The sequence below is a fragment of the Sorex fumeus genome, unplaced genomic scaffold, assembly GCF_029834395.1.
Source record: "Sorex fumeus unplaced genomic scaffold, SorFum_2.1 ptg000028l, whole genome shotgun sequence".
Taxonomy (NCBI): Eukaryota; Metazoa; Chordata; class Mammalia; order Eulipotyphla; family Soricidae; genus Sorex; species Sorex fumeus.
Window position 1 is genome coordinate 14,712,631 of NW_026606085.1, and position 264,183 is coordinate 14,976,813.

The window sequence follows — 264,183 nt, forward strand, 5'->3', positions numbered from 1 at the left end:
GTCTGGCATTTATTATTATTGCTTTTTGGGTCACACCCGGAGATGCACAGGGGTTACTCCTGGTTCACGCACTCAGGTATTACTCCTGGCGGTGCTTGGGGGACCATATGGGATGCTGGGAATCAAACCCGGGTTGGTCGCGTGCAAGGCAAATGCCCTCCCCCCTGTTCTATCACTCCAGCCCCAAAAATGTTTATTTTAAGAAGATTCATTTGCTCATGTTTAGGTACTGCAGGTACCTAGATTATTAGTCCACAGCTTCTGGTTGCTCCTCAGACTCACAGTAATAAAAACAACAGAAGTCACTTATTAAAGACTTACTGTATGTCAGGTACCATGCTAGGCACTTTGCATGATCAGATTTGTTAGCCCACATAAAAAATATAAAATGCGTGCCTGATAGCAAATATTGAGATGCCAATATGAGGAAGCAGGTTCACAGAAGGAAAATTGCACAGTCACCAGCTCAGAGGTGGGGTTGGAGCTCAGTGTTCTGCAGAATTTATGCTCCCAAACGCCTTGAGAGTCTCTGGCATCTGGGCTTCCCTGCTCCAGAAGGGGCCGCCAGGTGCCTGCCACTTGGAGTCCCAGGCCTCTCCCAGAGACCAGCCAAGACTTTTCTGTTCGTGGCATCCATGTGTGGGGAAGTCCTTCCCAGGTGACTCCTCCCATTTCACACAGGGATAGTGCTCCCGTCACTTCCCTTTCCAGAGAAGGAAAGAAGGCACGAGGGGTCGGTGTGGGCGTCTCCTGGAATAGGTCTGCTGCCGGTTTCTGGTAACTACCACCCTTTTCACACAGGAAGAAATCCTCTGGCTCAAACCAGGAGGAGTCAAAGGGACCGACTCTCGGGGCGCTGGGCTCGCTTTTCTTGGTGGAAGTGCGCAAGGTGGGAGGCTCCAGATCGGAGGGACGTGCTGGGCTTCATCTGTAGCCTTCCCCGCTGGTCCCCCGCAGCCTGTCCCACCTTCTCTCTAACCTGACAAAAGTTCTGGGGGTTCACCAGACTGACAGGCTCCTCCTCCTCCAGGTGAGATCTGTACCTTTAGCTGTCAGCTCTAGGGCGTGACCAGCCTTGGCACCCATAGATAGCACCCACAGACGCTGTCCTGTGCGTAGTGGCCAGGAGAAAGCTTTGAGTAGCCCCGCTCACACTGACCTCTCCTGGGGTCCCCTGCACGGGACTCCCTCGCTCAGACGCGGCTTCAGTCCTGCAACCTGGCAGTGCAAAAGCACTACGGCTTGAGGTCAGTGCAAGGGGCAGCAGGCAGGCCTCCCCCCTAAAAGGCAGAGTGGCATGGGAGTCTTGGAGGCCCCAGTTTCCTGGAGAATTCAGGTTCAAGCCTGCAGAGCGAGGGGCACGCTGGCAGCGGGGGTGCACTCAGTGGGGTGCGCGCCGGCAGTGGCTGCTGCTTGGAGCTCCCGCAGGCGCTGCAGACAGACAGAGGCTCTGAGCCGAGGAGGAGCGGGACTGGGCAGGCCGCCGGCTCGCAGGCAGGCTCGCGGTGGGCCGGGGTGACGTCTGCCCCTGCGCGCGCCAGCGAGGCGGGTGCCCGAGGCGCGCCCCCGGAGCGGAGCGCGCACGCGGGGAGGGGGCGGAGGGGGCGGGCAGAGCGGAGGGTGCGGGCACCCGCGGAGCTGCGGGGGGAGCTGCTGCCGCCGCCGCCGCCGCCGCCGAGCCAGGCCGTGCATGGGGGTGTCCCGCTGAGCCCCGAGAGCCGCCGCGTCCGCCGGGACCCGCACAGGTGCAGTCACCCGGAGGGGAACCCGGCCCACGGCCGCGGGTGGGGTGGGACGGCGTGGGGCGGGGTGAAGGAAGCCCCGGGACGATCCGCGGGGTGGGGGTGCGCCCCCCGGACTGTCCCAGGCCGTGGCCCTCCCGGCGGGGCCCCCGGCCGGCCTGTGCGTGTGCGCCCGCGTGGGAGCGCGCGCGCGTGTGTCCGGCTGAGCCGGGGCGCAGGGACCTCGGCCCGCGGGGCCGGAGCACCGGGCACCTCCTCCGGGGACCCCCTCGCACTCTTCTGAACCTTCTCTGCTCCCCCGCGACCCCGTCTCCCCGATCCCCGACCCAGAAGCTGCCCCCTCGCCCCACCCGCGCGCGCCCCGGCTGGGGGACGAGCCTGCCCGGGACCGCGCATTCCCGCAGCCGTGGGGGACGCGGTGCAAGCCGGGCGCGGGTCGGAGCAAGGACGCTCGGGGCCGCAGCCCGGCTGGAGGCCCAGCCCTTCCTTCAGCGGGGACCCCCGCGGCCCCCTCCCGCGCCGGGGCCCGTCGGGTCGGGCCGGCCAGGGCCGTGGGCCTGCGCGGGTGCGCCCCACCGCCTCGGAGCCGAGCCATTGTGCTTCTCGCCTGAGCCTTTCTTTCCCCCAACATTGGGGGGCGGGGGGCGGGGGATGTGAGATGAGGGTGAATGCTGGGGCAGGAGGAGGAGGGGGCGAGAGGAGGACGCCTGAGGCAAGACGCGAGGAAACGCTGTCAAAATGGGAAGCTGGCACGGTCGTGGTCACGGCTGCGGGTTGCGGCGGAGACGTGGGGTCCGCGAGGGCAGGTGTGAGGGGGGCACCCAGGTCCGAATAACGGGAAGACGAGGCGGTGGCAGCGGGACGGTCGCCGCGGAGCGGAGCCTGGCGCGGGAGGCCCGGGGAGGCTCTGCTCTGCCCAGCGCGGCGCCCGGCTGGTGTTTGTGCCCGCCCCGAGCGAGCGAGCAAGCGAGCTGCAGCTGGACCAGCATCGTTAACGCAGCGCGGCGCTGCCCGCCCGCCGCCGGGGCTCTGCCAAGCTCCAGCCCCTCTATTCTTTTCCAAATTACACCATCTATTGGGAGGCAAGAATAGATGGAACAGATCACGGGGCCAAATCAAACGGTAGTCCAGCTCCCTGTTCTCGGATAAGAAGAAAGAAAGAACGAAAGGAAAAAGAAAAAAAAAAAGACCAAACGATTCTGCCAGGGTCCCTCGGTTCTGCCATCCTTCTTGTATTTTGAAAGAAACGGATCCAAGAGAAAGAGAGGCGATGGCTGAAGCAGCCCTAGCTTTGGAGGGCAAGGGGCATCTGGTTTGAGCCGTGAGTGGAGGGTGGGGGGGGACTTTTCAGTTGAAATGTCCTTTTCAGCAAAGGAACGAGAGGAAAGCAAAATTAAGGGAAGGCGAGAAGGGGGTGCCCTTTCAGGACAGGCTGCCCACCCCTAGCCCAGAGACCTGTTCTCCGGCCACCGTCCCACCCAAGCCTAGCTCTCTGCCCACATCCCAGAGATTCTACAGACCCTGGACCAGTAGTTTCCGTGTCCCACCTCAGTCTTCTGGTTCTTCGGCCACTCTTGGCTCCCTGGAAGGGAACTGGGAAAAGAAATCAGGCTGCATTGAGGACTTTTTCAAATGACCATACTTTTAACTCCAGACGTGTATCATCTGCTGCTGCTTTTTTTCTTTTTCTTTTTTTCTTTTTTGGGTCACACCTGGCAATGCACAGGAGTTACTCCTGGTTCATACACTCAGGAATCACTCCTGGCGGTGCTCGGGGGACCATATGGGATGCTGGGAATTGAACCCGGGTCAGCCGTGTGCAAGGCAAACGCCCTACCTGCTGTGCTATCGCTCCAGCCCCTGCTGCTTCTTTTTAAAAAATAGACTCCACGAATCCATTTGCTTTTAGCATGTGCTTCCTGCAAGCTCCCGCTCCCATTCCCGCTCTGACCTGGGCCCTAGCCCTCTGGCTGCTGGTTAGTAGTGTGGATGGTGCCATTGCACATGGGTACTGACATTGGCATCACCTTCTCCAAGCAGCACCCTATCCCCCACCCCAACCCACCCTCAGAAGAACTCGCATTTAAAGGCGGTGTAAACATCTGGCCCACCAGCTGGTTAGCATTCAAGACTGTCAGACATGGGAGCTGGGATCTTGCAGGCTGGGACGGAATGAACTGACAACATAGGATGCCTCAGTTACAAGAGGATAAAATTGTTGGGGACAGTTCTCTTGTGTGACATTTGGAGCCTGTCACATAAAACGTGGGGATAGTTTACTTCTTACTTAGCTTGCACTCACCCCAACACTTTTATAGAACTTCTCCAGCCTTACACCCCTAAATCAATGGCATTTACTGGACATTGTGTGTTCCCCACAGAGTGCTTGGTACTTCAAGGATGCTCCAGTTTTCTCTACCAAATTGACTTCATGGGGCTTCCTTTTCTGGCCAGAAATGGAGGCAGAGTGGCAGAGTGAGGCTGGTCACTTGCTCAAAGTCTTGAGGCTCGTTAGTGCCAGCAGTGGGCAGCGTAGCTGAAGTTCAGCTTCTTCCTTTTTGCCCTTTTCCTCTTTTGGCTTCTCAGGCAGTGCTTAGGGGCTCACCAGGACCCCCACCCCCCCACAGCCATGCTGAGGCAGCGTCGAGGCCCATGCAGTGCTGGGAGCACACTCGGGGCGGACAAGTGTCCCCAGCTCTGGCACCCAACTTCTTACGTGTCCCGGGTCCCGACTCAGCGAGCAGGTCCTGCACCATGAAACCTCATCATGTTCTGCTCCTTGATCATTTCTAAATGCACCTATTGAATGCTCAGAGATTTCAAACTTCTGTGCTCCGGTCTCCTTTGACAAGATGAAGTCTATGAAATCCTCTACGTGTTTTGATTTTATTTTTATTTATTTATTTATTTTTTGCTTTTAGGGTCACACCTGGCAATGCACAGGGGTTACTCCTGGCTCTGCACTCAGGAATTGCCCCTGGCGGTGCTCAGGGGACCATATGGGATGCTGGGAATCGAACCCGGGTCGTCCGTGTGCAAAGGCAAACACCCTACCCACTGTGCTATTGCTCCAGCCTCTGATTTTATTTTTAATTCAGTTGGCTTTTAGACTACACCAGCTGTGCTCAGGGCTCCCTCCTGCTTCTGTGCTCAGGGATCACTCCTGGAAAGTCTCAGGGGGAACCCTATAGGATATTGGGGATCAAACTCAGGTCAGTCATGTGCAAGGCAAGCAAGGACCCTACCCACTGTACTCGCTCTCTGGCCCTCTGCACACGTTTGTAGATATGCAACATCAAACATAGCTACATTGAAAGAGCTCTTAGGAGTCTATAGACCTTAAAGCCCTGACTTGCGGTTAGTAGTAATTGCCTGACAGGTGTGTTGTCGAGTATAGTGCCTCAGCCTCATGTGGCTAACAGCCACTGAAATGTGGCTAGTTCAAGTGGAGATGGATTGGAATGTAAGATAAAGATAGTAGAGATTTTAAAGATTTTAAAGATCAGATTTTAAAGATAGTACACAGCGGGTTGGGCATTTGTCTTACACGAGGCTGATCTGGGTTCGATTCCCGGCATCCCATAGGGCCCCTCAAGCACTGCCAGGAGTAATTCCTGAGTGCAGAGCCAGGAGTAACCCCTGAGCATTCACTGGTGTGACCCCCCAAAAAAACATTAAGGATAGTGTAAAAAAAAGGAGGGAGTGCAAAATATCTTGCTAGTATTTTAAAATATGGCTTACTTTTGTAAATATTTTTGTTTAACAATATTGCAGAGGGGCTAGAGTGATAGCACAGCGGGTAGGGCCTTTGCCTTGCATGCAGCCAACCCGGGTTCGATTCCCAGCATCCCATCTGGTCCCCCAAGCACTGCCAGGAGTAATTCCTGAGTGTATGAGCCAGGAGTAGCCCCTGTGCGTTGCCAGGTGTGACCCAAAAAACAATAAACAAATAGGTAAATAAAAATATCGCAGAACTAGACAGATATCTCAAAGGGCTGAGTTTATGTTTCAATGCATAAGACCCAGTTTGGTTTTTTTTTTTTACACTCTGTGGTGCTCAGGGATCTCTCCTAGAGGGGCTCAAGGGACTTGATATGGTGCCAGGGACTGAACCTGGGCTGGCTGCATGCAAGGCAAGTCCCCTCTCTTCTGGATTGTCTCTCCAGGCCCAAGACCTAGGTGTGATCGCTAGCACTGCAGGGATCCCCACACATTGCTGGGAGCAACCCCTGAACCAAGCTGAGAGTAACTCATAAGCACCACCAGGTATGGCTCCCCCATCACCAAGACGAAATAAAAGGAGCATTAAAATATATTAATACTATAGCACAGCGGGTAGGGCGTCTGCCTTGCACGCGGCCAACATGGCCGACCCGAGTTCGATTCCTCCACCCCTCTCGGAGAGCCCGGCAAGCTACCGAGAGTATTGGATATGCCAGACACAGTAACAACAAAGTCTCCAATGGAGACGTTACTGGGCCCGCTCGAGCAAATCGACGATCAACGGGAGGGCCTTTACCTTTACCTTTTACTATTGAAATTATTAGGTGAACACATTATTAAAATTAGCACTCCATATGGCCTGGTTCTCTACAAGATGCCATTCTTGGAAATACATCATTTTCAGTGTCCAAGGAGAGGGCATGGCATCTTTACAAACCATGGACGCCCAGGACAAGTTTTGATGTGTTGGTTACCGAGCTGATGTCAATATGATTGCCCTGGGTCCACCCCTGACTCAACCGTCACTTAACTTAAAAAGTTTTAGCTTTGTGGGTAAAAATGGTGAATGGAACTCCTAGGGCAAAACCCATGGTTTTTCAGTTTGGTTTCCCTTTAAGCATCTAGCTAATCAATAGTTATGCAGACAGGAGAGAAATGATCGGGGTGAATGCATAGAGAGGTGATCCTGTCTGTGCTGGCGGAAGCTGAACCCGAGAGCTGTGTGGAGGAGGAAGTCCGGTTGTCAATGACCCTGCATTGATCAGCTGCCTGGCCGCAGGGCAGTGTGTGTCTGGAGCCAGGGAGGATGTCCAGAGGGTTGTCTGTGCCCTCGAGGAATGGAAACGAAAATCCGGGGCAGGCAGTGAGTGAAGAGGGAGCTCTCACTGTGGGGGTCCTGGAACAGTGGCAGGGAGGCAAGGGGTGTGGGAGTGTGCTGTCTGGGCAGCTCGCCCATGAGAGCTGTGGCTGCATGGCTGGGTGTGTCTCTTCCCGGCTAATAGGCCTTGTGGCCCATTTCTCTAGTGCAGTCTTCCCAAATTGGGTGCTCTCAGCGCCAGTGGGACTGGCTGACATGACCCAGGGGGTGACCATAGCCTCTGGTGTAATGGGGGGGGGAATATTTCCTGTTAGTTCACTTATTACTTTTTTTGAGGGGGGTCACATCCAACAATGCTCAGGGGTTACTTCAGGCTCTGCATTCAGGAATTACTCCTGGCAGTGCTCGGGCGACCCTATGGGATGCCAGGGATTGAACCCTGGAAGGCAGGTGCCCGCCCCTCTGTACTATCACTGCAGTCTGTCACATATTACTTTTTGGTTTTGAGGTTACACCCAGCGGTGCTCAGGGCTTACTTCTGGCTCTGCACTCAGGATTTATTCCTGGTGGGTGCAGGGGACCATATGGGATGCTGAGGATTGACCACAGGCTAGCAGCATGCAAGGCAAATGTCCTCCCCACTGTCCTATGGCTCAGCCCCTCTGGTAGTTCACTTAAAGAAGGTAGATTTCCAGAGGGTGCTGAGTCACTTTTTTTTTTCTTCGAAGGGGGCATGGTCAAGTCAGTGGAAACCTCTGCTCTGGTCAAAGGGAAAGGCTCGGGGCTCCCTTCTAGGTCCTCCTGAGTGTTGTGTGACTTGGTTACTGATGGATGAAGACAGGCAGGGCCAGCCCCTGAATCCCGTCCTCAGATCCTTGAGGCCAGGCATTTTCTGAATTTGCATGATCTCAGATATTTTTGTTTGGGTTGGGGTCACACCAGTGGTACTTAGAGTTTACTCCTGGCTCTGCACTCAAGGATCTTTCCTGGGGGACCATGTGGGATGCTGGGGACTTGTCAGCCACACGCTAGACAAGCACACTGGCACTCTGGACCCTCTCTCAAATTTTGGAAGATGGGCGTGGAGTGAAATCTGCGCCCCCTCTGTGAGCAGCGTGGCACTCGCTATAATCCAACTCTGAGCAGCAGAAGCTCCGTGGCAGAGCACATGCCAAGCCCATCAGACTCTGAGTCCAGCCGTGGCTCTCTATGGTGTCCTGAGCCGCTCCAATGCCCGCCCCGCCCCCAGGCAATGCTCAGCCCTGGCCTGGGTATCGCTGTGAAGGTCCCAGCTCCCTGCGTGGGGGCCCTATTAAAAATGTTTCATTTCAGGGCTAGAGTGATAGTACAGCGGGGAAGCCCTTTGCCTTGCACACAGCCAACCCGGGTTTACTCCGCAGCATCCCATAGGGTCCCCCAAGCACCGCCAAGAGTAATTCCTGAGTGCAGAGCCAGCAGGAACCTCTGAACATTGCTGGGTGCGGCCCATAAACAAAACAAAACAAAAAATGTTTTATTTCTACAGCAAAACACACTAACTGGGATCTATTAAAACCCCTAAGCAACGCGATGCTTCTGTAACTCAGGGTAGTTGCCGAGTGCTTGAACCTAGCTGCTGGGTGCTCTCAGGGCAGGCCAGGTTTTGTGGTTGTTGTTTCTGAGCCCTGGGGCTTACTCCTGGCTCTGTGCTCAGGTCTCTCTTGGCAGTACTTGTGGGATACCACGGGGTGCTGGGGACCGAACCAGGGGCAAGGCCTGACCTGCTGTGCCTTGGCCAGGTTTATTAATTTTAAAAATGAATATTTTTACAAAAAGATATTGTTTCCGTTTCCAGAACACATGGAGAATGTGGCTGGCCCTAGAGTAATAATAATAGTAGTATAACAGCAACGAAACGCAATCGAACGTGTTGGCATTCAGGACTTGCCAGGAGCCGCTCCAAGCCCTTAACAGGGGCTGGTTCCTGCCCGCCTTTGCGAGCCGAGACAAGGGGATTTTGGGGCCTCCCTCCTTCCTAGCATCTCAGATTGGCCATGGGGTCATGTTGCTGAGAATGAGGGTCACGAATCCATTGACAACACTGAAAAAGTTTTCCCAACGCCTGACGAGCAAATGTTAACTCAAGATTTTGAATCCCACCATGAATGGGAGGCATTGCCCGCCCATATTGCATTTCTTGGGTGAAAAGGGGCCAGTTTTGGGCTGGAGTGATAGCACAGCGGGTAGGGCATTTGCCTTGCATGCGGCCGACCCGGGTCTGATTCCCAGCATTCCATATGGTCCCCCGAGCACCCCCAGGAGTAATTCCTGAGTGCATGAGCCAGGAGTAACCCCTGTGCAATGCCGGGTGTGATCCAAAAGAAAAGGGGCTAGTTTTGGGGAATTTGAAGGAACCAGGAGCCCGGAGTTCTGGAGTGGGACAAGGTGTGTCCCCGGGACACTCCGTGTGGGCTGATGGCCTTGGCTCTCTGGGCTTCCTGGGTGCCACATGGAGCCGGTCTTCAGGGGCTCAGAGTGTGTCATTGGGCAGAGCACTAGGCAGGCAGTTGGCCCAGGGTGCCATCCAACTAAACCCCTTGTCTGCTTCCAGAGCCAAGAGCCCTGCCAGCTGCGCTGCCCTTCGCGAGCCGGCATGGAGGCACCGCTGGTGAGTCTGGACGAAGAGTTCGAGGACCTTCGGCCGTGCTGCCCTCAGGAGCGGGAGGAGAAGCCGCGCTGCTCCTATGGCTCGTCGCCCCACCTGCTCGAGGACCCGTCTCTCTCCGAGCTGGAGAACTTCTCCTCGGAAATCATCAGCTTCAAGTCCATGGAGGACCTGGTGAATGAGTTTGATGAGAAGCTCAACGTCTGCTTTCGAAACTATAATGCCAAGACGGAGAACCTGGCCCCGGTGAAGAACCAGTTCCAGATCCAGGAGGAGGAGGACACGCTGCGGGATGAGGAGTAAGTCTGGGCCCGGGGCCCGGGGGACTCCTCCAGGGCCTGGGAGGGGGGGCGCAGGGCCCTGGGTCCTGCAGAGCCACTCTGCATGCCAAAGGTTTAGCAACTAGAAAGGTTTTTTTGGGGGGAGTGTGATGTCGATTTGCAGGGGTGTGACCCATTGGGTGGTCTGGCGTCAGCATTCCAAGACTCCAGTGATACAGGAGGGCAGGTGGCGTGTGTGTCTTGCATGAGGCCGACCCGGGTTCGGTCCCTGGCACTGTATGGTCCCCTGAGCTGCACCGGATGTGATCCCAAAGGAAAGAGCCAGGAATCTCCCTGAGCTGTACTGGGTGAGGCCCCCAAACTAATGTCAATTGATAGATTTAGTTTTACCAGTGGTGATCTACCCAGATATTATAAAATAGAGAGTTTTAACAGTAATCAACAGAGGGGTTTGAAACAAGTGCTTTCTGGGGAGGGAGTAGAAAGAGGAGTGGATAATTTGTTCATAAATTTAAAAGGGGCTTTTGGGTATTTCATCTAACAGAGTCCTTCCTCCTTCCCTCCCTCCCTTCCTGCCTCTTATCCTCCCTCCTTTCCTTCCTTCCTTTCTTCCTACCTTCCTTTCTACTTTCCTTCCTTCCTCCTCCCTCTTTCCCTTCCCCCCACCTTCCTTCCTTCCTTCCTTCCTTCCTTCCTTCCTTCCTTCCTTCCTCCCTCCCTTCCTCCCTCCCTCCCTCCCTCCCTCCCTCCCTCCCTCCCTCCCTCCCTCCTTTCCTTCCTTCCTTCCTTCCTTCCTTCCTCCCTTCCTCCCTCCCTCCCTCCCTTCCTCCCTTTCTCCTTCCCTCCTTCCCTCCCTCCCTTCCTCCCTTTCTCCCTATCTCCATTTCCTTCTCCCTCCCTTCCTCCTTCCTTTGTTCCTTTCTGCTTTCTGTGTAGAATCTGGTGGTGTTTGTCGGATCCACTCTTGGCTCTATGCTTAAGAGTTGCTCTCAGCAGTGCTCAGGGGACTGTGTAGTGTCAGGGATCAAACTGGGGTCAGCTGCACTCAAAGCAATTTCCCCTCTGCCTGTGGCTGACCTGGGTTCAATTCCCAGCATCCCAAATGGTCCCCCAAGTCCCAAAGCCCGCCCGGAGTGATCCCTGAGCATAGAGCCAGGAGTAAAGCCCAGCACGTGGTTAAGGTGCTTGCCTTGCCTTGCAAAGTACTTGATAATGGAACTTCACAGCAGCTGTTTCGCCCTCTTTTATTTATTCATTTTTTGGGATGGGGGTAACACAATCAGTAATACTTGAGCCCAGGCAGGGTTCACTCCTGGTGGGGCTGCGGAGACTGTATGGGGTGCTGGGAATCAAACCCAGGTCAGTGCGGGGAAGGCCAGCCTCGTACCTGTACTGCGTCTCCACCTCCTGGTTTCTCTTTGTATGGACAACCGGGCAGAGATGCCCGTAAATGCATGGCTGAGAGGCACGGCCTGGAGGACAGACCCGACTCTCCTGGCAGCGCTGCTCTCTGATGAGTGGAAAGTAGCTCTGTGCCTTCAGGGCTGCGGATGTGTTGGTCTCGCCATCCCGCCCGATGGGCTCACGCAGCGCCCGGCGTGGAGCGAATGAGCTGACCCTATTTGAACAGAACGTTGACTGTTGAATGAATCGGACGAGCAGAGCAGCAGTAGCTGGCCTGGCAGGCGCCCGGCAAACGTTTCTGGGCTTCCCCTCTTTTGAATCACTGCTCCCGCAGGCCGTGCTCCGCAGGGCCATTTCTCTGTAGTGACTGGCGCCACCACCGCTGGCCCTGTGTGGACTCTTTTTCAGATTCCGAGCCTGAGATAATTTGTTGAGCTCCTTGAAGTGGAAAAAAAAGGGGGGGTGAATGACTCTGGGGCTTTATTCTACAGAGTATTTTTCCCCCTCTCAGTTTATTGCTGCAGGCAATGAACTAGAAATACAAAGACGATGAATTCTAATTGTCAGACTCTCGCTAACTCACGGTGTGACCTTGGGCTAGTCACTTAACTCTCCTTGACTGCGTGGGTCCTCATCTTTGAAACCTTCAGAGCTCAATCTTGATGGAGCGGAGCTAAGGACTTTCAAGAACCTAATTCCGTGCCTCACCCAGGCAGTGCTTCGAAAATGACGTTTTAAGATGCGTCCAATTCCTTTGGCTTCCAACAAATCATTCCTGGGCTGTCTCCCGTGCCCTGCTGCCCCGCCTCATTAAGGATGAAGACCTCTGGAGCAGGTGCTCCCGCTCCTAGAGCACATTAGCAGAGGCCACTTAATGTTAATCACCGTCACTCAGGATTATGCGGCTTCTCCCGTGATTTCTTTCTGCCTTGTCTGCCTCATTGACTGCCTCAGCAAAAAGACCAAAGGTTGGCTAGTTCCCAAGATCAAGTGTGACTGGGGGACGGTGTAGGAGGAATAATCTGGGCACCGAGAAATGAACAGAGAAAGGCCTCTCTAGGCCTGTGTGGACCGCAAGCTTTACAATCTCAAATAAAAACCAGAAGGAACGTACACACTCTTTCAGAGCTGCCGGCCAGAGAGTTCAACTGTACAGTTGTGAGGGAATAAAGGGAAAGAGAGTTGACTCTGGCCCGGCCGTGAGTCTCGCGAGCCTGACTGGAGTTCTGTTAGGAGAGCCTTTGCTTAAGGGCCAGTGGGATAATTTACACATGACCTTTGAGAAAATGTCTGGGGTAACTTAGAGCTAAACAATGAAAGCATAAAAGCGAAACAGTGGAATTCTTGGCCAATGGAAAGTCTTCCAGAGTGGCACAAATCTTAAAGCAAATATGACGCCCCTTTGAAATTTTGATTTTTTTTTTTTGCTTTTTTGGGTCATACCCGGCAATGCACAGGGGTTATTCCTGGCTCTGCACTCAGGAATTACTCCTGGCGGTGCTCAGGGAACCATATGGGATGCTGGGAATCGAACTCAGGTCGGCTGCGTGCAAGGCAAACGTCCTACCTGCTGTGTGCTATTGCTCCAGCCCCGAAATTTTGATTTCTTGAGTTCTCGTCTGGAACTGTTTGGCAGACAGGGAGCTGACCGAGTTGACGCCTGTCCAAGATTTGTCAGGCGGTGGAAATTCAAGGTGTCCGAAATAAGAGATTTGAATGTATATTTCCTGTTTTGAAAACTTTCTATTTCAACATTATTTTCCTTCTATTTGGTCTTTGTGGTTATTTTTGGTTTGAGGGAAACACCTGGCAGAGCTCAGGGCTACCTCTGGCTCTGTACTCAGGGGTCACTCCTGGTGGTACTGAGGAGATCGACTACATTTGGTGCCGGGGATTGAACCTGGGTCAGAGTGAACCAGAGCTTCACCTGCTGTCCGCTCTCTGCCCTGTTTTCTACTTTTAAATTTAGAAAATATTCCAGAATCTCTTCTTTGCCTCCATGTGACCTTTTATTGTCATCAGAATTGGTTCTGAGAGGGCTGGAGAGATAGCATAGTGGGGAGGGTGTTTGCCTCGCACGCAGCAGAGCGGGATTTGATCCCGACATCCCGTGTGGTCCCTTGAACCTGCCAGGAGTGATCCTTGAGTGCAGCGGCAGGAATTAGCCCTGCACCCTGCTGGGTGTGGGCCCCCAAAATCCCCCAAAGAATTGGACTGGAGACCAGTCTTATAGGGGCCTCACAGAAAGAGATTGGATAGTGTCTTGCCCACTCCCCACGGAAACAAGGATCCTCCCAGCTCTCCACACATCCTGGAGACAGAGGGATCAACTGTGGAAGAACGAGGATGGTTTCCTCCACAATGGAGCCACTGGGATCCTGAGAGACCAGACAGTGACTGAATGGCCAGCGGTCAGTGTGCGGGACGAGCAAATGGCGAAGCATCAGAGCGGGGAAGCTGACGGACTGCGGGATTGTCAGAACGTGGATGATGTCCTGATGAGCCGTTTGGTTTCCCACAGGGAAGGCAGAGAAAGCATCGACTCTTTCGAAGCGCTTGAAAGAATTTCAGAAAGCTGAAAGTCGTGGACGTGCTAGAATTCTAATAACTGCAGAAGTGCACCAGGTTAACGCACACCTGGGGGCAGAGCTGGAAAAACCTTGGGCCTGGGCAGAAGCCAGTCTAGAAGAAATTCAGGGAATGTCTGCCAGTTGGAAATGGAATAAGCCGCTCTGTGTGTGTGTGTGTGTGTGTGTGTGTGTGTGTGTGTGTGTGTGTGTGTGTGTGTGATGTGTGTTATAGCGAAGAGTTTGTTTAATTTCTTTGCCTACCAGTGGTGCAGCGGGAAGTCAATGCAGTGGCAGGCATTGAACCCTGGGCTCGTGTATGCCAGTCAAGCACCCCAGCCCTTTGAACTACCTGCCCAGTCCCCAGAGCAAAGTTCATGTGGCCTTGCTGGCTGAGTTGAGAGCTCCAGACCTCAGCTTGGGCTGAGTCTTACTAGCCCTCTCGGTGGGCTTAGTGTTCTCTGCACCTTTCCTCTCTGGACAGAGCAGACTGGGCTGCAGGTGCCAGGGCAGCCTGAGGCCAGGAGTCGGGGAGACTCATTTCCTCTCAGCTCTCTGATCAGACACCCAGCAGCTTTCAGGGTGCGTCCGTTCCCCGGCCAGCGGAACAGCAGATACATCTCGGGGGCTCCTGCCACCCAGGCGTCCACCATTCTAAGGAAGTACCTCGCTGGGATTCCCACCCCTCCCTCTCTTCCTTCCCATCAGAGCCCTGCATTTGCAATTCACTTGACACTCATGGGTCAGCAAGTTGGGCTGAACCAGTGGGCCTCCCACTGCCCCTGCCTCTCCTGCTTTCGCAGGCCCAAGGGAGCACAGAGTCATGAGTAGTGCAGGCACAGGTCTTCCTGAGGAGCTATTTTATTCTTTTTTTTTCTTTTTGGGTTACACCCAGCAGTGCATAGGGGTTACTCCTGGCTCTGCACTCAGGAATTACCCCTGGTGGTGCTTGGGGGACCATATGGGATGCTGGGAATCGAACCCGGGTCAGCTGCTTGCAAGGCAAATGCCCTACTCACTGTGCTATTGCTCCAGCCCAGCTATTTTATTCTTGAGGGGTATGCAGGGGACCATGCAGTGCTGAGGGTGGACCCCTGGGCCTCACATGCAGCCTGTGCTCCAGCCCTTTCAGCGTGTCTCTGAGCTGAGGCCAGGAACAGCCTAGCAGATGGGCAGAGGAGGCTCAAGATCTATCTCACCTGGGTGCAGACCCGCTCCGGCACCCCCATTAGGGACACTGACACAGCCCCATGACCCTCCTGCCAGCCAGACCCAGTTTTCCCAAGCCTGATGTATTTGTGAGGATGAGGGGAGGCATCCGCACGGGCTTTAGAACAATGCCTGGCTTCCGGTCAGCACTTGGTCAGTACTGTTCGCCCTTGTTCTTATTAGATAGACACAAAGGACAGTGAGTGACCACTGAGAGATGAGAGTGGCTCTCCCTTCACGGTTGTTTACGGGAGTGCTGGCTTGCTGGGCTGGAGCACAGATCTGCAGGTGGGAGCCCTGAGTTAAGACCCCAGTTTCACATGGTCGCCCACACACCACTGGAAGTGACCTGGAGTGCAGAGTAGCCCCCGAACACCATTGGTGGTGGCCCCTCAAACAAAACCCATTATTTGTAGGTCTCGAAGGATGGAAACTATATCAGAAAGGAGGCAGGCAGCTGGACAGAAGATGAAGGATAAGGGGGTGACTTGAGACCCCCAGGAGGAAAGGGTTAGGAGTCTGGCATTTAAAAAAATCTAGATTTGGGGCCAGAGTGGCCAGAGGACAGCAGGAAAGATGTTTGCCTTGCGTGTGGCCAAGCCAGCTTTCATCCCCTACATCCCAGATAGTCCCTTAAGCCCTGCCAGGAGTAATTCCTGAGTGTAGAATAAGGAGTAACCTCTGGGCAGAGCTGGGTGTGGCTCCCAAAATATCTAGAATTAGAGGCCAGGGATGGGGCACTTGCCTTGCATGTGGTTGACCCAGACCCAATCCCTGATACCCCCATATGGTTTCCTACGTCTTACCAGAAATAACCCCTGAGTACAGCTGGGTGTAGCCCCCAAAACAAGCAAACAGAAAACCCTGAGAAGTGGAAGATGAAGCCCTGAGGGGTGAGTAAAGGCTGAGCAGAGGAAGGTGGTGCCTCCCAAGTCCTTTCTGGGGGGACCATTTCAAGGTCACTGGTGAGTCCTCAGTGGTCCCAAGGCACCTGGGTTGCCCCAGCTAGGAAGGGGTGCAGGAAGCTCCTGTCTGTTGGGCTGGGCTGAGTCTTATGGCTCTTGGGACAGGCCTGATTGGAACTGGAGCATGGGAAGGTAACCCCAGATGAAAGGAGGGTTGGGGGCCGTTTGGCCGTGACCTTGGCATGGGTGTGTCCCACTGGGCTCAGCTTCAGAGTGCTGGGGAGACCTGGATTTGTAAGGATCAGCCTCTCTGGCATGACAGAGACTGGGCGAGCACCCTGCTCTGAAATCCCGCTGAATCCCATCGAACCAACTCTAGGGGTTCTCAGAGACACTTTCCTGTTGCAGTTGGAAGATCAGCAGCCGCCCGGCACGGCCATGACGTTGGTCCCCTGTTCCTTTGACGTGTGTCACTGGAGGTGCTAGTATTCGCAGAGCACTAGGAGCCTCTCTCTGCCCTGCCCACGAGTGTCCTGCGCTCCTCCGCGTGGTTCGCCCTCTTCCCAACAAGGCCACCTGGTCTCCAGCATCTGTGCTCTGGGTTGTGTGTTTTTCAGCACATGGTACCGTATTTTGTCATGTCTGAGCCGTAGGATGCAGTTTTGTTTCCTTTTCAGAGGTGACCTGGGCCGGGGCTGCAGCTCAGTGGTGGAGCCTGGCCTGGCTATGGAAAGCCTCGAGTCTTTTTGTTGTCGTTGGACCAGACTGAAGTGCTCGCGGCTATTCTGGCGGTGCAGGGATGGAACCCAAGGTCCCCACATGCAAATCCGGCACTCCAGTCCTCCGAGCTGTCTTCCGGGCCCGAGTCCCTGGGTTTGATACCAGTACCATGAGGGAAAAATATGCATGCATACTATTTCTCATCTATCTAAGAGAACATACCGTGTGTGTGTGTGTGTGTGTGCATGTGTGTGTATGTGTGTGGGTCTGCGGACCCTCTAGAACACTCTGGAAAATAAGTGAGCATTTATAGTTTTCCGTGTTGCCTTTAGCTCCTTACCCATGCTAGAGGTTAAGAATTTATTTATTTTGCTTTGGGGTCACACCCAGCGATGCTTAGGGGTTATTCCTGGCTCTGAGCTCAGGAATTACTCCTGGCAGTGCTTGGGGGACCGTATGGGATGCCAGGGATTAAACCCGGTCGGCCGTGTGCAAGGCAAACGCCCTATCCGCTGTACTATTGCTCGGGCCCCAAGGAGTTAATTCTTGACTGCTTAGATGGGTGTTTCTTTTGCTTTACTTTTGGGGTTTGGGGCCACACCCACACGCACACATGTATTCCCTCCCCAGGGACTGAACCAAGAGTGTCAGTGTATAGACAATGCCCTTGACCACTGAGCCACACCCCCAGCCCACACATGCCTCCCACAGGCCTGACCGGACCCACTGGGCACCTGGAGGAGTGCCACAGAAGCCTGGCATTAACTCTATTTCACTCTTTCCCTGGTGACATTGCTCTAAGAATCTGGTTTTTGATCAACTCTCAGCCTGTGTTGCCTGATTAACTCATTTTCCTCTCTCTGCATCTGCTCCTTCCCCCAGCCGCCTCCGCCCACCGCTGTTCCCCACTTTCGTTCCCCCAAAGGAATCTTTCTAAATGAATTGAATGGAGCATGAAGAATTATGGAACAACCTTTTTTATACTGCACTTGTCCAAATTAAAGGAAAATGTGCTTTTTTAAGAGGGGCCTGATCTTCCCCACTGGAAGCGAGTTCTGTGGCCAGAGGTTGGGTTACTGCTTCCTTCCTTTCCTGGCTTTACTGTGTCCGTGCTGGGCACGCAGGACACCCGGATTCTGCATCGAAGGGGAGGGAACTTGGATCTGTGGATCCCCTAGAACACCCTGGAAATTCAGTGAGCATTTATAGTAATCAATGTTGGCATTAGCTCGTTCCCCACGGTAGAGGTTAAGGAGTTAATTCTTGACTGCTTAGATGGGTGTTTTTTTTTTGCTTAACGTTTTTGGTTTGGGGGCCACACCCCGCAGCCTCAGGACTTACTCCTCGCTCTGTGCTCAGGTATCACTCCTGGCAGTCCTTGGGGGACATTTGCTATGCGCAGGGATTGATCCAGGGTGGGCTGTGTGCAAATCCAGTGCTTTCACCCCTCGGCTCTCTCTCTTTGCCCCCCTCGACGGCTGTTGCTTGGGTTCATGAGACACGTTTGGATGAGGCAGAGTTGGTTTCCAAGGTATTTTCTACGCTGCCGAGGCTAGACTCTGGGTGGGGGCTGGAATGTCTTCCCTGGCGCGCGGGGCCCCTTTCTCTCCCGGTAGCGCCTCTCATGCGGCCTCCAGGCAGCCGGGCCCCATGCTGGAAGGCAGATGATCTCAGCCTGGCGCACACAGAGGCCTCTCTCTTCCCTGACCCGGCTCTTCCTTCCTCGGGGCGGGGCCGGCCCAGATGTGCGCTGATGAGAGCTCCTCTTTGTTCACAGGGTTTGGGGCGCTCTGACGGACAATTACATCCCTTTACTCTCAGAAGACTGGAGGGACCCACACGTCGAGGCTCTGAACGACAACAGCTCCGACACTGAGGTACCTCTGTTCCCACCCCCAACCCCACACACAAGCATACACACACACACACACACACACACACACACACACACGCTTCACAGGGCATGAGAAGGTGTGCGTTCCGGTGAGAGAAACACGAGGAACTCAGACCCTGTCCCCACAGCATCGGCAGGGCTGGCAGTAGCTCAGGGCCAGTAGGAGAGGGGACATCCAGCACCACCCAGGGGATTGCAATGATGGGATGAGTATCTACAAAGAAAAAAAAGGTAGACGTGGAGCAGGGAGCAGTCCACTGTGGTCTGAGGAGGGGAGCAAAGTGAGGCTTTTGGGCTGGAAGGACGGTGGTTTGAAAAGCATCATTCCTCATCCTCATTGGAGAGCTCAGTCCGCTAAAGAAACAGTGCTGCAGGCTGGGCTAACTCTGGGCTCGGCTCGTGGGCAGAGCTGGCGTGCAGACCTCCATGAGGTGGACACGCCACGGGAGCAAATCTCTTCCTGAAGCTCAACCGAGTGTCTGTGGTGACAGATGAAGAGTGTAGCTTAAGGGCTTTAGGAAATAAAGAGGGCGGGCAGAGCGATGGTACTTCAGGTAGGGCATTTGCCTGGCACACAGCTGAGCCAGGTTGGACCCTTGGCACTCTTTAGAGGATCGTCTGAGCACTCCAGGAGATTCCTGAGTGCAGAGCCAGGAGTCAGTCCTGCGCACCACCAAGTATGGCCCCCAAATAATTTAAAAAACGGGAGGGGGGATTAAAATATTAGAAAAATAAAAAATTCCTTCCAGGTTATTTGCAGAGGCTGTGGGGAGGGACTTTTCAGGAGATCTACGTGGGTCCCTAAACCCACCTAAAGAAAGTAAATTAGTTGGTGGATGTCTACCTAAAAGTCAGTCTCTGCCCTTTAAAGAAATTTAACTTTTCTCTTTCTTTCTTTCTTTCTTTCTTTCTTTCTTTCTTTCTTTCTTTCTTTCTTTCTTTCTTTCTTTCTTTCTTTCTTTCTTTCTTTCTTTCAACCAGGCAGGGTTGTTGAGCTCAGGAAATGTAGGAGGAAGGTGGATATGATCTATTGAGTGTTAAGTTCAAGTAAAGAACAAGAGACAGGTTTCCCTTACTGAGTGATATTTCTACAGATTACTGCTCAAAATAGCACAGCTGAGAGATCAGTTGTTGGTGGATTTGTTGAATCAGCGGCTCTGTATCCTTCTTAACTCTTCTGAAAACTTGGAAACCAAATACTCAAAAGCTCCAGGTGTTCTGAGTGTGGCCCTGAGCGTAGACGGGGACTTTGCCCCTCCACCTGTTCAGCGTGGATGTGGGCGTGTCTGCCTCCGTTCTTCCCAGACTCATATTTTTTTGCACTACAAATATGTGTGGAGTATAGCACTTACCCCAAATGCGCAGGTGACGGATGTGGAGGCCAGCGGAACAAATGTCATGATGGAAATGAAGTTGAGTCCATCCCTGTACTAAGGGCAGATGGGTTTGGTATCTCCTCTGCCACACTTCTTGTTGTTGTTGTTAAATCACTGTGAGTTGGACCCTTAGAAAGCTGTTCATGATTAGGTTTCAGTCATACAGTGTCCCAACACCCATCCCTCCACCAGTGTACATTTCCCACTACCAACCAGTATCCCCAGTTTCCCTCCGATGACACCCCCACTCCAGACTGCTGCCTCTCTGTGCCTTCATGGCACATGCTTCTCTCTCTCTCTCTCTCTCTCTCTCTCCCCCCCTTTTCTCCCCCTCCCTCCCTCCTTTCTCCCCCTCCCTCTCCCCTCCTTCCCTCTCTCTCTCTCTCTCTCTCCCCCCCTCCTCTCTCTCCTTTTGGACATTATGGTTTGCAATACAGATTCTGAAAGGGTTATCAGGAATATCCCTTTACCTGTCACTGTCACTGTCCTCCCATTGTTCATCGATTTTCTCGAGCAGGCCCAGTAACGTCTCCATTGTGAGACTGTTGTTACTGTGTCTAGCATATCGAATATATCGAATATATTAGAATACATATCGAATACGTCATATTGAATACGTCACGGGCAGCTTGCCAGGCTCTGCCATGCAGGCGGGATACTCTCGGTAGCTTGCCGGGCTCTCCGAGAGGGGCGGAGGAATCGAACTCGGGTCGGCCATGTTGGCTGCGTGCAAGGCAAACGCCCTACCGCTGTGCTATTGCTCCAGCCCTTTACCTACTTATTTATTTATTTTAACTTTTTAATTGAATCGCTGTGAGACAGACCCTGACAAGGCTGTTCGTGGTTAGGTTTCAGTCGCATAGTGCTCCACCCCTCCACCAGGGCACATTTCCCAGCACCAGTGTCCCCAGGTTCCCTCCCATCACCCCCTACCCCCTGCCTATGGCAGGCACATTTCTTCTCTCTCTCTCTCTCTCTCTCTCTCTCTCTCTCCTCTCTCTCTCTCTCTCTCCTCTCTCTCTCCCCTCTCTCTCTCTCTCTTTCTCTTTCTCTTTTTTTGGCATTGTGGTTTGCAATATTGATACTGGAAGATTATCAAGAAGATCCCTTTATCTACTTTTAATACACAGTTCTTGTCCAGCAAGATCATTCTGAGCGACTATTGTCATACTGGTCCTTCTCTATCTTACCTACCTCTGCCACACTTCTAACACAGATAGTGGAGTGAATCCAAGGACCTCTAAGAGTGTCTGACCTTCTGAAGGACTAATTCATTTTCATTTGCAAATTCTCCTCGGGAGGGTTCATATTTCAGGGAAGATGGACTGGCCTGAGAAGGGTGATCTTGAGCTCCAATCCTTGTAGAATTTCTTTTATCTCACCCATGGGAAAGGACAGGGAAGCAAAAGTGGATGGATTGAGGCTGTTTCATTTCACCCTGCTTTGTGGTCTGGATTCATTGCCTTCGAAGCTCTCTTAGCTGACCTCAGTTTAAACCTGTTTAAATGACTTGCAAGATTCGCCAGTGCTCCGGGTCATTTCTATGAGAGGCCGGTGCCCTTGGCACATGGCATGTCCCCTCCTGACGAATCTGCCCGCCCCACCATGTTCATCCCCAATCTTGCTCATGCTTGCTCTTACATCACTTCAGTCAATGTGCTAGAAGTTGTTGAAATAGCACCCCAAAAGTGAATCTTGCTTAAAAAAATCAAAGTAACACAAGCACATAGTTTTAAAAGTCAAATGATGGTTCTTGAAAAATGTAAGATTTAAATAAAGGCAGTCTAGCCCACACGTGTTTCCCAAAGATGGAGCTTTGACTTCGAGCTCCAGTTCTCTCAATAACACGTTTCTGTCGGGAGTGCTTTGGCTACTGCAAATGAACAGTCCTGGCCCTTAGCATTGGGATACAGAACCAACTGCCACAGTGTGGGGAGTTGGAGGGGAGGAAAGAATTGGCAGGTCAGGCCCATAGAGTCTCTGCTAATAGAGTGGAGGGTTGTGGGTGTTATGGGGGGGGAATACGAATTCCATAAACTTCAATGCTATTGTAACTACCTAAAGAACAATAAAGAAAAGATATAGAGAAATAGAATGAACAGTTTTGCCTGTCACTTGTTACCTCTGTGCTGGAGAAGACACCATCTCATTCTTTTTTTCCACTTCCAACACGCTTAGCCTTGAACTGGAGCGACAGCACAGTGGGTAGGGCGTTTGCCTTGCATGCGGCCGACCCAGGTTCAATTCCCAGCATCCCATATGGTCCCCTGAGCACCATCAGGAATAATTCCTGAATGCAGAACCAGGAGTCACCTCTGTGCATTGCCAGGTGTGACCCAAAAAGCAACAAACAAACAAACCAACGAAAACCACCCAATACTCTTAGCCTTCTCCCTTCCAATGTAGGGTTGTCTTCGAAGTATAGAGAAATCGGTAACAAATATATACTGATCTTTCTCGTACCGTTGTAAGTATATTTGTCTTCTGAGTCCTATAGTGCTCTATATGGATGTATTTTCTCTTGATAAGCTTTTGTTTCACTGGAGTGAGGGGTTACCTGTTTTTGTTTGCTCGTTTTCCTATAGATGGTTCATTATGGGGCCATGTAGTAAAACCGTGATCCAGGGTTCGATCCCGCAGTCCCCATTATTGTCTGCTGTGTCCCCACACCTAAACATTCCTGCTTAATATTGCTGGTCGCTCACAGCAAGAGCCATGCAGTAGCTGATCAGAGAACCACCCTGACCATGGACGGGGTCAAAGTGACAGGCTTCTCACACTGTACATCAATCGTGTTTTCAAACTACGACGGTGGGCAGCTGAAACCCCTGTAACCAAACCCTGACTAGGAGGAGACCCTGTGATTCACACTCTGAGAGAACTCTCCATTTCACAGTAGGATTTTACAAAGCCACTAGCCTACCAATTCATTTTACTCTTTGAAAATATTCAAATTAGCATCTTCCATCTCTGCTTTTCATGCTAGATGTGTCCCCAGCCGTGGCCCTGCGGACTCCCTTCCCTTCCTTCCTGGAGGCTTGGCCAGCTCCTACCCCAAAACTGCCACGTCTCTATCTCTCTGGGTGGATGCCCTGTTGCCCTGTTTGGCTGGGGGAAGTGCTCTATGTTCTTGGCTCTGTGGAGCTCAGGGGACCAGAAGGGGTGCCAGGGATCGAACCCAAGTAGGCTGAGTGCAGGGCAAGTACCCTATGGGCTGTACTATCTCTCCAGCCCTTGACCTTTGTTAATTTGGGGGGCACCACCTGCGGTGCTTTGGGATCCCTCTTGGTGGTGTCGGGGACCATCTGTTGTGGCAGAAAAATGCCTTGTTACTTGCTGCCCTCTCTCTTCGCCCCATTACTGTGCTTTCTCAGAATCCAGTTTTCAGTTGCTTTGAGACATCCCAGATCTACCCCGCCTCTTTCTCTTTCGTATGTGACTCATTTGGTTCCTGCCAAAACGCTTTTGCCATCTTCTCTTCTTCCTTTCTCCTCCGCTCACCTCCCGGGCATTTGCTTTTTCACACCTTCATTATGCTTCATGCTCGTGGAGGCTGATGGCTCTTGATTGGGGCATGTTTTCTCTCTGAGAAGGAATTATTTCTGTTTCCTGCCTCTATTGAGATGATTGTATCATTTTCTCCTTTATTGTGCTAGTGCGATGAGTTACATGAATTTATTTTAACGGTTGAACCCCACCATGCATTCTGGCGATAAATCCAACTTAATCATGATGCATTACTATTTTAGTTTTTGGTCTTTTTGTTCTTTCTCGCAGATGTATTGAAGGAGAACTGGTACACAAGAAGTGACACCTATTAAGATGTGCGATTCGATAGCGTTTTCAAGGGAGTCCATTATAAAACTGTCACCATGTGCAGAACTTTCCACAGTCCGTCACCCCCTAATCCCTAGATAATCACTCACCTGCTTTTTGTCACTGCTAATTAGTTTGCATTTTCTAGAATTTGATATAATAGGAATCATATGGTATGTTATTTTTTTCTTTCTTTGTTTTTCTTTTTTTAGACTGGGCCCTTTAAAGATCATTGTAATTATCTCTTCATCCACAGTACTGCCCATGGGCTGGACAGGCCACTCCTATCTGTACCCATTTGCTTATTCATTCACCAGTCCGTGAACATTTGGGTGCTTTTCAGTTTTTGAATCTTGCAAATAAAGTCACCAGGGACATTTTTCTGCAGGTCCTTTTGCAGTCATATGTCTTTGCTCCTTGAGTGAAATCATGTGATGAACTGTCTGGGTCATGGGGTAAATGTATGTTTTACATTTGAAGTAGCTGTGGAGTTACCTCCAGTGTGAGGTAGAATTGGTGCACATCCTCACCGATACTCGCCGTGAAACCTTTTTCACATTAGTTGTTCTCAGTTCTCAGAGGTATACAGTGGTATCTTATTTTGGGTTTAATTTGCATTTCCTTGAGAACATTTGATATTGATCTTTTCATATACTGATTTAAAACCTATGCATGTTTTTTTTTCTTTTTGGGTCACACCCAGCGATGCTCAGGGGTTACTCCTGGCTCATGCACTCAGGAATTGCTCCTGGTGGTGCTCGGGGGACCATATGGGATGCTGGGAATCGAACCTGTGCCAGCCATGTTGGCTGCGTGCAAGGCAAACGCCCTACCCACTGTGCTATCGTTCCAGCCCCACCCATGCCTTTTTTTAGTGAAGTGTACATTCAAATCTTTTCCCATTTTCTTTGGGGGGGGGCTCCCTCATGGTGAAGGACCCGGGGACCCCCCCATGAGTTCTTGGCCAACTTTGCTGGTGATTTCCTGCTAGGCCCAGGGCGCCGTGCTGCTCAGCTCCCGTGGTGCTGGGGCTTACCTGGGGGCCTCCAGGGCTGTCCCAGATGTGCTCAAGGGACGATGGGGTGACAGGGAATGAACCAGGCTCAGCTGAATGCCAGGTGAGCGCCTTAACGCCTGTGCTATTCAAATATCTCTTGTTAGAGATAAACATAGTTTTGCTTCTACTGCTGGGGACTGTGCGTGGCAAGCCTGCGCCCAGCCAGGGGCTGAGGTGTTTTCTGAGCAAAATCAAACAGTGGTGAGGGAGCCCCCAGACAGGACAGAGTTTGGGATTTCCAGGGAAGACAGTGAAGCTAATGACTGCTTTTCAAAGCCCACTTCACCAGAGTTTGGAAGATCACAAACCTTAGGCTTTGTGTTGGGTGGGAGGGAGGAAGAGCTTTGCCCAAGACCCAAGAGCACTCACTTTGGAGCAGCAGGAAGGATCTTTCCTTGAAGCACCCTCCTTTCCTTCAGCAGAAACTCGGCAGAGGGTGCTGGGTAGGGCAGGACTGAAGCCCGATGAAAGAGTGACAGTGAGGCCAGTGTACTGTAATCAGCTACATCCCCAAACATGTGACTAATCTATATTCATATTTAAAAAAAAAAGTTTGGGTTTCAGATGAACACTTCCTGTGGAACGCTTTCAGAAGGGAGCCAGCCCTCACCCCTCAGGGAAGACCATTTTTCTGTGAGCCTAACTTCCATTTCCTGTTGTCTGCCCTCAAGGTTCTTTGGGGTGGGGGGAAGAGCACCCTGAAGCTGTGGGGGAGCAGCGGGAACCCTGGGAGCTTCAGGGGGTGGCAGACGTGGCGGAGAGACAAGCGTCTGGGCTGGGCAGCAGGAGCAGGTCACCACCTGGCACACAAGCCCCTGCGGTGACCCTGCCCTCCCCTACCCAGGTTGAGCACAGATGGCACTGGAGACATCCTTGATTAGTTTTTGTGTGGCACAGCCCTGGTTGAGAAGAGAGAGAGAGAGGATGGTGTGTTCTGTCAGAAGTCTCTGCTGACGCGGAGCTCCTGGAAGAGGGAAGAAGGTTCTGACGGGAGCCCTCCAGCCGGCCAGCCAGGACAGCTGGGTGACTCCTGAGAGAGCAGGAAGCGAGTCTAGGCCGCTGAGACCCCAGCCACACGCAGGCGAGCAAGATGGGCTCCTGGCTGTGAAGGTTCTGCAGAAAGTTTCCTGGGAGACACAGTTTTCCAACCCAACCCCCAGGGACATTCAAATCAGACCTCTCCACCTGGGCAGCGTGTCCACTGGGTTGTTTTGCGCAGGATTTGAGCATCAACTTGAGCAGACTAGAATGGGGTCAGCAAAACCAGGTTTGCAAATAACTTTTTGAGACCTTGACAGCTAGAATCTGGCTGGGTGAAAATGTTCAGAGTCTTTGGTGGGGTTATGAATTTTTCAGGACCAGTGTCTTGATCTATTATTGATATTATTGTTTTTAGTAAAGGTAAAAAGGTAAAGGCCCTCCCGTTGATCGTCGATTTGCTCGAGCGGGCCCAGTAACGTCTCCATTGGAGACTTTGTTGTTACTGTGTCTGGCATATCGAATACTCTCGGTAGCTTGCCGGGCTCTCCGAGAGGGGCGGAGGAGTCGAACTCGGGTCGGCCATGTTGGCCGCTTGTAAGGCGAACGCCCTACCCGCTGTGCTATCGCTCCAGCCCATTGTTTTTAGTATTGGGATTTAGTTTGTCCTTTTATTTCTGGGTTCAGGTGCTGTGTGGCCCATTCCATTAGACTCATTCCACCCTTTATTCCCTGTGACAGCACCCCTAGATTCCAGTTTCAAGGTGACATCTCCTCCATCTCCCAGAGGGTGCCTGTTTGTACCAGGACAACCTACCACTTCATGTTGGAGAAATGATGTAGAAGTGGCACCTGGCTAGGCCCTCCTGGTGCAGACAGTGCTGTGGGCAGAAGTCGTGGGCTGTCACATCCCTGGGGAAGGTTCTTGGTTGACCCTCGAGAAACAGTGCTGCCCCTTTCAGTCAAGAGGGAGCAGCCAGGTACCCCTCGTGCCTTTTCTTTCTTTTTCTTTTTTTAATTGAATCACTGTGAGATACAGTTACAAGCTTTCATGTTTGAGTTTCAATCATACAGTGATCAAACCCATCCCTCCACCGGTGCACATTCTCTACCACCAATGTCCCCAGTATTCCCCCCCCCCTTTCCAACCCTCCCCCTGCCTCCATGGCAGACAATTTCCCCCATTTTCTCTCTCTCTACTTTTGGGCATTATGGTTTGCAATACAGATACTGAGAGGCTATCACGTTTGGTCCTTTATCTACTTTCAGTATACATCTCCCATCCCAAACAATTCCTCCAAGCATCATTGTCTCAGTGATCCCTTCTCTATTCCAGCTGCCTTCTCCCCCAGCTCATGAGACAGGCTTCCAACTATGAGGCAATATTATTCCTGGCTCTTGTGTCTACTGTCCTTGGGTGTCAGTTCTCATATTGTCATGTTATATTCCACAAATGAGTGCAGTCCTTCTACATCTGTCCCTCTCTTTCTAACTCATTTCACTTAGCATGATATTCTCCATGACCATCCACTTATAAGCAAATTTCTTGACTTCATCTTTCCTGACAGCTGCTTAGTATTCCATTGTGTAGACGTACAAAAGTTTCTTTAACCAGTCATCTGTTCTCAGGCACTTGGGTTGTTTCCAGATTCTGGCAATTGTGAACAGTGCTGCAATGAATATACGGGTGCAGATGTTATTTCTACTGTGCTTTTTTGCACCCTTGGGATATATTCCCAGAATGGTATTGTGGGGTCTTATGGAAGCTCAATTTCTAATTTTTGAAGGAATGTCCATACTTTTTTTTCAAAAAGTTTGACAAAGCAGGATGCAGGCATGGGGATTGGGGCCTCCGTCCTAGAGACACGGGGAACCCCAGGTGTGCAGGCTGCCAGTCAGAGTTCTCCCTCCCCTGCCGCAGATCCACGAGAAGGAGGAGGAGGAGTTCAATGAGAAGAGTGAGCACGACTCCGGCATCAACGAGGAGCCGCTGCTCACAGCCGATCAGGTGCGTCGCCCTCGTCAGGGCCTGCACTTTCGTTCTCTTGACAGAGACAGAGCTCAAGAGAACATAACATCAGGGCCAGAGTGATAGTACAGCGGGGAGGGCGTTTGTCTTGCATGTGGCTGACTGGGTCCTATCCTCGGCATCCCATATGGTCCCCGAGCACTGCCAGGCACAAATTCCTGAGTGCAGAACCAGAAGTGGCCCCTGAGCATCGCCGGGTGGGACCCCCCAAAACAAACAAATAAATAATTAAAAAAAAAGAGGGAGAACATAATCAAGAACAAAGCTGTCTGGTCTTGTGGGGGTGGTGCTAAGGGCCTGGAGGGTATTTAATCAGGGAGAGCGATTCTCCTGCTGCCTCGGTTTACCCCTGGCCAGCAGTGGGAATAGGACCCCTGACACTTGGGCTGGGCTGACCCCCGGCTGCCCTCCCTCCGGCTGTGCTTGTTCCTGCAACTGATCTCTGTGGACTCAAGCCTGGACACAACAGGCCCTAACACCCGTTCCTCCAAGACTAAAGGTGACAGGTGAGGTTCCTGGTGATGGAGGAGTTTCTCCTGACTCATACAAGGTTTGGTGTTTTGCATCTTCCAGATGAGAGACACTTGTGTCTCTTTGTAAAACAAAACCAAAGAGGGCCAGAGAGCTAGAGCAGTGGGGAAGACCTGGCCTTGTCCAGTCCCTGGCACACGAGATGCTCCCCTGGGTACTTCCAGGAATCATCCCTGGGCACACTTGGGTGTGGCCTCGAAACAAAAACTAGAAAGAAAGAGAAGTGATCCTTAAAAGAGTAGTAAGGGCGGGGTTGGAGCAATAGCACAGCGGGTTGGGCATTTGCCCTGCACATGACTGACCCGGGTTCGATTCCCAGCATCCCATATGGTCCCCTGAGCACCGCCAGGGGTAATTCCTGAGTGCAGAGCCAGGAGTGACCCCTGTGCATTTCTAGGTGTGATCCAAAAAGCAAAATGATAATAATAATAAAAATAAAAACAAAACAAAGCAAACAGTAGTAAGGGGACTTTAAGTTCAGCCTCCCTTCCAAGACCTCTGTGGGTGGAGTTTGATATAAAGAGGCCTGGGGGTGACCGGAGGAGGGAACACATAAGACCCTGCTTCTGTCTTGGCACTGCATACCACCACCACCTCCAGTCAGTGAAAAGAACAGACTCGGGTACATACTTGTGTGCCAGAGATGCCTGTGGAACATCTCTGCTTGACCATCTTGCTCTGGCAATAGTCAGTGTACAAAGGATTTCCCCCCACACACACACCTCCCGTATTCCTGCTGGCAGCTACGGCCGGTGCTGCCCCGTGGCCAGGCCAGAGGATGGCTGGACTCCTGCTCCTTATTCTCTAGACCTGCCTGGCCCCTGGTGCTGTGTAGCTCTCCTTCCCGCCCAGGTGAGTTCTGGAGGAAGCGCCGTTTTCCTCTAGTGAAGAAGCTCCCCGGGCGAGCAGTGGAGCAATGCGGGGGAGGCCTGGTTTCTGTGTGACCATCTGCATCCTGACCGCAAACGGGCGGGGCCCATGATACACTTGCTCCCACTTAGCTAGGGAGTGCTTAACAGATCGAAGCCGATGTTCCCTTCCAGGCAGCCCGGCTTCCTTTCCTGAAAGAGCAGTTTATTTCCAATAAAGCTCTCGCATGCAAATGGTGCTCTTGGAAGAGGCTTCGCATTAAAGAAAGTGCCTGTAAGCCTTTGGACAGACCTGTTTTTATTCTTCTTCCATATTGATTGCGCCGGATAGTGCTGCTTGAGGAATTTGTAGTTTGTGGCCACCTCTGGCAGTGCTGGGGTGGGGTGGGGCATTTGGTGCGGGGCATGGAACCAGGGCCCCCCTCACGCCAAGCCTGCACTCTGTGAAGCCATCTGCTAGCCCTGTTAGAACTATTCCAGGCGCCCTCTCTCCTACATGGCTGCAGTGTCCTGTATCTGTTCCTCAGGTGATCGAGGAGATTGAAGAGATGATGCAGAATTCTCCAGACCCCGAGGAGGAAGAGGAGGGTGTGGAGGAGGAAGACGGGGGTGAAACATCCTCACAGGCTGACTCAGTCCTCCTGCAGGAGATGCAGGCCCTGACACAGACCATCAACAACAACTGGTCCTACGAAGGTGAGGTCGGAGGGCTGGGAGGGACTGGGCCCGCGGACAGCCACCCCACACGAATGCTGCCTGCAGGCCTTGGCCTGGACGACCATGGCCCCAGAAGGAGGGCTTGGGTGGAGGGGAGGATGCAGCATCTTTCTGACTGGGAGGAAGGAGAAGCTGGCAGTTCCGGGAGGAGAATGGCAGTTGGGCAAAAATAAAATGCCAACCAAGAATGAGACTAGAGCAGAAGCAGAAGAAATTTGAAACCACTATTCTAAAGGGTGCTACTGCGGAGTCATTGGGGACATCCGGCAAGGTCATAAGGATGACAGCTCATGTTTTATGGAGCCTTTTCATGGCACCAGTGCCTGCTCCAAGGCCTTCCTCCGATGCACTTTCTTCCATGCACTTCCTCCCTCCCATGCACTTTCTTCCTCCTATGTACTTCCTCCCTCCCATGCACTTCCTTCCTCCCATGCACTTCCTTCATCCTATGTACTTCCTCCCTCCCATGCACTTCCTCCCTCCCATGCACTTCCTCCCTCCCGTGCACTTCCTCCCTCCCATGCACTTCCTCCCTCCCGTGCACTTCCTCCCTCCCATGCACTTCCTCCCTCCCATGCACTTCCTCCCATGCACTTCCTCCCATGCACTTCCTCCCTCCCGTGCACTTCCTTCCTCCCATGCACTTCCTCCCTCCTGTGCACTTCCTCCCTCCTGTGCACTTCCTCCCTCCCATGCACTTCCTCCCTCCCGTGCACTTCCTCCCTCCCGTGCACTTCCTCCCTCCCATGCACTTCCTCCCATGCACTTCCTCCCTCCCATGCACTTCCTCCCATGCACTTCCTCCCTCCCGTGCACTTCCTCCCTCCCGTGCACTTCCTTCCTCCCAAGCACTTCCTTCCTCCCATGTATTTCCTTCCATGCACTTTTTTCCGTGCATTTTTTCCCCTTCCATGCATTTCATGCCACACACCCAACCCCACCAGCAAGTGTTCCGAGTCAAGAGTGTTACTTCCAAGAGAGTCAGATAGAATTAAAACCAGACTCTACTGTCCACCTAGAAAATTCCTCCAGGAAGTTCCGGAGAAAGACGGTTTTGTTCGTGAAGAAGCACTCAGCCAGAACGGGCTGCCAGGGCTTGAAAAGCCAGACAGCTGCCTTGCTCCCCTCTAGGGCTCAGGGCGTACAGCCCGTGGATTGAGCAGGTTTTGCAGTTTGGAGTCACTCAGTGAGTGAGGCCTCTCCGAGACAGTTAACCCCGCTTGATGGCCACTGATCAATGCGGCAACTCCCTGGCCTCCTAAGAAACATTCCGGAATTCTGCACATGCTAGAGATATGATTAGCCACTAATCATTCCCGTGCACTTGGAGAAACAGGAAAGAACTTCTTTGGTTTGGGGGCTACACCCAGCGATGCTCAGGGGTTACTCCTGACTCTGTGCTCAGGGGACCATAAGGGATGCAGGAGATCACACGAGTGAAGTGTTTTACCTGCTGTACTATCTCTGCAGCCCCAGAACGGCACCTTCTGAAAGAAAGCGAGCCTTGCAGGGTAGCTGAAGTTGGAGTTCATGACCGAGACATCCTGGGACGGGAGCAGGCCAGCAGCTGGAGGGGCCTGTCAGGACAAGAGACGGCTGTGCTGGGGCGGGAGCCTGGACATGGGGTGGAGGGAACTTAGAAGCTCTGAAGGACAGGGTTGGTCTGGGTCAGAGGGTTCTATTTCAGACTAGCAGAGACCGTGGGAGGTGGGCCAGGGAAAGCGGGTCTCTATAAAGACTGGGGTGTGGGGAGGCAGCAGAAGGGGGGGTCCTGAGCCAGTGGGGGAAAGATTTGGGTGCGGTGCTGTATTCATAGCTGCAACCAGACCATTTAAAGCCACACAACACACAAATACAGACACGCTCAGCAGAGCCTTGGGAAACAGCTGAAATGCAGTGCCAAATGTCAAAGCAGAGGACGGTGGGCAGTGGCCCAGATGGGGGAAGGTACAGCCGAGTGGGCGAATCCACCCAAAGGGGGGCAGGAGAGGGGGGGTCCCACGGCGGGAACGAGCCCCTTAGGAAGAATGTGGTGGGGAGCTGCCCAAGGAGAGGCTGCTTCGGGGACCAGAACTTCACAGGCTGCTCTTTCTTACTTGCATTCTGCCCTCAGCTCCTCTTCGCTCCCTCGGGCCTGTCCAGCCAAGCGGGGTGCTCCCTGCAGCACAGGACGGGGAACTCCAAGCGGGGTGCTCCCTGCAGCACAGGACAGGGAATGGAGGCTGGGGCACTCTCTCTCCTGCCTGGGCACCGCAAGGAGGCCTGGGCCTAGCTTCGCCCGTCCCTCCTCCTCCACACACCTGCCCACGCCCTCTCCTGATGCTTCCCTGATTCTTAACTCACTTTACATGAGGGACCTTGAAAGGCGAACAGGCAGGCATCGAGGGGTGAAAAAAGCCAGTGCTCTGGGGGCCAGAGAGATAGGACAGTGGGCAGAGCACTTGCCTTTCACATGGTTGACCTGGGTTTGATCCCCGGTACCCCAGGTGGTCCCCCAAGTCCTGCCAGGACTGATACTTGAGCACAGAACCAGGAGTAAGTCCTGAGCACCCCTGGGTGTGGCCCAAATCTTCCCCCCTCCCCCAAACTCAGTATCCTACTAACTGGGCCAGGTGTTGCTAGGAGTGGCCCCGGTCCCCCACCCCCACTGCCTGGGAGGCCCCCAAAGTAATCCAACAGATCAACCAATCAACGGGGCCTCTGAGCCAAAGGCCTGGTGGTGTTAGCAGAAGGGAAGGGGGAGGCTGGGGAATGGAGGAGTCACCGGTCAGCTGCATGGCAAAGGAAGGACAGGAGAGACGTTCAGTGGGGACCATGTACAGTGACCCACGTTGCTTCTGATGCCTGAGGTGCTCCAAAAACTAGTGCTGCTATGATGCCATGCTTTTACGACCAAAAAAAAAAAAAGAGTCTTGCTTAAAAAAAAATAAGAAAATTCTAAAAAGTAAAGTATTACAAAACGTGGAGGGGGCTGGAGAGATAGCACAGCGGGTAGGGCGTTTTGCCTTGCACGCGGCTGACCCGGGTTCGATTCCCGGCATCCCATATGGTCCCCTGAGCACCGCCAGGAGTCATTCCTGAGTGCAGATCCAGGAGTAACCCCTGTGCATCGCCAGCTGTGACCCAAAAAGCAAAAACAAATAAAATGCGGAGAAGAAGGTGACGTGCTTGCCTGTCCATAGACTTCTTCAAACCCCATTTCCCTATCCATCGGACCCCGTTTCCTCTCCCTCCATTCCCCACCGTGGCTGTCCCCCACCGAGTCGCAGGGTCCCTCCTGGCCCTGCAGCTGTGACTTCCGGCAGGGGCCACATGGAGCCTCTCTCCCCACAGGCCTGAGGCACATGTCCGGCCCGGCGCTGGCCGAGCTGCTGGACCAGGTGGAGGGCGCCATCCGAGACTTCTCGGAGGAGCTGGTACAGCAGCTGGCGCACCGGGACGAGCTGGAGTTCGAGAAGGAGGTGAAGAACTCATTCATCACGGTGCTCATCGAGGTGCAGAACAAGCAGAAGGAGCAGCGAGAGCTCATGAAGAAGCGGCGGAGAGAGAAAGGGCTGAGCCTGCAGAGCGGCCGGACAGAGAAGGGCAGCCAGATGCCCCTCAAGGTGTGCGGGCCAGCACAGTGGGACGCCGGCGTCCAGAGGGAAGGCCCTGGGCAGTGGGGCGGGGGAGGGAAGGCCCCTTCAGCATGAGGAGGGGGCTCCCGGTCGAAGCTGGTCAGGAGCCTTATTGCCTGGTTGTGGGCGTGTCCGTCCCCACCTCCAGTTCTGACCCAGCAGAACTTCACAGGTGCCTGGGACCGGGGAGGCCTACATCTGTGCGTTTTGCAAAATCTTCCCAGATAAAGGTGGGGGGGCTTTCCCTGCCCCTGAGGGCTCCCCAGAGATGCGCATGTCCCTCCTGTGGGCCCAGGCTCCGCATCTGGCCTGGGGGTGGGCCCCGCCCTGCTCTCCAGGGCCCAGGATCAGCATTGGGCTCTGTGTCCTTCCTCTCCCCCCAACCCCAGCGTTTCAGCATGGAAGGGCTCTCCAACATTCTGCAGAGCGGCATCCGCCAGACCTTCGGCTCCCCAGGAACCGACAAACAGGTGAGGGTGCCCGCCCCCTTCTCCCTAACTCCCACCCGCACCCGCACCGAGGGCTCACCCCATCCCAACCCCGGGCAGGGAGGGCAGCTGGACTTCCCTGATTGTGGGGATGGGCAGACTGCCTTCTCAAGATCAGCTGCCTGGGTTTTGTTCTGGGATGGTGCCTGGCAATGCTTGGTGGCTGTTCCTGGCTCAGTGCTCAGGGGTAGATCCTGGTGTTGCATAGGGAAGCGGGTGGGGCCCGAAACTGGACCCCGGGCGGAGCATGTTCTCTGGTCCACTGAGCTGTTCTCTGGCCGTCCAGCTGACCTCTCTGACCTCTGATAGTTGAAGTCCTGGGTAACACTCCAAGCCCAGCCTGGCGGCTTGTGAGAACAATCTGTGTTAAAAGGGAGTTTCAGGGGCTGGAGTGATAGCACAGCGGGTAGAGCGTTTGCCTTGCACGCAGCCCAACCCGGGTTCGATTCCCAGCATCCCATATGGTCCCTCGAGCACAGCCAGGAGTAATTCCTGAGTGCGTGAACCAGGAATAACCCCTGTACATCACTGGGTGTGACCCAAAAAGCAAATAAAAAATAAATAAAATATCTTTTTAAGAAAATAATAAATAAAAGGGAGTTTCATGACCACTATCCCCCCGCGTCCCCGGACATTTTATCCTCTGCCACATCGGCTCACCAGCCAAGCTTGTCAGTCACTTCCCCAGTGTCCCCAGAGACCCCCCTCCTGTCTGCTACGGAGGATTGGGGGCCCTAAGGAGTCTGTAGAGCACCCCACATCCGACAGAGGGAGCAAAGCTGACATCCATACCATCCACACGTCAGGCCCAGCTACTAGCGGGTGAGACCCCTCCCCAGGAGAATGTAAGAGCCAGTTGCCCCTTCCTCGGAGGGGTCCTCACCCCAGGGGCTACCTGTTCTTCTATAGAGCCAGTGATGCAGGAAGCTGAGATGAGGGGAAGGTTTTCCTGATTAATGAACGGGCTGAAGCCTTGAAAAGGACAATTCTTTATGGGAGGGGTAAGCGGTGGGCTCCAGGCATGGAGAACAGCCCACCCCCAGCCCCTGTGCCAAGCACCAAGTCCATCTGTCTGTCTCCTAGTATCTCAACACCGTCATCCCCTACGAGAAGAAGGCCTCGCCGCCATCCGTGGAGGATCTTCAGATGCTGACCAACAGTGAGTTCTGCAGTGCGCACCCTGCTCTCTCCAGTCCAGGGAGGGCTGCCCTAAGAACGCTACTCTCCAGAGCTGGAGGTGGGGGAGGAGGGTGGGGGCACATCCATCTCCCCGTTGGACGGTTCAACGGGAGAGTGTGGGACCCCAGAGGGAAGCACCCACTTCTGAGCAGAGCCCCCCGACTTGGAACCCGCCTTGTCCATTGTCCAAGGGCCACTTCACTGCCCCCCCACCCCACAGACACACCCAGAGCTGCAGGGTCCTAGGCCCCCTCCCGCCCACCTGTGGTTCCCTTGGGCGACTGGCCTGAGGTAACGGAGCTGTGGGGGGATAGGCTGGGATGCGGGGATTGTAGCACTCTGTCCTCTGGACTACTGGCCCACTTCCCTACCCCTTCTCTCCTCTGTAACTTGAGCCTTCCTGATTCAAATGGGGGGCTCCCCAGAGCAGCTGGAAGCCCTGTCCTTGGTGTCCGCTTTCTTGGGTGAGGCCAGGATGATGGCCAATGGAGTCTGTTTCCTGGAAGGAATGGGTTCAGGCTCAGGCCCGTGAAGGGCCCTTGTGTCTTCGCACCCTGGGCCAGGGGCATGTGGCAAATGCTGTCAGTCAACTTGGCTCTATGGGAGAAAGGAACCCGGGGACAGGCAGGGAGGTCCCTGTCCCTGGGGGTCTCTTTGGGAAAGGAGTTGATCAGCTGAGCAAGGACGCGACCATGGAGCAGGGAATGGGCAGGACAGTGTCCTGACCTGCTTTAACGCGGGCTGCTTCTGTGGCGTTTTGGCTTTGCTTGTGGTACGTGGCCAATTGTGCATTGGAGAGAGCTGGCCCCCAGGGAATCCAGCCCTGGTAGAAACCCAGCCCTGTGGGAATCCATCGCTGTAGGAACCCAGCCCTGGAAGAATCCAGCCCTATAGGAATCTAGCCCTGTAGGAATCCAGCCCTGTGGAAACCCAGCCTCATAGGAACCCAGCCCTGGAAGAATACAGCCCACGTGGAGTCCAGTCTTGTGAGAATCTAGCCTTGTGGGAATCCATATCTGTGGGAACCCTGCCCCATGTTTACCCAGCGCAGGCAGGAACACTGTGGCAAGCATTAGCTCCTCCTAGTTCCATGCACTCCTTCCCGATGTTTCCACGCCTTTCAGCGTGGATTCCCCATAGAGCTCATGTTGTCCCACCATCTCTCTCTTCTTTCCTTCAAACACCGTGGTCTACAGAATTGTTCATAGCCCGGTTGTTATAGGCACTCAGTGTTCCAACCCCAGTCTCAGCACCAGTGTGACCTTCACTCCACCACTGTCCCCATTTTCCCAAGCACCCCCAAGCTGGCCCCCTTTTCAGACACATAATTTATTTTCATATTGCTTGTTACAACTAACTGGCTGCTGGAATTATCAAAACTATTTCAGTGAAAGAAATTTTGTGAAGATTGTTTTATCTCACTCTGGGGTCATTAAGTCCTTGTCTGAGGGTTTACGACGCTGTTCACTGCTAGCTGAGCTGTTCCTGTTTGTGCTTGAGTTTAGTTGGCTTCTGTGTTACTTTCCCATCGGATTCAGCGCGCTCCTACTGGGATGTCAGTGCTGTGGAATTTGGCTGTGTCTCACGCGTGGCCAGGTGCTCTAGCAAACCCAGGATCTGCAGGATGGTCGATGAGTCTCCAGGGCCGTGCTCAGGGTTCCTAGCATTGTCCGAGGTTAATGGAGCCGCTGTGAGGTGGAGCCAAGGAAATTTACTGAAACCATTCTTTTTTTTGGGGGGGGTCAAACCCGGCGATGCACAGGGGTGACTCCTGACTCTGCACTCAGAAATTACTCTTGGCGCTGCTTGGGGGACCATGTGGGATGCTGGGAATTGAACCTGGGTTCCCTGTGTGCAAGGCAAATGCCCTCCCCACTGGGCTATCACTCCAGCCCCTGCTGGGACCATTCTGACAGGACCAATGAGGTCCAGCTAGTTTTTTCACGCGATTCCCGTAAAGCTACCGTCTATGGCATGGGCTTTCACAGAAGCTTCTAGAATTTGGCTTCATCACCGGCTTTCCTGGAGCCAGTGGCTCTGGTCTCTGCGCGTGGGTGCCCAGTCTCACTCTCTGCACACCCGGACCTTGCTCATGGCACTCTTCTCTCCTTCCTCCAGTTCTCTTCGCCATGAAGGAGGATAACGAGAAGGTGCCTACTCTGCTCACAGACTACATTTTGAAAGGTAAGTGCCACCTCCTCCCGCAGATCCTGGGCTGGGGGTCCCTGCCGGTGGCACAGGGCTCCCCCTGCGGCCTCCCCCAGCATGCCTGCAAGGCCAGCTGGCATGGGGATCTCCAGTAGGCCGCACCAGGCCAGGTAGCAGTCGTGGGCGGGACGCCCAGGAGGCACAGTCAGACCAGCTGTGGCCACACAGTGGACATTCTGGGGCTTTTAGCCCATTCTGTTGGGAAACAGAACGCCTGAGGTCTCCTTGAACGGTTTCCAGGGCTTGCAAGAAAACAGCTGGAGGCCTGGGTCAGAGTCCTTCCATAGCTCCGGCCACAGAAGGCTGGAAAACGTCTACAGCATGTTTCAAGCACAGTGACACACCCTGTTAGCTCACAGCCGATCTGGTTCATCAACACCCCAGCCCATATTCTCCTTCCATGTTATTTCGGAGGAAATCCCAATCCTCGAATTGTTTTCCCCATCCATAAATATTTCGGTTGACACGTGTAAGACAGAAGGCCCCGTCTACTTGGGGGGTTGGTGCTCAGAGTCTGCTGTGGTATGGGGGTTGCACCCAGACTCCTGCAGACAGAACACGGGCTCCACTCCCAGGGCCATCTCATTTAAGGACTTTTTAGTTTTTTGGGCTTGGGGACATACCCAGCAATATTCAGGGGTTACTCCTGGCTCTGCACTTAGGAATCACTCCTGGCAGGGCTCAGGAATGCCTGAGATGGAATCTTGGTCGGCTGCATGCAAGGCACGCGCCCTACTCACTGTGCTATCACTCTGGCCCCACCCATGAGGACTCTTAAACTACATATAACCACATTATTATCACAGCTAGGGAAATAAATACCTTAGTGTTTTTGTCTCTCCCGTGTTTTGATTCTCCTAGTTTTACCGTGAACCCAGCAACTCTCCATGCCTCGCAGTCGGCTGTCTCTTACTGATCTGTTTCTTGGAGAAGCCAGATCGTCTGAGCCATAAAGCCCCTTCATTCAGGCCTTTGTTCGCTGTGTTTCCATCCAGGGCTCAATTTAGCGTTTCCACCATGATTTGTATTTCCTGCTCGTTGGTGGGGTCCAAATCAATCTGAGAATCTTGGGCCGTGAGGGAGGTTTTCCCACTTCCCACGAAGAGGCTCCTACTGGCAGCCTGTTACTTGGGATGTGCGTGTCCGAATCAGCTCGGGCTATGCCAGCCAAGTGCCCTCTGAAGCCAAGTTCTGTGGCTTCAGCAACAGAATTTTATTTTCTCCAAGTTCTGGAGAAAGGTGCTGGGGGATTGTTTCTATCAAGAGAGCTTTTGGAGTTAGGTGTGGAAAGGAAAGAGCCTTGGGGTACTGAATTGTCTCCTTACAAGCACCTCAATCTGGGCTGATGCACGCCCACCCGCTAGGACCTCCTAAAGGACTCCCTCCCAGATGCAGCTGTGACAGGGGCCGGGTGGGGCAACTGCCTTGCTCATGGCGGACTCGGCTGTGATTACCTGAGCACTGTTAGCAGCGATTCCTGAGTGTGTAGCCACGAGTAAGACCCTAGCGTGGCTGGGTGTGGCTCAAGGCCACGACGACAGAGGCTACGTACGGCCGCACTGAGAGTGGTTCCCCGTGCGTCAGGCTGTGGGCACCCGCACCCCGCCGGCTGTGCTCCACGGGACCACATGACTAGGGTGAGGTGCAGCTTCAGGCAGGAGGTAAACCGTAAGGGCAACGTTCCATTCAGGGCCCCAGAGACTCGAAGCTCTGTCCACTCAGAGCATCTGAGTCTCAGGTGTGGGGTGGGTAGCAAGGGGGTTCAGTGCTAGAGAGGCCTTGGGGTCATGCTGCCAGAAACCCTCCATCTCTGAGCTCCGGGACCGCTGGAGCAGGTGTGGGCCCTGGCCCCTCGCTGTGGGGGCCACAGGCTGAACCCTCTGTGTTCTGGCCTCTCTCCCAGCGCTCCCAAACCCCAGAGCGACTCTCAACCAAGTGGGCACTTTCACGCAAGCGCCCTGGAGCTGGGCTGCTGCTCCGGCCCTGTGTTGGGGTCACCGCGGCCACCCCAGCAGTGCTTAGGGGCCCCCGGGGGCCAGAGTGGGGCAGGGTGGGGCGCTGGCCAGGCCTGAGCCCCCAAGCACTGTTCTGCTTCCCGGCCTAGAACTCCTGTCAGTCATCACAGCGAGCCCCAGCAAGCGGGGCCTGCGGTGACCTTCTCCTCTCCTCTCCTCTCCTTTTCCAGTGCTCTGTCCCACCTAACCCGGCCCCAGGGAGCAGCCTCGCTGCGGAGGTCATGAGCGAGCGCCACCGCCCTCCCAGGCACTGCATGAGCCGCGCGGCCTCCTCCGGCGTGTATGTAAGCGGGGTAGCTTAGCCCGGATCCCGCGCCAACGCTGGCTTCTAGTCCTAGTTCTCATTGGGTGCATGACTGAGGGGCAGGGCCGGTGCCCGCGGGGAGGGGCGGCCATGCCCACCGCTCATTATCTAGTCTGATTCCGGCCCTCCCAAGCAGCTGACACTCGAAGACTAATTTTGAAATAAACCTTCATTTAATTAATGCTCTGTTCTGGAGTCTGGCGCCGTGGGAGAGGCCGGACGGGCCTGGCAGGGTATGTGTGTGTGTGGGGGGGGCTGCAGAGGGTCCGTTCGGAGGGTGGGGGCTGCCTTGGACCTCCGATCTGGCCCCAGCCACCAGTAAAGAGGCTGGCTGGGAAATGAGTCGAGGATGGGACCTGAGAGGTAGTGCAGCAGGCAGGGCACTTGCCTTGCAAACGGATCCCTGACATGTGGCCCAAATATATATAAAAAAAAAATGTTGGGGAGAAAAACCAGTGCAGGTGCTGGCAGGTGCTGGTGTGTCGACAGGGACTGGGTTCTCTGCATTGGACTTTGTTGCTGCTTTCCTGAAGTCCCGACCCCTCCCCCCATGACACGTGTCCCCGACTCAGGCCAGGCCCTGCACTGGCTCCAGCATGCAGGGGTGGTCAGCGAGGCTGGGGAATACTGACCCATGGCCCGGCCGCTTGACTGTGCCCCTCCCCTTCCCCCCTCAGCCTCTTGGAGGCCCCCCTGGCTACGTCAGTGCCAGCCCAGACATGGCCCTGTGTGTGACTGGGGGGAGGAGAGATTGAGCCCCCCAGGAGCCACAGACACAACAGTCCACAGGAGCACAGATCAGGGGGACACTGTGGGGATCTCTGCCCCAGACTCACAGTGCTCAGGGGTGCAGATGAAAGGCACACGGGTCCTGGCTGCTTTGGGGGAAAGATTCCTGCAGCCACAGACCCCCTTGCAGGCCCCCCATGGTGACCTGCAAGGTCATAAAGTGTGTGACTGCGCGCGCACACACATGCACGCACACGCACATACACGCACGCACACACACGCACACGTGCTTCTTCCTGCCTTGATTTCCCAGATCTGGGCCACCATCCTCCCTCCCATTTTATCCTGCCAGCAGGTGTCTGCACGGCATCAAAGCAATCAGAGCTGCTGGGGTTAAAAATAACCTCCCGGGGTCTGGAGGGGGGTGAGGTAGGGTGCACAGCAGGAGCTGATGGGGAGCACCCCACCCGGGGGGGGGGGGGGGCTCGGCTGGCCCGGAAGGCGGCTCGGGAGCATCTGGAAATGGCCCGTCAGAGCAGCTGCCAGCAGCCCAGAGCTCGCACAAGCTCCGTCTATTCTTGAATCACGGAGCCCCGACTTTGGGGGCCGAACCCCAGGGCACGCAGGACCGAACAACAGTGAGTGCATGTTCCTGCGTGTCCCTCAGGGTCCTGGGGCTGAGCTGGCGATCTTCGGCGGGCACAGGCAAGAGCAGGCTGTTCATCAGAGGCCCAGCTGGTACTGAGCTCAGGGTGTGTGTGTGCGGGGGGCGGGGGGGGGGGGAGGACATGGGTCAAGCCTCTGTGGAGCCGTCACAGCCCCAGGGGGCACCTGCCACTGAAACCGGGATCCTGACGCTGGTCTGGGGCAAGATGCACACACTGCACTGGGCTGCCCGGCTGGGTCCCCAGCACAGCTGAGGGTGACTCCCCGGCCCAGCGCTACCCCCCCCCCCCCCCCCCCGCAAATAGAAGCTGTTAGGTGGGAGACAGGCTCTTCTCCCCAAGGGCCTGCCCCGTGCCCTTTGCCCTCTGCTTCTGGCTTGGAGGAAGATGTGGCCCTTAGATATAGTGGGGTAGGAGGGGGCGGGGTGGAAGCTGTCTGGGCTTCTGGTGGATCCCAGGGGAGCCTGTCCTGGGGGTGCTGTGCACACGTGGACCCTATCCCTGGGGTACCTGGGCCTTACTCTATGGTGGGGCTCCCAGGCCTCTGCAGCCTAAACCTGAGCGAGAGAGAGGGGCACACTCTGCAAGGCGAGGAGAGACTGAGCCGTGCTCCCTGCACTGTCCTCCAGGGGCCGCTGGGCAGCGCTGGGGCCAGGAAGGCGCTGGCTTTGCAGCGAACAATGGGCCACCAACGCCTGCAGCCGCCAGCACCCCCACCCAGGCCCTCATGCATATTCATGTCGCTTAAAAGAGCACAGCATGGAATATGCAAATGGGCCAGGCCGGCGCAGGCTGGCATTCGGATCTTCGCTTTGTCTGAAAGCCCCTGAGACTCGTCCTGGCACTCTCCTCTGCCCTGTGCCTCTCATTCCGCTCCAACCTGCCAGAGACCAGGCACATGAATCCGGGGCTCCAGCCGCGAGCCAGGGTGTGTGTGTGCGTGGGGGGTGGGGGGGAACCCCTTCCAGTCTTTTCCATGGACACTCGTTGTCTTTGTCCACGGAGGTGTGGCCCAGGGCAGCCAGATGGGCCTGTGGTGCACCTGCAGCCCCTTCTTGCTCGCTCCCTGACACGAACCCTTCCTCCCTCCTACCCTCTGCTCTTCCTCCCTGCCTACGGACCTGGGAGCCCCTTTCTAGGAGGAGAGGAGGGGTCCGCGCTGCCCGTATCCATCCCTGGCCCAGCTCACCTGCAGCCCTGGCCCTAAAGCCTTCTGCCACCCTCTCTGGGTCTGTTGATGCCTCAGATCTGTCTGCACCCCTCACCCACCAAGGGGGTAGTGGGAGGAGGGCTGGGAGATTTCTAGAATCTGCCCTGGTTGTTCCAACAGGAAGTGTGTGTGTGTGTGTGTGTGTGTGTGTGTGTGTGTGTGTGTGGTGGGGGACAGAGAAGTGGAGATCCCCTCTTGGAACACCTCCCCCTCCTGCTGGGAGGGAAGGCCAAGGCGGGCTGGTGAGGAAATGCCTTCATTTCTCGGTGCTCCCTCCCTTGATTTAGAAGTCAGGGTGCCGTTCTAAGCAGCTGCATCCGCCATTCTGCCCAGCCCAGGCCAAGTGCCCAATCATCTGAAGTTCTCAGTCCACCAGAATGTGGGAGCGGGAGGAGGCAGGGCCTCTGCTTCCCCCACGGGGACCCAGAAGCTCGCCCCTGGACTCAGGAGAACTGGAAATGAAACAGGATGGAGTTAGACTCCCTGGACTCAGCGTCCCCGTGCCCCTGGTCCTAAAGTCCTGCTCAGAGAGGGAGCCCAGAGTCCCCGGGTGGGGGGGGGGGCAGAGAACCGCCCGGCACTTAGAAGACAATCTGCCTTCACAGACCCCCAGGGTAGCCTCATCTGCTGGGTTCATGTGGGTGAATCCCGAGGCAGGGGCTGGGGGGTCCGCAGAGTCCCTGCACGTGTCTCCCACCTGCAAGGCCTGCACGCCCGCAGAGCAACCTGGGGCTTTCTCCTTCGCCTGTTCTCCTCCAGGTGAGCTGGATGGAGCTGGAGGTGATGGCTCGGGCAGGTACAGCCTCAGCCCTGTGCCACTTGCCAGCCTGGGGGGCTGTTAGCTCTGTGGTCCCTTGGGTCCTTTCACAGCCTGAGAAGCTGCTGCCCCCCACTCCGCCCATGGCTGCTCTAAGGTGGGTGCTCCTGGCCGCACCCTGCAGCCTGTGAGGTGAGCATTCACCTTGGGGGAGCTCGTGGAAGCCCCCCGTGCACTAATGCAGAGGGAGAGCCTCACAATGCCCCCCCCCAAACCTGAGCTGCCGTCCTGAGCTTCACCCTCACTGAGTATGATTGGATGGGGGTTGAGAGGAAGCGACCCCTGAGCCAGGAGCCCCGGGCACCTCTGGCAGGAACACAAAGTCATTTCTGCTCCAAGCTGCACTGGGTGGGCTCAGAAGAGCAGCTGAGAATCGGGGAGTCCGCCTGGGCTGAACACCCATCAGAACAGCAGCTCAGACACCCTCAGTGACAGGCAGACAGCGCCTGTGTCCGCCCTTTCCACGTGGGAGCCAGGCAGCCACTTCGGGTCCCCACTGAGGGCAGAGTCATTGGCGGCTTTGCCCATGTCAGGGGTACCCCGTGTTCAGACTTCCCCACCAAACTGTCCGGGAGCCCCCACTGGGCAGCCGGCTTTTCATCAGTTTGTTGTGATAAAATTTCTGCAAGCGATAGGGGCCAGAAAGATAGTACGATAGAAAAATTTCTGCAAGTGATAGGGGCCGGAAAGATAGTACGATAGATAGGGCACTTGCCTGGCACACAGCTGGCCCGGGTTCATTCCAGGCATCTCATACGATCCAAGCACCACCAGGAGTAATTCCTAAGTGTAGAGCCAGGAGTAAGCCCTGAGTGTTGCCAGGTATGGCCCAAATAAATTCTGCAAGCACTCTCTCTCTCTCTCTCTCTCTCTGTGTGTGTGTGTGTGTGTGTAATCAGCCCCCAGCAACTCGGGAATAACAGGTGGCTGTGCAAAGAGCACCCACATAAGGCCGGCGTGCCCAGGAAGGAGAAAGCTGAGAATGAAAAGGTCTGATGAGATGACGAGACCTACACAACTGAGGGGAATTGTCTTAAATGGCTGATTGAAATGAGATGCACATAAATTGTAAGGCGTGTAATGAAATGGAGAGAAAAAATATCCTCGCCTGATAATCTGGGGGGGGTCGGGAGGGGTGGTGGGTAATGTCTACACCTGAAAGAAGCCAGCTCGGGCGGCGAGTGTAATGAGATGCACATAATTTTAAAGAGTGTAATGAGATGAAAAATAAATCAAACACTTGTCTTAAAATGAGAGATGTGCCGAGGTGCACACACCTGAAGGGCATTGTCCTAAATGGGTTCCGTTTAATGAGAGGCATTTAATTTGCAAAGGGGCTAAATGAGATTGGCCCAGGGAGAAATGGCAAAGTAAAAGCCACGTTGGGAAGACGCAGACCTGCCTGGTGCAGGGGCGGGGGGCTGCGGGCCGAAGAGATCTCTGCAGAGCCAAAGGCAGCCTTTGGCCTGCGCCCACCACCGCTGGCTCATGGGGCCCAGGTGGCCCTAAACCCAGTCATGGTAACAGGACGTTTCTCCATCGGGCCCTGCTCCCTTCCACTGCCGTGGGGCTGAGCATGTCCTCCAAGGGGGACAGGGAGGCAGCTGTGGGGCCATGGGGAGTGCGGGTTCCCTGTGCGGTGCCTCCCTGCTAGTGTCTGTCCAGTGATGCCTGCAGAGCCAAGCGCCTCCCTCCCAGGAACAAGGAACATTTCCCTGCACAGAGCCACGCTCCCTGGGAGGAAAGGCCCCCAAAGTGGGCGACGGGATGGAAGGTTGACGTCATCAGCCAGCCCAGACTCAGCCACACACCTCCACCATGAACGACAGCAGAACCTGTGGCCCAGTGCTGGGGAGATCATGTCAGCGGGCAGAGCTGCACCCCCCAGATGTAGCCGCATGGGGACAAGCCCCCAGAGTGGCTGAGGGGAAGCTGGCTCTCAGGGCTGAGGTGTGTTCTGCTTGTTTTGAGAGACGCTGGCACCAACAGGGCCAGGCTGACCAGGATGCTGCCCATGTGCTCTGCGTGGTCAGGACTCAGGTCACTGTCCCTGGCCTAGTCTCCTTCCTGGTACAGCGTCCCTCGTGTGGAACACTGGGTCCGGGGCTGGGTTTTTCGGGGTGGGAAGGCAGTGCCCCTGCCCGCAGGGCTGTTTGGGGACGGCTCCAGTGTGGCATGTGCAATTCACCCCACACTGCCGTGGAACTGGGGCTCAAGAACAGGTTATTTTTGGGGGGGGGGGAAGAGGACTGCAACTGACCACTTAAGGACTACTCCCAGTTTAGTGCTCGGCAGCTGCTCCTGCAGTGCCAGGGATGGAACCCAGGACCCCCACATGCAAGCCTGGGCCCACTGTGCACTCTCTCTCCCTCTCTCTCTCTCCTCTCTCACCCACCTCCCCTGGAGCACATCTTTCTTTTTTTTGGTGGGGGGGGGTCACACCTGGCGATGCACAGGGGTGACTCCTGGCTCTGCACTCAGGAATTATCCCTGGCGCTGCTCAGGGGACCATATGGGATGCTGGGAATCAAACCCCGGGTCGGCGTTGTGCAAGGCAAACGGCCTACCCACTGTGCTATCCCTGGAGCACATCTTTTAACAATCCCTTGCAAAAACATTGCCTTAAGGGACTGTCCTCTCCCCGGCTCTGGGCAGTGGCTTTCAAGGGAGGAGCTGCGATGGATGTGGGGTCACCACAGTGTCCGTAGAACCGTCTGGTAGCGCAGGCTCAGAATCTCAGAGCCGTGCCCCTGTGTGTGACTGTCCCCCTTCCTCGCGGCTCCCCCATGGGACACAGGGGCCCCTAGCGGCTGTGATTAAGAGCTCGCCTCCTGCATGGATCCCGACCCCCCCAGCAGCACCCCCAAACATCTGGGGGCTGGAAACCGCCTCGCTGGGGAGGCTGCTCTCAGCTCCTTCCTGACCTGCCCCAGCCTCCAGATTCGGGGATCTTTCACCCCAGGACAGCCTGGAGGCCTGGGAGGGGTCTGGGAGATGCCAGGTGGGGACGAGACAGGGGACGCCCCCTGCTGGGCAGGCCGCGGCCAGGAGAGGGCGTGTGGAGCCAGCAGCCACCTGTGCGTGGGGCTCCGAGGGGACGGGGCTTGCGGGACGCCCCCCAGCCCGCGCCCTTTTCTCTGTCCCCGCCCCGAGGCCCGCTGAGCACAGAGAGAAGCGCGCACCAGGGTGGTGGTAGTTAATAAGGTTTACTGAAAACGTCTCGGCCACATTCAGTCCTGGCTTGGTGGATACATCAGGAGGTGCGGACCCCGGGCAGGTGGAGGGCTGAGAGGAGGTGTGCAGGTGTGCCCGTCCAGAGGGGAGGCCTGGAAGGGGTGGGGTGCGTGTGCGCGCGTGCGTCTTGACGAGAAAAAAAAATGAACCAGAAAGAGAAATGTATTTTATCCCACTGCACGTTGCAAAAGTCTCACGCCAAAAAAGCTCGACTTGCCTCTACCTATGGCATCAAAAGGGAGTAAAAAAATGATTGGATCACCCGGATTATAAATAAGATTTTGTTGCTCAAAAATCCCTATTAAAACATTAAATATCAGCTCTTTTGTTTTGGGGGGTGGGGGTGGGGTGGGGAGAAATACATTCATTTTTGAGAGACCTCAAGAAAGCAATCATCCTTTTGTGCACTACCCCAACCAGGTGTGTGGGGGGGGCGTGCCCCAGGGGCCCGAGGGTGCAGGCAGCCCCTCCATGCTGCCCCGGCTGGAACTGGCCAGGGCACATCTCACAGAGCAAGCTGTGGTCCTTGCCGGGAAAGCCGGTGGGACACACACGCAGGCGCAGTCCAGTTCTCACGGCCGGGGGGCGGGGCGCGGGGCGGGGCCTCCCGTGCAGGGCCCCAAGGCGGGGTGCAGATGGGAGAGGGGTGGGCGGCACCACTTGGCTCAGGGTGCCACGTCTTCCGGGCCCATCCCGCATTCTGGATGCCGATGGGAAAAGGGATGTAGCACCTTCTCCAGCCCCCGGCTTCCCAGCGGGCTGGATGCTTCTTGCCGATATTTCTTCTGCCTTCCTGGAAGGATAGAATGGAGTTGGGGGGCCGGTGGGATGGGCCTGCCGAGGAGCATTCCGGGCGGGGAGACCTAAGCTGGCCTGGCAGCCCTCCGCTGGTCTGCGGGGGTGAGACCGGGGAAGCAGGTCCACCCCACGGTCCTGCTGGGCCGAGCTGAGATCTGGGACCATCTGGGGACAGTGGTGGGGGACAGTGGTCCCCAAAGCCAACCCTGGGGGGGACCCTTGTCGTCACCTACTTGAGCCCATGCCTCTCTTGCCTCCAGGTGGGAGGAAGTGCTGTGCTCCCTGCCCCACCTGCCCCGTGGGGCACCCCCTGGCCCTCCCCTCCTCCGGCCACTGGCTCTGCATTGGGGCTTCCTCCTGCCCTGAGTCTCATGAAGCAGCCGAGAACCGTCTGGGGGCGGAATGTGGCCCCCGTCGGCCTTGCCCTTCCCTCTGCAGCGTATCTGCGGGCGGAGAGCTCCCCGCAGCCAGCCCTGGCCCCTCCCCGGGCAGGGCGACTCCCCGACAAGTCCTTCCGCGGGGTCGGGGGCCCAGGGGCGTCTGTCCTGGGAAATTTGGTGAGTCCAGATCTCACGGCTGCCCCTTGGCCCCCCAACTCTGGAGGAGGGGCTGGGGGGGCTCGGTGAGGCTCCATGTATGGGCAGAGCAGGCTCCCCTCTGCGTGTCTTCCATCGCTGATCCGGGGAAGCTCGGGGGCCCACTTCCTGGGTGCTGCCTGCCCGCGTCCCCTCTCCCCGGCCGGGAGCCCATGCGGAGGCGGCGGTCAGCGCCATCCGGGCTATCCACTACTCCAGCGAGTCACTGTGTTCCAAGCCCAGGTCACTGACGTTCGTCGTCTGCAGCTCATCCGCCTCTTCTTCCAGCTCCTCTTCCTCCTCCTCCTCCATCTCGTCTTCCTCCTCCTCCTCGGTCCCGTCCAGCGAGTCGTCGTGGGCGGCCATCATGGCCTGCTGCATAGCGATGGTGGCGTTGTCTGAGGAAAGGGACTGGAGGTTGTCCAGGTTGATGGAACCTACAGGGGCGCACAAGGCCAGACTGAGGCCCAGGAACTGCGGGAGTGGGGGTGGGGGAATCCCAGGCCAACTGCCACCCGCAGGTCCCACCCCGTTCAAATGCCAGCGCTGGTGGCCGCCCCTCCCTGAGCGTCACCGTGTAGAGGCCAACACGCAGGGGGCTGACCTAGGTGAGGCCAGTCCCGCCCTCCCCCCACCCCCCATGGGAGCTAGCAAGGCCTTTCCACCATTAGGGGTGGCAGGCATGAGCCCTGTCCTCGTGGTGGGCCATAAGCCGTCTGCTCCTGGAATCATTCACAGAGCTCAGGGCCACTGGCCATGATGAGCAAACTGGACATGGCGGGTGGCATGGAGGAGTGGAGGGAGCGAGGCTGTCTCGGTATTTGTGGGGGCCCCGTTCTAGGGAGGGGCCTTTGTGGGCCCGACTCCCTCCTGCTCTGTGGCGGGGCCCACCCAGTGGGGACGGTGGCAGAGCCGGCAGTCGCACCCAGCGCCTGGACCCCTCCCAGCTCTTACCGTCGGGGTTTGTGCCCGGGGCACCCCCCTGCGGCTGCAGCACCCCCGCCGCGATGGAGTTGGGCCAGAATCTCTGTGTGGGGCGGTGCTGAGATTTGATCTTCTTGGCTTTCGGCGCGGGGTCCGGGTTGCTGGCGTCGAGCATGGGCTGCAGGATGCGTCTCCGGGCGTTGATGAACCTGCCGGGGTGGGGGGGGGTGCTGGTCATGTCACTGCAGGGTGAGGGCAGAGCCCGCGCCTATAATTGTGCATTGGGCTGTGTGTGTGTGACTGTGTGTGTCTGTGAATGTAGATGACTGTGTAAGACTGTGACTATGTGACTGACTGTGTGTGACTGGGTCTGTGTATGTATAGGTGTGAGGCTGTGACTTTAGACTGTGTGAGTGTGTGTGGTTGTGCATGACAATGACCCGGGTGTATGTGTGTGCGTGTGTGTGTGTGTGTGTGTGTGTATGCGTGCGCGCGCGTGCATGCGCACACAAGACCTCTGCACCCAGACTCTGAGTGCCCCTGGCAGGCGGCATACAGCATCTAGTGCAGTCCCTGGGGATGAGCAGAGGCAGGTGCTGGGCAGCATCGCCCAAAGGTACTCACTGCTGTCTCCCCTCAGAGGACCCCGGGCTTATTCCCTGACATCCTGGGTCCACTCCCCGCCAGCCTGACCAGCACTGGGGGGTGACCTGTGTCTAGGGCAGCCCAGCCAGACCCAGAGACAGAAAAGAGATCACAGGGCAGGGGATGGCTGTATCCCTCCTCCTCCCTACTTCCCACCGCAGCTCTGCACACACACACACACACACACAGGCATTCAGATACACACACAGGCAAACAAACACACATACAGGCACACACACAGACACACAGACATACTCAGATACACACAAATGCAGACACACATACACACATGCAGACACACACAGGCACAAGATATACACATACAGACACATACAAAGGCACACAGACACAGATATACACTTGCACACACAGACACACTCAGACACGCACAAAGACACACACAGACACATGCAGACATACCTACTCACACACATGTAGACATACAAAAAGACACACACATGCACACACACAGGTAAAAGACATTCACACACAGACACATACACAGGCACACAGGTACACAGACACATACACACATGCACTTGTGCATGCACACACACACAGTGGGGTAGACCAGAGCACCCTCCGCTGCGGCCCCCTGAGTGTTGGGTGCAGCCCTGAGGGCCGAAGGTACCACCACAGCTGCCCAGCAGAGGGCGCCGCGGTGCTGCAGACAGAGCTTGGCCACGGGGTGGGCAGGCGGACAGGCCAGGCCCATGGCCAGGGGAGGGAACTCACCAGTTGTTCACCTGCAGGAGCGTGAGGTTTGTCTGGGCCGCGATCTGCCTCTTCTCATCCTCCGTGGGGTAGGGGTGCTGGAAGGCGGGGAGGCTGATGAGGGCGGTGAGCTGGACTCCCGCCTCTGACCACACCCACGTCTGCCCCCGTGGGCGAACTACGCGCAAACCACAAGCCACATTCTGGCTCACTGGGCCAGAGGCAGGAACCCCCAAAGCCAGCCTAGTTCAGGCGTCGAGGGGGTCTGAGTCCTACCTGAGGGTCCCAGCATAGAGCGCTCAAGCTGTCCAAAGCCCTCAGGATGGGCGCAGAGCCTGGGTCTGGGGCCCCAGTGCCACTCCCCAGGTCCCGAGCCTCCCCAAGTGATCCCTGAGTGCAGGCCCCGGGAAAGAACACCTCAGTGTCCCTTCAAGGCTGCAGTAACCATGGCGTGGCATCGCCTGGGGCTCTGCTGCCAGTGTGAGCCATAGCCCGGGCCGTCCTTTTCCTAGTGACCGGGCTGGGCCACCCCTGCAGGATGGACATGGTGGCCAGTGTTTCAGCGCCCTCTGCCACGGGCACTGGATTCATACACGAGCCCGGCGAGGTGATGGTCATGGATGCTACAGGCGAACTCAGCAGCACGGGAGGGTCGTGCCCCCTCAGTGGCCCCCGTCCTGGTCCTGGCCCGCTCCAACCAGTGGCTGCCCCCGATGCCCCTGCCCCTTAGTCACCTAAAAGCATGGGACGCCACAGTCCCGCTCCCAGCTGGGCTGCTGCAGAGCATGAGGACCGTGTGTGGGCGGGGACAGGAACAGAGCAGGCCCTGGGGGCCGGGCCCCCTTGTACATGCAGGGTCTTCTTTGTGGCTGACCATATAAGTGGAGAAAGTTCCACGAGATCCTGGGGAACACGTGCAAGGGTGGGGAGCCCAGCACCAAGGCTCCCAGGCAGCGAGGAGCCAGGCCAGGGGCTTCCGGTCAGGGCAGGCCTGACCACCGGGGAGCACAGTCATGTGTGAGTGGCGCGAGAGGAGGATAAGCCAGCTGGGGCATGGGCTCGGCCCCCTCCCCGGCAGCGACGGCTCCCGAGCACCAGTGGGGGTGGCTCCGCTAGACCCCCAAACATGTCCTGTCCACACAACAATGACTGTCCAGCCACACGGGAGGAGGCCAGGTTCCCTGTAGCAGATGGAGTTGTTGGGACGCACAGAGCTGGGCGAGAGAAGCTTCTAGATCCCCGCCGAGGGAGACCCCCAGAGCACGCGGCTGGCAGCCACCTTTCCCAGGTGGATGTGAGGACTCTGGGACACAGGGTGCTGAGCGCCCAACTCGGCAGGTTTTCTGCAAGCCGCTGGGTGGTGCGGTCAAAAGCCTGGCTTTCGTGGCGGGGGATTTGATATCAGCTGGGGGGCAGGCTCTGGGGGCAGAGCACCCGCCATATGTGCAGGTTCGATGCTCGGCCCCACAGGGTCCCCCCTACCGCTCGGACACAGAGCCACGGGGACTCGGAAAACCAAACAGTTGAGTCTGAGCCCTCGCGCCTTCGGGACCCCGGTTTCTGCACTGGAAGCAGAACTGGAGGAGAGACCCAGGAGGGAAGGAACCAGGGCTATTGATTGACACGGTGCTCTGTCCACAGCAGGAAAGAGCGGGCTGGCCGGCACAGCTCCACACTGACCACTATTTGCATCACCCCAAACGCTGGCAACTGGGAGAAGGTTCGGGAGCAGGAACTGCTGGCAAGGAAGCGGCAGCTGCTCCAGTCACACGCGCTGCCCCTGCGACGGGAGGTAGCCAGTAGCCGGCGACTGCGAACGTGAAACCCCAGTGCAATAGGGAAGTGGCCAAGAATGGGAGCGGAAGGATGGAAGACCGAGCTCTGCTTGAAGAGCTACTGAGTTAGGTTCCAGCCACACCAAGAACCTGGGAGCCGGCCGTGGGCCACCCTGGCCCCTCGAGTAGGACTGGAAACCAGCAGAGCAGCACCCTAGGGTCCCGCACTCTCTCAGATGCCCCCGGGGCCCCGCCCCCCAATCTCTCGGCCTGCTCTCCCCAGGCACCCCAGCTGCCGACCGTCTCTGGGTCAGCTCCTGCCCACGCCCGTCACCCACTCCCCCCTGCTTGGTCCCTGCTCCGCACCCAGGTCTGAGCAGCACCTCAGCCACGGAGCTCGACGCCATCCCTCAGGCAGGGCTGGTGGGATCCAGCGACTGAGTCGTGATCAGAAGTATGTGCTTCCTTGCGTGCTCTCCAGAGTGGCTGTGCCCCGTGACCCTTGGTTCTCCAACCTCACTTGGCAGGCCCGTGTGTGTGTGTGTGTGTGTGTGTGTGTGTATGTGTGCGCGCACGTGCGTGTGTGTGTGTGTGTGTGTCTTGTCAGCCACTCCAGGTGTATTCACACTGTTCACAGCTGTTATGTCCTCCCCTGACTCCCTCCCTCTCTCTCTCTCTCACACACACACACGCACGCACACAACACACACACACTCATTCCACCACGCACACGCACACACTACTCAGCTCAGACACACTTAGCCCAGAGAGAGTTGTCAGCCTTGACTTGTGGTTCTGTCCTTGAGTGTTGCTGGGTCATGTAAAGTCTTTCTGGCATTCCATGAAGGCTGTCTGGTGGTGTGCACACACACATGTGCACACACACACACACGCACACACAGGCCGGTGGGGCTAAAGCTGAACACACACTGGAGGCCTTTATGAACATAGTCACTGAGGCTCAGGAAAGCGATCGCCATAGCATCACAGGCTGGGAAGGGTAGTAAGGAAGGACAGGTTGAGCCTGGGCGTAAGTCTGACTGTGGGTCTGAGTCTGGGTGTAGGTCTGGGTGTGACTCTGACTGTGAGTCTGTTAGTCTGGGTATGAGTCTGACTGTAAATCTGTGAGTCTGACTCTAACTCTGTGAGTCTGGCTGTGAGTGTCAGTCTGTGACTGTGACTCTGACAGTGAGTCTGGGTATGAGCCTGTGAGTCTGAATATGAGTCTGACTGTGAGCCTGGGAGTCTGGGTGTGAGTCTGACTGTGAGTCTGGGTGTATCTGACTGGGAGTCTGATTATGAGTCTGACTGCGAGCCTGGGAGTCTGGGTGTGGGTCTGACTGTGCATCTGACTGGGAGTCTGGGAGTCTGGCTGGTGTCTGGGTGTTCCTGCTCTCAGCTGGCCTCTGGTTCACTCATCCTCTGTGCACTGGGCATCCAGTGGCTGTGGAGGCTGGTACTGGTTGTTCTTCTGCTTCCCAGCTGTGAGGGCCAGACTGGGAGCAATGTTCCTTCCCTGGAAGGCCCGTGTGGTCGTACTGCCTGCAGGGGGGCCTTTGCCGCACAAGGGCCACTGGCCTGTGGCTCCCACATGATTTGGGGGTACACGGCCATGGCCACAGGTGCCTGGCTCTACAGGATGACCGCTGCGGCTGCACCCCCCCCATGCTTCCCTTGCCCCCACCCCCCCGGAAGTATCTCTGGCAAAGGCTCTCTGAGAAGATAGCTCTGGAGGGAACAGTGAGGCCGGCATCCAGGGCCTCTTACCCTGCGCGGCCCTCGGCGCCCCAACACCATGCACTCACCATGAGATGCTGGAAGAGCCAGGAGCGCATGATGTTGGTGGCGTGCTTGGGCAGGACCCCGCGCTTGTTCTTGGACTTCTTGTCCTCGTTGTCCAGGAGGGAGGTGAGGTCAAGGTTAACCTTCAGGCAGAACAAAACCAGCATCAGCAGGCGGGCGCAGCGAGGGACCCGTTGCCATAGAGACACAGGCTGGCTGCCAGCCCCCTTCCCTTCCCAGTACATTTGGGGGACTCTCCCCACACCAGCCCCAAGGGAGTGGCCGGAGGGAGGGGGCGAGAGAGGAGCAGGAGCACTGCAGAGGCAGATCACGGGATCACTAGCGCTTCTGGGGACGGGACCCCGCAGGCAGGGAGGGTTGGTCACCACCCCATTACGGATCTGAACCCAGAGCCAGGGATGAGGCACCTTGGCTGAGGACAGTTCACAGCTCAGCCCTGGCCTCAGCCTCCCTGGTTGGGGTCCGGGAGTGGGGAGCGCTGGCTGGGGGCCCAAGAGCACACGCCTGCCCACTCACCTGTGTGTTCTGGATCTGGAGGGCGCCCTGCGGGATGGCCTGCGTGACCACCTGGCCTTGGGAGGTCACCATGGTGACCGGCTGGTATAAGGCTCCACCTGAGGAGACAGCCCGTGCAGGGGTAGGGAGGAGTGAAGGCAAGTAGGGTCCGATTCCCCTGGTGCTCACGGGCAAACCCTCTGCGGGGGTGATGGGGTAGGGGGGCACGACCCAGAGCAGGGCCCCCGGGGACAGTTTGGGGAAGGGACCATAATTGTCACTCAGTCCCCACAGGGCACAGGAAACTTTGGACTGTCCTAAACCTTCCCTACCAGTCTTGGTGCTCACCATCTAGAAACTTCCACCAAGAAACAGCTGGTGGCCTGCACCCCTCCTGGCTTCCTAGAATGTTTGCTGCCAGGTCCTGCCCTCCGCCCCAAGGGTGCCCTGGCCCAGCACTGACCTGACACCACTTGGGAGTTGACGGTTGTCATGGCGATGTTGCCCGGCTGGAGCGTGGACGCCGCCACCACAATCCCAGGGGGGTTAGCGGACACCCCGGACATGGAGTTGGGGGAGCTTTGCAGGAGGTCCTGGCGGAGGGAGGCCGGTCAGGCTAGGGCCCCGATGGTGCCTCTGCCCTCCTCCCCCCCAACACGCCTGACCTGACACCCACCCGCCATCCACTGGGCCAGTCCTCGCCAGGGAGCAAACTGAGGCAGGGGTGAGTGCTCCACCTGGGTCACTTCAGAAGAACCCCTCCCCTCATCTGGCTGGGGCATTCCAGAACGTTCTGGGTGATTCTAAGACCTGGCCATGCCTGACTGTCCGGCCCAGCTTCACGCTCCTTTCTCCAAGCCCTGGTTTCTGTTCGCACTGCCCTGCCCACAGCTGCACCCTCGGGGCTGGGTTGCGGCCCTCACTCAGCACCGGCCTCAGAGTGGAAATGCTGACAACAGTAACCCGGTGCCTGCCTGGCAGTCCCCGCCCCCACCACGGGCCCACCTCACCCGGCTTGGCACCTCCCCACCCCTGCCAACTCCCACTTTCTGTAGCAGCAATGGGTGGGGAGGCGGGTTGTGGTCCTAAGGGCCGTAGGAGCACTACAGGGGTTAAGGAATTTGCTGGCCCCAAACTTCGCCAGCCCGACAGCACGAGGCAAGGGGGTGCTGGCCTGGATGTCGGGGGCCTGCAGGCCAGGAGGGGGCTCAGCCCAGACCTCCAAGAAGCTTGTGGGCCCAGCCCGGGGTTCTTGGAAGGGCTGGGGAGTGAGGTCAGGGAGCAAGTGTGAACGGGAGCAGGGAAGGGCAGGGCCCAGGACACGAAGGGGCCCACCCGCACCCCCCACCCCCTGCCTCCGCTGCGTGCTCAGGCTCAGCCAGTTGCGAAACGGGAAACAGAGCTGAGGGGGGGGCTGAGGAACCCCCCCCCCCCCCGCAGGCTCAGGAATGGGGAAGGGGCGCCACACTCCAGGGGCATCCCGGGTTGTGGCGAGGAGGAGTGGGATTCTAGGGGGCCCAGATTCACTGTATCCCCAGCCGGGGGAGCCGGCGGCTGCCACCAGTGAATCCACTCCCTCAGCTCGAACCCCCTCCAGGTGGCCCCCGGCGTGGCTGAAGGCCGTGACCTGGGGCACAGCTCCAACCTGAGCAGGGCCAGGCCCGAGCTGAGAGCCCAGCCCTGAGCGCCCACCTGGCCTGGCCCCAGCAGGCTGCGACTCCGGTCTCCTTCCCCAGGGACCCCGAATCCCCACGCCCCCCCCCCCAAAGAGTCACTGAGGGCTGTGAGCACACGAACACCCCCCCCCCCCCAGTGAGACACAGAGAGGGGCCCTCAGGCGGAGTCCAAGTCGGGGTCTGCAGGAGGCTTTCCCAGCTACTGGGGGGTGAGGGGCAGAATCCAGCCCCCTGCTCTTCAAGCCAGCAGGGACCCCTTGCTGTGCGCCACTCACCCCAAACACAGTAGGGGGCTTCCCTCATGTTAGGGGGGAAATTCCAGATTCTCCAAGTTGCCTCAGACTTTCTCCCACACGTGGCGCACGGGAGGCCACCCTGAGGCAGCAAAGGGACAGGGTGGTACCAGCTGCAGCTTAGCTGCTGCAAAACAGCCCCCCAAGTCTGGGGATGGCCCCCACCCATCACTTGGTCAATCTGGAAAGGAGGGTGGCAGGACATTTGCAGCGTCCTGGCTGGAGAGATGGGTCGGGGGTGAATCCTGAGCACCCATGGGGGTGACCCCAGACCCAAAGAGGGAAGTGCCGAATTGGCCCCCGACTCCCCCCCCCCCCTCCGGCAGCTAATCCAGCCCCTTGAGCCCAGCACATCTCTCCTCCTGTCCCACCCAGTCCCCCAGCTCCTGCCCTGCAGGTTTGCCCCGCCCATGCGGGACCCCAGGGGGCTCTGGGCCAAGACAGGAGGGAGGCAGGCCCCCACAGAACCTCCACTGGGGGCCGCCACCCCACCCTCTGTGTGCTCCTCCCCTGGGGGAGTGTGGAGCAATGGCAAGCTCCCCACAGCCTGCTTGGGAGGTGAGTGTGAGGAGGCGAACACAGAGCAGCTCAGGGTGAGCCGGGGTGGGGGTGGGGGTCCATCTTCCCCTTCTCGGCTGCTGCCCCTGGAGCAAAGGAGAGGAGATCCTTGGGCTGCGCCTGCCCTTATCCTTGCCCTGTCATTCAGAGATATAAAATAGCTGGGCCTCAGGCCGGTCCTGCTGGGCCTGGGGGCGCCTGTGGGCGGCTCACTCGGCCTCTCCCCAGCCCAGTTCGGTGCCTACAGCAAGGGGCACCCTGGAGACCGCACGGCCGAGCGAGCTCAGAGGGGCCCCGGGAGGCCTGGCTGGGGCTGTCGGTGCTGATGGGGCTGGGGGCTCCTAGTGGGGCGGGGGAAAGCGTGTTCAGAGTCCCTGAGGCAGGACAGGAGTAAGAAGACTTTACTCGCGGCAGACTCAACTCAATCCCTGGCACCGCCTATGGTCTTCAGAGCCCCCCAGGTGAGACCCCTGAGCACAGAGCCAGGAGTAAGTCCTGAGCACCTCCAGGTGTGGCCCTAAAACAACAACAACAACAACAACACTAGGACAAAGGAACATGGGTGTCTTCTCCAGCGGGTGGATGTCAGCTTCCTAAGGGCGTGCCCGCTCTACCCAGGGAGAGAGAAAACGCGGCCCAAATAGTCAGGTGGCCGGCAGCGCCCACGGTGTGCAGACCACAACGGAGAAGGGGAGACCCCCATTCCCAGGCCAGGCCAGCGCTCAGTGTGTGCTGCCCGCCCCCCGCTCCCCACCCGGGACAGGCCTGAGCTAGGGTGGCAACGGGGGCAGTCCGTGCCCAGCTCCCCAGCTGAGGTGGGGGCGCTTCCTTCTTGCCTCTGCCTGTCTATCCATCTCTCTGTGTCTGTCTGTCCTCAGCTCCACTCCCCCTCCCCCGCCCGGATCTGCACCAGGCTCTCTCCCCCGACCCCTTGGATGTGACTGACATCGTCACTCTCCATCTCTCTCCACACATCCTTTACACATGGCCCCGGTGGACCACCGCTCAGGTCCCAGTGACAGCGAGGACCGGCCTGGGCCAGACGCACACTGGGACCCACCGTGCCTGCGCCCCAAGCGGCAGTGGAGGGGCTTACAAAGCCCCACAAGTCGGGCATTGCACTGGAGGCCCAGGAGGGGGCGCTGACGGGCATGGCAGGGGTGGGGGTGGGGTGGTCAGGAAAGGGCCCAGGTTTCAGGGAAACCAGCACCTGGGGAAGACGCTGACCAAGCAGAGCTGTGGGGAAACACGGCAGGGCAGGAGGGGGTGTGTATGTGTGCACGTCGTTGTGCACATGTGTGACCATGTGTGCACATGTGGCTGTGTATGTGTGCATACTTGTGTGGGAACATATATGTGCATATATGTGTGTGTGCACCACTGTGCATATGTGTGACCATGTATGCCCACAGGTGTGTGCAGCTCTGTGTGTGTATGGGGGTGTGTATGCTTGTCTGTGTCCCAATGAGCACATGTGTGACTGCGTGTGCACACATGTAGGTGTGGATGTGTATATGTGCGTGTGTGTAGGTGTAAAAACATATATGCGTGAGTGCATAAATGTGTACGGGTGTGCACCATTGCACACTTGTGTGAACGTGTATATACACATGTGTGCATCTATGTATGTGCATTTGCATGTGTATTGCATGTGTGTGCCACTGTGCACACTTGGAGGGAGTACATCTATGTGTGAGTGTGGACGGGCAGAGCGAGAGAGTCAGGGACAGAATGGCTTCAGGAGCAATGGCAGTCCCTGAGCAGGGGCCTGGGAGGCTGCAGGGAGCATGTGGTGACAGTGGAGGGAGCGAGGGGACAGTCTAGAGCCACCAGGAAGGAGGCTGAGCCTGATGCCATTCCCTCCTGCCTGGGGCCTTTGTTTCCCCCTATTGTCTGGGCTCCTCTGTGCAGGGCAGAGCTGGGGCTTCCGGTGACAGGAACCAAAGTCTGTCCAGGGCCAGGGGCTGGATGGGGTCACCTGTGCTTGCGGTGACCTCCTGTGATCCGCTCTCCCGGCCCACAACCCCCTTCTCCACCAGGGGCCCTGCCAGGGGCCGGGGGGTGCTGGGGTTCTAAGCCCCCTGCCCGCCTTTCCTCTCCAGCACAGGGGCATCCCCCTAACGCCAGCACTGGAGGCGGCAGGAGGGCCCAGGAGGGGGACTCCGGGGCCTCTCCGAGGACCTGATTACTTCCAAAGACTCGTGCTAATTTTCTGATATGATCCCCGCACGCGGGGAGGCACTAAATCCTCATTACTTTTCCTGACCGATGCATTCTAATTAGATCAACACTTAAAAAAAAGTCACAATAGCCACAGGATGGCTTTCCATCTCATTAACTCCTCACTTATTATTTTCATGAAAATTACTGATAAAAATGTGCATCTCCATTTGGTGCGGCCTCGAAGCCTCCCCAGCTCCTATCTCGGATCTCTCCCATCGCCGGGGCTGCGCGGCATCGCCATGGCAACCCACAATAATAGAAACTAATAAATTACAAACGAGATGCTCGTTGAGCAATTATTGTCCTCTTTTATGCAAGTTTCTTGCTAATTTTGATCATAAGGGAAAGTACAATAAGGCTCTGAAGGAATGAGTCTATTTCAAGAGAATATTAGCAGGCAGACGCCAGGCGGCTGTTTTGGGGGGTATTTTTTTTTCCTGAGGTGTAATAAAGTGGTTTTAAGCCACAGCAAAAGGAAATCAACTTGGCTGCGTGGCCCACGCACACACGACGGCGTCTCCTGAGAAGCCACTGGCCGGGTCTGACATGCCACTGTGGGCCAGACATGGGGCTCGCCTGTGGGGGGCCCAGCTCCCCCCAGCTCTATCACCGGGAGACCCAGACTGAGGTCACTGTGCCTGAAATGTTGGAGAGAGACAAATGACGCCACTGGTGGTTGGCACACGCTGTGTGGCACACGCTATTCCCCCCTACCCCGAACCTGGGGACCTGAGGGTCCCTGACATGGGCTTCCGCTGGCCCACCTGCTAAGAGGCCCTACATGTGTCCATCTGGACGGAGAAGCTGAGGGACTGCAGGGGGAGGGCGGGCAGGGCAGGAAGCTTCCGAGGTGCCTCACTCCAGGTGGCAGCCCCCTTCCTGGAGCAGAGGGGGGTCTCTGGAGAAGCGGGGTCGGCCTCCAGGGCAGCTTCAAGCTCCACCACGGTGGGCTCAGCTCTGGGGGCAGGGGAGGCCTCGGGGATGGTCCTGCTCTGCCTTCCTCTACGGGGGCACCCTGGGGGGGGGGCTGGGAGGAGAGGGTCAGCGGCCCATCCCGGCATTACCTGCGAGTGAAGGTTCATGGAGGGCTGGTTGGGGGAGTAGGGCCCCCCGAGGTCATTCCTGAGCAGGTTGTCGCTGTGCATTTTGGTTTTGAGGCAGGTGATGTAGCGGTTGCAGAAGTCCTTGCAGAGCTCGTTGACCTTCTCCAGCTCCAGCAGGTGGATCCGCAGCACCTGGATCGCCTTCACCATCTGTGGGTGGAAAGGGGGCAGGCAAGCTTCTCTAAGCAGGGTCCCATGGCCCTCTGGGACCCCCTTGACCCCGACCCTGGGACCCGGGAACCTGGGCCCCGGCCCTGTTGTGGTCACTGCCGTCCCTTTGCCCGCCGAGTGGGGTGGTCCCGGGAGGGACAGCCCGTGCATGAATGCCAAGTGCAACTGCAGTGGGTGCAAGGAGACCAGGGTTCCTGTGTGTGCCCATGGGCAAGGACACCAGCCGCCACCTGGGCACAGTCCCTGCAGGGACCGGAGGTTCTGGCCCTCTCCCAGGCCGGGGGCCTGACAGTAACCTCCTTCCCATGGTCAGAAAGCACCCTGGGGCACTGGGAAAGAGAGCCCTGTGGCATGGGGAGAGAAAGCACTGGGGCATGAGAGACAGAGCCCTGGGGCACGCGAGAGACAGCCCTTGGGACACGGGAGAGAGCCCTCTGTCTCATCACCCTGAGAAAGAACGATGACCCAGGGTGTCTCTTTCCCAAGGTCTCTATATGTAAGGTAGTTTCAGTCACTTTCCTGCAATTTTGCTTCCTGCTTCTCCCCTTAGGGTCCTGAATGTATTTCCTCCCTCTGTGGTGAATTTGTTTCCTCTCTTCTCCCAGACCAGGAGATTCTATAAGGCAAAGTATCTACTTTGCCTGGCACCAACACACATGGATACTGGCTAAATACTTGTTGGAGAAGTGAATCTTATTGAGCTAATCTAATTTTTGGGGGGAGGGCAGGTGCTCGGGTTTGCTCCTGGCTCGCAGATCACTCCTGGAAGGGCTTAAGGAACCCTATGGGGGGCTGGGACTAGCACTCAGGTCAGCTCTGTGCAAGCAAGGCACGACCTTAACCTCTTGGACCATCTGGGGTTAGCGCTGGCATTTAGTGTCTGATTTTACCTTTCTATAAAGAAAGGTTAGAATGACTATTTTCCCAGCATGTTGCCCACATTCCTGCTTCTGCTTTATTTCCTCGGGCTGCATCCCCTGGAGACAATGCAGCCACCCTCATGGCTAGTGACAAATGTCGCCTCATTGCTTGTTCACGCAGGTCTCTCGGCAACAACACACATGGATTCGCCGGGCATTCACCAGCCAAGAACCGAGCCTTGACTGAAGTTCCTCATCCTTTGAGACCATTAACGCAAACCAGTCAAAGACCCCAGTTGAAGACATATAACTTGTAGGAAAAAATGGAGAAAATAATCAGGACCAAGCATTGGGCAAGAAGGTCTTAGACAGGACCCCAAAAGCCTGGCCAGGAGAGGGAGAATGTTCGCTCCTCAAAGACCCTGGCAAGAAGGGGAAAGACACATCATGGGCTGGGAGGAGACACTTGCCACCCACACAGCGGACAAAGGACTCCCAGCCAGAACATATAAAGAACTCTCCCAACCCAGTGGTAAAATGACAGGTGATCGTGTAAGAACAAGGGCCAAAGCCGCACCAGGCAGTGACTGAGGAAGAAGCGCAGATGGCAAATGAGATCAGGGAAAGATGCTTTGTGCCATTAACCATGAAGGCGACAGTGACACAGAAGCACAGCGGCTAGCCCGGGAGCTGGAGGGAGTGGGCCCTGCTCTCCCCCCACCCCCGCCTCTGGCCATGGTGCAAAGGGTGTGGCACCTTTCAGAGGCGGGTGGCTCATCGGGCAGCAAGAGCTGTAGGTGTCTGCGAGACCTCACATGTGAACGTGGAAAGCAGCGTTGCTTCCAGCAGCCCAGACGGGAAACAAACAGCCCAGCTCCCCTGCACGATGAGTAAAGAAACAGTGGTACATCCATATCCCGGGCTAGTATTCAGCCACAAAAAAGGAGAGAATGCTGGGTAACATTTGGCACTCGGGATGGATTTCAAGTGAATCACCACGAGAACAAAGGACCAGAGTCAAAGGATGATGGACCTGGTGCCAGTTATGGAAGTTTCAGTGACAGAATGACAGAGGTGGAGATGCGTTTATGGTTGCCAGAGAGAGGGACTGGACTGTCTGTAGCTCAATGACTGCAGAGTTTACATGAGTCCATAATAAAATGGCATAGCTGTGCACGCACCCACATATAGGTGCACGCATACACACATACACACACACACATGCACGCATGCAAATGCACGTGCACACATACACAAAGTGCACGCAAACACATACACACATACACATACACACATAGACGCGTGCAGACACACACATGTACACACGTGTGCACATGCATGAATGCACACACAAACACATACAAGTGCATGTATACACATGCACACACAAAGTGCATATAAGCACACACGAGCGCATGCGGACACGCACGCACACACATACCACACACACATGCACACATATACCACACACGAATGCACACACAAGTGCACATAGAAGTGCTGACTTTTGGTTAAGACCAGCTGTCGACCTCATGGTCATGACCTAGGCAACAGGGAATCAGGACTGCTGAGACTGTGGTCACGGCAGATAAACACCATCAAAGAGGAAGCCTCAGTTTCCTGATGGTGCAGGGGGGGGGGGGGCGTGTGTATTCATGTATAGACATGTGCATGGATGTGTGCACACATGAAAGCATGTAAGTGTATCATATATGCACAGATGTGTATAAAATAACTTCCCTTGCCTGAGCAATAGTACAGTGGGTACGATAGAGCATTTGCCTTACACGTGGCCAACCCAGGTTCGATCCCCGGCATCCCATATGGTCCCCCAAACACTGCCAGAAGTGATTCCTGAATGCAGAGCCAGGAGTAACCTCTGAGCATGGCCAGGTATGACCCAAAAAGCAAAAAATAAATAAGTAAATAAAAAAATAAAAAAAAAAAAAACACCACGAAACCCTTCCCTGCAACTCCTCCTGCTCCTCCTCCCTTATCCCTCTCTCTGGCAAGGGGAGGCCAGGCCAGCAGAGCAACTGGGGCCCCGTGCTCACTTCTGGCAGGTGAGGTCTTAACCTTAACCCCTGGCCCCTCCCTGAATCTTCTCTCGGCCTTTCCCTCTTCACTCCCTCCTTCCCTTCCTTCTTTCTCCAGTTTTCCTTTATCAGACTACCACCACATTATCCTCATGTCCTGTTCTTGGGTAACACTGGCAAGAGTTTTTCAAAAAAGCAAAAGCTCCACATAATGACCACATCCCCCCCTTTTGTTGCAAGAAAGAAAACTGTCATACAATCTGCCATGATTATGCGGCGAAATGCCGTAATCATTTTTAATCAATATTTTATCTACTCATTCATTTTTAAACCTTCCCAGGAGGTGACGCGCACACATGCACGCACAACGAGCAAGCGTGTGTCTGTTCAGGAGCAGCTAATTGCAGAAAAGAATCGGGAAGTGCAGACAAGGGAAAAGAAAGGCAAAACTGGACACTTGGGGCCAGACTCTGCTGTGGAGCAAACCGTGTTTCTGACCCCTTGTGACTTGACCGGGTCTGGGGCCTGCTGCTGGAGGCTGACCCTGACCCCGGTCCAGCGGAGCGCTGACTTTGGGTAATGGGTTGGTGGAGTCAGTGGCGATGGCATTCAAGTGCCTGTCAGAAGAGAGCAGATGAGCTGTGGGGAAAACAGACAAAAGCTGGGAGTGGGGTCCAGGGAACCTGAGTTGTCCAGGTTATACACCAGGACACAGGGGACATGAGTGCTGCCAGCCTGGGTCCCAGTACCCTCGTGTGTAAGATGTGACAGTCACCACCTCGGTGGGGGGGGCGGGAAGGAGGCTGAGGGAGGGTCTTGGCAGAGCCCTGGGGAGCAAACACTCGATTCTAGAACCTCCTTCAGCTCTGGAGGCCGCCCCTCCGCTGACTTTCTCTGGCCACTCAGTACCGCTGCCTGTTTCCTCGCCTACTGTGGGTCTCAGCAGACAGACCTCTGCCCAGCGGGCTCTGAGTGTCTGCTCTTACCTGGAGTAAAACCACGGTTTAGGAAGATGGTTTTCCTACACCCATATTAGGTAAAAATGATTCCAAACCTCCCAGAATGATGGCAATTCCATTTAACAATCCTCACCCTGCGTGGTGGGTGCATCCTCAAATCCCACCCCAGGCTTCCACCCTTCCCCAGATCGTTCCCTCTGAGTCTCTGCCCAGACCCATCCCAACATCACCCAGCCCCGCCCTCGCCCTGCCCCCGCCTCACCCAGCCCCGCCTCTGCCTCACCCAGGCCCCCCTTCGTCCCCACCTCCTGTCTCACCCAGCCCCGCCCTCGCCCCGCCCCCGACTCGGCCAGCCCCGCCCCCACCTCGCCTCAGCCCCGCCCCTGCCTCACCCAGGCTCCCCTTCGTCCCCGCCCTCGCCCCGCCCTCCACCTCACCCAGCCCTGACCGCGCCTTGTCCAGCCCCACCCCAGTCCCAGCCCCGCAGGTAAGAGCTCGCCCCGCCCTCTCCGACCAGGCCCTGTTTCTGGCCTGGCTGCTGTGGGCAGGTGGTCAGAGAAGGCTCCCTTAGATTTAGGATGATGACAGGATGACGGCAGGGCTGGGTGAGCGTGAGTGGTGGAACGGGTCCAGAGAGGACGCTGGGGATTAGCCAACTTGCGCTTCCCCCTGGGGTTCTTTCCAAGAGGGGACCAGTCTCCACCAGCCCCCACAGATCCTTTCCTCACACCCACATGCCCATCCCATCAGCTCGTGAGATGCTTCTCTCTGTGGATCTCATTCAAATCGAGAGGGACAGGGACGTGCAGAAATATGTCCCTCCTACAGGTGAGGAGGGGGCGCAGAGGTGAGGAGGTGGGGTGCAGAGGTGAGGAGGTAGAGCATAGAGGTGGGGCACACTGATTCCCTTCTCTGTGGGACAGACCCCCAATAACTTCCTCATGTGGCTGCCGTGAGAATTAAAGATTGGGGGTGACTGAGAAAGGGGACTTGGAGAGGCCTTCCACTTGCCGGGGTAGGGGCAGATGACATCCCTCCCACCACCCCTCGCGTGGGGTCCCAGGGGACTTCCCAGGAGTGGTGTCCAGGGAGAGATGAGGGGTCTGGGAAAGAGCCAGCAGGACGGAGGCTGAGGAGGGAGCATGGGAGGGGTGGCCGTCTGCGCCCCATCACCTGCCGTCACTGCGCCACTGTTGGTCTCTGTGCCAAGACAGGGGGGCTCACTGCCCCTCTGCCCCGCTGGGGGTGGGGGCCACTGTCAGGACTGATCACGCCCAGCTTTCCCCAGCCCCCTCTGCGCCTCGTCCCTTTCCGGGGCCAGGGTCCAGGAGAGCGTTTCCTCGGCCCTGCCGCCGTCGACAGCCTCCAGCCTCTCTGGAACGGACCACAGGCCTGCACGGGGTCCCCCCTTGGAGCTGGCTTTGCGGTCAGACAGCTGTAAGCGGTCCCCCGAGTCACACCCGAGTCTCATTAAAACGTGCCCCATAAATGTTAAAAAATTTACACATAAAAAAATTCTGTGCATGAAACTGGAACCGTACGTTTTACAGCCTCGGTCTGAAATCTTGCATAATATATAAAACCTCGGCCTGGCACTGGGGGCCCGTAAATCAGATCTTATAAAACAAAAAGATTTTACCTTTCAAAGGGGTTTGGGAAACTTGCAAATTTTACAAACTTTACCCACTGCCAGCCAGAGGTGTGGGCCACAATGTGGGCCTGGGTGGGGGAGATCCCTGGAGGCTGAGGACAGCCCTGGGGGAGCGGAAACCCAGCGGGTGGGAGGCTGAGGCGGGGTGGGGGGGGGGCGGCGAGGGCAGAGAGAGGAGGCAGGACAGGGACGGGGGTGGAGGAAAAGCTGCAGGGACGGAACCCGAGCTCCAGGAGCTGCTGTGTAGCCCAGCACCCTTGGGCACCAGCCCCGAAGACTCCCACCTCCGGGTCCCGGTCTGCACTATGCATTCGCGACTCTGCCTTCAGTGCTCCCAGATGCACTATGGACTCACGACTCTGCTCCCAGTGCTCCCAGAAGCACTATGGACTCGTGATTCTGCCCTCAGTGCTCCTAGACGAGCAGTGTGGGAAAGGCTGGTGAGGGCAGAGGACCATCCCGGATGCCTGCCCTCACCAGCATGTTTTTCTCAGGGGAGTCCGACTGGGGGACAAGGGGCTCCCATCAGAGATCTGCTCAGAGGAGAGGTGGAGGGTCCCTGCCCATGGCTGGCCCGGTCGCTCAAGGCTGCACGCAGGCTTTGCACGCCGGTGTCCGGGCTTCGCCCACATCACTGCACGGTCCCTCGGGCGCTGCTGAGCGCCACCCTAGGCCCAGACCCCGGAGTAGTGCCCAGAAGGTGGGCACCCCTTCATCAAGAGCACTGGGGATAAAACCCAAAACCCCAAAGGCACAGGGTCGGGGAGAGGGGCTGGGGAGGGGGTCCCAGGCCGAGGGAGGTCGGGGCCTGGTCAAGGGCCCCAGGCGAGACCAAGTTTTGGGGGTGCCCAGTGGGCTGCTGACAGCCCTGTCTGTGAAAGTCAACATCCAAGGGCACAGGCGAGCCGCCCTGGCACACACATATATAAAAAATAAATCTCTCAATTATCTCAGCTCATTTGCTTGGGGTCTCTCATTTTATGTCCCTGCTCCGCTGCGCAGTATATCTGTCCGGATAAAGAGTTACAGTCCGCTGGGCTACGTGCACGGGGTTGTAAAAAATACAGATGCCAAATTAACTGGCTGTGGCACTCGGCAGCTGATTGAGCTGATAATGACGCGATCTGACCTTTTTCTAATTTCTAATTATGTGCATCTCGGCAGGGCTGGTGACATGATTCTTGTTCTAATGACAGCCACCCCCCCGCCACCCCCCGCTGCCGATGGCCTCTTCACACGCCCCTCCTGGAGTAGGACCTGGACCACAAGGTGGGTGGCAGAGGGTACCGCTTGGCTCTCCAAGTCTAGCTTCACAGCAAACCCAGAGGTGAGATGCCCCTCAGCGCTGGGTAGACGGGGCTTCTGGACACCGGCAGGAGAAGGCCGTGTGGCCCTATGGCCATCAGGTGCCCTTGGCTACATGTGCAGGGCCCAGGGGTGTGGCCGGGTGAGCAGGTCTGACAGGCTGGGTGAGGGCCTGGGTGCGCGCTTAGCTCTGCCACGTGCAGACGGTTCATGGCCAGACCCGTAGGCCTGGGGCTCCTGGCTCCAAGGACTCACTTCTCCGCTGCTGTCCTGACGCTCTGACCAGCAACACTCACTGGAGCCCTGGGGAGCGGGGCACGGGTCAGGCTCTGCTCCGACCAACTGGGGATGACGAGGGGCACATCCCCCTGCCCCACCCCACAAAGGCCAGGGCTGATCCACCCTCAAACCATGGCCCCGGGTGTTGACTCTGCAGCGTCCTGGGGGGCCCTAATGGACCCCGTGAAGCCCCACTCGGCCCTGCAGGAAGCTGGAGCAGATGTCCACAACATGGGACAACCCCCAAGTCACTTCTGGCTGCTCTGCCATGTGCATGGTTGGGTGGGTGAGGGGCACATATGTGCATGTGTGTATACATGCATGTGTCGCCTCTTCTTTCCTTCCTTGGGGGCCACGTTTGCTTCTCTAGTGCTCTTGACCTCTGGGGCTTGTGAAGCTGTGAAACTAGGGGTGGGAGAAGTCAGCACCGTGACGGGTGCACGTGTGGGGATTGGAGGGCAGGGGTCCTAGTGCATAGTTGAGGGAGCCCCCGGAATGCGGAGACCCATTTCCAGACTGCCGAGATGAAGCACGTCCATGCTCCCTCACCCTCAGGAGGAACCCCTGGGCTAGACAGTCAAGTTCAGGTCCAGCCGTTCCGCCCCCAGGTCAGTCAGGGGCCCAGAAGGCGCCAGCCAGCCTGGTAGGCTCCCCGGGGGGGTGGGGGGAGGTCCCTAGGGCCTAGAATGCACGGCTAGGAAGCAGCTCTCAGAACCACACCCACACCATGGGAAAGTAACGCGGAGACCCACTACACTGGGTCATGGCCACAGAACTCCACCACACCACACTTAGTCACGGCCACGTGGAACCCCAACACACCACGGCCATGTGGAACCCCACCACATCACGCTTAGTCACGGCCCCACAGAACCCACCACGCTTAGGTTCCTCCATGCTTAGACTCTTTCACACTTAGACACAGCCACGCTTAGTCACGACAGTGCGGAACCCCCACTGTGCTTAGTCTCCGCAACACGGAACCCCACCACGCTCAGTCACGGCAATGCGGAACCCCACTATGCTTAGTGACTAAAGATGGGAGCCCTGAAGACTCAACCAGTAATAACCACTTCTGTGACTTCCCTGCTAAGGACTTTAGAGAGGGAATGTTGGGGCTGCTTAAGGAGCGCAGAGAAACATGGACCGAACAGTTGGCAAACACAAGAGGATGTGAGGGCAGAAATTAGGAAACAACAAGCAGAAACGACTAAACTTGGTGGGTGACATGAAAGTCTCACTGGAAGGTCTCAGCAACAGAGTAACAGCAGCTGAAGACCAACATCAGTGAACGCCAAGACGAGATGCAGCAAACCTCCAAAGAACAGCAGAAGATGGGAAAAGACTCAGAATACATGAACAGTAGGCAAGAGAGCTCTGGGCTGAACTTAAGAGGAATGACGTAAGAATCACGGGAGGACAGGAAGGTGACCCTCAGGAAGAAGCGACAGTCCAAGACATCATTCTGAGGGTGTCCCAGAGCTGGAGGGGGTAGGATGTGTCCTCATCAGAATGAGGAAAGTCATGGGGGGGGGAGAGAGAGAGAAAGAGAGAGAGAGAGAGACAGAGACAGAGAGAGAGAGAGAGAATACTGAAGGCACAAGATCAAAGAAAGAAATCACATACACAGGAGCACTGATAAGATGTACAGCAGATTTATCATACGAGCCCCAAGACAATGGCAGAACATAGTTTAAGAAAACTCAGTGAAATGAACACCTCACCAAGAACACTTTACCCAGCCAGACTCCCATTCAGATCTGGAACAAGATGCAACTTCATGGCTAAACAACAGCTAAGGACTGTCATAGATTCAAAACTATCTCCACAAGAAGAACTAAGAAACCTACTCCATGACACACAACAAACTTCTACAGAAAGATGGCACAAAACGCCACAACAATAAACTCACTCAATGTCAATGGCCTGAATGCACCAATTAAGAGACACAAGCAGGATAGATTAGAAAACTGAATCTAACCTTCTGCTACTTAAACACATTTGAATAGGAAGGGCAGACACAGACTCAAAGTCAAAGGTTGGAAGACAATATTTCAAGCAAACAACCCCCATAAAAAGGCTGGGGTGGCTGTACTGGTATCAGGTAACATCGACTTCAGGATAAAAAAGTTATAAGACTAAGAGAAACATTTCTTAATGATGAAAGGATGTACATCAGGAAGAATTCACACTCCTGAATCTATATGCACCGAAAGAGGGACCAGCAAAATACATAACACAACAGTTAACATACTTGAGGGAAGACATTGATAACATGGCCGACCTGAGTTCGATTCCTCTGTCCCTCTCGGAGAGCCCAGCAAGCTACCGAGAGTATCTCGCCCGCACGGCAGAGCCTGGCAAGCTCCCCGTGACGTATTCCATATGCCAAACACAGTAACAACAAAGTCTCCACTGGAGACGTTACTGGGCCCGCTGGAGCAACAGCACGATAATAGTTGGAGATTCCAACACCGCCCTATCACTACTTGATAAATCAACTAGACTAAAACTCAGCAAGGAAATACTGGACTTGTAGGAAGAAATGGAAGAGAGGGGACTTAGCAGAAATATACAGGGCTTTTAACCTCCCCCCACGCAGAATACACATTCTTCTCCAAGGCACACAGGACATTCTATGACAGACCACGTGCGAGGCCACGACACATACCTCCATAAAGTCAAGAGCATAGAAATCCTATCAACTATATTCTTAGATCATATTGCTCTGAAAATAGATGGTAACCACAAACAGAAACAGAGAAACAGCTGAAACACCTGGAACATTAAAAAAAAAAACAGTGGGTCAGAGAGGAAATCAGAAGATTCCTGAAAACAAATGAGAGTAAGGACATGAATTATCAGAATTTGTGGGACACAGCAAAAGCGGTGTTCAGAGGGAAGTTCATAGCTCTCCAAGTATTTATCAGGAAGGGTAACCTAACAGCACAGCTTGAGAAACTGGAAAATAACTCACAAGGTGAGTCCAAAGAAGACAGGAGGAAAACTATAATAAGACTGAGGGCAGAAATTAATGAATTGCAATCAAAGAAAAAAAAAAGATCAATGAAACCAACAGCTGGTTCTTTGAAAAAAATAAACAAGACTGATAAACCACAGCGGTAGGGTGTTTGCCTTACAAGCGGCCAACATGGCCAACCCGAGTTCGATTCCTCCGCCCCTCTCGGAGAGCCCGGCAAGCTACCGAGAGTATCTCGCCCGCACGGCAGAGCCTGGCAAGCTACCCATGACGTATTCAACATGCCAAACACAATAACAACAAGTCTCATGATGGAGACGTTACTGGGCCCGCTCGAGCAAATCGATGAACAACGGGAGGACCGTGACCGTGATAAACCACTAGCAAGATGCAGAGAGAGAGAAAGAGAGAGAGAGAGAGAGAGAGAGAGAGAGAACCTAATTAACTACATCAGAAATGAGAGGGATAGATACCACAAAAATCAAAGGATCATGGGCTGGAGTGCTAGCACAGTGGGTAGGGCGTTTGCCTTACATGTGGCCGACCCAGGTTCGATTCCCAGCATCCCATATGGTCCCCCGGGCACCGCCAGGAGTAATTTCTGAGTGCATGAGCCACGAGTAACCCCTGTGCATTGCCAAGTGTGACCCAAAAAGCAAAAGAAAAAAAAATTCAAAGGATCAGAGAGTACTTGATGCCATGAAACGAGAGAACCTATAAGAAATGGATAACTTCTTGAATTCCTTCTAGAACCTCCAAAGGCGGGACCAAGATGATGGGGAATACTTATCACTGTTAAGGAAATTGGAATGGTAACCAAAAGTCTTCCCTGAAGCAAAAGCCAGGGCCCGGGCGGATTCACTGGTGAGCGGTTCCAACCCCATAAGGAGACCCCTGCCAGGGCGGTCCACACCTCCCTGCTGCTACACAGGACCCCACGGAGCTCCGACCAACGCAGACCCCAGGCCCCAGCAAGCCATCAGGTGGGGCTCTGCATCTGAGAAGGGGGTGGAGGCCTGGGGGGGACTCACTGGTTTGGGGACCCTGGTCTATGGTATGGCTCTGCATTTTGGGATGGGCTCTGCTGCCCCCAACTCCCATGTGACTGGTGCTCCAGCCCTTCTAGCGAGGTGCAACCAGGCCTCGTGCCCCCATCTGCCAAGTGCACTCCCGTCTGCTGTGTGGTAGCATGTGCCAAGGGGTATCTTATTGCCACAGGGCCTGACTGGTCAGGACTGATGTGGCTCTCCCTGCTCCCACCCACCCTGCCACAGGAGCAGTCTTTGGGGTGGGGGGGCAAAGGGGGGTGGGCCTGGCCAGAGAGGGAAGCCAGGAAGGCATCCAGACGGACGCAAGGGCGATCTGCAGTGTGCGGGGTGGGGGTGCAGGGACTGAGGCTCTCTACCAGATTGTCCAGCTCCGGGTCATCGCTGAAGAAGGGCTTGTGCTCCTGCTCCTGCTGGTGGACGAAGTTCTCGATGTCCACGTCGAAGCTGGCCGAGGTGATGCATTCGGAGCCCTGCGTGGCCTGCTCGCACTTCTCAAACAGCAGCGTCAGGAGCGGGAAGAGGGGGTGCCTGCGGGGACAGGGAGAGCTCAGGCCAGGCCGCACCAGCCGCACCCCACGGGGACTTGCTTTACTCTTTGCTCAGAGCCGCAGGGGTGGGGAGGGGAGGGGGTCCCCATCGGGCAGGAGGAAGGTGACCAAGGGGCAAGGCAGAGTCTCGGCCACTTCATCTGTCTCGCTCACAGCCTCTGGGCTCCCGTCCTGCCCTCTTTTGGGGGGGGGTCACGCCTCGTCTTCACAGCCCCCACAGCACCCAAGGGAGGAAGCCCTGTGGTGTGTACCCCCGCCCCCCGAACCTGCAGCCCCACCACAGACCCCTGACTACCTGCTTCCCCTGACCGGGAAGCTTCCTGTCCAGAGCCCAGCAGAGAAGCATGGATATTTATGGACATGCGTGGACGTGTGTGTGTGTGCAGTACTGTGTCTGTTCCCATGAGGGCATGTCCCTGAGTCCTGGGGCACGTATGACCCACCATGCCCGTGTCCAGTCCCTGGGCTCAGCTCCACACATCCCTGTCTGCTCCCGGTCCTGCCCACAGCGCCTGAAACCTGCCCCCTGTTTCCCACTCAGCCTCACTGGCTGGCCCAGGAGGGTGTGTGCGGGCCCCGAGCCCCGGGACCTAACCCAGGGGTGTTCATCGTTCCCCAGCAGAACAGATGGCCCCAGAGCTGACCCAGGGCCACTATCACAGGGCATCAGGACCCCTGAAATAGGGCTGCTGTGTCCGGCCGCCACATGCACAATCCTGGTCACGTTAGTGCCAGGTTGATGGGCACAAAAGGCTCCTGGCTACCATTGGGGAAGGTCTGCAGAAGGCGCGGGAGGAGTGAGAGGAAAAACAGCCCACGTGCCCCTGGCACCATTCTAGAACGCCAGGAAATCCTGCCACCAGCCGACACGGGGTTTGTAGATAAAGGGGTGGGGAGGTCAGAGCCCCGCTCTAGGGTTCTAATAATTCCAGCCGGGGGCTGGAGCGATAGCACAGCGGGTAGGGTGTTTGCCTTATACGCGGCTGACCCGGGTTCGATTCCCAGCATCCCATATGGTCCCCCATCACTGCCACAAGTGATTCCTGAGTGCAGAGCCAGGAGGAACCCTGGTGCATGGCCAGGTGTGACCCAAAAAGAAAAAAAAATCCAGACAGAAAGGCAAAAGGTACTTAGCCCAACCGGCACTCAGGGCTACCCGCGGGCTTGGGGGGGGGAGCCCTGGACACCCACTCCCCACCTTGTTGAGAACTGACATGTCAACAGCTGGACCCACAGCTGTAGGAGAGGGAGAGGGGACCTGGGTCTTGGGCAGCCCTAACCTGCTAGAAAGATCTCCCCAGCCCTGCCGGAAGCGGCTGGGGGAACAATGGGTGAAGACAAAGAGGAAAGCAGGGGAAGGGGTTAAAGTCCGGCCTAAGTCTTCATTCGCAGCCACTAATACCGCCGCATATTATAGTCTAATCTAACCTGATCCCAGTTTAATGCGAGCCTCTCCTGGCCCTGAGCGGAATACCAAGGCGAGCCTCGGTGGCTGTAATTGAAGCAGAGCCCTGCAGTGGTTTCGCTGGGGGACATGAAAGGCAAATTCCAGACGGTGTTATGAATCACTGCGCCTTATGAACCTTCCTGCTCTCAGCAGATGCTGCTGCCATTTAAACAGCCACTAGATCAATTAGGAGTGAAAGGCACAAATCGGCACCGTACAAGGGCGCTAAATTACCAGGAACTAATAATCCGCAGCCCCGGACCAGCTGGTGGGGGCGCAGCCCCCGCCCCAACCTCCAGGCAGCCACCGGTCACCCCGCTTCCTTCCTGGCTGGGGGCGCGGGCTGGGGGGGGGGGTGGAACGGGCTATGTGCGCCTGCGCGGGTCAGAGTGTGCCCGGGCGGGAGGCAGCGCTGTGTGAGGGTGCAGGGTGTTGGCATGGAGTGCACACGGCCACGTCCCTGGGTCTGTGCTGTGTGCTGAGTGTGTGAGTGTGTGTGTGTGTGTGTTTCTGCATGTGTGTACACACGGCAGTGTTCCTGGGTCTGTGCTGTGTGTGTGTGTGTGTGTGCGCACGCGCGCACATGCACACACAACAGTGTCCCTGAATTTATGCACTATGTGTCTGTGTGGTGTGTGCACACACACTGGCAGCAGCAGTGAACAGAGTGTGCCCGTACCTTGTCAGCCTGCTGTGTGTGTGAGATGTGTGACACCCCCACTCTCTCATACACACTCACACACACATTCGCATATACATAACACTCTCACATGGAGTCATACACGCTTATATACTCACTACATACCCTCACTCACACTCCCAGTGCCCTGCAACACATTAGCACACTCACACATGCTCCCAGACGTGCTCTCACATACCCTCTCACACACCCACACAGCCACAACACTCATACGTGCTCATACACACTTTCTTACACACCTGATTTCGCAGATACTTTCACACTCCCTTATACACTGTCACAATGCTCACACACTTTTTCACATACCCTCCGTCACACACACATGCTCTCACAATGCTCTGTCACACACTGTCACAACACAAATGCTCACATTCCTTTTCACACACACATGCTCTCTCACACACTATCAAACACTGTCACATACTCCCTCTACACAGTCACAATGGTCACACTTCCTCACATACTCTTTCTTCTCTCTCACACACATGCTTACAGACATGCTCTCACATACCCTCTCATACATTCACACATACACACAGTCACAACACACACATGCTCACATGCACTTTCTCACATTCACAGTCACACACACTCACTCATACATACACACTCGTACACATTTATTCACACACACTTTCTCACACATATACTCACATCTACACATTCTCACACACTTATACTCATACACACATACATAATCACACTCACATATACACACTTTCACACACTCATGCACACACACACATGCTCACACACATTCACATATACATACATACACTCACATACACACACACACACACTCACACACACCTGTTCCCTGTTCCTCATGAGAAACAACCTGGCCGTGGGGCTGCCAGAGGCTCTTCCCGCAGACACACCCGCAGACACGACAGCACATCCCCAACCCCCAGGCCTCTGCTGCGGGTCTTCCTGTAGGCAGTGATGAAGGGAGGGAGCAGGTGGGCTGGCACCTGCCATCTGGGATGGAGAGCCCCTGCAGGCCCGTGTGGGTGGAGGTGCCAGTTGGGCCTGTCCTCCTTGGCCTTCCCCGAGCCTCAGTTTGTCCAGCTGGAAGATGGGCTGAGGGGCCTCCCCCTACCAGCTCTCTCCCAGGCTCCTCAGACCCTTCAAGGCCAGACGGGGGTGCTGCCACGGGGTGCCAGGGCCCAGGTGGTGCAGAACCAGACAGGCAGGCCGGCACCAGACCTCACTTCCAGAGCGCCGAGGGTATGTGACCTCCACGGGGCAGCCGCCTCCCTGCCGGTCCCGCTCCCTCTCCTGGCCCTACTCCTCAACACCCTCCTCCCTGCCCCCCGCCCCCCGCACACCGCCTCCCTCCTGACCGCCCCCTCCACCCCAATCTCTCTTAAGCCGTTCAAAATTTGGAGGAAATAAATCTCACGCACTAATTCAGCGCGAGTTTGAGCCTTGCCAGCGCAGAACAAATAAAAGGAGTGAACCGGCATGACATTTTACGGCAGGAGAGGTCGTTCCCAGCCACTAATAAAAAGGATTTGACACAGACTAATAAAGAGACATGAATTTCTCTAATGGCCTAATTTAGCACATTCAGCACTGTTCCCGGGCGCTGGGAGGGCGGGCGCGGGGCCCTGGACCCACTCGGGCTGGCAGCAGAAGGCGGGGACGGGGCAACGCTTCCCTCGTCCCCGCCCCGCCCCACTCCCCTCTCCTGGGCACCAGCTCGCAGTCCAGCGGTGCCTGTGAGGACCCCGAGAAATTAAGGCCAGAGCAGCTGAGGGAGGCGACTCCTGAAAGGGGCAATTCCTCCTGACATATTGGCTTTCCTGCCCACCGGGCAGGCTGGCCTGCAGTGGCCCCTGGGGGCCAGGATGCAGGGGGCCGCCATGCTGGGACAAGGGCTACGGTGCCCGCTGGGCTGGGGGTGGACCCTCTCCAACTGCAGAGAGGCCTCTCTGGATGGAGCCCACGCCCCGCTTCTGGAAACTTCCCGGGGGGGAGGGCGCGGTGGGGTGAGCACAGAAGGTGTCCAGCCCGCTGCCCAGGAGCCCACTGCCCTCTCCGGCTGCCCCTCCTCGGGACCCCGGGGGACTTGAATCTCCTCCAGCCTCCACTGGGTCCTTTGCTGCTCCAGACACTGCAGGAGGTGGAGAGGCCTCAAGCAGGAGCCAGGAGAGGCTGAGGCAGAGGCTGGGACGGGTGTGGGGTGGGGGGACAGGGCTGGGGGGACACGTCATATGCAGTGGGCGATGAACCCAAACCCTGGGACTCTGACCCGGGGAGCCGCCTCCGCTCCCCACGCTCCCAGCACCAGCCATGTGTGCGGGCTCAGGGCTGCCACCGTGCTCCACGGCCAACTGAATCCCCAGCCCCCTCAGCACGCCCCTTCCTCGGCCCCAGATTCTTCCTCCAGCTGGGTCAGGACAGGGTTCAGCCTCCCTCGTGGTCCCCCGGGGGGGGCGGGGTCAGACACACTTCAAAAGATTTGCAGGAAAAGGCCAGTGGGACCAGCGGCCTGGGCACGACCCCAGGGTCATCAGCCTGCTGGCCAGTGGGGACCTGACAGTCACTCACACTGGGGCCCCCACAAACTCTGGTAGCTCCAGTGGCCAAAGCCCCGCCCCCCCCATCCTAGAGATGCAGCCTGGTCTGGCCCCTCGACGCGTATTTCTAGTGCCAAGGTCAGAGGTCACTGGGAGCTGGGCGTCAGGGTGGGCCTCCAGCATGTGCCCCAACCCAGATGCATCCATTGGTCCCACCAGGGGGCTGTAGTGCGGCCCTGCCAGACAGATCCCACGAGAACGGGGTGGCCGGAGGGATGGTCGTGGACCCCCAGACTGTACCAGGCCCCCTTCCCCGGGCCGCGGTTCCCACGTCCCTTCCTACCCCGAGGCCACTGAGGACCTGCGCGGAGCTTGGCCCCCTGGACTTCATTTCCGGTCGAGGGCAAGAGGCCGCGGGTCTGTCCCAGCAATCACCAAGGGCCTGCGGGGGACCTGGGGGGGGCCACTCAGCGAGCGCCTCTGAGCCTCGGCCTCCTCTCACACAAGGGGGGCACCCCTTCCTGTGGACACCTCCCACGTGCAGCCTCCTTGGCGGGAAGCAGAGCCCGACCCATTACAGTGGACAAGGAGGATGATGATGAGGAGGAGGAGGAGGGAGAGGAGGATGAGGAGGAGAGGAGGACAAGAAGAGGAGGAAGAGAAGGAAGAGGAAGAGGAGGAGGGGGAGGAGGTGGAAGAGGAAGAGGAGGAGGTGGAAGAGGAAGAGGAGGAGGAGGTGGAAGAGGAGGAGGAGGAGGTGAAAGAGGAATAGGAGGAAGAGGAGGAGGAGGAGGAGGAGGGGGAGGAGGTGGAAGAGGAGGAGGAGGAGGAGGGGGAGGAGGGGGAGGAGGAGGAGGAGGTGGAAGAGGAGGAGGAGGAGGTGGAAGAGGAGGAGGAGGAAGAGGAGGAGCAGGAGGTGGTGGAAGAGGAAGAGGAGGAGGAGGAGGAGGAGGAGGTGGAAGAGGAGGAGGAGGAAGAGGAGGAGGAGGAGGAGGAGGAGGAGGAGGAAAGGGACCATCCAGCCCCACGCCTCGTGGCTGCCCCAGAAAGGTGCCGTGGCCTCCACATGCTAACGCTGACCTCCAGATCCTCCCGTCACCCTGCCCCCATCCCGAGCACCCATGGGCCCAGCTCCATGCCGGGCCCAGGGGGGGAGGCGCCGGCTATGGTGGAGTTCCGAGACGGATCCGCGTACGCCCCGGGACTTGGCTCAGCTTCTGCCATCTGGCAGCTTCACGCCGGCGCTGCCGGGAAGGCCCCGGCGTCGCCCCGCCCGGCCACTCCTCCCGTGGCAGCAGATGTAGGCGCAGCCCCAGCGCGGGGCTGGGGGTATTTTTGACTGGAGGTGTGACGTGGCGGCCCGCGCGGATATTTTTAGTCCTGCCCAGTGGGCGGTGCGCGTGCTCGGTTGCCGTGGAGAGGACTCCTAGGTGCTAAGTCGGAATCGCATCTGCCAGGGTTCCGGGGCTGGGCCCCGAGCCGGCCCTCAGCTCCCAGGGGCCGGCCCCCGGCTCTGCCTGCAGCGTCCCTCCCACCTGGCACTGAGAAACCAAACCGGACGGTCAGCCCAGCTCAGAGAGGCCAGGACGGGCTGCCCGGCCTCCCACGCACGCCGCCCCGGGCTGCAAGGAGCCGACCCTCGGGCAAGGGAAGGAAAAGTGTGTCCAAAGGCTGGGTAGCTCCCGAGCTTGGCTGTCCAGGAGACCAGCCGGGGGAGAGGAGGAGGAGGAGGAGGAAGAGGAGGAGGAAGAGGAGGAGGAGGAGGAGGAGGAGGAGGAGGAGGAGGAGGAGGAGGAAGGGAAGAACAAGGTGAAGGGGCCGGAGGGAAGGAAGGGGCGAGGGGCTGGAGCACTTCGGGGTGGGATGGGCAGTGCACACTCTGGCCTTCCGTCCACAGTAGGCAGTGGCTAGCGTCCACACCTGTGGCCCTTTAACCGGCAGGTGCTCTTCCATGTGCTCCTTCCTGTCAGTGTCTCGAGTACCCTTCCACGGGCCAGCAAGCAGTTGCCCCGTGGTGCAGTGGACATCATGGAGGGAGGAAGCCATGGACCCAAGTCTGCACACACAGACTCAATGCCGGGTGCGCTGGGTGCGTCCTCTCGCCCGTCTGCTCTCTGTGCGTCTGTGCTGGGGCCTCCAGGGCTGTGCCCAGGGGGGCCAGGGAGCCTCCGTGCACTCCTTCTGGAGCAGGCCAGACCCCAGGTGACAGGGACGCGGGAGGGAAGGCAGAGCTCCCCAGCTCCCTGCAGCCTGCCCTCCCCTGCCCGGTCCTCCGAGACCTCGGGAAGCCCCTGCCTCCCTCCCCTGCTCCCACTTGCACCTGGCCAGGCTGGCCCTTGCCCCCAGGACAGCCCGGTTTCCATGGGAACCGCTTGCTTCAAAGAGGAGCAAAGGAGATGGAGCAGCGCCAGCCAGCCAAGATGAACCAGCCTCGCCCAGCTCCCAGCACCCTCCTGCCATCCCCAGGGCTGGGTGGGGGCGGGGTGGGGGTGGGTCCCACCTCCAGAGTAGCATCGCCCGGGGGCCAGACACAATTCCCAGGATGTGCGTGCAGTCATGGGGTCTGTGTGGATTAGACAGCAAACATTAACCGAGCGGCCACACGGCGCTGCCGATTAGCCCAGATGATGCTCAGGTCTGATCCAATTACAACGGCTTTGGCCTCCCCTCTCCTCCGGCACCTACGCACACGCACGCATGTACACATGTACACACACACACACATAAACACACGTGTGCGTGTATACACAAACTCGTGTGCACACACAAATGTGTGCACATGCACATATATAAACACACACATGCATATACATAAACTACATGTTCACATGGGCTGGAGCAATAGCACAGCAGTAGGGCGTTTGCCTTGCGCACGGCCAGCCTGGCCGAGCCGGGTTCGAGAGCCCAGCAAGCTACTGAGAGTATCTCACCCTGGCAAGCTACCCGCGACATATTCAATATGCCAAACACAGTAACAACAAGTTTCACGATGGAGACGTTACTGGACCCGCTCGAGGAAATCGATGAACAACGGGAGGACAGTGTTACATGCTCACACACATAAATACACATGCACACATGTGCATACACACAGGCATGCGCCCGTTTGCACACACGCATGCATGCACATACACACCTGCACACACACCTGAATACGTGCGCATGCACACCAGACGGAACAGGTGCGTCTCGCTAACTCATCTTCACACACAGATGAAGCCGCGGGGGCTCCCCAGCCTGGTGGAGGCTGGTAGGGAAGGAGGCTGGGAGGGGGGTGGCACCAGGGGCACAGGTGAATGGGAAGAGAAGGGGTGTTGTTCAGGGCCCCTCATCTGACCTGGGGGGGCAGGCGTGAGTCCCACCCGGGGTGTGTTTGTGTGTGGGGGGGAGGCCCGTGTGTGTGTGTGTGTGTCTCCGTGTGTGGCCGTGGGCTGTTTGTTCACTTATTCACCGACCCTTCTGGGGGGTCTCTTGGGTGCTCGACCCCCCAAACCGTTTCTGTCCCTCACTTCCCTGACCATATCTGCCGAGACTGGCATGTGGTCGAGGAGAGCCGCCCTTTGCTGGCTTCTGGAACTTTCCATTCCATAGCACACGGGGGAGGGGGGGAAACCTTCCTTGGTTCTCAGCTGCGCTCAGGCCTGGCCCTCCTCAAGCCCCTCCCTGGGGACCTGAGCGGGCGCTGAGGGCCTGTCCCCTCTGCACAGGAGGCCCCTGGGGGGGCTTACTAACTGCAGATCAGGGCCCTGCTGCTGAGGGGGGCAGCTTTGCCTTGGGCGCTCCCAGGCTCCGGCCCCTGCCTCCATCTGTGTCCCCCAGAGCAAGCAGCACCCCGGCACCCCTCAGCCAGCAGCCTGGTCACCCGGCCTGTGGGTAGACATGGCTCTGGAACAGACGGGACCCCCTGTTGCCCCTTAGCCTTCAAGGAGAACCCACACCTCCAGCAGGGCACACACACACACACACACACACACACTGACTGTGCCCGGTCCCCGCACTCAGAGCCCTGGGGTACCCATCAGGTGGCCCCTGGGGAGGGTGGGAGACCTACCTGAGGCTGACCATCTAAGTCTGCGGGGACAGGAGGGTTGGGACTGAGTGGGGGGGGTCAGCTGTCCCCCAGGCACCCCCAGTCCGCTCGCTGCTACATCCCAGAGGGCAAACAAGGTGCAGGCACAGAAAGCCCACCGCAACTATCCACTGAGGGTTCCGAGGCGCTAAGGAGGGCTCAGGTCCAGGGGCGCGGCCAAGCCCAGACCATCCCAGGAAGCCAGTCGGGCCTCCGTGGCCGGCGGGGGATGGATGGGCCTGCGTGCGGCCCCTGGCACGGGCTGCCTGCGCGGGCTCTGCGCCTACCTGTATACAGCCCGCTTGTCTGCCTCCAGCTGGGCCTGCGGGTCGACGGGGGCGCTGGGAACGGGCGTGCTGGCCGCGGCCGCCGGGGCGGGGATGTGCACTGCCTGGGCCTTCGAGGGCGTCTGCGCGGTCGCCGTCATCTGCAGAGGGAAAAAAGCGGGGCAGGGCGCTGGGGGGCCATGCAGGAGATGGGTGTCCGTTTGTGCCTGGGCCGCCGTGGGCAGAGAACATTCTAGACCATCCCAACTCTGAGGGTGCCAGTAGCATTTGAGGTGGGGGCAGTGGGAGAGAAAGAGAGAGAAGGGAGAGAGAGGAGAGAGAGGAGAAAGAGAGGAAGGGGGGGAGAGGAAGAGAGCGAGAGATCTTCCTGCAAAAGGGGTGATTCTGGGGCTGCCGTTCCGTCGGGCCCTGGTCTCTGGGCAGCACTGGCCGGAGGACAAGCACTGCCACACTCTGAGGGCCGGAAAGCGCTGACTCAGGTCTCGGCGGGCTGGGGGCAACTCCAGGTGAGCCCAGGGGTGGGAAGCAGGGATGGGGGGGCGGGCCTACACCTTGGTCCGTGTCTGAGGGGGGCTTTTCACACTGCTCAGAGCTGCCCAGAGACAACCGGCCCGTCTGAAAAGCACCGCTCAGGGACAGCGGTGGACGTGGTGCCCCACGAGGAGGGGACTGAGGGGACCCCAGTCAGTCTGGCCTCAAGGGGCTCCCAGGCCCATGCTGGGCTCAGAGGGGTCGTGCACATCATGCGCCCCCACAGCGCCGGGGATTGTGGTGGGCCGGGGACTCTGCAGGGCCTGGGTCCCCCGGTTGGTGGGGGGAGGAGGAGTCGAGGCCAGGCCTGGTCAGTCATGGCCCCTGACCCTCTGCAGCCCCCAGGGCAGGCGCCAGACCCCTCTGAAGGACTGGATGCGGGGAGGCAGTGGCCCAGGAGCCACAGAGGAGAGAGAGCAGACAGCGCCACTGCGGATACCCCCAGCCAAGCCTCGCCGGACAAGCAGGGCTGGCTCAGAGCCACAGCAGCCTGGATTAGTGGGCAGAAGCTTCCAGAACATCAGGCCTCTGTCACTTGCTCTCTGATCCTGGAGCTGAGCAGACAGAATGAGGCAGGGAAGGGTCCGAGGGGGCTCCAACAGGGCTGGAGGAAGCTCGGGGGTAGGAGCAGGCTCCATCCTTGGTGCCAACCATCCCCTGAGACCCCAGCCCTGCACCCTCAGGCCCTCACAGAGCATCGTGGGGAGGGGCCCGACCTCCTGAGCACTGCATGGGGAGCCCCCCCCACACACACTCGAGGGGCAGGGGCTGCAGAGTGCCCAAGGCCATGCTCGTGGTCTCCCCGGCACACTTCTGGGTAACTGTCTGAATCCAACCTTCCCAGCAACCTCTGGGGAGGCCTCCCTTGGGCGACAGTCCCCATCAGTGGTCTCCGGAAAGTCCTCAGGGGGCGTGTCCAAACAACAGTGTGTGTATGTGTGTGTGTGTGTGTGTGTGAGAGAGAGAGAGAGAGAGAGAGAGAGAGAGAGAGAGAGAGAGAGCGAGCATGTGTGAATGTATATATGAGCGTGTAAATGTGAGGGTATGTGTGTGTGTGTCAGTGTATGTGAATGTGGAATGTGGGCATTGTGACAGAGTGTGTCAGTGTGTAAATGTGTGTGTCTGTGTGCATCAGAATGTGAGATTGTGTGAGCATATGTGTGATTATGTGTTAGTGTGTCAGTGTGCGAATGTGTGAGTGTGTGAGCATGTGACCATGGGTGTGAGAATGTGTGTGACAGTGTGAGCGTACGTGTGACCATGTGTGTGCAAGTGTTTGAATGTATGCGAGTGGATGTGTGACCGTGTATGTATGTCTGTGTGAATGTGTGTGTGAGCGGATGTGTGATGATGTATATGTCAGTGTGTGAGTGTGTGTGTGTGTGTGTATGTGTGTATCAGTGTGTGAGGGGTCATCTCCAGTCAGACACTCACATTTGACGTGCTTCTCACGTTCCTAACAGACAGGAGAGTCACTGACGTCCAGTCCCATGCAGGTGACAGGAGAGGGGCAGGGGACAGGACACAAGGTCCTTGTCAGGCAGGGCCGTGAGTTCCCTGGGGCAGGCGCAGACTAGCCGGCAGCTGTGAACGCCCAGAGCTCACCCCCAGGACACAGGGCCACGGGGTGCCGGACACTGCAGCCGAGCTTCTCTGCTCTCCGTCCTTCACGGGACGGGGCCGGCTCCAAGGACACAGCCGGGGTGGGGCGGGGGAGCCCTGCCAGGCTGCCCAGACACCAGAGCTCCGAGCAGCGGGCCCTGGACGGGACGGAGCAAGTTCCGGAGCCGCTAAGGCTGCGGCTGCCGGGCTCACCTGTTCCCTGGTTTATTTTAAGCGCGGGTACTTGGGCCCTTAAACTATTTTTGTAGCTGTTCAGGACGCCCGCCCTGCTGGAAGGCAAGAGTGTGGACACGTTTAAAAACAAACAACAACAGCAGGTAAACAGAAGGCAGAGAGGTCTGTGCCGGGAGTAGCCGACCAGGCCGGCCCAAGCCCAGATGTGCAGCTGCAGCTGCTCCGGGCAGGCCCAGGGACCCAGGGGGGTGTGCTGCCAGTTGCCGGGTGGCTGGGAAGGGCCACATGGGCGGGAGCCGGGTCAGAGGCACATCCTGCATCCACACCAGGCCAGGGCAAGAGGTCACGGGGACAAAGAAAGGCCCAGTGAAAAGAGAAAGAGGTCAGGGGCTTTGATGAGCTAGAACCAGGGGTGGGGTGGCCTGGGGCGGTGGGGGGGGGGGGCGCAGGGGTGAGGGTTCTTCAACATCGCCCAGCGACTCTCAGGCCTCAGGCAGCCTCTGGAGACCATGGGGGCAGCCCCGGTGCCCGGCACAGCTGCCTGCCCACGTGGGCCTGCTCCCAGCCAGGGGTCTGCCACCCTGCCAGCCTCCCACTAGTGAAGGCAGCATGGGGACCCCAGTGGGAACAGGCCAGAGAGGGAGGGGAGGGGAGGCCCCAGGGGACAGGGGAGACGGCACTTCAGCCCTCACCCCTGCCAGGACCCCCAGGTCTTAGGGGGCGTCTGCATGTCCTGACCCCCAAACTGTCCTGAATCCCACACGCCACTCCCAACTCCAGGGGCTGTGGGAAGACGGGGAGGACAGAGGTATCCCACAACAGCTGCTCTAGCCTGTCCCCAGGGGGGCGCTCTCACTGAAGCCTCTCAGTGGGTGCCCGCTGACCCGGTGGGCACCTGTGCGCGTGGGGACAGGAGAGCAGCTCCAGGACAGGCCTGCTGGGGCGGTATCGGGGACGGGGGCAGCAGAGGCTGGGGTGAAAGGGCTGGGGTAGGGGGGTGGGGTGGGGGAAGCGGGCCGCCTGGGTGGGCCAGGGACACTGGTGGCATTCCCTGGAGTAGGTGAGGGACATTTCAGAGAAAGGGGTGCGGGTGGGGGACGAGGGGCGGGGTCTGGGCCAAGACAGTGTGACTGACTCCTGTGACAAGGCTTGTGTGTGTGTGTGTGTGTGTGTGTGTGTGTGTGTCTGGGGGTCAGATCCCCAGGAGAGGGGAGGCGGGAGGCAGGGATGAGAAAGGAAGGAGAGGGATGTGGGGGGTCCGCACAATGCACTGAACGCAGGGGGCTCGCCAGGGCCTCGGGAGACAGACACAATGTTTCCTAAACACCCAAACACTCCAGCTCCCTTCCCCCACCCCACCCCCACCCAGCTGGGCTCAGGCTCCACAGCAGGATGAGGCCGCCGGCGGATGAGGCCGCCGGCGGGAGGGACGTTCCACAGCTGGACAGCAGAGGGCGCTGCTGCCCTGGCAGACGGGACCTGACCGGAGGAGCCCGCAGCCCCAGGGCTGGCCCTTGGGACCCTCGAGGGTCTGCGTCAGGGGTCCGTGGACAGGGCCACGCGCGCACTCTCGCGTGGATTTTCTCTTTCATTCACCCACACGGAATCGAGGGTCCGGGAGCTGCGGGACCTCGAAGATCGGTTGGCCTCTATGGGGATGCCAGGGGGCTGTGATAACCATTAGTGACCAAATCAGGGCGGGGGGGGGGGGGAGGGCAAGCCTCGCTCAGTTTTAATAACTTTATTCCCTAAACTTCAAAAAATGATCAATTGCCAACTTGAGAACTTGCCTTGGGGGATATATATACATATACATATATACATATATATGTGTATATATATATATATATATATTTTAGGTCTGGGGCTTGGGAATCTTTTTTGTTTTAATTGCAGACTCCTGATTTTCCAAAGCGGGTGTTTCTGTGTGCATTCTGAACGGAGCCTGCTCGCCTCAGCCAGCCCCGTACGCTGCGGTGCGTTATTAGAATGGCTGCCAGGGTCTACGAGGGTCTCTCTGGTATTCGAGGGGGGGGCGAGGGGGCACTGGAGGGTTCCGCTAGCGTTCTGCCAGCAGAGACTGGCCCTGGGGGCCCTGGGGAAGAAAGTGGGTTTCTGACAGCCTAGGCTCTTGCCCTCCTGGGGTGATGAAGGAGGGGAGGGGTGAGGGGACAGCGGGGAGCTGAGGCTGAGGGGGCAGAGAGACCCCTCACTGGAGGGTCCCAGAGAGCGGGGAGACGCGTCCCCCAAAGCTTGACAGGCTCCAGAGCCCAAAGCCCAGAATTTTCCCTCCGAGTGCAGGGTTGTTGTGGGGACCCCATCTCTATCCCACCTATGCCATCCCTGCCCTCACTCCCACCGACCCCCCGAGTGACCTAGACAAAGCCACCAAGACCCCCGTCCTCGGCCTGGCCTTTCACCGTGGACACTAACACTCACGGGGACCCCTTCCTGCCTGGGGCCACCAGAAGGCCTGGAGTCCCACACACACCTGAACTCATCCTTTGCTCCAACTGGAATGTTCTCAGCGTGCATCCCTGCGCCCAGTGCGGTGGACGCTGAGGCCCTGGAGGGGGCTTCCCTTGTCCCCCTCTCCAGAGCTAAGACCCTCGGTGGCCTGAGGGCAGGTCTGGGCACCCCGGGAGAGCTGGGAGGCCCCACGGTCTGGCTGCCCTTGGGAATCCCACAGAGCAGACTGCAGGGCCTGACCCTCGGGGCCCACTGTACTCTGCGCACCCCCTTCCCTACCCTGGAGATCGGGGAGCAGCATCCAGCCACAAAGGAAACGGAGCCAGAGTTCCGGAATCTTCCTCAGTTTGGGGCGCACTCAGCAGAGCATGGGGCTACTCCTGGCTCAGTGCTCGGGGCAGAAAACTGGGCCTCGGGCGTGTGAAGCCTGTCCTTTAGGCCTTCCGTGCCGGCGCCGTGGCCCACAGGTGCTGAATCTTTTTGGGGGACCCACCCCTGGCGATGCTTAAGGGCCACTCAGCGGGGGGGGGGCGGTCCTTCCGGCTGGGAGACCGTGTGGTGCCAGCGACTGACCGAGGGCCTCCTGCATGCAAGCACAGTCCCAGCCCGCTGGGCCATCTCTCCCTCAAGCAGATGGGAACATCTGCTGAGTGAGGGGTGACGCTGGCCCCAGGGCGGGGCGACGCAAACACCAGGCTGGGTGCAGGGCTGAGGCGGGGAGGGCTGAGGGAGAGGGGGAGCGGGTATGGGGTCTGAGGGAGGGGCCCATGTGCTCCCCATGCTGCCAGGGTACCCTGGAGGGCCAGGGAGGCCAGGCCAGGCTCCCCTAGGCTGGGGGCCAGGGCCAGAGCCCCAGCTCTGTTCCCCCTCTCCTGAGGGCAGAGGGCCTGCCGGTGCAGGTTTTTGGGGGGGTGGGGCGACTCACCTGCGGGCTGTCCTGGTAGGGAGGGGCCGGGACACTCTGCGTGGCCATCATGGTCAGAGCAGGGGCTGGGGAGGCATGCTGCATCCTGGGGCGATTCACATGGAGGACCTGGGCGGGAAAGGGCCAGCGTGAGCCTGAGGGCGGGGCAGGGAGGAAGGGCCACTCGCCCGCACCTCGCACCCCCACCGATGTTCAGGGGTCACTCCTGGCTCTGCACTCAGGAATCACTCCTGGCGGTGCTCAGGGCCATCTGGAATGCCAGGGACTGAACCAACTGGGTTGGCCACGTGCAAGGCAAACACCCTCCACACCACACTCGGGCTCCGGCCCCCCTGATCTCCTTCTGCTGCAGCCAGGGGGGCGTGGATGGAGCCGGCAGAAGTGTGGGATCCCCACCACAACCCTCCCCCCCCCCCCCCCCCCCCCCCCCCCCCCGCCCAACCCCACCCCCAGGCCTCCAGGCTCCTTCCTGAGCCCCACCAGCCAGGGTCCCTCCGCGGCCCCTCCCCAGGGCCTCTGAAAGCAACGCCCAACTCTCAGAGCTGCCAGGAGGGAGTGTGCAGGGCTGTGTCTGTGTGCACAAGTGTGCGTGCATGTGAGTACACGTCTGTGTACGTGGGTATCTGTATGGACGGGAGCACACATGCCTGCATGTTCGTAGATGCATGTGTGCATATGAGTACATGGGTCTGTGTGCATGTGTGTATGTGTCTCTATGTGCACAGATATGTGTGTGAGCATGCATGTGTGAGTGCACGCATGTGTGTCTCTGTATGCAAATAAACGTGTTTGTGCACGGATGTGCACATCCAGGTGTCGGTACGTATGTGTATCTCTGCCACTGAGCATGCACGTGTGTGTGTGCACATGCTTCTTTGTGCGTGTCTGTGTGCACGTGTGTGTGCGCGCATGAATGTGGGGTGCTGTGTGGATTCCCTTCCCGTAGGGGAGCTCAGCCCCCACCTGCCCTCACTCTGACGCTGGGGCTCCTCATCACTCACGGGGACCATTACAGGGACCTTTCTGGGCCGGGAGGGCAGGGGAGAGGAGGGAGGGGCCAGTCCCTAGGAAGTGGGGGAGAGAGCCTTCCCTGCACCTGCCCCAGCCACACAGAAGCAGGATGGCCTGGGAGTCAGTCAGCCCCGCACACCCCAGAGCTCCAGCACACCCTGCCCACCCACCGGGCCCAGGGAGCTTTTGTTCTGGGGCTGTCCGGGAAGGGGGGGGGCAGGAGAGAGGGAAGGGGAGGGCAGAGCAGAGCGAGGGACGGTTCCCAGAGAGTGACCAGGAAGGACAGGGGAGAATTCAGGAAGGAGTGCGCTTCAGAGTCATGGGGCCTCTCCTCTGCACCTGGGGGGCCGACTGGGAGCAGGAGCTCGGGGAGGGGGAGGGGGGCTGGGACAGGGGAGGCGGCTCTGCTGGGCAGGGGCTGCTGTGCCCACGGTGTCCAGGAGGGGGCGCCAAGGGGCAGCACACCTATGTGTGTCTGTGTGTCTAAGTCTCCGTGTGTTGTGTATGTGTCTGTGCGTGCGTCTGTTGTGTGTGTCTGTGTGTGTGTCTGTTTGTCTCTGTGTGTGTGTCTGTGTTTGTCTCTGTGTGTGTGCGTGTGACTGTGTGTCTTTGTGTGTCTGTGAGTCCGTGTGTGCAGGGAAAGGCAGCCCAAAAGGGAGGCCCCTCCCCCCACAGCTGCACTGGGGGGGGGCCCTTCCGGGGGGGGGGGCCCTTCCGGGGGGGGGGGGGCTGGAGAGCCTGGAAGTCTTTATGGAACAGGGGCTCTGTGGGGGCTTTGGGGCTGAGCGGCAGGAAGAGCAGCGTGGAGGCTGCAGACTGGGACAGGCTGCAGCTGAGTGCTGAGGACCCAGATGGGCTGCCCTCCCCCATCTCTGGGGTCACCACGGGCCATTCGGCCGCTGCCCCGCTGCCCTCCGGGGGCTTCTGCCAGAGAACAGGAGGCCTTTTCATCAGGGCTTAAGTCTGCTCTGCTCTGCTCTGCTCATGGGGGGCACAGAAGCCTCTGGAAACCTGATGCGGGGGGGAGGTGGACCCCAGTCTCCGGAAGCTCCCCCTCTCCCTCCACCCACACATGCTCTGCTGCCTCCTTCTGGGGCCAGGCGCAATCAAGTGGAGCTACCCTGGGAGAATGTGGGGGCCATCTCAGAGGGATGGTTCCCGGGATCCCCAAGTCTCGCAGGTTCTTGGGGGCGGCTGGAGGGGGACGGGTCTGGCTCTGTGAGTTGACACCAGTGCCCCTACGTGGGGTCCTGGTCCCTCCAGCAGCGTCCACCTCAGTGCTGAGAGCCCTCGTGTGAAGGCAGGAGAAGCCCCGGGGTGACCAGAAATGCTGGTGGCGCTCGCCAAGACGTCCCAAGGAAGAGTCGAGAAATGCAGCGTCTCTGGCCAGTGGCGAGCGGGCCATGTGCATGTGTGTGCATGTGTGCACCACATGTGGGTGTGCATGTGCACGTGCATGTACATGTGTGCATGTGTGGGTGTGCATGCTTGTGTGTGCATGTGCGTGTATGTGTGCGTGTGCGTGTGTGTGTGTTGCGTGTGCGTGTGCGTGTGCGTGTGCGTGTGTGTGTGTTGGGGGCTCAGCCCCAGCCGGACTCGGAGTGTTGACAAACAGGCTGGAGCCGCCGCCAGCTCGTTAGGCAGGAGCTCATTAGGACTTGTTGACATGAAACCCATTAGACCAATTAACATTCCATTAACAGCCGGGGCACCAAGGGGTTAGCGCTGCCCGCCAGTAATTGGGCCAGGGTGCCAGGCGGGGGCTCGGGGCCTTCAGGACGAGAAACAAAGTGTAACGGGGGCCACTCTGGCCAGCTGGCCCCAGCAGAGGGAGAGGGGAGGTGGGGTGGGCCGGGGGGGCTCCCCTGTGCACCCCTAACCGGGACTGGAGGCCAACCCAGAGCTCGGTTTTCTTCCCACAGGAAGGGGGTCTCCCTCCTCTCGAGAATCTCGGGAAAAGTCCTAAGAGGGGCCGGACCCCTCAGCAGGGTGGAGGGACGGATTCCCAGATCCCTGCAAGGAGTGGGGGTTCAGGGCAGGTGGCCTGTTGCTGTCCCTCTGGCAAGGCAGACGTGGGGACCCCTATTCCCTGTATGGGCCGGCTGGGGGTCTCAAGGGTCCAAACCCACTCTCCCCTCCAGGCCTGGGTTTGGGCCCAAAGTCTGGACTCTATATCCTGACGCCCCCTCCCCCCCACCAGCTCAGCGACTTCTCTGTGACCCCCAATAAGCCACTTTCCCCTGCTCAGGCAAACAGACGGCAGGAGAGTCCGGTGAGGGTCCCCAGGGCGCTGAGGAGGGGAGCTGACCGCCTCCGCCTTCCAAGGCCGGCCTTGCCCTGCCCCAAGCCCCAGGTGGTCACCCCCAGCCCCCCAGGCCCCTTTGAGCAGCTGCCAGGCCGGTTCTGACGTCTAGACAGATTTGCAGGAGGCTGAAATAACACCACGAACCCGGCAGGAGGGATGCACGGCTGCCTCAGTCACCTGACCAGCCCCCACCTCTGGGGGCACGGGGCCACGGGCCTGGTGGGCGCCCCCGCCCCTCCCGGGCCCCCTCCCAGCCCCCTCCGCGCGGCGCCGTTCCCAGCGGCTGCCTGCAGGTGGCGCCGCAGAGCCCGTTTTAATCGCATTATATAATGGAACCTGTTTACTAAATCTCGTAATCAGTTGCCTCAGGATTTACAGCTTCGGATGTGTATACAGAATTGGACTTTGAGTCAAATTTAAAAACAAATAAAAATGAGAGGCAGCTGTTGCTGATAGTGTGATATTCATCTTTTGGAAACAAATTCACCCCACTGCTATAAATTATGCCTGGGAAAAAAAAACGTGTTGTAGGTGGGAAGGAGTTGGCACCGGCTCCCATGCTGGCAAGCCGGGGCGATGGATCTTGAAATAACGGTGTCAACCTGTCACTGGTTTCATGTGACTGTGGATTTATCTAAGGAAAGGCAGGCACAGACACACGAATGCACACACGCACACGCTCACATACATTCACACACATACCACACGTTCACACACACATGCTCATACACGTTCACACACATACACACTCTCACACAATACACAATGCTCACACACACTCGTCTATGAATACTCACACTCACACACATATACAATGCTCACACACAGACACTCAGGTGCACACACAACAGTCACACACATATACACGCACACACACATACACATATGTGGATACACACTACACATTCATACACAAACATGCTCACACACATTCATACACATTCACATGCTCAAATACACTCTCCTATGCACTCATACAACACATTCACACACGGTCACATACACACATAACACATATACAAATCATACACATACTCAAATCCACACATATCCACACACTCACTCATATAGATTCTCTCTCTCTCACACACACACACACACATACACACACATGCTCCAGGTATCTCCCACGGTCCCAGGAAGGGTTAGAAACCAGAGCTCAACACAGAACATCCTGTGCCTTGGGGAAGGGGTCAGCACTGGGCGGGTGACACTATGTGGGGACACTGAGAGGTGGGAGGAGAGAGAGCAAGGACAGGTGATTTGGGGGGGGCTGTGAAATGGGGGACGAGGGGAAGTGCTTGGAAATGAGAAAGAAGAGCAGGCTCTGGAGGAATGAAGGGAAGGCCTTTCCTCATGACCCCGCACGGCCCCTCACGGTCTCTCATGGCCTCTCATGCTCTCTCATGGCCTCTCATGGCCCCTCACAGCCCCTTGCTGGGCCTCTGTCCCTGGCATCCCCTCACTCAGGGCTTGTGGGAGCTCAGGGGCCCAAGGGTCCCTAGCGAATGCTGCCCTGTCCCCCCAGCCCTTGTTTTCAGACCCTGAGGTGCCAGCAGCTGGTGGTCATCTCCGCAGGCCCTGAGCCTGCTCCGGCCACACCTGCTCCCGTAGGGCCATGGGGGGTCCCGCGCTGGGCCCGAGTCCAGGTCTCTGCAGCTGGTGCCGACCCGGAGGAAGAACCCTGACTGAGCAAGGAGCAGTGGACGTGCTGGGCACCAGCTCATTCCCCCCACCTGGGGAACGGGCAGGGGGCGCTGCTGTCCGGGCCCCCCCCCCCCACTCCGCTCCAGGCTCCCCCACCCTCATCTGCCCCATGAGCCGGCATGTGACCTGTGGGAGGAGCACGGACACTCTGTGCACCATACTAGCCACTGCCTGCATGCCCCCAGGACCTACAGCCTCAGTTTCCCCTGGAATAGTTGTGCGATGTGGGGTGGGGAGGCTGACCATAACCACGGCTCAGAGGGGGTGCACCCTGAATGCCTCAATGTCCCCATGTGGGAGGAGAGGGTGGTGCTCAGTCACCGTGTGACAGAGCTGCCGGTCTCAGGTGGGGGCACCTCTCTGTCCCACCGGGCCAACCCCCGGCTGGGTCACCTTCTCTCTGTCCCCACGGAGCCCCCAGGCTGGGTCACCCTTCCTTTCACCCCTTCCCCCACCCCCGCTGGGCCACTGTCCACTGGGTCGCCCGGCCCTCCTGGGCTCCCACTGGACAGACCGGAACCTTCTCCCTGGGCCGCCTCACCTTCCCCGGCTTCAACCCGCGACCGATACATCTCTCAAACCAAATCAGCAATTTAATGCCCCCGTCACGGTGACTGTCCATTAGCTCTCCCGCCGAGTTGCTTAACAATAATTTCTTTCATCCAGCGGCTGCTTCTCTGTCAGAGGCTGGGCCCAGAAATAGCAGGCTCGGGGCGGTGCCTCTCCGCAGCCCTCAGGGGCCCGAGCAGGACCCCTGCCCCTCCCCGGCCTGATGCCTTTACACGAGACCAAGCACAAAGCCGGACCGGCTGTGGTCTGGCTTCTCCTCCCGTCCTCCTGGCCTCCTGAGGGCAGTGACCCTGGAGACACCGGAGTCCAGCCCTGGACCCCCATGCTCCAGCCGCGGCCTGGGCTCCGACCTTCCAGGTAGTGGGATGGAGGTGGGGAGTGTTCACCCCGGGATGCCCCTGGCAGGGGGTGTCCACACCCTCCGCTGGGGAGGGGACCTCTGCCCAGGAACCACCCACACCGGCACTGCCCTCATCGTCCCCAGCTTCATCGGTCTCCGAGGGGCACAGGGAGCCCCGGGGGGGCAGAGGCCCGCCAGCAGCAAGCAAGTACCAGGGGACCCTGGGGCCTCAGCCTGTCCCTCAAGATGTCATCACAAACTCTGTCATCTGCGTGTGTGCACCCACACACAGAGAAGCACGCGCACACACACACACACACACACAGAAACATGCACACACATACACACACATAGAATCACACACAGAGAAACATGCACACACATACACACACAGAATCACACACAAAGAAACATCCACATCCACACATCCACAGACACACAGAAACACAAACACACACATAGAATCACACAGAGAAACAAACACAGAGAAGCACACACAGAAACATACACACACAGAAACACACATACATGAAACACACACACAGAAACATACACAAACAGAATCACACAGAAAAACAAACACAGAGAAACACAAACAGAAACACACAGAAATACTGAGAAACACACAGATACACACACAGACACACACACACAGGCGCGCGCACACCTAAACCCACCCCAGGCCTGCATCCCCCGCCACGCCGAATCCCAGGTTTATTATTATTTGTCAAGAGCTGAGCTGAGGAAGCAGCCCAGTGGGTTGGCCCCTGGGGCTGGCGGCTCCACGGGGAAGGAGAGCAGAGTGGGGCCTGCTGGGGCCCCCAGTGCCGACAGAACCACCTTCTCTCTGACTGCTCCCTGAGAGGGCCTGCGCTTCCCTCCAAAACCCCCTCCAGGAGAGACCCGGGCCTCGGGACTCTTAGAACCCCAATACTTCTTCCACAGCCAGTGGGGCCCGGCCGGGGTGTCCCCGGGGTTGGCAAGAGGCTGAGGTTGGAGGGCTGTCGACAGGGTCATGGGCTGTTGGAAGCAGCTGCCCAGTGGGACTCCGGGCTGCGGGGATGGGAGCCTAGGGGGGCAGCCTGGAAGAGGCAGCGCCAGTGGCTGAGCCTGGGTCTCGGGGTATTGGGGTGTGACTGGCAGAGCCCCTCACACCCCGCTTTTCTTTTTTGCTTTTTGGGTCACACCCAGCATTGCACAGGGGTTACTCCTGGCTCATGCACTCAGGAATGATTCCTGGCGGTGCTTGGGGGACGATATATGGGATGCTGGGAATTGAACCCTGGTAGGCCGTGTACAAGGCAAACGCCCTACCCGCTGTGCTATCCTCCAGCCCCTCACACCCCGCTTTGTACCTGAGCCAGCTGATCTGGCTTTCCCAGGCTGCTTCCTGGGGGGAAGGGGGCCCAGATTCCTCTCTGAGATGCCCAGGACCGCTGGGCCCCTGGTGGCAGGTGCCGAGCCAGTCACCCTCGGTCAGAGAGTGGTATCCCTGGTCCTGCAGGGGCAGCCGGGCTGGGGGACAGAGCTGGGTGCACAGCCCGAGCACTCCACCTTTGCCAGTCCCGGGTGGCCTCGGACCCCTATTCAAAGGTGCTTAGGGTGTCTGCAGGACAGCGGGTGGGGCACAGCGGCAGGGTGGGGGGATAGGACAGTCGGACCTGCTGTGTCCAGTGCTCCTGGGCACCCATGCCACCGGGTTTCAGCCCCAGTAGCCTTCCAGGGACCCATCTGGTCTCTCGACCTACGAGCCCAGGACTCAGCATCCCCTCCCTGACTCCCCTGGACCCACCAGTTCCCCAGCCTGAGACAATGTTTCATCCCGAGGCCTCTGAGCTCTGCACCAAAAGGTAGGGGGGGGCAACAGAACCCTGTCCTGCCCCCATACCTGTCCTGTCCCCTCAGCCTGGGGAAGGGCAGCCCACAGTCCTGGGCAGAGCCCCGTGGCGACAGCCCTGCCTTCCCGGGGGACCCCTAGCACAAGGGCTCAGGCCTCTGCCCCACTTGTCTCTCTCTCCCTCTCCATGCAGGAAGATGAACCCACACTTCCGGGGGTGGGGTGTCGCAGAGACCATGGGAGAAGTTGCTGGGTGGCCATTTAGGACACCCCTGCCCAGGGCAGGGTACTCTCCAGGGGCCTGGACACACCAGCAGGGCCGGGGGTCAGGCTAGTGGCCCAGGCCAGCACCAATGTATTAGCGCCCCTCCCCCACCTTCCGCATCCTTCCCTTCGGGAGTGGTGGGGGGACCTGGGGAGCTCGCCCAGGCTGACAGGTGGGGTGGGGGCGGGAGGGAGGCTGGGCTCGCTAAGGCTGAGGCGAGAAGTATCTTGCCCGCCTGTCTGGGGCGCGCGCACCCCAGTTCCCAGACCCGCTTGGGGGGGCCCTCGGCTTCCCAGCGACACCATCTCCAGGTGCCTCGCCCCCTCGGGGCTCCGGAACTCCCACCAGCACCTGGGGCCTTTCTGGAGCCTGGCCTCGGGGTGGGGGTGCAGAGCCTGGCGGCTCCAGAGAGCTGGGCAGGAAGCTGGGGGGGGGCTCGGATTTGGGGTCCTCAACTCCACGCGGACCCCCTACCCCCCTCCCAGCCCACCTCAGCGGCAGCCTGATTGCCGGGCCCTCCCAGTCGATCCCCACCCCTGCCCACCCCAACCCCGACTCCAGGCACCCCTGGCTCTGGGGGAGCAGCCCAGGAGAGTGCGGGTGTCAGGGGGGTTCTGGGGGCCGTGTGGAGATCATTAACGGGGCTTATTTTTAAATTGCAATTGCACAATGTAAATGCTCCCGGGCCTGCTGTGGAACGCCCCCTGCCCCCCTCCCCCCCCAGCCCTTCCCCTCTGGTGCAGCTCTGCAAGAAAATAAAGAGGGGGTGGATTATGTAAGCAAAACAGTTTCAAAAAAAGGAGCGAGAGAGCTAAGAATTGAAGTGAGACAGCTGGTGGCAGCCTGGCGGAGCCGCACTGGGGTGGGGGGAGCACCCCCAGCCCACCGGGTCAGCCCGCCCGGCCCCTCCCACCGCAGACCAGCCCGCCCAGCCCCTCCAATCACAATTGGGAGTATGGGTCCCAACACTGGGATCTATGTGGGGGGGGGGTGTCACTGCTCCTTGTCCCTAACGGCCATTTGACAAACAAGCCAGCAGGGGCCAGTGACCCCCAGTGCCCAGGCCTGCTTGTCTGCGCCCCAGAAACTGCAGCAGCCACTGGGACCCCCACATTTCCCAGCCCTCAAGAAAGGTGCCACACCCATCCCCAACTGTCCTGTTTCCACTGTCCTCACCCCCACTATCACCTGTCCACCCCCCATCCCCGTCCCCACTGTCCCTGCTCCCTTGTTGTCACAGCCCCTTTGGTCGCCAGTTCCTACGACCTGAGGCCCTTCCCCTGCGGCTTCCGTCCCACCCTGCTCTCTGTCCCCCAACCCACACCTGGGTGAAGTCTTCACCCTTCTGCATGTGCCCTTTCCTCGACTGGTGCCCCGGCTCCCCCAAAACACAGAGCCCCCAAACAGGGCCGGCACTGGGGGTGCAGCCGCACTGAGCCCCTTCCAGGAACTGGCACCCTCTGCCCAACGCTCCCCTTCCTTGGGGGCAGCTTGGCCGTGAACCCTCACCCTGTGCCCCCCAGAACAGAGCCTGAAGAGCCTGAAGACGTGGCGGGCCGGTGGGCCTGCCGGATCCCCGCAAGTGAGCGGGGCACATGGGGAGCCTGTGCCTAGTCCAGGTACGCTGCCCTGGGCCTGAGACCCCCACGTTGCTTCGGGGGGGTCCGCTCCTCTCTGGCTAGACTGTTAAACGAGAGTCTTGGGAGTTCTCTCAGAACCCGAGAGAGGCAGCTTCCTGTGTGCCACTGGAGCCCCTCCAGCAGAAGGGCTGCCCTTTCCCCACCCCCGAGGGCTCCGTAGCCACTGGCTTGCTCCCGAGTGTGTGTGGACCCAGCTGAGTGTTGCCTCTGGGACAGGACACGGGACTCTCACAAGACCTGGAGGGAAAGGGGGGCATGGGGCCGGGGCATGGCTCTGTGCTGGGCTCGCGGGCAGAGGGATGAGAAAAGCATTGTGTCCTTGCCAAGGCTGTGTCAGCCAGCACGTGTGTGTATGTACATGTGTGCATGTGCATGCTCATGTGTGTGCATGTGTATGTGTTGCATGTGCACGTGTATATACGTGTGTGATCACACATGCATGCATGTATGCACATGTGTGCATGTACATGTATGCACGCGCGTGTTTGTGTGTGTATGTGTGCATGTGTATGCTTGTGCGTGTGCATGCACGGGTGTGCATGTGTGTGATCACGGGTGTACATGTGTGTGTATGCACGTGTGCATGTGTGTGCTTTAGCATGTGCATGTGTGTGCATGTGTGCGTGTGTGTGCATGCACACTGAACTCTGTGTGAAAGGAAGGAGAAGCATTTCTTACTGTTGGGGTGATCCTGGCTGCCTCTGGGGTGGTCCTCGGGGGCCAGCTCCGTCTTCTCACTCCCAGTGGGGCTGGAAACTCTCGCTGTCAGCTAGAGCCAGAGCACCTGCGAGAGAGGCAGAGCAGCTCAGGGGGCAGTCAGAGGCACAGGGTGGGGGCAGGCACCCCAGAGGCAGAGCAGCTCAGGGCACAGCCAGAGGCATGGGTGGGGGCAGGCCCTCGGCTCTGTGCGCTCCGCCAGCTCTTGGACCACAGACGCCTGCTGCAGTATCATAGGTGACTGGTGGGCACACACAGGAAGCACCAGCTGCACCTCTGGGGGTGGGGGGTGCAGGTTCAGGGGAGGTTCGGACACTTTCCCAGCAGGAGAGCTGGGGGGGTGGCTATGGGTGGCCAGGGGGAGGGAGGAGGTGGGACCCCACGGCAGGGGCCAGCAGGGAAGGGGAGCTGGCGCCTACAGGCGCTCTGGGGCCCGCTGACAGCCTCTGCTTTCGATTCAAGTAATTTCATTTTGCCTCCCGATATTTGGAATGGGCCGAGGGCCTGGAAACGGAGTTTGGGGAGCCGTGTGGGTTTCAGGCCTGGCCTGACACGTCCCAGACACTCGCCTTGGGTTCTCGTGGCCAACCGAGCTGCCTGCTGATCCGACTGAGGTTGGCTTGAGTGGGGGCGGTGGAGTGACAGGAGGGAAGGTGGGGGCAGCTGCAGCCAAGAAGCCCGGCCTGGCAGAGACAAGCTTCTTTCCCACTCACACTTGCTCCAAGTTAACACCACCTTAGCCTGCCTGTAAAACACATTTGCACCTCAGCAAAGAATATAAGCCACTGGTGCTGTGACAAGAGGCGGAGCCGGGCCGTGGGAGAGACAACTCAGACACACGCCGAGCGCAGCCTTCCCGCTGCCTTCTCCAGGGGTGTGTGTGTGTGAGCCCAGGCAGGTGTGCATGTGGCCGTGTGCTGTGTACATGTCTATGTGAAAGCGTGAGAGCACGTGTGCAAGTGAGGGCACTTGTGAGAGCAGTGTGAAAGCATGGTGTGTGCCCATGAGCGCACGTGTGTGCATATGTGAGCACCTGTGTGTAAGTGCGTGTGCACTGCTGAGCGGGGCCGGGTGTCCAGGGCCTGCGGGCTCTGCGGCCAGGAGAGGAGAGGGCACCGAGCTGACAACAGGCGGAGGAGCAGGTGGAGGAGCGGGCGAAGCAGCATCCCTCCCCAAGCTCTCTGGGTTGAAATAAAGCCACTCCCCACACCCCAACTAGGGGTGCTAGGCACTTCCAACTTACCAGGAGCTCAGGACCTCCTGACCACTGGCTGCCCTGGATGGCAGCCACAACGCAGGTCTTGGAGCTAGGTTCCACTGAGCAGCCAGTCCTGGGTGCCCACCCTGGGGCTGCCCACCCCACCGCACCCACCATCTTCTCCCAGGGGCTGCTCAAAGCGTGGTGAGCCAGGTGCCTGGGGATGTCCTGGCACCCTCTGTACCCCCTTTCTCTCCCCCTCCTTCCCTTTGTACTGTGGGGACAGGATCCTCAGGGCTCCTCCAGCCACCACCAAGGTCTCCTGTCCCCATCCTCAGCCCTTCAGAGAACCCAGACAAAATGGTAGGACGAGGATCCCCTCCCCAGTGAGCACGCCAAGTCCTCACACACGCCAGGCTCCACCCACACGACCATCACGCCCCGCCCACATAGTCTCCAGGCCCCGCCCCACATGACCACTATGCCTCACCCACAAGGCCACGTACCCCGCCCCCACGACCACCAGGTCCCGCCCACACCCCCCACATGACCATCAGGCTCCGCCCCTACACTCACCAGGTTCCGCCCCCACACCCACAATCCCCCACCCACGCGGCCACATACCCCGCCCCCACGACCATCAGGCCCCGCCCACACGGCCACACCCCGCCCACACAACTGCCAGGTCCGATCCCCAGGACCACAACCCTCGCTCCCGTTCCCGGTCTCCAGGCCCCGCCCACAGGACAAAGGACAAGGCAGCTTCCCCTCCTACTGAGGCTTTCAGCGGCTTCTTCCTTGCTTGGGTGAGTGGGGGGGGAAGGCCCCCTCCACTGACTCAGGGCAGTCAGGTCCCTTTCCAGCCGTCTCTGTGTCCTTTGGCTCCCTGCCCTTGTCCAAGCTCCCTCTTGCAGGGGTCTGGATTGGAGTCTCTCAAGAGCCCCCAAGTTTTCTTCGATGCTGAACTCAAACCTTCAGGCTTCCGAGACCTTCAGCCGGACCTTATTCATCCACAGCCTGGCCCAGCAACTCGGAGGGCCTCCACGTGGCAGCTGCACCTATGTCCCTAACCCCGAAAACGGTCTTTGGAGGTGCAAACAGAAATACAGCTTCATTTTTATTACCTTTTGTACAATCACATCTGGGCTGGAGCGATAGCACAGCAGGTAGGGCGTTTGCCTTGCACGCGGACGACCCAACCGACCTGGGTTCAATTCCTCCACCCCTCTCGGAGAGCCCAGCAAGCTACAGAGAGTATCTCGCCTGCACAGCAAAGCCTGGCAAGCTCTCCGTGATGTGCTAAACACAGTAAACAATAAGTCTCACAATGGAGACGTTAATGGGCCCGCTCGAGCAAATCAATGAACAATGGGAGGTCAGTGACAGTGACAATCACATCTGCTTATTGCACACACAATCAAGTGAAGTCAGCTGTGATCGCACAACTAGACGAAGGGGGCCTTAGTTAATATGTGGAGCCCAACTCTTCCTTCTGAAAGGCTCCCTCCTATGCATGCTTTTCTGGAGCCCTCCAAAGACCAGAAATACCCTCGTAGAACACACAGGAAACATGTTACTGCTATCGGCGTTCTATCTATGGATGTGCGATCATGCCCCTGCCAGATTTTCGCTATCATAAACAAACAATACCCATTCTTGGAGCCGAGTCTGACAGGAATGTATGGGTCTACTTCTCGGTGCTGGGCTGCCACGCCTGCAGTTTGTTCCTTTTCTGTGAACTTTCTGGGACATATTTGCTCTTGATTCTTGAGTCTTCATTTTACAGAAGGCGTTGTGTTCACATTTCTGTGCGGACTTTACATCGTGGCCCTTCACCGACACATTCCGTATAGACCACAGGCTGGTTTTGGTCAGGGCATCGTGATTCCCTCTGCTGAGGGTGGAGTGATAAGCACGAACCCCACAGGGCACATGTTGGGACATCTAGGCTGACACGTGTGGTCCTCGCCACCAGATTGGACTCACCCTTTATGCTTCGCCTCTGCCACCTGTCCCCCACAAGGCGAGTCCCTCCACACAGGCTCCCCGGAAGCTAGGGGCACTTCTCTTAGAAGGCAAATTCACCCTCTCAGCCTTGTGCTCGAGGCCCAGGTGATTGGCCTCTGTCCTGTCGGGGGCCCTCCCTGCCCCCCTAAGCACCAGGCCTACAGCAAGCCAGGCTCCATGCTCTTACCTTGGTTGGCTCCGTATTGAGCTGCAAAACTGCTACACCTTTATTAAGGGGCAAGGGAGGAAAAGCGGGATGGGAACAGCCCCAGAACAGAGCTGGTGACCGGAAACCCACCCCAAAGGCCAGTGTCCCTTTGAGCTCTAAGAGAGCAGCCCTGGTTTCAGGGAGGGGGAGACTTCCCTGCAGGACAACCCCTTTGGAGACACCACCAACCTCCGCACAGAGGCTCTTTGAAGATAAGGGTCTTTGCGAAGCCTGGCCTCCTTCCTCTGGTTTGCCCCCAGCAAGACTGCAGAATGACCCGGGTTCTGAGGGGCTCTGGCTGGCTTCCCCCGGCCGCCATAGCTCATTCACTCACTCAGAAGCAGGATGGAGGGGAGAGCATCTCGGGATGAGCAGGGTGAGGAGAGAGCATCTTGCACAGGCCCACTGGGAAGCAGGATGCAGGGAGAGCAGCTGGCACAGGCTCATCATCCCTTCCTGCCCCCAGGCGGACCGAGCTGCATTTTCCTCCTCTCCATCTCAGGCCACACCTTAGCTCAGCAGTTGCTCCTAACGGTCTCCCGCGGCCCCTCCGAGTGTCTCCGCACAGTTCTCCCGGCACTCGGCCTCCTGCGCTCAGTTGCATAACCCCAAACCTGCTCCCTGGCCTGCTCGGCAGAGCCTGTGAACCAGCTCCAGGTCAGCGGGTCCGACTGCCGCGAAGGACAGGCGCAGTGCGGCTGGAGGGCCTGCTTTTGTTCCCCAGGAGGGCACGGGGCCCAGGGATCCGGTGGCGATGCGGGGTGAGGGCACCCGGAATACACGGTGGTGGGGTTCAGAGGACAGTGGGGGAACAAGAGGCATCTGCTCCCACCGGCCCAGCAGAGGGTCTAGAACCTCTGCCCCATGCTGTACCCCACCCTTGACACAGCTCTACTCACTGGGGCACTTTGTCCTGTTTTTTTGTTTGTTTTTACAAATAGAAAGAACTGAGGCTAAAAACCGGTCACACAAAGTCACAAAACTGGTTAAGGGGCAAAGTCCAGGGGTTCGTGGGGACTCCCGGGCCCCAGTGCCCACCCGCCAGGGCAAGGGTGCAGGGAGACAGACGCTTCGGCCCCACCTTGCCTGGGAAATAAACAAGGAGAATTCTTCTTCTCATCATTTGGAGAGACGGTGACATTTCGTTTGACAAAGAATCGAGGAAAAGCCTCTCCTGGGACTAGTTTTGGGACTCGGCTACGATAATATTGCTTTATTGAAAAAGGATTCGAGGAACCGAGCTCCGGATGGCCTTTTACACAGAGTAATTTATGCAGGAAATGAGAAATAAAAAAAAAATTTTTTTTCGAAAAAGAAACACACTTTGAACTACAGACACATGGTCACAAAGATAGAAGAGAATAATGTATGTGATCACCGGCACACGCACACACACACACACACACACACACACACACACACACAAACCCAAAACCCTGCACAGGGTCAAAGACATGTGAAGGCAGAATTCCAGGTCACCTTCAAGATCATGACCACACGATTCACAAGAAGACAATGTCCTGTTCAGCCAGTGGGAGCTCTGGGCGTACACTGCTCCCTACTCTGAAACCCACATGCTCATGTCCACTGCAGCCAGTGACGGACAGCCCAGGGTGGCCACACTGAAGGAGTGACCCTCTCAGAGCCTCCCTGCTGGAATCACCACCACACGTGAACCCGAGGGGAAACCCCTGTGAAGTCCCCAGCGGCACTCGTGCTCACTTCCCCCCAGGCCCGCTGACCCTGGCTGGGCTCCTGGTGAACCCCTGGAGGCCACACACCACCCCTGGGTGGGCTGAGGGCTCTCCCATTTGGCCCTCGCCACCCCGGGGCAGGATGGGGGCCATAGGGGAACACATCAGCACCGGCCTCCTTGTCTCCATCCGTAGAGGGAGGGGAGGGACCATGGTCACTCTGGTTCTGAGTGATGCCAACTCAGCTGCTACTGAAGGCGCCCCTCGGGGCCACCGCGGCAGCGTCCATGTCCCGCAGTAAGATCCCAGCACTGTGCTCAGGGCGGCCTCTCTGGCTGGCTGGTGGTTGGGTGCTGCATCCCCATTCTGTGTCTGGGGAGGGGAGTGGGGGTCCTGGCAGGCTTAGCCTCGCATCTCCTCTGGAGACAATCAGAGAGTAATTTCTTGGCGAGGATGGTGGCGCTGGAGGGGTCAGACCCGCTTTGGAGACGGGAGAACCAAACTGGAGGGTAAGGCCAAGGTTGCAGAAGCGGCAGCTGATTCAAGCTCCTGGATCTCAACCATTCCCCATATCCCTGCATGTCGCACCTATTTATTTGCTGGGGGGCTGGGGGCCACACCTGGCAGAGCTCAGGGTCTGCTCCCTTTTAGAGGGGGAAAATACGCAGTCCACCTCAAAATAAAACCATGAATGTGTGTGTGTGTGTGTGTGTGTGTGTGTGTGTGTGTATTTCTGTTGCCTCAGTTGGATTGCAATTTCCTAACTCCACAGCCATTTTTGCATGCTTGGGGTAGGAGGACCCGAGCAGCTGTTCCTTCGTTTAGGAAAGATTCCACCATCTTTGGGATGTTAGGGGTAAGGTCCCTCCGCCGAGAAGACTGGCCTGCAGTACTCCTCACTGTTCTCCACTTGGCTGTCAACTGTTTTGTGAGCATCTGCTATGTGCCCGCCATGCGCCCATCTGCTCACGGCACAAGGCTAAGACTTGCAGCCTGAGTGGGGTTCCCGTCCACCTGGGGCTGGAGACAGGAGTGGGGGAGGAGTGGATGGCAAAATAAGGTCCGTGAAGAAACCAGCTGGCAGAGAAGGGAGAGGGAAGGGAAAGGAACTTCCCAGAAAACCTGACCAGGATCCCAAGAAAAGAGACAGTCGGACTTCGCAGAAGGAGAATCTAGGATAGATTCTTCCTGCTGGAAGGACACTGAAGGATTCTGAGGGGTTCTGAGGGGCTCTGAGGGGACTCTGAGGGGCTCTGGAATGTTCTGAGGAAGCTCTGAGGGCATGCTGAGAGGGCTCTGATGGGTTCTGAGGGAGCTCTGAGGACTCTGAGGGGTTCTAAGGGGATTTGAGGAGGCTCTGAGGGGGCCTTAAAAAACTCTGAGGGGTTCTAAGACTGTTCCGAGGGAGCTGTAACAGGTTCTGAGGGGCTCTAAGGCATTCTGAGGGGGCACTGAGGGGCTCTGAGGGGGTTTTGAGGATCTGTGAGGGGGCTCTAGGGGGTTCTGAGGGGCTCTGAGGAGATCATGAAGGGCTCTGAGGGGTCCTGAGGCATTCTAAGGGGACTCTAAGGGAATCTAAGGGGGCTGTGACGGGACTGTGAGGGGCTGTGAGGGGGCTGTTGAGGGGCTGTGAGGGGGCTGTGAGAGGCTGTGAGGGGGCTGTGAGGGGCTGTGAGGGGGGCTGTGAAGGGGCTGTGGAGGGCTGTGAGGGGCGGTGAGGGGGCTTGTGAGGGGGGCTGTGAAGGGCTGTGAGGGGGCTGTGAGGGGCTGTGTGGGGGCTGTGAGGGGCTGTTGAGGGGCTTGAGGGCTGTGAGGGGGCTGTGAGGGGGGCTGTAAGGGGCTGTGAGGGGGCTGTGAGGGGGCTGTGAGTGGCTGTGAGGGGGCTGTGAGGGTCTGTGAGGGGCTGTTGAGGGGCTTGAGGGCTGTGAGGGGGCTGTGAGGGGGGCTGTAAGGGGCTGTGAGGGGGCTGTGAGTGGCTGTGAGGGGGATGTTGAGGGGCTTGGGAGCTGTGAGGGGCTGTGAGGGGGCTGTGAGGGGCGGTGAGGGCGCTGTGAGGGGCCTGTGAGGGGGCAGTGAGGGGCTGTGATGGGGCAGTGAGGGACTGTGAGAAGGCTGCGAGGGACGGTGAGGGGGCTGTGAGGGGGCGGTAAGGGGGCTTGTGAGGGGGGGCTGTGAGGGGGCTGTGAAGGGCTGTGAGGGGGCTGTGAGGGGGCTGTGAGGGAGCTGTGAGGGGCTGTTGAGGGGCTTGAGAGCTGAGGGGGCTGTGAGGGGCTGTGAGGGGGCTGTGAGGGGCTGTGAGGGGGCGGTAAGGGGGCTTGTGAGGGGGGCTGTGAGGGGGCTGTGAAGGGCTGTGAGGGGGCTGTGAGGGGGCTGTAAGGGAGCTGTGAGGGGCTGTTGAGGGGCTTGAGAGCTGAGGGGGCTGTGAGGGGCGGTGAGGGGGCGGTAAGGGGGCTTGTGAGGGGGGCTGTGAAGGGCTGTGAGGGGGCTGTGAGGGGCTGTAAGGGGGCAGTGAGGGACTGTGAGAAGGCTGTGAGGGGCTTGAGGAGCAGTGAGGGGGCTGTGAGGGGCGGTGAGGGGGCGGTAAAGGGGCTTGTGAGGGGGGCTGTGAGGGGGCTGTGAGGGGCTGTAAGGGGGCAGTGAGGGACTGTGAGAAGGCTGTGAGGGGCTTGAGGGGCAGTGAGGGGGCTGTGAGGGGCGGTGAGGGGGCGGTAAGGGGGCTTGTGAGGGGGGCTGTGAAGGGCTGTGAGGGGGCTGTGAGGGGCTGTGAGGGGCTGTGTGGGGGCTGTGAGGGGCTTGAGGGCTGTGAGGGGGGCTGTAAGGGGCTGTGAGGGGGCTGTGAGTAGCTGTGAAGGGGCTGTTGAGGGGCTTGGGAGCTGTGAGGGGCTGTGAGGGGCTGTAAGGGGGCTGTGAGGGGCTGTGAGGGAGCTGTGAGGGCGCTGTGAGGGGCCTGTGAGGGGGCAGTGAGGGGCTGTGATGGGGCAGTGAGGGACTGTGAGAAGGCTGTGAGGAGCGGTGAGGGGGACTGTGAGGGGGCTGTGAAGGGCTGTGAGGGGGCTGTGAGGGGGCTGTGAGGGGCTGTTGAGGGGCTTGAGAGCTGAGGGGGCTGTGAGGGGCTGTGAGGGGGTTGTGAGGGGCTGTGTGGGGGCTGTGAGGGCTGTGAGGGGGCTGTGAGGGGGCTGTGAGCAGCTGTGAGAGGACTGTTGAGGGGCTTGGGAGCTGTGGGGGGCTGTAAGGGGCTGTGAGGGGGCAGTGAGGGGCTGTGAGGGGGGAGTGAGGGACTGTGAGAAGGCTGTGAGGGGCTTGAGGGGTTGTGAGGGGCTGTGAGGGGGCTGTGAGGGGGCTGTGTGGGGGCTGTGAGGGGCTGTGAGGGGCTGTGAGGGGGCTGTGAGGGGCTATGAGGGGGGCTGTGAGGGGCAGTGTGGGGGCTGTGAGCGACTGTTGAAGGGCTGTGAGGGGGCTGTTGAGGGGCTTGAGGGCTGTGAGGGGGCTGTGAGGGGCTGTGAGGGGGCTGTGAGGGGGCTGTGGAGGGCGGAGGGGGCTGTGAGGGGCTGTGAGGGGGCTGTTGAGGGGCTTGTGGGGGCTGTGAGGGGGCTGTGAGGGGCTGTGTGGGGGCTGTGAGCGACTGTTGAAGGGCTGTGAGGGGGCTGTTGAGGGGCTTGAGGGCTGTGAGGGGGCTGTGAGGGGCTGTGAGGGGGCTGTGAGGGGGCTGTGGAGGGCGGAGGGGGCTGTGAGGGGCTGTGAGGGGGCTGTTGAGGGGCTTGTGGGGGCTGTGAGGGGGCTGTGAGGTGTTGTGAGGGGCTGTGAGGGGCTGTGAGGGGGCGGTGAGGGGGCGGTAAGGGGGTTTGTGAGGGGGGCTGTGAGGGGCTGTGAGAGGGCTGTGAGGTGCTGTGAGGGATTGTGAGGGGCTGTGAGGGGCTGTGAGGGGGACTGTGAGGGGCTGTGAGGGGGCTGTTGAGGGCTGTGAGGGGCTGTGAGGGGCTGTGAGGGGTTGTGAGGGGGGCTGTGAGGGGCTGCAAGGGGGCTGTGAGGGGGCTGTGAGGGACTGTGAGGGGGCTGTTGAGGGGCTTGTTGGGGCTGTGAGGGGGCTGTGAGGGGGCTGTTGAGGGGGCTGTTGATGGGGCTTGTGGGGGCTGTGAGGTATTGTGAGGGGCTGTGAGGGGGCTGTGAGAGGCTGTGAGGGGGGCTGTGAGGGGATGTGAGGGGGCTGTGGAGGGCTGTGAGATGGCTGTTAGGGGGCTGTGGAGGGCTGTGAGATGGCTGTTAGGGGGCTTTGACGGGGCTATGAGGGGGCTGTCAGGGGGCTGTGAGGGGGCTGAGGGGGCTGTGAGAGGGCTGTGGAGGGCTGTGAGGGGGCTGTGAGGCGGCTGTGTGGGGGCTGTGAGGGGCTGTGAGGGGGCTGTTGAGGAGCTTGAGGGGGCTGTGAGGGGGCTGTGAGGGGACTGTGAGGGGTTGTGAGGGGCTGTGAGGGACTGTGAGGGGGACTTTGAGGGGGTTGTGGAGGGCTGTGAGGGGGCCTTGAGGGGTTGTGGGGGGCTGTGAAGGGCTGTGAGGGGCTACAAGGGGGCTGTGAGGGGACTGCGAGGGGCTCTGAGGGGCTCTGAGGGGGCTCTGGGGGGTGAGGCCTAGTGTGGGGCCCAGGCCATCTGTCCCTCACATGACTCCTGCCCATCTCCAGGAACTCCAGACTCCACTGCAAACCCTAGTCCTTCAGTCACCCATTCCTGGGCTCCAGTGGGATTTGTCTAGCACTGGATGATGCGGACCGCACGGCTCCCACAGAACCTTCCAGATGTGCCTCCCATCCCTCTCCCAAGAGTCGTCTAGGCCAGGCCACGCCTGTACCCCGTGCTGTGTTGGTAACGGAGCATGAGCGGGGGCACGGCCACGTCTGGGATAACTGGGGGCAGAAACGCCGGGGAAGGCACCTGAGCCGCGCTGCCCTTGTCCGGTGCAGCCTCGGCCTCGATATTGAGGGACCAGGGGGTAGGACAGAAGCCTGAGAAGGCGCCCAGGAGGAGACTCTGATGGACTGGAAGGGAGGGAACGCGCTGGTGTAACGGAGGCCACTGGACTCCGCGTGGCCGGGAGCAGCTGTGGAGAGGAGCCCCTGCTCCTCAGCACCCCTCGGCGAGTTTGGCCCCCTGCACTTCCCTCTGCTGGTCCATGTGAGCAGGGCTGGGTGCCCAGGGCCCTCTCGCCCACACAGGCACAGACCCAGGCTGCTTTGGCGCCCCTGTGCCCCCGCCTCCCCCCCCCCAACACCCGGGACCCGCAACTGAAGGTCACTCTACAGCTCAAGTCCAAGAACTCTGGGTCTGATGGGAAATGACGCTCCCCCGGCACCCATTCTCTGGCCCAGGCTGCACAGTGGAGCTGCCACGGGCCGGAGGTCACGGGGCGGTCGGGGGCAGCTCAGCAGATGGAACTGAGAAGGGCTGAGCCGGTCCCACAGCAAGCACAGCGTGGGCCCAGGGGACCAGGACACGACTCCCCTCCTCCTCCTCCTTGCCTTTCTCCCCTCCCTCCCTTGTTCTTCCCTCTCTTGCCTTTCCTTCCTCCCTCCTTTCTGGCCTTTCCTCCTTCCCTCTTTCCTCCCCTCCCTCCCTCCCTCCTTCCCTCCTTCCTTCCTTCCCTCCCTCTTTCCTTCCTTCCCTCCCTCTTTCCTTCCTTCCTTCCTTCCCTCCCTCCCTCCCTCCTTCCCTCCTTCCTTCCCTCTTTCCTTCCTTCCTCTCCTTCCTTCCTTCCCTCCCTCTTTCCTTCCTTCCCTTCCTTCCTTCTTTCCTTCCTTCCTTCCTTCCCTCCCTCTTTCCTTCCTTCCTCCCTTCCCTCCCTCCCTCCCTCTTTCCTTCCTTCCCTTCCTTCTTTCCTTCCTTCCCTCCCTCCCTCCCTCCCTCCCTCCCTCCCTCTTTCCTTCCTTCTTCTCCTTCCTTCCTTCCTTCCTTCCTTCCCTCCCTCTTTCCTTCCTTCCTCTCCTTCCTTCCTTCTTTCCTTCCTTCCCTCCCTCCCTCCCTCTTTCCTTCCTTCCCTCCCTCCCTCCCTCCTTCCTTCCTTCCTTCCTTCCTTCCTTCCTTCCTTCCTTCCTTCCTACCTTCTTTCTCCCCTCCCTCCCTCCCTCCCTCCTTCCTTCCTTCCTTTCTTCCTTCCTCCTTCCTTCCTTCTTCCCCTCCCTCCCTCCTTCCCTCCCTCCCTGCCTCCCTCCCTCCCTCTTTCCTTCCTTCCTTCCTCTCCCTCCTTTCCTCCCCTATCACTGTTGTATTAGGGTTCTCTCTGCACAAGGACACGCTGACCGCTTCAAGGCCTTTCCTAGGAGAGCAAGTGTGTGCCTTCCCGACCTCCGGGTCCCTTTACAGCTCCTGGTCCGAGACCCAGCCCTGGAGGAGCTTTTGTGGACAGCTGCTCCCCCGTGGAGGGGTGCAGTGGCAGTACCCGCCTGGAGGGGCGCTGGGGAGCAGCGTGGGAGGGTGCAGTGGCAGTACCCGCGGGTGGGGGCGGGGCGCTGGGGAGGGGCGTGGCAGGGGTGATGCCCGGTGGTCCTGGGTGCACAGAGGGTCAACTGTGGCCCAGACACACGCCCACTGGGGGGTGGCCTGGGAAGCACGGGGGAGGGGCGCCCATCACTGAGAGCCCCCCAGGCTCTGCCCTGTCAGTGCCCCCCACAGCCTGCGTGGGCCAAGCAGAGGGGCAGGAGCGGGTGGCGCAGGGCAGGCCCCTGGCGGGAGGGCACAGCCCCAGGGTCGGGAGCAGGGGATTAATAATGCATCGATTTTAAAGCGGGGAGAAGGCTTTTTCTGCTTCACAAACAGCAAAGTGAATGTTTGAGCATCCCGGCGGGGGGCTAATGAGGACTCTGATTAGTTATTCGAATTCTCCAGGCTGCTGCCATCCTTCCCCAGGCCGGAGCAGGAGGGGGCAGAGATGAGCCCCCCTCGCTGCGCCCCCCTTAGCCCCAGGAAACCTGCAGCGCCCCCCTCCACGTCCACAGTGTGGCAGAAGGTGGGGAGGGGGGCGCTGTGGCTTCTGGGTGACCAGATGCTGCCCGGACCAGGGGCTGAAAGCTGCGAACCCCAAGGCCCAGAATCCCTTCGGACAAGGAAGCCGTTTCTCACCCTGGGAGGCGCCAGGGGTGAGGCTCGGGATGGGGGCTGATCCCAGTCCTGCCGAGTGTGGACCCCACTCCTGCATCCCCCCCCACACACAGGGCATGGAGGGGCTCCAGGCCTCCGAACCTTGGCAAAGGGTTTCCTGGGGTGTTTCCGGGGGTGCACACGCCCCCGGCAAGCCCAGCCTCCTGCTCCCGCACCCCAGAGCCTCCCAATCCCCCAGATCTACCCTTCCCAGAGTGCGTGGACAAGCTCTGCAGGTGAGTCATCCCCAGCACCTCTGGCCGGGACCTCAGTCCTCTGGGTCCAGGGACAGCTCCTGGGGACCCCTCAAAGCTGGCCCTGAGGGTTCTGGTCCAGACGAGGCATTTCCGGGTCTTTCCCTTCATCACTAAACCAGTTCAGCTCGAGCCCCGCCCTCCATTTCTTTTTTTGTTTGTGGGGTTTTCGGGCCCTCAGCGGCAATGCTCAGGGGTTACTCCTGGCTCTGTGCTCAGGGATCACGCCTGGCGGTGTGGGGGATCAAACACCAGGGATCGAACCCGGACTGGCCACGTGCAAGGCAAACGCCCTCCCACTGTCTTATGGCCCCGGCCCCTGCCCCCATTTCTGGACCCTTCCCAGCCTGGCAAGTCTGACCGTCCACAATGTACCTGCTGCCCAGAGGGGGCACCCAGACGGGGGACCACATGGTGCCAGGCAGCAAGTGTGGAGCCCGAGACCAAAGGCACATACGCTGGGCCCAGGGCAGCGACGGACACGGGATGCTGGCGAGGACAGCGGCACTGCCCACCCGCTGCAGCCCAGAATCCTGTGTCTAGGCTGGGAGGGGGCAGGGCAGCCCCCCCTCCCGCCAGATCACTGGGCCCCTGATGGGGGGACGCGCAGGCACGCAGCTCCCCCGCTCCGCACCGCGGCAACCCGGCCCCTCGGCAAGTCATTTATTCCTCCATAACATTTGCTCGGAGGGCCGCTAAGGCTGAGTTACAGCCGGGACCATTATCTCCCGATAACTGTCGGGAAATGTTAATGGTAATGCATGGATCATGCAGAATGCCACATTAGTGGTTTTATGGTGGACATAACATTTTTATGAACTTTTTCTCTGGTAGCATCAGCCTCCGATGGAGAGGAGAGGAAAGAGGAAGGGAAGCCGGGCTGCCCGTGGGAAGGAAGGGGGCAGGTGGCCTCTGGTGCACCCGGACAGGGTGGGGGGCCCGCCTGGCAGCGCCCCACGGTTGCAGGGGACCTTCAGCCTCGAGTGATGGGCGGGTAGTGGGCAACAAGCGGCTGGATTGGCAACCGGTGGGAGACGGTCTCTGGGCAGCCCTGAAACTTTGTGTCTTCTCTGGAGCTGCCTGCAGGGGGCGCTGAGTGCGGGGGCTGCTGTCCACCTGCCGGCCAGGGAGGGGGACCCTGGCTGACCTCTTTGGGGTGGCTCCTGGCTTACGGAGATTTCATTTCTGCCATTAGAGGGAAAACACAAGCTCGGGGCTGGCAGCTCTTGACGCCTGGCTCTCAGGCCCATGAAGTGGCTGCACTCGGCGTTTTATGTCCGGGCGCTGAGAGAAGCACCCTTGCTTTTCTGCTCAGGCATGTTTTAAGTGACTGTTGTCTCCTCCTTCCAGAATGTTCTTGCAGGGAGCTGGATTTATTGCTCTGTTCTCTTTTTTTGTTTGGGGCCACACCTGGCGGTGCTCAGGGCTGACTCCTGGCTCTGCACTCAGGGATCACTCCTGGCGTGCTCGGGGGACCATCCGGGGTGTCGGGGATGGAACCCGGGCTGGCCAAGTGCTAGGCCAGCACCCCCCCCCCCCCCCGCTGTATTATTGCTCCAGCCCCTAGAACTCCAGGACCACACCCGGGGGCCAGCCTGCCAGCCCGGGGCAGAGGCTGAGCGTCTCCCTGCGGGGCTGGTTCCCTGGTGGGAATCAGGTGCCCGGGTTAGGGAGGGGGCCAAGGGTGAGGGTGACGCTCTCCCTAAGGACACAGAAGGCTGCAAGGCCCCCCTGGCTCTAAGCTCAGGGCTCCAGGACCTGCACCGTGACGGGACGGGGGGTGCCCGGGGAGCTGAGGACGGGTCAGAGCAGCTCTCCCTGAGCTCGCTGCCCAGGGCACCCAGCTCCAGGAGTCCCCTCCGGAGGTGACTCAGGTGCATCAGAAGGAGAGGACAGTGCAGGAGCTCAGCCTGGGGAAGGGGACTGGCCCCCCGCATACCACTTCCAGCTCTGGGCACTCACAGCTGGCACCCCAGCATCCATTTCTGTGAGGGCTCAGGGGCCAGTGCTCGTGTGGGGTGGCGCCAGCTGGCTCTGGGGACTCAGCAGGCCACAGGTCTGTGTCCCGCCAACAGGACAGTGAGGACAAGGACAGTCTCCCTCCTCCCACCCGCCTCTTCCTCCTCCCTCTCACCTCCTGCCTCCTCTCACCTCCCTCCCCCGCCCTCCTCCGTGCTCCCCTCCCTCCTCCCTCCTGCTGCCTCTCACCTCCCTCATCTCTTCTTTCTCTTCCTATATCCCTCTGAAGCCCACCAGGCAACCTTCGTCCCCCCTTCCCCCTCCTAACCCCTCCCTGCACCAACAGCCGCCTCCCCCCAGACCCTGAGCAGGTAACTGTGGACAGGTGTGGCCGCTGGGGCCCTCCCCGCCCACACTCCCACGGCCCCACCCTAGGGACCCCCACCACATGCCCCACCCCTGGTCTGTGTCCTGCGCAGTCCTGCACTGGCAGCTCCAGGCTGGTTATCCCCACCCCCAGGTGACCAGCTCCCCTAAGTGGGAGCTCTGGGGAAGGGTGAGGGGAGGTTTTCCTTTCGGGCCACAGCTTGGCGGGACTGGGGGTACAGCGCAGGCTATCAGCTCTCTTGGGGCACCCCTGTGGGGAACCCCTTAGAAACCAGCCTTCTTGGGGGAGGCCTGGAAATGGACCCTCCCCATGCCTAGGGTCCTGGGGTCTGCACAGGCCAGAGAAGCCTCCACCCGCGACCCCCTGGGATCAAGAGGCGGAAAGGGATCCCGGGAGATGGGGAGAGGGTTCCTCCCTGGGCAGTCCCGCCTGGCCCCTCTCTGTCCTGCACAGCTGCCCATGTCCCCCCAAAACGACAGAGAAGCTTGAGGCCACAAGGCTGGAGGGCAGGGCAGGGCAGGGAGGACTCCCACCCTCTCAGTCCCTGCTTCCTGCCCGTGCCTGAGGCCTGTCAGGGGACGAGGTCCCAGGGCCCCACAGACTGGCTGAGTGACCGTGGGCACAGCTTCAGCCCGGCCCGTCTGCCCGTCTACGGAAGTGCCAGGGCTCTGCCTTGCCTTGGCGGGGCTGAGGCAAAGGGCCGAAGAGGAAGTGGCTCTCGAGATCAGGGAACGGCCAGTGCTCTCTGGACTCGGGTCTCAGTGTGATGCTCTGCCGACAGCTGCCCCTCACCCGGCTGCAACAGCAGCTCTGATGAAAGGTGGGATCAGTTCCGGTGCTCCCACGTGCTCTGGGCACGGGTGCGAGCATTCCCATCTCCTCAGGCGGGAGTCCTGGGGAGCTGAAATCCTGGATAATGCCAAACAATTCAGCACTTTATTCCCTCCGCACACAGTCTGCACCACAAGACAGAAAAAGAAAGAAAGAAAGAAAGAAAGAAAGAAAGAAAGAAAGAAAGAAAGAAAGAAGAAAGAAAACCGCCCACTTTCCACTGCCATCGAGTGCCCGGTGCTCGGTGCCCTCAGCAGGCTGGCCTGACCCTGCTGCCCACGGTCTTTCTCAGAAGGCCCTGCCATGGGGGTCCTGCCCCTCACATTCTCACCGGGGCCCCCGCTGGAGAGGGGCCGCCGGCGAGAAGCCCAGGGCTCACTCCGTGGTGATCCCGCAGGTCTGGGTTGGAGAGGCAGACGGCCACAGTGCACTGGCCTTGTGCGCGACTGACCTGGGTTTGATCCCCGGCACCCCGCGTGCTCCCCCGAGCGTCACCAACAGTGATCCCTGAGCACTGAACCAAGAGTAAGCCCCGAGTACCTCTGGGTGTGGCCTGAAAACCAAACCAAACCAACCTTAAAGGCTTCAGGCTTGCATTCGTTCTCTTACCCACCCACTCACTCTTTTATTATTCATTCATTCATTCACTCACTCATTAATTCATCCCGAGCATTTATTTATTGGGTCCCCAACACTGTGAGGGGCTGTGGGGCCTGGGAGACCTTCCTGCCCCTACCCACAGGCATGTCCTGGGGCTCTACGGGAGCACAGGAGAAGGGTCCCTGTTCTGCCTTTTTTTCTTTTGGGGTCACACCTGGCGATGCACAGGGGTTACTCCTGGCTCTGCGCTCAGGAATTACCCCTGGCAGTGCTCAGGGGACCATATGGGATGCTGGGAATCGAACCCGGGTCGGCTGCGTGCAAGGCAAATGCCCTACCAGCTGTGCTATTGCTCCAGCCCCTTGTTCTGCTTTCTTGCCGCCACACCTGGCGTTATTCAGGGCGTACTCCTGGCTCTGTGCTGAGGGCTTATTCCCAGTGACAGGGCTGGCTGGGCGGTGGGGGACGGGGGAGGGAAGGATATGTGGCAGCCAGGAAAATGGGATGGAGAGGTGGGAAGCAGAGGGACGTGTGTGTCTGTGACGGGTGAGAACTGTCTGAAGCACCTCCTCCAGGGAGCCTTCTATGATTTCTCAGCACTCAGTATTCTCCTTCCCCCGTCCCCACCCGGGTTTTCTGAGGATGCTCACAGACTTGTCCTCCTGCCCATACCACACTGCTGCCCATTCTTGTCCTGATGCCTGTGTCCCCCCCCATGCAGCCGGAGAACAAGTGCAGTTTCCTACTTCAAGTTGGATCCCTGGGAGTGAGCACAGGGCCTGATGGTGGGAGGAGGAGCACACATACTGTCCCCCCCCCCCCACCCCGCCTGCTCTGAATCCTCCTGGGGGGTGGGGGCGGGGAGTCAGGATCCACCTCTCTCTGGGACAGACCCAGGAGCAGGTGAAGCTGATGCCGCCGAGCACCTAGGAAGAAGCCGGGCGAGCCAGACTCCTCCTCTTCCCTCTGGTCAGGGCTGGGCCCTGCTCTAGGCCTGGGGTCCCAGTGGGCAGCGAAGTGAAGGGTTCGGGAGCGGGAGCCAGGGTGGACGACAGGAAGGGGTGCAGGGGAGCGGCCTGGGCCTGCGGGGAGGGGATGGACTGTCCACACCACGCGGGAGGCAGAAGGGCGCCCAGGACCTCCTGGGCAGACCTGCCATGGTTTCTCTTTGTTGTTTGGGGTCACACCCAGCGGTGCTCAGGGCTCACTCCTGGCAGTGCTCAGGGGACCATGTGGGATGCCAGGGGCCAAACCTGTGTGTAACGCAAACACCCTCCCCACCATGCTGCCATTCCTGCCCCCGAGAAGAGCTGGAAGGACGTGTGTGGGGGCGGGGGTGCGTGTAGGCAGAGGGGGAGTAGGGAGCAGGGGTGTGTCGTGGCAGGAGTGGAGGGGGACAGGGGCTGTGTGGGGGATGGGTGTGGGGGGGACAGGGGTATGTGGGGCAGGGGTATGTGGGGGGCAGGGGGCCTGGGGGCAGGGATGTGTGTGGAAGGGTGTGGGGGGGTCAGAGGTGTGGGGGACAGGGGTTGTGGGGGGATGGGTGTGGGGGAGCATGAGGGTATGGGGACATGGGTGTGTTGGGGACAGGGGTGTGTGAGGGGCAGGAGTGTGTGGGGGCGGGGGCTGTGGGGTTCAGAGGTCTTGACCCAAGCAACAGGGGCTGCGTGGGCTCGCCCGTCCTGGGTGGGGGTGGTGTTTCCTTCGCGCCCAGATGGCGCAGCTCAGAGTGTCCAAGTCGAGGAGTGTCCTGGCCGGGCATCACCCCCCGTGCTGGGAGTAGCGGGCAGCAGTGGCCAGGTGGAGCCAAGGGCCACGCGGGCAGGACAGGCTCTGGGCGGCCAGGAAGGAGGCTGTGTGGCCCCACAGTGCCCGAGCCGCCTCCACACAGGCGTCCAGCAAGGGCTCAGCCCTCCCCACACTCATGGGTCCGAGAGTGAGGGCGACGGGGCACGCAGTCACACGCAGGCTGGCACACGCACCAGCACAGCAGGCATGCACGCAGCGTGGTCCATGCTGCGTGCACGCACACACACATACCCAGGCACACATACCGGCATGCACACATACATGCGCACAGCATGTTCACATGGCCCGCGCTCACAGCACACACCCAAGTACACAGACAAAAACAGCACACATCATGCACATGTACAAGCATGCACAGGGCATGTCCACGCTGCTGCATGCACGGCACCCACCTAGGTACACAGACACACAGGCACACAGACACACAGCGCACATCCATGCACAGAGACATGCATGCACACACCACCTGCGTACTGCCTCCATGCACAGCACGCACATGGATCTGACCCGGGAGAGGAGCCTTGCTCCCAAGCTCTGCAGCTCCGCAAACTTCACAGCTGCATGTGCAGCGGGCCGTCAGTGGCCACCTCATGTGCAGCGAGCCTGGCCCCCATCCCGTCCTCCCAAGCTCCACCAGAGGCAGGGCCAGGGCACTAGTCCAGTGGGAAGGGCACTGACCTCTCATGAGACCAACCCAGGTTCGATCCCTGGCACCCCAAAAGGCCCCCCAACCCTGCCAAGAGTCAAGAGTGACCCTGGGCAGTCAAGAGTAACCCTCTTGGTTACTGCCAGGTGAGTCCCCTGCAAACACACACGCACACACACACACACACACACACACACACAGGCACGCAACTCTGGGGTCCCCACCAGCTGCTCCTTCTCCCTCTCCTTTCACCCAAGAAGGCGCCCACCCCTCCCGTCTTCCTAGGTTGGGGCCCCTTGCCATGTGAGTCCCGTCTACACTGACCCTGTGTACACTTCCGCTATCCCTCACCCTTACCTCTCTCGGGCCCAGCTCTGTGGGCACGTGCTGCTTCTGACCTCCTGCCACCCCACACAGAAGTAAAACCCCCTCTCTGGGGATTCCCTCTGGCCCCTGGTGACCCAGCCCCCAGACCTCGCCTACCCAGCCCGACACTTCTTCCCTGACCCCCCTCATGGCTGGACACTGTCTGGCAGACAGAGCTTGCCTCGGGCAGGGTCGCAGGGAGACAGCTCCTGAATACTTGGGGAGTGACGGGGTGACAACAGACGCCAAGACCAGCTACAGCCACAATCCTGCAGCTGTAGAAATTCAACATAACACGCGAATTTCCTCTCGTCAACACGGAAAAAACGGTCAGAACGGTCTGAAGTCAAGTCAGAGGGTCCTGCGAGGAAGCGCCGGCGTCGAAGGAAAATATTATTCCAACGTCTGCGCAGGGAACTACCGAGCTCAGCACGGGAGACAACTTCCTTCCTAAGACGCAGTTTTCCAGGGCTCAGAATGTTCTCAAACGTTCTGAGTCTTTCCTCCCTCCGTCAATGTCTGGGGAAATGAGATTAAAGGTAATCTCCACGGCCATTTTGAAGACATTTGAGTAAGAGGTAAGAGGGAGAAAAGGAAAGATGAACCCTGGGGAGTGTGTGTGTGTGTGTGTGTGTGTGTGTGTGTGTGTGTGTGTGTAAGAGAGAGAGAGAGTGAAAGACAAAGAGAGACAGAGAAAGACACAGAGACACTGAGAACCAGTAATCAGTGAGAGCTGATTCTATCTGAAGTCTGCAGAGAAAAGCTGAGTGCAACCCCCTGAGAACCAGCGGTTCAGAAGGGGCCCCCCGAGGTCAGCGGCTGAGGGGACTTAGGCATAGGGTATTGGTTGGGCGGCCCTGGAGCAGGCCGACGACCTCCTGAAGAGGGAGGTTCCTTCCAGGAGAGAAACTCGAGCAACATGCCTGACAGGGACCAACCTCCGTCCCTGTCCCCCGCCTCCCTGAGAAGAACCCAAAGGATGCCTCCGAGGGACCCCCTTCCCCACCCGCCAGCTGCCTACCCACTTGCCACAGGCGCTGAGAAATGCAGGTTTGGTGCTTGTCCTCAGGTGATCAGCAACAACAAAACGCAACAGGAAGAGTGTGACCGACAGTGGCTCTCCCCTGGGGACCCCAAGACCCCCATCTCTCCCATCGCAGACTGTGGGGGCTCTGCCCAGGGATTTCCCTCATCCCACAGGGGGCTGGGCCTGGGGGTTCTGCCTTGCCAGACAGGGGTCCAAGAGACCCCAGCCTCTCACCCCCTGCGCCCCTCTCTGGGTTCCACTGGACACTGACCCTCTCCCCAGCTCTGGGCAGGTCAGCAGGGGCTGGGGAGCAAGAGGAGTCAGCCTGGCCCCAGAGGGCGGGGAGATGGGAACAGGGACTGGTGTCCTCCCCCCTGCACAAAAGCCCCCTTCCAGGTACCAAGTGCCCACAGCAATGAACCAGGGCGGGAGGGTTCCTCTCTGCACCCGGTCTACGGCTGCAGCTTAGCCCTGAAGCACAAGGTCGCATGCCGAAATCCAGAACCAGTGTCGCTACCTGACAGTTCCCTGACCCAGACCCAGTGGGGGTCGGCGCTTCCCCGTGGTCCAGCCCCGGGCGGCCACCAAAGGAGCCCAGGGTGGCTGCCCGTGCTCCGAGCCCGGCCCCTGCGGCCACCACGAGCCTGTCATCAGAGCTTTGGCCCAGGCTCCCTGATTTACATGAACAAATAGTCGCTGTCAGGGGCACGAGCCCAGAGAGCAAGAATAGATTCAGACGCAGGAAATAAACAGAACGAAGGGCTGTCAGGAGGTAGAGAGACGCGGGCAGGGGGTGGGGTGGGGGGGCAGGGGCCTCAGACCCCTCTGTTGGGCATGTGTGCAGCACCCAGGAGGGCCATCCGAACCCTTCTGACGGCCACGCTAGATTCTGGCCACTGCAGCGGGGAGCCGGGTCTGTGTGGGACCAGAGCCCCAGCCGAGGGCCGGCGGGGGGGGGGGGGGGGGGTGGTCCCGCTTACAGGAGCAGGAGCGCCCCCAGGCTTGACCTTCTGTTCCTCTTCCCCATCACTTTCCAACCCGCTGAGGGCACCACACGGCTCAGTGTGCCCAGAGCCCACCCTGGACAGGGTCCCACGTCCTGCTGGGGACACTCGCTCACTCCCGGGCACAGTGACAGGCTGGGGATGGATTTTCCTCCCGTGGGCCGGAAGGCGAAGCCACTGAACGGAATGCTGACAGCCCTGTGGGCACTGCACCCGCGAGGGGCACGGGTCACTTCCGCTGAGTGCTTGGGAGCTTTCCCAGCACCCCAACTGGAAATCTGTCAACCTTGGGGGGCAAGGGGTAGGGGAGTCAACCCGGAGGGGCTCGGGGCTTACTTCTGTTCATGGGAATAAGTCGGGCAGGTTGGATGCGGCACAAAGCTCCTTTCTGCCTCATGTGGCCCCGGTCACCATCCCCACTGCCCCTGGCCTCGGGTCACCACCATGCTTCCTGTGAGCCTCACTCTAAGTCCGCACGGGTGGACCTGCCAGCCGAGCCCCGAGCACACGGCCGAGGATCCCCTCTGTGGGAGTGGGGGCTGGGGGGGGTCCCGTCTCTGCCCTGCATCATACCCGCGGAGGGATCCGTGAGCTGGGCCAGGGGACGGTCAGATGTTGAACTTTGCCAGCCCCAGATCCCAGAGGGAGGCAGAGTCCTGAGCTGAGGGCCAGTCTGGCTGGAGGTGGGCCCGTGATTCCTGGGAGGGCGCCCACTGCAAACGCATCGTGTGGGGGATGGCTCTTAGGGTGTCCCGCCAGCCTCCTCCTTCACACGCCAGAGCTGGTTCGCCCCATCCATGGTACCCCACCCCCCAGGTTGCGCCCCTAAGCTAGGGCGGGGTACGGAAATGGGCCGCCCGGGCCAGGCAGTGTCCTGAAGGCAATATCTTGGCTCAGCCCCTATGGGACACCTCCCCTCCAGCCCTGCCTGCTGACCCCAGCCCATCTGTCCCTGATCAGTCAAACTCTCCCTGCCCACTCATGAGCTGGTCACTTCGGGACCCACACTCACAGGCACTCCACAGTGCTCTGGGCGAGCCTCATGGGTAACCTGGGAGGGCACTCGAGTCATTGACGAGCTATGCAGCCTTGGGGACCACAGACCAGGAGCCAGGGAAGGCGTGGACGGGACCCTGGGACATGCGCGAGCAAGGGTTCGAGACATCTATCAGCCGCCCTTTTGCGGCTGCCTGACCCACCGGACTCCAAGTGCGGCTGGGCCCCCTCACCCACATTAGACTCAAAGACAGCTGCCCACAGGCCGACACCGGAGGTGCTGGGCACAGCTGGGCACATCTGACAATGGCGCCTGCCCGGTTCCGGGGGGCTGGGGTGTTCCTGGGACCCAGCCCAGCTCCATCGGAGCTGTTCCCCAGGGGGTTAACTGTCACCAAGGGAGGGCAGGACAGAGCTGGCCTCTGCTGAGTGGGCAGCAGGGCCAGACCACCCTGACAGGGCGCTGATGCCAGGGAGATTTGGGTCTGGGCAGGCAGCAAAGTTTGGAGCTGCTGAAAGATTCTGGCCGTTTCCCTTCCTTTGGCTCTTAGCTTGGTCCAGCTCACGAGGGGGACTCCGGCCCCAGAGAACCCCTTCCTCTGCGGGCCAGACCTGGGGGGGCCCTGTCCCTGCTCAGACCTGAGCCGGCACCCCAAGTGTCTGGAATCGGGGCTCAGCTGGCTGAGCAGGACTCAGCAACAGCATGGGGTAGAGGGGAGGGGCTGGGGGCATCTGCGTGTGTCCACCCTGTCTCTCACCCAGGCTGCTCACGGGGGTCCACAAACCGCGCCACCTGAGAGGCCCGGAGCAAGTTCTACCAGAGATGGGGGCGGCGGTGAGGAGGAGGGGGCACGCACAGCAGGGAGATCAGGGCCCGCCCCGGATCTGCGAAGGACCAGTCTGAAGAACTGCAGTTCCAGCCCCATGTCCAGCTTCTGCAGGCTGGGCAGGGTCTTCGGGGGCCCCCGAGAGGTCAGGCTTTCCCACGCGCTGGGCTCTGGGCTACACTGCCACACAATCCTGGTTGGTCGGATGCCCCCGCACGCAGGGCTTCCTGCCCAAGGCACCAGGGCACGCACAGGTGCCTGCGGCAGCCCAGACATTACTCGGATCTCCCACAAGTGCCGGAGCCACTGGCCGTGGGGTCCCACTGAACGACAAGGCGGGCGTTGAGCAGTCTGCGGTAGACAGGCCCTGCCAGGTGAGGAGTGAGGGGCGGCTACGGGGGCTGCCACCTTTGTGGGCGTCTGCTGCTCAGAGCTCAGGGGGACACAGGGGGCTGCTGAGGGCTCGGGGCACAGTGCTCAGTACTGGTCCTGCCTGAGTGAGCCTGGGCCAGTCACTCCCTCCGCAGCATGTGAGGAGAGAGAGAGAGAGAGAGAGAGAGAGAGAGAGAGAGAGAGAGAGAGAGAGAGAGAGAGACTAAGAGGAGAGAGAGGAAGATGGAGACAGGAGAGAGAGAGGAAGGGAGGAAGAGAGGGAAAGAGAAAGAGAGGGAGGGAGAGAGGGAAGGAGGGAGAGAAAGAGAGGAGAGAGAGGGAAAGAGGGAGGGAGAGAGAGAGGGAGGGAGAGAGAAAGAGAGGGAGGGAGAGAGGGAAGGAGGGAGAGAAAGAAAGAGAGGGAGGGAGGAAAGGAGGGAGAGAGACAGAGGAGAGAGAGGTAGAGTGAGGGAGTGAGAGAGACAGAGGAGAGAGAGGGAGAGAGAGGGAAGGAGAGAGAGAGACAGGGAGGGGGGAGGGAGAGAAGGAGGGAGAGAGCCCCCATGGGGGCGTTTACAGGAAAGGAGCCGCCAGGGGTTCCTTCCCGGGGTTTGTGCTGGCAGGCGGAGGTTGCCCATACAGGGCAGGTCGCCCATTTGCCCAGAGAGCACCAGGGACGCCTGACTTTTGTTCCCGAATACCCCCTGCCAGCTGGAGGAAGCCTCGGCATGCAGGCAGGGGCGCAGTCAGGGCGGAGGCCAGGTGGGGGGCTGCGGACCATCTGGCTCCCATTACTGGCTCCACAGCCCGGCAGGTCGCAGGAGGGGGCGGGGGCGGCTGGTCTTCCGCAGGCCCTTTCAAGCCGAGCCCTGCTGACAGGCCGTGAGCTCCCGGGGGCGCAGGCCTCCCAGCCACTGGCTCCCACTCAGGAGCTGCTGCACAGGGCCTGGCCTCCCTGCAGCGACCTCACGGACTCCTCCGCTGCCCCGAAGGCCCATCTGCAGGACTCTGCTCCCCATGACCAGGCCACAGCCATGTCAGCCTGCAAGGAGCCGGAGGGACGAGGGCCAGTTGCCGGGGACGCTCTGAGGCCTGGGCCTTCGTGCGGGTGCTGCTGCCGAGAGCACTGCAGGGCGAGCACAGGCTGGCCCTGGGTTCTGGCTTGGAAGGCTGCAAGCGTGACTGTGGGGGTGTCGGTGTGACTGTGGGGGTGTGTGTAACTGGGTGTGTGACTGTGGGGTGTCTGTGTGCCGTTGTGTGACTGTGGCTGTGTGTGTGTGTGACTGTGTGGGTGTGATTGTGGGGGTGTGTGTGACTGTAGGGGCGTGTGTGGCTATGGGGGTGTCTGTGTGTGACTGTGGTGACTGTGGGTGTGTGGGTGTGGCTGTGGGGTGTCTGTGTGTGACTGTGGGTGTGTGTGTGTGACTATGGGGGTGTCTGTGTGTGACTGTGGAGTGTCTGTGTGACTGTGTGTATGTGTGTAGTGTTGTGTCTGCATGTGAGCAGCTCTGTGTGTACGTGTGTGTGTGTGTGCGTGTGTGTGTGTGTATGTGTATGTGTGTGTTAGGAGTCTTTGGATGTGGCTCTCAGTCCCGGGGTGCTTGGGCAGGTTGGGAGAGTTGGGGTTGGGTCGGGGCCTGAATGAAGAGAGCGAGAGTCCCCCATAAAGCACCGGCTCTCCTGCCCGTGGGCTGCCCCTGGAGGGGCCCAGAGCCCACTGACAGGACCCTTGGGAAGCGGAGCCCTCACGGGGGGGGGGGGTCCTTACCCCCTCTCCTTTCCCTGTGGCCCCTGCGGCGCTGGGGATGAAGCCCGGGGCTCACGTGGGCCCTCCCTGCCGGACACCTCAGGACCATGCGTCCGTTTCCTCATCTGCCGAAGGGGCTGTGACAGACACCCCTCTCAGGGCGAAGGCCAGGGTGGACGGGGAAAGACCATCCGTAGGATGCTGGAAGGGACAAGGGGCGGGCAGGCCAGTGCAGGGGCTTCCCACAGGCAGCTGACCCTGCTGTGCCAGGCGGCGCGGGGAGACCTCCCTCAGGCGGCACTGCGAGAGCAGCAGAAGCGGTAGGACCCGCGAGGGTCGAGCCCGCAGGGCCATCCCCCATGGGACGGTGAGACTCCACAGAGAGCCCATGTCTGGCGGGATGCTGGTTGCTCGAGTCTGCAGCAGGGGTGGGTGCGACTGGCCAGCCCGCGAGCACCAGCACAGCAGGGACAGTACTGTAGGAGTCCCGTGGGGCCTCAACCATGTTGGACATGTTTCACTTCCGAGGAGGAACCGCGCGTGCCTTGAAAGGATTCTTTCCCATGCCAATGCATTGCCCACGGAACTTTTTTCACCCTGTACCGTGCTGATGACCTGATGGGGTTTCAAACCCCATCCTTAGCCCAGTTTGGAGGAATTAATTTGGCCTTGTGAAGCTTCACTGCTTTTGTTGTTAGGCACCAGCTGAGCGTCTTAACCTTGAACTCTACCTCGTCCTGGCCCCTCCCCTTCCTCCACTCTCGCCTCCAGTTCCAGAGGCACTAAGGGATGGGGGTGGGGGACCCTGTGCTGGGCAGGGCCTTTCTCGGGCCCTGGCTCCTCTGAGTCCTAAGGGCCTGGGCAGATCCTGTGCCCCCATGGGGGCCGGGAGGAGCCCTCGGGTGTCCCCCTGAAGAAATGCACGCAGGTGTCAGCCACGGGAAATGCATGGGACGGGCAGCACCTCTGGCTTAGGAGAGCCCCTGGTCTCCCCAGCTCCTGAAAGGCTGAGGGAGCCGAGAGCCACACCCGGCACCCAGGCAGCCCCTGCAGTGCTGGGTCCCAGACCAGGGCGGGCAGCACTGCTGCAGCTCCAGCAAGGACGTGCTCTCCTGGCCGGCCAAGTGGGCCCGGAACCCCAGCGCCTGTCCTCATGTCCCACTGAGCAGGGAACGCAGGCAGGGCTCTACCCGAAGGCAGATTAAGAACCCGCCTCCAGGCAGCCAGAGTGCCTGCCCTGCTCAAAACAGCCAGGGCGGGTCGTGGGGGTCTCCAGATAGAAAATGAGGGGCGTAGTGGCCTTTCCGTGTGCACGGCTCAGGGTCTAGGCTGGCCCAGGACAGCATTTCCATCCGGCAGAGAAAGCACCAGGGAAGTCGGCACCCTTGGCTGTACAGGTGATGTACACCCCCAAGCATAGGTCCACTAACCCAGGCACACACAGCCATGTACACACGCACACACCCATGCATGTGTCCACTAACCCCCCACACCCCCATACACACTCACACACCCACACCCATACATGCGTCCACTAACTCATGCGCACACACCCATGCACACACACTCACACACACATGCATCCACTAATCCATGCACACACACTCACACACAACCCCCAATCACACATACCCATGCATGCATCCACTACCCCACGAATACATAACAACTGACACACCCAGTCAAACACCTACCCACAGACACACCCATTCACACACATGCAGTCACTAACCCATGCACACACACACGCTAGCACATACATCTACTCATACCTAAGCACCCACTTACCCACTCACACCCACACACCCACTCACACACACTTATACATGCATTTACTAATACCCGCTGACACACGTACCCACTCAAACACATGCACACCCACGCACCCACCCACTCCTCTTTAATCCACACACACTCATCTGCACACACACTCACCAATGCGTGTACCACATACACGTACTCACGCAGCCCACCCACTCACCCAGGTGTGCACCCACCATGTACCCCCCCCCCCCACACACACACCCAAGTGCCTCTTTCTACTGGTCTTAAACCAAAAGGGCCCCACCCCACCCTGTCCTGACATTGTGCCCAGCAGGAGTGCACAGGCCCCTCACGGTAGCCAGGGCCTCGGTGGACAGTCTTCAACAGAGCGGGCATTGGAGGGAGGTGGCACCGACCTAGGGGTTGGGGGGCAACAGAGGACCGGGTGACCTCTAGAAGTCCCTTGGGCCCTCTCCGCAGCAGGCCGGCCCTGTGGGTTTCCCGAGCTGGACGGATTCCAGGCCTGGAACTCATCCTTCTCCTCATCATACAAATAATCACCAAGTGCGTTCAAGCACGCCGCAGCCCGGAGAGTCGCGCTAGCAATTCTCTGTGTGGACGGTGATTAGACCATCATTATCTTAATGCTTCTTAATTTATCTTTCTGATTAGCAACTTACCATTTTATTTGCAAAAAATAGCCTTCTGCTGGGTGGGAGCCAGCCGAGCTCGGCAGCTGTTGTCTTCCCGGCACTAAATCCGGCTGGGCTCGCTCGCCTTCTCCGGAGACGCGGCGCCTTTGCCTTGGCACCCGCCCCCAGCACCCCGCACCGGAGGGAGGCAGAGGCGCACCCCAGGACCTCTCCCCTTCTCCTTCCCGAGTACGGCTGGACTTGAGGAGTTTTAGGGGGGCCGTGTCAGTGTCAGGGTGACTCTCAAGTAGGCACATTTCCCAGGAGTGGCCCACCTGCCCTCGCGACATTCCCTGGTGGTGGCTTCTGGTTCCCCTTCCGAGTTGTGACTCTGCGTCCTGCCTTGGGGTCATGCAATGTCTTCTGCAGAAACGCCTTCTTCCAGGTCCCCATCTTTCCACCCTGCGTCAACCCCACTACACTCTGGGCCCCGTGACATCCTCACTGCCTCCACTTCCCAAAACACCACCCTGGCCTGCAGTGGGCTCGACCTTTGAGCCCCCCCATTTCTCCATCTCCTCCTCCAGGCCTTCGGGCCTGGAAGGGAACGCGGCACCGACCACCTGCTTCCTAAGGTGCCCAGAGAAGGCCCCGGAAGAGGCTGGCACTGCGACGGTCACCTGCCTGCCCTGTCTCGCGGCCACCAGAGGTGCCCCCAACTGAGCTGCATCCGTGATACTCTGTCTGCATTTCCAGTATGGCGCCCGCCAGCCATGCCTGCTGTTTGATACGGAAGCATGGGCCTCAAGTCCTCTGGCATGCGCGCTATGCTCCAAGGGGGTCCGCGGCGCGTGGCTGGTCCGCCAAGACGGCTGGCACCTGGGGCCTTCCCATCACTGTGGGTCTCAGAAGGCAGATGCTGCCTGGCTGAGTCAGGCCTCGAAACGCAGGCGGGAGCCCCCACAGATGCGGCCAGGTGCCTCACAGGGCCGCGTTTAGGGGGTCACCCTAGAGACCCCCCACTGCTGGACTGCTACACGGTGCTTTTCAGGGTGTGGGAACACGAACCCCCCCCCCCCCTTCCTGGGGCCTCTCTCTGTCTACAGAGGGCAGGTTCTCCCCAACAGCCTTCGCAACTACCTGGACAATTGTCAGCATGTAACAAGCTGAGCCGTGTGACGCCAAGAAGGATGGGGGCCATGGCCAGGCCAGCGTCCCAGCACACAGAGTGGCCATAACATCAGGGTCACCTGATCTTCACAGGGAGCCGGGCTGGGGGCCTCAGTAACTCAGACCGGCCCACCCCGCCCCGGATGCTGGTTTGCTCGAAGGCTTTTCTGGCTTGGTCAGGCAGGGATTTTGAGCGAAGAGGGGTGCATGTGAGTTCAGAGGCTGGATGGCTCTAAAAATAAAATTCTCCCCTGGATAACTATAGATTTGCTTTTCTTAAGAGTTGGAGAAAACCTCCGGCGGCTGCATTAGGGGATTAGAGCTGGAAATTGCTGTTCCTTCTTTAATCTCTGCTGCCAGCCCTCGGCCGGCGAGCCGCAGCTCACGGGAGGCCGGGCCCAGGGTGTGTTTGGTACGAAAGTCATGTCCCCGCAACGGCCCACACACATCCGCTGTGTGCTCCTGGTACCCAGATCTGCGCCCCCAGATAAGCTGGCTAATCTTCACAGCCACCCCGCGGGGGGCGCTGCCGGGTCCCACTGACGGTGGATAGACGAGGCAGAGGAGAGGCGGGTGGAAGAGACGCCTGATCGAGCCCCGGCTCTGCCTGCTTCGTGCCACAACCAGGCCCCCTGGGGCCCAGCACGGACTCAGCCCCGGATGGCGTCCAGGGCAGCAGCCAGGTAAGTAGAGGCAGGAGACCAGTTCTAGCGATGCAGCTCCCTGAGACATTTCAGGACGTATGTGTGTGTGTGTGTGTGTGCATGTGGCATGTGTGTGTATGTGTGTGCATGTGAGTGTGTGTGTGCATGCACATGTGTATGTGTGTGTCCATGTGTGTATGTGTTTATATGTGTGTGTACTTGTGGTATGTGTGTATGTGCGTGTATATGTGTGTGTGCACATGTGTATATATGATCGTGTGTGTACACGTGTGTGTGTGCGTGTTTGTATGTGTGTGCATATGGTATGTGTATGCACGTGTGTATATGGTGTGTTTGTGTGTATGTGTGTATGAGTGTATGTGTGTGTGTGTATGTCTTGGGGAGCCAGAACCCATGTGACCTCATCACCTCTGGCAGCCTGGCTTCCATCCCGTCCCCCTCCCCGAGGCAGTCCTGAGCAGGCCCAGAGGAAAGCACCCCTGCCGGCCCCGAGGGACCCGGCCCCGCGCTGGGCAGGCCCAGAGTTCCTCAGGGAGTGTGGGCAGCCCCTATCTGGCCGAACCCCAATTCTATACCCCTCCGGGTCTCCCCAGCTCTTGCAGCCTCTGCAACGCCCCGCTCCCGACTGCCTGTAGGACCGAGGGGCCCTGCACGGGAACCCCCATGGCTCGCTGTGCCTGAGCTGCAGGCAGGGGGCTGAGGGGGGGGTGGGACATGGGCCCCCATTCCAGAGAGGACGGGGGTTGGGGCCACGCTTGGCCAAGCATGGGTGTGTCCCCCAGCACTGTGGGCAGCCTGAAGCCGCCCTCTCTCCTCCACCCCGACACTGCTGGGTCTCGGGGTCCCGGGACAGGGAACGCCTGGCTCAGGCTCCTCCCTCCGCAGCTCCCCCCAACGCCGTCTTCCCTCCCCCCTTTCTCCCCACATCCCCCCCGCCCTCCCCCCCCCCCTCCATGCCCAGCGGCGGGTGAAGGGGAGCTGAGCTTCAGGCTGCCCGAGCCTGGGTGCAGGTTGTCACGAGGTGCATATCAAAGCCGGAGTTTAAAAACTGCACTGGGAATAGTGCAATTATCTCGCCTCGACACATTTCTCAGCCCCGACTGAGGTTTAATTAAAGCCGAGTAAAAACACAGAGTCGCCATTTCAGATATCACCCCCACTGCATGCCGGTTAAGAAAGGAAAAAAAAGCCTTTATCAGGGACTTAAATTTTTTTTCCTCCTCCTGTGGGTATCTTCCAGCTCAGTAGGGTATTATTCCTCTCTAACAGCCCCTTTAGAGGGGAATATATATATATTTAATATATATGTATAAAATGAGTTAATCCCCCTAATCTCCTTGAGTTGTACCTAAAACACAGTTTCTTGCAGGTGACCTTTTCAGAGGAGGCGGTTCCTATGGCAACCGCATTGTTTGATTCAGTCAAGAGAAAAATGCTGCATGGAAATGTATTTAATTTTGCTTAATTTGATGCTGTATTTAACACTTGCACGGGCTGGAAGGAGAGAGGGCTGGGAGTCAGGAGCTGGTTCTTCAGGGCCACGTCCATGGGCAAAAGAGCCACGAATCCCAGAACTCCCTCAGGCCTGGCTCTGTCGGGGGCCTGCAGGGGGTCTGCAAGGAAGAGCTGGGCAAAACCAGCAGCCCCACCCCACCCCCATGCTGGACACCAGGGGGCCCTTTGCTGCTGCGCCTCAGCCCAGACAGGGTCCCTGAACGCACAGCTGGTCTCCTGAGGGGATGCTGAGCATCAGAAGTATGTGTGTGTGTGGGGGGGTGTGAGCAGGAGACAGGCAGAGCCCAGGTGGCCCTCGCTGGGGTGCGGGGCACACAGCCTGGTCCCAAGAGACCTGGGCACGGCTGTATCCACCCCAGATCATGGTTCTGTCTTTTCTCCTGGCCACCCAGGAGCCCTGACACCATTGGCCATGACCTCAACGCTGGCGCTGGGGCTGGACACGTCGCCCGAGCACTCTGGTTTCCAGTGGCTGCAGGAACAAGCCCAGAGAGACGCGGTGTCGTCCACAGCCAGGCCAGGGACGCAGAGGGGGCACCCGCCGTGCATTCCACGGTTCTCGTGGCCGGGCCCTCAGTGCCCAGATTTCCGCCCCTGAGAACTGAGCTCATGGTTGGGGGTACTACATGTCATGGCCCTAGGCTCCACCTCCTTGATGGGAAGGGCACAGTCCCTCCCTCCCAGGGGAAGCCCAGCCCACTCATCCGTGTCCACCCCTGTGAGCCAGCCTCGCTTGCCTGCGTTTCCTGGGAGCTCCCACTCCTCCATGGGGGCTGAGACTCTCCGGGGGGCCCCCCACCTCGCCTCTGGCTCCGCCTCCCTGCATCACTGGCCTCTGTCACCTCTCCTGTGCCCTGCCCCCCTGCCCCAGAGCCGCAGCTCTGGGTGGACCTCACAGCTCCAAGCCGGCCCCCGGGTGTGGCCATCCCCACTCCCTACTTACAAGGCCCCATCATTCCAATCGAGGGCCTCAGATCTCGGATGTCGCTCCTGGGTGAGGGTTCCTCCAGTGCCCTCTGTCATGGACACTCACCAGCTGCCCTGCCACCCGGCCGGCTCCTTCATGCTCACCTGGTCATCACAAGCAGTGACTCCCCTCTTCGTCCCTCAGTGCCTTGACCCTCCCAGGTCCAGCTGCTGCCCACGTGCAGTCCCCTCCCCCCTGGGCCCCCAGCCCAGTGCTCCATGCCCCTGGCCCCAGCCTCCTCCCTGCGGCTCAGCCCCATGCTGCCGTGATCCCAGAAGCTCTTCCTGGCGTCTGCGGCGGTGCTACCCGCGGCGACCCCTCCAGCCCGCGTCCACTTTCCCCGGCCCCGCACGGAGTGCCCGGGCCAGCTCTCACACTTGCCCCTCTGGCCCTGTCCACCACAGGGGCCTTCACGCGGGGCTCCTCCCCCTGGGCGTGTCTGGGAACCTCCAGCCCTGGGACCTTGTGTCCAGCCCCTGAGTGGCTGAGAACAAGCCCACAAATCTCTGTGAGAAAGGTCAACTGTGCTTGCCTTGAGAACTCAGCGTCCCTGTCTTGGGGGCAGGGGGTGCATCTCATCCTTCTCTTGGGCCCCCGGACCCTCTCCCTGCCCACTCCCAGCTGATGACCGGCCATGTATTTCCAGAGAGAAAAAAGGATTTCTGCACAGTGAGATCCGCCTCATCTTCCCACCGTGAGTCCCGTATTGTGCCAGTCTCGGGAACCCCAACACTCTCAGCCGCCCTGCACAACCCCCTGTCCCCCAATCTCCAGGGACACAAGGGCAGAGCCTCTCCAAGGTCAGCGGCTCCCAGGAAGGACTTTTCCTTCCGACTCTTCTCTTCCTTCTTTTCTGTTTTTTTTTTTTTTTTGGCTTTTTGGGTCACATCTGGTTACTCTTGACTCTGCACTTAGGAATCACTCCTGGCAGTGCTCGGGGAACGCTATGGGATGCTGGGGATCGAACCCAGGCCAGCCCCGTGCAAGGCAAACGCCCTCCCCACTGTCCTGTCACTCCAGCCCTTCTCTTCCTTCTTGCATCATCACTTTCCCCCTCTTTGCTGGAGCAGCTCCCAACCCCTCGATGCACCTCGGAAGTGGTGCCTGGTGTGTGGAGGAGGGGACAGGCTCCCATGTCGGTCACATGTCTATACAGAGGCAGGCTTGCCACCACTGGTTACCGGAAATGGACACAGTGCTCTGACAAGGAGTCAACGAAAGATGCTGAGTTCCCCACCCCCAACCCAGGCTTCCCTCCTTCGAGTACAGCCCCTCCAAACCCACCCCCTTCAGGACTACACTCGCTCTACATGCCCCCAGCTGCCAGTGTCCGCAGCCACGGCGGACCCTCCCTGTGGCAGCAGCCGGGAGCACGTGTGATGCGATGCCCGCCTGGTGCTCCCCGCCCCATGCCCCAGCTCTCACATGTGCCCTGGCCTGGCCCATAGCATAGCTCTAATGCCTCCTTCCGTGTGCACCTCTCGCTGCCCTTGACTTGGGATGGCTGTTTCATATGTGTGTGCGTGTGCATATGTGTATGTGTGCAGATGTGTGCATGTATGTGCGTGTGTATGTGTGTGCGTGCGTGTGCGCGTGTGTGCCGTGGCCTCGCCCCTCACTCTCCCTCACCAGCCCCACACCGACGTGGAGCTCTGCTTCTCTTCCCACTGGACAACTCCTCCCTTCTCTTCTTTGACTCCTGACCACTGACCCCGAATCCTGACCCCAACCACTGACCCCCGACCCCTGACCCTGACTTGCTACAGCATTCATGTCTCGGGCTTCTGTCCCACTGGCCAGAGCACCTCACTTCACTGCCTCCCCCCTGCCATACACGGTCATCTGGGGCCCAGGGTCCACACAGGCCTCAGGCTCATCTGCCTCCCACCCCCTTTCTAGCAGCCCCTCTAAGCTGACAAAATGCGTGTCCCAGCCCACCCACAGGCTCACCCACTCTGGGGGCTCTGGCCTAGGGGGGCTCGTGAGTTCAAACCTCCCTGTCCAGGGACCTTCACTTCCAGGACCCAGGAGAGCTTAGAGGGGAGCAATGGCAGAGGGTGTCCAGGCCCGGGCCAGCAGGACAGTGTCCAGGTCAGCAGAAGGGTATCCAGGCTGGTGGGAGGGTGTCTGGTCAGCAGGAGGGAGTCCGGTCAGTGGGAGGGTGTCCAGTTAGTGGGAAGGGGTCTTGTCAGCGGGAGGGTATGGGTCAGCAAGAGGGTGTCTGGTCAGTGGGAGGGCCCGGGTCAGCGGGAGGGGATCTGAGCCGGTGGGGCAGCGGCTGTGTTCCCTGCCCACATGCTCCCAAGGCCACGTGGGGCCACACAGCCCGTCCTCCAGGGCATTAAGTGGTCAAGATGTTGACTGGAAATGTGGCACCTCGGGCCCACACGAGCTCGTCTATGTGGACGGCAGCCTGGCCCCGGCCCTGGCGTGGAGACAGGCAAGTCCCATGTGGCATGACCCCCACGGCTGGGTGCTGCGAGGGAGTGGACTCCGGAGCCAGCTGGACTCCATCCCTGACCATCCCTCCCAAATCTCGCTTGGCTGCGCAAGGCACCTGGGTCCAGCAGGGGGCACCGCTCAGGTGTGTGTGGGGGTGTGGTTGGGACCACAGGGGCCACACCTTGGGGTGCTGGGAGCTGAACTCAGGGGTCATGCACCAGCCCTGGAGCCCTGCCCACCCCAAGCCTCCCCTTCCCAGGTACCCCAAGGCCCAGGGCAGCCCCACAGCCTTCCCTGCACCCCCTGGCCTGAGACCAGCTGCACCCCTGCACATCAGGGGGGCCGCGATGCTGTCCAAGGGAGCGGCCATAGCCCTGACCTCAAATGGCAGAGCTGCACCCACCGTGTTTTGGTGGATGAAAACCAGCTGCAGGACAGATCATGGCAGCTGAAGGGGACCCTGCACCCCAGGCCCAGACCATCCGGTTGCCCCTCTCACTGCTACCGAGGGGGCAGTGCAGACAAACCCCACTGGCTCGCACAGTCAGGGCAGGCTGTCCCCAAAGGCCCCGTTCCCTGGAAACCTCCTAAACAAAAGCCCTTGGGTATGAGACACAGGCGCAGCGTGGCGGGGCCAGCTGAGAAGCTGCCTCACCCCTGTACCTCAGCCCTGGGGTCGGGGTCGGGGAGGCACCTGGCCGGCCCGCCTGAGACCCCCGACCCATGCCCTGTGCCCCCTCCCGTGCCCGGCTCTCCTTTTCTCATTTCGCCCGCGCCGCCTGCCTTTGCTGCTGTTTGCTCAGAAGCTGGGCTCTGTTTGCTGAGCCCTTATTCATTTCCATATTACCTGGGATATTTTCAGCCGCTCCTCTGGGTTTTAGGAGAATTCAAGCGGCAACGGCACCATGGGCTGCAAAGGCAAACAGGCCCGCTGTGCCCTCTGAGCCAGGCATGGAACTTGGGGGGCCTCCTAGACCCTGGCCGGCCCTGAGCGGGGACAGCCCAAAGCCCACGGCAGCCACTCTTCCCGGGTTCCTGTGAAATGCGCTGGAGCAGGGTCAGGGGACAGTGAGGCCTCGTCCCTAAACCCCCTTGCAGGACACAGAGGAATCCAGGAGGCCCAGGGCAAAGCGGGGACTTGGTCTCTAGACTCAGGACACGATGACCAGCCTGGTCCTACGATGCCCACCCGTAGGTCCTGATCCCAACAGGCCTGACCTTCCCATAGGGTTCCGTCAGTCAGCGTCACCCCCTCAAGAGCGGGCCCTGATGCTGGCTTAGGGCCAGGGGCTGAGGGCGGGGGTCATCACTCCCTCCCCACACCCTGTTTGGAGAGACTTACGGCATACCCCAGCTGTATGGGGGGTGGGGGTTGGGAGCATGTTCCCGCGGGCCAGGCAAGGGGCAAGCTAACCTAGAGGCATCTCAGCATGCCGGGTCCACCACCCCGCCCCTGACCGCCTGCACCCCAGGAACTGCGGGGCATGATTTAAGCATAAGCGAGCCGGAGATTCTCCACTTGGGAGCACACGGAGACAGACGAGCACCCAGTCGGAGGACAGGGAGAGACTCGGCAGGGGGAGGAGGCTGACTTGGGCCCATGAAACCCAAAACAAGCCGCCCTGAGCCCGGGCCCTGGCAGGAGCCATGAGAGGGGGTCTCAGGGGGAGCCGTGCACCCAGCTCGAAGGAAGAGCCCACTGGTTCGTGGAAGGGGAGGCCCTCACTGTGCTATGGGATTTGGGGGGGCCCTGCCAGCGTGACCATGTCCAGGAGCGGTGCGTTACTCCAGCCCCAGCCAGGAGTCCCCAGGCCGGCAGGACGTTTCCCCCACGCACCCCCCACCGAGCCAGAAAGGAGGTTTAAGGCCCCACAAAGGGACATAGCAGAGGCCATGGGGGGGTCAAAGGGCCCCGAGCCTTGTTCCTGCAGATCACAAATGCCAACACCACATGCAGCCCCCGTGTGGCTGGCCCCGCTGCTTCCAGAAACTAGGCTTCCGCGTGCCCATCCCTTGTGGGGACTCACCCAAGTTCCACCAACAGGCTCCCCGAGCCACGAGATAGGGGTCAGGGTGCACAGATGGTCCCGGTGCCCCCGAGCAGGAGGTCCTGGCGCCCCCAGGCTGCAGAAAGAAGGGAGCAGCCCCAGAGCTGGGGGCCCCCAGGCGAGAGGGCCCAGGACTTGCCGGGCCTCAGCACCGGGAGCGGGCAGGCGGGACGCGTCAGTCCTGACATTAATTGTCGCCTGTGCGCTATGATTACCAAATGGAATTAAATGACATGCCAAATTAAAGAGTTATTTTTTCTAATAAATATTTTGCATAGGATGTGTTTATAATGGCATTAATTATTTACGCTGCCATATAGAGAAAGCATAAATATAAAGGGAGCGATGAGACAGTCCCTGTAGGAGAAATACAATGAGCGTTTCCATCAGGATGACGGATGCCTGCGGTCAGGGGCGGGCGGTGGGGCCGGGGGAGGGCCAGCGTGGGACACCGGGAACCGCAGCTGAGAGGGACACGGCGCGAGGCGTCGGCAGGGAGGAATATGTTAAAAACGAAAGTGAGTACAGAAAGTTTAAATATTTAATACCTGCATTAATTCTAATTCACACTTTCTTTATTTTTCAGATTAAAAATTTACAAGAATCCCCATCTCTTTCATCCCTCTCCTCCCATAGGCGCGTGGCGGTCCCCATTCCAGGGGTCCCTTTGGCAACAAGGAGCGGGGCTAGAGAGAGGCCAGGAGCCTGGCCTGGGCTGCCCCAGTCCCCTCCAGAACAGGCTGGCGGGTGTCAGGGCCACTGCCTGGCCCTGGCCCCCACACGGCCCCAAAGCCAGGGCCCTGGGCACAGAGGACATCCTGCAGCCCCCATTTCCTGGACCCAGGCCATCTCTCCGCCGATAGGGCCGGGGAAAGATGCCACCAGAACAGGAGGAAGAGCCATCAGAGGCCCCGCGGAGACACACCAGGGCGCAGCTCCCACGCAGACACCAGCTCGTGTCCTGGCCCCCTGTCCCCACTCCTGACCCCCAGCTCTGGGAAGTGGCCGGGCTCCTAGATTCCACACATGGGGACCTAGACCGGAAAGGGGTGCGGGGCCCCCATCCCATGCCAGAGTCGCTCTCCGTGGCACAAGCCTGCCCATGGCCCCAGCACCGCACACAGGGGGGTAGGTTGGGGGGGGGTCCCTAGACCCAGACTTGTTCTCTGGCTGATCTGCACGGAAGGTCATGGGGTTCATTTTCGGGTGCCCCGCTCAGCCTGGGTGCTGCCGTCTTTCCCTTCCAGCCAGGCCCAGATGCCGCCGGGGCAGAGGCTGACAGCGCGGTCTCCCATGGGAGCCCCCTGGGCCCCCACCCCCTCCTGTCCCCGGGGCCACGCGTGCCACAGGAGAGCCTTCACAAATGTGCTGACTAGCCCCTGCTCTAATCGGGCCTCTGCCCCAGACACAGCCCTGCCCTGGCCCCAAGCCTCCTCCCGCAGCAAACACGCCCAAGTCCACACATGCCCAAGTCCGCTCACATATGCACAGATGCCCAAGTCCACACACATGCACACATGCGCAAGTCCACACACATATGCACACATGCCCAAGTCCACACACGTATGCACACACGCCCAGGTCCACACCTATATGCACACATGACCAAGTCCACACACATATGCACAGACACCCAAGTCCACACACATATGCATATGCACACATGACCAAGTCCACACACATACGCACAGACACCCAAGTCCACACACATATGCATATGCACACATGACCAAGTCCACACACATATGTACACATGCCCAGGTCCACACACGTATGCACACACGCCCAGGTCCACACCTATATGCACACATGACCAAGTCCACACACATATGCATAGACGCCCAAGTCCACACACATATGCATATGCACACATGACCAAGTCCACACACATATGCACACACTCCCAAGTCCACACATACCCAAGTATGCACATGTATGCACACGCTCCCATGTGTACCGCAGCCAAACACATGCATGCCCACGCACACGGCTCCATCTGCTGCTGGGGTGGGGTGGGGTGGGGCTTTAGGGTCTGGTGGGGGATATTAGGGTGCAGTGCTCTTCTGCCCCCTGAAGCAGGGTCTGCAGTGACCCTTTCCTCTCTTACCAAGTTCACACAGCCTCCTGGGAGCACTGTGATGGGCACAGCCGCCAGGAAGCACTGATAGGGCACAGCCTCCTGGGAGCACTGATAGGGCACAGCCTCCTGGGAGCACTGTGGCAGGCACAACCTCCTGGAATCACTGTGATGGGCACAGCCCCATGGAAGCACTGTGCTGGGCACAGCCCCTTGGATGATTTTTGGGGTTCCTGCTTAGAGACTGGGGGACTAGCATCTTCCCAGCCAGTGGTACCTGCAGGGATGAGGAGACTTGGCAGCCCTGGGCTGGCACTTCACCAACAAGCTCCCCCTTTCCTGGCCTCCCTGGTGGCACCTTTCCCAGGTGATGGGGGGATTTTGGGACCCGGCAGGGGCACGCAGGGTCTCTCCTTTGAAGGTGCTGGCCACCCCCCACCTCGGGGGTCAGATGAAGTGATTCCAACACAGGATCACAGCAGGAAGGATGGCCCCAGCGTCCCTGCAGTCCCCCAGACCCTGTGTGCAGATAACAGGGCTGGGCTGGAGGCCTGTGAAGAGGGGGACGAGACAGCAGAGCCCTCCCAGCTTCTGAAGAGCACAGGCGGGTACACCACCCCAAGCTCCCTGGCTCGAGAGGGGGAAACACTGCTGGAATAGGGGCGTCAGCTGCTAAGTGCCTTCAGGACCCAGCAAGGCACAAATCCACCTCCGAGGCACTTTCCTGGGGGTAACAGTGGGGTCAGCGCCCTGAATGAAATGCCCAGGAGGCCACAGCTCCCTGCTGGTCCTTTGACCAGGGGCCCTCATGAATTCCACACAGGAACCCAAGAGCAGAACTGCTCCTGCTGGAAGGCAGGCAGTGGACAGCGGGGTGCTGCTGACCCTGTCCTCTGTCCAGACATGTGGCCGCAGAACCTTCTTCCCTCTTGTTCCTGACACCCTCCCCACCCCCAGCCGCTTCAGCGCAGCAAACCCCCGATCTCTGAGACCGGCTGGGGGGCGGGTGAGGACCTCACGAAGCCAGACACCAGAGACGCTGCCCCTGCTGCCCCCGCCCAGGGCAAGGCCGCTGGACAGACCCCAGTGGCTCCATCTGGAATGCAGATAATCCGGGCCAGGCCAAGCTGCCAGCAGGCGGGTGGGGAGGAGGGCGAGCACTCCACCCCAGACGGGGAACAAAGCGGAGCTTGTCACGGGGCCATCCTTGTTGCCGCCCACCCCCAGGAAGACATGGGTGCCCCGAGCAGGGGCTGATGCTTGGGCAACACTTGGGGGGTCCACAGGGTCTGAACCGAGGGGGCCCATGGTCTTAGATGTTTAGGAAGCTCCTAGTTCAACTGGACTTTCTCTGAAGCTGGACTTGGTAACACTGACCACTGAAGTGGACCTCCCCATCACTGCAGAAGTGGGGGTTCGTGGGGCTTCCCAAGCCACCTGGATCTTCTGGGGGGCACCCGGGGGCACGGCAGTAGAAGCCCCATTTCAGACAGGCTGGGAGGAGGGACTCGGCCATACCACACCTGTGTCCAGGGATTAGGGACATGTGTCTGTCTGCAGCTGCCTGCCAGGAAGGAGGGACAGCTGTCCTCTCCTTCTGAGGGGGCAGTAGTGGGAAGCGGGGTGAGGGGAAGGGAAGGTCTTACAGAGCTGAGGAGAGGAACGCACTGCCTCCCCAGACTTATCAGAACCACCCGCGCTCCTTGTGCAGGAAGTCTGGCCAGCCTGCAGGTCAGTCCTCATGGACATGGTCCTGGCCAGTGTCCCCAGGGCCAGCAGCTGCTCTCTGGGGAAAAACCTGTGCCCAGACACAAGGTGCCAGGGAGCCAAGGTCAGAAACGCGAGACCCCCCCAGCCACTGGGCTCAGCCAGGGATGCCCCCCAAATACATCACATACTCACGTGCACACACACACATCCACACATCCACACATGCACATACACATACACACAGTGCACACACATACACATATTCATACATATACACATAACACTCAAATACACACGCAACACACACAACACACACATATACCACGCTCTCACATATACCATACATACATGCAGACATATGTGCACACATGCACAAACGCATACAATACAGATATACAATACTGTACTCTCATACAACGCACACAAACATGCACTCACACACATGTGCATAGGTGCACACATGCATATACACACGTACCCACACATGTACCTTCACAATACTGTCACGCACATACACACATATACTGGCACATACACAAGCACAAATATACATGCATTCGCACGCTACATGTTCACACGTTCACACACATGCTCACACATGCACACACCCAGGTCCCCCACCCCCATTTCCCCCCGGGCCTTGCTTTCCTGTCCAAAAAATGGGCCAGGGATCAGTAGCCCCGAGTCTGTGCTGGCACCTTCGGGGGCTTCCTGCAAGCGAGGGGCACCCGCTGTCCCGGCACGGGCGCCGCCCCCGGCTCCAGCCCGCCCAGGCAGCTGTTGTCTGGATGCAGACAAAGACCTGAGGCTTCTTCCAACAGGCCGCGCTGGGAGGGCAGCGGTGGGGGCAGAGCTTGGCGAGGGGGAGCTGGCACCGGAAGGGCGCGGCCCGTGTATCCCCGGGTCCTCGCCCTGGTGCCGCTTGGTGCGGGGAGGGGGCTCCCTCTGTGCTGCCCAGCCCCACGCGCCCTAGGCTGAGTTAAGTCCAGAACCCGGCTGAGTGGGGGAATTGTTCTGAGAAAGTGCCCGGTGGCGGGTTGCTATGGAAACCGACATAGCACCGCGCTGACCGGAGTGGGGAGCGGTCCCCAGCAGGGATGCCGGCAGCTGGACTGCAGCTGTTCCCACTAAGTGGGGGCTGGCGCGGCCCCAGCAGGCCCCGCTGCTCGCTACACCAGCCTCCGAGAGCACCCCCCCACCTCCAGGAAGGGGGCGCAGGGCCCCGCAGGGTGAGGGGGCAGGGAGCAGAGCTTTCCAGGGAGCGAGCCTTCATGAACAGGCACCTCCCCCACCGCCTCTCTGGGGAAACTGAGGACTAGAGAAATGAAAAAATCAGACAACCCCCAGGGGGGTGGGGGGGGATGGTCCTTCCCACAGTCATTCAGCCAGAGCCAGAGCCTCTGTCACCGCAGACCGGCCCATGGCCCCCATACAGCCACGGAGTCTCTGTCCCCGGAGACCAGCCCCTGTCCCACAGCTGCGGCCCATGCTGCCCTCCCAGCTGGGGCACACCAGAACATTCTGCGGGAGATGGGGCTGGTCCGGAAGGGTGAGTACAAGGGGCGCAGACAGTAACGTGGAGGCCTCCCCTAGCCCGCTGGTGCCCCTGAGGCTGCCTCCCAGGGGCACTGCAGTGGTTTGGGGAAAAGTCCCTATTGTCCCCCAGCCCCTTCCCGTGGGGCAGGTCTGCAAAGACCCTCCACAAGCCTCCACAGAGACTGCTAGCGATCCTCTGGGGAGGCCACCAGGACACAAGTGCCCTGTCACCGCCACATCACACACGAACCACTGGGACCTGTGGCAGGCCCCTGTGGACCACCACGCCCGGCCTCTCCGCCCCTCGTGAACCAGTGCTCCTTACGACCGACCCTCCCGCCACCCACAGCCTCTCCACGGGCCTGACAGGGAGTGAGCCGTCTTGATGGGAACCCGCTGTGGCAATTCCACCCCCTGGACGGACAGACGGACGGACGGACAGACGGACCGATGGACAGGCATGGGCTGGGGACAGCCTCCCATGGCCCCCGGCTGACCTTATGGCAAAGATTCGGCTCAGGTGAGTGGGGGCAGCACAGCGGGGAATAGCCACGGGGAAGGTGGTGGGCAAGACCCACCTGAGGAAACGGGGCCCCCCAGGCCCTGAGGGTGGCAGGGGCAGAGGGTGCCCGTCATTGGACCCCGGATGCCTTGGCTGTGCAGACTCTCTGGGCTGTGCTCAGGGCAGGCGGGTCCCAGGCCCCACCAAGCACTCGGGGCGCCTGCCGGAAAGGGGTCCGCATAGGACCACGGTGGAGCGGGCTGGAAAAGGCTCCGGTACAGGCCACTTTCTACAGACTCTCCTCCAGGGTCAGTGCTGGTGGAGGTTGAGGGGCCGCGTCGTCTGTGCCCTGGCCCAGTGCCTCAACACAGCAGCACCCCAAGTGTTTACCGAATGGATGGATCGTGGATGGGGTGGGGAGGGGTGGGGTGAGGTGGGGTGGGGGGACCAGGCCCCAGACCCACAGTGGACACTTGTAACAATGTGCCCAAACCGAGACATGTTATTCTCACATGGAAGGAAAGAAGGGAGGGAGGGAGGGAGAGAGGAAGGGAGGGAGGGAGGGAGGGAGGGAGGGAGGGAGGGAGGAGGGAGGGAGGGAGAAAAAAGACAGAAAGGAAGGAAGGAAGGAAGGAAGGAAAGAAAGAAAGAAAGAAAGAAAGAAAGAAAGAAAGAAAGAAAGAAAGAAAGTGGGGCTGGAGAAATAGCACAGCGGGTAGGGCATTTGCCTTGCATGCGGCCAACCCGGGTTTGATTCCCAGCATCCCATATGGTCCCCTGAGCACCACTAGGAGTAATTCCTGAGTGCAGAGCCAGGAGTAACCCCTGAGCACCGATGGGTGTGACCTAAAAAGCAAAAAAAAAAAAAGAGAGAGCGAGGAAGAAAGAAAAAGAAAAGTACTGGCTTTCTTTTCTCCGATGCTGAAATGCATAAAGAGGGAAAGACACTGGGATGTAATCCTATGGGATAATCCCCTGTAGAATCCAAGAACGCACAGATAAAACATTGGCGACGGCTCCCACAGCTCGAGTGCTCCCCTCCCTGATGGACGCAACCGATGAGCCTCCAGAATCACCAGGAGGAAACGGTGCTCTGTGTGCGCTGCCCCACCACCACATCCCCATAACATGCCTTTTTGGGGGGGGGGCGTGGAAACCAGTGCTCCTGTCCATCAGAACAGGGTCTCACGCCACTGGAGCACCCCGCGGCAAGCTCCCAGCACGTGCCGGTCTCTGCAGAGCCTTTCGCCCTTGTCCAGAACATGACGAATGGGGGCTCACGGCTTTCGGGGCACAGAAACTGCAGATGCGACATCCAGGCCACTGCAGGCTGGCCTGAGGCAGGTGGCGGGGGACAGGCTCGTCCCCCCTGGGGTCCCCAGCCACTTCCGGTTGGAGCGGAGTGACTGCCTTCCTGCCAGGCCCTGCCCCCACGAGGTGGGCAGGCGGGGTGCAAGCTCCCTGCCATTTCCTCCGCGGCCCCCGCGCTGCCCTGTTTTTCAGACCTCGAGTAATAAAAACAAGCCAATAAAATGAACATGAAAATATATTCATTAGGATTTATAATGCTCATTAAAACTGCCTGTGTACGAAAGCATGACTTAGCTTCATATAAGTGGGGGAAAAATGCAAATTATACTGCATGCAAAGAAGATATTTCCCTAATCGTCCAATCAAATGCCAGCCCAATTATCTGTGGCCAACCCAATGGGTTAAAATTATACTCTCTCTCCTTGGACACAGTGAGGAGCCTGAAAGTGTTTCATTTTAATAAAAATGAAATCTGGACCCTGCAGAAAACCAGCTTCACTAATGACGTGTTTACACAGAGAAAGACAATTTCTAGTTAATGGTGATTACTACCGAGAACAAATTAAACTTCCCAGAGTATATGGGTTAGAGATAATGGGAAAGGGGGAAAAAAAGTTATGGTTTGCGTGTGTGCGTGGCGGCACGGGGGGCCGGGGGCCAGCGGGGACAGGAGCTTCAACGCTGTGGCAGGAAGTGGATGCGGCTGGCAGGGCGGCCTTGGGGGTCCCACGGGCAGGGGCTGCCCGCTCTGGGTGCCGGGTCTCTGCAGGTTTGCGGCAGGGAGTTGGGTCTTTTCCTCCTCGGGCAGCAGGTCCCTCCTGCCCCACTCTGGGAGCAGCTGGAAAGTGCTGGAAAGATTCCACGCCTCTGTCACCACGATGAGAGGTGACGGCCCGGGGGGGGGGCCTCAGGGCGGAGGCTTGCCCTGGGTGCCAGCAAGCTTGAGGGGGTGGCGCCAAGCGGGTACCCCTCCCACTGCCCTCGATGGCTGAGCAGGGCACCACTGTCAGCCTCTGCCGTGCTTTCAAGGCTAGGAAAGGTGAGCAGGCTAGGGAACACTCAGGCTCCAGAGAGAGGAAGGGGCACCCCTGCCCCCCCACCTGCTGGCTGGCGATGGCCCCCGACATACCCGACCCTCTGGTCGTGCTGTGTGTGGAGGGGGGGAGGGGGTCTAAGCTGAGAGCCCCGTCCTGAGGCCCAACACCGGGCAGGCCGTGAATCGCCGCTTCCCGCTTCCCGCGCCCCGTCCAGCCCCGTGCACTCGGCTCACCGGTGTCCAGGACAACCTCAACCTCAACCTCAACCAAGCAGCAGCGGCGAGGTGAACGGCCAGGGTGGAGGGGAAATGAGCCGGGGCCCTGCCAGCACAGAGCCCTAATGGATGTTCCTTTGTAAACAAGAACAATCATTTGTGAAGAGGCCCAGATGCAAACAGTCCCCAAATCAGGAATTTCAGCTCAGAGGCGCAGAATAATACAGCTTTGGGGAAGATTTAATAATAGTAAAATTAAAATTGTAACTGAAGCATAATGAAGAATGTGGTACAAAACCGGCACAGCAAAGAGGGGGTGGGGGGGAGACGACGCAGATTAGCCCCTATGGACTCGTGATTGGTCGAGAGCAACAGTAAACAATGCACAGAAATGCAACTTAATTATCTCGCAATTCCGACACTCTGCCCGCCCGGGGAAGGCTCTGGGGCAGCCGGCCAGCTCCTTTGCCCATCCCCGGGGCAGGGTCCTGCCTAAGCTCTGTGGGAGCAGCACCCACAAAGCGCAGGGGGAGGAGGGTGGGGGCAGTCCCAGCTGGGGACCAAAGGACCAAAGGCAGGGCTCTGGGGACCTGGCACAGGGTGAGCTGACAAGGCCTCTGGGTGGGCGTGGACTGGGCACTGCTGGGTGGGCTCTGAGCCGGCCCCCAACAGTGAAGACCTCTTGACCAAGGGCGTCTCTGCAGCTCCTGGGTTTGCGTCTCAGGGCCCGGCTGGCGCTCAGGGTGGCGTGGGGCAGGAAGTTAGAGAAGGCCCCGGGCTTGGAGGCAAACATCAGTCAGGATATGGGGTGGCTTCTGGAGGCGAGTCCAGCCCGAGACTGCTCAGTGGACAAGCGTGCACCCGGGGCCCTCTTCTCTGCCAAGGGGCAAAGTGCGGTCCCCTTGGCCCAGGGACAGAGCAGAGCTGCACCGTGGGGTCCTGCAGGTCCCTAATGGGGAGCCGGCACGGGAGACCCCAGCCCTTCCAGAACGGGGTGCCAGGGTGCTCATCCCAGACCAACTGCCCCAGGGCTGACCAGCGGCAGGGGACATCGGCCCAAAGTCTGAGTCTGGACAAGGTGCTGGGAACAGGGCAGTGGGGGGCTGCTCTCCGCCACCCTGGGTGGGGGTCTGCCTGCAGACTCGGCTTCACCCCTGCAGGATAGGATCAGTCTGGAGGCTCCTCCTTCCCTCCCCAGGCAGGCGAGCACTCCTCCTCTGAGCGGGGTACTCGGGTCCAGGAACACCTAGGAGCCATCCTCTTCTCTTTGATTTTTTTTGGGGGGGTGGGTCACAGCTGGCGATGCACAGGGGTTACTCCTGGCTCTACACTCAGGAATTACTCCTGGCGGTGCTCAGGGAATCATATGAGATGCTGGGAATCGAACCCGGGTCGGCCGCGTGCAAGGCAAACGCCCAACCCGCTGTGCTATCACTCCAGCCCTATTCCCTTCTCTCTGGGTCCCCTTTGCTCCTGGTGCAGATCCCCTGGGGACGAAAGTGGTGGGGAGGGATGGGGTCTCTGTGCAGGAACTGGTGCCCCCACCCGGCAGTCTCAGAAGTGGGAGCAGCAGAGTAGTGAAACATCTCAGGACAGGGCCATTTCCACGGCGGGCCAGACAAAGGCCCCCCGACCTACCTCCAACATCCCCTCTGCCCCCCGACCCACCTTCTTAGCACCTGCACCCACCCTGCAGCTGCACCCTAGCCTGTGACCCTCCACCATGCCCACCCCTGATCTCCCTCTGAAAACATCTGGTTTCCTCACGGTCACTTGTCGCCCCCTCCCCACTAGAGTAGAAGTTTCCTGAAGGCTGGGGGCGTCAGGTCCTGGGCCCAAACCCTGGGGGTCCCCAGAGCACCAGCAGAGTTAGAAGCACAGGCCCGACCCACCCACTGCGACTAGACGAGGGTGATGAGGAGACAGCGGGGGAGTGGAGGTGGTCCCCCGACTCCCAGGAGGAAGGGCAGCTGGCAGGAGAATGGGGAGAGGGACCTTCACGGCCCCGAGCGACAAGGAGGAGGGAGGCAGGAGATGCCAGAGGGACCTCTCCCCCACCTCCCCAAGCCTCAGGGCAGGGGTGCTCTGGTTCCTGCCCCAACCAGGGGAGACAAGCCCAGCCTGGCAGTGAGTGCCCCAAGATGGACAGATGGGGCAGCGTCCCAGCTGACCTCTAGGCCCCCCAGTATCGGGTAGCCCTAATGGCGTTTATAGAGAAAACCTTTTCTGGGGGAGACCAGCGCGGACCCCAGGAGAGGAGGAGCATGCGCCAAGAGGCGCCTAAGGAGACCCACACAGAGCTGAGGTGGCAGATGCCCTCAAATGAGCAGCAGGCAGCAGCTGCCACAGAGACGGGGGCTCTGGCTCTTCTGTGGCCTGTGCGCAGGGTCCGGGAGGACAAGAGAGAATGAGTGACTGAGTGAGTGAATGAGTGAATGAGTGAATGAGTTCCAACGGGGGCGGGAAGAGCAATGGAGGAAGCAGGAAACAGAGGGCTGTGGGGGACGGCCCTGCTCTGAGTCTCTCCTGGCTATGGGGCCCCAACACCTCCAAGCTCTAGGGACCCTGAAACACCTTCGAGGCCTTGAACACTTGTGTGTGCTGGACTGGCCTCTACACAGTGAGAGCACCCGTCCCTCACGTCCACCCGACAAGCACACACCCTTGCTCCTCCCCCACGACACGCAAGAGGACCCTCAGACACACCCCCACCCTCAGACACGCCCCTTACCACCCCCCAACACGCACACATGCCCTTGCACACACACGCGCTTTCAGACATGCCCCTCCCCCATGCACACACACCCTTGGATACACACACGTGCCCTTGGATACACTTCCCCCTCCTGACACACACACACACACACACACACACACACACACACCCTTGGACATGCCCCTTCCCCAGCACACACACCCTCAGACACGCACACGTGCCCTCGGACACGCTCCTCCCCGCAACACGCACAGGTGCCCTCGGACACGTTCCTCCTTCCCTGACACACACATGCGCCCTCAGACATTCCCCTTCCTGTGACACGCACACTCGCCCTTGGACACGCTCCTGGCTGGAGGTCAAGGCTGGTGGTGCTGTTTGGGCCACGCACGAGGCCAGGGTCCGCCATGAGGGCAGAGCGGCCGGGGCAGCAGTGCACAGCTCAGCTCAGGACACACATGGGCAGGTGCCTTAGGGGGCTCCCAGGGGGTACCCCAGGCCCTGTTGGGAGGCACGGGGGCTGCTGACACCACCAGGCTGGGACATAATGCCACCGGCCACCCACCCTCCAGCAGGCTGCGCCTTCACTCACACCCCTGACATAGAAACCGTTTTTCCAAAAGCCAGGTCAGGGGCTGGAGCCCCTCTGTCCTCGCACCGGCCTCCACGCTGGGCCCCCTCACGCCCTTCTGGACTGCTGGGCGCTCTGGCCATCCGCGACTGAGCTTCCTGCCTGGGGCGCACCCCCCCTAACCCCCGGGTCCCATGTCCCGCCCGTGGCTAGCCAGCCTGGTCCTGTGGACCTTGGAGCATCTCCTGGGCAGTGCTCCTGGAGCTTCCTGAGGCTGACGGCAGCATTTCCGAGGCGGCTCTGCGAGTGTCTGCTTACCTGCCTGGGCTCTGCGCCCCCAGCCGGCCTACTTCCACCCTGAATCATGCCTGAGCATAGCAGGGGCTCCCCGCCCAGGGAGCGAATAACAAATGAACAAGCAAAGAAGGAAGGAAGGAAGGAAGGAAGGAAGGAAGGAAGGAAGGAAGGAAGGAGTGAATGAACGATTCCCCCCTCCACCCCCCCAGGGTGAGCTTCTCAGAACTGCTGGGGAGCAGAGAACAGGAGGTCCCCGGCGCAGTGAAGCCGGGCACATCGCGCTGGAGGCAGAGAAGCGCGGAGGAGCGGGGGGAGTCGGCGCTGAGGCAGCAGGCAGGAGAGGAAGGGGGGGCGTGTTGGCAGAGCCATGGGGAGGCTGCTGAGCCCGGTGCCCCTCTCCAGCCGGCTCTGGGGCCCTGCGCCCCGTCGGCAGGGATCGGGGCTACCTGGGAACGCGGCTTCATCAAAGAGACGCACCCTATTTCATAAACTTTCTTTAAATTAAAATCAGGCGACGCACGCACGGCCATATATACCCCACAGACATCTCCGCCGCTGAAAAGTTGCTCCCTATAAAATCAAAGAAGCTGTTTAAATGTCTTCCTTCCAAGCTAGCCCCACAGAGCTGGAGCTGAGAATACATTAGCCTTTAATGAAGTGAGACTCTCATCTTGCAGGAGACACCTCATTTAGCGCAATTGTTTCAGAGCCATTACAGAAAGACAATTACAAGGAAGCGGGGAGAGTAATTGGAAATGCTGGCAGGAGTTGGGCGAAATGATAATAAATAAAAATATTCAACCTAATAAGCTTCCAGGAGGGGGTGGGATGAAGAAAATCAACATAATTAGAACTGAACCTTAGCAAGGAAAAACAGACAGCAGGGTGGCAAGCGCTCAGCTCACACAGGAAGAGACGTGAGTCACATGCGGCCCAGTTCCGGGCGGAGGGCGGAGGGACGCTCACTGCCCAGGGCCCGCCGGGGCTCAGGGTGGGCTGTGGCTGGGCACCCCGGGCCGGGAGGAGGCCGAGAGAAGCAGCCGCCCAGATCTCCGTCTGCCGGGCAGGAGGCCTCGCTCCCGGCCCTCCCCTGGACCGAGGAGACAGCTGGCGGGTGGGAGGGAAGGGTCCAAGGACTGATTCGGGGACGCCAAGGGGAGGAAGGCGCCAACCCTACTCATGTCTTCCCTCAGCGTCTCTCCTGGCCGACCGGCCTGATGGGCCCTAACTCCGTTTTGGAAATGTCCGCGGGAATCTGGAAAGTCAGCCGGGAGCCTGCTCCAGGGCCCTGTCTACGTGCCCCCCGGGAGCTGGGCCTTGGGCAGCCTCCTCCGGCTCCAGCTGGACCCCCGATGGATGGGTCCAGTACAGCTCGGAGGCGTGGCTACCACCACGGCTGCACAGCGGGCACTGCCAGGTGCTGGGCATAGGGGACGGGACAGGCCCCGGGTCCTGGGCAACGCAAGCCCAGGGCCAAGGGGAAGGTGGGTCCATCGGGAACATTGCCTGGGTGGGGCTCAGGGCTCAGTCACATTTGAAGAAAAAGACACCTAAGGGGGCTGGAGCGATAACATAGTGGGTAGGGGTTTTGCCTTGCATGCGGCCAACCCGGGTTTGAATCCCAGCATCCTACATGGTCCCCTGAGCACCGCCAGGAGTAATTCCTGAGTGCAGAGCCAGGAGTAACCCCTGTGCATCGCCGGGTGTGACCCAAAAAGCAAAAAAAAAAAAAAAAAGAAAAAAATTAAAAAGAAAAAGGTACCTAAATCTCTTCTGGTGCGGGACTTAGTTTGTGACAGCCACACCCACTCATGGAAGACACCTTGAGGTCCAGGAAGGGACAGCAGAAGAGCAACTGAAATCGATGTCAAAGCTAGAACATGCTCAGGTGGCCTCAGTCTACTCAGGTGAATATGTGTCTCACCTGATTTTCCCAACACCTGCAAAATGCAGTCCCTGAGGATGGGGGTGGGGGGCCTCATTCACCCAAGGCGGGGGCAGCATCTGCATGGCTTGGAGCAGAACCTGCAGCAAAGCCTGTGCCTAGACTCCAGGCAGGAAGGGACATCTGTCACCAGGGCACCCACGGTCCTCAGACTGTCCAAACAGCCAGCCCGAGAAGGTACCCCTAATCTCAACACAGACAGGGGAGTGTACACATGTGCACATGCATGTACACGCGTGTGTGCATTCCAGTGTATGCATGCACGTGTGCACATGTATCGTGAAGATGTACTGTGGGCATGTTTGCACACTTATGCATGGGAGTGCATGTGTGTAAGTCAGTACATGTGTATGTGCAGGTATGTGTACGTGTGAATGTGTATGCGTGCAAGTACGCAAAGCAGGTTTCCCCAGTTCCCCTGAGGCACCTTGCGGAGCACATCAGAAGCCTACGCGGAAGCGCTTTAGAAGGTCCATGGCAACCCGGCTGTCCACTTCTCCTTTCTCCCAGACCTGTGGTCTGCCTTGCTCACTGCGTTCTCCCAGGGCCTTTGGCGCCTCGGGCCCACGGGGACCTGGTGCACCCGCACACGGAGCAGAATCCCCGCCCTCGCTTCTGGGCTGGCCTCTGCCTCCGGCTTCTAGGAGCTGTGGCAGGTGTGCCGCACGCTCCTGAGAAGCGGGGGAGGAGACACAGATGCGGGGTCACCTGGCCAAGGTGTGCGCCAGGGTCAGGAGTGCAGGTGGGGGCCCAGTGGGGGCCACGCAGCTTTGTGGGAAAGGACAGACACGAGGGTCACAGAGAAGCAGCCCGGGGCACCCAGAAATCAATGTTCCACCCCCCTTTCCCGGGAGCTAAGGAGTGTAGGGGGTGGGGGCAGGGATGGGGCTGGGCAGGCTTTGGCAGAGGAAGAGAGACTTTTCAGGAACAGTCCTTGGCAGAGGCCGGGGCTGAGCATGAAGGGGCTGATTCTTCCCGCGGCCCAGCTCCATTCCGCGGGCCTCTACCCTGAGGCCAAGCAGGGGAGGCGGCGCGGCTGCAAATGACAGAGTGGGGGCGCTTGTGAGCCGCTCGCACCCAAGCAGCACTCAGGGGGCTTGGGTTGGGGGTGACATGCTGGTTCTGGGGGGGGGTTGCACTTTGAACACGGCTAGGAAGGGCACAGCTGAAGGACGGTGAGAGACACGGCCACTGGAAGAGGCTCTGTCCCCCTCGTCACACACCCTCTGACCCTCTCTGGTCCCCAAGAAAAGACACAGGCAGCAAAAAGGGGGAGCAGACACCTCAAATCTCACTGGCAGAGGCAGCTGGTTGGGAGTGAAGCGAAAGCCGAGAGAGCAGGAATGAGCAGAGGCCGGGGTGCTCCCAGCCCCCCTACCCCCCCAGCAGTGGCCAGAGCTGTCCACATGTGGCAGCGGGCAGCGCTCACCCACAGTCATTCCCACCAGCCCGGCAGGCCCCTGCTGAGGCGCATTTGCTGGAGCCTTGGATGAGAGCGGGAGGGCAGGGAACAGAGAAGGGAAGAGGAAGAGCAGGGGAGGGGGCACGGCTGCCATCCACCCCGCACCCTCCACCCTCCACTTCTGGCCCAGGGTCCAAGCCAGGTGTAGACAGGACTCCTGGAAAAGGCGGGGAATTGGGCCAAGCTGAGCCAAGCCTGAGCATGACTTCCTTTCATTTCCCAACAGTCCTGTCTGATGAGACGGTCATTCTCCTTAACAGGTGTGTGGGGGGGGCACACTAGGACAGGAAGTGGGCACGGGGAGGAAGTGGGCACGGAGTGAGGGGGCATGGGGAGAAGTGGGCATGGGGAGAAGTGGACACGGGAGGAAGTAGGGCTTGGGGAGGAGGAAGTGGGCATGGGAGGAAGTGGGCATGGGGAGAAGTGGACACGGGAGGAAGTGGGCACAGGGAGGAAGTGGGCATGGGAGGAAGTAGGGCTTGGGGAGGAGGAAGTGGGCATGGGAGGAAGTGGGCATGGGGAGAAGTGGGCACGGGAGGAAGTGGGCACAGGGAGGAAGTGGGCATGGGAGGAAGTAGGGCTTGGGGAGGAGGAAGTGGGCACGGGAGGGAAGTGGGCACAGGAGGAAGTGGGCACAGGAGGAAGTGGGCACAGGGCACATGGGCAGCAGGGGCTGGATCCTTGTCCATCATGCTCTGCTCCTCCGGCGGCTCCCAGACCATGGAAGGCGGGGAGGGGAAGGGAGAGGGGACAGCAGTGGGGTGCAGGGCCAGCCCACCCCCCTCACCAGGTGAGCCCCCCCACCAAGAGTGTGAGAGGAGCTGCAGGGCCCTGGTGGACTGGAAGGTTCTCTGCCGGGGCAGCTCCAAAGGGCACTGGCAGGGGAGTCCACAGTTGCGCTGCCCTCCCCTGGCCCTTGCTGGAGCCTTGATGGGCATTTGGCACCTAGAAAGTCAGCAGGCGGCTGACAAAACCCCTGTGAGCCCCTGCCCCCGGCCGACAGGCTCCCCTGCCCCCCACCAGGGGCTGAGCGCGCTGGTTCCTGTCCAGGCCGCTGGCCAAAGCCCTGGCCCTGGTCTGGGCCCCCTCAGCCTGAGTGAGGAACCAGGCACTGAGGCCCTTCAGCGTCACTCGGCCTCCAGCTCACCCGAGTCCCCACCCCTGCCCAGCCCACTGAGGTCAGTCTGAGCTCCCATCAGAGACCCTGGCACGGAGGGGAGGGGCAGGTGGTACCGAGGGAGGGAGAGAGACTGTCCTTCAGGACCTTCTCCAGCATCCGGAAGACCCACAGGGCGGTTCCAAGGACCCCCAGCCCAGCCCACAGGGAGCCAGGTCCTGCCACAAGGGTGCCTCCCAGCACCGTCCTCCCAGCACATCCTCTTCCTCCTGGCACCACCTTCCTCCTCCCAACACCCTCTTCCCACCACCCAGCTCCCTGCAGGAAGTGCTCTCCGAGAGAGAGAGTCCAGGTGGTCACATGACTATGGCTCGGATTATGACACACTTTCTGTGACTTGGTCTAGGTTTGCGGTGATGAGGCAGTGGCAGTGACCCTGCCTCCACAGGTGGAGGCCCAGCAGGGGTCGAGGCAGTGACTGAAGCCCACCACCCTCCCAATAAGCCCCAGGCAGCCCTGGGCCGGATGCTACTCCCTGCGGGGGGGGGGGGTCTCCCCAGGCATCCCTGACTCCCACCCCAAGCCTAATTCGGCCCTAAGTATTCTGGAGCCACCTTCCAGTTTCCCGCGGTAACAAACGGCACGGAATGTAAATGCAGGCGGATGTGGGACACAGATGTTTGCACTAATTTAATTGAGGGAACACCTTGGATTAAACACTTGCAAAACACTCGCAAATAGGTTCAGTGCATTCGGTAATGAAAACCTCCCAGCCCCCGAGCAGTGCCACGGCTGCCAGGGGCTTCGGGAGAGCCGCTGGGGGTGGGAGGGCGAGGGGAGCCCGCACGTGGGGGAGACAGGCCCGTGAGTGGGGGGCCTGGGGGGGGCTCCCGCAGAGTCCCACCAGCTGGAGCCAACTCCACCCACAGGCCCACTGTGGAAGGGCTGGGAGGGCAGAGGCACACCTGCTCCCCTGCAGGGGCCAACACCACCGGGCACCCCTCTCGCCCTCCAGACGAAGCTCCAACCTGGAGCCCCAGTGGCCGCCCGATGGGATGAGTAACGGGGAGCACAGTCAGACCCGGGTCAGGTGGGAAACGTCTCCGAAATGGAGCACTGTGGCCAGAGCCATAGTACCCGCTCACAGCCGACTCAGGTTCCATCCCGGCACCCCATGGGGTCCCCCGAGCCCTGCCCAGGAGTCAGCCCTGATTGCCTGTGGCCAGGTGTGGCCCCCAAAGCCCCAACTCCCCCGCCTCCTGCCCAATCCTGTCCCTTTGCCTTTCACAGCTCTTCTTATACGGCGACCAGGACACCCAGTAGAGCAGTGCTCGCTGTGACCACAGTGGCTCAGGGACACGGGCAGGAATGCAGCCCCCTCCACCACCCCCGTCCCCAGGGAGCAAGCCTGGAAACCGGGGCCCACGTGCAGCCGCTCAGAGGAGAAGGGCGCTCCAGAGAGAGGGACACGAGTGTGCCACACTAACGGGGCACAGAGGCCTGAGCGGGACGGGCCACTGCAGAAGGGGACACTTTCCACCAGCCCTGCCAGCCCCAGACCCAGCCTTCCAAGGGCCCGGGCGATGCCCCAAACGGGCGTCGGCTCCTGCCGTGAGCGAGCTGTGGAGCGCAGGGCCCACAACGTTGGGTCGGGATGGTTTTATGTCCCTGAAAACACACTCCCCCGTTTTCAAACACGGCGATCACTTCAGGCCTAATCGCCATTATAATAATAACCTCTTCTTGGCGAGAGCTTCGGCAGTCTATCAGCCACGTCCCCCGCCCCCTTGCAATCCCTCACCAACCACCCATCGAGGAAGACGGAGCAGGTCATTTCACATTCTAGCTCTCTGTGCGAGGAAATGAAATCGCAGGGTGCCGGCCAAGTAAATATCAGAGTGGGGCCTCACTCGCGTCCACGTGCTTGCGCCCTGGGCGCCGTGGGCAGGGGGGGCGGGTGTGGGTAGAGATGAAGGATGGGGTGAGGAGGGATTGGGGGTTGGGGGGCTCGCCCACGAACAGGCAGACCTAGTGACTGGCCAGTGGCCCCGGCCAGGCCATACCCCGTGCCCTCTGTTCTGTGAGGACAGATGCTGGCACACCTTCTGCAGAAATGACCCCTCCCACGGGCCCTGGCAGGGCGGCACTGCGGTCATGGCCAGCAGGGGAGGGCAGGTAACTTGAGTCTCACCAGAACCATGTCCCGGCAGAGCCCCCGTCCCGCAGCCCGCCCCACCCAGCACCTTCATCAGCACTCGGCCCACCTGCAGGGGCTGCAGTGGGCGTCCCAACCAAGACTGATCCTCAATATGGCAACAGGCAAGAGCGGCTGGAGGTTTGGGGGGGGGGACAGGCAGGACAGAGAAAGGGGCGCAGTTGAGCACAAAGGCGGGGGACCGTGGCAGGAGGCCCTGGGGTGAGGGCTGGGCGCACCTTGAGCTTCTCCAGGCGAAGAACACTCTAGGCATGGTGAGATCCAACCCCAGGGCATGGAGGGGTCACAGTGAGGATTTGGGGGCGGCCAGCAAATCTGGGGACCCACAGTCACTCCCCCTCCCCAAGACCGTGTGACATAACGATTTCCCATCTCTCTGAACACGCGTCTCATCCACAAGGCAACAGCCTCAAGTTTGGGGTTTTGCTCTTTTCACAGCTCGTCCAAGTGTGTGTGGGGGGAGGGGCGCTGTCTCTGGAGGGTGGCCCTGATGGCAGCCCAACCGGAGGCTCCCAGGGGCACCACGAGCAAGCACAGATCCCACAAGCAATGCCAGGATGCCCGGGAGGCTCGGGGAAGTCGAGGCACTTTATTTATTTTTGGTTTCTGGGCCACACTCGGTGGTGCTCAGGGCTGACTCTGCACTCAGGGGCTGCTCCTGGCAGTGCTCGGGAGACCATCCGGGCTGCCAGGGATCGAATCAGGGTCAGCTGCGGGCAAGCACTATTGCTCCACCCGGGAGGACTTTCCACATTTTCAACTTGCAGTGGGTCTGCGAGGTGGTGAGCGAGCGAAGACGGGGGCCCAGGCTGCCCGCGTGGGAGACACTGTGGGACGCAGGGAGGAAGGAGGTGCAGCTGGAAAAGGAGCCAGGGTCGACCTGCTGCCACCAGGGCCCACGGGACCTGGGACTCTGACCATCCGTCCCTCCAGGTCACGCCATAAGCCCCCGGCAGAAATGACCCGAGCTGGAGCCGATTTCCCTCTCTGAAGGGCCCAGGCAGGCAGGCAGGTTGGCTAAGAGCAAAGGCAAATCCCTGCCACCGTCCCCATCACTGCTGGCACCCCACAGCGAGCCAGGGCAGCTGCGCCTGTGCCTGCAAACCCTCAGCCCAGAGCAGGGGGACCAGGGGTGCGGCGGGGGGGGCATGCTGAGTACTGGAGAACAGATCACGGTGGGGGTGGCCGGTGGGGGTGGACGGAGGAAGGAAAGGACCCAGGTTTATGACGTCCTCACTTTCAGGGAGCTCTTGTAAGGAGGGGCGGGCAGGGTCATCTACCGCCCCCCCACCCCTCACCCCTCCTTCCCAGCTCCACTCTAGAAAGACTCTGGAAGAAGATTCCAAACAGCCCCCTCTCCTGCAGGGCAGAGTCACACCAACTGAAAGGAGATTTAATTAGCAAAATCTCGTTAGGCAAACGAAATTATCCGTAAGACAATACTGCTCTGGACAGGGGGTATGATTAAACAAAGCCATTAATTGCAAGAGTCTCTGGCAGCTCCCAGATGCATTCATCTCTGGGCAGGCCCCTCTCGACCTGCTCAGGCCCAGGGCACAGACTCTGCCCGCTACCCCCCGCCCGCCCCCCCCCCACTTCCCTCCACCCCCCTCAGGCCCACTCTCATCAGCGGCCTCTCTGCCGCCAGATTCCTGCTCGAGGGCCTTGATTGCATAACGTCTATTTGCATAATGTAAATTGCAATCTCCTAGCTCAGGAAAGCAGGAATCACAGAACGGCCATTATTTTTCACCACTCCACAAAAAATTCTACATTTAGAAAGCAGATTTGCAGCTCGGGAGGCCGTATAAATCTGAATCCGCCAGAAATGCCGTTAAATCACACCAATTAAGCTGGACCAGCAAAGCACCCCAGTCGTCATCGTGGTGGTCAGGCGAGGCCAAGGACCCCGGCCAAGCCAGGCGAGGCGGGCAGCTGGAGCTGTCACTGCCGTAACACTGGGAATTCCGTCTGTGGAACCTTGACACGCCCCGCCCCGGCGGGGCTGCCGGGCCAGATTGCAGGGAAGGAGAGTGGGAATGTGCCGAGGCGACCCGGAGGCCCACGTCCAGTTGCTACCTGCAGACAGGACGCAGGAGGAAAACGCCAGCCACCCAGCCCTTAGCTGTGCCGCTGAGGCCGCTCAACGAGCGGATCTGGACAAGTCCTCCAGCCCAAGGGTAGAAACCCTGACGAGTCCTTTCCGGTAGCTCTGAGTCCCATAGCTCCGGGCAGGGCTCCCCAGGGGCTGCGGGTATGTAGGAAGGTCTGGGGTGAGGGGAAGGCCTGACCCCCTCGGACAAGGCCTCCTGGGCCAGTTTCCCCGAAGCCCTCTACCTGGCTTCCTTCGGCCTCTAGATTGCTCATTCAATATTCATTTGTCAAAGGGCAAGATGCTAATGTGTAGTATTAAAATATCAATAGTTTATGAGGGAACTTGGTGGGGGGGGCACAATTAAAGGCAAGAGTCTTGACCGCTCTTGTCAGGAGCCCCAGGTGGGATCGTCTCCCTTTTCAGAGCCACTTTCCATAGGTTTCCCAGTAGGGGGGAGGCCGGGCCTCTCTTAGACGGCCCTGTGTCCACCGTCCCCTTGGAGAGCAGAGACATGAGGACCGAGCCCGCGACTGGCATCCGGCTGCAACTCAGACGTCACCCCAGACGCTCATCCTTAACGGCACGCAGGGCCTGCCTGCTGGCATCGATGTCCTTCACAGGCCCCGGAGAAACTGGGTCAGTGGCCTGGATTTCACGCTACTGGGCACAGGAGCGCGGGGGGCACCCAGGGGCTCATGTGGATGGAGTGTGATCCAGTGGTCCAGCAGGTCTCCCTTCCTGCCTGGGTTCAGTTCAGCAAGTGCTCCGCCTCCCCTCCCCCCCCCCCCCCAGCCTTTCTGCAAATCAAGCGTCTGAGCACCTGGGGGCATTAGGGATGGCACCACCAGATTTTCCCATTCTGCCAGAGGAGGGTTGGGTTCTTGGGGCCCTGCGTAGAGGAGAGGTGAGAAGAGAGAATGGGTATGTTGCACTCTGAGACTGGTCCTTTCCAGGGGGCTCCTTCCCAGGCCTTCAGCTCTGTCTTTCCTGCAGGCAAGGAAAGCATGGCTCACAGCAGCCCCGGGGGCCAGGAGCTCGGGCGAGACTTTCCTCCAGCCCCAGAACCTTTCACGCCCACTCAGCCTGTGGTCCTGCAGCCCCCCTGGCTAGTCCACGTCTCCCCCAAAACTGACTGCTTCTACTCTTTGTGAGTTTGGGTTCTATGAACTCCCTTGAGTTGCAGCAAAGAATGTCCAGGTTCTTGCAGAATTTAGCTGCATTCTGACGAAGAGACTGGCAAAGAAGACAGGGAATAGCCTGCACTGTTACCAAGCAGGGAAGGCAGGCAGGGGGCTGCTGGCCGGGGGGGGTGGCCGCTGGGGTGGCAATCACAGCTCAAAGGACCAAGGCCACTCTCAACCCTGGCCCCTCATCTCTGGGCTGCAAGCAGGGTCTCCACGAGCTGAGAGAGACTCTGGTGAGGCCTCGGACACCGCGTGCTGACCCTCCTCCTTCTCTGAGGTTTTTGAGCCCTGGGACAGGTTGGGCAGCAGGGGTCCCCGCTTCCCAGGAAGACCCCTTCATTCTCCCTTGGATGCTGAGGCTACTCTGTGCCATGCCTGACAAGCACCCGCCTACAGCGACTGTGCCCACGTTCATCTGGGCCCTGAGCTCTCCTTTCCATGTGGCGAGGGGTGGGGTGGGGTGGGGGGTCCTGTTCCTCTCCCGAAACCTAGGCAGGTTTCTGCAGCGACCCCCAGCAGGAGCACGTGCGAGAAATGAGGTTTTGGCGATGCGGCTTCCACCTGGCTCCCGGGGTCTCTCCAACACCCCCAGCCTGACTTAGCGTCTGCCACCACACCAGAGGGGACCCCCGGCACCAGGGCGGGGCACGGCTGGGTGAAGCCCCCAGCACACACCTGGTCAGCAGCAAACTGCCCCCAGGAGGACCCTGAGCGGGTCCTGGGACACTGGCAGCTGCGTGCCCATATGGGCACAGCCGTGGGCAGAATCCCTGGACCCACATTTCTGACCAGGAGCTGGGGCGGGGCGGGCCAAGTCTTGGTCAGCAGCTGAATTCCACATGAGTGATTCCTCAGACAACTCGAGTTCCCGGGGTCCGAGACTCCAGGCCCCGAGAACAGGGTGAGCTCCACCTGACAGCACCCAGGACGCTGGCAGTCACTGCATTCTCCCTCATTGCTGCTGCCTGCCCCCCACTGACCTTCCCGGCACACCCCCCCCAAGCGATCCTTTCACCCAGGACCCCACTTCCGGGTGGGGGAATTCTTGCCCACTCTCAAGGCCATGCGCTCTCTCCTCGGGGGCTTTCCTGGAACTGTGGGGCCACCCGGGGAGCCCCGGGATGCATGGCCCTGACCTGCGGCCATTAGGCGTCCAGCCGGCGCCCAGCTCGCTCACCGGGCAGCGGCGGCAGGATGTCAGGCGAGCGCAGGGCGGCCATTCTTATGATTTATTCAAACACTCATTACAGTCGATCTATTTTTACACAGAGGTGAAGATGTGCGCTGATGACGGTTAATCATTTATAATTCCACAGACCGGTTGGGAGCCAGTGCACTATCAAAGCCGTGCTCGCAGTTCAGACTCTGGGCACCCCAGAAGAGGGGTGAACTCTGCAGCCCGCAGGGCAGCCCATCTTCCAGAGAACCTCTGCCGAGCACGCCTGGGCTGGGAGCAGCAGGTGGGGGGGGGCCGGGAACCCCCCTCCCCCTCCCCACCAGGGCTCCCAGCCTGAGTGGGAGGACCTGGGTCCAAGTCCTAAGGCACTTCCACATGAGCTGCCGGAGAGGGCTGTGCGGGAGGGAGGGCTGAGGGAGGGAGGGCAGAGGAAGGGAGGGCTATGTGGGAGGGAGGGTGGAGGGAGGGAGGGAGGGCTGTGCGGAGGGAGAGCTGTGTGAGGAGCGGGCAGGCAGCTGGGCCATTGGCGGGTATAGGTAGGCCATTGAGGCCCAGGGATAACCAGGGAACTGATGAAGCCGGCGGGTCCGTGCACATGACCCTGCCCTCTGGGCCTGAGGAAAGCAGGTCCTCAGTGACCTCCTTCTGCTCCGCTGAGCAGAGTCGCTCGCATCTGTGCTGCTCTGCCTTAGGACCAGGGACAGGAAACAGAACGTGGCGGGCGGCCTGCGACAGGCTCACGTCTGTGGAGAAGCGACCGACACTCTGGCCTCTCCCTCGGAGGCCCCCAGAAACCACCCGCAGGCCCCTGTGTCGTCCCCACCACAGCCAGGAAGGTGGGATCCGGCTCGGTCTCACCGACACCTGAGAGCTGGCCTTCTCCCCATTCAACCGGGAGACAACGGGTGGCTGTGCTGGCGGCCAGAAGACCTCGCTTCACAGGTTCCCTGATGCCCACCGGTCGCTCACCAGTCGCTCACGGCGAGGGTCTCCCTGGCTCGGCTCAGGCTGCCAGAGGAACTCCCCCCCCCCACCAAACCACCACACGGACGCCACGAAAACGCCAAACCGAGTTACTTACAGTGGGCGGGGCCTCGGCTGGGGAGCAGCATGGAGGACGGGAGGCCGGAGTCTGGGCCCGCACTTCACCTGTCAACGAGAGGAAACTTCTTAGCGGCCGTGCAAGCACAGGGCAATGTGGGCGCGGGCGGGGCACAGAGCCAAGCAGGAGTGGCAGAGGGGGAGCACCCAGCACGGCAGGGCTGGACAGGGGGGCCCACCCCATTCCCTCGGTGGCCCAGACTCCTGGCCGTGAGGTCCGGGGCTCTGCCCACATGATGCCCGTTTCCTGGGACTTCCTGACTCTGACGGGATCCCGCGCTGGGGCAGGGCGGAAAAGCGCTCAGAGCGGGCCGGCCACTCGGGGATCCTCGGCCCACAGGCTGTCTCTCGGGCTCCCCGAGGTGAAGGAGATGCCAGAACACCCACTCCCCAGCCGACCCTGCGCTTGGGTGGGGGGAGGTCCCCAGGAAGTTGCTCCTCCAAGCACCATCCCCAGCACCCCCTGGGGCAGATACCAAATATCTGGCTAACATCCTGTCAGAAACAACTGCTGTGGCCCCTCCTGGCCTCCACCCAGCACCTCCCCCCCGCCGGGGGTCCCCTTGAGACGCAAAGCCCCTCCTGTCCCTCTGCAGGCGGTCATAGCGCGGCTCTGCCTCTGGCCTTGTCCTGCCTAACACGGGCCTGCGGGCAGCAGAGAAGCGGCTCACCCCAAAGCTCTCATGTCACTGGCCCACACTGAGGACTCAGGGTGTGGGGGGGGCAGGGAGGGGCTCCTGCGGGGGTGGGGGTCAGAGCAGAGAGGGTCCCAGGGCGTGTCCGGGCTAAGCTCGGGAGACCCCCACCCTGGGCCTTGCCTCTCTCCACCCCCAGCTCGGGGGCGCCCGCACCCCCTCTTGATTTCCAGCCCACTGTTCTTATCAAAGCCCTAACAGCACATATTTTGTTAATTGTACAAACCTAATGGGGGAATGCATTGGCAAAAAAGGGTAATGGCCGTCAGACCGGCAATAAAACAAAATTAATGGCCCATAGGAAGAAATCATGTCCACTTAATCCCGGCTCCGAAAGTCTAATAGAATAATGGGATGCCGGCGGAGGGCTCCTCCTCCCGGCTGCCCGCGCCGTGTTAATCACTTGCAAAGCAGGCCACAGACCACTCGGCTCCCGGGCCCTCCAGGGAAGCAGCAGACCAGGAACATTTAGTGTGAGCTCGTTACTGACACGCATCGCCGCCACCCCAGGTGACGTGGGGACAGACAGCCGAGGGCGCAGCGGGCTGGAACGCGCCACGTGAAGCCCCCTTAGAACTTGGCTTCCTGCGTGCCTCGGGGTGCCGGGCAGGCGGGCGGGACGGCGGCGTCTCAGCCTCCACAGCAGCCCGAGGAGGCAGCCAGCCCCTTGTCATGTGTGCCTAGTGCTGGCCACACCAGCCACTGCAGGGATGGGTGAAGGGGGTCCAGCCCAGGCCTCACACGGGCCAGGCACGCCTGGGCCACACGCATTCCAGTTCATACGAAGGAAAGAAAAGCTCGAATCTAGCGTTCAGCCTCAGAACCACGTTTCAGGTGACTGGGGTGTGAGACAGAGTCCAAGCCTGTCCCCCACATTCTGGGAGGGACCGCAGGGCCGGGGTGCCGAGGTCGCTTTGCAGGGTCAGTAGTTGGGGTGCCGGGGACGTGGACCTGGTCTCGCCGAGGGAGGCGAGCTGCCCGAGTGTCCGCTCCACTGGACAATGACCCTGTTCACGCCACCTCCTGGGAGAACCGCAGGCCAGGCTCGGGGAGGCCTTGGGGGGCAGCAGTGAGGTTCTGCAGACCCCACGTGCCCCTCGAAGGCAGCTTGGAAATGTCTCACGCCCAGCAGGGGAGTAAATGTTGTACAGACTCGAAGCTTGCCTCAGAGATCTCATCCCAGGGAGTGGGTGGCCATGTGTGCTGACAGGGGCGGGGAAACGGAGGGGCAGGCGGGTACTAAGAGGACCAGGGGCCGCAGCGAGAGTCAGCAGCAGGGCACCTGCCTGGCATGCAGCAGACCCGGGTTCAATCCCACATATGGTCACAGGAGCCCCACCAGGAGTGACCACTGAGCACAGAGCCAAGAGTAAGCCCCGAGTACCTCCGGGTGTGGCCCCCAACCCCAAAATTTCCAAAATAGAAAACCCTGAGCCAAACCCTGGGGAGCCCCGCCCGCAGCCTGAGAAACTCTGGTGCCCCATGATCACGGCCTCCCCGTGCCTGGGACCTATGATGGGGACAAAGAAGGTGGAGGAAGAAGGTGGGGAGGCAGAAGGGAGAGAGAGGAGGAAGGGAGGGAGGAGGGAGAGGAGGAGCAGGGAGGACCAGGGGAGCTGGCGTGGAGCCGCAGCAACTCCTATGCCCAGGAAACAGCGTGTTGAAAGTCAGCTCTGCGCTAGATCAGGGACAGTCTAGGACACTGGACATGGGGACATGCATGTCCCGGGGACCAGCAATGTGCCGCCCACAGGAACGCTGCTTAAAGAGCAGAGAAGGGTCCGCAGGAGAGAAGAGGGCCCCCAATTCCAGCAGGTCTGTGCACATAGCGGGTGTAGGGAGGGCCAGGCCAGCCCTGGCTGGACCCCCGCCTCAGGCCCAGTGGACTCCGTCCTGGGGCTGATCCTGAGTATCAGCTCATAAAGCCTTAGCAGGGCTCGAGCATGCTTACCGGGGGGGCTGGTGAGGAGGGGGTACGGCCGCCACCCCAGGTTCCCATCACATGGGGAGAGGCTGCTAGCTCCCGTGTTGTTCGTTTCCTGCGTTCTGCTGCACTAACTCGGCTCCAGGGTATAACGCCAATCTGAGAACCAACCAGGTAGGAAAGCGGGGCTTCTCCTAGAGGGGCCCCGACTCCACCCACAGCCCTGCAGGGACGACCCCTTCCCCGCCCAGATGCTCCCTGCATGCCGTTTGGGAAGACGGTGGGCTCCCGGCAGCAGTAACCGCCTGGAACAATGGCTCTCCCAAGCAGCTGTCGCCACCTGGCACCTGTGGGCCAAGGAACCGGCAGCTGGCAGCGGCTGGCACGGGAGAGTCAGCACACGGGGGCAGGGCCGGCCCCTCAGGAGACTGCGCGGGGCTGCAGTTGAGGAACAGGTGTGTGTGGGGCGGGGGGGGGGGGCTGCAGGGCTGGGGGGCTAGGGGGACTCCAGCCCTTCTCCTGCCCACACGGCCTCTGTGGCCCAGCACCTCGACTCGGCGCCTCGGGGACCAGCGTACAAGTGCCTTGGAACCGCCAGCGCGGTGACTACAGGGCTCCATGTGGCCAGCTGAGAACCTCAATCCAGCCTGGTGGGTGGGTCGGGGACAGTCCCCAGGGGCAGGTCCATAGTAGCCACGCCTGAAGCCGTGAGTCCGCACACTTTGACGTCCATGACAGACATCCACAACACCAGTAGTCGTGGTTTCCTTGAGCTGCTTCTCACACCCTGTCCCAGCTCAGCCCCATGAGACGGGTGCTCGCCTGGCGCCAGGAGGAGGAAAGAACCTGGGCACCCCCAGCTGTGCTGGCCAGCTCAAGGAGAAAGGAGCCTTCAGCCACCGGGAAGCCTGTCTGAGCTGTCGGGGGTCCAGTGCCGTCTCTGCTGCCTTGGCCTGTCCCTCAGCAGACACTGAGTCCGGTGGACCACAGCAGCCCGTAATGGGGGAAGGCAAGCACACACTCTCACCCGCATACATGCTCACACGCAGACACGCGCGCACACACATTCATACGCATGCACATACACTCACACACAGGCGATTGTGACCCACTCAAAAGGTCACTCACACAGATACGACTCACACACACACACACTCACTATGCTGGAAGCTGAGAGCTGGAGGCAGGTGAGGCAGAGATTCTGACCTTGGGCCCTGCGCCAGCCCCTCCCTGGGGAATCTCTGTGGCAAGAGGCAGCGATGATCCCTTAAGGTCATCTCACCAGAAACTTCACCCTGGCCCGGGAAAAGGTGTGTGCAGGGGGCCTTCAGTGCCCCTCAGACCATGGGGACACCCCTCTGGCAAGTCTATTTGGTCCTGGGCCTGGCTCTGGAAGGGCCCGTTCCTGATCCCTGATCCCCAATGCCCGATCCCTAATCCCAATCCCTCAGCCTCAATCCTCATCCCTGGTCCCTAATCCCAATCCCTGATCTCCAATCCTTATCCCCAATCCTCAACCCTGATCCCTAATCCCAATCCCTGATCCCCAATCATCATCCCTGTCCCCTGATCCCCATTCCCGATCCCTGGTACCCATCCCTGATTCCTAATCCCCCATCCCTGCCCATTCCTGATCCCTGATCCTGGATCCCTGATCCTGATCCCTGGTCCCCATCCCCGATTCCTGAGCCCCATCCCTGCTCCCTGATTCCCAATCCTGATCCCTGATCCTGATCCCCACCTGAGCCCTGTCCCAATCCCCGGGTCCTCTCCAGCCTCCAGCCAGTCCCCCCGAAACAGACTTCATTTTGGGCTTGGATAAGGGGGCGAGGAGGTGACACAGCCTGTCCCCAGCCCCTCTCTCCCCCTTCCCTGCACCCCTCGATGGTAGGATGCAGCTCCACCATCATTTGGGGGACCGCAGGTTTTTATGAGGCAGATCAAGGCAGGTGCGGGAGGGGCGGGATTCTGTGGTTCTGTTCTGAAGAATTCAGGTCAATCATTTATAGATGCATCTTTAAAAACCTTCTGAAACAAATGCATACAAATTGTGTGACATTTGAAGGAAATTCGCCAAAGCTGCCCGGCGAAGCGTGATAAATATATGCAGCCCATAATAATAAGTTACTTAAACTTGGGGCACTCAATGATTTATTAATTGTCTCCTAATCCTTCCCAGCTACAGTGCAGAGCCAGCAGGCGCCCACGTTTCCCACGCAGACACCCCCACGCACCACCCGGCGCCACAACCCCGCGGCACCTCACCACTCTGTTCTGCTGCTTCCAGTGGGGCGAAGGTCAAGGTGCCCCCAGCAGCACTGCAGGGTGCCCCGTGCCCCAGGGCCACTGTCTCCGGGGACTCCAGTCCGGACACCAAGGTGGGAAGTGGAGCTCTGTGGCCTGCACGGCTGACTGGTGGGGCAGGGGGACAGGGTCTATGTCGCCACTGGGCCTGCCTCCGGGTGCTTGGGCTCAGATGAGCGCTTCTCCTGGCCTCTACTCCCCAAAGGGCTCTGTGCCCAGAAGGGCCTGCAGTTCTACCCCTATTTGGAGTCCCCCCTCCCCCCATTGGGGCACTGTGCTGGCCAGGGCTCTGCTAGAAGGAATGACCAGCACCACAGCCCAGAAGCCGGAGCCACTACCCCAGCCTCAGGATGGCAGCAAGTACAAAGGAAGCGCTTCTTCCGGCCTCCCTCCACCAGCCTCTCCCTGTCCTGTCTCACAATAGGGTCCAGGGGTTCCCCCTGCTGGGAGGCAGCTTTGACCCTGCTCTGCATTCCCTGCCACCCTCCCTCCAGCCCGAACAAGTGCCTCCTCCGAGATGCTTTGCAGAGGCTGTGCAGGTCTTGTTGGTCCAAAGGCAACACGCAATGTGGCTCAAAAACTCCACAAGTATGGGGGTGCTGGGGTGAAAACAGCAAGTAGGGCACTCGCCTGGCACATGGCCAACCTGGGTTCAATCCCCAGCACCCCCGTACGGTCCCCTGAACCCTGCCAGGAATGATCCCTGAGCACAGAGCCAGGAGTAGGCCCTGAGCACTGCCAGGCGTGGCCCCCAAACAAGATTGTAAAAAACCCTCCAAAGGTATGAAAAGGGGCCCGCTAAAATGTGCATACCCCCCCCATATCTCCCACCTTCCCAGCACACACAAAAACCATCCCTTAAATATGCACGTTTCTGCCCTTGGTGGATTTTTGCTTCTCATACTTCCTATGTTTTGGGGACCTTTCCGATCTGCCAGCTGGGTCCAATGCTTTCCTGTTCCTGCTTTCAAAGGTACGGAATTCCATTGTCCCCCAACCGTGGAATATTGGGGTTCTTTCTGATCTTTTGCTATTACAAAAACTAGGCAAGTTCCAGTGTCATTCCGTGAGTGTAAATATCGCTGTAGGACCCGTCCTACAATATGAAACTGCTGGGGTGAAAGATAAGTGATGGATCATTTCAATAGAAATTGCCAAATTGCCTGTAATGCTGATTGGCACTATGAAACGGTTCCCCAGAGCATGTCGACAGAGCAGGATCCTAAACTCTGTGGATTTTTTGCCCATTTAAAACCTGCAGGAGGGGCGGGAGAGAAGAGTACAGTGAGCGGGACACATGCGGATTCTGAGCCCGGTGCCACAAGGTCCCCTAAGCACCCACGGGAGCAAAGGCCCAGCTCAGAGCTGGGGGGCGGCCCTAAGCAGCACCGAGTGGGGGTTCAAGATCAAAACTAGGTTAGGTTCAAAGACACATCATCTCAGAGCAGGCTGGCTCTCAGGTGCGGAGCCGTTTCGGTGACTCTGCTTGTATTCCCTCCTGCTGTCTTTGAGGCTGATTTTCGGGGGCTCCTTCTACATTAGGGAGACTAGTCCTATGATGCAAGTTGCAAAAAAAAAAAAGGTTTCCCAGCTGGTGGCACGTAACTTTGTGAGTTTTGGCTGGTGTGCAACAAGCTGTTTGTTTTAATTTTGTTTGGTTGGGGGGGGGGGCACATCCCACGGTGCTCAGGGGTGACTCCTGGCTCCGTGCTCAGAGATCACTTCTGGCAGTGCTCAGGGGATCAGATGTGGTGGCAGGGGTCCAGCTAGTGTGAGAGGCAAATGCCTTACCCACCCCCCCACCCCACCCCCGCCCCGAGTGTCATGTCCGAGTAACAGGCTGGGAGCACTCACCTCCCGCTCGAACCGCCTCTGCCACGCCCTGCGGTTGGCTTGGCTCTGTCTAGCTGCCGGCACAGACACGGGGGTCCTGTCTGCAAAAGCCGTGGGCGCCTCATGGCCCAGAAGGAACCTGGAAACCGAGGGGACGTTCAGAGGGGGACACGGAAGGAGCCGGGTGCCGCTGATGTCCCTGAGCCACTGAGTCATCCTCCTCGAGCGCAGCCCGGCCCCTCACCTCCCGCCTGGTCAGGCTACTTGAGAGACCGGCAGCCATGGCAGCCAAAGGTTTCCCCACGGGCACGATCCTAGGATGTTCGTGCAAAAGTCCGCTCCCTTCCAGCGGCCCCCACCCTGCAGCGGAGGCACCTGACAATGCTCCCCTCAGAGAACCTGCCACAGCCCCCACAGCTGCAGAATGGGACCCGGGGACCCTGCCAGTCCCTGGCCTCCTGCCGCAACTGTGCCAGACCCTGCTCCTGCCGCTACACACACACACACACACACACACACACACACACACACACACACACGTCCTCCCCTCCTCCCCACTGAGCTCCCAACAGCCTCCCCCATCACCTCCTCCTGGACCACCTGTTCCATCACCTCCTGAAATCACCTGCTCCCCGTCACCTCCTTCTGGACCACCTGCTCCCCATCACCTCCTCCCAGGACCACCTGCTTCCCCATCACCTCCTCCCAGACCATCTGCTCCCCCATCACCTCCTTCTGGGACCACCTGCTCCCCTATTACCTCCTCCTGGAACCACCTGCTCCCACATCACCTCCTCCCAGACCACCTGCTCCCCCACACCTCCTTCTGGGGGCACCTGCTCCCCTATCACCTCCTCCTGGGACCACCAGCTTCCCCATCACCTCCTCCTGGAACCAGCTACTCCCCCATCACCCTCTCCCGAACCACCTGTTTCCATCACCTGCTACCGGACCACCTGCTCCCCCATCACCTCCTCCTGGGACCACCTGCTCCCCCATCACCTCTTCCCGGATCACCTCCTTCTAGGACCACCTGCTCCGCATCACCTCCTCCTAGGAACATCTGTCCCTCTATCACCTCCTCCTGGGACCACCTGCTTCCTCATCACTTCCTCCTGGGACCACCTGCTCCCCCATTACCTCCTCTTGGGATCACCTGCTCCTCTATCACCTCCTCCTGGTTCTACCTGCTCCCCCTCATCTTCTCCCGGGACCACCTGCTCCCTCAGTGTCTCCTCCTGGACCTCTTGCTCCCCCATCACCTCCTCCCATGATAGCCCATCACCTCCACCAGCAAGTTTCGGAGCCAGCCCTTTCTCATCCTATTTGTCCCCACAAACGTCCCTCAGGCCTTTCCTGCCCAGGTCAGAGTAACGCCAGCCCAGTGACTATGTGAGAGCAGGCAGATTCTGGACCCTCTCGGTGCCATCTTTCTTGAAGGTAGAGGGCCGGGGGGTGGGGGCGTGGGAGCGGAAAGAAACTCACAGTGGGTGCCCATGACCCAGGCCAGCCCCCGAGCAGGCCGCAGCAAGGCAAGCAGGCCTAGCAGCCTGCCTTGGCTGGTCCAGGGGACTCCCAGCACACCAGTACCCCAGAGATGCCCTCCAGCCTGAGCCCAGAGGAGGAAGGAAAGCTATGAGGACCCAAGGTCACCCCGAGAGTCTCGGTCAGGGTCCCCCCACTCATACTCTGTTGGCTCCTGTCCCCGAGTTCTCCAGACCATGACCTGGCAAATCTGAAACTTGTGTGCCTGCTGATAAAAACGGGAAGCCAAAGGTGGGTGGGGGAAAGGGGATGGGGGGAGAGGGGTGCAGGGAGGATGGGAAGAGGAAAGCAGGGATGGGGAGAGGGGAGCAAGGCAGAGTGGGGAGAGGGGAGGGGGTGGGTGGGGACAGGGGAGCAGGGGTGGGGAGAGGGAAGCAGGGGTGGGGAGAGGGGAACAGGGGTGGGGAGAGGGGAGCAGGGCAGATGGGGAGAGGGGAGCAGGGCAGATGGGGAGAGGGGAGCAGGGGTGGGGAGAGGGGAGCAGGATGGGTGGGAAGATGCTTTTGGAGGCCGCTTAGGTCTCCAGTGGCCTCATGTAAGCTGGTGGGTGACACTGGTGTGCCCATGTGCCGGGTTGCATGTGATTCTGTATGTGCACGCGTGAGGAGAGTGTGGCTGTGTGCAAGGGTGCACGTGCACATGACTGCCTGTAGTATGATTCTGTGTGTGCATGTCTGTGTGTGTGTGACAATTGAGTATATGCATGTGTGCCTGTGGCCAGCTGGGTGCTTGAAATAGGACCACGCATGCGTGCTCCGTGCACGTCGGGTTTCTTGCATTCAAAGCATGACCATCTATGAGTATCTGTGTGTTCCATGTATGACTGTGCATGTGTGTGGCTGCATGTTCCATGTATGACTTGTTACACATGTGTGTGGGTAGCTTGCATTCTGTGTGACTGTGCATGTCTATGAGTGCTTTGTTCCATGTATGACTGCATGCATGTGCTCCATGCATAACTATGTGTGTGTGTGTGTGTGTGTGTTCCATGCATGCCCGTGCATAGATGTGCGGGCGGGTACCGTGTGCTCCATGTATGGCTATGCCCGTGTGTAGGGCTGTGTGTTGTGTGTGTAATTCTGTGAGCGTGTGTTGGAGCTGGCACACATTGGCCCCCAGATCCCCTCCCCGGCACATTCCTCTGGCCCCCTGAAGCCCCACCTGCCCGTGAACTCTGCATGTGTCCAGCAGCGGGAGGCCTCACCTCGCCCTGCTCTAACAATGCCCTCCTGTTGCCGGGCTCCCCCAGCCCTGGCACCAGCTGCTTATTAGCTGCTGAATGGACCAGGGACCTGGGAGCTGCCGAAGTGGGGAGAGGGAGGGCTGCGGGTATACCCCTCCCTGCACGATGGAGGCGACACACACCAGGGGATCTACAGACTCTCAGGGCGCTGCTGACCAGCCCCACCCCGTCTCCACCCTCAGGACGGCTCCTTCCCCAGCTTTGTCCAGCCCTCCTGCCCGCCTCCCCCGCCCCCCGCCCCCCCACCCCTGGCTCCGTGCCCCCAGAGCAGTCGGTGCTCTCCCTGCTGCCTTCGTGGTCCTCAGCTCTGCAGAGAGAGGCCCCCAGCCGGTCAAGCCGGGCAGGCGTGCAGACTAGCTGGAAAGACCCTTTCTCCCGCTTCCCCACCAGACAGGAGGCAGAAAGGCCCGCAGAGCCGGGGCGGGGGGGGGGGGGGGCGCACGGCTAGCCGAGGGAGAAGAGAATAGCCAGAGTCCCCCAGGCCCGGGCATCAGCGGGCGCAGGGTGCAGAGCTGCTACCGGGAGGCTCTGTGGCCACCCCTTCCCGGACACGTTTGTCCCACCTGCATTCGCACACCAGTTCCCACCGCCCCGTCTACCCTAGCCCCGTTCCAGCACTCGCTGTGGGAACAAGCAGATGTCTGGACAGCCGTGAGCCCCCGGGCTCCGGAAACCCGCCCCCCCCTCAGGGCACTCCACGCTGCCAAGAGCAGAGAAAGCGCCGACAGGAGTTTGTTTTCACAGCGGCTTTCTGCCCTGTGCCCCGTGGGCTCCCGCCCACAGTCTTTGTTGGTGCTCACCGCTCAGAAACCAGCTGACCCACCGCCCCGACCCAGCTCCTCCCCGCAACCCGCCCCCCCATCCCTCCACAGGCCCTCAGAGACAAGCTGGGGCGTGAGGGCTCTGTGGTGTGACACATCCCCCCACCCCCAGGAAAGACGGGAGAAACGGTACGGTGAGTGTGGGTGCAGGTCTGGGGGTGCTGACCAGGGGGTGAGATGTGCCACCAAATCCCCAAGGCCCCGGGGCAGAGACTGTGTCCTCAAACAAGCTGCTGGGGGCAGGGGGTGTTTGAGGGCTGCCTCTGGCCGCAGAGGCCTGGTACTGGACAGGGCCTGGCATGGACAAGTCTTTCCTGTCCCCCTGCAGTCAGGGCCCATGCACCCTCCCTCCACCAGCAGTGCTGGAGGGAGGAAAGTGGAGGGCACAGGGTAGAGGGCAGAGGGCAGAGGGCCTGGTGGCCTCGGCTGCACTGGGGGTCCTCAGAGGGGGGTGGCAGCCCCTGATGCTCTCAGCAGGGTTGCTACAGCTCTGATTGGGGGCAAGTCACGTCCGCTGTGTCTCTGCAGCTCACTGCCATCCTCTGCCCACTGCGGGCGGGACCCTCTGGGGTGAGGTCAGCGATAGGACCTGGAGTCGGGGCTCCACGCGGCTCCCTGGGTCTACGACTGGCCTGGGGGTTCTGCTTCTTTGGAGGGTTCCTTGGCCCTGCCTGCGCGTCCAGAGGATGCAAGTTTAGTGCTCAAAGTCATCAGCATGGAGCTTAGGAGTTTCGCTGAAAGCCCGTTCCCAAAGTGTTTTGCATCAGGCTGGAGTGATAGCACAGAGGGTAGGGCGTTTGCCTTGCACACGGCCGACCTGGGTTCGATCCCCGGCACCCCATATGGTTCCCCAAACACCGCCAGGAGTGATTCCTGGGTGCAGAGCCAGGAATAACTTCTGAGCATCACTGGGTGTGACCCACAATAAAAACCAAAGTGTTCTGCAGAAACAGCTCCTGGCTGACTCCTGGGTCTACGACTGGCCTGGCCGCTCTCCTGAAGCAGGAGCTGGGGCTTGGCAAGCAGGAGACCCCACAAGGCTGTGGCGGAGGAGGGGGTAAGGGCGGGGGGGGGGAGAAGTGGGGCCACAAGGACGGGCGCCAGTTGCAGGGGGCAGGGGGCGCCCCAAGTGACCCTTCAGAGATGGACTGGAAGGAAAACAAACTCTGGGGGCCACAGCGGGGGTGGCACTTGCCGTGCTCCGTCCCCAGCACCACAGACGGGCCTCGGAGTACCAGCAGGGGTGATCCTGAGTGCAGAGCCAGGAGTAAGCCTGGACCAACACCAGGGGTGGCCCAAAGGACGGGGGGGGGGGGGGGGAAGAGAGAGAGAGAGAGAGGGGGGGGGGGAGACCACACAGCAACAGCAGCTGAGGGATGATTATGGGTGAGGGGCTGGGGAGGAAGAACACATCCAACTCACAGGGCCACAGCTGGGGGGGCCAGAAACAAGCATGAAGACAGGAGGCTGGAGTGACCTTGATAGAAGGGCAGGAGAGGGGGGATCACCAAGGGGCCCCTCAGCCACGGTCCTCTGGGAGCATCTAGTCTGGAAGGCGACTCCAGCAATGGACACACACAGCCGGGCCCTGGGCCCCTGGCCCGACCCCTCTCCTGCCAGAGCTGCGGAGTAGCCCCCAGCCAGGGTGAGGCGGTTTGGGTCGACCGCTGTCACACGGGCTGAATCCATGTGACAGGGCCACGTGGCTGGCGCGCACAGGTAGGACACATGGAGAAGCTGCTCGTGACCACTGAGGGGCTCTTAAAGGCAAAGGCGCTGTGGGAGGAACGGCTGGCCGGGCACCTGTGACTGTCCCAGCCGCAGAGTGTCCTGGGCCAGGAGGCCGCCAGCCTGCTGAGGTCACCGTCTGCCATCTGACCCCCAGGGCAGGTGTCGCTGTGAGTCTGCCCCGCCCCTTAGCCACCCGCAACAGCAGGGGTCCTCTGCCTGCAGCCCACAGGGGAAGCTGACGCCATGGAGGGCAACTGGCCAGGCTGGGAGCTCAAGAGGAGGTGGGGGACAGGCCCCCAAGGCCAGGCAGCATGATCCTGGGCTCTACTGTCACCTCCTCAGAGAGGCCTCCCCGTACACAGGCACACACACACACATACACTTGCACGCACACATGCACCTATACTTGCTCACGCATGCACACACACTCACACTCGACCACGACTTTCCCCGCTTGCTTTTCCCTTCAGGCCGGTCCCCCACGTGGCAGCCGGGAGGCGGACGCTGAGTAACCAGCTCCCTACCAGGCTGTCTGTCCAGGGCAGAATTCCCAGCACCTGGGACCGGGCCTGGCCGGGGCCCCTCCATGGCTGATGGGGGCTGCGAGGGCAAAGCCCACCCCAGGCTCTATCCTGTTCTGCCGCCCTCATAAACAGGGAAACCGAGGCACAGGAACAGAGGGAGGAGAGATCAGCAGTAAGAAGCCGGTGTGCGCGTCTCTGAGGCACAGTATCTCCCACAGGGCGACCCCTTGGCCCACCCGCCCCAAACACACGTGAGTCCTATGGATCCCTGGCCTGCCTGGCACCACACGTGAATACCGCTGGTGCGTGTTAGCGCTGCTCATGAGTGGTACCACTGCCCACATGAGGACCCACTCACGGGAGCACCGCCTGGTGCTCTCTGGCGCCGGGCCCGAGTTTCCTGGCCCACTGCCCCTCTCGGCTGCCCCTCCCCAACGTCGGAGCCCCCATCTCCTTCGCCTCCTCATCGACAAGCTGCAGTGCCCTGCCAGCCTCCATCTACGCAGTCCACTCCCCCCTCCCCCCCCCCCCCCCCCCCCCCGCGCCCTGCCTCCTACAACCAGCCCCCCACACGGGCATCTTCCTCTCTCCTTCCTCCCGGAAGCCCCCAGGCTCAGAGTCCACTCACTCCGTAATTAATCAGCCCTGTTCCTGCCGGTGACCTCCCCTGCGTCCCTGTCTTCATTATTATTTAACTCGCGCATTGTTCCCTGCCTTCTCGCCAGCCACCTCCCCAATTAGAGGATGGGCTCGCGGGAGGCGGAGTGGCTGAGGTGTGCCAGCCTTGGGCGGGCCCATGTTGGGAAGTCCTGGGGTTCGGGTGGGGTCTGCAGGGGCACCAAGGGGAGACACTGAACTTGGCCGGGAGCAGCTGCGGGAGGGGACGAGATCCCTGGGAAGGGATGAAGGCGGAATCGGGTCCTCTGGGCGGAAGCTTATGGGGGCAGGGGGAGGGGGCAGAGGGAGGGGGAATGGACATTGCTCAAGGCCCCAGGTGCACGCCCTGGACCAACACAGCCCTGGTAGCCCCCAAGCACCACAGAGGTGACAGTGAGAATAAAATGAGTTTATACATGGATGTCACTAAAAAAGTACAGAATGAGGGCCAGAGCGATAGGACAGCGGGCAAAGTGCTTGCCTTGCATGCGGCTGACCCAGGTTCGATCCCTGGCACCCCATATGGTCCCCCTGAGCCCCGACAGGAGTGACTCCTGAGCACAGAGCCAGGAGTGAGCCTTGAGCACCACCCGAAAACAAAACAAAAAAGTTACTTGTGCCCAAAATAAAATTTTTAAAAAATAATTAAAATAAAAATAGTAACAAGGTAAAAAAAAAAAAAAAGATGCGTGAAAGTTCTGGACTCAGAGAGCAGGGTGAGGACTGGCCCGGGAGGTCACACACCTCGCTGGCGGCCAGACTCTCGGCAGAGTCGGGCGTCCAGGGGCCTCACACCGCAGCCGCTGCTACTAGGCCTTCCAGAAGCCCTGGACGGGCCACGCTCACGGAAAAACTTAGTGCAGGGAAATTCCATTACCAAGGGCCGCAGATTCGGGACTGCAAACATTTTACCTCATGGTTGAAAGGGTTTTAAAACTGTGAGCACCTGGCGGCTGGGGACAGGCAGGGGGCACCCCACAGCCACCGCAAGACAAGCGTCAGGAACACAGAAGGGCCGTCGCAAGGGTGGGTCCTCTCCTGATGGCACGGGGCCAGAGGGAGCAGGGCTGCGGGCGAAAGGGGCGAGGGGGTGTGAGCGTCAGCTCCGAGACTCCCCACGGCCCCTGAGGGGCGGGCCGGGGTGTCCTCGCTTGTCTGGGTGAGCCGGGAAGGCCTCTCGGGGACCTAGGCAGGCCCGGTCTTTGGGGGGAAAGAAAGGCAAAGCAAAACATGTATTTCTAACGTGAACTTCCCCCCTCTCCTCTCCCGGGCTAACTGATTAATTAAGGGAACACAAAGGCGGCTTGTTGGGCGCCCCCTCCGCGGGACCCTCTGTTTTCTTTAAGCCTGCCGAGCAAACAGGAAACAAAAGGCTTAATTCTGTCTGGTTCCATGAGGGGCTGCGCCAGCGCCCGCCGAGCCGCCCACTGCCCCCCAAACAGCGCCTCCCCAGCCCTGAGCTGACCAAGCCAGCCTGGGAGTGGGCGACCCCGAGAAGGACGCAGAACTTGAGTCCACCATGTGGCTCATCCAGGCGGGGACTGGGGGACCAGGGGTGGGAGGACGGAAGCGAATGCGGGTGACCACTTTGAAGCCCTCCTGTCTCGGTGGCAGGGGAGACCCCAGACGCGCCTTAGCTTGTGACCACGGGGTACCCCCACCAACCCCTGGCACAGGGTGACCACTGCTCAGAGAGGACACTCACGGGCAGGTCCCTTGGCCCGCACCCCTCTGCTCTTGGGCCACACCTGACATGCCGGATATTCTAGGGGTCTCCAGAACGAAGGGTGGGGGGATGGGCACCTTGTTCCAAGGGTTCTGCCCAGCCCTAAGCAGTGAGGGTGCGGGCAGCCCCCTCCTCCCGGGGATGGCCCTGGCCGGCCTGTGGGAAAGCGCTCTTGGGCCGGGAGGCCAAGAGGGAGGAGATGGAGGAAGGGGCCCAGAGGGGCAGGGGAGGCCTGGCTGCTTCAGACTCTGCCCCGATTCCTGAGCCCTTTCTCCAGGGACGGCAATAAGAGGTGGCCGCCTGCCGGCCCTTCCCCAGGACAAGGCCCAGCGGAGACCCACAGATGCCCCTCCAGGTCCCGCCGCTGGCCAGTGCCATCAAAGGCCGGCCGGGCAAGTGGTCCTGCCTCCCAAGGGGGGGAGCAGGGGGCCAGCGGGCAGGAGACGACCATGGGCCAGCGAGAGGAACGTGGTCAGGATGTCTGAGGGACACGGTCCTGGGAGGAGAATCTGTTGGGCCCTGACGGAGGACAGCAGCCTGGCCGGAGGAGGAGCCCGGAATGGGGTCCATAGCTGGGGAAGCACCGGGTCAGACTGACTCGCGCCAGGGAGAAGGACAACATGAGACACGGATGGGGCAACCTGCCTGCTGCTCCCCCTTGTACGGGCTGGGGCGGGGGAGGGACGGGAGCTCGGCGCCTCCAGACACGCCGGCCAGGCTCCCTGGGACGGAGGAACAGCAGGTGTACGAGGGCTGGGGGAACCCAGACCACCCACCCAGAGGTCACTGCTGGCCCCCAGCGGCCACCCCACATGCTGCCCTGGGCCCGGTGGAGGCACAGGCGGGAGGCAGAGGCCCCGGTAGGGCTGTAGGGGAATTCTGGGGGTCAGAAGAGCTTTCCCACCCCCCCAACCTTGGGCAGGACAGACTCGGGGCACCCACCCACTGCCCCCACAAACTCCGTCCCTGGCAAAGTGGACTGCACAGGCTTGGAAGAACCGTGGGGCTGACAGGCACGGCAGGGTGGCCGCCCACTGGCCACAGGAAGGGCTATGGACATGCAGACGAGCCCAGTGCGGGGACCTCCAGCCCTGAAGGAACAGTCTAAGTCGAGCAGCCCAGGAAGCCCAGCTCTGAGCCCATCCTCCGTCCCGCTGCGCCTCAAGGCTTCTCCGTGGAAAGCAGTCAGGGCGGGCAGCAGGCCAGCAGAAGAGGGTTTTCGGCATGGAGACCTGCTGAGAAGTCGGGAGCCCGGCCAGGCCCAGGGCCAAGCTGAGGCCCATCAGGGGCACACAGATCTAGGGTCATCGCCGACCCCCCTGCGACAGAGCACCCTCTCTGACTTCCGGAAGGGCACCAGGGAAGGGGGCAGGGCAGGAGGGAGGAGAGGAAGGAAGGGAGGGCAGGAGGGAGGGAGGAAGGGAGGGAGGAGGGAGGGAAGAAGGGAGGCAGGCAAAGGCTTTCCTCTCCTGATGCTGCTCAGGCTCCCGGTCCAGGAGACCCCATCTTCTCAAGGGCCCTGCCCTGGGCTGTCACCCCCATTTACTGCAGACTGTTGGGAAAGCACTGGGCAGAGGGCAGGGGAGAGAGGGCAGCGTGGAAGGGCACGGCAGTGGGCAGGGGGTGGGGGGAGAGGGTGCCAGGAAGGGCAGGGGGGGTAGCCACACCAGCGGGTTCAGGCTCTCTGGTCTCACAGAGCCCCATCTGGACAGGGCCAAAGGCCTTCCCTGAAGAAGCAGCGGTGCCTGGTGGCACAGAGTGTCCACGCTCCTGCCCACGGCAGGCTGTGTGGCCTGGGATGGGCTCCTTAACCTCTCTGTGCCTCCACCCCTTCATCTACAGCTCCAAGAGGGCAGGAGGGCACTGAACTAGCAGAAGTATCCTGGGGGTCATGGGTCCCCAAATAGTGCCCAGCACAGCGGAGGCACCAAGTGGCTGAGCCCCACCCCAGCGTGGAGTGACCAGGAGCCTCCCAGCCCTGCTATCTCTGGTGTCTCTGCTGCCCTGGCCTCGGGGGTGCCCACAGGAGCTTGGCACAGGAGGGCAGGGACTGGGGGCTCTGACCGAGGAGTTCACCGAGCCTCCTGGCCACGCAAGGACAGTAAGGGAAGGGGGGCACCCACAACCCCGGGACAGTTTCCTCCTTAGGAGAAACCGGTGAAGACCGAGAGGGGCTCCCGGCTCTCCAAACAGGCACGGTGCAAGCGGGGTGCAGGGTGCAGAGAAGGGGAGCCGTGGAGCACCCGCACTGATGCCTGTCGGTGAGGGAACATAGGCCAGGGCAGCCGCACCCAGTTCTGGACCCTCCTCATCCCTGGTCTGTAGGACAGGCCCAGCCTGGCCCCCGTACACCCCTGTGTTCCCAGCAGGTGTGTGTGTGTGTGTGTGTGTGTGTGTGTGTGTGTGTGTGTGTGTGTGTGTGTGTACCCTGCCCCTCACCAGCTCCTCCCCAGGCACTGAAGGGGCAGCCCACGAGAGAGCCCCAGTCCCAGGAAGCTGCCTGCAAGGAACCAGTGGCTTGAACCCGAGGAAGAAGCAGGCCCTGAGCTTGGCTCCAGAGGGACGCAGGTGACTCCCCGGGTTCCGGCGGCCTAAAGCAGAGCTAAGGGCGGGGCAGAGCTGGGCACCGCTGCGGAGACGGTGAGTGCTAACTGCTGCACTGAGCTGCCCATGGATGCAGGAGAAGCTCCCAGGAGCTCCTGTGGCCGCCAAGCACGGCAGGGTGTCGGGTCAGGGGACCCTCCCTCAGGCACCGTCCCGGGGCTGTGGCCTGTGTTAGCCTCCCGGCTTCGCTGCCTCAGGAGCCCCCAGGTGCCCTTCACCAGCCAACCTTTCCTCTCAGATGTCCCATGGGAGCGGGGGACAGTCACCTAAGGCAGCACCGGGGAGCGGGGCGTGGGGTTCGAGCTGGAGCCTCCCAGGGGCCTTGGTTGAGCTGAGGGCCAGCACGCAGCAGCAAACACAGACCGCCTGGAGTGCCCCACAGAACCACACTCAGCGCAGGATTTGCTCCCCCCAACCACACATAGCTCGGTGACCCAGAAATGTGAGGCGACACCAAACGTGGCCATGAATTATCCAGGGGCCCGCGGCGGCGGGCGTGGAACCAAGCGGGTCTCCCTGCCAGTGCCGATTGCTGCCGAGTTAACGGGGACGAGTCAGGGCAGGGCAGGGCTGGCTCCCAGGGCGGGAAGCCTCCTCCCCTCCACACTCCTTGGGGAGGCTCAGCTCCAGAGAAGGGCACAGAGCTGCTCTCCGTGGCTCCCACGTACCCACAAAGCAGGCTGAGAGTTACTGGACACACACGAAGATCCACTCTCAGCCCAGAAAACTGCAAACACCCGACTCCCTCTGAGGGCGTTGGTCTCTGCTTGCCATTAGTCTTCGTTTCTCATCATGAAAAGTCGGGGTTCACCAGGGCTGCAGGAGGGTCAGGTGAGGTGGTCAAAGTCCCTGCCAGACACACATACACACACACAGTCCACACACACACTGTACCACACTCACACATTCATACACACACATGTGCACACACAAAGTACCACACTCACATGTGCACACACAGTACCACACACACTCACACATTCATACACACACCAACACACCACACACACATGCACACAGTCCAAAACACCCACCTCACACACTCACACATTCACTCACTTTCATATTCACACACATACACACATCACTCTCCCACATGCATGCACTGCACACATGTGCATGTGCCTTGCACCAGGCTCCCTCTCTGCCTATTCAACCTTGCACCCTCCAAATGCCTCACTGAGGGGGAGGGGGACAGCCGGGGGCCTTCCCCCACCCCCAGCCTCGCTGCACGACCGGAGAAGCTCCTTCTCCCACCCCGTCCCCAAACCTCACCTGCACCTGACCCAGCCTCACAGCCCAGGAAGGCGGTCAGTTCTCACCACTGCCGGCAGTGCCAGCACCACACCCAGAGCTCCCACGGCAAAGCAATGCCCAGCCCTCCCTGCCCCTCCAGGCCCCACAGTCCGCACCCTACAAAGGCCAGGATGCTCAGTGAAGGCCAGCAGGGGCCTCCCAGCAGCTGGACTCCCCTTTGTCTGAGTCAAAGCCTGCATCTTTCATGAGTTCCCTTCCCCCACACATACATACCCCTGTCTGCTGTGAGGACACTCAGGAGGCAGTGTGGGGGGAGAGGCAGTGTGGGGGGAGAGGCAGTGTGGGGGGAGAGGCAGTGTGTGGGGGAGGCAGTGAGGGGAGGAGGCAGTGAAGGTGGGACTGTGCAGTGAGGGAGAGAGTGCGGGGGAAGTAGTGTGAGGGACTAAACAGTGTGAAGGCTGCTCAGTGGGCAGCTATGCAGTGGGATGATTGTACAGTGGGGCACCTGCAGGGAGGGGCTGTACAGTGTGGGGGCTGTGCTGTGTGGGGACTAAGCAGTGTGGGGTACTGCACTGCAGGGGACTGTGCAGTGGGGGCTGTGCAGTGAGGAGGACTGTACAGTGGGGGTCTGTTCATTAGGGAACTGTGAAGGGGGACTGAAGTGTGAGGGACTGTGCAGTGAGGACTGTGCAGTGGGGGACTGTGCAGTGGGGACTGTGCAGTGAGGACTATGCAGTGGAGGACTGTGCCGTGGGGGACTGTGCAGTGAGGCACTGTGCAGTGAGGGAATATACAGTGGGGACTGAAGTGTGAGGGACTGTGCAGTGGGGAACTATGCAGTGAGGGACTGTGCAGTGAGGGACTGTTCAGTGGGGACTGTGCCTTGGCAGACTGTGCCATGGGGGATTGTGCAGTGGGGACTGTGCAGGGGGGACAGTGCAGTGGGGGACTGTGCCATGGGGGATTGTGCAGTGGGGACTGTGCCATGGGGGATTGTGCAGTGGGGACTGTGCCATGGGGGACTGTGTAGTGGGGACTGTGCAGTGGGAACTGTGCCTTGGGGGACTGTGCAGTGGGAACTGTGCCATGGGGGATTGTGCAGTGGGGACTGTGCCATGGGGGATTGTGCAGTGGGGACTGTGCGGTGGGAACTGTGCCTTGGGGGACTGTGCAGTGGGAACTGTGCCTTGGGGGACTGTGCAGTGGGGACTGTGCCTTGGGGGACTGTGCCATGGGGGACTACGCAGTGGGGACTGTGCCATTGGGGACTGTGTAGTGGGGACTGTGCAGTGGGAACTGTGCCTTGGGGGACTACGCAGTGGGGACTGTGCTTTGGGGGAGTGTGCAGAGGGGGACTGTGCCATGGGGGACTATGCAGTGGGGACTGTGCAGTGGGAACTTTGCCTTGGGGGACTGTGCAGTGTAAGGGACCACGGGGGGACTATGCATTGGGGACTGTGCCTTGGGGGAGTGTGCAGAGGAGGACTGCAGTGGGAAACCGTGCAGGGAGTCAAGGGCAGTGGCTGAAGCTCTAACTCACACGACTGCCCTCAGGGAACCCCCAGGCCTGGTTTCAGCCACTGCCCAGGAAGCCTCAGGCATACCCCAACAGCCTGAGACCCTGGACTCCAGCTGCCCAGGCAATACCGGGGGTTGTGCTGGTCCCCTGGGAGGTGGCCAGTCATGCGCAGAAAGCAGCTGTCTAGGGGACCCTGGCAAGTGAGTTCCGGCAAACATAGATCGGGCCAGTTCAGGCCAGGCAGCATCCTCTCCTCCCTGCCTCACCATACGCAGGCCTGGGGGCGCTGCTAGGCCGGCCATGTGCTGGGCCTCAGGGGCAAGGAGGGGACTTGACTGGCAGCCAGGAATGGAACTGGCTGGCTGGTTTCATGCACTGAATCTTTAGCCTAATTTCTACCCGCGGAAACGGCGCCAGGAGCCCTCGGAATTAAACAAGCCCGTGCCCCACAGGAGGTGGGGGGTGGGCAGCAAGCTTGGGCAGTGGGGGGTTGGCGGGCGCTGAACTTCTCATCTAGTTCAAGTTGCAGGCCAGAGAGCTCGAAGGCCTGAGCATGTGCTTTGCAGGTGGAAGGACCGGGTTCGATTCCCTGCACCCTGTCTTCTCCTAGCTGCCCCTCCCCAGAGCCACCCCCCTCCCCAAGATGTCCACACAGTACCAGAGCACTGTGTACTGGGCCTGCGCGTGCACACACACACACACACACACACTCATGTATATACACATGTACATGCACACATACACTCACACATGGATGCATTACATACACACAGCTACATGCATACACACACACGCACATATGTGTACACTCACACACACATGCATAGGTACTCACACATGAATGCACACAGATGAGCACAAGCACAGGTACACACATGCACATGTACCACACATGCACATACACACACGCATGCATGCAAACACACACTACTGACACTGCCCAGAGAAGCCCCTGAGGCTGGCCCCGCTCACTCCACAAGCATCCTGAGGACTCATGGTCTGCACCCGCTTTGGGCCTTCCATGCTGTCCCGAGGCTCCTTCCTGCCCCCTGCACACTCGCACTCTCTCTCCCTCACCCGACAGGCCCACGCACTATTTCCACCTTCGCCACAAGCCCCCTCGGGGTACCAGGCCCAGGTCCTCCTTATTCTTGTGCCTCTGGCCTATGTTTTTTCTCCTGCACTGGACAAAGGTGTCTGCAGGCCTCTAGACCCATCTGCGCATCGCTGGTATAGCAGGAGTCTTGCAGTAGCCTCTCTGTGCAGTGTCACAGGATCAGGGGCCTCCGGGTGACCCAGGCTTGCTGCGTGGTGCAGGGTCACCTCTGTGTGTAGGACCCCACCTTTGCCCAGGCAGAGACACACGCCCAGAGCAGGCTCGGGCACAGGTTCTGGGCTCTGCTTCCAGGAATCTTGGACAACCCTGCCTCCCGTCTCTCCCCCACCCAGGAAAGCGCCTGGCAGACTCTGGGCGTGGGCGTGGGCTAGGGATGGGGCAAACGCCAGTGCCACGCCGAGTCCAGACCCAAACTGGGTGTGCGGCCTCAAGGCCTTCTCGGTGTCCTGTGACCGACTGACTCTGGGGCCACCGAGTGGCCCATCCAGTCCGGTCCCTCCCCCCCGCCACCACAAGCGACTCCTCCATCCCCCACCAGGCACCCGCACTGTCTTGATCGCACACACACTGAAATTGGCCGGCTTCCTAGTAAGCGGAGAAACGCACAGTTACGCCACCCACTCCGGCCCCATCTGAAGCCTCCAGAGTCTGCCTGGGCCCCAGGGCCAGCTGCTTTTCCCCGCATTCCAGCCAAAAATAATACAAGAACGAAGCCGTTTGGTGGAGACTTAATCTAATCTTCACTGCTTCGGTTTTAAAATATCCTGCCCGGTTTAGGGTTTCTTATTACACACAGCGATGTGTTTTTAGTGAGATAGGTCTTAGCAGAAACGTCCTTCTTGTAATTAGAAACCCAGGCAGGCAGGCCCCGCGGAGGGGCAGCCAAGGCAAACAGCAGATGCCCCTGAAGAGGACACGTGTGCAGCGAGCTCATCCTGGGCGCCCAGGGCGGGGCTCCCGTGCCCGCAGTCTGAGGGGCTCTGGGGAGGCGGGTGGGCGGGGGGCGCCTTCCAGCCTGCCAGCACCCTCTCAGCAAACCTGCTGTCCCGCCTGTCTCTGCCCCGGAGACCCCCGGCTGAGGGGTGAGGGGTCAGCATTCCACAGGGCCATGTCCCCAGGATCCCAGCGAGCAGGCTCCAGGCCCAAACTGCAAACTCTTCTGTCTAAGCACTGGGTGTGACTTCCAGGGCTTCCTGGCCCAGAAGCAGCTTTGATCTGCCAGCATGGAGGCTGCCGGGTGAGGTTCAGGCTGTGGCTAGCTGTGGGCCAGCGCCCAGCTCCCCCGGCCCCCCGGCTGGGCCAGAGGCTGGGAGCCAGCGGCCCTCCCTCTCACTGGCAATAAAGGGCAGCTCTTGTCCGTCAGATCCACGAACACAAATGCAGTGAGGGTGGGCGGTAGGGGTGGGGGTGGGGGGAAGGCGGGCAGAGGTTCCCAGCCTCAACTGTCCCTCCTGGGACAGTGCGGGCAGTTTGGGAGGTGAGGACCGAGGTGGAGTGTGAAAATCCTTGAACAGAAAGTCGGGCAGCGGGCAAACGAGTCCCTGTATCCAAGTTTTGGAATTCCTGGGGTGCTGCTGTGGAGCCTGCAAGGAAAGAGCCCAGCAAGGAGGTGACACTCTCAGGCTGGGCGCACCCAGCCTACCTTCCTGCAGCAAACACTCTCCGGAGCTTCACCAGAAGCCAGAGACACACCCCACCTTACAGGGCCTCAGTGATAGCACAGAGGGCAGGGCACTAGCCTCGCACGCCATTGACCCGGGTTTGATCCCCGGCACCCCAGATGCGCCCCCCCCCCGCCGCCAGCACAGAGACAGAAGTAAACCCTGAACAACACTGGGTGTGGCCCAAAAACAAAAGAAAGAAAGAAAGAAAGAAAGAAAGGAAGGAAGGAAGAAAAGAAGGAAGGAAGAAAAGAAGGAAGGAAGGACGGAGGGAAAGAAAGAAAGAAAGAAAGAAAGAAAGAAAGAAAGAAAGAAAGAAAGAAAGAAAGAAGAGAGAAACAGAGAGACAGCGCGCACTCCAGATGAGGAAACCAAGGCCCAGAAGCTTGGTGACCTGGGGTGTCAGACAGGGACAAGGTATGAAACTCAAGACATTCAGTGGGCTGACCTGCCAGCTTTGATTATCTCTTTCCTCTCGTTCCCACCAGGTATTAGATTTGATTAAATTAGCAGCTCCCTGTTGCAGCAAGCCTGGCCACCACCCAGCCGCACCCGCAGCCCCGCCCTCAGACCCCCGCATCTCCATCTCCATCTCCATGAGGTGTTTTCTCCTCAGCACGGTGTGCTGGCTGGAAAAGGAGGCCGGCAGAGGCTCATCACGACTTCATTTCCCATCTAACTTCCTCCCTTCCCCCTGTCCTGACTCTCATCTGCATCTTGTCTGATGCAGGCTTCACGTGCCGGCATCACCTCGAGGATTCATCACACATCCACGTGTATATATAACCCACAGCGGCGCACCCAGAGCGGCCCGGCAGGCAGAGGGAAGGGGCAGACTTGGAGCCGCATTTCTCACCTGCCTCCCACTAATTTAGAAAATGTGCTCTACATTAAAGAAGTCGGGAACCAAAGTCTGAAATTGGGGGTAGAGTTTTTGGGGACGGGGTGGGGGGGTGGAGGCAGGAGCGAAATAAATTGCAAGGAAATCGTGCACCATGTAGGAGGCCTATAAATTTAATAGGTTGTTTCTCTAATAAAAACAAATTCAATTGCTAACAACACAGTATTATTAAGTTGCTAGCATTTAAAAATCTAATTTGGCCTGCTCCACTGCTGTTTATGCTACGGCTCCGTATTCAGCCAGGGGAAGGAAGTCAGGTTGATGGGCTGATCCGAGTTTCTAAACCAGGCTAATAGAGCCCCCTTTAAAGCCGGCCCTTTCTTGCTTTGCAGGCATGCCTTGGTCCCTAATGAGTTTCAGGCCCAGGCTGAAGATGGACATGGCAGAAAGAAATTTAGCACATACTCGGGAGCCCCCATAAACATCAAGGCCAGGCCAGAGGGGGCCTGTTTCCAGTTACGCGAGAACTCCACGGATTCAGGATTCTCCACTCACAAGACAGTAATTCTCCTTATTTCATCACTAACTTACTTCAAATGTGTTTACACAATTTATTGCTACTGAACTTCCAGGCAACTGGTGTAGAGTTAATGAAACCCAGCTTGGAGACGCTTTGAGCTCTGAACAAGTAACCACAGTTTAAATGGTTATGACATGCGGTCAAAGCCACAGCTCGGCCCCGCTGCTGTTCCGGGCCTGAGCAAGAACCTTGCCAGCCTCACCTTCCGTGCCAGAGAGATGGGAACCGGGGAGAGCCCTGGAACCGGCTTCCACCTTCCTTTCCGGGCGGGCCTTTCTCCCTGACACTTGGGCCCATGGCCTCAGCAGCAACGGAGAGCCCTCCCCAGGCCCGAGGACACTTTTTTTTCTCCTTTTGAATTGGCTGCCAGTTGAAATCCTGAAATCCAGTTGGAGTTTAATTAAGCAGGGTCAGGCCTCCGTAAAGCAATGTTGAAAGGGGGCTTTGGGGGCCGGGATGGGGGTGGGGGTCACTGGTCACAGTTAGACTCAGTGAAAGCCCCAAAGGCACTCCAGGACCGATCAGAGGAAACGGGACTGGAAAAGAAGAAGCAAACGGGTCTCTGAATGGCTGGTGCGCTGGTTTCATTCATCACCCGCGTCACGTGGAGCACCCCCCCCCCCCCAGCTGCTATGGGGACTCCAGGAGGCTCCCTCTTTTAAACAGGCCCATTTGGGACGAGTAAAGGGGAGGGACTGGCCTGGCCACTGCCGCACAATAAAAGCCCCTTTTGAAAGCAGCACTTTCATTAACTTAAAGCAATCTATAGACTTAAAAGCAGAGCGCAGGAAACTCCCAGGAAGGATCATAAAACAGGCGGTCTCGAGTTGCCTATGCTCGGTGCCGTTTGCAGGCGGGACCTGACCTCTTCCTCCTGCGGCCACCCCCTGCCCCGCGTCCCCAGCAGTTCCACGTTCTCTGCCTTTGGCGCTCACAAAGGGGCAGACACGGGCGGCGCGGAGTGTCCGGCGGGGTCAGGCTCTGGGTGGGAGGGAGCTGCCGGTCCAGGCCGAGAACAACAGGCCCGAGTTCGGCCCTGCCCGCGCTCGCCCGCCGCGCGGACACCGGCCCCGCCGCCCCGCCCGGAGGCCACCACGCCGGCTCAGGCGCGCGCGCTCTTGGGTTCGAGGCAGTCCCGGCCGGCCGCCCCCCGAGGGTGGTCATGGGGTGCGCCGAGGCCTGGGCGGGCGCGCTCACGATTGTCAGGAGGAAATTTCTAGCCTTCCTGGCCGCATCCCCACACAGTCTGCTTGCCCCGTGGGCCGGCCCTGGGCAAGCCCCTGGCGGCGCCCCGGCCAGGCCTGGGTGCCCAGGAACGCACTCAGGGTGGGCGCCTAGTCCAGACGTGGGGAGTCGGGTCCAGGCCCCCGAGGTCCCGGGGCCTCGGAAGAGGAAGACTAAGAGCAAAGGCTCGGCGGGGCGGATGTGTCTGTGCTTCAACAGCGCCCGGCTGGCGGGGGGCCGCCTAGTGCGAGGCTTGGGGGGCCACTGGAACCCCAAAGGTCAACAGGCTGGAGAAGTCCCGGGCAAGCGGGCGGAGGGCAGTGTCCCCCTTTCGGCGGATCGTCGCGGGGGCGGGCTGGAGCCGGCGCAGCCGCGACCCAGCACAGGCGGCGGCCCCCACGCGCCCCGCACCCCGGCCCGCATCTGCCCCGCCGCGCCGGGGGCCCCCTAGGCCCCCGAGTGGCGAGCGGCGCCCACCGCAGTCTCCGGGGTCGGGTCCTGGCATCCACGCGGAGCCCTGCGCGGCTGCCCGCTCGCTGCCCAGAAGGTCCCTTCGATGTGTTAGCGTCCCCCATCTTTCCCCTAGGAGCGGGGTCCGGCGCGCCCCAAGTCCTCTCCTCCAGTCCGCTGGCCAGGAACAGCAGCCGGACCTCGGGGTTCGGCTGCCGGTATCGGCTACTTCCATCGCCGACGTGGGTGCGTCTCCGCCCGCGGAGCGTGGGGCCCCGCGCGCGACCCTCCCCGAAGGCCAACCGCCTCCGTCCCAACGGAACGCCGTGAGCCGCGGCGGAGCCCTCGAGTCCGCCGCCGGGGACTGAGCTCCGGGCCCCGCCGGGCCCTCGCTCGGACGCGGGCGCAGGGTGAAGCCCGCGAGCCCGTCCCGCGAACAAGCCGGGGCGCCGGGACCCAAACTCGCGCCGCGGACCTGCAGCCCGGCCCGGCGGCGGGGTGGCCGCGACCCGCTCGGCTGCCGGCCCCGAGCCGCGGGGAAGGCGGCCGCTCCGCTCCGCCGGGCCGGGGCTCGGGAGCCGGGGCGCCCCGCGCGCCGCCCCCCAAAGAAGCGCAAAGTTTGCGCGGAGCCGCGGGACCCTGCCCCGGCCCCCTCCGCTCTCGGCTCTCGGGCGCTCTGCGTCCCCCGCTGTGACCAACTCCAGTCCGCGGCCACGAGCCCGGCCCAGGGCCCCGGCGCCTCCGGCAGCCCGCCGGAACCCGACATCGCGCGTCCCGGGGAGCCAGCCGGGGCCCCACCGCCGGCTCCGCCCGCAAACCCCGCGCGCCCGGGCGCCCGGGCCCGGCCCGCAACCGCCGCGGCTCCGCGGCCGCTCCCGCGTCCGGGCGCCCCGAGAAAGCCGCCCCCGGCCCGGGCCGCCGCTGCCGGCCGCACCCGCCGCGCGGCTCCGCGTCCTCGGGCTCCCCGCGCCCCCGCGGACAATGCGCGCCGGGCCCCGAGCCCCGCGAGGCGGCGGCGGGGCTGGGGCTGCGCGCGGCTCGCGCCGGGCCGCGCCGCGCCGGGCCGGGCCGGGCCGGGCCGGGGCGCCGAGAGGCCGCGCGGCTCCCGCCGCCGCCGCCGCCGCCGCCGGGCTCGGCGCTCGCCCCGCCGGCGCTCCCCCGGCTCCGCTCTGCACGCTGCCGCCGCCGTCCCTCTCTGCTCGCCGCCTCCCTCCTCCCTGCTGCCTCCCTCTCTCCTCCCTGCTGCCTCCCTCTCTCCTCCTTGCCCTGTCGCAATGAATAATACTCTGGCTTGGGGACTGGAATAAAACACACGCGCGCTGAGCAGCCGCCCGCAGCAGCGGCAGCCGCCGCGCCGCCGCGCCGCCGCCGCCGCCGCCGCCGCCTGCAAAAGCGTCTCTGACATGGAAATGAATGACAGCTTACCTGATGCCAATCTTCATCAGACTGACACCGGCGTGACAACACAGCCTATACTTCCCAGCACTGCTCGGGACGTCAGCGGCACAGGGACCCGCCCCCCGGAGCCCCCCCTCCCCGTCCACACCTCCCCTCTCCCCACTCCCCCTCTCCCCACCCCCCCGCCTCCCCCACCCACTCGGGCCCGGCCGCTCGCGAGCCCGCCGAGCCGCCGCAGTGTCTCCCTCTGCTGGAGACGTCTCGAGGCGCCGGCGGCACACGCGGCCCGGCCGCTAGGGCGCCCCGCGGGGGCCCCGCAGCCCACCCGCCGCGGGCGCGCGCCGCCCCCCGGCCCCGAGCTCCTGCGCCCCCGGCCCCGGCGCCGGGTTGCCAGGCAATCCCGGGCTGCGGCGCGGCCGCGGCGAAAGGTTCGGTGGGCTCCCCCACCCCCACCCAAGAGGGGCTCCCCAGAAAATGATGAAACTTAAAACTGGCGAGGAAGCCTTCCCTCCACCCCCGCCCCCACCCCGTTCCTTCCTGGCTGGCCTCATTTTTATGATTGCATTTGAATAATTCTCATTACCCCGGCCCCAGCAAAGGTGCTCGGGTGACACTCCGGTTAGTAATTCCTATTCTCAGGAGCTTTCTCTGCGGCGGGCTTCCTGGGGCGCTCGGTTCAGGAGGGGGAGGCCGTGGGAAGGGGTGGGGGCAGGGGCGAGATAAAAGGGTGCAGAGGCTTTGTCAGTAAACCGACTCTTTGCAAATGCCAGGCAAGCCTTTCCTAAGCCGCTGCTATTTTCATTCTAAAAAGTGGAGAGTTCTGGGGGTTGGGGGAGCGTCTAATAAAGGGAGAGGCCAGCTGGGCTCCAGCGGCGGGGACAGGCAGGGCTGAGGCCGGCTCGCGTGCTGCTCCGCCCAGGTGCAGCCCTACTGTGTGCGGGAGCAGGACCCTGCCCCCCTTCGGAACCAGGGTCCCACAGTTCCGTGCGCAGGGGCGTGAGGGAGGGGGTGGAAAAGGGACCCCTCTGGCCCTGGAAACGCCACCCCCTGCTCCCTGCAGCCCAGCGTTTCAGCCTCAGCCGGGAAGGCCATTGATCTCCTGACCCGGGGCCAAGCAGGGGGCCTGGACAAAGCCGAGACAAAGGCACTGAGGGAAGCCCCTGAAGCAGAAAGGAAAACCCAAGCAGGCCAGGTTCGCAGTAAAGAATCTGACCCGAGAAGGGGACGGTGGCCCCGGGTCAGGGCCCCCCCTCCACATGAGAGCTATTAGCATTCCAGGGCTCCGAGGGGGTCCTGGCCGGGAGAATCCCACATCTTCCAAATACTCTTTGTCCGGATTCTCCCAGCCTCCCGCTCCCCAACTCCACCCCCACCCCCCACTCAACCTCCAAAGTTGCAGCGTGTGGGGAAACTTCACCCAGAACTCCTAGGAGACAAGTCAGGTCCTCTCACCTTCACACAGAACCTCCCAAAGCTTCCCTAGGTGGATTTATGTCACCCCAGCCTCTGATGTGCGGTCAGAGGCCCCCACTGCTGACAGCATAATCGCCATTATATATTATCCATTGTATAATAATATAATAATAATGAATGCACTTGCCCTTTTTATGTAGTACAGAAGCAGCCAGATTCTCCCCCCAGAGGCGGAGGTCAGGCCGCCATAAACTCTCGGAGGAGAGCCAGCTCAGATATGCGAGGGGGAGGGGACCCCCACTTGCCCCTGTCCCGGACCCCTGGAGGGAGGGGTCCGGTCTTTCCCAGGACTGACGGAGACTCGCCTTAGCATGCAGAGTCAAAGGGGAGAATCAAGCTGAATGTAAATACTTAACCCCATCAGAGAGGTGTCAGGGCGCTGTAAATAGTGCCGCAGACCACAGCCACGCACGGCTGACTCAGCCCGGCACACCCCCAGTTCCGAAGCCTGCCTGGTGTCCAGTCCTTCTTGACAAGGGAGGTGCAGAGCCTTGAGCTGCTCATTTCCGTCAGCCTTTGAGACACCCGGATTTTCGCTAAGACCCTTCTGATGCCTTCAGATGCAACGTGTATGTAGTTTTATCTAAGTTCATCTTGCTTTGGTTACTTTTGCAATTTGTGAAAGCTTTAAAAGAATCATTATCTAGATATGTAACTGTCTTCTTAGAATCATTCAAAGAAAATATTTCAATGTTTGAGTGTCCACTGGTGTCTAGTGGTGAGGACAAAAGCAGGAGAGAAGCTCAAGCTCCAGCTCCTATGCTCAAGATACTTTCATGCCAGTTGAAAACAAGGCCCAAACCAAAAAGATGAAATCTCATCTTACACCAGTGACTGGCACCCATCACAAAGAACAAAACCAACCAGTGTTGGTGGGGGATGTGGAGAAAAGGGACCCTCATTCACGGCTTCTAGGAATGTCAGCTGCTCCAGCCTTTTTGAAAAGCATTTTGGACATTCCTCAAAAAACTAGGAATTTAGCTTCCATATGACCCAGCAATTCCACTTCCTGGCATCTCCCCACAGACCCAAAAACTCTATTCAGAAAAGATAAGTGCACTCCTCTGATCAATATAACACTATTCACAAGAGCCGAAATCTGGAGACAACCCAGTATCCAAGACAGATGACTGGATAAAGAAACTATGGTACACAGACACAATGGAACCCAACTCTGCTCTAAGAGAAAATGAAATCATGCAATTTGCTGCTGCATAGATGGATCTGGAGAGTGTGGTGTTGAGTGAAGTTAGTCAGGAGCAGAGACACACAGTGACAGAAAGAAACATGGTAGGGGAATAACAAACCCAAAGGCAATGGGAACTTCTAAAGATCAGTTCTTCCTGCTAAAGGACGGTCTTCATTGGGAGGCTTCGCACAGGAAGGAGGGAGGGGGACGGGGGGGCGGACCTGGACACTGGGGGAGGGTGGGATGGGCAATAGTGTTACATATGGACACCACCGTTAATAGTTTTGTAAACCATGGTGCCTGAAACAAAATTTTTAAAAGAAGATTTAAAAAGTGCCAATGTAGAGAACATTAATAAAAATATAAGAATCCAACAGACAACACAAGCTGCTAAATGACAGATGAGCAAATGAATGGGCAGTAAGTCAGAGTCTACGGGTTCCACACCTAAAGGCTTTCGGTGACTTGGGGCAGCCTGTGGCACACAGGTCACGCGGCCACTCTGTGATCCCTGCCCAGGTGGGGGCGAGAGGGCGGGGAGGGCCAGGGTTCTAGTCCCCACACCGTCCCGAGTAGGCTTCTGGGCAGCCTGGTCAGTGCTCTGATGTGCTGACATGCCTCAGCCTCACTTCAGGGCCCCGATCTCCACCTAGCTGCCCCAGGCATGTCATTAGTGAAAAGCAGGCCACGCTGGGCCAGCTCCTCTCCTCTGTGCTCCGGATGGGGCTGCCACTGGCATAACGGATCATCTTTGGGATGGAAGTGCTTAGGACCACTTGGCCCAGGCTCAGGGCTGTGGGGGGGAGAGCGGGGGGGGGGGGGGAGAGGAAGGGGCTGGAAGTCCAAGAGCAGCAGCAGGACTGGCCCAGGGAGACACTGTTTCTTGCAGTGTCCTCACACAGGGTCCGGCCACAACTCTGCTGCCCCTCCTCTTGGGGTGATGCTTCATCTGAGGCCTCCTTCTGGGTCCCGGGGAGGTGGAGGGACACAATTCAGTTCTTAACACCACCCACGCCACAGTCCCCTTTACTCTCAGCCTCACTGTGATGAATCCTGATGATGGCACACTCCTTGATTGAGGGGGGACAATATTTCTTTTTATTTCAGTTTAGGGTCCTTAAAATCCGGTACAATGCTTGGTCCAGAAAAACACATTAAAGAATCTATTTGCTGAATTAAGCTGCATTAAATTGAGAGCTTCCTCGATGCGCCAATCCAGTTAAAGGATGCCTCGCCAGTCACCTGAAGTATTTTGATCATTTCCTGACTCGTCCACGTGTCTCCAGAACCCCAGAGCTTTCCCTTCACATGCAGCCAGGAAAGTTCTTCCTAAAACAGAGGTTGGATCTCTTCTTGGTTTTCCCTTCAAGGCCTCACTGGCTTTCCATTGTCCCTAAGATTTAAACCTTTTGATAAATATGCAAAATATTCATGGAGTCAACTAATAAAAAAAACAACTAGGGCCTTGGCAGCAGGGGGGCAGGTATAGAACACTTGCTTCTTCTGTGCAGGGCCCTGCGGTGAGTCCCAGCACCTTGCCCCAACGAGGAGGCATTAAGTGACACGTTCTAGCCATGGGTTCCTCTCCCTCTTTTTCTGGCCCTGGTCTTCCTGAAGGTCTAACCTGCTCAGTCATGACCTAACCTCCCCATGCCACCACCCCACCTCTCAGAGGGTCCCTGCTGGACCCAGGGTTGGTCGTTGGACTTCCTGCCTAAGACCCTCGGCGGGGCAGGGTGGCGGGGGGAGGGATGATTCTTTATAGATCAGTTCCATTCTCAGGGAAAGCTGTTCCAGAGAAGAGCTGGGGGGCCACATTTGAAGAGCTGCTCTGTGGAGGAAATGCCAGACAAACCACAGGGGTACTTGCCAAAGACAGGTGTGGCGAGGGAGCGTCATCTGGACACGCAAAGAACTCTGTCTGTGTGAAGGAGGAGGGCAGTCTGATGCACGGGACACGAGACAAGAAGGGACAGCGAGGATGCACCCGCACCAAACCTGTCTCTGCAGATTCAGACTCGCAGCAGAGGGCCCCCCCCCGCCCCCGCTCAGCCACGAGAGGGGGCTGCCATCCAGAGCACCCACCCCTCCGAGTTCCGGGTTTCTATGAGGAGGGGGAGCGCAGGGAGGCGCCCTCACTGCTGGCGGGGATGCGAAGTGGTATGAGGCTTCTTACAGAACTAAAGATGCCCTCAGCAAATGACCCGGCTAGAAAACGCAAGTGATTTTCAAATTGCGTCCAGGGGCCAGAGCGAGCTCAAGGCATGAGCCAGCATGGTTTGGGCCTCAGACAGGAGGTCTGCGTTTCATTTCTGACACTGACAGCCCCCTGAGGGTCACCAGGAGTCACCCCCTGAGCACCGAGCCAGGAGCAACCCCCAGAGCACTGCCCAGAGCACCCAACTTCCCCTCCCTTGTCAAGAAAAAGCAACTGAAAATGATATCTGTATAAAAAATCTGTACCCTGATGTTTACAGCAGCTTTATTTGTAACTGATAAATCTGGGAAGCGACCAAAAATATCCTTCAAAAGTAGGTGAATAGATAATTAGGCTGTAGTACTTCGAGATGATGAAAAAAATTATTCAGTGCTGAAAAGAAAGGAGCTGCCGAGCTAGGCGGGGACTTGGCGGGGCTGCTCAGGGGGTGGCCCGGGCCCCAGACACCCTGGAGACCAGCGCCACCTGGGCATGCCGGGGCTGGCGCAGGGAGGAGGCGTGGGACGCTCGGCACTGACACACAGCGAGACAAGCACGACACTAAGGAATCAAAGGCCGGCCAGGCACAGACAGACCAGCCCCGGGTGCCGAGGGCACCTGTGCTGTGGGTTCATCAACCACCCCGAAATGTAGTACTCAACTGGGGTGTCAGTAATGAGGGACACAGGAAGGAAGAACCCCCTGGAAGTGCTCAAAGATAAAGCTTACTTGTTAAAAAACAAAAGTCATGGTCCCTGAGAGTTTCGGTCCCTCCACTCGGCCCAGCCGGTGCTCTCTCCTCTCCTTCCTCCGGGTCCACCTGCAGCTTCCCAGTGCTGACTTGGCTGCAAGGCTTCCTGGACCCCCGCCCAGGCCCCTGCTGCCCCAGCACGGAGGGACCAGGACCCAGACATGCTCAGGCTGGCCCTGCTCTGTGGGCTGAGAAGGGTGAGTGTCCAGCTCACGAGCCTGTGGGCCTCTGGAGCAGGAAAGACATCGGGGAGCTGGCACAGTGTCCTGGCTACCAAAGGCCGCCACTGGGTTGATCCACCCGCACCCAGGCCTGTGACAGTTGCTGGTGCCTTTCACCGTCCTTCCTTGGGCAGGCCGAGGTACTCCTACAGTGCTCCCCTCAGACAGACGGATGCAGGGCTGGCGCTGGGACGGGAACACAGGCGAGGGAGCAAGGCCAGCTTCTGCACCCAGGAGGCAGCACCTGAGAGATGCACATGGCACAGCCCCCAGAGAGCAGGCGGGGCACTCACGCGGGACCAAGATCAGATGTGACTGTCCCAGAGGGCCGGGACTCTTGGACACTGCTCTAGGCTGGACGCCGGGAGGCCTGGGCCCTTGTCCACCTTCGATTCATCTATTTGACCCTGGGAAAGTCTCTCTCTGCCCCCCCATCTTCCTCCCACCCTTTGAAACACAGCGGTAAACTGTCCCCAGGGCACACGATAGGCAATTAATTGGGTCGCATCTCTAACAGGCTTCTCTAATATAGGCACAAATTCGTCTCCAAATCCATTTTTCTAATGGTTCAATGGACACATGGGGCGTGCCCTCAAGCACTGCTCCACCCCCTCCTTCTCCCAGCAGAAGCTCCGCACATGTGCACACGCAAATATGTACACATGCAAACATACATACAAGCGTGCACATACATGCACACAAACATGTGTGTGCACACACAAACGCACACACGTGTGTGCAAATACACATGCACACACCATTTGCTCTCAGAGGGGCTGGATGGCCTTCACTCTAGACGAGAGAGTCCATGGGTAGCAGGGAAGGAAAGAGAAAAGGGGATGAGTCTGCACTGTAGAGAAGAGTGGGCAACACCACAGCCAGCTGCGCGAACCAAGCAGTAGGAGCACCAAGGGTCTGGAGAGTTGGTTTCGCATGAAAGGCTCTGGGTAGGGCCAGTCTCCAGCACAGCACAGATGCGTGTGCGCGCGCGCGTGTGTGTGCGCACACATACACATGCGCACACACACACACACACACACACACACACACATACTACAGAGGGGAAAGGTGTGACAGAGTTAAGGCCTTGCAAGTGGCAATGGAGGCCAAGATGTGGTCCGAAATCCCCAGCACCACATATGTTCCCCTGAGCACCACCAGGGGCCACTCCCGAGCTCAGTGACTGTCCCTGAGTACGTCTGGATGTGTTCCAACCTCCACCACCAGAAAAGAAAAGAATTACTTGAACTTTGGAGCTCTTACAGAGACTTGGGAGAAAAGTCAGAAAGCCCGGCCCAGCCCTCACGGCCCTCGCTGCTCTACAGCAGAGAAACGGGCCAGCTGAGCTCTCCTGACTTCAGGGATCTCGAAGCAGGCCCGGCTTTGGGGCATGGCCACGCCCTCTCCTGGGCAGAGGGCTGAGCATGTGTCATGGCCACTGTGGGGCCTTGGACCTCCAACCGTGGCCACACCCCCATGGCAACATGCGTGTGTCCACACCCCCCCCCCCCCCCGTCCGGACTCCGTCTCGCCACAAAAGGGACACGCCTGTCGTGTGTCCTTTACGCTTTGAGTGCAAACTCTGGATGGCAGAGCGGACACCTTGCAGGGCTGCTGGAGGCCCCCAATCTCAGCCTCGGGGCTTTGCTGTGTGTGCACATACATGTGTGTGCGTGCCGCTGTCTCCTGAGCCAGCCCCTGCAGGGGCCGGGCCATGGGGCACATGGCACTCACATTCGTGCGTGGGGCCGAGTCGCCAGCTCGACACACATCAGCACCAGCCACCCGTCCCCAGGCATCACCTCTCGCCGTTCTTCCCTGCCAAATCTTCGAGTCGCAATTAAGAAAGCGGGTAATTTGCAACATTTCCCTCCGCCTGTTGAGATGGATTATAATCCTAATTTGATAAAGACTCTTAATGACTCATTAGCCACCCTTGGCTTCGCATCAGGTCAGCCAGCTTCCCGGGCGCTGGGAGACCGCAGCGCTCAGGCCGTGACGAGTCATTGCTTCCCCAGCACTAAAGCAGAAGATGTCGCAAAGCCGCCCTGCGTTGCAGCCCTTGGATTCTCCTGCCTTGAACTCCAAGATTCGCAGGGTGACTACCTTTTCCTGGCTTGGAACAAAGCCCCTAATTCCCTGACAACCACACTACTTGTCTCCTCACCCTGGGTCACTGCAGGCACAGGAGATGAAGAAACCTGTCCTGTGCCCTGGAGGGAGGTAGGGACCTGCCCTCCTCCACCCTACCACCCCTCATCCCCCATTCCTCAGATTTCTGGGAGCAAGTACAGTTCCAAGAGGCTTTCAGATGACAGCCACAAAGGTCATCTTTATGGTGCTGGGTGACGGGAGTTGGAAGACGCAGAGTGCCTCATGGGCTGGGGGTGATGTCACTCCAACCCCTTCCTCTCTGCATAGTCTTTTGTTCAGAAGCCCAGCATGGGCTCCAGGGCCCACCCCCCAGAACCGGGGAACCCTGAGGCCCAGAGGAGTCCAGCTCATGGTGGACTCGTGGCCGTGTGTGGCACATACGTCTGTGGGGACGCACACCGGGCCGGGATTGGGTGGGTGCTGACCCGTCTGCACACAGCACTGGCTGCACCCTCGGTGCACATAGGATGGCCAAGAGGTGGTGCTCTAACAGGTTAGCAGGAGCGCAGGTGGCCACTGCTGGCCCTCCAACTCCAACTCCCTCCTTCCCTCCCTCGGGAGTGTTCCTGTAGTCCCCCCGTCCCTACTGGCCGGTCTCTGTCTCGCTGTCACAGGGCAGGCTTGGCACAAGATAAAAAGCCTGGGCTCCCCCACCCCTCTCCGCCCTGCGCATTCCATCAATGTGACAAATGCTCTTCGGGCAGGACCCCTGAGGCTGTCTCCTCTGCCACCCACCCCTTCTGCCTCCCCAGTGAGGCCAGGGAGAGCCGAGCGAGGGGTGATGGATGGCCCTGTCGTATTGTTCCAGACTCCGAAGCCAACAGGGGCCTGTGCGCGCCGATAAATCAGAGCGGGCCCTGCTCTCAGCAGCGCGATGGGTCTGCAAGAGGGATGGAGGGCACGGGACCGTAAAACCGGCTGTGGGCTGAGTTGTTTCGGCTCCTGTCTGAGGAAATGTTTGGTTCTTGAAGACAGGCCCATTTGAGGAAGACAGATTGGCCAACAGAGCTCCCGTCCGGACACAGAGAGCGCGGGGCCACTGGAGGGCGCTGGTGAGAGTGTGCTGTCCCTTCGCCTACACCAACACATCCCGCACCCCTCACCCCTGCATCCCCACATCCCGCACTCCCACATCCCTCAGCCCCACATCCCCACATCCTGCACCTTTATATCCCCACATCCCCCACCCCCACATCCCGCATCCCTGCGTCCCCACATCCCGCACCCCTGCAACCCAGAATCCCTCTTCCCTTGTGCTTCTGCAGCCCCATACCACGCATCCCTGCATTCTGCATCCCACTCCCCTGCAGCCCCACATTCTACACCCCTGCACCCTCCCCCATCCTGCATCCTGAGTTCCCACATCCCTGCATCTGGTACCCCTGCATCTTGCATCCTGCATCCACATCCCCACACCCAAGCATCTCCGCATCCTACACCCCTGGCATCTCACATCCCCACGTCCCACCCCTTCATTCCTACCTCTGCGCATCCCTGCATCCTGCACCCCTGCATTCCCATATCCCTACACCCCTGATCCCCGCATGCCCGCCGCTGGAGGCTCCAGTCCCAGCACGTCCTGTCCAGGGTTGCTGAGGCTCTGGTGAGCAGAGAAGCTTTGCCTTCGCCTGCTCATAGTCATGCTCATCAGGGCAGGGGGGACACTGCTGGGAACGGTCCTCCCCATCAAACCCCGGACCGTGGGTGCTGGGCAGGGACAGAAGCACAGAGTCTGGCTCTGAAAGAGCTCGTGGCCGAGCCGGGGGAAGGGAACAGTCCTGAGACACTGGGACACCCATGAAAATGCCTGCCTGCCTTTTGCTCCCTCTGAGCTCAGGGGTCACTCCTGGCAGGCATCAGGGGATTTTTTTTCTTTTTGGGTCACACCCGGCGATGCACAGGGGTTACTCCTGGTTCTGCACTCAGGAATCACCCCTGGCGGTGCTCAGGGGACCACATGGGACGCTGGGAATCGAACCCGGGTCGGCTGCATGCAAGGCAAATGCCCTACCCGCTGTGCCATCGCTCCAGCCCGAGGGGGATTTGAAACCCAGTATCCAGACTGCCATCCTGTCTCTCTGCATTTTGCCCTAGGACCGGGTGCTTCTGTGTTAGGGTCTTTCCTAGGACTGGATGAGGGGGTCCAGGTGGGATCCAGGTGGGATCCAGCTGGCTCTGCTCAAGACTGTGGTCCCAGCAGCTGCAAAGGGACCAGTTCCCGGGAGGAGGAGGGGGTGGGGTGGGGAATGGCAGCAGCGCCCTGCTTGGTCTCTGCCCTCCCTCAGCTGACCTGGACATCCACCCACTGGGCTGTTGGGGAAGTTGTTCAGGACAAACAGGCACCAAAGAGGGACCCGAGAGACAGGCCCAGGAAGAGCAACAGCCATGTTCCTGTCCTCCCCGCCCCTGTCCCAGCTGCCCAGGAGGCGGAGTCCAGGGGCCGGCGAGGGTGCGCGAGAGCCCCGATCACACGCCCACTTCTCACCAGGAGCAACGGGAGAGGAGCCCGTGGGGTTTGAGCGTTTCACTCGTACAGGAAAGCGGGAAGAAGGGTGTCTGCTTCCGCAGACAGGAAGACACCAGCCACGGCTTGCATGGGGGCACCACCGAAGGGCCCCCACACCAGGCACAGGGGCACGCAGATGGGACTGTCCCCCCACGACCAGCCCTGCTATCTATCCTCCAGGAAATGGGAGGGTAAGCAAGGGGGATGTCCCTTAGAGCCAGGAGAGGTTGAGGAGAACGCAGACGGGTCTGTGGGACAAACTCTGTGTCCTTCCAACCTCGGCTCCTGCCACCAACCCTGGAAGATTTCCTGTGAAGAAGGAACTGCCCCCGAGAGAGGGACTCCTTCCTGACATCCTAAACACCCTCGGTCAGGGCCCTTGGGGCTCCCCAGGGATGCCACCTACACACCCCACCTGCACAGCCTTTGGTTTGTTTGGAGGAGGGTGGGGGGCTCTCTTGCGGTGCTGGGGGACATTAGGGCTATGGCCAGTCACGCTCAGGATGGACCCCAGGGCCTTGAGCGGGCCAGACCTGCACTCCAGCCCTCTCGGCTCTCCCTGACCCACTGAAAGGCCTCCTCCTGGCCAAGAACCACTGGCTATTCGGAGAAAGCTCAGGCATGAGAAGGGAAGCACGTAAACAGGAAAACGGAGATTCTAGGGTGACAGAGACCCCCTGAGGAGCAAAAATCAAAAAAAGCTTTTTTTTAAATCTCCCTTTTAATCCCCCATCAGAGCAGTGACAGAGAGTCTGCTGGAGAGACAGTAGAGATCAAGGCTGAAGCATTAGCCGCTGGGGCGGACACCACATGCAGTCCCCTGAGACTACCAAGAGTGATCCCTGAGCACAGAGGCAGGAGGAAGCCCTGAACACAGCTGAGTGTGACCCACAAACAAACAAACAACTTTTAATTCCTCCCAAATGCACAGGGCTTAGGCGACAGTTCAGGAAGCCTGGGAAGATGCTGGGAGATAGGCAGTCGAAGGAGAGACACAGGGGACACTGGTCCTGGAACCAGCCGGCACAACGCAGGAAGCATGCCATGCCCTGCCACCGCCGTTGTGACTGTGACATTCTCAACCACAAAAACAAACAAACAAACAAAGCTTCGAAACCCTTCCTAAGAAAGCAGACGGGAGCAGCAAGAATAATAAAGGCAGCATGAAATTTCTTCAAAAGCAGTTACCGCTGCTGACAAGCAGCAGAAAACGGCCTTCTGCGCTGTGGAAGAAAATGCTTCCTCCCCCTGAGCCCGAGAGTCCTCCCACACAAGATTGCAACCACACATCCCAGTGGTGAGCAGAGGTTTTCACATGCCTGAGAGCACTCAGGGAAATGGCCTCTAATACCCGGTCCTGGGGAATGGTTAGAGTGTGCCGGGCTGCACGACTCTCGTCCGACAAAGAAGCCGGGGTCTGGGGGGCGCTGTTCAGAATCCGGGTGAGGAAAGGCTCCAGCCGACTGCCGCCGGGCTGCCAGCCAGGCCAGAGGGGAGCAGCAAAGCAGGAGCTCCTGCGGGAACAGGGCCGACAAACCACTGCAGGAGACAGAATATTGACAGGTGCGCGGGAAGGGCTCTTGTGCCATCTGAAAAGAATTCACGGGGCGTACACTTGGACAGCGGCTCGGCTTTCTAAAGGAGCCAGCCATGACTGTGAGGAAAGACAAAGGGAGGCGTGCAGGGGTTCTGGCCACCCTGGCATGCAGATGCCCGCCGAGCCACCAGCCTGATGACACCGAGTGTCATCAAGCCAAACAGTCCATGAGGGCAAGGCTGGGGGGACATAGTGTGGGAGAACCAAGTCCCCATCCACCGTGAGAAAAAGGCGACCCATAACTTCTAAAATTGCTGTATCCAGGAACAGCAGTACCAGCTTGCTAAAACATAGTCACTATAGACCAAACATGATCGCCACTCAATGCCTCTTTTGCAAACCACAACACTCAAAAGGAGAGAGAGAACAAAAGGGAATGCCCTGCCACAGAGGCAGGGTAGGATGGGGGTGGGAGGGATACTGGGACCCATGGTGGTGGAAAATGGGCACTGGTGGAGGGATGGGTGTTTGATCATTGTATAATTGAAACCCAAGCACAAAAATTTGTAAGTCTACAACTGTACCTCATGGTACTTCACTAATAAAAATTTAAAAATAAAATAAAACATAGTCACACATGTCAGGGAGATATGTCTCGGTCTTGAGGGGTGCTGGGAAAAGGGACTTCACAGAGAGGGGCATGGCAGCTATTGGGCTCAGATCGAGACACTGGATGGGGTAAAGGTATTTGCCAAGCACGTGGGGGAGCCCAGAACAATCCCCGGCACCTTCTGGACTCCCGGATACCGCTGGGAGCTACCCCAAACACTGAGTTGGCAGGAGTTGCCCCTGGGCACTGCCAAGTGTGGCCCCCAAATCTCCAAACATGGTAACAGATAATATTAAACTCCTGAAAGTTGATCCCTCTGTCTGATGATACACCGTGCAGCTTCACTCCTCTAGGTCTGGGGGTCAAGTGAAAACTTTGACCAAAGCGAATGCTGCCCCTGACCCAACTGTGGGTGACCAGTGGGCTTCAGAGATGGACAGGCTGATGCTGCCCCATGGGATAATTGGTTCTCAGACGTGCCACAGTGTGGTTCGCTGGCACATGCTCGTCCCTAATCAGATTCCCCTAGAGCCCACCTCCCCGGCTCCCTTCCAGGGAGCTTCCGGGCACTGTTCAACACTCTCCTGAGTGATGGCCTTTTCTCCTCCCCAAGTTGACTCACCTGCTCCCTGCCTTGGATGTTCCCTACTTCGGCATCTGCAGCCCAGGATTCTGCCAGCTAATCCGTGATTCTCTCTGGTTATAGGCTTGTACTGGTTACACAGTGGGATAGAAACGAATCCCAGTGCTCACCACGCGCTGTCTCCTGCATCCGGCCGCTGTCTGTGACTCTCACTTGGCTCCAGGTGCTGCCCTGTGGGATTCAGCCTGTCCAGGACACGCTACTCTCCTGTGGAAAGGAACAAGAGGACGCAGAGGAGATCACAAAGTCGCTCAGACTTAGCAGGACATCCCCCTGCTGCTGGTACACAATGGGCCAGAAGAGCAAGCCAGGCAGCCCGTGTCATGTCCGTGGTCCACGGAGAGGCCACAGCTAAGTGGGTGCAAGAGGGCCTCACTGCCGTCAGGTGTGCACTCCTGGTCTTGGTTTTGATCCGAGAGCTAACATGAGGCCTGCTCCACAGAAGAATTCTCTGAGTTGAACTAAACTGTCAGATAATATACAAATAATCAGAAGGAAAATGTCTCTGTTAGTGCAGGGTGGGACCAGCCTGTAAAAGAGCAGGAGCGTCCCTGGTCTGGTCCAGGCTCTCAATGTCATTTTGCCTCTCTCGGCTCATTAAAACTGTGTTGATGGCGGCTGGAGAGATTGTTCCGGGATGAAGGTACAAGCCCTGCATTCAACGCCCCCTGCACCCCAGTTCCCGGCATTACATATGATCCCCTGAGCACTAACAGGGTCTCTTCTGAGCACAGAGTCAGGAACAGCCCCTGGGCACCACTGGGTGGCCTAAACACAAACACCTCAACTTATTAATACAATTAAAACTAAAATAACACCGATGCACATAAGTGGGGCCTCTTAATTTTCCCACTTGTCACCCTTCCTGCATGAGAAATTTTTACGTGACCCCAGTACATAGGCATATGAGACAGATGTACAAATTAAGCAATTGCTGGTAACAAGCCATAAATAAATTTAATTTGAAACTATATCATTAAGTCATGTGACTCAGCTTGGGGATAGCCCACAGTTTCAGAAGCAGGGAACTAGAGGGCCCCTGGGTGCCTTCCTGGTCTCCCCTTTGGGGGCCGAGAGCAGAACCCCTCAACCTGGCACCTCCAGTAAGTGCCGGGATCCTACTCTATACAGCTGCGGAGAGAACAGGCCTCCTGCCGACTACATGCGCCAGCGCTGAAAACACGCCCATGTCACGCGAGCAAATGCAGCGGGACTTCCGACTGAACACAGCTTCAAAAACATTAAGTGGTATATTGCCTTTGTATTTTGGCTTTGGGAAGAGCCACAACCAATGTTCTCCCTGCAGTGCCCTGCATGGCACACGGAGTCACTCCTGGCAGTGCTGGGTATTGGGGGCAACCATGAAATGGTGCACCAAATGGAACCCAGGGCCGGACTGCATGCAAGGCCAGTGTCTTAACCCCTGTACATCTCTCTAGCCCCCACTGACAACTTTGAAGTCCAGCTGAGAGAGGTATAATGATGCCCAGATTTTAGGCTAAACCCCAAGGTGCCCCTCCTTCCCCACATGCAAAATGGAACCCACGCACAAAGGGTGGGTTCTGTACCTCATGGTGTTTCACTAATAAATAATAAAACATTAACACACACACAAAAACCTGTGTTGGTGGCGGCAAAGCATTTGCTTTGCACACGGCTGACCTGGGTTCCATCCCTGGCATCGCATAGGGTTCCCTGAGCACCGCCAGGAATGATCCCTGAGTGCAGAACCAAGAGTCAGTCCTGAGCACAACCAGGTCTGGCTGCCCCCTGCCCCCCAACAAACCAGCCCTTTGCACCAAGTCCTTACCCAACAGAATCTTGTTATTGTGTTTGTTTTGCTTTTGTTTTTTGTTTTTGGTGTGTGTGTGGGGGGGAGGTCACACCCCACTATGCTCAGGGGTTACTCGTGGCTCTGCACTCAGGAATTACTTCTGGCATTGGTCAAGTGACCCTATGGGATGCCGAGGCTTGAATCTGGGTTGGCCGCACGCAAGGCAAAAACGACCTCCCTGCTGTGCTATTGCTTCTGCTGCCAGATGTTGTTCTTTTAAAAATCAGATCACTTTCTGGAAGCTTTGTTTGCTTGGCTGGTTGGTTTTGGTTCCTGGGCCATAACCCAGTGGCGCTCAGGGGCGGTGCTCAGTTGGGTACTTGAAGGTCACTCCTCAGGGGAGCCGGAGGCCCTTGTACTGTGAAGGCCCTGGGCCTCCTGCCTGCAAAGTACGTGCTCGGCCACTGGGTTTGGCCTCCAGCCCCCACTTTTCTAGACCAAGGGCTCCTGGGAGCCTGAAAGACTGTTGGAGGGGCTAAAGAGGGAGCTTGCATACTCACGGGATGCAGGCTGGTATGGGCTCCCCAGGCACACAGCCATGAAGCTCAGACAAGCACAGCGGGCGGAGCCGGGTGTTGGTGGATGGTGAAGGACCAGCCTCGCCTGCACTTCTAGGGTACTGAAGTCCCAAGGAAGGATCATTCCCAGGCAACCTATCCTTATCTCAGCTGTGTCTGGACCTCGTCTTGTTTTGTTTAAAAAAAGTTTTTAGGAAAAAAAAACACTTGTTTTAAATATGGGCTTGCGGGGGCTGGAGCAATAGTACAGCGGGTAGGGAGTTTGCCTGGCATGTGGCTTACCTGGGTTCGATTCCCAGCATCCCATATGGTCCCCCGAGCACCACCAGGAGGAATTCCTGAGTGCAGAGCCAGGAGGAGCCCCTGTGCATCGTCGGGTGAGACCCAAAAAGCAAATAAATAAATAAATAAATATAGGCTTGCAAAATGCCACAGGTAATGGATGGTGAGAATTATTTGACAGGTGCTGCAGCAGGAGCCCTGCATTCTCGTGAGTGAAGCTGAGTGCCAGGGATGCCCCGTGTGATGCAAGAAACTTCTACCCGCAAGTTTTCACCCCCAAATCATGGCTGACAGCCCGAGCTTCCCCCACTACCAGATAAGAACAATCTCTCTTGGGGCTGGAGCCCCAAGGTAGGTAAGGGCACTTGCTTTGCACGTGGCTGACCTGGGTTCCATCCCTGGCATCCCGTAGAGTTCCCCGAGCATCACCAGGAGTGATCCCCTAGCGCAGAGCCAGGAGTCAGCCCTGAGCACAACTGGGTCTGTTCTCCACCCCCCCCCCAACGACCACAGTAAGAATCTCATCACAGTTACTAGAGGCCATTCCAAGCCCCTGACCTGGATGAAGTCTTCTACAGGTCAGAGACCCAGGGAACAGGTGCTGCTGGAGATGCTGATGGGAATCAAGGTTCAGGGCGTTGGGCTATGTGCCATGTGCAGCCTGGGCCTCAGTGTCCCTGAAGCAAAAGCACGAGGTCACTCTCTCCGCCTTTCCCAGAGACGGGCTCCCGAGCCTCTTGGGGGTGGGGACAGAAAGCCTGACCGGTTCCTCAGATGCCAGAAAGGGTAAGGGGTGTTTAAGCAGGGGAGGGCGTTTATCCTGACTTACCTCTAACTTTTGCCATGCCACACCCCCAACAGCAGAGAAGTCCAGGAAAGGTAGGTCCCCCGTGCACCCCAGGACCAGAAGGTCAGCCCTCGTAGCCCCAACAGGGTAATCTCCTGGCAGGGCTCTTTCCTGTAAAGGCCGATCAATACAGCCCATCCCACATCCCCGCCCTTTCCTGCTCCTCCATCCCTAACTACTATTGATCACCACAGAGCTGGGAAGCAAACGCCAAAATACATCAATCAATCGCCGAGGTGGCAAAGAGACTTTATTAAAACCATTACACCTTCTTCTCCTTTCCTGCCCACCCCAGCTTCTCAGCCCAGCGGCCATTTCCCTTGGATGGCTTCCAAGAACTCTGCAGACATGATCTGCTGGCTGGTGGAATTTCCTCTGGTGGGGGAAAAGGCAGACCCAGAGATTGAGCAAGGAGTCCCATGACGGGGAGATGGAAACCAGGTGTGCGAGCAGACGGGCGGGCCAGGGCCTGTGCAGGGAGCACGGGAAAGTGAGCGGGAGGCAGGTTTGTTTAAAGGGGGGAAAACCTCACCCTGCACGCTTAGTCACTTTTCAAAACATTTTTAATTATCCTCCAAATTTTAACAAATCAATTCCTTCTGGCTGCCTAATGTCCTCCACTACGTGGTTTAATTGTGATAGTTCACTCAATAATTTGGTTTATTTTAGTGCATAAAGAGACAGATTTGAATACACTGAGACTGTGGACACCATCTACTCTCCAGAAGCAAGTGTGCAGCCCAGGGAGTGAGCTTGGTCAGACTCCCTTGCCTGACCCAGCGGGATCCTGCCACCACATGGCCCAGGGACCCCTAAGCATAGAGCTAGGAGTCGCGCTCAAGCATAGCCAGTGTGGCCCAAACCATGCACCCCAGAAGAGAAGCCTGGCCTGAGTGATGATGCAGGGGGAGGGCTTTGGCCTTGCACTTGGCCAACCCGGGTTTGATCTCCAGGGCCTCTGAGCCTTGCCAGGAGTATAGAGCCAAGAGTAAGTCCTGAGGCCCGCTATGTGTGGCCCAAAACTAAGGCCGGGAGCGGGGGAAGTGGTTCTGTTGGCCCTCAAGGGCCAGAGACTCTCACAAGGAGACCCCAGGCAATCATGGCTTCCCGGGGTCCTTCCAGAGAAGAGCACGAAGCACCCTGGGTCTGTGGTGCTCCCAGGACCTCAGCCACCCAGGGGTAGGGTGAGTTCAAAGAGCTACAGCATGTGTGGCCCGTGGGGGAGGCCCTGGGTTCCATCCCTGCAAGCATGGGGAGCCCCCCCCCACTCCCCAACTTGAGAGGGTAATGCACAATGAGACAGGTCCTGACAGAGCCCCTCCCTGAAACCTTGACGAGGTTCTGCAGGGCTGCTGAGCTGGGACTGAACTGTCCTGGGGTGCCCACCATGGCCACCTGCAGCCCTAAACCCCAGGGAAGTGGCAGCCTGCTCAGAGAAGGAAGATGGGAGTGGAACACCTTTCCGGAGTCCAGAAGGAGAGAAACCTTCACTGTGGCTTCCAGAGCTGCGAGCAGGAGCGCCTCAGACCTCTGTTAAACGCTTAGGGCCGCTCATCCTGCCAGGAACAAGCTGCTTTCCAACCCTTTCCCACCAGACACTTCCTCCAGGAGGCTAATGCTGAACTGCTGGTCCCCGCTTTCCCGGAAGCCTTAGCCATTCCCGGAGTTGCTGAGCCCTCTGGGTGTAGGGCGTGTGCCCGATGCACCCACAGCTGAAGAAGCAACGGCCCACAGGGTGAGGAGTGTGAGCAGAGGGCAAGCACAGGCAGACAGCTTACAGCGAGGGCCTTGGCGTGCTCCCCCTTCGCCCTGAACCCGCGTGCGGACACCGAGCTGGAAAGCAGGAAAGCGTGTCCGTGACCTTCAGCTGCCCCTGCCCCGGCCCTCCATCAAGGAGCCCGAGGACTTTGTCACACTGAAACAGACACAAATCATCAGCGATTATTTCTATGCCTGCCTGCCCACGTCTGCGACGTCTCTAGGGCACGGAGGCTGTGCGGGCCTTACCAGGTGCTAGGGGGCCAGCGCAAAGGATGATGGGCCTCTCCTTGCAGTGTCCCCGAAAGTCGGCCGCAGCTCCCCAGGTTTCTGGGCATGAGACAGTGTATTGGGGACATGAGCTGGAAGCCTTCCGTGGGGTTCTTGAGCCCACCTTTCCCACAGATGGGCAACCCTCTGCCCGGCCTCCCCAGAATTACCCACTCCCCTGTCCCCATTCTTATGTTAGGAAGGGAGCACCATTCCCCACCCTCTGCTCTTCCAAGCCCACACTTCCCAACAGATATGTGGGAGGCAGCATCTCCATTCCTCTGTTGGGGCCTCCCCCACTGAGACCCGCCCCCCGCGCCCCCACCAATCCCCAGGCTGCAGTTCCTCGGTCTGCCAGCAGGGGGCAGGCCACCTGCGAGTCTGCTGCCCCGCAGCTCCCAGCCCCCAGCCCAGTCACAACTCCTTAGAGATGCAAATTGAGAAGCAGCGGGCCTAACCAGAGAGGGCTGCTAATTCTCCGACGGGTATGCAGATTTCCAGCCTGCCTTCGCGGGTTTGTTTGTTTTACTTTGCAATAAATTTAATACGGACTCCCTGAAGCAGAGAGGCAGATGGACTATAAAGCCTGCATTCTGAGCAGCCCCAGTCACTAGGTTAGCGCCGGCCCTGATCCCGGCTTAAATTATATCGACGAAATCTGACATGAAGTTGGGTCTGGGGGTTGGCGGCTCCTTGGTGCTCTGGAACTGCGCCGGAGGAATTTACAAGGGCCGGTCTGAATCTCTGAATTTCTCAGAGCGGCTAAGGAGGAGGCCCGGGTGGACCAGGAAGACCGGAAGGCGAGGAGTGTGCTGGGCCCTGGTCCCGTTCCTGCCCCCAAGGGGCGCCAGGCAGCAGAAAATGCCGCCCGGGAGCCGGGCTTCAGACCTGAGAGGCGGTTGGAGCCAGAACATCCTTTTGCTGTTTAGGGGCCACGCCTGGAACTCTCAGGGTTACCCTGGTCAGCACTCAGGAATCACTCCTGGCGGTGCCCAGGGGACTCTACCGGGCGCGGGGTTCAAACCCAGGTTGGCGGCGTGCAAGATAAGCGTCTCTTGGAGCCAGAAACAGGAAGAAGGGACTAAGAGCACTGCTCCCCTGTGGGGGGCCAGGGGAGGCTGCCAGGGTCCACGGCAGCCCCCCTCCTGTCAACACCTTTGTCCACCACAGCACGTGCCTGCCTCGGGAGAGGAAGGCGGAATGTTCTAGGAGGTCAAGTCCTGGCTCCGCCTGCAGTTGCTTTGTTCACTTCTGGGGTGGTACGTTCGGCATTTCTGAGCCTCGGTTTCCCCGTGGGCATCCTGGCTCGTGTATGTTATGTGCAGCACACCGTGTACGGCTCCAGCAGGGGTCAGGAGACACGAGGAAGCAGGTGCAGAGGGTGCAGGGGGCGTCACACCTGGACACAGGCGAGCAGGTGTTGGGAGGGCAGCTGGAGTGGGGGTGGGGGAGGAAGTTTCCAGCAGCTCCAGCACCAGCTCCAGCAGGGCCGAGAGGACAGGGCGGGGCGGCAGCCTTCTCGGCCCCTTGGGAAAGCCACAGCCCAGCAGGCCCCTGGCCCTCCTCACTCTGTGGGGGGCACCACACAGGGAGCACCAGGGAAGGAGCCCAGGATGAATGTTGACTTTTGTCCCCTCCACGCCGGGGAGTGGCCAGGAGCGGAGGAAAGGGGGAGAAGAGGCAAGTGGAAGCAGAGAAAGGGGCCCGGCTTGCAGGCTGGCCGTGCGTGCAGGGAGGCTGAGCCAGAATGGAAATGAGGGGCTTGGTCACCATGGAGAGAGAAGGGCGTCTTGGCAGCGCTTGCCTGTAAGAGGAAGGGGGGATCAAAGAAACTGGGAGGCAGGCGGGTCACGGCCCGCTCCACCCGCACAGAACGACACATTCATCAGAGCCGGTGTGGGGGAACAGCGACTGGGCCTCCCCCTCCATCCCACCTGCCCCTCACAGCCAACCCTCCGCACCGGTACCACGGGCAAAAGCCTATTCAATGAAATTTGGTGACTCTCTCCCTACCCCCATGCTCTGAAGATGTGTGGGTGGGGGCAGGAGACCCCTATTTCTGTGTTAGCGATGTTCCAGCGGCGGGGGTCACTTCGAAGCCCAGGAGTCATGGCTGCTGTGTCCCTCGCCGAGCACCATGACCTAGAAACCCCCTCATGGAGGAAACCAACCCCGGACCCTGAGCCCCCAAACCCCAGCCCATGAGAAGGCGAGTGCACAGCATCTGCAGCCTCCCCCCTACCCCGCGCCACTGTCCTGAGCACCCGCATCTAACCTCGGCTCGGCGCTCTGCCCAGGCCCTTTGAAGCTCTCCTGGGACTCGGGGCGCCCCGACGCTACCTTCCAGCGTGAACCACATCAAGGAACTCATAAATCAATGATGAACCGACATGAATCGCACACCCAGGAGCAAAACTCTGAATCAACTGCTGCCCAGTGAGCAAGGCGAGGCTGGAGGGTTGACACCGCAGGGTGGACAGTAGAGGTGGAGCCGAGGGCAGGAAGAAGCCATCACCCAGCTGGGTGGATTCAGGGCAGTGGCGCTGGGCCCCCTGACCCCACGGAGCTCCAGCTTCCCTCTCCAGAGACAGATGAGCTGCCCTCAGGAGGACCCCTGGCCACTCCCCTCCTCCACCCCAAAGAGGACAATCTGATTGGGGAGGCCCTGAGCAGTGCTCAGGGGGCCACTGACAGTGCTGCTGGCCAAGCCCAAGCCAGGCACTTCAAGGCTTGGCCCAGTGCTGCTTGCGACAGGGTCCCACAGGCTGTGGCCCCTGATTCTGGGGCTGGGGGTAAGGAGGCGAGGGGTGGGGGTCAGGGAGCAGGCCTAGTGGGGTTCTCTGTGCGGGCCGGGGTGGGGGATAAGGCAGGTGTGCCCTTGGCACAAACAGCCCGTCTGCCCTCCGGACACCACTGTCCTCCTAGGCCTTTCCTGGTGAGAGAAGCGGTGTTGGAGGGGCACAGTGGCCAGGGAAGTGCTGTGTCTGCCCATGAAGGCCCCTGGCATCGGGCACCCAGCAACTGGCATCTGGTAAGGGGGGCATCACTTGGGGAGCCCCTGAAGAGCTGAAAGCAGAACGGGCTTGACCACAAGCCCTCCAGCAACGCAGCAGCTATGGCTTCAGGAAAAGGGGGCTGGGCCCAAGCCAACGGGTGGGTGACAGCTGGCTGCGAGTCTCCGCTGAGAGGCGGGCTGGCACTTCGTTCTCGGCTGTCAAGGATGAACATGCGGCAAGTTCTAGGTCACCCTATGATGGCCGGCAAGCTCGTGTCCTACCAGAGGTCTGAGTCATTCTCCTCTTGGGCATGAGGCATACATGAGCGGGACAGGAGTGGCCGTGGTGGGGGGGAGGCACTTGGCTTGGACTGACGGTGACAAGCAGCCCCAAGCTGGCTCCGGGCAGAACACGCTGGCACCTTCCTCTGGGAGGGCTGATGATGCTGTGGACGTGAGGAGCCTTGGGAAGGGCTCAGCAACAACTCTGGGAGAAACAGGAGAGGCCCCGGCCAGCCCCCCAGGCCCTGCGCCTGGCTCACCCCACTCCCTTCTCGAGTGCCTGTGTGTGGGCCGGGAGGTAGATGAAGGGCCGTGGCAGAAAGGGGCCCGGCAGAGCTGTCTCTTCCCACGGTGCCCAGCCCAGCGCCATGAGGCCAGTCTCCCGTGGGAACTTGGGGCCGGGCTGTGTGCCTGTGGCGGCCAAGCATTCCCTGCGGCTCTTTCTCTCGGACGTAGCCCACCGAGAGGTCTCAGCGGCATCCAGTCTGGAAGGCTGACCCTTGCCACACCCAGGCTGCTCGCACGCCTTCTCACGTGCCCCCGTGCAGGCCTACGGCACTGTCTGAGCACCTAGGACAGACAAGACCCCTTTTTATAAGGGAAGAGGAGTTTAAGATCCACTGCACGAGAAAACACTATTTACAACCGCGACAAATACACTTAAATGTCTGTGAATTCATCTATTAACATAAAAGGATTTTTTTTTAATGGAGAAAGAACTGAAGCCCCAGAAATAATATAAAAGACAGAAAAAATCCTTTTGAAAGGAAGGGGCCCCCTCGGCCCTCAGGCTCCCGACTCCCCACACAGGCTGCCCACCGGATGCCCGAGCGGGAGGGAGAGGGGACGAGGCTGTTAGAGCAGAAGTCCCGGCGCAGGGGGCCATGGGGAGGGCAGCACCTCAGGGACAGTGAACAGCAGCACATCATTCGTGGGGGGGGGGGCGCAGGGGGAGCCCACGAGGAGGGCGAAGCGCCCAGAGCAGAGCCTGTGTGCCCGGAGACGGGACACCAAGTGGCCTAGCTTCACTCAGTAAAGGAACAGTGACTCGGAGCACAAGCACTGAAAGAGATGAGGACATCTTGCTGCGGGGAAGAAAACCGTGTCTTAAACCGCATGGCGCGAAGGCTCTTGCCACACACGTGACCGACCTGGGGACGATCCCGGACAACACACCCGGGACAATACTGCCCACCCAGAGTGACCCCTGAGCACAGAGCCAGGAATAAGCCCTGAGCACTCCTGGGTGGCGCCCCCAAACCCAACCATGCACATGCAGATTCAGAACCCAGAGTGAAAGGTAAACTTGGAGCACCAGAAGAAAATGTTATGACCAGACACTCGACCTTGAGGCAAGAGAGGAGCCTGTCCTAAAAAAACAGCCCTAAAAGCAAAATTCCTAGGAGGAAATTGGGTGGGACTTACAGGAAAACGAACGATTTCTACTCTAGGAAGTGCACCGTGGACGTCAACAGCTGGGCAATGCCTCGAGACAGACATCTGCACCCACAAATCTCCCGGGAATCCTGACAAACCAGGAAGAAAAGGAGAAAAACAGCTGAAAGGGGACAAAGGATGTAAATCGGGTGTTCAGAGAAGGGGAAATAGTAATGGCCGACAAACCTCCAAAGTGATGCTGCCTTTCACACAGAAGCACAAAAGAGAGAAAAAGAGAGCTGTACTGCTGGAAACCAGCCAGTGGAGAGGCCCTGGCCTTGGAGGCGCCGCTGCGGTGGGGGCTGGCAGAGCTGCGTGGAGCCCAGTGACCCAATACCCCGCCCGTGGGTGTCCACACCTAGGAACCTTCCCCGGAGGCCACAAGTGAGGGGGTCACTGCGGGAAAGAGCGGGCCTCTGTCCCCTTGAGTGGCAGGAAAGGGCTGCGGTGGGCGTTGGCAGCTGTGCCTCCTTCACGCCTGTGTTTAGGGGCCAGAGCAGCACCGCGTGGGGTGGGGGGGGGAAGGAACCGGCAGAGGCAGAGTAGAAGCACACGGCCTCGAGAGCACACACCCCTGCCCTGGGCCTGGAGGACAGGGGTCACGTGCATCGGGGGAGCAGCTGTGTGTACCGAGGCAGATGCCATGCGGTCACTGGTGCCTGACACCTCCTAAACCCAGCGCCTGCCCGCCCCCTCCCCCCACGTGTTCTTGGATAACAGGAACCGGTCATCTCTCCTCGTTCCCACAGCCCTGGCCTAGCCCATCTCGCCTCCTTTCCCTGGTCTGGGCTCACAAGGGGTCGCCCACCAGCTTCACTCACCCGCACAGTGTGGATGAGGCTCTGGGCACAGATGGACGGGACTGTGTGACACTGAGTCAATTGAGCAGAGATACCTGCCCGCGTCTCCTCTCCCTCCATGCAAGGAAGAACAGAAGCACAAGGCTGAGCGGAGCAGAGCCAAGGAGTCACCAGCCACCAGCATCTCAGGGTCTTCCCAGGGTACGCGGAGACTCATGCAGAGACTGGGGGGGGGGGGGGTGCGGGGAGAAGGATGGCACACGGCCACGGAGATGGCTCTGAGCACAGGAGTCCCCACTGGACCCTGGCATGGCATGGTCCCCTGAGCACCACTCCCTGGGACTGATCCACATACAATAAGCTCGGAGTAAGCCCTCAACCCCAGTATAGCTGGTGTGACCCCCAAACACATGACAAAAGGGAAGCAGGGTAAAGGCAGTAAAACACTGTCCCCAGCGCTGGGTTGTCTGCATGGGGGCCAGGTCAGGCGGAAGAGGAAAGGTGTCTGAGCCCCATGGCACCTGGCAGAGAGCACAGGTAATGGTGGACGCTGTGTACTTTCCAAATTAACTGTGAGATACTGGAAAACGACGTTGAGTAACACTAACAGCAACAAAAGGGGACCCACCAGATTATTGCTGCTTTGGAAAACCCATGAAGGAGTCAATTGGCAGGCCAGGGCAGGGGTGTAGCAGCAAAGCACTTGCCTTGCTTGTGTGGGGCCCAGGGCTCGATCCCTGGCACCCCAGGACAAGGAATAAATAGCAGAAGGAAACACACAGATCACTGGCTCCCCACCTCCACCCTCTGCCGTCCCATCCTGCCCTCCCTCCTCGCAGAGGAGGAGGCAGCCCTGCTCCTTGGATAGGAACCCTGGTCTCAGAGAAGGAGGGGCGCCACAGGTGAGGGTAAGAGAGACGCCGTGTGCCTGGTGTCACTCGAGTCCATGACCTCAGCAGGCACTGGATATTTCTAACTGGAAGGTCCAGTAGAAACAGGTAGGAATAGGTAGGAATAATCCAAGTATATAAAGGGCTTGCATATGGAAGAGGAGCCAGGCTTTTACTTATTCATTTATGTGGCTTTTGGACCATAACCAGCTGTGCTCAGGACTGACTCCTGGCCCTGCACTCGGGGATCACTCCCGTCAAGGCTCAGGGAGCCATATGGCATGCTGGGGATTGAACTTGGGTTGGCCTTATGCAAGGCCAGTGCTCTACCCACTGACTATCTCTCTGGCCCCTATACTATCTTTCCAGCTTTTGATCGGCAGCCCCATGGGTTGGAATTTGGGCCGATAACTGCAGTCTGGGGAGTGGTGCTGCCTGGGTTTGTATGGACAGACTCCCTGGGAGGATGCATTGCTGACCTGGAGATGCTCAGGTTGAGAGCCAGAAGCCATCACTGCAGGAAGATCAGGCTCCACGCTTCAAGCTGGCCCAGGGGACCTGGGAAGTGCCCCCCACTGTGAGGGCTTCACAGTAAAATGGGAACCGTGATTGTTAAATGGAAAATTGAGAGTCGTGCCACTAAAGCTGTGTTTACTAAGACACACAGGGCGGGAATGCTTAGATTGGGTCAAAACAGAAACGTCACATGTGAGAATGGCTCTATCACAGGCGACGATTACCCTGGTCAGACATGGAGGGTGAGACATGTTTCTCTGTGCTCCCGCAGAAAATCTAAATGAAGTGACAGCGAATGAGGACAAAGACCCTGAAAGCACAGGAGCCGGGAGGGAAGAGCACTGCTGCCCAGGGAGACCTACAGATCTGACTCGGAATGAGCAGCACTAGGTGCCCGCGATGGCCCAGGAACTGTTGAGAAAAGAAACGGCAACTGGATGACAGCCACCACCTCGGCCAAAGCCAGCCATCCCAGAGGACCCTCCAAGGAAACAGAGCCCAGAGAAATCACAAGAAGCCCTCTCACAGAAGCACTGCTCAGATCACCCAGAGCGGGAAGCCCGGGATCTCACTAATGGAGAAATAAAACTTGTTTGTCCACACCAGAGCAGAGAGGTGTCGTCTACCAGGGAACCACCAAAGACTGACTGTGAACATGTTTCACTAACAATAAAAACATCTTAAAATATTTTAATAAAGGTTTTAAGACAGGGGCCAGAAAGATAGTACAGTGGGTAGGGCACCTCGTGATAGCTGAAAACCCCAGTACAATCCCCAGCATCCCATATGGTCTCTGGAGCCTGCCAGGAGTGATTCCTGAGTGCAGAGCCAGGAGTAGGTCCCGAGCACCACCATGCACAGCTCAAATCCCACCCCCACCCAAATAAAAAGTACGAAAGAGTCATTAAAGAGCAAACAAAAACACAAAAATCAACCGCAGGTACTGCCTGACTCCATCTATATCAAGTATCCAGAAAACGCAGATCTCTAGAGATGGGATGTGGAGGGCTGGCTGCCGAGGACTGCTAACAAGTACAAGTTGGTTTCTTTTTGGATCGGGGTGGGTGGGTCCAGGGTCAATTCCTGGCTCTATGGTCCGGAGTCCCCAGGCTGTGCCAACGAGTCACCTCAGGTGGGCAGGACACCAAGCCAGGGCTTTATCCCCAGTACTGTCTCTGAGGCAGTGAAACTGCATCTACTGTCCTGGCCTGGCACACAGCATGTGCACTGCTACCTCTTGTTCAGAGAACCGAGATGATTAAATGGAAAAGCCAAAAAGGCTAGTACAGTTTTTATTTCTATTTTGGTTTTTGGACCACACTTGGTGATGCTCTGGGCTTCCTCCTAGTTCTATGCTCAGGCATCACTCCTGGCGGGCTCAGGGGACCATATGGGGTACCAGGGATTGAACCAGGGTCAGCCACACACATGGCAAGTGCCCTATCCACTGTAGTATTGCTTCAGCCCTATTGATCAAGTATTTTAAGAGAAACTGTTGTGATGGTTGTACAACTCCGTAAATAAAAGCCACTGGATTTTCAATTTTACTGTTTTAATTTTGAGGCCACTGCTTCCAGGTTTGGGGCTCAGAAATAAGCTCTCGCAGCTCCTGGGGAACTATATGCAACACCGAGAATAAACCAATGTAATCTGTGTGCAAGGCAAGTGCCCTACCTCCTACACTAGCTCTCCAGCCCCAAGAGAAATGAATTTTATCTCAATGAAGCTGATATATAAAGAAAGGAAGAAAAAGAGAGAATCCTAAAAGCTTACAGATGGGAAAAAGCTTGCACACAGGAGTAGGGATCAGAAAGGCCTTGGAATTTTTGATGACAGACCTAGGTACATAAAAGATGGTGGATCAAAGTCTTCAAAATCCCCAGGGAGGTGGCTTTTCACTAAAACATCTACACCTTGACAAATTGAATCAAATATGATATGAAAAGTACAAAAAATTATGTGTCTCCCATGAATTCCTTCAATGACAGAGGCCACCTAAAGAGGACTCACTTAATCCAAGAAGCCGGTAAACTGAGGAGGGGAAAGACACAGGATGGAGGAAACAGGCGGTTCGGATGGATGAGAGGAATTCCCAAGTGTGCCCGGAGAAGCTTCATAGGACTAAAGAATAACCAGTGTGGACAGGAGCCGCCTGACCTGCCTGAAATCTGGGACTCTCCGTGGTCCTACTGTCCTCCAGATGACAATCTTGCAAGCTCTGACCAGAGCTGCTAAAAGGCACATAAGAAACTAGGTAGGATTTTAAAGTACCAATATAAAGTAAAAATTGAACAACGCGCACAGGAAGGGAAATGTGCTCCTGTTTGGGACATGGCTTGGTTTGTTGAAATGCAATGTTCATTACCTTATACACAGCCACGACGTACATAGCCACATACATGGCCTCGTACATAGCCACAACACACCAACAGTGAATACCAACTTAACCAAAACCCACACGGTAACTACGTTAGGAGAGAATGTACATATTTGTGCGTGCGGAACATGTGATAGAAAGTCAGATAAGCACAGTCCAGAGGGAAAGGCAAAGATGTTTCGGGGGATGGGGGCAAGCATAATAAAACATTAGACACACAGAGTTGTTAAGAAAAATGAGACAAAATACAAATACTGTCAGAAAAATAGAAGCCAAAGAGAGGAGACCCTGAATTACAGGTGGGGAGGGAAAGAGGGAGAGAGAGAGAGAGATAGAGAGACAGAGACAGAGAGACAGAGACAGAGACAGACAGGCAGGCAGGCAGGCAGACAGTTAAGAGATACCAGGGAAGCTGGATTTGGGGGCTGGATCAGAGAAAGGAAAAGAAAGCTGAAGACAAACCAAAACCAATGTGGTCTGAAACCTGGGTAAATCCCAATGGTTCTGGGCAGAAGCAGTGCCCAAGAAAGCCAGTGGCGTCCTCTAGGTGCTAGGATTCTGGCTGCAGCTGTCTAGAGAACAGAAGCCAAGTGTATCTTAAGTGTCCATGATTCTGGCCCTAAGAGGGCAGGGGCAGGAGGAGGCCTTAGAAACCACTTCAATGAATTCCCGGACTTTCAGAGAAATCAAAATCCCAGGAGGAAACATTCTCAACCAAAGTAGTGAGGGATGTAAATTTAGAGTTTTAGACAAAGCAAAGAATTGAAGATGAAGAAAAGGTCGCTGACTTTGGCCACTCAGCGATCATTGAGAGAACCAGTGACCAGATGTGGAGGGCAGATGCCAGGGTGCAAAACTTTGCTAGGGCTGAGGCAATAGTGTCGACTGGCCTGGCCCAGCCGCATAGCACACACACTGCTACGTCTGGCCAGACAACCCCGGTGATTACATGCGGAAACCAAAAAGGCCAGTGACTTCAAGAGAAGACGGAGTCTCAAAGGTATTTGAAAGAAACAGGGGATGTGGTGGCATGCGGCCAGATGAGGTCTCAGCAAGAACAAACCCTTCATGCATGAAGAGATGCAGCTGCCACAAGTGGGGCCACAGGTGGACCCATGTACCTGGGAGGAAGCAGATGCAGAGAATCATGTGGGAAAAGGAGCCAAGGCCAGACCAAAGAGGAAGAGAACGGGAATCAGAGCAGGAAGGGAGAGAGGCCAAAGGTCTCGCTCAGCTCATCTTTAAGGAAGACAGAGGCACAGTTACTAACTGAAAACAGGCATCTAAGGGGCCAGGGTCTGTGGGGGGCTGAACAAGATGGCGGAACTGCAACATCTTGCCCTGGCTAATTTTGCCCCCAACCCCGACTGTGACAATGGCCAGGGACACTTTTTTTCCTGGTTGTCCAGGGGAGAAGGCACTGCTGTCAAGGTCTAGTGGTACCCAGAGGAAGCCAGGGGTATTGCTCAGTACCCCAGAACACAGGCAGCACTTCTCCACAAAGGATCATCCTGTCCCAGTGCTCACTGTGCCCAGACAGAGGTGACGCCCACGAGAACCAGCACTGCACAGGCGCCTACGCTTAAATAGCACTGGGATTCGCAGCGAGTTCAACTGGTTTGGGGTTTCTTTTGCTTTTCAAGTTTTCTAGAAAGTACACAAGTAAATGGAATGCCTCAGATTGGGCTTTTTGTTGTTTTGTCTACTTTTAGGGGTTGTGGAGGAGGGGATGAGTGTTTGGCACCCAGGGCTTACTGCTGGCTCTGTGCTCAGGATCACTCCTGGCAGGGCTTGGGGGTCATATGTGGTGTTTGGGATTCAAATCGGATTGGCTGCGTGCAAGATATAGCTCCTGTGCTGTATCTCTGGCCCCAAAAGTCCCATAGTAAAGAACTTTACAAACATGTTTCATGAAACAATGACTAAAGGTAATCTTACACTTAGTACCACAAGCAAACTTTTGAGGCTGGAGATTTTTTTCTGACTTTCTAGAGAAGGGCGCAGAAGCACAGAGGTGATGCTTCCTTTCCCCAGCTCCCCGCCCAGCACTGCCCACATGGGGTGAGTGCAGCAGGAGCCCTGGTTTGGATTCCTTTCACTGTTGGCTGGTTTGCTTGGGGGCCACACTGTCCAGTGTTCAGGAGCTATTCCCAACTCTGTGCTCAGAAGTGATTCCTGATTCTCTGCTCATAAATGATGCCTGGCAGTGCTCAGGGGAACACATGTGGTGCCAGAGATATGAGCCTGTGTTGGCAGGATGCAAGTCAAACGCTTTAACCCCTGTACTGTCTCTCTGCTCCCTAGTTTGGATTCTAACTCCCTACTGGGGCTGGAGTAAAAGTACAGGCTGACCCTAGTTCGACCCCCAGCATTGCATATGGTCCCCTGAGCACTGCCAGGGTGATCCCCAAGCATAGCCAAGTATGGCCCAAAAACAAACCAAGAATTAAGTCTCTGTTAATTAGCTCTGCCCAGACCCTCTCTTAACTGAGACCTGCTTCTAACAGCACTCCTGACTGGCTGATTTATGTGTTTTGCATGTAAGCTGCCTTACATTTGATTTCTGATCAGGATGATCAAAACTGAGTTTCCACCAGGATCTAACAAAAGAGAACCTGGTCAGGATGCCTCTGGGGTAGATGAGGACGAAGTCCCCAGGGGGCCTTTATACTTCTTAAAATTGGGGGATTTTAAGATCCAGACTCTTGGATCAAGTGACATGGGATAGAATGTCGGCTGCTCTGTTTTTTCTGTAAATTCTACATTTACAAGCAAAAGAAGATACAGGGGTCTGTGGGAGAAAATAGTCCAGTGACCCCTAGAATGCATGTCAGCCAGATCAACCTCACTTTTAATAAGGTTAGACTTCCGGAACGCTTCTTTTTGTTGTTGTTTGATTAGGGGTTTGGGGGGTTGTTTGTTTGTTTGTGGCTTTTTGGGTCACACTTGGCGGTGCTCAGGGATTACTCTTGGCTCTGCACTCAGAAATTACTTCTGGTAGTGCTCAGGGGACCATATGGAATGCCAGGGATCAAACTCAGGTTCCAAACCATGAAATACTTCTGATCCGACTCACGGAATACTTCTGATCCAAAGAAGGTTCAGGAACAATGAATGAGCCTGGTAAGTCTCCAATAAATACTTGTGGAATAACATTTTTTAAAGTTTCTCTCCAGCATTGAGACTACCCTGACTCTGGGTAGAGGCTAAACGAGGGAGAAAAGAAAAGAAAATGATCTTGTTTCTGGGATAGGACACCGAAGTCTAAACAGAAGCACGAACTTCAGGCCCTCCATGCCTTGCTCACTTGCAGACAGAAAGAACAAAACCATATTTCCAAGATTCCTGGCCCAGAGAAAGTATTCCATCCCCAAGATCCAAGGAGCATCTAGGCCGCTTTCTGACCAAAAGAGTGTTCCTTCGCAGGAAACCGACATTTTTGCCGAGTTGAAGAATTTGCTATTTCACAGCTTTAGCTAAACAATGCTAGCTTGATTATCAAATATTAGAATTGGGAGAAACAAGCATTGGTGCAAGTAAAAGAATATTCTGCTGATGATTTAAAGACAAGTGAATCGCTAAATATTTTTATTAGCAGCAAATTTGCTGCTTGCTGGAACTAATTTCACGCCCTGTAGATATGGTGCTTAAGCTGAAAATGGCGTTAAATTGCTCTCCTTGAGGCGGGTTAAGCGCCTGGCAGCAGCAACCGCTAGGTGGCGTGGTCAAGGTCATTCCTCTAAGACAGGCAGCTCAGGAGCCAATCTGAAAGAAGTCCAGAGGAAGTCCCGCCCTACGCTTCCCCTCCAGTTTGGGTCTCAGTCACCCAAAACTTCTAAGGAAAGGAGTTGCCTGGAAAGGGCCATTCCGCCTAAGATTCTGGACACTCATGTTTTCATTAGTGCCTCCAATCGGCCCATCACTCGTGATCATGAAGTTCTTTTGTGCGTTAGGCCTGTCTCCTCAACACATCCCATACTTTCTAGAAAGGGAAGGTTACATCTCATCACCAGAACTGGAGGTGCAGGTCAGGGAGTTAGGATGGAAGGAAGGAGGGAAAGATGATGGAGGGATGATCAGCTTACCAAGGGAGGGCAGGAAAGGCCACAGTAGACCTGGTCACAGTAGCCCTGGGGTGTGAGAGCTGAAGGGCAGGCCCTGTGGAGGCCAAGGGCTAGGTCAGGGAACTGCTGTGGTCCAGACGCCAGCCAGAACCCAGCAGCACAGCAAACGGGAGAGGCGTGCTGGGGGTGGGGGGTAGGTGGGGGGAAGGACTGAAACAAGGCAGAACCAACTATATAACATTCATGTAAGACAAGAGACCAAAAGATCAAAGCAACAGTCAGGAAATACATAGACGCTGAGCAAGTCACACAAGAAGGTTGCTTAGCAGTCGTTAAGAACGAGACCCCACGTGAATCACATGAGTAAGTTTTGCCAACTCAGGCTCACTTTTGTGTGCAACAGAATTAGGAGGTTGACAGATTGGATCCAGGGCAGCTATGGCCCTTCCTGTTTCTCCTCTTCCCTACCTATGGGCGTGGTTCCTAACTCTCTAACTTTAACTCTAACTTTCCTAGCAAACACAATCCCTCTTCCATGGCAGGCATATCTGGAATACATTTCTACATTTGTTCTAAACACAACTCCACAAAATCCTACCTGCATTTGAAAAGTAAGTTAAAATGTCATTCCCTTCTTTTTTTTTTTTTTCCTCTTCTTTTGTTATGCTCGGGAGTGAATTCAGGTCTCTTCCATGCAAAGCACACACTTCACCACTAAGCCCCAAATATCTATTATTATTATTATTATTATTTGGGGGTCTCCCAAGCAGTGTTCAGGGGAGAGAGGGGCTACCCCCAGCAATTCCTGGGTAACTGGACCAATGCTTCCATGTGAGGGTCCAAGGATATGGGGCTGCATGGGTCACGTGGTGTGGGGGATCATCTGGGCCACCCCATAGTGCTTGAGAGCCACACAGGTGATGTTTGCAGACCACATGATGTTGGAAATCAAACCAGAGTAAAGCACAAGAAGGCACCTTAACCCCTATACCATCTCTCCAGCCCAAACTGTCATCTTCCTTAAAGCTCTCCTTGCTCTTTCCCCTAATTAAGAGATAATCTCCCCTTCCTTCCCTTTTCCTGGGCTCTCTAACATCTACAATATTTTATCTATATTTCATATTTAAAAAGTATATTACCGCAGTATGGATTAGAGGTAACACATTTATTCACATACATGTTGACTTGAGGCCGGTGGTGTCTTTTATCTCTGCTAAACCATGAGTTCCTTAAGGCAAGAACAATGCCTTGGCCATCTCTGAATCCTTAGCGCCTAGCCCGGAACAGAGCAGACGGGAGGTCAACAATGAACATTAACTGACTCCGATGGGAGGAAATGTCAAACACAGTGTACCTCCCAAGTTCTTATTAATTATGTTGTAAAATGGGTCATCAGGCAAAACCGAAGCCGAGCAGATACATACTCAGACTGGAAGGAGGCTGCAGTGCTACCAGGACAAGCTCTGACCTACACTGCATTTCCGCTGATGCCCCAAAAGAAGGAATGTTTATCCAAATGCATGTGGAGAACCACTGACATAGGGGAGAATCAAGACTCTAAAAGTAAATCTGGCCTAGAGAAAACTGTGGGGGCTCCGACACCTGACAGCAAGTGTGCGGTCATGAACGCAACATCAGGGGCCAGGATAGTGCAGCAGGGAGGGCGTCTGCCTTGCACACAGCTGACCCAGGCCTAATCCCCAGCACCATATATGGTCTCATAAGCACAACCAGGGATGAGTCCTGAGTGCAGAGCAAAGAGCAAACCCGAGTACAGTCAGTGTGGCCCCCAAACAACTCAGCATCACCAAGTCCAGCCCCGCAGCCCTGCTGGCTACAGTCCCCAGCACCTCAGTTCTTTCTGGCCACACCACAGCTAGGGCAGGGAAACACCACAAAAGGGGGTGTAACCCTCAGCAAGCAAGCACTGCAGCTCGAGTGTGTGTGAGCACCGTAGCCACCCGATGAGCACGACTACAACTCGTGTGCCCACAGGAGTAAGCAACACAACTGAAAGTGTGTGAACCTCAGTGAGCACCACATCCAGGGGTGTGTGCAACCTGGGTCACTGCAACAACAACCCAACAATGAAGGGAGATGAGATAGCAAAGTGGGAGAGGACAAAATCAATTTTAAAATATAGTGGCCATGGAGATGGCGCAATGGTTAGGGCACATGCCTTCTGGCTTCTAACTCTATTAACACATGACCTCCTGAACAAACTGGTATAGCTCCAGGGGTCTTCAAGCACAACTTGGGGGCTCTGAGGACTCCTGGGTTCCACCAAGGTACCAGTTTAATTGGCCAAAAATTTCTGGGAGGGGCCCTGGGTCTCCTGAGCACTGCTTGGGAGACTCCCCAAAATAAATAATTGTGAATATAGTGGATTGGGATCTAGTAGTCTGAGAAACTAGCAAGAAAATTTTAAAGGAGCTGGAGTGAGTACAGTGGGTAGGGCGCTTGCCTTGCAGGAAGCCAACCTGCAATTCAATCCCTAGCCTCCCTTATGGTCATCAGGAGTGATCTCTAAGCACAGAGCCTGAGCACCACCATGTTGTTCCCCCAAAAAACAAGCAAGAATAGTCTAGGTATATATATAAAATATAAAGTATGTCACTGTCACTGTCCTCCCGTTGTTCATCGATTTGCTCGAGCAGGCCCAGTAACATCGTGAGACTTGTTACTGTGTTTGGCATATCGAATACGTAACGGGTAGCTTGCCAGGCTTTGCTGTGCGAACAAGATACTCTCGGTAGCTTGTTGGGCTCTCTGAGAGGGGCGGAACTTTTACCGATAGCACAGCCGGTAGGGCGTTCGCCTTACAAGCGGCCAACATGGCCGACCCGAGTTCGATTCCTCCGCCCCTCTCGGAGAGCCCGGCAAGCTACCGAGAGTATTCGATATGCCAGACACAGTAACAACAAAGTCTCCAATGGAGACGTTACTGGGCCCGCTCGAGCAAATCGACGATCAACGGGAGGGCCTTTACCTTTACCTCTATTTCAAAACCAAATCACACATATTGAGTATGGTACTGTTCCTGCTTGGCAGTGACTCATGTCAAAAGGGTTCGAAGTGTCGGTTACTGGAAAGCAGTAAAAGCACACAGTGACTGACCCCTTAGACGGAGGGCCCTTGATGGCAGCGGCCGGCCAGAGAAGTACAATAGTGGTGTAGTACTCCCTGCCTTGACTGCAAGTGTTCTGGGCAATCCTCAGGAAAGATTCTAAAACGGGCTCTAATGAGCTGCAGTTCAGCCAGCTAGTTGTGACACAGCTGGCGAAGGAGTCTGGAACAATGAACTAAAACCAGGAGTGAGCAGCACTGTGTATGCATACCTCAGAAAACAGAAAACTTGGAAAGGTTTCAGAGGGGTTCTCTGATACTTTTAAAGTGACCCTTTATGCACTGGTGGAGGGATGGGCACTCGATCATTGTATGACTGAAACGTAAACACCAAAATTTGTAAGTCTGTAACTGTAGCTCATGGTGACTCATTAAAAAATAAAGTGACCTTTATGTCTTCTCACAAATGGCGGTGCAAGACACATGAGTAGGAAGCGAAGGGAGAGTTTAACTCAACAGAGGAACTTTCTGGGTTGTTTTTTGGAGTGTTTTTCTTTTTTTTTTCCTCCACATTTAGCAGTGATTAAGGTTTACTCCTGGCTCTGTTCTCAGGGACCACTACTGATAGGGCTCCAGGGACCATATGGTATGCCAGGGATCGAACCCAGGTCATCTGCGTGTAAGACAAATGCCCTGCCCACTCTATTATCATCGCTCTGGCCCCAGTAGAGGAACTTTCTAAGATTTATTGTCATCCGACAATAACCTGCAGCTTTGAGAGGCTGAGGGCTCCCTCAGCAGATTCGCATGGAGGCCAGATAAGTATCTATGGGAGATTTGTGGAAGAGATTTATGAATACACACACAAAGCAGAAACATCTTCCCTCATTAAATCTCTCAGTGACTTGTCAGAACCTGCAGTGAGGTTCCAACTCCTGTCTGTTCTACAAACCTTCTCGAAGTGATCCTAATAGTGCCCACCCCACCTCTACCCCATTTCCTCTTCTGCAACCCCATGCTCCTCCTGATGCAGACCCTCCAGAGTGTGCCCCCACCACCCAGCCAGCTTGCCCCTGTCATTGGCTAGACATCAGCATGGCAGTTCTGGGCCCAGAAGCCCTCCCCCTGGTCTCTGTGGCGATTTGCGGCCATCGGAAAAGGCAAGTGTTATCTCAAGCACCTCCCCTGACCCCACAGCTTCCTCCCTGTACCTTGGAAGCACCTCAGATCTGTCTCTGATGAACCCTTTGTTCCAACTTGTTTGTCTGGAACAGGGGACTGTGAATGATCAGGAGAGAGGGCCTGACCCTAATCCCCAACCCCTGCAGTTCTGAAACAGTCTGATGTTTGGTGCTGGGTTGGGGCTTGGGTTTCGGGTTGTTGCTCAGAGGTTAACCCTGGTTCCATGGTCGGGAATGACCCTTGGTGGTGTTCGGGAGACATATGTAGTACTGGGATCAAAGCAGGGTTGCAGTCGAAGTGGCCACAGGTAAGACCAGTTCCCTCCTCCAGTACCATCTCTCCCATCTGAGATGCCTGTTTTGCTTGGTCTTTGTTTTGTTGGTTTTTGTTTGTTTGGGACCATAAACAGCTGTACTATGGGATCACCCCTAACTCCTGGTGGGACTTGGGGGAACCATAACGGTTGTCAAGGATCAAACCCAGGCCAGCTGTGTACAAGGCAAGTGGCCCTCCCACTGTACTCTCTCTGGCCTGAGATGCTTGGTTTCTAAGGGAACTGCATTGGGCCTTGGTTCCCTGGGTCAGATCTGAGGTCGGGAGCAGGCAGAATCGCGGGTTTACTGGGAGGATATCACGCCTGAAAGCAGAAGGCATCAGGGACCAATTCAAGGAGTGACTTTCCACATGCAGGGATAAGCTCCAGGGCTGGCTTCACTCCCTTCACCCCTCGCTGTGCCCTCTGTCACTTCCCCCCTTTCTCATCCTGTCCCCTACTTACTCACTCCCCACTCCCTGCACTAGCTCAGCCTGGGGGAGAGATAGGCAGAGTGATTTTCTTTATCATCATTTACTTCTCAGAGTAACCTACAGCCTGTCTCCTGCCCCCGGTCTGAGTCTGGGTAGTAAACTCATACGCTCACATGTCCGACCCCAGGGGAGGCGGGTGCTGTGCCCCCAAAGGCTGCAAAGCCAGGTTCTTGGGCCAAAGCCCCCGAACTGAGCTCCTGAGGCAGCCTTTGCTTCGTCGTGGAGGGTGGCTCTGCCCTGTAAGAAATGTGCGCTATTTCCAAGCCTCCAGCTCCCCTGGAGCCACGCCTCGGAATCCGTGTGCTTCTGAGAGAATCATATTGCTAATCCTGCATTAGCTCTGAGAGCTCCTTCCTAAGTATCTGGTCTTTCAATCCCAGAACCCAGCACGAAGCTATAAAAAGCCTTTCCATGTGAGCAGCTGAGAGCTCAAATAAGATTTGTACCCGTCCTTTCAAATCCCTCCCTCCTGGGCCTTCCCACCTTCTCCTCTGGGTATCTGGACCACGGTTACACTCGCTACCCGCTACCCGCATGCAGGCCCCTGCTCTGAACTACCGGGATGTGGCCACGCATGCTGGCTGCCGTGCGCCTGCGGGCACTGTGATGAGGGGAGGCCTGGGGCTCAGGCTGTAACAGCCCTGAGACATCTGCCAGCCTGGAACCCCCGTGGCTCTCCCAATACTCTCACCTTCCCCGGAAGCCTGCAGGGCCCCTCCCCATGTTCCCGTGAGGCTCCAGCTGAGTCTGCCATTTATAGCCTCCAGCTGCTGCCGGGGCTGCACCCCCCCCCGCCCCCCCCCCCCCCCCCCCCCGCACAGGCCCAGAACGCACCCGGCCAGCAGCACAGGCAGCCTGGGAAGGGCCAGGGAACAGGACCTGTGGAAGGCGCGCGGTTCTGGGAAGGGGACTCTTCTGACCGAGATGCCAGTGCTCTGCTCCAACAGCCCCTGATGGCTCCCCCCAACCCCCCACCTCCCCCTCAGGCCCAGCCGACCCCGCACCCCGCCCTGCTGTAGCCCTGCCCCCTGGCAGCGCTGGCATCTCAGGGGCCAGCAGTCCTATCCATGCCAGGCCTCTCGCCAGCCTTGCTTTGCTCATGCTTCCCCTCACTCTCTAGGAACATGCTGCAGAAAGGCCGCAGGGCTGCCACAGGGTCACTCGCTCAGGAGTCATCCCTGAGCACCGCCAGGCATGGCTCCAAAACCATGAATAAATAAGTCTAGGAAAGTTGTGGTGGTCTCCTGAGAAAACACATTTGAGGTTAAAGACCCTCTTGCCCACTCTTCACACGGGGATCACACGGGGATCCCAGAGTCAAAACCCCCTGCCCCCTGCTGCACCTCCAAGGACCTCCCTGCTTCCAGCTCTCTGGCTTTGCCAAGAGGAGCACCGACTCCGCCAGCCTCTTCCTCGCCCCCTTCAAAACCAGGCAGTGGACTCTCCCCGGGAAAGTCCACCTCAGAGGCCCAGTGGACCCCCTCTGCTTGGCATCTGGGGCCCTAAGATGTTAGATTTGGTGCGTCCCAAGTCAAGGCAGAGCACAAGCTTCCTTGTCCAGCCGAACAGCTCATGCAGAGAACAGACACAGGTGGGATTGTCAGTGGCGAATATTCCCATTTGTCAGAACTGGCAAATAATGGAGACATCCCTGTCAGGTGGCTTGTCTGGTCTCCGTGAGCCCCACTAAAGGGGACACTCTCCCTCCCCATCCCAACTCTGCAGAAGAACTGGCATTGCTTCCCCTTTTTTTGGTCTCCTTCCCTGCAGTTTCCCAGCTCCCCAAATCCAAACCCGGGCTCAACCATTTACCACGGGAAGCCACAGAACAGAAAAACAGCCAGACCTGGCGGGGTGGGTGGGAGCCATCATCAAAAGACTGCAGTACAGTGTGCTCTGCATGCCGGAGGCCCAAGTTTGATCCCTGACACTGCAAGGTGCCTGCTGAGCACCACCAGGAGTGGTCTCTGAGCCCAGAACCAGGAGTAGCCCCCAAGCACCAGCACATGTAATCTAAGAAACAAAAAATAAGCAACAACAACAAAAGCAATGAACAGAGCCCCAAGAGATACAGGAGGTAAGGCACTTGCCTTATATACAGACAACCCCAGTTAGAATCCCCAGCACCAAATATAGTCTCAAAATATAGTCCAAATACAGGGGCTGGAGCGATAGCACAGCGGTAGGGCGTTTGCCTTGCGCGCAGCCGGCCTGGCCGAGCCAGGTTCGATTCTTCCGCCCCTCTTGGAGAGCACGGCAAGCTACGGAGAGTATCTCGCCCGCACGGCAAAACCTGGCAAGCTACCCATGACGTATTTGATATGCCAAACACAGTAACAAGTCTCACGATGGAGATGTTACTGGGCCCGCGTGAGCAAATCAATGAACAACGGGAGGACCGTGACCGTGACAGTCTGAGCACAGAGTCAGGAATAAGCCCTGAGTACTTTGAGTTGTGCTCCCTTTCCGACCCTCCCCCAAAAAGTATAGAACGAATTTAGGGCTCTCAAGTTAAAAAAACAAAAGCAAACAAACAAAAAAACCTTTAGTAACTATAAAATACTCCCCAAATTTGCGTATTTCCTTGGAATTGTAGATTACATCCCACAATCTTAATCATTTCTTTTGTTATTCTCCCTCTTACAAACGATTTCACACTTAAAAAATAGTACCCCCCCCACCCCCAACAGCTTGAGAATGAGGGAACGAGGCACAGCGGTCACTGCTGCTGGCTCTTGGAATTCTCATTTTGTTCAGGAGAAAAGAAAACCGTGATAAAAACAAAGCGACAAGTACTGCCATAAAGCGCCTACGTGCATTCCACAAGTACAGAGGGCAGAGGTGAGGAGCGGTGTGGAGCAGCATGGAGGAAAATCTGGCGTTCCGAAGACAGGTTTTAAACGGAAAAACAGTGAAGAGCTGAGGGACCAGCTGACTCTGACTAGGAGGTGGCCGAAGACGGCACCGTGAGATAGCTTTTGCGCGTCGTTGCAGGGGCAGAGATGCCACCAGTTAATCAGAAAGCCACTCCTCCTCCTTCTCACATGAGGAGGAGCATTGAGAAGTCGCGGTTGCGGGGGAGGGCAGTCTCCTCTTCTGAGACAGAAAACCTAGAAGGTTACTGCCAGCCTTAATAAGTAAGCAGTAATAAGTGTGAGGTGCTTCCTCATTTATGCCGCATTCTTAATTCATAATTATGCTAACGGTCATTTTCCCAATCTCAAGCTTTGGAACATTTTGTACCAAAACCAATTCTCTGGGGGCAGAAAGTGCTCTGAAACAGTGCTCAGGAGGGTCTGGGCTGCTCCCGCCCATTCCCTGCCAATGGGGCCAGCAGATCATGGCAGGTGCCTGTGATGCCAGGTCACCATGGGTTTCTTGGGTCACTCCTGACACGTGTGAGGGGGGCCTCTATCTGGAGGGTGTCTGCCTGTACTTCTGCCAGTCTCCAGCCGCCTGCCCTGCAACCAGTTCTTAAGGACTCAAAACTTGCCCTGCTGAGATAGTCTACCTAATATTACTTCCTATTATTCCCCTTCACTCTGGCTCTCATCAATGTCCACATTATTCCCCAGAACTTAGCGTTCATTCTTTTTTTTTAAAATTTTATTTATTTATTTATTTATTTATTTGCTTTTCGGGTCACACCTGGTGATGCTCAGGGATTACTCCTGGCTCATGCACTCAGGAATTACTCCTGGCGGTGCTCGAAGGACCATATGGGATGCTGGGAATCGAACCCGGGTTGGCTGTGTGCAAGGCAAACGCCCTGCCTACTGTGCTATTGCTCCAGCCCCTTAGCATTCATTCTTGCCCCCTCAATAAGACTAGTTGTCCTGGGATTTCTGTCCATCTCTGCTCCCCTGTCCCCCCATTCCTATCCCCGCCCGACATGAGGGTCCATAATTCCAGAGTGAACTTCTGGCTATAACCCGAAGATGCCCTTCAACTCCAGTCCAGAGAGAACACTCTCCCCCACCACAGACCCCCTTCGACAGTACTCTGAATAACACCAAGTCCTGTGAAAATGTGAGATATCAGTAGCGTCTCTGGGAATCTCACATTCCCGTAAACGTGGCTTGGCACATTGCTATTGTTTGGAAGTGTTTCTTAATAGTTTGGTATGCTTCGGGCATCAACTAACGGGACGCTATTAACGGAGATTTCACATCCTATTCGGTGTGTCTCTGCACCGTCCCTAACCGTGTTTGGCTACATAAGGCAAGTGCTTCCAAGGGAAGGAATGCATCAAAGTCACAACTGTGGGGACAGGAAAGGCTCAGAGAAGTTGAGTCCACGTGATGGGCAGTCGGTGGCACTCACGGTCTTCTGGGTCTCCCGTGGTGCTGGCCAGCGTCACTGCCCAGGACAGAACCTCGGTCTCAGGGTGTGTGTGTGTGGGGGGGTAGGGTGTGCTATGTCTGGGGGTGGAGGGGTCCTCAAGTACCGCGGGGTGGGGGGGGGGCGGGTGTCACATCGGATTCTGTCCCTTTTCCCTCGTGAGCGCTGCCCAGATCCCGGCCCGGGTTCTACAGGCCTCGGGATAAACTCTCAGCACGTCTGGGCCAGCCTGGAGCACTGCAGGGGGAGTCTACGGGAAGCCCGGGGGAGGGGGGTCCTGAGGACAGTAACAGTGGCGACCCCGCTTCTCCTGCCCACTCTGCCCCGTGCGTGAGGTGACCCCAGCTAACAGGACAGCGCCAGACTCGGCGACGGGGGTCCGTGAAGGCGTGTCATCGCCACTCGTGCTTCTGACTCAGTTCCCTGCGGGAGGCGGCTCGGGGCGCTCCACGCCGGGGCCGTCCCCTCGGCCGCCCGCTCCCCGCTGCAGGAAGCGGGCCGGGGGCCGACGTGCCCCGCAGGCCCCGGCACGGCCACTAAACCTGCAAGCCCGCACTACGCAGCCGTGGGCTTCGAAATGGAGGAAAGGGGTTACCTGGTCCCTCGGCTTCACTGCGGGGTGGTGCGGTCTCCATGGCAACGACGAGAGCGCGGCGCCTCTCTTCCGCCCAACCCCCCGCCCTCAGCCTACACTGACCAATGGTGAAGTGGGTTACCACGGAGACGGCAATGATTGACGCGGAGCTTGGGGGGGCGGAGTCAAGATAGCCTCTGGCCAGTCAAAATCGAGACTGGCTGGCACCGACCAATCGAAGAGCGTAAAGAATTGAATGTGCCCAACCTCCGCCGCGTTGCCTGGAGCTGCGGCAGCGCGCGAACCAATAAGGGACAAGCTGGGCTTTGAAAGAGCGGCACTGATTAGCGAGGGCGAACTCTGCCAGACGAAAGCTCCCTTGTGATTCGCCGTCAGTCCCCACAGCCTCTGAGGCCTGGAAAAAGGGCGGACTGCAAGGTAAGTATCTCCGGGAAGGATGCGGGATCCGCGAGGGATGGGAGCTGCTAGGGATCGGGGAGCCGCTAAGGATGGGAGCCTCTAGGGACAGGGGACCTGCTGAGGCGAGAAAAGAGGGAGAGGGCCGGGGCCGAGGGCGGTGCACTGGCCTCTTTGGACATCGCGCCCAGCGGCCGGCGAATAAATGGACTGGAGGCGTGGAGGAAGGAAGGTTTGCTTTCCCGGGCTCCCAGTGACGCGGCAGCTGGTGATTTATGTCCCCGGGGCCCGAACCTGGAGCCTCTTCTCCGACCCGGATCTTTGCCCGTAGCGGGCAGACGTTGGGAGGAGGCGCCCTGCGGGGCCCGGTGCTGCGGCTCTGCACCAGCGGCTGCCCTGGGAGCCCTTCGGCTGTCGTAGCAACAGACGGACAGACGGACGGTGGCTGCTGCGCCACGGAAAAGGGGTGCGCACGTGATCAGCACCCCCCCGGCCCACCCTCCCTCTCGGGCATGTTTAAAAGCCGATGTCCTGCTGGAGGTGGCGTTTACGAGGCTTCGCCATTGATTTCCCCAAGAAATAATAAATAAATAAATAAAATAATAATAAAATAAATAATAAATAAAACAAAAATTTATTATTATTATTATTGCTTTTGGGTTCACACCCAGCGATGCTCAGGGGTTATTCGTTATTCCTGGCTCTGCACTCGAGAATTACTCCTGACCAGTGCTCAGGGAACCACATGGGATGCCCGGGGATTGAACCCGGGTCAGCCTCGTGCAAGGCAAACGCTCTACCCACTGTGTTATGGCTCCTACGGTTACCCAGACTTACATTTTACCAAATGGCAAAGGTAGTTGGCATTGCCAAGCCCTTGTTAAGTATTTAAAGTTGAAATTTAGAGGCCCAAGCGATAGCACAGCTGGTAGGGAGCTTGCCTTACTCCGGGGCCCACCTGGTTCTATCCCTGGCACCCCCTAGGATCCCCTGAAGCCACTGGAGTGAATCTTGAGTGCAGAGCCAGGAGTAAGCTCTCAGCAGCACTGGGAGTGACCCCCCCAAAATTTTACAAAATATTAAAATGTTGGAAAATGAAAGAGTGAAATCAGGGGCCAGAGCAATAGTTCAATCCCCCACATCCCATATGCTTCTCCCCTCCTCCCTCCAGCACCACCAGGAGTAACTCCTGAGTGCAGAGCCAGGAGGAACCCCTGAGCATTGCCTGGTGTGACCCAAGAAAGCAAAAAAAAAAAAAAAGAAAAAAAAAAGGTGAGATGTTCCCTGCTCCACCACAGCCCACTGGTTTTGCAAGTTTGGAATTCTTATGGAAAGTGGAAAGGGTCTTCCAGAAGGGCGAGTTGCTCTTAATGGCCTATTACTCTTTGCTGCTTTCAAGGGTTGGAAATCTGGGCACAGCAGAGGTGCGTGTTCTGTCCCCAGCAGCTCTGGGTCCAGTTACCCATCATGGACTCCACAGTGGTGCTGGGCAGCAAACCCAGCTTCCCAGGGGTGGGTGCCCCCAGTGTCTGCCTCCATCAGCCGTCCTGGCTAACCATGGAAGACAGATGTTCATGAATGGTATCAGGCCACCTCTAAAGAGCTAGACAAACTTTCCAAAGGAAGTCCTCCCCGCAGACCCTTGGGGGGAAGGAGACCCTGGGACTAACTCTGCTGTCAGCTACTAAAGAAATGGTGAGTTTAGTCTGACCTGGCTCTCTGCTTTTGGGATCACACACTTTTTTTTTCTTTTTGGGACACACCCAGTGTTGCACAGGGGCTACGCCTGGCTCATGCACTCAGGAATTAACTCCTGGCAGTGCTCCGGGGACCATATTGGATGCTGAGAATCGAACTTGGGTCATCTACATGCAAGGCAACTGCCCTACCCACTGTGCTATTGCTCCAGCCTCAGGGGTCCCAGACTTTAACATTGAAACCAGGTTGGCTGACCATCAGTTCTCTGAGAAGTTTTGAAAAAGGCCTGGACTTTTTTTTTTTTTTTGCTTTTGGGATCACACCCAGCAATGCTCAAGGGGTTACTCCTGGCTCTGTACTCAGGAATTACTCCTGGCGGTGCTTGGGGAACCATATGGGATGCCGGGGATTGAACCCAGGTTGGCCGCATGCAAGGCAAACGCCCTCCCCGCTGTGCTATCGCTCCGGCCCTAAGGCCTGGACTTTAAATAAAAGCAACTATATTTTCATTTTGTAATCATGCTTTACACAGTAATTTGGCTACTCCAATATAGGAAATAGTCACAAATACTTGCCCATGCTGCATTACCAAGATAGATGACCAGATGTTGGCCTCTTCCCCACAATAACACCAGATACTGTATTGGGACTGTTGATTAGTTAGAAAATGTAAGATTTGATTATAAAGTGATGGACCTCATTCTTTGAAGAGCTTGGGGAGATCGGTCTCGTTACAGCAACAACACACATGAGGCCCAGTCTTTACAGAACTTGTAAGCTTCTATGTGGGGTCAAAGGTTAATGCCTCTAATGGTGCCAACTTCAACCACTGTTTGCCCCTTCTTATGGGTGTTAGAATCGGCCCAGTCTTACAGGATTTTTCAAAGTCATGTCTGAAGCCGCAGCAATTAAACTGGGTTAGTTGTGTTGCTGGTGTGGTGCCATCAGCTCTGTCAACCGATCAGAAAATCTTAGTCGCCTCCCCGGCCTTTCTCCCTTGATCCCTTTCACTTCCATACATGGGACCTGAATTCAGGCCCATGATGTCTCTCACCTGGAGAAATGCTCCGGTCTCCTGACTGACCCATATCTCAATTCATATGCACGCCATCAGCAGTTACCCTTATAAAAATTAAGAATTTCTAACAAGAATTGATTCCTGGGTCACTCCCATATTCCACTTCTCACCCTCTACACTGACGTACCAACAGTAGCACACCACATTGGATGGGATGGAAAGGAGAAGGCAACCAATCTGGATTGCGAAAATATTAACACAAGACTTCACCTGTAACAACATGCTTAGTAATCTCTTATACAAGGGCTTAATGGCTCCATGGTGAGATATATTAATCTTGCCACGCTTTTAAAGAGTCTTTTTAAAAAAGTAAATTTTTAGTGAATTATTCATAACAAGCAATACAAAATAAGTTAGTTGGGGCCTGCTATTGGGGAGGCTTGGGTGGTTGTTGGGAATATTGGAAATAATGGGAAAGTGTAATGACGGTGGGATTGGTGTTGGAGTATTGAATGTAATGAATCATTGTGAACAACTTTATAAGAATAAAATATATTTAAAAAAAGAATTTTTAAAAAGAATTATTATTCTTAGAGGCATAATGAATACCATACTAGTAAGATGAACAGACATTGATATTTTAGGACATCTGAAGGGTTTTGTGTTTTTGTGGTTTTTGTGGGTTTTTGTTTTGATAGGTAAGGCTCCTCCTCCTCTCCCTTCTCTCCTCCCCCCCACCCCCCCCTTATAGAACTGAGGGCTTTTTGGGTTTTTTTTTTTTGCTTTTGGGTCACACCCAGCAATGCACAGTAGTTACTCCTGGCTCATGCACTCAGAAATTACTCCTGGTGGTGCTTGGGGAACCATATGGGATGCTGGGAATCGAACCTGGGTTGGCCATGTGCAAGGCAAACGCCCTACCCACCGTGCTATGGCTCCAGCCCCTAGGACCAAGTAGTAAAGCCAGGGTTCTACACATGCAAGGCAAGGACTCTACCTAATTTATTATCATCATTCACTGATCACTGTTCACTGTCCTCCCGTTCTTCATCAATTTGCTCGAGCGGGCCCAGTAACGACTCCATTATGAGACTTCTTGTTACTGTGTTTGGCATATCGCATATGTCATGGGGAGCTTGCCAGGCTTTGCCGTGTAGGCGAGATACTCTCAGTAGCTTGCCAGTCTCTCCGAGAGGGACAAAGGAATCGAACCTGAGCCGACCAGGTCGGCCGCATGCAAAGCAAACACCCTACCGCTCTGCTCTTGCTCCAGCCCATTATTATCATTATTAGAAAGAAAGAAAATGCCACCAATTTAATTAGGGTCTCTTTGTTCTCTCTCCTGGCCCCCTCACCTTCCCTTTTTCCTCCCCAGAGGAACCTGCTCTCCTGAAATTGCTAAACATCACTGGAGCCCATGATTTTATAATTTTATTATATGTATACACACATATAATTACTATTACTGGTAAGGTTTTGTTTTTGGGCCACACTCAGTGATGCTCAGGGGTTATTCCTAGCTCTGCTCTCAGGAATCCCGCTGGCGGCTCATGGAGGATCATAAGGGATGCCAGAGATTGAACCAGGGTGGATCAGCAGAGTCCAAGGCAAGCGCCCTACCCACTGTACTCTCTAGCCCCCTTAGGTTCATTTTTCAATTAAAAAGCAAGTAGCTGGGCCAGAGTATCGATAGTACAGCAGTTAGCCCACTTGCCTTGCATACAGCCGCCCTGGGTTTGATCCCTGGTCCACATACGGTCCCGTGAGCTCCCCAGGAGTGAGTACACTGCTGAGTGTTCTGGCCAGAGGTCTGTAGAAAGCATTCATTCTCTTATTGATGGATAGTTGTGTTGCCTGCCCCTCCTCCCGTCAAGCTTTGCTCTTATGAGTGACGCTGCGGTGAACATTCTGGAACATGGGTCTTTATGGAAGTGGTTTTCCAACACTGGTTCTCCTGGGTGGTGACATTTCCCCTTTGATGTTCTAGAATTCGTGAAAGTACATAGGATCATTATTTTTTTGTGGTGGGGGAGGGAAGTTTGGGGGGTTGGGGCCACAGGCAACGGTGCTTAGGGATCACGTCTGTCAGTGCCAGGGAGCAAACCAGGGTGAGTCGTACACAGGACAGCTGCCTTAATTCCTATATTCTCTCACCGCCCCCACTTCAGGTCATTATGGGAGGCACTCGGGGGACCCAGAGGCAGCCTGGAGCCACCAGGCATCCTGCAGAGACTGGGACAGTCCCACACGGGGAAGAGTTGACCCCCTGGGTACAGCTTGTGAGTCTTCCACTGGCACTTCCCATCTGAGCCTGGGACCTGACTCTTTTTCACATAAACCGCATGGATTTGGGGATCAGTTTGCTGGGAAACATTTCCAGGAAAGCAGCTGTCATGTAAATCAAGGGGAAGTCTTGCGTTTCCATGGCTCGGCGCCTCCACAGTATAGCCTTCCCTGGACATACCTGCCTCAGCCACAGTCTGGCTGTGCGCTCGATGCTAAGTTTAGGTGCGAGCATCTGACTGCTATACTCATCAGCTCTTCGGGTGCAGTCAACCTGAGCGCTTCTGTATTTAACATATGTTGTTTATTATGAACTACATTCCGTTGGAAATTGGCTTCTGTAGATGACAGAAAGGAGAGATTTACTTTTATTATTTTCTGATTGGATAATCATTTGTCCAAGCACCATCTATGAAATTCTTTTCCCAAAGGAACGCTAAAGCTAAGTCTGTCTTGTGCAGAGCGCTTATAAGTGCACGGTGTTGCTGGTTCTCTATTTTATCCCTCTGGTCCCTGTGTCTTCATGCCACGATCACACTGTTTTAATTACCTTGGTTTTATAACGGATCTTGCTGAAGTCGTTAACAAGAAAGGCAAGTTCTCAAAATTGTTTTTGCTATTCTTGGACTTTTGCTCTTTCATATTTAGGATCAGTTTCCAAGTTCTACAAAAAAATTATTTTGGGAGCTTGGAAAAGAATTGCATTGCATTGGGTGATTAAAGAACAGTGGAATCTTTTTATAGTGAACCTTTCCAGATAGCAACATGGGTGATGGCGCTATTCAGGCCCCCTTTTCTTTAAACCTTTGAGTACATTTTTATAACTTTTGCTGTAGAAAATGTTACACTTATTTTGTTGAGTTTAGTCCTACTTATAGATATGCATACACAAATCTTTTTTATTTTAAACATTTCGAATCTATTTAAAAATATGAGAAATGGGGGCATTATCCAGCCTCGGCAATGAACACATGAGAAGTTTTGATTCAGGGTCTTGCCTTCTGTGTTCCAGATAATTGGAAAGTTTCTAGAGATCATTTGCCATTATCTGCATTACATCTCTCTCTGTATATAGATATAATATCTTTTAGCACTCTTTCTACTATATCATTACATTTTAGGGGGGAATTGGGCCATACCTGACAGTACCTGGGGAGTATTTCTGACTCTGTGTTCAGAGATCCCTCCTGGCGGTGCCCAGGGGACCATATGGGGTACCAGAAATTAGACTCAGGTCAGGTGCATGCAAGTCCTTACTCTCTGTACTGTCTCCTTCTCTCTGCTCTTACTTTGTATTTGCTAAGTTATCTAGGTCTAAGCAAGGTATCTTAAAATCTCCTACCATGTTTCTTTGTCCATTTCTTGCAGTGATCCTTTCCATTTGTTTGTCTTGTTTTTTATTTTGAGATTTTGTTTTAGATGTCTATTTGTTTGACCTGTAATTCGCTGAATCATTGTAGGACTTTCTTTAATAAAATTTTTTAAAGCTTTATATTCTATTTTGCTTGATCCTATTATTTGAGCTCATGTTTTAATTACTTTAATGTAATTTTAAAAAACACACATAAAACTTAGAGCATTTCCGATCTCGGCTTACTGTTTGCAAAACCAAGATCTTCACTCTGGGGGTTTCCCAGGCTTTTCTCGCCAGTCCCTGGGTCCTTTCTGCCTGGCCGCTGCGTCCCTGGGAGGCAGGAGCTCCGTGCTGGCCGAGCCTAAAACTCTGGGAGCATCTCCGGGGCCTGGAGCCCTCGGTCAGGTCTTCACGTGCATCTTACTGCGTGCAACACTCCCACCCCATTGTGGTTGAACCCACAGCCTGGCAAGGGCTTGGCCAGCTTAGGCAGGTCACACCTTCTGCTTCTGGGACCCCTGGCAGCTTTTCTCCTGCCACCCTCAGGTCCTGCTGCCCAAGGGGGCCGGAAGGTGTGTGCAGGGTCACGTCCCTGCCTGCTCTCCAGTACTTTCATCCCATCAGCCCTCGAGAATGCTGGTGGGGGCTGGGCATGGCACAGGTGGGCACCTTCCAAAGTCCGAGGGGCCTCAGCTCCTTCCTGAGAGTCGGCAGAAGGTGGCCCAGTTTCAGACCACTCGGAGCAGAGCCAGGTGGGCCCACCCTAGAGAGAGGCTTGCAGCCTGGATGTGACTCCCTATGGGGCAGGACGTGGCCTGATCAATTCTCACACACCGGTCAGCAGAGAGTGGGGGGCAGGGGGTCTCTATCGTGTGTATCCAGCGCCGCTCACACTCTCTCCCCTGCAGATGACCAGCATGGTGCTGGGCGTGGGGAACGGCGTCTTCATCATGGCCATGATCTGGGTGTCAGCCATGCTGCTGTGTATGCTACTGTCCAGATCCTCGGGGGTAGCCAGGTAAGACCGCTCAGCCCTGCCGGGGGCAAGCAATCAGAGCAGGACCACTGATGCTCGAAATACTGGACCTCCAGGAGCGGGTCTGAGTTGCACTGTGCACTCACCATCAGCATCAACTCGCCCGGTGAGGCCGAAACCGAGGGCCAGGGAGGGGACGTGGAGTTTTCACCGAAGCGGAGAGGGGGACCAGTTTGGTTTCCATGAGTCTGGCTGCCTGAGGCTGCAGGACCTGCTCCTGAGCTGCAGGGAGGGGAGACTGAGGGAGCACGAACACAGAGGCCAGTGTCCAGCGGCACCTGCCTGGGAAGGAGGGCCAGGCCGGAAGCGGGGTGCAAGGGAAGAGACAGGCCAGGGGGGCCTAGCGGGAGGAAATGACGCAGTGCTCCGAGCGCGGTCCTGTCCCCCGCAGGTTCACCGGTGTCGTCATCCTCATTGGGGCCCTGGTCATCACCTTGGTCCTGCTGCTGCTGCCTCGCGCTGACGAGTTCCCAGAAGCGGTGGTAGAAGCAAAGGTAAGCCCACAGGCCCCGTGTGCCCTTGTGGAGGAGGAGTGGTGCTGGCGAATGGCAGTGAGAGAACATTCAGATTGGGGTGGGAACGATAGTTCAGCAGGGAGGGTGCTCACTTGCACATGGCCAGCCCAGGTTTGATCCGTGGCATCCCATATGGTCCCCCGAGTCCCGCCAGGAGTGATTTCCTAAGTGCAGAGCCAGAACAACCCCTGAGCATCACCGGATGTGGCCCCCAAAACAAGCAAAGAGAAAGGAAAATAAAAAGCACAAATAAGAGGCTGGAGGGAGAGGTCCTGTGAGCCCCAGCTGGAGGCTGGCGTCAGTGGGACTTTCAGTTGGTCTCATGCAGCTCTGTTCCGGGCAGACAGTCCTGGGGAGGGGGGTCTCGGCATGGGGTTCCTGACCCTTGTGTCATGCTAACCTCCACACTCAGGTTGCAGCAGCACTAGGCTGGACACATCCCATGTCTACGGGACCCCCAGGTGCCAGGCCCCGAGCCGAGCACCATATTGGCATGACCTCTCTTTTGGGGGGACTGGAGGGCACCCAGAGCTGCTCAGGGCTGACTCCTGGTCAAGGGACCAAATGGGGTGCTGGGGATCAAGCCCAGGTCAGCTGAGTATGGCCAAGCACCTTGACTCCTAGACTCACCTGCCCTGCGTGACCTCATTCGAATCTCAGGATACCCCTGAGAAGGGCTGGAGCGATAGCACAGTGGATAAGGTGTTTGCCTTGCAAGCGGCCAACATGGCCGACCTGAGTTAGATTCTTCCGCCCCTCTCGAAGAGCCCGGCAAGCTACCGAGACTGTCTCGCCCACACGGCAAAGCCTGGCAAGCTACCCATAATGTACTGGATATGCCAAACACAGTAATAATTGTCACAATGGAGACGTTACTGGTCCTGCTCGATCAAATCAATGAACAAAGGGAGGACAGTGACAGTGACCCCTGAGAAAGGGCAGTGGGCCACAGCAGGGCTTTAGAGCAGTGAGAAAGGCACAGGCTGGCCCGGGCTGCAGGTGCCAGGCCCCTGCTCAGGCCCCTCTAGAAAAGCTTCACTGTGAGTGACACAGCAGAGGAGCAGAGAGTCCTACGGGGTCAGGAGCGACCTGTGAGTCTGTCGGATGGAGACTGGAACAGCTGATGAGCCCAAACCTCATGCCATGTGCCTGTCATTCTTCCTCTCGGCCGACCCAGGGGAGCCACGTGGGCAGTGCAGGAAGGGGTAGCCACACCTGGCGGGCTTGAATCAGATGTTAACCATGGGGGGTGGGGATCCAGCCAGAGCCAGCCGAGGCAAGGCAAGCACCGAAACAGCAATCAGTTGGCCAGAGGCACCAAAGTCCTCATTGGTGGGGTTGAGAATTGGCCACTGCACAGCCCAGGGATCCTAGTACCAGATCAATAGTACATGGGCTGGGCCTGCTAATGAGCTCATTACACAGAGCAACACGTCCAAGGAGCAAGTCTGCAGCTCATGAGAGACGTGTCCAGTCCTGGAACCAAGGTCCAGGCCATGTCCACGCTGTATCATCAAGCTGACCCAGGCTGGAAGTTGGGGCTGGCTCATCTCTGGGGTGGTCCTTTCCTTCCTCTGCCGAGTGGGGCGCCGCTATGACCGAGGATCTTTCCAGTGGTGCTAGAGTGAGTCTGCAAGCCAGGAGACTCCTCTAACAACTGGCCACAAAACGAGTGTCACCAGGCTCACAACAAGGCACTGGCAGGGTTGTTCCTCCAGAAGCTTCTAGAAGATTCAGTGTTCCTGCTGTGCCAATATCTAGGACCCCCCCGCCCCCGTCCCGCCTTCAGGACAGGAGGGGACTCTCTCTCTGGCACTGATTCCTTCCTCATCTCTGGCGCCTGTTTTTGCTTTTAAGGACCCTCTTGGTTCCTTGGGACCCACCTGATTGGCCACCTGCCAGTGTCCCTGATTAACAACCCTGAGTCCACCTGCACCTTTCCTGCCCCCAGCCAGGAGATGAAACAGGAGTTTCCAAAAGTGATCATTTGGGAGCAGTCTTGGCACACACCCCACCATTGCTACCCAGGTGTTTGGGATTCCCTTCCCCATCCTGGCTTTCGAAGCTTCCAGGAGCCGCGTGCCCACCCCTGGCCTTGACCTGTGGTACCGCTCCAGGAGCCTGTGGATTAGGTGCTCTTCCCTCCCCCTCGGAAGCAGCTGCAGGTGGAGGAGGCCAAACCAGTGGTGGTACCAGCTCCCGGCCTCCTGGGTCTCTCAGTAGCCCCTGGTCCTGGGACAGTGGACTTTCGGGTGTCAAGCAGTGTGACTGGGGTGACCCCCTCATTGTGAAGCCAAACCCTCCTGAACTGGAGGTAGGGTAATGTCTTGGGGGTCCACTCTCAGGCACCTGAAGGTGGGGCCAGAGGATCTCTAGATATGGGCACAGCAGGGACACTGGAACCTTCTAGAACCTCCTAGGAGGCACACAGCCCTGCCAATGCCCTACTGCTATGTTTCGTGTGTGTTGAAAATTCTCCAAAGTGAGATGTTAGAGAGAAGCCTTTCTCACCGTCCCCCTGACAATTCACATATATCTGCCAGGTGTCTCCGGCCCCTCAGGAGCGCCCCCAGTCCCTGAATGCCCCACTTCCCCCTCGCTCCCCAGGTGTTACTAGATGGCGAAGGTCTCTCGGGCTCAGCTTGGCCCACTTACCGCGCTGGTGCTGAGAACCTTTGTTCCGATGTTTCTCCCTCCAGATCGTGGACGCGTTCTTCATCTGCCGCTACATCCTGCTGGCTCTGCTCATGTCCGTCTTCCTGGGAAGCGTGTTCCTGCTTCTCGTTCAGCATATCCTGGAGCCCGTCTATGGCAAATCCCTGCGCTCCCACTGAGCACGTGGCCGCCACACTCTGTCCCCTGCCATGTCCCCGGCGGCCAGCGCGCTAGCCCGATGACCTGCAGCCCCTGAGACGTGCCAGCATCCTTCCATCGCAGATCCAAGCCTCAGGACCTGGTTCCGGAAGTGCATTGGGGAAAATTTGCCCAGCACCACGCAGCGGCTGGAAGGCGGACGTCCTGTCCGGTGGTGACCGTCCTGGTCCCAGCCCGCAGGTCAGGGCTGCCCAGGAGGGAAGGGCGCGGAGTCCGGGAGGCCTGTGTGATGGGTGGCCGGTGAGGCATGAATGTGGCAGAGGTGGGGTGCTGCTGAAACCGGGTCCTGATCACAGATACCTGTTGGCCAGACCTACCCGCCCCCCTGGAGAGACAAGTGTGTTCTCCCACTAGATGGCGCTGCTCGTCACATCTCAGAACCCTGTGTCCGTTTGTAACAGTGGAAGTAAACATCCTTTCAGTGCCCAGTGTCATGTGTTTCATCCAGAAGAATGAGTGTTCCAAGACTCAGATTCTGGGGCGTCGGCCTTCTGTCATAGCACTCCCCATGCCCCGAGTTTGTCTGCCCTGGTCCCGTCCCGGCACGAGGCCCAGGCAGGGGGTGCTGAAGTGCCCCAAACCCGTACAACTGTCCTGACTCGAATGCGAGGCAGTCCACTCTGCCGTCTGTCACTCAGACCCCGTCCACCATCCACTGGGACACTCTGGACTGGTTTTTTTTTGTACAGTGGGACAAAACAAACGCCAAAATCCAGCTGCAGTTGTCTCAGAGATGAGAAACAGTGGGGAGGCAAGGGAGTTAGCATCTCGCAGCTGGCCATGGGTACCAGCCTCCTGGCTGGATTCCCACCCACTCATGCCTCAGTGCAAAGACCAGGTCTGGACTTCAGACCTCGCTGTGTGTGTGTGTGTGTGTGTGTGGACTGTTCGGTTGTCTTCCTTAGCTACCCGTCGTCTCCCTGTCCCCAACCCAAATCCTGAAGAGTACGTTTCATGAAAGAATTCTTGATCAGAACTGGCGGCCCTAATGGCAAGCACCGACTTCTCACTGCGGGGCTCACCCCGTCATGGGTTGGTCGCTACAGAGCAGCCATGTTCCAGATATGGGGACTGAAACCATGTGGAAACGGACCTGGAGAAAAACGTGGATTATCCTCACAGGAGCCTGAAAACTCGGAGCTAGGAGGGATTTTATAGTTCACCAAGTTCCATCTCTTATTTCCGTCCCTCCCGGGTCCAGGGGGGAGGGGAGGGAGGGTTCTGGTCTCCACATGCTGAGGTCTCCAGTTTTTCTTAGCAAACATGGGCTGGGCCTTCATCTGAACACCCCGATGAGCAGTCCCCATGAAGTCCCTCTCAGCAGTCAGGGAGGGACATGACAGGGTGATGTGCAGGGTATATGGGTCGGAAAGTCAGGCTGGTGGACCTCGGGCCTCAATATTCCTTACTTATCATTATCTTCCGGGGCCCCAGAAGATGAGAAAATAACGCCCAAAGGGAAAAGAAGGGCCAGAGCGATGCAAATCCAGCACCTCGAAATCCCACGGACAAGCCATCGAGTCTAGCAGAAAAATCTAGAATCTTCAGCTCTCTGAACCCTGGGGCCTGCGCAGATGCTAAACGCAGGTGGCCAGCAGAGGGCACTCCCACGAAGGCCAGCAAGGCTAGCCTGCAGGAAAGTGGGAAGCAGGGGTCAGAGGACCGGAAGAGCCCAGGGCAGGGCGGCTGTGAGTCCCGTGCCGCCCACCAGCCTCTCCGAGGGCCCCATGCTCTTCCCGTTCTTTCCTTCGCACACAGGGAAGTCATTCCCTCTCCCTGCTGTGACAAATTTCCACAGGCTGAGCGGTTTAGAATAACACTGATTTATTGTAGTTGTGGAGGGTAGAAACCTGAGCAAGGCCTGCGGGAGCTAGGACCAGGCCCCACCTTCCAGTTAGAGGCACCCGGTCCTCTGCCTCCCCCCAGCCTCCCCCACCCCCCACCCCCACCCCTCCCTGCAGGCTCTCTGGCCGGAGTCGCACCTCTCTGGGGGAGGGGCCTCCACCCACCATCCCTATAGACAGGGTCTGCCCCTTTGGCTAGTCTGGGGTCCCCCACACTGACATCCACCCAGAGCGGCTCCCCGTCCCCACTGCCCCCCCTCACAGCCCGGCCTCCCAGCGGATCTCTAAAGGAGAAATGCAAAGAGTTATTGCTTTTTAATTACAAGTGCTATTGTAACATCTATAAGGAAGAGCCCTTGAAGCTTAATTGAGACCAAATGTGAAGTTAAATTAAATGAATAACTAATTAACGTAATGCTCCTGCATTAGCCCCGGGTGAGCGCCAGGCCCAGGGCTCCGCAGGTACGGGGGCCCCAGGAGCGGAGGGGCCCGGGGCCCCGGGGTGGGTGCAGAGGGCGCCTGGGGTGGGGCTCAGGTCTGGCAGCGTTTGCCCCGGCGGGGGTGGGCTGAGTGGGGGGGTGCTGCTCCTGCCTGGCCCCTCACCTAGGGCGCGGGTCCACCCTTCCCGGCAGCTGTGCCCCGCTACGCAGCCGGCACCTTCCAGATGTCTCTGCCCTGGGGAGCGCAGCTGTCGGCGGGCCCGCCCTCCCTTCTAGGCCCAACACCGCCGAAAGCGCTGGCAGGGGGGCGGGGAGGAGAGCCGCCAAGGCCCTCTGCTCGGTCGCCGCCCCCCGCCCGGCTCTGCCACGGGGTCGCGGCGCCCCCTGGCGGCGGCCCGAGGCGCAGCAGCGCGCGCACCGCGCTCCTCGGGGCGGGGAGGGGGTTCCTAGGTCCGCCTGCGGCCCCTCCTCCCGGAGGCAGAGTGATCCCGGGGCCGCTGGGGACTCACCCCGGGGGCCCCCTGGGCCTGTCGGTGCACCCACAGCCCCTCGAGCCACGTCTGCGCAGGCTCTGGCCGGCTCACCCGTTTGCCTAGAGCATCGACGCTGGCAATGCCAAGGGGCAGCGGCCCCGGAGGCCTCCGCTGCGGGGCGCCTGGCGCCCGGGAGACGGTTTCACAGCCCTCTAGACTAGACCCCCAGCCGCTAACGGGGGTCGCAGGATGGGTTCAGTGGGGCACCTTCCGGGCCTGGACGTGGAGGGAGCGCAGAGCCGGCCCCCTGCGCCCCGTCTGAGCCCAGGCCCCTGTGCCCACCGCCCCTCAGCCCCTCTCGGGGCTTCCATCCACAGGGCCAGCGGCTGGGGCGGGGGGCACAAGGGAAGCTCCTGGACAAAGCAACAGAGGCAGCGGTGGAGTCGGGTCAGATGCCCATCTATGGTGCGGGCGGTGGGCACAGGGGGCACCCACCTTCTCCAGGCCCGGCTGCCGAGCTCCGCCCAGACCAGGAATCTGAATGAGCACAAGTCCGAGCTTGGCGTCCCCAGGCTGGACCTCATCCCAGGCCCCGCGTCGGTGAGTCCTGGTTCTTCCGCCAGAGTGTCCCCACCAAAGTCCTGCCTGGGGCCAGTCCTGGGGCCTGTCAGAGGCCCGGCCTCAGCCTGGGCGAGTGCACTGTCCTGCCCAGGGGAACACCGGGTCCCCTTCGGGTCTCCCCACCTTCTCTTCCATCAGGGGCCTCATATTTCTTTATACCTGCAGGGGAGAGGGGAGGTGAGGAGGTTCCGCAGGCCCATGCCCGGAGATGGGGGGCAGCCCTGAGCTCCCAACCTCCTCAGCTCTGATCCTGGATGGTGGTGCCCTCTCTCGCCCCCCACCTCAGAGAAGCCTGCCAGGGGCCGGCCCCAGCGCCGCTCCCCACCTCATAGGGAGTGGGGGATGGAGGCGCGCTGTTAGGGGGTTTTGGGGAGGCCTCTCCTGGCTCCAACCCAGTTCCTCGCAAGCTGAGCCCACCCTGAGTTCTAAACCCCATTCTCTTCCCTCTGAAGGTCAACGGCTCCCTCGGGGTGGGGGTGCCCTCACAAAGTCAGACTTACCTCCGGGTGTGTGTGTGTGTGTGTGTGTGTGTGTGTCTGGGCTACACATTCTCCCTGACCTCCCCCCTCCCCAAGGTCTGACCCACGGTGGGTCCCAGAGTCAGCATCCCCCCCTCCCCCAGCCCTCTCTTCCCTGCAGGGTCTCTGCTCTCAGTTTCCACCCCAGGAATAGGCTGCACCTGCTTGAAGGAAGGGGCTCCCCATGCAGTGCTCAATCCCGCTCCGCGGCCAGGCCAGCTCAGATCAGCCAGAGCCTCCTGCTCCAAAGAGCTTGCTCAGCACCACGGTCACCAAGGCTGCCACCACCACCACCACCACCACCACCACCATGCCCTGGGGCTGCGCCCGCCACCAGACTAATTGGCAGGTGCTTTCCGTACACCCACAGGCAGAGGGCCGGGAGCTGAGACAGCTCCGAGGGGAAGGGGCCCCACCGGTCTCCACTCTGCACTGGGGGTGCACGGAACCTGAGCCCTAAGCAGGGGCTCAGCCAGCCTCCGGGGCAGCCCTGACCCTGAGGAAACTTTCCCCAGGCACCGAGCTGCCCGGAGTCTGGGCCACGGACCCCCTGAAAAAAAGAGAAAGTGGGGCCAATCACGGGAGCACAGAGTCTGCATGCGGGCTCGGTTTTCGGGATGCACTGGTCACGGACTTGCGGAAAATACTCACAAAAGTGGTGGGACTGGAGGGAAAGACTATCGCGGGTGGGTGAGGGCCAGACTAGAGCTACGAAGACATGGGACAATGGAGACGGTCAGCGGCCTCTGGGCCTGCATGGGCTGCTGAGCTCCAGGCCAGACCCCGTGAGCTGCGAGGCAGGTGGCGCCAGGCTCTGGGGTCCGGGGACTCACCCTCCATCTCTGCTCAGGGACGTCCGCCAGGCCACGATCTCCTTGTACACCAGCCGGCAGAGGAACTGTGGGGAGGGCCCCGTGAGCTTTGAGCAGGCCCCCGAGTCGCAGCAGGGCAGGCTGGACCCCACCCAGGGTCCCCTGGGTCTCACCAAACAGGCCAGCACATCGGCCGAGATGAGCATGTAGAAGACATTGTTCCAGCCCGTGGGGGAAATGAGGCCAGCCAACAGGGGTCCCAGGGCCGCTCCTGTGCGGAGCGCAGGGTCAGAGAGCGCGTGGGCCCGGAGCCCCTGCCCCCACGCCCCAGGGATGAGCCCGCCAGCAGCACAGCCACACACCGATGGAGCCAGTGCCGTCGATGATGGCCGTGACCGTGGCCAGCGCCTTGGCGTTGCCCTTCAGGCTCTCGTGGGTGCCCTGGGGAGAGAAGGGGAGAGTGCAGGGGGCCCGACCCAGCCTCTGGTGGATGAGAACGGGGGCAACGGGGAGGGGCCCAGTGCTGGGGCTGGGAGGAAACAAGGTAGAGGGGAGGAGAGATGGAAGGAACGAGGGCCTGCAGGCGGCACCCCTGCCTGGCCCAGCCCCCCTTGGGGACCCCCAGCCTGGGGCCACGTACCAGGTCAGCAGAGACAGCGGTGGTGATGAGGGAGTAAGGGCCGTTGACCAGCGCCCCGCAGATGATGAGCATGACTGAGGCGGGAGGGGACAGTCGGGCTGGGGGCCCCATGCAGGCCACCCTCTTCCCCCCACTTCCCCAGGCTGACCCCTCTCCAGGCCTCACCTATAGAGCTGGCTATCCCTCTCTGGCCAAAAGCGTTGTACAGGAACATCTACCATGGAGAGGGGGCATGTCACGGCCACGGGCCCAGCCAGAGTCTCATGAGGCTGGTGTCTAAGACACACCCCCTTACCCCCGCCGCCCCCCTCCCCCCAGGCTTCCACTACCCACGCCCAGTCCAGGAGGCGCCCACTGTCCCCAGCAGGCCCAGGCACCGGGGCTTTCCCACGGCCCTCCCCGGCGTAGTGCGCCCACACCCGCGTACCAGGGGCGCGGCCAGGATGAGCATGACGGTACAGGTGGTGGCACGGCCGTTGGTGTAGTCGGAGACGAGCCCTGCCAGGATGCCACCTGCAACACAGACAGCAGCTCACAGGCCTGCTGCACCCCTGCACCCCACGGACCCCCACAGAGCCCCTGCACACACATACCCATGTATCCCTGCCATGCCCACGCATCACACATACTCCCACCACACCCTTGCTGGCCCTGCCACACCCTGCCACACCCCTGCACTGCCCCTCCCCCGCCCCCAGCAGCCCTCCATACCCCGTGGGCCAGGCTCTGCCCGATAGCACTTCTGGGAGAACCATGGAGTCCCCCTATGCCCCTAATGGAGAGAACCACTGAAGGCCTCCCTGTGGGGTCCCTGGAAGCCCCCTCCCCCACCCCGTCCTGGTTCCCATCAGCCCTGTCCCACTCCTGCACACGGGGCAGTGTCACCTATGATGCCGCCAACGTCGAAGAGCGTGGACAGGTCACCAGCCTCCTTGGCGCTGAATTGAGCTGGGGAGAGCACCGAGGGGTGGTCAGGGGACTGGGGGTCAGCGCTAATGACCCCATCCCAGGAGGTGAGTGCACAGCCGCTGGGCTGTCTGTCTGTCCCCCACCATGCCCAGGGACCTGCGCCAGGCCTCACCCTCCCGCATTCCACATCATCTGAGTCTGTTGAGGAAAAGGGGGCCCAGGAGCCGGCCTGCACTTGGCCAAAGGGACACACAGCCGAGGAACTCCAGACTGGAGTGTTGGAGTTCAGGATCCTGCCCCCTGTGCTTTCTGCTAGCACCCCCGCCCCCCACCCCCCGTGCTCCTGGGGAACAGAGCCCACAGCAGGTGGGGCCTGCGAGTAGAGGCTCGTCCTTGGGCACTTGGGGAACCCTAGGGAGGACCCCAGCAGCCTGGAGGTGGCCTTTTCCTCCTGCTTGGATGCAAAGTCGGGGTACCCTGACCCCGGACTGTCCCCTGACACCCACGCCTCACCCACGTTGAAGATGTAGAGTGGCAGCCAGTACAGGAAGGTGTAGCTGACCAGCTTGGCGAAGAGCAGACACAGCGAGAATTCCACCACGCCCTGGGAAGGAGGGCTTGTGAGGGGCCGCCCTGACCCCCGCCGCCCACCCCTCCCACCTTCGACCATCCGCATGCAGCCCTCACCGGGATGCAAAGCGCCCCGAAGAAGCTGATGGCGGCGGGTTGAGCACCCGGGTCCTTGTAGCCTCCTGCCGCCACCTCCGTGCAGCCCTCCTCCGCGCCAGTGGGACTCGCCTCTGGGGCTTCCTGAGAGAGGGGCACCCTGGCTGTGGGCGGGCGTACACACCCCCACCTGGGAGCAGGGGGACCCACCCCGAGCTCTAGGGGGCTGCTGGGGGGTCGGGGATGGGGGGCAGAGGGTGCCCAGCTGCCCACTGGGGCCGGGGTCTGGCGGGCCGGGGTTCACGCTCACGTGGTGCTGAGGAGGGGTGCAGTCCACGTCTTCTGGGTCTGCAGAACAAACCGCACTGAGCTGCTGCTCCACAGGCTCCCTCCCGCTGGGGAGCCACACACTGGTAAACTGAGGCTCCCCATCTCACATCTGCCCTCTCCCGTCACTCACACTCGATGAGGAAGAGGAAGGTGAAGAGACCCATGGCGGCGATGATGGCGCCGGGCACCACGAAGGACAGCCCCCAATCCCCGTTCACCCAGACGCCGGCTATCAGGGAACCCAGGATATTGCCCACAGACGTGTGAGAGTTCCAGATGCCCATGATGAGCCCCCGCCTGCGGGAATGAGCGAGGATGGAGGCAGCGTCAGGACCAGCCCGGCACACGGGCACACAGAATACACGCAGAAAAACGCACACAGAGAAATGCACATAGAGAAACACGCACAGAAAAATGCATGCAGAGGAACACAGAGAAACATGCACAGAGGCATACACGCACAAAGACACATACACAGAAATACATGCAGAGAAACACACGTACATGCAGATAGAGGCTGGCCTGTCTGCTCAGTTACACTTCCAGGAGCCAGTGGTGAGGCCGGGTGCTGCTCCCGTCGGCTGCCCAAGCACAGGTGAGCCCGCACCACCCTCTCTGCCTTCTGCCCCAGGAAACAACTAGGAAGTGCAGGGCTGTACCAGGCCTTTCCTGCCACGTGTGCGCGCGTGTGTGTGCACATACAGGTGCGTGTGTGCAGGGGTGCGTGTGTGCAGGGGTATGCGTGTGCAGGGGTGAGAGTGTATCTGAAGAGATACGTGTGAGGGGTGTGTAGGCAGAGGTGAATATGTGTGTAGGTGAATATGTGTGCGCGTGTGCAGAAGTGAGTGTGTGTGCAAGGATGTGTGTGCATGGGCAGGGGTGAGTATGTGTGCGCGTGTGCAGAAGTGAGTGTGTGTGCAGGGATGTGTGTGCATGTTCAGGCGTGAGTGTGTGTGCGGGAATGTATGTGCGTGTGCAGGGGTATATGTGCAGGGATGTGTGCGCGTGAGCAGGGTGCGTGTGTGCAGGGGTGCATGTGTGCAGGGGTATGCATGTGCAAGGGTGAGAGTGTATCTGAAGAGATATGTGTGAGGGGTATGCATGTGCAAGGGTGAGAGTGTATCTGAAGAGATATGTGTGAGGGGTGTGTAGGCAGAGGTGAATATGTGTGTAGGTGAATATGTGTGCGCATGTGCAGCAGTGAGTGTGTGTGCAGGAATGTGTGTGCATGGTCAGGCGTGAGTGTGTGTGCAGGAATGTATGTGCGTGTGCAGGGGTATATGTGCAGGGATGTGTGTGCGTGAGCAGGGTGCGTGTGTGCAGGGGTGTGTATGCAGGAATGTGTATGTGAAGGGGTGTGTGTGCAGGGGTGTGTGCAGAGGTGTGTTGCCATCCTGTGCAGCTGGCTGAGGGTGCATTGAGTGCGCAGTGAAGTGACACAGACCGCACCCCCTGCCCCTCCCACCCTGGGCTGCCCCCCATGCCCCTCTTATACTCACTTCCCCTTTCCAAACCAGTGACCCACACAGGCCACCACAGCAGGCCAGCCCGTGGTCTGGGCGAGTCCATTGAAGATCTGCAAGGGGTGGGCATGGGCCTGAGTCAAGGTGCCTTCCTAGGTTCTACATCAGAGTGGGGGCCCAAGTCTATACACACACACACACACACATATGCATGCATGCACATGCACATGCACACACAAACATACATACACACACTCACACACCCCCGTACACACTCAAACACCTCTAGATTTCTCCGCTGATTTCTCATCCTTGCAAAGACTATGCCTAGGACCATGGGGTCTGGCATAGGAACTGGGGCGGGGGGGCCCAGTGCACTCACTGCACCACCAAATAAAATGCTCAACTACGGGAAGCTGGAGCTACAGGGAGTGTCCAAGGGGCGCAGGGCTAAGACTGAGCACTGTCTCTCTGGGGCAACACCAGCAAACCCCACATCCCTTCCGGGGCGCCAGGGCCATACCTGGACCAGCACGAAATACCAGAGCACGTGGATGTCCCAGAAGTAGGCCAGGCCCAGGAGCGAGGTGAAGAGGCCACTGAGAAGCATCCCCGCCGACAGGTAGTAACGCAGTGGGAGCCGCTCCCCAAAAATCCCACTGAGGAGAGAGTCGGCGTTGGGGGGACGGCCCGCACCTGCAGCACCAGGTGACGTCTGTGTGGCCACACGCAGGGCCCCCCGCCCCCACCCTCATGTCTCCGGGCCCCGACAGAGTAGGGTAGGGACATGTGGTAGCAGGTGTAAATCAAGAAGGCGATCAGCAGGATGAAGCCCCGGTGTGCTGGGTGGAGAGCACCCTCACCTGATGAACATGCCGACGGCGTAGGCCACGAGGAAAGCATTGTCCACGCCCCCCAGCAGCTCCTTGTAGTTGCTCTGGTCTGGAAGTGGGTGCGGGGTGGGAAACAGGTGACTGGGCTGGACCCCCGAAAGGGCCCCCCGCTGCTCCTTGCCACCCGCCCAGAGCGGCACTCACCGAAGGGGGCCCAGCTGCACCACGTGGAGTCGTTGAGGTCATGGCTGTCATTGTCGGGGGGGATGAGCGCTGAGCAGTTCTGATGCAGGCGGCTCTGCAGAGGCCATGGGGACACGGGGCGGGGGGGCTCAGCCGCTCCTTCCCCGCCACACCCAGTGCAGGAGCAGGACAGCGGCCCACATGTGCAGCCCAGGGGGCCCCTCCGCACCTGCCACCCCCGCGGCCAGGTGACTAAGCTCCAAGGAAGCAGGGAGCACTGAGAGGGGAGCAGCTGCAGGTAGGAGGCAGCCAGGTGGAGAGGCAGGCTCGGCCGTGACCAGGGACAGGAACCCTTTGGCAATGGGCCGAGTTCCGGAACATTCTAGTATCTTTCTCTTGGAGGGCCCAGATCATCCCTGTCCCTCCATCCCTGCAGGTCAGGCTCACCTTGACCACACTGATGGGCTTCCGGGACATGTGGTAGCAGGTGTAAATCAAGAAGGTGATCAGCAGGATGAAGCCCCGGAACCTGCAAGGGGCCACAGCAGGGGGTCGGCAGGGGGTCGGGTCCCTGGGCCTCACCCCACCCTCAGGCTCCCGGCAGGGGATTCGGGCAGGGCAGAGACACCCAGATCCCCTCCCTGCTCCTGGACTTCCAAGAGCATTGCTGGGAGGAGCGTCTCCCCGCCCCCCAACCCTGCACGCCATGTATGCATGCGTCCCTGTGTAAGCGCACGCACACACCTGTGTACATGCATGCATGCCCGTGTATGTGTACACACATGTCTGCATGCAAGCATGCCTTGTGCCTGTGTATGTGTATGCCTGTGTACATATGCACACATATCTGTGTACATGCACACATGTGTGTCTGCTTATATGCTTACGTGTCTGTGTACGTGCACACATATGTATCGGTGTATATACATGCGTGTCTCTGTACATGCACACGTGTATGTCTGTGTACATGCACACATGTGTCTACGTACATACATACACATGTGTCTGTGTGCATACTGCACACAGACTGGATTTTAACACAGCAAGTATGGCAGCAGCTGGTGGCAGCGTGGAGAAGAGCCTGTCGGGGTGAGTCACCACCCTGGAGGGAACCCAGAGAACCAGCAGCGGCCACATTCCAGAGCAGACCCAAGGCCCCCTGCCGGGGGTGGCCACTGCTGGAAGGTGCTGACGGGCCCCAGGGGTAGTCCAGGGGCAGAGTGAGGAGGGTCGTCCTCCCCGAGAGTGCTCCTCAGGCACCCGCCCGTGGCAGAAGGAAGGTTGGAGCTGGTCACTGCCCTCTGAGTCACCGCGGCGGCCCCACTGCAGCAGCGTCAGCTGAGCTGAGTCAGCCCCGAACCAGGAAGTATCCCCAAGGACCTTCGCCAGACCCCCAGCTCAGACACAGAAGTATGATGCCCCCGTCTCCCTGCCACCCTCGGCCCCGTGGGCCTCCTTCTGCCCACTCAGTGCTGTGCGGCCCCAGGTGTGTGCTGGGGGTGCCTCAGGGCCCCTCCTCGTCCTCTACACCGCCCCTACCCCTTTCATCTGAGAATGGGGGTCTGCGGGCTCTTTTCCGTTCTGTAGGGGTCAGTCCCAGGTTTGAGGGCCCAGCCGCACCTCTACCCCACCAGCTGGCTCCCACGGGACACACAGGCACGGTGTCATTGTGTGTGCCAGCCGAAAAGGGGCTGGACAGCACTTGGTGGGGGGTGGGGGGCTTCAGGCAGGGGCCACACTGGGCTGCCCCACGCAGTGATGGAGGGAATATCAGAGAAAGGTACCCTGGAGGAGAGGGCCAGGAGCAGCGTGGCGGGAACACGCCTGTCCCCCAGATCATGGGAACACAGAAACCCTGATACCCCTTTTGCCTGCTCATCCGTGCCTGCACCTGGGAGCCTGCAGGGAGCAGGGAAACGGGTTGGGGGGGGGGCGGCGAAGCAGAAAGGGAAACTCTGGTGCACACAGAAAACCAGACACCCCAGGAAGCAGGCTGAGGGCAGGACTCTGTGTGTGGAGCTGAGCCGGGCTAGGCCTCCTGTGGGCCCCTCAGCCTCCCGAGAGCCAGGCCACAGTGCCATGGTGCCACGGACATGGGGCCTTGCCCCCCGGCTAACAGCTGTCAGGCCCCCCGGGCTGGCACGCGTCTCCCTTCTTGCTCTCTGCAGTCCCAGGGCCCCGGGGGGGACAGTCACAGCTAGGTCCCAGGGTAGCGGGGAAAGCAAGGCGGGTGCACACCCCCACTGACCACCCACAGGGCTGCTTCCCGTGGCCACTGGGCCCTGAGTCATGAGGGCCAGCAGAGAGCTGGACAGTGTCGATCCAAAGGGAGACTGAGCTCGGAAAGGCCCAGTGTTCCCAGAGGGGCACCCGAACCAGCGAACCCCTGGAGCCACTCCGGCCAGGGCACGCTGGCAAGGTGGCCGCCCCTGCATCTCTGTCCAGCCTCCCATCTGCAAGCCAGGAGGGCAGGAGCAGCCCTGCCACCGCTGCTCTGAGATGGCTCGTGGCCCCAGCACATGGCTCAGGCGGGGCTGGCCGTGGCTACTGCTGACCTAAGACCCTGCCCCGAGAAGTGGACTTGTGGCCAGTCCCGGGTTGTGCTCAGCAGATCGGAAAAGGACAGAGGGCCAGGAACAGACAATACCAGGTCACATGGCCATACTGCCACCATGGCCGCTGCCGGTGGGAAAAGGTCAGACTGGCCCGGATGTGACACCTGGACTCAGCTCGGATGGGCAGCTCAGGGCAGGCCCCACATCTGAGCGTAGCTGGGGTGTGGGACCCTGCCAGGGACTTAGGAGAGGAGGGCAGAGCGCACCCCACGCCCGCACCCCAGGGCCTTGCGCCCAGGCCCTGCGCCCCGCGCAGAGTGACTGGGGAGGAAGCCCAGTGGGTGGTGTGCTGAGACAGCAGAACCCATAGCCACAGCTCACCCGCCTGTTGGCGGTTACGGGGAGGCATCCAGGCGCTGACTCGGCCCTTCAGAGTGAGGCCCGGGGTACTGTCGGGGAGGCAGCTGCGGGCCCCTTCTTGGGGCGCTCTCGTCACCCCTCCTTCTGAACAGGAAGGATGGGACCGGCAGGAGGGGGGGTGCTGGAGGGTGTCCTGGGCCTTGGGGACTCTGGGGGGGTCCGTCCTCATCTCCCTGTGATGGGGCACCTCCACTCCAGTCTCAGTGGCCCTTCCACCCCACCCTGTGGCCGCCTGGGGGTGGGGGTGGGGGCTGAGTGGGGGAGGGGCCGTGTCCGTCTCAGGAGGGAAAGAGGAAACTGTGGGAGAGGGGGGAGAGGAAGTCTGGTCGCTGGCTGCCAGTCACATGCTCTGGAGGACCACAGGGCCCCCAGCCCCCCTCCGAGCGCCCTTGGGAGCCTTCCCCAGCCCCCAGCACCTCTGCGGGACCAGTTAGCCCAGAGCAAGAGGGCCGGGCTGGGGGTCGCGCTGACTCAGGGACTGAGGCCTGAGGGGACTGATCTCAGACCACTGGGGGTGACCCTGGGCGGGGTTTTCACCTCCTCAAGCCTCGGTTTGCTTGGGAGGATGGCAAGCTCCTTCCTCACCAGGGCTCTGTGGAGACGGGGGTGTTGGGGAGCCCGGGCCAGCTCAGGCGGGCACCTCGGCCTCCTGTAGGGTGAGGGTGTGGGGGGAACACACAGGGCCCGCTCTGCCGGCCTGCCCGGTCCCCCACCCCCGCCCGCTCCTCCAGACGCCCCGGCCTCTCCTACACGCTTCTCTCCCACTGGCGGGGAGTGCCAGCTCCAGCTTCACCAGCCGCTCACGTCCCTGTCTCCAGTGCCCCCAGGCACGCCCGCACAGATGCTGGCACTGGAGCAACGGGGGAGGCGGGCGGCTGCACAGAGCCAGGACACCTCCCAGGAGCCTGCTGGGAGCTCCCGGCCTCTGCAGGCCCAAGGCCGCGCTGGGCACAGCTGCCTCCCCCAGCCGGCAGCCCCATGGTCCAGAGGCCTCCCTCCTTCTTTCCTCCCACGCCCTACAGAAAAGGGGCGAGGCGTCAACCACCCACCCAGAAGCCTCTTCCCAGAGACAGGACGGTCATCTGGGCAGGAGGATGGTGGACAGACCAGGCCGGGGCCCTCAACTGACCTGGACGCCTTTCCACTCAGCTTGCCGCAGGCTGTGTGATGCAGACAAGCTGCCTGGCTTCTCTGGGCCTCACTCTGCCCACATCTTCCCCCCGGGGAGGGACAGACGCTGGAGAAAGTACCCCGCAAAGTGTCCGGAGCGAGGGCGGAGGGTGGTCTGGCCTCGGGTCAGTGGCCTGGAACTGCCTGGAAGGTGGCGCCATCCCAGCGCCTCATCCGGCCACCCCGCACCCAGGCACAGCAGTGCTGGGACCCTAACTCAGGGGACCCAGAGCTCAGGGCCAGCCCTGCCCCCCGGGGGTGATGCTTTCCCTCTGCTTCCGGCCCCACTCCCCTATAGAGGCTCTGTACATAACAGGACCACAACTGTCCTTGGGGACCTCCAACGTCTCTCATGGACAAGGACGTGACTGGCCGCGGAGTCTCATCCCCGGCACTGCAGTTTTGGACATTTTTAATTTTACCTGGGCTGTTCCCGCCCTCCTTGGATTCTGGTTGAGCATATTCTAATTTTTATTTATTTATTTACTTATGCTTTTTGGGTCACACCCATCGATATTCCTGGCTCATGCACTCAGGAATTACTTCGGAAGGTGCTTGGGGGACCATATGGGATGCTGGGACTCGAACCCAGGTCGGCCACGTACAAGGCAAACGTGCTACCCGCTGTACTAGCGCTCCAGCCCTGGTTGAGCAAATTCTAGATCAGACCTTCCTCGGCGCTTTGTCACCGCAAACCCCCTGCCCAGGTTCTCATGCAGTTTCCTCTGGGACACATCCCAGCACGTCATGGAAGCCAGCCTCAGGATTTTTACATTATCCTAAGATGGTGTCCTTCCTCTATAAAAACTGAGCACAGAGTTGGAGAGTCGTGAGCCATTTGGAGGGTCTTATAAAGGTGCAGTGACTTAGTTTATCAAAATCATGACCACAGATAGTAGGACGCCTCTACGCTACAGCAAAAATGAAAAGAAATGAAACTGTATGCATCCATTTTTACCCATGAGGTGGAATATTTTTTTTACTTGCAATCTTCTTTATATAGCCACGTAATAATTTTTGACCTCGTCTAGATTGCTTTTGGCTGGGAAAGGGGAGGGCTTTATTTTTTCTTGCACGCCTCAGGAACAATGAACTTACTTGTTGGCTGCATTGTCCTGCTCATAATTTCTCGGGGTACCTTTTGGGTTTCTGTCACCTACAGAGTTTTAGAGTTTTCGCTTGACTCCAGTGGTTCCCAAAGGCTCTGCAGTGAGCCAGAGGCCAGTGCTCTCATCTTTTTTTTTTTTTTTTTTGCTTTTGGGTCACACCTGGCAATGCACAGGGGTTACTCCAGTCGCTACACTCAGGAATCACTCCTGGTGGTGCTCAGGGGTCCATATGGGATGCTGGGAATCGAACCCAGGCCGGCCTCCCCACTGTACTATCGTTTCAGCCCTTCCCCAGTGCTCTCATCTTTCCCTCCCAAGAATTCTCTTCATGAAGCACTGCACTGAGCACTTGTTCTTTCTTCTGATGGAACAGTTTTGACAATGTGAAGGACCCGCCAGATAAAGTGAATGGGAGAAAATATTCACCACCAGACAAAAACACAGACATAGGGGGGCTGGAGCGATAGTACAGCGGGTAGGGCATTTGCCTTGCAAGCGACCAACCCGGGTTCAATCCCCGGCATCCCATACAGTCCTTCAAGCACCGCCAGGAGTAATTCCTGAGTGCAAAGCCAGGAGTAACCTCTGAGCATTGCTGGGTGTGACCCAAAAAGCAAATATATATATATATATATATATATATATATATATATAAAGGTAAAGGCCCTCCCATTGATCGTCGATTTGCTCGAGCGGGCCCAGTAACGTCTCCATTGGAGACTTTGTTGTTACTGTGTCTGGCATATCGAATACTCTCGGTAGCTTGCCGGGCTCTCCGAGAGGGGCGGAGGAATCGAACTCGGGTCGGCCGTGTTGGCCGCTTGTAAGGCGAACGCCCTACCCGCTGTGCTATCTATATATAAACAAAGGAAGCACTCACAAACCTCAGCAGCCCCAAACAGGGTCCCCACCCCCATCAAAAACGGGGAGAGGAACTGAACAGACTTTCTCCGAAGCAGATGTACAGATGGCCCACAGGCAACCCACAAAATGCTCAGGGTCACAGGTTAGCAGGAAAACACAAGCCAAAATGAAGGCTTGCCACACGTCAGTGAGAACGGGCTGTATCGAAAAGTTCTGAAACAACCTGTGCTGGAGGGAATGTGGTGAGAAAGGAATCCTCATTTACAGACTGTGGAAAAATCAAAACTAGAACTTCCACATGACCAGTGATTTCTCCCGCTGACGTCTATCCCAAGCACACACACAAACACCCGTCAGAAAAGATAAAGGCACAGCCCGATATCTCTGCAGTTCTGTCTGCAACCGCCAGGATCTCAAGCCGGCCCAAAGACAAGACAAAACAGCCGAGCGGAGGGAGGAGACGGGCGAGGGACACACATGAACCCCCACGCTGCTGGGAGGGAAGAGGAAACTGTGCATCTGACTATGACTTGGATGGAGCTGGAGGGGACCGTGTTAAGTGACGTGAGTCAGAAGAACAAACAGAGGATGATCTCACTCAGCTGTGGAGTAGAAAGAAACAATGCCGGGGAATCGACAACGGCCAATGGAAACAAGCTCTGAGCTTCTGCCAGCAGAAATGAGCTCGTCAAAGCAAGTGGGAGGCAAGGCAGAGAAGGGAGAGACGAGGAGTTTGGCAATGGGTGGGGGACAGTGACAATGCATGCCTAAAACACTACTATTAATACTATCATAAATCATGATACCAGAGAGAGAGAAAGAGAGAGAGAGAGAGAGAGAGAGAGAGAGAGAGAGAGAGAGAGAGAGAGAGAGAACATTCCAGCAAAGTCAGGATTTCCAGAACTTTTTCATCAAGAAGTTGGATTTATGGGGTTACTAACCCAAAATTCCATGGAACCAGACTGAGTCACATAGCACCAAGTGAAGGGAGCCAGTGGCTGGCATTTGTCTTTGGGGATACTGGTGACGCAAATTTCCTGGCTACTGAAAGAAGCCCTTTGTCTTCCTTCTCATGCTATCTGTAATCCATAGAACGTTAATAGATGTTAGTTTTTGTGTACCAAAAAGAATCATTTGCCAGGGTCTTATTTTGCCTAGTAAGATGTCTGCAAATGAGTGCTCTTCAGAGGAGCTTGGTTGCAAAAGCTCCCTCGCAATTTGTCCTTTTTAACCAGGACATAATTAGAAAAGTTGGTTATGCAATCCAGGCCTTGCCTGGCAAGTTCCACTTGACAATGATGCTCACTTAATCAGATCTAAGCGGCCTGTCTGAGGGAACACAGGTTGACTGTATGAGGCCAATACTAATAAGTCAAATGGTTTCCTGTGTCCTCTTACATACTCCTATTAAAGGTCACTCCTCGGCAGGGCCAGGAGCTGTCATGCATTTCGAGAAGCTCAAGACAGGGGAATCCCGCTGGAGAGATAGTATAGCAGGGAGGACACTTGCCTTGCAAGGGGCCACCTTAGGTTCAATTCCCGGCATCCCATATGGTCCCAAGCCCTGCCGGAAGTGATCCTTGAGCACCACCAGGTGTTCCCTTCTCCAAAAGAAAAAAAATGCGGGGGAGGTGAGAAGGGAAGGGTAATTTGTCCAAATTTATTAGTACAACAAATTTATTTGTCCAAATTTATTAGTACAACAGGTGAGGTAAAGTCAGTGGAGACCATTTCTTGTCTTAACTTTATGATCTTTGAACAGTAAATAAGTAAGAAGATAAGAAAACCAATAAATAAGAAAATTTACAGTGCAGGCCTAGGACATCTGCCTTGCACACGGCCCTCTGGGTTTGATCCCCAGCACCCCTGAGGGTCCCCTGAGACCTGCCAGCAGTCAGCCCTGAGCACAGCCGGGTGTGGCCCCAATGCAAAAAAAAGTCTGGTCTAAGACCCCAGCAGCATGGATGGCACGGACCTGCACTGTGGGAATGGATCTGCTGCACCCCCAGAGAGGAAATGATTGGGGAGACCTAAGCGAACAGCCCGCAGTCTGAGATCAAGAATATGTGCCAGCAGAGACAGGGAAACTGTGTGCGGCTGAAAGCCACCCTGTCCCCGCTCAGGTTATCTGAGTGGAACCTGACATCCACCCCGAGCTGCTTAATAACGCGTTGACCGGGAGCTGAGGGATAAGCATCAAGGACTGTCGTTTCCTTCCTAGTCCGAGGGGAAGCTGGCTTTGGCTCACGGCCCAGCTATCAAGGTGCCTGGGCTCTGGGCTCTCTCCTCAGTGGTGGCAAAACAGCGGGGATGACCCTGTCCCCCATCCTTCCAGCAGCCAGCCCATCTTCCCCAGCCACGCCTCCCTGCCCCACCAGGTTTCCTTGGGGGTCCATTAGAACACCGCTGACCCTCATTGTGGGAGAAATTTGTTAACGAATTTGTTAGTGGGTGCCCACATTTCTAGCCTTAGGAGAGGGAGAGCTTTACTGGGTCTTTGAAAAATACCCCCCCCCCCCCCCGTTTTGGGTCACACCTGGCGATGCACAGGGGTTACTCCTGGCTCTGCACTCAGGAAATACTCCTGGCGGGGCTCAGGGACCATATGGGGTGCTGTGAATCAAATCTGGGTCGGCCACGTGCAAGGCAAACACCCTACCCTCTGTGCTATCGCTCCAGCCTCGAAAAATACCTTTGAACAGAAGCCCCCAGGCGAAAGGGATCCAGGTGAGCAAAAAGTGAAGCCCCTGGGAGCGTGGGGGCTTGTGGGGAAGCTGAAAAGCCGTGGGGTCACCGGCCACTCCGTGTGCACAGGACTAGGGGGCAGGCGGGGCTGAGGCCCTACTCACCCTACTGGGCCCCTGCCCTCTCTTTGGGGGGTTCTTCGGAACCTGGGCAGGGCGGGGAATTGAGACCCAGTACTGCTCCACTGCGTGCATGAAGAAGCGGGATCTGACTCTGAGTCACTTCTGTCACCTGTGGTGGCACTGGCAATTGCTTTACAAGCACCACAAGCAAAGCCCTCCAGTGTGTGGCTCCTGAGGCTTCTGAGCCTGCCCACCATGCCCCCGGAAGGAAATGACAGTGGAGCGTCTCCCACTGTGGGACCACATGGGCCTGGCATCGCTCCAGGGATTGAGGTTCAGACCTTGGTGTCACCCAAGGACACCTCCAGGGGCAACCAACAGCTCCATTCCCCCCCCCCCCCCAGCTTCTTCTGAGCTCCCAGATATGAAAGTGAGGTGCTCAGAGCCCGCGCCTGTGTGTGTGTGTATGTGTGTCTGTCTGTCTTGGCCATCCGTGGAGAGGGGGATGATGGAGTATCACCCATCTCTCTGGCTGACACCAGAGAAATCAATCAGGTCTCACCAGAGTCCCTCTGCCACCCCCCCCCCCCCCAATATATGCAGTCACACCCCACAGGCATACAGGCAAACACACATAGGGCCCGAGGCGCTGCCAGCCCTGTGCTCACCAGCTGTCCCGGGAGAAGTTGCGGAGGAAGTAGACTCCGGGAGCCAGGGAGGAGCGCATCTTGCCGGGAGGACGTGGAGGGGACACAGAGGGGACACGGAGGGCTAGGGCCGGGAGCTGCAGGGAGGGCGTGGGGCCGGGGTGGGGGGCTGCCCCGAGGGGTGCGGGACCAGGGGAAGGGCTGCCCCGAGGGGACGCGGGCGGGGGGGAGGGGTGGCGCACTGCACGAAGGTCGTGGGCCGGGGAGTTGTCCCAAGACGGGAAGGACGCGGGCCAGGCCGGGCCGGGAACTGCACGGCGGGGCGGGCGCGGGTCCGGGAGCTGCCCCGAGAGGGCACGGGCCGGGGAGCTGCAGGGAGGGCGCGGGCCGCGCCGGGAGCCACTTGGCGGGCGGGCGCGGATCGGGGAAGCTGCCCCGAGAGGGCGCGGGTCCGGGGGGGTTGCAGGGAGGGCGCGGGGCTGGACCGGGAGCTGCACGGCGGGGCGAGCGCGGGCCGAGCAGTGGTGGCCGCAGTTGCGGGCAGCGCCGTTTAAATGCCCCGCCGCCAGGCGCCGGCTCCCAGCACTGCTGTGGGCGCGGCGCCCCCGCCCCCTCGCAGCTGACCGCCCGCGGGGTCAGGCGGGGCAGAGTTGGCCCAGCCCCGCGCACCGCGCCGCACTCGCGCCTTCCGGGGCGCACCCAGGCCAGGGCTGGGCGTGCGTGTGTGTGTGTGTGTGTGTGTGTGTGTGTGTGCTTTTGTGTGTGCGCACACGTGTGTTCTTGTGTGTGCATGTGTGCATGTGCGCATGTGTGCGCGTATGTGCATGTGCGTGTGTGCATGTGCATGTGTGTGCATGTGTGCATACTTGTGTATGTGTGTGCGCCGTGTGTCTCTGTGTGTGTGCGTGTGTGGGGGGGTTTGCTACTCTGTGGGCTGAAACGAATAGCTGCTGGCTGGAGGGTCCTCCCTGTCCCCTCACCTTTACACAGATGAGCCCCGGGCTCGCCCCTTTGGATGGTCTGGATGGGGTTCCTTCGTGCTCAGAGACTAGCCTGCAAGAGGGAGGGGTGCTCACTGTTCCACTCCTGGGCTACAAACCCTGGGGTGTGGTCCCTGCAGGCACCCCTCGGAGCAGGCGCTGGGGACCCTTGGATGGCCGGCCTTGGCAGGGCTGGCAGACTCTAGCAAAGATTCCTACAGGGGACCAACGTCCGGAGGGTGCTTGCCTTGCAATTGACCAAGCCGGGTTTGATCCTGGGTACCCCAGGGGTGGTTGAACCCTGCGCACTGAGCCAGGAGTCAGCTGCGAGCACTGCCAGATGTGGCCCCAAAAACAAACAAAAAGAGCTGTCCAGCCCCGGTGGCTGGGGACAGTGCTTGGAGCTGAGCACCAGACACTTTACATGGATGGGCCTGGCCGCCCACCCCAAGGAGGAGGCTGTAACTGAGAGAGCTGGGCGAGAACTAGGGGTGAGCTGTTCCCTGGGAGAGGGAAGTCCTGATTTGAAGAAGCCGCTGGGAGCCAGCCTTGCCCTGCCCTGCTCTCTCTCCTCGGCTGCTGGGCCCCCGGTGCCAGGTCAGGGGTGCACCACACTCCTGAGACAGGTAGCAGACACCAGCAGGGCTGATGCCTGCCAGAGAGCCAGGTAGAGGGGAGGAAGCCAGGCAGTGAGGAGGGGACTGGGCAGCAGAAACAAACTGAGGCAGCAGAGAAAAAGTGGGGAGGGAGGGAGGGTCCAGATGCCAAGAGCCCACCCCACCTTGCCCCTGCTCCTGCTCCTAGGAGGTGAAATAGGAACCTCACCCCCCACGGGCCCCCACTGTGCCCCCACCCACTCGCCTGGTCCCTGCAAGTGAGGTGGACTTATCCATCTGCAAACATCCGGGACTCACCCGGGCCACCTCAGAACCTATGACAGATCCAGGGTGAGACGCAGCACGGCCCAGTGGGGCCAGTGGAGAGTCACCCAGAGCCACGAGGCAAGTTCCACCGGGAAGCAGTGCGAGGCCCTGGGTTCCATCCTGGTGCCAGGCACAGCTGGGAGTGGTCTTGGGCCTCTGGCCGTGGTCCCGAAAGTAAACGTTCAAGAATGCTGATGGGGCCCCAGGAGTGCTCAGGCCTGGCATTGTGGGGCCCCCTTCAAGCCCAGGATGCCAGGGCCCAAACTCGGGGTCTCGTGCATGCAAGCCAGGAGCTCCAGCCCCTCCCTTTGTCCCCATGGCCCAATGTACATATGCATTTGTAATGGGGCTTTGGACTCTAAGCAGGCGCCTGGACCAGAGGAACAGCAGCCCGGGGCATCTGTCTCCCCACTTCGGGCAGAGACATGGAGGTGTAAGTCCATCATCACCACAACTTTTTCCTGCCTCTCTAGAGAAGCTGAAACTGCTGGCAAGGTCAGTGCATCTCCAGCAGTCCGGCGAGCCCCTGGGCGCGGCTGTCTCATTCAGGGCCCGGCTGGGAAGCCCAGCCCTATCTCCTTGTTCCGGTGGTGGCCAGAGCATGCCCACCAGGGCAGGCTACCCCAGCTGGTCACTCTCCTTATTTCCTGCTGAGGTCAGGGAAGCCCTTTCACTTGCCTCTGTGATAAGGCAGCCCTACCTTACTGCCTGCCACAACCCTGCAGGGTGTGGACAGCTGTATCTGAGGAAATAAGAAGGCAGGCGTGCGCTACTGGATTCGAGATGAAAGGGCAAGATGAAAGGGCCAGGCTTTGATAGCTGGGTCATCTCTCACAACTGTGGCCTGCGGCTTTCCATCAGTTCGTAAACCTTGCTGCCCGGGCAAGATCTACTATGACTAGGAAGTTTCACTGGCATCCTTCAGGATTTCTGCTTAGCTGAATGATCCCTCTAGGTCCCTTTGCAGGTTCAGTTTCCTGCTACAGCTCTTGATCGAGAGGCAGTGGGGCAGCGAAAAGACAAAGCACACACACAAGAGGCAGAGCCAATTCCAGCACGGATCTTACGTCTCTGAACCTCAGTCCCCTCATCAGTGATATGTGGACAATAATATCTACCTCTCAGGATGGTTGTAGGAACTGGACATCATACGTATAAAGAGAGCCGGGTCAGACGTTCAGAGAAACCGCTCAGAGGGCTGTGGGCCTAGCGTGTGCTCTGCATGTGATGAGCCGGGGCCAGATCCCTGACTCCACTGGGAGTGACCCACCAAGCACAGAGCCAGGAGTAGCCTCTGAGCATTGCTGGGTGTGACACAAAACAATCCAAACAGTGCCTGGCTCCATTAAGTAGGTTTGAGAAGAAGTAGATCCGTTATTACGTGCGCATGAACTCATACACAATACTAAGAACACACACTGACAACAATAAAGAGAAACCAAAGGCCACTGTAATGCAGAACAAAATGTAGGCATCAGATCAGAACCTTTCACACGAGTCAACATGTTTGAGAGAGTAAATTTGACTTGCAAGCTCCTTAATACCCCGTACACATGTGGAGATGTGTGTATGTGTATGTGCATAGGACTGAGTTATTTTAATCACTGTGATGGCATATACTTAACCGTTTGGGCCAATAAGGGTGGGTATATGCTTTAAGTGAATTGTCAAAACTTGGAAGAAAGTCTATCTTTTCTAACATGCCAATAATAAATCTGAGAAGACTTACTTATTAATAAGAAAAGACTTATCCATTTCTTATTAATAAAAGTCAGGAAAGTGTGGGAAAGGAAGTGCCAGACTAGACCTTACATGTCAAAAGGAGAGGTTTCTGGACAGTTCCAGAATGAACTGAAGAGTCCTTGTGCCAAGAAAAAGGGCAGAAACAGGTATAGATGCCCCCCAGGCACAGAGGGAGCGACCAGGGAAGTGGCTACACCGGTATCGTCTGTCCAGCTCATGTCACTCTGTGTGTGTGTGTGTGTGTGTGTGTGTGTGTGTGTGGTGGGGGTTAGGGGGTTGAAGACAGTAGCTAACACGAGGAATCCAGAGAGCCCAGTCACACAGACAGGCCACTGAGGACAACCATTGCTCGGGTCTCCAAAAGTAATCCTTCATTCACTGGACATGTCTTGAGTCCCAACTCTGTGCCAGGCGCCACACTCTGGGCTGAGGGCAGCTGGGTGAGACAAGCTGAGGCCCAACCCTCCAGGAATTCGGAGATGATGGGACGAAGAGGTGCAGAGACGAGACCAACCCACCTCAAAAACTGCCCTGACAGAGGTGGCTGAACCCGGGGGAGAAAGCATCTGCCGTCAGCGCTTGCTGTCGTGGCTGAGAAGGAGCACGGATCCCCGGAGACACAAGAGCTACCAGAGCCACAAGATCCACAGCAGGTCACGGGACAGGCAGCCCGGAGGCCCTCAGCATGGACATTGGTGGGGGCCGCGCTGCAGGCCACAGCCAGTCCCTGTGCAGAGAGAAGAAATTTCCAGGTCCACGGTGAGGGGTGGACGCTCACCCTGGGGACAGGTTGGGCCTGGGGACAGGACATTGTTAAGGCAGATGGTGAGACCTGTGTTCCTTACAGACCCACTTGCAGGCTTTCGGTTCTGGACTGAGATGGAACGGAGGCTCTTCTCCCGGTTCTCACGCTCACTAACCCCTGGGCTTATCTACCCCAAGGGAAGGGCAGGTGAGAGGGGGAGAGGAGGCAGCTTGGCTGGGACACTGGATCTGAGGGGAGGCACCGCAGTGAGCTTCCTGCTTCTCAGGCTGGGACCCCAGCAAGCCTGAAGTGACAACGGCCCCACAGAGGGTGGATGGAAGAATGGAAGGAAGGGAAGGCGAGAGGAGGAAGGAAAAACTGACTCTGCACGGCCAAAGGATCGAGGAAGGAGTAAGTGAGCAATAGCCCTCCATCGGCCCCAGCACTGGCTGGATCCCCACAGACGCAAAGTGGGAGCTGTTCATGAAGGGTCCCCCGGCCCCCGGTGGGAGTGCACCCCACCATAGTGTCAGGGAGAGAAGCCCCTCTCCCACAAGCAGGGGTGAGACACGTGCCTGGCAATGAGGGGCAACAGAGTCCCGGATTTCTCTCCAACCCCCCAGAAAGGGTGGGCTCACATGCTTCCCCCCTGCACTGGGGAGGAGGGGCGCATCCACACTGGCTTGGCAAGTGCCCCTGCTGGGCCCTCAGAAACCCCAGGTCACGCTCAGGGACCATGAGGTGCTGGAGACTGAGCTCAGAGCCTCCAGCCCTGAGTTGTCTCCTGACCCTGCCACTGTCTTAACAATCAGATATATTCTTTTCTTTTTAAATTTTATTTATTTATTTATTTGGGCTGGAGTGATAGCACAGCTGGTAGGGCATTTCCTTGCACGCAGTCAACATGGCTGACCCGAGTTCGATTCCTCCGCCCTTCTCGGAGAGCCCGGCAAGCTACCGAGAGTATCTCACCCACACGGCAAAGTCTGGAAGCTCCCCGTGACGTATTTGATATGCCAAACACAGTAACAGTTGTCACAATGGAGATGTTACTGGGCCTGTTCGAGCAAATCGATGAACAATGGAAGGACAGTGACAGATTTACTTATTTATTTATTTATTGCGTCACACCCGGCAATGCACAGGGGTTACTCCTGGCTCTGCACTCAGGAATTACTCCTGGCAGTACTCAGGGGACCCTATGGGAGGCTGGGATTTGAACCCGGGTTGGCCACGTGCAAGGCAAACGCCCTACCTGCTGTGCTATCACTCCAGCCCCAGTCAGATATATTCTTATCATATGACCCCTTAGCTGAACTCTTGGGCATTCACCCAACAAATAAAAACTTGTCCCATGCAGCCAGAGCGATAGTATAGCTGGGCAGGGCGCTTTCCTCGCACTTAACTGATCCAAGTTTGATCCCAGTATCACATAGGGTCCCCGGAACACCACCAGGAATGGTTGGTTTCCTGAGCATAGCTGAAGATGTATCCCCAGCCCAAAGCTGTTCATGGATATCCAGGGTAGCTGGGGACAAAAGACCAGCAACAAGCCACCCACCCCCAGTAGCCATGCCCCTGGCCACCACGGCTCTCGATGTAAGCCTGTCCCTCTGAGAAGGCTACATAAACAGAATAAGGGGCCTTTGACCTCGGGGTGGGGGAGCCTCTGGCTACCAAGAGAAAGCACCTGTGAGTGCAAACAAGTCCAGGGTCCCTCCTTCCCAGAGCAGCTGAGACCAGCCACACAGAGGGCACGGGATGCCCCAACAGGTCAGAGCAGCCTCAGATGCAATCAGGGGGCACCTTCTGCATATCTGCTGCATATCTGCTGAAGGGTGAAAGATTACCAGGCTGGTGGGGACAGGGGCTCCCACAGTGCTCAGGGGGCCCAGGGACCACTCCCAGCGAATCCCAGACCACCAGTCGAGACATGCCATGCCAGAAATGTGTTAATCCCGGAAACAGATGGACCCTTTAAGATTGACCAAATCCAGCTTATTGACCCTTTAAGTACCAGTCTGCCTTTCCACGTGCACTCAAGTCAACCCAGGAGAGATTTTCTGAACTGACCACCAGATCCCAAGTAACTCAGCTCAGATCTCCCACTTCCTCTGCACCACTGGAGGGGTAGGAGAGGACCCTCCTCTGCTCCTGGACAGTTCACACCTGGAGGGAGCACATG

The 264,183-nt window shown here is 58.5% G+C and overlaps 4 protein-coding genes across 10 annotated transcripts; 2 read left to right on the forward strand and 2 right to left on the reverse strand.

The window, feature by feature from the left end:
* Positions 1 to 1,578: 1,578 nt before the first annotated feature.
* Positions 1,579 to 39,773, forward strand: FEZ1 (fasciculation and elongation protein zeta 1). Its single transcript, XM_056114963.1, has 10 exons — positions 1,579 to 1,745; positions 9,374 to 9,726; positions 18,291 to 18,390; positions 27,556 to 27,642; positions 29,591 to 29,759; positions 33,114 to 33,385; positions 33,787 to 33,867; positions 34,969 to 35,044; positions 37,183 to 37,248; positions 39,458 to 39,773. The coding sequence occupies exons 2-10, from the start codon at positions 9,416 to 9,418 to the stop codon at positions 39,472 to 39,474; spliced, it is 1,179 nt and encodes a 392-aa protein (XP_055970938.1). The 5' UTR covers positions 1,579 to 1,745; positions 9,374 to 9,415; the 3' UTR covers positions 39,475 to 39,773.
* Positions 39,774 to 47,775: 8,002 nt separating this feature from the next.
* PKNOX2 (PBX/knotted 1 homeobox 2) lies at positions 47,776 to 185,125 on the reverse strand. Of its 7 annotated transcripts, none has more exons than XM_056115063.1 (14): positions 185,015 to 185,115; positions 164,111 to 164,228; positions 157,314 to 157,381; positions 96,767 to 96,872; positions 86,414 to 86,521; positions 80,692 to 80,831; positions 71,475 to 71,646; positions 59,790 to 59,978; positions 54,439 to 54,568; positions 53,997 to 54,094; positions 53,483 to 53,602; positions 49,924 to 50,000; positions 48,574 to 48,752; positions 47,776 to 48,056 (listed from the first exon to the last, which is right to left on the reverse strand). In XM_056115063.1, exons 5-14 carry the CDS (start codon positions 86,495 to 86,497, stop codon positions 47,830 to 47,832), a joined length of 1,416 nt encoding a protein of 471 aa, XP_055971038.1. In that variant the 5' UTR covers positions 86,498 to 86,521; positions 96,767 to 96,872; positions 157,314 to 157,381; positions 164,111 to 164,228; positions 185,015 to 185,115; the 3' UTR covers positions 47,776 to 47,829. The 7 variants fall into 7 exon arrangements, with proteins under 7 accessions (XP_055971038.1, XP_055971040.1, XP_055971041.1 ...); XM_056115065.1 differs by lacking the exon at positions 185,015 to 185,115 and adding an exon at positions 184,904 to 184,923; XM_056115066.1 differs by lacking the exon at positions 96,767 to 96,872.
* Positions 185,126 to 234,786: 49,661 nt separating this feature from the next.
* Positions 234,787 to 238,709, forward strand: TMEM218 (transmembrane protein 218). The gene is made up of 3 exons (XM_056115130.1): positions 234,787 to 234,896; positions 235,306 to 235,408; positions 238,129 to 238,709. Exons 1-3 carry the CDS (start codon positions 234,787 to 234,789, stop codon positions 238,261 to 238,263), a joined length of 348 nt encoding a protein of 115 aa, XP_055971105.1. The 3' UTR covers positions 238,264 to 238,709.
* A 2,923-nt stretch (positions 238,710 to 241,632) lies between these two features.
* On the reverse strand, positions 241,633 to 257,740 carry SLC37A2 (solute carrier family 37 member 2). The gene is made up of 18 exons (XM_056115095.1): positions 257,629 to 257,740; positions 248,483 to 248,564; positions 248,057 to 248,150; positions 247,883 to 247,961; positions 247,543 to 247,678; positions 247,056 to 247,132; positions 245,687 to 245,853; positions 245,537 to 245,574; positions 245,248 to 245,370; positions 245,074 to 245,164; positions 244,537 to 244,599; positions 244,079 to 244,164; positions 243,817 to 243,865; positions 243,652 to 243,725; positions 243,374 to 243,452; positions 243,185 to 243,282; positions 243,033 to 243,097; positions 241,633 to 241,840 (listed from the first exon to the last, which is right to left on the reverse strand). Exons 1-18 carry the CDS (start codon positions 257,685 to 257,687, stop codon positions 241,825 to 241,827), a joined length of 1,476 nt encoding a protein of 491 aa, XP_055971070.1. The 5' UTR covers positions 257,688 to 257,740; the 3' UTR covers positions 241,633 to 241,824.
* Between the last annotated feature and the right edge of the window lie 6,443 nt (positions 257,741 to 264,183).

Excerpts from the sequence above, each read along its gene's own strand:
- SLC37A2 (XM_056115095.1), bottom strand. The coding sequence starts at position 257,687 with ATGCGCTCCTCCCTGGCTCCCGGAGTCTACTTCCTCCGCAACTTCTCC. Across the intron at positions 248,565-257,628 it reads AACTTCTCCCGGGACAGCTG|GTTCCGGGGCTTCATCCTGC; the intron begins GTGAGCACAGGG and ends GGCCCCTTGCAG. Across the intron at positions 244,165-244,536 it reads CGACGTTGGCGGCATCATAG|GTGGCATCCTGGCAGGGCTC; the intron begins GTGACACTGCCC and ends TCTGTGTTGCAG.
- TMEM218 (XM_056115130.1), top strand. The coding sequence starts at position 234,787 with ATGACCAGCATGGTGCTGGGCGTGGGGAACGGCGTCTTCATCATGGCC. Across the intron at positions 234,897-235,305 it reads AGATCCTCGGGGGTAGCCAG|GTTCACCGGTGTCGTCATCC; the intron begins GTAAGACCGCTC and ends TGTCCCCCGCAG. Across the intron at positions 235,409-238,128 it reads AAGCGGTGGTAGAAGCAAAG|ATCGTGGACGCGTTCTTCAT; the intron begins GTAAGCCCACAG and ends TTCTCCCTCCAG.
- FEZ1 (XM_056114963.1), top strand. The coding sequence starts at position 9,416 with ATGGAGGCACCGCTGGTGAGTCTGGACGAAGAGTTCGAGGACCTTCGG. Across the intron at positions 18,391-27,555 it reads ACAACAGCTCCGACACTGAG|ATCCACGAGAAGGAGGAGGA; the intron begins GTACCTCTGTTC and ends CCCCTGCCGCAG. Across the intron at positions 35,045-37,182 it reads TCTTCAGATGCTGACCAACA|TTCTCTTCGCCATGAAGGAG; the intron begins GTGAGTTCTGCA and ends TCCTTCCTCCAG.
- PKNOX2 (XM_056115066.1), bottom strand. The coding sequence starts at position 86,497 with ATGCAGCATGCCTCCCCAGCCCCTGCTCTGACCATGATGGCCACGCAG. Across the intron at positions 50,001-53,482 it reads GGCTCTTCCAGCATCTCATG|CACCCCTACCCCACGGAGGA; the intron begins GTGAGTGCATGG and ends CCCGCCTTCCAG. Across the intron at positions 48,753-49,923 it reads CTCCTGCAGGTGAACAACTG|GTTCATCAACGCCCGGAGAC; the intron begins GTGAGTTCCCTC and ends CCACCCCGGCAG.